General features: G+C 37.4%; 8 protein-coding genes and 2 long non-coding RNA genes across 12 annotated transcripts in view; 3 read left to right on the plus strand and 7 right to left on the minus strand.

Annotated features, from left to right (window-relative positions):
• The window catches only part of lrp1ba (low density lipoprotein receptor-related protein 1Ba), a 260,042-nt gene extending 257,548 nt beyond the window's left edge, over nt 1–2,494 (minus strand). For both annotated transcript variants that reach the window (XM_039682989.2, XM_039682988.2), the window contains exon 1: nt 2,234–2,494. In XM_039682989.2, the coding sequence (XP_039538923.2) occupies nt 2,234–2,318 (85 nt within the window). In that variant the 5' untranslated portion in view covers nt 2,319–2,494. The remainder of the gene's footprint in view (nt 1–2,233) is intronic.
• A 1,765-nt stretch (nt 2,495–4,259) lies between these two features.
• LOC120486831 (uncharacterized) lies at nt 4,260–7,817 on the minus strand. The gene is made up of 3 exons (XR_005624293.2): nt 7,684–7,817; nt 6,278–6,420; nt 4,260–5,161 (listed from the first exon to the last, which is right to left on the minus strand). It is a non-coding gene; the product is annotated as an uncharacterized LOC120486831 (long non-coding RNA).
• Nucleotides 7,593–18,316, plus strand: gtpbp1l (GTP binding protein 1, like). Its single transcript, XM_039682991.2, has 11 exons — nt 7,593–7,925; nt 8,938–9,049; nt 9,366–9,546; nt 9,630–9,978; nt 10,062–10,185; nt 10,843–10,957; nt 11,726–11,870; nt 11,949–12,267; nt 13,164–13,342; nt 14,047–14,172; nt 16,625–18,316. The coding sequence occupies exons 1-11, from the start codon at nt 7,758–7,760 to the stop codon at nt 16,730–16,732; spliced, it is 1,926 nt and encodes a 641-aa protein (XP_039538925.1). The 5' UTR covers nt 7,593–7,757; the 3' UTR covers nt 16,733–18,316.
• Nucleotides 18,317–33,501: 15,185 nt separating this feature from the next.
• On the minus strand, nt 33,502–56,605 carry LOC148995796 (uncharacterized). Its single transcript, XR_016169614.1, has 3 exons — nt 56,551–56,605; nt 54,171–54,277; nt 33,502–34,463 (listed from the first exon to the last, which is right to left on the minus strand). It is a non-coding gene; the product is annotated as an uncharacterized LOC148995796 (long non-coding RNA).
• A 37,688-nt stretch (nt 56,606–94,293) lies between these two features.
• On the minus strand, nt 94,294–226,964 carry elfn2a (extracellular leucine rich repeat and fibronectin type III domain containing 2a). Of its 2 annotated transcripts, none has more exons than XM_089134635.1 (3): nt 226,833–226,964; nt 158,288–158,511; nt 94,294–101,969 (listed from the first exon to the last, which is right to left on the minus strand). In XM_089134635.1, exon 3 carries the CDS (start codon nt 101,647–101,649, stop codon nt 98,857–98,859), a length of 2,793 nt encoding a protein of 930 aa, XP_088990761.1. In that variant the 5' UTR covers nt 101,650–101,969; nt 158,288–158,511; nt 226,833–226,964; the 3' UTR covers nt 94,294–98,856. The 2 variants fall into 2 exon arrangements, with proteins under 2 accessions (XP_088990761.1, XP_039538927.2); XM_039682993.2 differs by lacking the exon at nt 226,833–226,964 and adding an exon at nt 210,698–210,799.
• Nucleotides 226,965–227,329: 365 nt separating this feature from the next.
• Nucleotides 227,330–243,237, minus strand: mfng (MFNG O-fucosylpeptide 3-beta-N-acetylglucosaminyltransferase). The gene is made up of 8 exons (XM_039682287.2): nt 242,539–243,237; nt 234,889–234,934; nt 234,705–234,807; nt 233,590–233,743; nt 229,820–229,905; nt 229,489–229,654; nt 228,278–228,363; nt 227,330–227,641 (listed from the first exon to the last, which is right to left on the minus strand). The coding sequence occupies exons 1-8, from the start codon at nt 242,878–242,880 to the stop codon at nt 227,545–227,547; spliced, it is 1,080 nt and encodes a 359-aa protein (XP_039538221.2). The 5' UTR covers nt 242,881–243,237; the 3' UTR covers nt 227,330–227,544.
• Nucleotides 243,238–246,995: 3,758 nt separating this feature from the next.
• sult3st3 (sulfotransferase family 3, cytosolic sulfotransferase 3) lies at nt 246,996–251,948 on the plus strand. The gene is made up of 6 exons (XM_039682289.2): nt 246,996–247,280; nt 247,401–247,603; nt 247,682–247,808; nt 248,220–248,314; nt 248,442–248,622; nt 248,978–251,948. The coding sequence occupies exons 1-6, from the start codon at nt 247,115–247,117 to the stop codon at nt 249,103–249,105; spliced, it is 900 nt and encodes a 299-aa protein (XP_039538223.2). The 5' UTR covers nt 246,996–247,114; the 3' UTR covers nt 249,106–251,948.
• Nucleotides 251,949–252,126: 178 nt separating this feature from the next.
• Nucleotides 252,127–254,817, plus strand: rrp36 (ribosomal RNA processing 36). Its single transcript, XM_039682288.2, has 8 exons — nt 252,127–252,328; nt 252,588–252,980; nt 253,081–253,216; nt 253,629–253,695; nt 253,777–253,881; nt 253,967–254,041; nt 254,153–254,270; nt 254,474–254,817. Exons 2-8 carry the CDS (start codon nt 252,641–252,643, stop codon nt 254,605–254,607), a joined length of 975 nt encoding a protein of 324 aa, XP_039538222.2. The 5' UTR covers nt 252,127–252,328; nt 252,588–252,640; the 3' UTR covers nt 254,608–254,817.
• A 13,857-nt stretch (nt 254,818–268,674) lies between these two features.
• Nucleotides 268,675–273,839, minus strand: tmem264 (transmembrane protein 264). The gene has a single exon (XM_039682239.2). The coding sequence runs from the start codon at nt 271,846–271,848 to the stop codon at nt 270,862–270,864; it is 987 nt and encodes a 328-aa protein (XP_039538173.2). The 5' UTR covers nt 271,849–273,839; the 3' UTR covers nt 268,675–270,861.
• An 8,262-nt stretch (nt 273,840–282,101) lies between these two features.
• Nucleotides 282,102–283,470, minus strand: part of rpp21 (ribonuclease P subunit p21) — a 13,846-nt gene continuing 12,477 nt past the window's right edge. The window contains exon 5 of the mRNA XM_089134636.1: nt 282,102–283,206. Coding sequence (XP_088990762.1) covers nt 283,160–283,206 — 47 coding nt within the window. The 3' untranslated portion in view covers nt 282,102–283,159. The remainder of the gene's footprint in view (nt 283,207–283,470) is intronic.

Raw genomic sequence — 283,470 nt, forward strand, 5'->3', positions numbered from 1 at the left:
TTCAAAAATCAATGAAAAAGTTTAAGTTTTATAAGCACAAATGCTCGCCTTGCTTTGTTCTGTGATAAGCGTTCGTGACTCTCCTGTTCAAACTCGTTCATCAAAATGAACAAATCTTTTTTCGAGTCATGACTCGAAGGGTCCTAGATAAGACCCTTATTCATCGTCTGGTGTCGCTTAAACCCTTTGAAGCTGCACTGAAACTGAACCGTTTGGTTCCCAATGACATCCATTATATGGAAAAAAATCCTGGAATGTTTTCATCAAAAACCTTAATTTCTTTTCGACCGAAGAAAGAAAGACGTGGACATCTTGGATGACATGGGGGTGAGTAAATTATCAGCAAAAGTTTTTGTTTTTTAAAGTGAACGACTTCTCTAACTCAATTTTTCCAATTCAATGAACTTATTTTTTTTAGGCAAGCAAGTTACTTGAATTTTTTAAGTTAAACCAACAATATTTTTTTTTACAGTGTAGATTTAGTTAAAAATGCAGCCATTTGTCAATTACAGAAACTTCAGAAGGAAAACGTATTATTTTTCATGGAGGACGTTTGAAGGATATCATCAATACAGTATAAATCAGATTTTAAAAAGTGAGATCTGTGTATACAAATGCAGTCCAAAAATCAATATTCGGATATTATTGAAGCATTAACCCTTTATTGGATCACAAATTAGGTAAAATTGTGACTTAGAAACTTAGCAGAATGAAATCAGGGGACGTTTAAAGGATCTGACCAAAAATACATATGAATCTGATATTTAATGTTACAAAGTGAGATCTGTGTAACCCAGTCACCCGGCCAAGTCGTACGAATTCGACGAATGATTAAAAAGTGGCTAATTCGTAACAATTCATACGACCTCACTCGTACGAATTAATACGATTTTGCTAAATCGTACATATTTTACGAATTGACCAATTCGTATGAATTCGTACGAATGACCTACCCTTTACCCCGCCCCTAAACCTAACCATCACGTGGGTTTAGACAAATCGTACGAATTAGTATGAGTGAGGTCGTACGAATTAGTCCGAATTAGACGCTTTTTAATCATGCGTCGAATTCGTACGAATTGGTCATGAGATAGTGTTGAATATTCAGATATTATTGAAGCATTAACCCTTTTGGATCACAGATTTAGCAGATCATGTTTTTCATGGAGGACATTTGAAGTATAAATCTGATATTAAATGTTAAAGCATTTTAAAATCTATTGGAACAGCCATGAATATCTTCAAACTGAGAATGATGATTGATCAGATATCTAGTCGAGGTAATTGTGGGTTTGGTTGCCAGTTTTTGGTGGTGATGCCTTTTAATGATGAATCATTCGGTTACATGTGCTATTAACCTAATAAACTGTTGTGCTGTAAATGCAACCCTGACATTTATACTGAGTTCTGTGTGCTCATCAGATGGATCATAACACACTGCATTATTATTCCCACTAAAACACAAAGATGCCACTACATTTAAAAGCCATCAGGGAGTCAAAGTTTAGCAGACAATTTCAGTCACAATTTGATGCTTTATTAAAAAAATATGACACTCATACCAGAGTTAAACCATAATCTATTGCAAGTAAACAACTTTATATCCTCCATAAACTACTTTATATCCAGCTCATTCAAATGATGCAGTCTGATCCATGTTCCCTTTATCTGACACACCCAGAAACTTCTACTAAGGATCTGCTTTAATAAAATCAGGTATTTTAAGTAAGGTAGACATCCAAAAGGTGCATTTTGGGGGGTTCTCCAGAAACCTGAACTGCATGAAATTGTATATTCTCCAAAGAAACAAAGACCTCAAGAGCCTGGAAAGATGGTTCTTGTTAAAAGAGGGTGTAAAGACCATCAGTGGACCTTTTTTTAAAGAGTCTAAGTTCAAAAGAGCTCAAAACAGATGTGCTACAACTTCAGCAATTAGTTAAAATTTTCTTCTACTGCAACTTCTACAAATAAGAAATGATACTTAACTGACTGTTTATGGATTTAGCCGGTCAGCAAAGAGCTCTTGTCAAGTGATGTAATAGGTGAAATAAATATAGAGCTTGATAGATAGATAGATAGATAGATAGATAGATAGATAGATAGATAGATAGATAGATAGATAGATAGATAGATAGATAGATAGATAGATAGATAGATACTAACATAAAAAAGTAGATAATACATATTTCTGCAATAGCATAGATGCGTTAAAGTAGAGTTTGAAATGCCTTACCATGCTCAGCTCCAGCCACTGTCAGCGTTTTAACCAGCAGAATTAATCCCGACATGCTCAGAAATGCCAAAATAAAGTCGGACATCGTGGCTGGATTTAGTCCCGAGCAGGTCCGTTCTCCGCCAGCGCCGATGATGATGATGATGATGATGATGATGCCAAGTTGAGTGTGAGAGAGAAGCCGGTCTGAAGCCCCGCAGCGCAGCTTCTCCCGCAGGTGTGTGTGTGTGCTGCGTGTGTGTGTGACTGTACGGACAACACGGACTGCGTGCGCCTCCGTTTGAGGATAACGAGGTAGGATGGGAGAGAGAGAGAGAGAGAGAGAGAGAGAGAGAGAGAGAGAGAGAGAGAGAGAGAGAGAGAGAGAGAGAGTCCTATCACAAGAATAATGAGAAATGAGATTATGTGTGGAGATTCGATAGATAGATAGATAGATAGATAGATAGATAGATAGATAGATAGATAGATAGATAGATAGATAGATAGATAGATAGATAGATAGATAGATAGATAGATAGATAGATAGATAGATAGATAGATAGATAGATAGAGGGGTGATAACGGTTCAATGTCTACAAGAAACTTCCAACACTATTCCATGAGCACTTCAGCTCTGTCGTTCTCTATGGGTGTTCTTGTCTCTGGTCCACAGGTTAAGGTATCGATTTCAACTCCAGGCAATTAAAACAAATACAAAATAGGATAAAACACCACACCATAGTCTCGCGCCAAGAAAAAAAACAATGAACATCAGCGCGAGAGCCTGTTGCTTTATATAATCCACGCGAGGATCAGCAGGGACCAGAGAAACCAAAGCTAATCTAATTCGATCAAATCTAATTCTATCAATCTGGTTCAGGAACATGTTTCTGGTATAGCTAGTTGATGGCTTATTTATCTGGGGTTTCATAGTACGGAACAAAAAGTACAGGTACTTAAGCCCTGCGATTACTGGTTTCTCTCAACATTATGGTTACAAAACAAACTGAGGCCAAGTCCTCTGTCTTTTCACGTGGATGAATTCATTCCCTACACTCAAACGGGACACACACACACACACACACAGTGATTCAATAAATTGGCGTTTTAATGCAGTTTGTCCATGTTTGTCCTCAGATCTAAGCAGGTGTCCTTGGCGCCATAACGTGTAAAACATCCAGAGCTCTCACACGTCAGGGCGACGCGAACATCTGCAATTCATGAGCTTTCAGATGTGTTAACAGCGAACTTTGGTTTTCTGTTACAAAAATATTTGGCATGAGGTATTCAAAATGATATTTTTTTTTAGGAAGTGAGCGGTCATGTCTGCGCAAAACTCTTTGCTGTGATTTTTTGGGACTCGGTAGGTTTCCAGGAATTTCCCATGATGCTCTGAGGCGATTTTGTTCAACGGTTTTCCTAGATTTAACAAGTCTGGGAATCTTTCAACGACATTTTAGGTTTGAGACAACGCGTGAAGCTGCCATGTAAACAACAAGAACGAATTTTTTTTATTTATTTTTTTTTTAACAAAAATGCATATCATCTACAGTAGATGTGAGCGGAGCTACCAATGGACATGCAGGCCTAAATATTGACGGAAAATATCAGTGTTTGTATATGTATTTTGTTTAACAATAAAACTAAATAATATTAATAATAAAAAATAGAGAAAATAGTTAAATTAATGATAAGTATAAATAGTAGTAAAAACAGATAAAAGTAAACATTAAACTATTATTGTTAATATGAAGTAGTTAATAATCATTTTTAATACTATTATTATTAATGAAAACATAAGGAATTACAGTTAAATTAAAATAATGATAATAATATAATTATTTTTTTATTTTTAATATTAATGACCATATCAAACAACAGCTTTAATAATAATAAAATTTAGAAAATTATTGTGATTGAACGTGTATATTATTTAACTTTTATTATTAATGGCTAATAATTATTATTAATAGCTATCAACACAAATTGTTATTATTATCATGGAAAATATTATGGAAAATAAATAATAATAATAACAACCATCATAATAACAAACAAATATTTGAATCATTATTATTATTTAAAGGAAAAATAAGGTAAAACTTTGTACTGCAATGCTACAAACAAGTTTCTCTGCAAACATGTCCTTATGTCAAAGCCATATTTCCTGTACAAAGTCATTTCCAGACACATTTATTGGTTGACAATAATAATGCTCTCAATTTCAAAGCATAGATCACTGCATATACGGATACGCGTACAGTATAAGCAATCACATCCTTCACAATCTGTGCTTTTCAATATAAGAGAGAAGAACAGAGTGTCTTTATTACCCTGGTTAATCATAAATAAGCCATACACAAGCCTGGGAGAGAGTGATAGACAGTGTGAGAGGACACACACATCCATGGTGTGAGAGTGTTTTACTGCCACCTACAGAAGGTCCACACAAACACAGGTTAGCTCAATGGAAACAACTTTTTCTCCTGCACATTTTTTTTTTTTTTCCAGGGTTTTCATTTTTGAAGCTGGCGGTTGGTGGAAATATTTTATTCTGAGTGGCGCTGACCCATTAAAAACCCGAGGGGACTTTACTTTAGGATGTCACAGCTGTGTTCGAGTGCTCTCTCGTGGCATTCTCTCCCCGTTGAGCCGTACAAGAAACCCCACCGCACTTCTTCCTTAGCTCAACCAGACACAGACCCCCGGTTTCCCAACTTCCTAATTGGCCACAGCTCTAGAATGGCCTGTGACTCCAAAAGCCCCAGAATTTCAATCAAGCTGCACAAAAGAGGCCTGTGTTTCTCCGAATCCTCCATCTATCCATTCAGCCCATGTTTGTCTGTCTCTCTCTCGTTCTTCTACACTCTTCCTCATATTGATGGACAGGTACTAAGGTCATGAAGTCATCTTCTACCTCTCGCATGGGGCTAAAATCTGGCTGTCACGCTGTAAATAATTAAAACAGGACGAAGGTTTGTTATTGAATGCTGAAAAGATCTGGAGCCACTTATATCTCTGCTGAATTACCGTTACTTATGGCATTAACTGACTTATTATAACGTATTAATATTTTTTTTCTTCATGAATTGTATTAATAATTCATATAAATGTATAAAATATAAATAAATAAATAAAACATATATAGCCTAGACTGTAAAAATATGTTTAACTTAAACTTCATTGAAATGGAAAAATTGAGTTAATACAATGAAGGAGATTGATTTAATCATCAGAAACTTACAATATTATGTTATCTGAAATACATAAATGATTTAAGTTGATTTGACAAAAGAAATAATGTTGTGATTACTCATGTTCTCATGCATAGTTTGTTTCATGCTCGATGGCTCATTTATCGGTAAAAATGATTATTAAATGTACAATTTAATATATATTAGTACAGTCAAATTGAATAATCCCAGCTAACATAAAATTTTTGTTTACATCGTATATATGTTCGTGTATACATATGTTTGTGTATGTATAAATACAACACATACAGAGACTATATATATACATGTACTTTTACGTTAAATGTGATTAATATAGCAATAATAAAACACTAATATATGTAGGCTATATATATATATATATATATATATATACAGTATATATATATATATATATATATAGAGTAGTAATGATGTTATTTACACACCCACATAGCCTACATTTACATAAGTGTATACAGAGAGACAGATTTGCAAACATCATTCTGTCCATTATTGGATGACATGGTGCTAAAAGTTCATACTTAGCATACTTATTTTAATTTTTTACATGAATTTGATCATTTTCGTTTGCTGTGAAATACTGCCATCTACAGGAATCCACAAGCACACTCACCCTCTATTACTGTAGTATGTATGTGCTGGACATGATAATAATATAATAATAATAATAATAATTAAATAAAAAAATAAAATCATCTGATTCATTGTTGGATAAGGTTGTCAAAAGGTTTTTTTTTGTTTGTTTTTTTGTTTTTTTTACACCAATTTGAATTAGCCTATGTTTGGAAAAATAATTGTTTTACTGTTTCTGTGTTTAAACATGACTTACATATTTATAATCATATCTGTTTTAAAATGCAGTCGGAAGATAGAATTATTTTGGGGTTGTATTTCTGCTCTGTTTATTTGGGCTGCTGTTCAGGTTTCTCTTTCTTCCACTTGATTGTTGCCTGCAGAAACAAACAACCAATCCTGTACAGAACACAGAGAAAGAAAAAAAAAAGAAGCTGACTGACTGAAAGTTTGCCAGGAGGGGGTTACAGACACTTCCAGGCATCTCTAACGCCACAAAAAAGGCAACAGTTGTGTGGTTTGCATTACAAATGAACACAGTGAACATCAGTTGCCAAGGAATCCATATGCACAGTAATTACTAATATTCACCTTGATACAGTAAACAGAGATTCACAGATTCATTCTTTTTATCATTTGAAGTTATTTTAATGAGTTTGGCATCTTACCATTTGTGATGAGTGCAATAAAAGTCTACTGTTAAATGTGTAATAAGTCAGTTTTATTCTTTTATAGCCTCCATCACGATTAATTATAATATAATATAATATAATATAATATAATATAATATAATATAATATAATATAATATAATATAATATAATATAATATAATATAATAAAAATAACCGGGATATGCACGAAACAACACTGCCACCCTGTGTTCACACCTCTTTCACACACTCCAGAACACGCTTAAAGGGATAGTACACCCAAAAATAAATTCGCTGGGCTTTGTCTTCCATAGTATTTTTTTTTCCTACTATGGAAGTCAATGGTTACCGTCTGGTTACCAACACCCTTTAAAATATATATTTTTTTGTGTTCAACAGAAGAATGAAACTCATACCAGGTTTGGAACAATTTGAGGGTGAGAAAGTAATAAAAGAATATTAATTTATTGGGTGAGCTATCATAAATTTGGTATAATATATAGGATATGCTACCTTTTTTTCAAACTCTGGTTTTGATTCATTATATATCAACCAAAACAAATCCCAATGTATTAGATTTACATTTAAAAAACGTTAATTTATTGTTACTACAATAGCCTACAGAGACTAGTTTAGATTTTTCCTGCTGGCACTTTATGTTGTAGGGGTGTCTAAACGAACGTCCCATTATACTATAAGTCTACACGAGTATGTTCATTAAAGTCGACTTTTTAAAAGAACAGCGCATTAAATACAACTTTATTTTCATTAAAAGTCTCCTTTAAAAAAAAAAAAAGAAAGAAAGAAAAAAGTTTTTTTAGTATGCCACGTGAAAATGTATATTAAAAAATTAAGTTAATAAATGAAACTTTAAGTTTAGAAAGGCTTTCTTAAGACTGTCAATAATTAAATATTCACGAGTAGGCGTGTCTCCCCAGAGGCCCTATGTTCCTCATACAAAAAGTACATGTAGACTAGTGTGTCCAAGTTGTACGATTAAACAAAACTTACCTTAGATTCGGAATTAACGAAGAGCAAAACTTGACTGGATCAATCTCTTTTCCAGGCCCAGGTTGGAGGAGCATATGGCGGCGACGGAGTCCAGTTTAAGCCCCGCGGTGGAGTCGGTGGTGCCGGCATGTATGTTCGCACCTGACCCGGGTTGCGCGGAGGATTCGCCCGGCGCTGAGCTCAGCGACGCCGGGGACAACCAGAACGGGGACGCCGAGGATCATTTAGACCTCACCAGCAAGGTGGCTTTCAGGCCTGGCAGCTGATATAAACGCTCCTCTGTGTGCATGAATCAATACAAGAGTTTATTAGACCAATGCGTTGTTTTGAACACACAATTACCAAGTTTGAATTCAGTGCAAACGTTGCATGAGTGACACGTCGGCTGTGCGTGTGAACGCCAGCTGGCATTACATCAACAGTCCTGAGACCCCAAACTTATGTGCTAACCTAAACTTGATTCATTTTGTGATAGGGTGGATTTTAGGGTTGGCTGTTGCATTTTAATTGACGTAAAATTGCAGTATGTAAAAGTTTATCTACAAATAAGGGTTTATATGGCCCCAGAAAATGTATTTGGACACTCAACTCAAGCTTAAAAATGTACAAATATAATTAAATTAAATTATCAAACAAAGTTTATTTTAAATATACACATTTATTTATATTTTTTAATTTATTTTAAAAATTAAGTTATACATAAATGTTTCTTAGATTTATAATAATAAAAAATAAAAAAATATATATTAGATTTAATTATAACTATAAATAAAAAATTAAAGCAGTGAAATTCATTTTATTGAATTGAATTTTGTTTTAATAATTTAAATAAAAAATATTTTGTGAAAGGTTTTGTTTGAAAGTATGCTTAAGTATGCAAATTAATGAAATTCATAAACTTCTTCATGGAAGCCAGGGAATAAAAAAATTATAATAATTGTGAGTTATAAACTCAGCATTGTAGGGATACTGTGTAAACTTAATTTTTTTCTGAAATTTTTTATATCTCACAATTCTAAAGAAATAAAGTCTGAATTGTGTGAGATAAAAAGCAATTACCTTTTTTAATGTTTTATCGCATGGCTGAAACAATCTTCCATAGTTCTTTGTTTTACATAAGTCTCCAAATTCCTTTTGGGGTCACTTTATCTAGATATTAAATATTTTGGTATTTTTAAAAAAAGTTATGTAGTTAAATGCATTCTCTTTTTCTAAAAGTTCATTTAATAATGCAATGATGTTATTTGTTGCCAGTTTGCACTGGTCAGCCCTACAGGAGAGCAGTATGACTGTTTACAAAAGCAGCTGCGAGAACGAATGGAGGAAGGATGTGGAGAAACCATCTATGTGGTTGGCATGGGGACAGGTAAGGTTGTTTTTTCCCAAATGTAAATGAGTTCAGATGCAAAAGCCTCTAAATGCCATTTGAATTTTTTTTCTTTAATGATGATTTTTTTCAAACTTGCATATTTAAGTTCAGTAATTTCACTTAAATAACAATTAATAGGTAATCTTCATTGCCATTTAAATGAAATTACTGAACTTAAATATACAAGCTTGATAAAAATCATCATTAAAGAAGAAAATTTCAAATGGCATTTAGAGGCTTTTGCATCTGAACTCTTCAAATGTAAATGGCCTATTTCGAATGCTGATAGATTCTTGGTGTCTCTATCTCTCAGACGGTGGTGATTATGGTTTGGATGAGCGGGATATGGAAGCATCTGTCGCTACGGTGCAGTCTCTTTGCGAACAGGTTGACGGTGACCTGATTCTGCTGAGAGAGAGGACGGAGACGGCGGGACGTGTCCATGATTATCTTATCAGGCGCCGTGTGGGAGAGGCAGACTTTATGGAAGTCAGGTTAGAAGAAGTTTGCAAAGAACTTGTATAAAAAAAGTTGTTGTTTTTTTTCTTAAAGAAACTTTGTACACATTCTTCCTCAGAGTGGCGGTCGTAGGTAATGTAGACGCTGGAAAAAGCACACTACTGGGCGTCCTAACCCATGGCGAGCTCGACAACGGTCGCGGATTCGCCCGTCAGAAGCTCTTCCGCCACAAACACGAGATGGAAAGCGGCCGGACCAGCAGCGTCGGTAATGACATCCTGGGTTTTGACCAGGAAGGCCAGGTGGTCAACAAACCGGACAATCACGGGGGGAGCCTTGACTGGACAAAGATCTGCGAGAGGTCGTCAAAGGTCATCACGTTCATCGACCTGGCGGGGCATGAGAAGTATCTGAAGACCACCGTATTCGGAATGACTGGTCACCTGCCAGACTTCTGCATGCTAATGGTGAGAGGCTGTAGGTGTGCCTCAAGGGTACGTACTGGGCAGGTTCAAGTTTAATGAACTTTGTCTTTTTGTTTGTCATGAAGGTGGGAAGTAATGCTGGAATCGTTGGCATGACTAAAGAGCACCTCGGGCTCGCTCTGGCCCTCAACGTTCCTGTTTTTGTAGTCGTAACTAAGATAGACATGTGTCCCGCTAACATCTTACAAGGTAACACAAATCTTTTTATCACTAAGCATTTGTGGCATAATGTTGATTAGGCCGTGTGTCCACCAAAGCGTTTTTAGCCAGCTGAAAACGCTAGACGCTCTGCTGAAGACGCCGTGCTTTCGCCGTTTAGACGTTTCGTTGCTATGATACAGAATATACCGCAGCAGTTTGAATGTTGTGACAGTTGGTCGGTGCGGTATTAGTCCCGCCCCTCCTCCACTGTGATTGGACGGCTGGGTAAAAAGTGACAGTGATGAGCGCTGCGTTTTATCCAAAGTTGAAAATTTTTCAACTCCCAGCGACCAGTAAAAACGCTGGGCGCTCCAGCGTGAAAAAAAACGCTCAGCGCCTCGGTACGCTCATGGCGTTTAAAAAACGCGGCGCTCCCATTGAAAAAAAAACGGCAGGCGCGTGGAAAAACGCTTTGGTGGACACACGGCCTTAGTGTAGACTTTCATTTAATTTATTACTGCACCAACCAATGACAATATCACCAAGAAATGGGTGTGTAGAATATAGATTTAATCATGTTTACGAAGTTGTAAGAATACAGTATAACGAAGTATATACTTGTTCTTAATCAAAACTTCTTAATCAAAGTTAGCCTTTCAACCCTGACAAATCTGACTGTCGTATTTGTGTTTGTTTGCGCTGTAGAGACACTAAAGTTATTACAGAGGTTACTCAAATCTCCAGGATGCAGAAAAATTCCAGTTTTGGTGCAAAACAAGGATGATGTCATCGTAACAGCCTCGAACTTCAGCTCAGAGAGGTAATTTGACAAAATTTTCGCCTGTCGGCCAATAAAATGGGAGGATCTTGTGGGGTTTTTTTTTTGACGTTGCGCCACTAATTAACCACCAAGAACGAAATGAATAAAAAATTAGATTTTATTGATTGCAACTCCTGTGACTATATTTAAATTGATTACGTGAAAAAAAAAAAAGTTTTGGAAAGCAATATTTTGGAAAAGTTTTTAAAATTTTTACACCTCAAAGAATCTTCGTAAGCATCAGTTTGAGAGTTATTAAAGAGTAACTAAACCCTAAAAAAAACTTATTTTTTAGTTAATGATCTGTAAGAATGGATCTTTATTAATACCAGTCATAGTTTCGAGTAACTTTTTTGACATTTGTGTATAAAGTGTTTTATTTCTAAAATAAATGGTGTAAAAACGTCTTAGTGCTGCCCTCTTCAGGTTGAACGGTGGCTACTGCAGTTGAATTTTTCTATTGGATGTCCCGCACTTCGCGACGTACGCAGGTCTTGGTACGAGCTACGCCCTTTGGCAGTATAAAAACCAGCTTGTTTCGTCAAAACCATTTAGGAGTTGGAATGGCGAGTATTGAAAACGATCAGGATAGAGTGTTTTAGCATCTATTTTGCCCCCTCTATCTCCGCTGGGGTCAGCCCCCTTTTTCAGCATTTTTCAAATATTGCCAGTGGGTGGAGTCAGGCTCTGACCAGGGGTTTAGTTACCCTTTAATGTCATCTGAAATAATAAATGCACACTAAATCAAAGCATTGTTTTTGTGGCTAGGATGTGTCCGATATTCCAGATCTCGAATGTGACGGGTGAAAACATGGACTTGTTGAAAATGTTCCTGAACCTGCTGTCCCCCAGAACCTCATTTAAAGATGACGAGCCCCCGGAGTTTCAGATTGATGACACGTATTCAGTTCCGGTATGCCATTTACTGTCCTTTTCTTTCTCTCTACCTCTTTCCCAGTCGTTTTAACCACTTTTACTGTATGTTCCTCAGGGTGTAGGCACTGTAGTATCAGGGACTACTTTACGTGGATTAATACGGCTGAACGACACGTTGCTCCTCGGTCCAGATCCTCTGGGCGTCTTCATCCCCATCGTCGTCAAATCGATCCACCGGAAACGCATGCCTGTTAAAGAAGTGCGCGGTGGGCAGACGGCCTCGTTCGCCCTGAAGAAAATCAAGCGCTCGTCTATCAGGAAGGGAATGGTAATGGTGTCGCCCCGCCTCAACCCACAGGCATGCTGGGAGTTTGAGGCTGAGATTCTCGTACTCCACCATCCGACGACGATAGCGCCGAGATACCAAGCTATGGGTGAGTAGAAGAGACAAATATTAAATTTCGACTCAATTTTTGATAACGAATAGTAAACTTTTATTATCTTGTTTTATTTATTTGTCTTAAACATTTAATAAAAAGATTGTTAAATTGTTAAAAAAATGTTGTTAAAAAAGTTTATTTTTGATATTATAAACTGAATTAACATCATTTTTATATAATCTATATTAAATGTATATATACTTTTTTAAAAATATTTTTGTTTCTTGTTTTTAATAAAATATAAAATAAAAATATAAATAAAACAGATTTTAAATAAGATACTTGGATTTTTAAAGTAGTAAATATTTATTTAAAATTGTATGTATTTAAAAATCCAACAATCTCAATATTTATACTTTAGACACCAGAAAAAGGTAACAAATTATTCAATATTGATTTTCTAAAAAATAATTTTACTCTTAAAAACTGAAAAAGAAATTTGATCCACCTTTTGCATATTTTTATAAATATATATTTAGTATTATTTATATATAAATCATTAATATATAAATATTTTGTAAGATACCGAGGATACTCGTCTTTTATTTTATTTTAATTTCATATTTTCATGTTTAATTTTGACCAATATTATAAGTATAAATCTACTCTATTTTACCTTTATGAAATTGGGTATAAAAATTATAATTGTTTAATAGTTTTGAAATAATTGTTAATTTAATTTGAATTCCTGTAAAACTGTATAAATGTATATAGTTTTACGTTATGAACTATATATTTTTTTTTTTCTCTTCATAAATCTACTGAAATATATGAATATTTATATGAAAATTTTAATTTGAAAATTCGACTTTGAAATTATCTCAATCACAGCTTCACCCTCATATTTGCAACTGTTTATCACTTTTTTCATGACTTTCTCTGTGTCATAGTTCACTGTGGCAGTATCAGACAGACCGCCACCATAATCGGCATGAACAAAAACTGTTTACGAACGGGGGACAAAGCCACAGTGCATTTCCGTTTCATCAAAACCCCTGAGTACCTTCACACGGACCAGAGACTCGTCTTCAGGGAGGGCAGGACCAAGGCCGTGGGCACTATCACTAAGGTCAGAGGTCATACGCTCACAAAAAAAAATTACATTTAAAAAAAAAAAAAGTCAAGGTCACATTTTATAATGGAAGACTTTTTTGGAATTTATATCTCACAATTCTGACTTTTCTTCTCAATGTTTTTTGCAGGATGTAAACGTGCAATTCTGAGAAATTATGAAAAGTCTAAATTGTGAGATAAAAAGTCTCAATTACTTTATTTTTTTATGCGGCAGCATTATTCCACACCAGCAGGTGGCAATATAACCCTAACCGCAAAGACACGTTGGCTAATTAGAAGCCTAACTTTCTTTTTACTAATTTTCTGACATTTTGAATTTGGGTTTTTCATAAGCTCTAAGCCATAATCATCAAAATTAAATAAAGACTTGAAATTTCTCACTTCAACTTTTGCACGATATTCAAATTTTTCGAGTTTCACTTCACTTTTGATGAAAATGACTGTAGCAATACTATCTTAGTGGTCCAAAAAATAGGTGTCATATTCTTTGTGAAAATTATAATTCGTCCTATTCTATTCTGTAAAATATGACGTTCTTGGCAGGTTCTGAATCGGTTTTACTGTATTGGCTGACGGTATATATGCATGATTGACGTCTCTACAGTAAATAAGGATTCGTTACCTTCCAGCATGAGTCATAAAAACTGGCGATGCATTTCCTAATGAAACTCCCGTCTGTTGTCTGTGCGTGTACGACAGCTGCTTCAAACCAAGCCTCTGGCCAAGATGCAGTCTACCAAGAAAACATTTTCACAGGTGGAAGGGTCTTCATCAACCAGCGAGGAAGCTACACAGATGGAAGGAAGCCCTCAAACGGGACAACTGGTGAGAGAAACTTTATTGCATATACTGACTTCACATCAAGTTCCCTTCGGGCTGTATGTAACATTCATCTCCAAACGTTAACGGATACTTACGGTCCCTTGAAATTTCTCGACCCTTTTCATCCCCAATACACCAAAACCTCCCTTTTCTCTTTTGCTCTTCCCCTCCTCTGCCTTTGTGTCCAGCAGGGGATGAGGAGACACTTTATAAAGGTGAAAACAAAGAGAATGAGTAAAGTGAAGGTAAAAGGGTTTTTAAGCCCTTTAAAGGTCGAACTCTTAAGCTTCTTAAAATGTAAATTTTCAGTAGTGTAAATCACAGAAGTATTAAAAGCAAAACGTTCATGACTATAAAGGACATTAGAGTCTTAATGTAATGCGTTTATAACAAATCACCTAACTCTTTCATTAGACTTAAAGGTTAATTGAATTTTTTTTCCATTAATGGCCGCGCTGCAGACCAAATTCTGAATTTGTTTCTGTTTAAATGGTGCTCAAATAAAAAAAAAATCTTTTTTCACCATTATTGAGACCTTAAATTAAAGGTTTATGAACATAATTGATTTCAATTTCCCACTTGTCTTTAATTTCCATTAATTAAAAAAATTCATAGAAACTATAAGCTTTAGCTGATAAACTGTTAAATTCAGGAAATGAATGAGTTAAAAATAACAAGGTCTGAGATTCATTGAATGTCAAAAAAATGAAAGAGAATTGAGTCAAAATAACTAAAATTTAAGTTTAATTTGTTTTGCTAAGGAGAAAATTACCTAAACCAAACATTTAATATGTATTGGTTCATTTTATTTGATGACACGACTAACTTTAAAGCTCCAGTCTATAACTTTTTTGGGTTAAAAATGATCCAAAATAAATTTAGTACATAACCAGCCAGTGTTCAAAACTATCTGCTTGCCTTAGCTCGATTCAAAGTGGTAAGCTTGTAATACTGTTTTTAATGTTAGAAGAGCAAAATTTTATGTTTCTTACTAGTTCAGATGACATTTTAGGGTGAAAATTCTTATATTGGTCATATATACTTCCAAACATAATAAACTGTAATTCTGAATGCCAATATTGACACCGGTGCGGTGACTGACAGCTGCACATTCTGCAACTGTGCCGTGCCGAGGCACAACCTACGTAAAGTTGATAATTTCGCGAATGACTGCAATTGCAGATTTCGAACAGAGATGGCGACAAAGAGGCAAAACTGCAGGCTGCATTTTTAATGTGCTTTTAAAACACAATTGAATGTAAAAAAAAAAGGAAATTTGTGCAATTAAATAAAATGTATTTATTGTCTGTTTTTCTAAGGAGAAAAGTACTAAAAAAAGTCGATATTTATTGATTTATTACTTTTTTTTTATTTGACGATACATGACAAACTGGTCAGAGAAACTCCCCTTATCTCTAGTAACCACCCATAAAAGAAGTAAATATTTTGGTTTTGTGGTTTTTATAATCTTGTTCAGTTGAAATTTGGTCAAATACAATCCAAACTTTAATTGCATTAACTTAAATGGAAAACAAAAAAATTGTTACATTTTAAAATTACTTGATTGACAAACTGAAAAAAGCCAAACATTGTTATGGGGAACAAAATGTGTTTTTCAAATATGGTATTTTTAAGTGAGAATGTGCTTTAAAAAATGTTTTCCATGTTTTAATTTGTTTTGCTAATATGAAAATGACAAACCAATCAGTATTTATTTTTTGGTTATTTAACTATTATTCAATGATTTTTTTTATATTGAAATGACATGATTTAAACTGATAAAAACAGCAAAACTTTACAATAAGGTTTTATTAGTTATCATTAGCTAACTACTTTAGGCCGTTTACACGAGAATGCTCGCGGGTGAAAACTATTTTATCGGATGTGCCTTTCGTTTACACGGCGACAGCGTTTTTTTGGGGCTTAAAAACGCAAAAAAGTGAAACCACCCTCCAGAGTGGATATCCTAAAAACGCTCCACCGTCGCGTTCCCGTGTAAACGGTAAAAACGCAAAAGTCTGCGAGACAGTGAAGGTTGTACGCAGGCGCGCGGACTTGGTGTCGTTTTGTGGCAGTGCTCCACATCGCCACCTAGCCGCCTGGAGTGCATTCTACATTGAATTTCACACACTTTTGCGTTATCTCCACGCGGATTTCCCATCCAAAACGCTCGTCAAAACGCAAAATAAAAAGTGACTTTTGCGTTTTCTCTTCAGAATCGTTTCCGTGTTAAACATAGCCTTTGTTAACATGAACTAACAATGAACAATTAGCATTTATTAATCTTTGCAAGTTGTTTTTGTTAACAATAGTTAATGCACTGTGAACTAACACGAACAGCTGCATTTTTATGAACATTAACAAAAGATTAGTAAATACTGTAACAAATGTCTTCTCAGAAAAACTAATATTGAACTACTCTAGAAGGCACCCTAAACAATGAGTTTTTCCTCAGTCTGGGGGAAGCGGTCGACGGCGTGGCGGACATCGGCACAAAGGCAAATCATCACAGATCAGCGGCACTGGACCGACAACTACAGCTACTGGAGTGAGCGGCAACTGAGATCCTCCATCTCTCCCACCATGACTAGTGGTCATCTGACTTCAATATATTAAGTGAACACCAGAGGGCAGTAAAGCCTTTATTTTCCTCTCACTAAACCTCCTTAATTAGAACCGTTAATCTCCACTGACACAATCGTGCCAAAACCCTGACTGACAAGCAGCTGTTGTGTTCCTCGTCCACACGCTCTTTTTTTTTTCTTTCTCACCCTTATCAAACCCTTTTACTTAATATTCTGTCAGCCATTGGAGTCTTAACACCATGTAATAAACACCCCGAAATCCCGGATTTTGTAGCCGGAATGTTTCCCCGAGGACCCAATTAAGGAGCCTACGACTGAATCCCTGTTTGTGTTCAGCGATTTTGCAGCAACGTCATTTTCCTCCTTCAATTGAATTTGGCAAATGCTAACGGAGATGAAAGGGAGAAATCTGTTCTGCTTGTCAATCTCTCATGCCCCCTCATCCTCTGATTTTAATGAGCGTTGTAGCTGCCGAGACGCGCGCATTCACGACAGATACATAAAACCGGTCCCTCTCGGAGCACCACAAATTAGGTGGCTTTCTGCTCTCCCGTGTTGCTTTTTCATTTCGTGACCCAGCATTACTTTCAAAAGGTCTCACCTTTTCAACGAAGAACGTTTTTTTCAGCAAAGAACAGGGAGCTAACCGAGACGACGTGTGGCATTTCATTTGGATTTCTGTTTTCACTTTCTTGAACCATGTCTTATTTATTCTAGACTCCTTTTCCAATTAATTTACCACTTTTGAGTAGCGAGACTAAATCTTTAGCGTTGACTAAACAAACAAAAGACTAATTCACCCACAAACGACAATTTGGTCATGTAGTTACCGCCATGTCATTCCGAATCAGCATGTTTCCCACGCGATTACAGTTAATGTTTTTATTTTACCAGTCACTTTTTCTGTAATTTGACGGATCAAATGCAAAGAAAGTGTGGGGAAAAAAAACTAAATTTAAGTTTTGTATTCATATTCTTCCTTTACTGTTAATCATTGTAAGCACATCGAGTCAGGAAGTCAATGAGGTTTCTTTTGCATCAAAAAAAGTACCATAATATTTGTGGCCTATATTCAAGTCTTCGCAATTCGGATGATAGCTTTGTGCGGCTATTATTGATCTACTTCCCCTACTTTTTAATCTTCATAAGCAACTCGAATGAATCATTCAGATGGTTTTGTGACTCAAAAGAATGATTTGTATACAAATTACTGGACGATACATATATCATGAACTTTACTTAGAGATGAAGGGTGGACGTCAATATTTTTTTACTACAATTTCTTGCACAAAGCTACAAAAGACTAACCACTAAAGTCATATGGACCACATTTATTGGGATTTTGAAGCTTAAAAACTGTTTCCCAGTTTGATTGTGCAGTCATACAGGTTTGGAAAGACTTTAGGGTGAGTAAATGACCAATTTTTTTCACTTCTGGGTGAACTATACCTTTTAAATACGAACCTTAAAAAGTTGTGCGTGATAAGATACCAGACCAACTGAGTTCAACACCGAAAACTTGAAACTAAAAAAAAAAGAAAATGGACAAAAGAAAAACACATTGCCCACACAACTGAACATAAATAGCTTTCATTTACATAGTTTTCATGAAGAAGGCATCGTTCAAGGCAGTTCCTGTTCTTGGGTTCTATCTGCTGTTCTTATGTTTTGAATCAATAAAGGTGAATCACAAGGTCTGTACTATCAGGAAGATCTTTAGACATTGATTTTAGTTTTATCCGAGGCAGGCAAGGAGATTTGAACCTTTCAAGCCCAGTAGATTTTTTTGTTGCACATGATCTCTACAAGTTCAAGTAAGAGAATGGCTCATGAAGACCACATGCAAGCCTTCAAGTTATGCAAAATAGATTTTCTTCAGAAATCTGATGGATATTATTATTATTTATTTTATTTCTTATTTTGTGGTTCTTTTTTCTCCCCTCAAGGCTGGTACAAGTTTTAAAACATTCAATTGCATTGGTTATGGTATTTTCTCCTGAATAGTGCATGATTTTGGGTTTTTTTTGCATAAAAATATGCATGTGCACTATGTACAAATAAAGAAAAAAAAACGTCATTTGTGTTGTAAATCCTTTTAAATAAAATACGAAGTTATACAGAAACTTTTAAATGCAGTATCAAATTTTGACAAATCAAATGTAAAGATTTTACATATCTTTCTTCTGTACTGTTTAGTCTTTGGTTTGTCTAATTTGAAACAACTCCTCCTCTGAGAAACTATTGAACAAACATTTCGTTTATTTTCCCTCAGACACTCATTTCTAATTTGTCATTCGCTCTTCTCTCCAACACACCAAACAAACACGCCATAAAATAATCAAATTACTTACCGGCCCCAGCTCCACTGCTCCGTAAAAAGATATGAAATGCTCTTTGCCAACAAAACTGAGGCATTTAGGTAATTTTGTCAAAACTCATTGCAGTGGCGGCATTATAAAGCCAGCCGAACATCGAGCCACATGGTCAAACCGAGTCCTTTGGCGCCATTCGAACCAATTATAGCCCTTTGTCCACCAGAGGGGTCGGATGCCAGTTGTGTCGCTGAGATTCCAATAAACATGTTATTCAAAAAGCCAATTCCAGTCTGCACCATGTGTCACCTTGGTGAGTTCAATTGTATTGAGGTTTTTGAAACTCTTCAAATATCTTTTTTTTTTTATTATTATTATTCAATTTTAGGTTTCCCCTCTAGCTTTTACATTTTTAGGTGTCTGTAAGGTGTCCATTTACCATTTTTGGACTTGTTAAGATCACTATAGAGTGCTACAGTGCCCAAAGTCACCGAAGAGTAATTCATATAGGAACAAAAGAGCTGAAGGCATCCATTAACATTTCTAACACTCTAACTTAATATTAGACTTAGCTTAAAGGGATAGTTCACTTTGAAATTAATTTTTGATATGTTTTAGCTTACCTCAATGTAGGTGTCTTTGTTTCCGCAGTATTTTCAATTTTTCGGTCAAACCGATCTTGTCTGTCAGTCATATAATAGAGGTATATGGGGTCCACCTCAAAGAGCATGAACAGAGAAGTCCAAATTAAACATGATTTAATGACTCGTAAAAGTAAGTACACATTGATGGCCTAAGACACGAAACGAGCGGTTTCTATTTATATCGTTTTTTTACCTCTTGTAACCACAGCCAACGTCCAAGTGATCTGAGGCCGCAGGCGCTTCGGTCTGGAAGTGATCTCAAGTCACATTTTACATTTGAACACAGTAGAAATGTATTGTTCAAAAGCAAGCATACATTTCCTTAAAATCACTTTAGGTGCATTTAAGCCACATCAGAAAGATCATAATTTTGATTTAAATATGAACACCAACACATTGCCGAAAGTACGAGATGGGGCGGATTACTGAGAAAACATGGTAGATTCTATGTATAAAACTATTATTACTTTTTATTTTACAATAAAACTAGTTAAGTTGCATGTACAAAAAACAAATAGTATTGTGCCAAAACTTCATAAACTGGAAAAAAAAAAAAAAAAAAAACACCTCATGCACATTCTTTATTCATCACTCTAAACAAGTAGAGTAAGGCCGGATTCACATTTAGCGCCTAAAAACGCGTAGAAAAAGCTGGGCGCGCCGCATTCTCCTTTTTCCAAAACTCTCGGATGGTTGCGCTCCGGTTGGTTCTTGTCACGTGACCTAGTGTGCGCTTATGGTGCGCTTGCGGCATTCTGAAAAGTTGAGATGTTTTTATCTCGATACGGTGCAAACACGCTCTGAAAAACCGAGCGTGTCGCACCGCGACCGCGTCGCTTCCATTATGAGCGCGCATATCGCGCGCCTACATTTGAAATAACGAACTTGAGCGTGCAAAAGACATGATATGTTAGAAACGTTCTGTATTTTTTTGTACAGAAGGTACAACACCATCTTTCTACAAACAAAGTCACTTGAATGCTCCTGATGTCAGAATAACCACTTCGCAACTTGTAAATTCGCAACTTACAAACTTCTCAGGAGGACAAGAACGCACCAATATTCTTTGTCTTATTTTCTCATGCCTTGTGTAGTTTCGTTCATGGCTTATGAAGATGAGAGCGAGCTACGCAGCCTGACCATGTTAGCATCTGGTTAACTCAATGAATTTAAATTGCGACAATGGTGTCGAAAGTAGTTGTTTCAGCCTTTGTTTTCAAGGTCATATGCAGAAGCTGTAAAGTTTGCCAAATTTGCTGTCCTCAGAAGTATTGATTATATTTCAGAATCTAAGGCCACTTAGTTTTTATTAATTAGAGTTCTGCCCCTCATTTAAAGCATGACTGGTTAATCCTCTGTGCATTATTTTACGTATTGGCAGTGTATAAACACAGGCTGATTAACAGAAACCATGTTTGGACAAAGCAAAGAAGATTGAAGCTTCCTCTTTCAAAACAATGTCATTCTTTGACGTTGTTTAGTCTGCCTTTCCAAGATGAAAGACTTTATTTTTTTTGTACTTTCTTAGTTCAATCAAGTCTAGTATGTTACCATTTTTCAAACATATTTTGATAGCCGTCTCGCTGTGAGGCTTGCCAACGTCGAATAGAATACTCTTTATTTATCTGGTTATAAATCCTTACATGGGTACAACTTCTAAAAATCCATTGAAATCAGTAATTTTGTTTTAAAAAAACACTTACAATCTGTCAGCTCATATATATAATATTATATTCAATTCATTAAATACATTTTCATTGAACCCAAAGATATCTAACATATTTGATGTTTTTTTTGCCACCAAAATTTATAGTACTGTTTACATATATCACATATTCCCAAATGATTCAAGGTACCCCTTGACATGACAATTGCATTCCCCCCCCCCCACTTGAGTCCATTTCCTCTCTTTCAGTTCATAACACATATCCTAAAATATAATTAGAGGCATATTAGTCTTACTTTTATTGCAGTAATCCATACATAGAGGGCAATTTAAAGGAGTAGGTGACTTTAAAAAAAAAAACTTTTGCTGATAATTTACTCACCCCCATGTCATCCAAGATGTCCACGTCTTTCTTTCTTCAGTTGAAAAGAAATGAAGGTTTTTGATGAAAATATTTCAGGATTTTCTCCATATAATGGACTTCATTGGGAACCAAACGGTTCAAGGTCCAAATGAGAGTTTCAGTGCAGCTTCAAAGGGCGTTAAACGACGCCAGACGATGAATAAGGGTCTTATCTAGCGAAACGATCGGTCATTTCAAAAATAAATAAAAAAGTTGTGATGAGCGTTCGTGACTCCTGTTCAAACTCAATCAAAATGAACAAATCTTTGTTTTGAGTCATGACTCGAAGGGTCCTACTCATCGTCTGGTGTCGTTTAAAACCCTCTGAAGCTGCACTGAAGCTTATTTGGACCTTGAACCGTTTGGTTCCCAATGAAGTCCATTATATGGAGAAAATCCTGGAATGTTTTCATCAAAAACCTTAATTTCTTTTCAACTGAAGAAAGAAAGACGTGGACATCTTGGATGACATGGGGGTGAGTAAATTATCAGCAAAAGTTTTTTTTTTTTTTTTTAAAGTGAACTACTCCTTAAAAGAAAGAATTGCACAGCTTACCCCACTCTCCCTGGTGTGCCACACATGCAAGTCTCTTACGTACGTCCACAAGGCCTTTTATTATACCAGCAATCCACTGCCGTCACATTTTAAGCCATTTATAAATAAATGATCAGCTCTCTGGTGCTCATTGAGTCATTATCTGTATCTCTGACTCACTCGCTGTCTATCTGTCTCGGTCTATCTTTCCATCTCGTCACAGTTTTCTGCAAGCGGGTTGTCAGGGAGAGTACAATTTGCTGTTGTTCAGATTGAGAAGCATGCAAAACTAAAACGTAATCCCAACGACAGAAGATGCCTTGATAAACTGCAGTTCTCGGATGAATGTGAATGATTTGAAAGGGCGACATTTTAAAATACATCAGCGAGGAATTGGTGCTTCATCCATTGAGACGTTAATCTCGGAGTAAATAGTGACACTTACATTCCCGGAGGGCGAAGTAGTTTGATTTTACTTTTTACATTCAATTTCCGTGTAGTTATTTTAGCTCGTCATAAATCAGTTTTCTCAGCATTAGTCGGTCAGTGGCAGATGTTTGGAAATGACGCAGCTCAAGACTCTGTGGCGAGAGATAAGCATTTTGCCTTTGATGAAAAGCTAAGCCCTTAGCTCTCAGTTCTCGGCTTTGGTTGCTGATTTGGCTTGGCAAACTCGGGATTGCCATCGTCTGGAGGGTGACATGGCCCTTTGTTGATTGCCACTGTTTCAGTGGGCCCAGAGCTGGTGTACATTGATGGGCGCTCACCCTGTGGTCTGTGTGGGTCCTAACGCCCCAGTAAAGTGATGGGGACACTATATTGTCAAAGAGCACCATCCTTCAGATGAGACATTAAACCAAGGTCCTGACTCTCGGTGGTCATTAAAAATCTCAGGATGTACTTTGAAAAAATAGTAGGGGTTTAACCCTGGCATCCAGGCCAAATTTGACCATTGGCCTCTATACTTCAAAATGGCCTCCTAATCATCCCCATATACTGATTGGCTTCATCACTCTCGGTCTACTCTCCACCAATAAGCTGTTGTGTGATGAGAGTTCTGGCGCACTATGGCGGCCGTCGCATCATCCAGGCGGTTGGTTGAGGAGATTCCCCATTAAAAAGTGCCAAAAAAAGAGCTATAGAAATGTAACGAATTAATTACGCAGTCAACCAACTCGTTCAACAATGCTGATTCGTTTTCGAATGCAACAATTGACTGCCTTTATTAATCATTTAGGCAACTGTTTCGTTCAACAGTGTTGTAGTTAACTAAATCAAACTATTAAAACTAGTTTTCGTAAATTGAAATGAAGTTGAAATAAAATAAGTTCTATATATATATAACTTATATTTAGTGCTGTTAAATTCATTAATCACATCTAACGTAATAGTTTGTAAATATATAATGTGTGTGTGTGTATGTATAAATACACACCTATTATATTATATTAATATTGCCTTGGCAACTGAATTATATAAGTTTAAGTTAAAGTAGTAAAATGACTAAAACTAATGTAAATGAATAAATTCAATTTATATAGAAATATTTATGAAACATAAAAAAAATTACAAAAGCACTTATGCTGTTGGACTTCAGTCATATATTTATTTTTCATGACCGTCGACAGAAAACATTTTGCGCTTTTGTGTTTCTATCACGTTGCTTAATGGGGACGTGATGTTTCTATAAATTACAGATTACTGTAAACGGTCCAAGAAGAGCAGTAATTTATGAACAAAGTTGACTCAAAAACCAGACAGTCAGGAACCAGACAAGGAAAAATGCGTAAAGCTAATTCTGTATTAAATTTAATTGAAGTGATATACTGTATGAAAACTGTATGAAATTCAATACATGAAACATAAAAATACCACAAGATTGCACTGAGAAATTGTATGCTGCTATTACAATACAATTGAATTAAACTTAAAATAAAATAGAAATAAAAACTAAATTAAAAAGTCAAAACTATAATAACCTAATCCACCCTACGCCGCAAGTACTCACAGTTGATGACAAGTACCACAAACCCAAAATAGAGACCTGCGAAGTCAAGAAATCAAAACAAGAATGGACGGACAGCAGTGAACTCTGGATGAACTTGCTTTGGTGGCTTTGATAAAAGTAAAAATAAAGAAAGAAACTTTGGCAGCAACAAACTTGAGAGAACCCAATCAAGCTTATCAAATATTTACTTTGTTATGTCTAAGTTCCATTATTTACATTAGTGGGCTTAACTTGTTATGGTGGCATGTTGAAATGCTTTCAAAACTCTTTTAGTGTCGCTTTGATGCAAAAAGAAATCTTTGATCTCATTCATTCAATTTCTTTGGTGGGATCTTCTGCCTCTTTGCTAGGGAATATTCACCTCAAATCGCCTCACTTCAGTGGCAAATTACATTCCTGAGGTGACCGGCCAAAAGAGAAAACAGGTTTATGGTGAAAATTGAGGAGGTTGATGAAACCCCTTTTCAAACCCACCACAGGTTACTGATTTTAGCTGGGGTTTATAAATCAAATGGTGTAGCAATGGGGAGCCTATTGAATGCTAACACTGTCAGAGCCGTAGTTCCCGCTACAACGTCCCTGGAGACGTTCCCTTTGATGACGGAGAAAGTAGGCCTACTTGACGTGAACTTGATAAATTCTCTGCAATTGGGGATGTGTGGGGAAAAAGATGTTAAATATGGCCTCTCATTTACAGTGAGGCTCCCCGTGTGACTGTGGATTATTGCGTCTCAGTGAACGCCGTCTATTCAGTCTGCATAGCTGTGTCAAATACAACAGCAAAATCAGAGACTCCCAGATGTGCAAAGCAGTTCTGATTGGTTAATGCTACTTTTGACCCTGCACGCAACCCTTGTGGCACCAAAGCTCGATACAGTATATAGTGGAAAGTTGTTTAGTAGCAGACAACCTTATTAAAAATTCATGTTGCACAGTTGCAAAAACTTTTCAGATAGTCGGTAATGTTTCAGAAGACTTTAAAATGGTGGCATTTCTTGTCCAATCAATGTTTTTTTTTTCTTACAAATTTACAAACAAGTGCATTATCTAATTGTGAATGATTCGTCCATTGATTTTGGAGCTCATCGTTTTCATTTAAAATGTCACAACTTGACCTTTTTAGGGAAACAGCACTCTCTGGTGATGTATACTAGACTGGACACTAAGCATTCACTTTGGTCACTTAAACCCCGGCACTTTTTTATCGACTGCAAGCTCGCATTCAGGTCTGCCTTCATCCAATCAACAACCGTACCGCCCCATATTTTTTACTTTATGATAATCTGTTTTACTTGGATGTTTCACAATATAGGCAACATGACATCATGACTTTTTTGTAAACATACACGCCACTTTCGAGTCAAGTGGCGTGTTATCTCTACGCATTTTGAGCTATCCGCGTGTATCCACGGCATTAATGTCCGAGTGATTCCGCGTGTCTGTACACGCCGTCAAATTTCCTAGCGAAACGAAGCAAAATGTAGATCTACGTCTGGGGAGCGATCTTTTTTTTTCCTAGGATGGTAGGCGAACACTCATAAATGCCATTAACCCCAGTGACGGGACGGGCTTGAGGTAAGTCATATATTCATATATACAGTAATAACGTTAAGTCAACGACGTTCATAAACACGCTGAAAAGCGAGTATGCGTGTTGATAGCACGCCAAAAAATGGAAATACGAATTGCCGTGTCATACACACGCTACTTCATGAGATCAGTCTGATACAGAAGAAAAAGGTCTGTCATTACTTCCGGAAATATAATTCGAAATATACTGTACAAAATGTGGTGCTCGAAAAGTTGTAAGACACCCATGAAATTGCTCACTAAATATTTGCTTTTTACAGTTGCAAAAACCTGCATTTCAGCTTTTGGAGGGAAAAAACGGTTATTTCTTGGTTTTGTAGTATGTTTCGGAAGACTTAAGACAACCAAGAATGATTTACTAGGTGACAATTCCAGTGATTGAAAGCGATTATAATCAAATGTTGTCCTAAATATGCCATCCTCTTACATCTTTTTCCTCATCCAGACATTATATCTGTTCACGTTGTGTTTTTTATAAATCTAAGTCTGATTTATATGTGCAGATTTTATCTCTGAATTATGGGTGATCCATAAAAAAAAGCATTTAATTGAAGAGCATTAGCATTTGAACAGTATTAGATCTGAATCAATTGCTATGTATGCCGGCATCTATACATTTGCATATGATCTCTTGTTGCAATTTAAAAAAAAAACAACAAAAAAAAACGTATAAATGCCAGCAAGTTAAAGAATTTCTTCCCCATCGCAGGAGATACTAACATCACCAAGACATTTACCCAGCAGAAAAACCACAAGCAGCCATTTTGTGATTTTAATATGCGTCGAACACTGTACATGAGCCTATGTCTGCTAGTTATTATGTCTCACTTGCAGCCTGCAGATAACCAAAAAGATTCTCTATCACTTTCGGTGGCCATTACATTCTCTCGGAATCAAATATAAGTCTCATATCTGATCTGAGGCACAAGTCACTGGGGAACTAATCTGAGCAGTGTGATTACCAGACAGAGACAGCAAGAGGGGAAGCCATGTAGCCATACTGAGAACATGAAGAAAATTACCAAGAATACTCCAGCAGATTTAGAGAGACAAACATGGAGTGAGATCATCAGACAAAAACAAGGTTGGAAAACAGATGCTGGAAAGAAAAAAAAAAACAAGATAGTTGAGTTATAAGTGGTACCAGCAGTTCTTAAAGGGCCGGTTCACCTAAAAATGAAAACGCTGACATTGTTTAGTCACCCTCATGTAGTTACAAACCTGTATGACGTTCTAGCTGGTTTTGCTGGTTGGAAACTGGTTATGTTGAGACTTTTAACTTTGCTCTATGAAATGGAATGAAGGTTGCCGTCTAGTCAAGACCCATGTCCAAGCTGGTTTAGGTACACTGTAAAAAAAAAAAAACATTTTCAAGATTTGTTATCAAAACATTTTTTTTATTTCGTCAAATCAACTTAAATAATTCATTTAGTTCAGATAACTTATTATTTTGAGTTTCTGAAGATTAAATCAATAAACTTTGTATTAACTCACTTTTTCCAGTTCAGTCAACTTAAAATTTTAAGGCAACCAGGTTACTTACTTTAAGTTAAACCAACAATATTTTTTTTACAGTGTACCTCTGATTTCAGGCCCATCAAGAGTAGACTCTAAATCTGAATAATGCTTCAAAAACTCAAATTCCTGCTGATGCACACAAAAAGTTTAGCGTCTTTCCCACCAGCATATTAAGGCTCTGATAAGTGAAATGATAAAGCCAATGAAAAGAAACACCTCAGCAAAAGATGGCTAATACTAAAGCCCAAGGACAAGTAGAGAGATACAGAGAAAGGATAAAAACTTTTTCGAAACAGGTACAAGGGTATAGCATTGAGATTTGATGTTTTAATTATTCTATTTTGGGAAGTATTTTAAAGAATAGATAAAGGAATCATTCCGATTACATATATTTTTGACATCCTTTTGGGTCACACATTACCTCTTAACTATTACAGCAATGTGAATAAGACAGATTTTCTGAAATAGAGAACTCTTTCAGGAAAGCTGTGTTATTTACACATCAATAAAAGGATTTTAAATAAAAACGTAGTTAAAAGTGAAACAGTATTTTAGGATTCTCACCTGGGAGTTTATCTACTGTACTTGATTCCACAATTCCTTGCTTGTTGAAATCAAAACAGCATGGGTTCCTGGGATTTAATCAGTTTTTGCTACTATAATGTATGTTAAAATCCAATTAGAATCAAAATGTTGTGGCTTTTTGTCCATGAGCTTTGAGTCCATCTTCCCCTTAAATGGTTAAAAAACCCACTTGCCTCTGATTAGCAATAGCAAGTGCATTGCAGTTTGTTAGTGCGTCTTCGGTTTTACTTGTTTTCCCAATGAATTTTACACTTACACTGACTTTTTTGAGTCAGGTTTTGTAGTTACATTTCATGTCCTAACAAACATCCTGTTTTAATTGGAAATGAAATGTGAACTCGTACCACTTCATGGAGCCTTTATAGGGTGGTCTTGGCTCCTGTGGATTTTTATCCAACAGTGGAATAACACAAACATCAAATTCCCATGCCAGCTATTAAAGCAGAGCCAAGCACAAAGACCTCCGTCAATCCGCGAGTTTTCTCGCACATACCGAAAGCACCAAGCACTAAACCCTCGTACATTACTCCGTATCACTGTGACGAGATCTGTAACATGCAAAGAAATTGGGAAGATCACAGCCACACGAACCTTGTGAAATGGAGACATGGGGGAGTTGCGGAAGATGAAAACGAGTGGGTTCCTCAGTGTTATTCGCCTCGCACCCCTCAGGGAATGCTTTTGTCAAGAACGGAGGCTTGACAGAAGGAGAAACGGTAAACGATTTGACGCTTCTTGCCGGAGACCTTTGATCCACAATTTCTTTGTAACTAAAGAGGTATAAGCATGCGAAACAACTTGCGGAGGTCATTTTCTTGCAAAAGGGATTTTAAAAACAGAGTGGACAAGTCTTTGAATATTTGCACCATGCAGTTTGGAGAAGTATTGAGTTCATTTGTGGCCGAATAATACATCGATTATTGTTTTTTTAAAGATCTTTTGGATGACTCTCTAGTGCACTTTGTGGTTTTCTGCTCTCAAGTTGCTTCATTCTCATGTTCATCTCACTGTCTGCCTGCTTTCCTCTCTGTCTGAATAGCTATCTGTTTTATTTATTCATTATGGACCTGTAAACACTCTCAATAGCCAAAGGCATCTTTCTTCACTCTTCACTCGTCTTATCAGACCTAATCAATGGGTTTCGACCTATTCGGCAGACTATGACCCTGCTGTTGCAAATGCATTAAGGGAATGTTCCCTGTTGTGTCCTTCTTTGCTCAGACCGTACATGGTAAAGTATACTCCCTCCGTTTCTTTGTTCTTCAGCCAAGTTGTCTACTTTGGTATTTTTCTCTTTTCCTACTAAACAAGTCCATTGTCAGAGAATTGTTTATACAGGACGTAAAGGGGTCTATCTAGATCAGCAACGGGCAAAACCAGCCCGAAGATGGTCCTATTCAGAATTTGGAAATGAATATGGAATATGGCCAATACCTCTGTCTCAGTCTCTTTCTTATTTACTGTCTTTTTGCACTTGCAACGTGAGTCACATCCTCATTGCTCTACAAGAGACTCAGCCCTGTGTACATTACAGAAACGCAGCAGTGTTTTCCGATAAAGGATGACCCCTGCGGGTTGAGTGGGAGGGGAGTGTTTGGATGTGTGTGAGAGTTTTGGGGGTGGATTAAGAACTCGCTACTCGCAGGTCAATTACCCTATTAGCTCCCTGTCGGCATGCCCAGTTACCATAACAACACACCAGTACCTCGGATTCCAGGCAAGCCGTTTCTGAGAGTTTTAGTACACTTGTTGGATCTTGTATCGGGTTTTCTCATTGACGGAATTATTGACAAATTCTACTGGATCTGTTCATTTCCATCCTCTGAATGCTTACAACACTAAAACAGTTATGTCTGATGACTGCAAAATCCTTTGAAAGAGCACTTCTGGATGTAACACTAGCTAGGCAGTTGTCTAACAACCTACCTCAGAGAATCTTAGTCTTTACAAGAACCTGTAATCTACAGTTATTCCAACGTGATGTGACATTCCAAGGCATAAGCAAGAGGGCAAGTTTTGTGCAAACTCTTGGGGTGTTTAGACCCTGGTACTGGGGTACATTTTATTCGACCATAAGTGCCCTGGAAAGGGATTTTCACAGGGTAATCCGTCATCTTAAGTGAGATTCACATCTGGAGGCTGTACATGTTCAAAACATGTTCGACATCTTTGTACTTTATTGACCTCTAAAAGGTTCAAAATAGTACCAAAATTATGTCTTAAAACTTAGTACTAATATGTAACTTTTAGAGTTACATAAAAGTAACTCTACTTTTATGACGTTGCACGTTGCGGAAGCTCAAACGTGCTGAGTAACATGCGAGAATGAACATCATTGGTTCTTGCGGAAGCTCAAACCTGCTGCGTAACACGAGAATGAACCTCATTGGTTCTTGCGGAAGCTCAAACGTGCTGCGTAACACGAGAATGAACCTCATTGGTTCTTGCCGAAGCTCAAACGTGCCGCGTAACACGAGAATGAACTTCATTGGTTTCTGCGGAAGCTCAAACGTGCTGCGTAACACGAGAATGATCCTCATTGGTTCTTGCCGAAGCTCAAACGTGCCGCGTAACACGAGAATGAACCTCATTGGTTCTTGCGGAAGCTCAAACGTGCCGCGTTACACAAGAATGAACCTCATTGGTTCTTGCGGAAGCTCAAACGTGCCGCGTTACACAAGAATGAACCTCATTGGTTCTTGCGGAAGCTCAAACGTGCTGCGTAACACGAGAATGATCCTCATTGGTTCATGCGGAAGCTCAAACGTGCCGCGTTACACAAGAATGAACCTCATTGGTTCTTGCGGAAGCTCAAACGTGCTGCGTAACACGAGAATGATCCTCATTGGTTCTTGCCGAAGCTCAAACGTGCCGCGTAACACGAGAATGAACCTCATTGGTTCTTGCGGAAGCTCAAACGTGCCGCGTTACACAAGAATGAACCTCATTGGTTCTTGCGGAAGCTCAAACGTGCCGCGTTACACAAGAATGAACCTCATTGGTTCTTGCGGAAGCTCAAACGTGCTGCGTAACACGAGAATGATCCTCATTGGTTCATGCGGAAGCTCAAACGTGCCGCGTTACACAAGAATGAACCTCATTGGTTCTTGCGGAAGCTCAAACGTGCTGCGTAACACGAGAATGATCCTCATTGGTTCTTGCCGAAGCTCAAACGTGCCGCGTAACACGAGAATGAACCTCATTGGTTCTTGCGGAAGCTCAAACGTGCCGCGTTACACAAGAATGAACCTCATTGGTTCTTGCGGAAGCTCAAACGTGCCGCGTTACACAAGAATGAACCTCATTGGTTCTTGCGGAAGCTCAAACGTGCTGCGTAACACGAGAATGATCCTCATTGGTTCATGCGGAAGCTCAAACGTGCCGCGTTACACAAGAATGAACCTCATTGGTTCTTGCGGAAGCTCAAACGTGCTGCGTAACACGAGAATGATCCTCATTGGTTCTTGCCGAAGCTCAAACGTGCTGCGTAACACGAGAATGATCCTCATTGGTTCTTGCCGAAGCTCAAACGTGCTGCGTAACATGAGAATGATCCTCATTGGTTCTTGATGAAGCTCAAATGTGCTGCGTAACACGAGAATGAACCTCATTGGTTCTTGCAGAAGCTCAAACGTGCCGCGTAACACGAGAATGAACCTCATTGGTTCTTGCTGAAGCTCAAACGTGCCGCGTTACACGAGAATGAACCTCATTGGTTCTTGCTGAAGCTCAAACGTGCCGCGTTACACGAGAATGAACCTCATTGGTTCTTGCTGAAGCTCAAACGTGCCGCGTTACACGAGAATGAACCTCATTGGTTCTTGCGGAAGCTCAAACGTGCTGAGTAACATGCGAGAATGAACATCATTGGTTCTTGCGGAAGCTCAAACCTGCTGCGTAACACGAGAATGAACCTCATTGGTTCTTGCTGAAGCTCAAACGTGCCGCGTTACACGAGAATGAACCTCAGTGGTTCTTGCCGAAGCTCAAACGTGCTGCGTAACACGAGAATGAACCTCATTGGTTCTTGCGGAAGCTCAAACGTGCCGCGTTACACGAGAATGAACCTCAGTGGTTCTTGCCGAAGCTCAAACGTGCTGCGTAACACGAGAATGATCCTCATTGGTTCTTGATGAAGCTCAAATGTGCTGCGTAACACGAGAATGAACCTCATTGGCTCTTGCAGAAGCTCAAACTTGCTGCGTAACGAGAATGAGTTTTGGATTAAATCACTCAATTACTATGGATTAGATTTATGATCTCTTTATGAACTTTCTGAAGCATCAAATTGTCAGTTGTGTAGCTGTCAATGGAGGGATAGAAATTTCTCAGCTTTCATCAAAAAGATGAACGAAGGTCTTACAGGTTTGGAACGACAGAAATTCATTTCGGGTGAACTAACCCTTTTAAGGGTACTTAGAAAAGCTCAACTGTAGCACATTTTGTGCAAGCACAAAGGGTTTTGCAAGTTTATTACTCTCCAGCAGGAGATGGTATAAGAAAAAAAAACCCAGTTGACTGACTGTAACACGCGTCACAATACCGGCTCAACCCCTACTGACCTCACCTGACGCAGGTCTGATGTCATCATGCCTTCAACCAGAGAAAGGCCCACAGGATCTTGTTTATTGCACTTATATTCAGAGTTCTGCAGCTCCCTCATGGCTTTCTCTCGTTACTGAAAGTCAACATGTGAGAGCTGAAATATTCATCAGTTGTATCACTGAGGAAAATGTAAAGTGAGCTGAAACATTATTTGGATTTATTTCCTACAAAGCTCAGAGCTGGAGCTATTATTTATGAAAAATACAGCCTAATATTTAAAAATCAAATACAGGGAGTCTATCCTTTTTGCCCCTCTCATTTTTCTTTTCTTTCTTTCCATCCATCCATCCATCCCCCCATTTTTAGTCTTTCATTTTTTTCCCTTTCCTTTCTGCCACCCTCTCATTCGTTTTTTATGTCCTCCCTTTTCTTTCCTTACGTTCATTCTTCATCCATCCTCTATTTTTCTTGTTCTAGATCATCACTCTTCCATTTTTTTCTCTCCTTTTTTTTTCTGCCTACCCACCCTGTGACCAGTGCTTCCTTTTCTCTCTCTTCTCCAATTCTACATTTTCCTTTCTGTCAGCCTCTTGTTTTGTCCTTCCTTCGTCATTTTTCTTTCCTTCCATCCATTTTCTAGGTTTCCATCCTTCATCCACCCTCAACTTTTTCTTTACTTCCTACCGGCCCAACTCTTTTTCGTTCCTTTTCGTTTTTGTTCATTCCTTTAATTTATTATTGAAATTTATCCCTTATTTTTTTTCAATCCCATTTGCGTTTTTCTTTTCACGAATCCTTCCATTTTTGTAACTCTTTTCATCCTTCCTTTCATTTTTTTCGTTACTTACTTACATAATTCCTTTCATTTCTCTTTCATCCACCATTCAATTAATCCATGCTTCCTTTCTTTCTTTCATAATCTCATCAATCCTTCTTTCATTTCGCCCTCTTTTCTCCTTTCCTTCCCATCTCTTTCTTTCCCTACGGGATTCCCTTTCCCTCCCTCTCTTAATGCTCTTGCTCTTCTCGCTCTCTCTACTGAGTAATGGAAGATGTTCACTCATCAGCACTGACGGATCACAAAGGTGGGCGGGGCTTAGTGAGAACACGAGCCAATGAAATGGGAGCACAGCAATTTTCATTAGTATTGCAGCCACACCAAACATGATAGTCATGATCTGTTTCTTTTTAAGTGCATCTCTGAGTAACATTTCTCTTCCTCTCGGTCTTATTTACTCATGTACGCATAATCTCACTCTTTCGAAAAGCAGTGATCACTCAGGCCTCTAGGACAGTCTGTGACGTAGTGTGTGTCATATTCACATTAATACTATTTAAAAAGCTTTTAGAGAAGAGAGGTGAATCAAGCCTGACACTTTATTCTCCATATACTACTCTCGTTCCTCTGTCCTTCACCCTTTAGTTCATTTTTAATCTTCTTTACCACATGACTATCTTTCTCCCTCATTATTTCCACCATTTCTTTCTTTTACCTTATTTTCTTTTAGCATTTTGACATTTTATTTATAGTGAAAATGGAAAGATGTTCGTCCTCTGGTGTCACTATTACTCTTTTTCATGACTGAACTCCCTTGTGACGGTTTCACCTCTATTAAGTCTCTATTTTATTCCTGTGCATTTCTCTCACTCCTTGTATCACTCTTTCATTTCGTCTTCCCCTAAACCACCTCAATTCCCATCATGCCTCTGTCCTCTCAGCCTTGATTTCAGGGCCTTTCCATTTTGAATCTGTCCATTTCTTTCTTACCTTTACCGCAATCTGCTTCTTTTCCCATTATCTCCGCCTGGTCCTTTCACTCTTTTAGTCCCTCTCTTTCTCTCACTCCATCGTTCTTCTTTAGTTCATGCCTCTGTGTTTAATCAGTCCGTCAGTCGGCCGGCTCTGCAGGGGGAAGCTGAATTATTGATTGAAAAGTCAAGATGAAAAGGAGGTGAAGTAACAGAAGGGGGAGAAACAGAGGCAGCTGCAAACATCGGGACTGAGCGTGTGTGTGTGTGTGTTAAGATTTGTATCTGTAAATAATATGAGAGTTCAGATAAATGCATGCAGTGTACATATGTGGTGGTCTTGTCAACAACAAGCTGACTAAAAGACTTATTTTACAAATATATATAAATATGTTGTTGTAATACAAAAAATACATGAGTTTGCACATGCAAATTTGTTTGAATATTCGAAAATTTAAATATACATTAATTGCTTAAAATTGGGGCTGTCAAACGATTAATCGAGATTAATCGCATCCAAAATAAAAGTTTGTGTTTACATAATATATGTGGGTGCACTGTGTATAATTATATATATATATATATATATATATATATATATATATATATATATATATATATATATAAATACACACACATGCTTGTATATAAATAAGAAATATTTTTATGTATATACTGTATATAGATTTATATATAATTTATAATATATAAATAATATTTGTATTAAATATACATGCATGTGTGTGTATTTATATATATATATACAAAATAATTACACACAGTGCACCCATATATATTATGTAAACACAGACTTTTATTTTGGATGTGATTAATCACGATTAATCGTTTGACAGCCCTACTTAAAATATATTTTCAATTTCAAGTTAAGTGTGAACATCATTTGAATGATCCAATATCTTTTAAAGTATAAAATGTTTAATATTATATGATTTTGAGCAATATTTATGTTTATTTTGAAATATAAAAATGTTAAATAAACAGTAAAATGTTACTATATATATACAAAATAATTATATACACACATATATTACATAAACACAAACTTTAATTTTGGATGCGATTAATCGTTGCCCAGCCCTAATATATATATATATATATATATATATATATATATATATATATATATATATATATATTTGTCACATTTATTTATATAGCGCTTTTCACAATACAGATTGTATCAAAGCAGCTTCACACTGATAACATGAAAGTAGCACAACACAGGATCAACAACATTGCTGAACACTAAATAATCCCAACTGAGCAAGCCCAAAGCAAGCCAAAAGCAAGGCGACAGTGGCAAGGAACCAAACTCCATCAGATTGGATGGAGAAAAAACCTTGGGAGAACCCAGGCTCAGTCGGGGGCCAGTTCTCCTCTGGCTTACATTCATATTGTTTAAATATAAATATTAAATATAAATATTGTTTATGAATAAAACGGCGCCATAACATATCGCAGGCGTTGAGTCGTCTCTTCACAGGCGTTGAGTCATCTCATCACAGGCGTTGGGGCATCCGAAATCCCCGTGAGGGGCTGGACACAAAACTGGACCTGACGAACGCCATTTTTTGTGGGACAAGCGTCCCGAGATAACAGCAGAAAGGCAGATGGGAAATCCGTTATATGGGAGTCGGTGTTAGAAAACCACTATCTCACATATATATTGATGATATATTTAGAATCTTGTGTTTTGTATTTAGAACAAACAATACAGTTTGGTATTCTAGCATAAGATATGGATAAGATAATGTACATGAACATCAAGAGGACTGACTTTCTCAGATCCCTGACACAACATGTTTCGCCTTGTGCATCTGCCAGTCTTTTTTTTTTTTTTTTTTTTTGTAATTAAATGATACGCCTAATGGAGGAAAGGCAAGAGAGAACCAAAATAGAAACGATCGGCACTGCTTTGCATAAATATGCACAACGTCCTATAAAAGCAGCCTGGAAGAAGCCCTAATTTGCATGTAATCCATAACCAGATTTTGAATTCGGGAAAGGGATTCGGTTGTCGTTGACACAACAGAAAACCAGCGGATTAGGTAATTAGGAAAGCTCACACGGCTTTCCGCAGAGAGGAGGTGAGGCATTTAGAGGCTGTCCATCAGGCTCATGTGATTCCCACCATTGACCTCAGGATAATCGCACTAAGAGCTTCTGTTCCAAAACTCTGAGAATGGCTTAATGTCTTTCCCTTGATTCCCATGGTGAGGCTCAGGTATGGGATGAAAGCTCCTTGAGGAAAACCTAATGAACAAAGACGTATTCATTTCTTTACATCGCCATGAGCATTTTAACATGAATGCCAAACTCACGGCATTGCTAGAGCCAGATGTTGACATGTCTAGGCTGTAAAGGCAAACAAAGTTATTTTAAAACAACTTCGGAGAATTTTAATTATTTGTGGGAGAACTATGCCTGCCACTGGGCTAACAACTTCGATATAAAATTCAAAAGCCCAGAGCGGGTCTCAGCCAAGTTATTTTCCAACATCCATACTTGGACTCCAGATCTGAGCTGACCCGTTTAAACTGTGACCCATTTCAATCCATGGGAGAGTTCCTGTCATGCAAAAACTGTTTCAAAGCTGAGAGTCAAAACTTAAACCCTTTGATTCAGCAACTCTGTCATATCATCAAATAACCCTTTTAATGTTTTATGTACCGTGATTTCAAAACCAATGCCGTTTGGCATCCCATGTGTCATCTAAAATATGAAAATGCACTCATTAAAAGAGTCTCACCAAATCCAACCAGATACAACCAGAGATGCTTGTCGATGAGGTTTTGCACGAGTGTCTCGTAAATCATAAACTAATACCGCATAATTGCAACATTTATTATACTCATAGGTCTTTAGTTGCTCTTAAAGTCTCCATTTGGTTTCAAAAGTGCAGTGGGATCCCTTCCGTGATTAAATTAGACAGCAGTGGATGGTTGGTCCATGTTTTAGCAGTGGTATAATGCCGCCGCAGCAGTCAGTCGGTAGGCACAGACCATTAAAGGCTGTTTACGAGACCCGGTGAACACACTAAATTAGCGAAGTGTTTGAAAGGCAATAAAGTGGCGCTTTCAAATGGATCCCAATTCCTAAGGAGCTTTCACAATGGTGAAGAAATGACGATGGAAAGCTCCAATGAATGCTTAATTTGAAGTTTTGAGAAGTAATTATGTTTCTCCGCTATCAGTTTGAAATGTGCAAAAAGCTTGAATACAACTTTTAAAAGTGGACTACAACAGAGACAAAAATTGAGGGGAAGAACAAAGACTACGAATCCGAAATTCATTGCAACAAGTTCAGTGAAAATATATGGCTAAGTCAGTGGACAGTAGGATATATATGGAATATATATAGGTTTGGAATTAAATAACTACTTAGCCTGATGTTCAGTATCAACATGTTGAAAAATAAGCCTGACCCGGACGTCTTCATTAATGTCAGTTTCTGCTTCACAATGTACGTATATACACTAATCTATACATTTTTGTATATAAAAATGTTCAATTCAAATCAATATTCTTTTAATGAGTATATGCCTTTGTCTTGAGACCGTACTATGCAACCATTTCATAAACATATACATCTTAAAACTGATGCAACACACGTGCAATGCTTTGAGCTCACTCTCATAGCAACCAATTAAAATACCCTTGAAGCTGCATAGCAACTCACTAAATCCACTCTGAACACCTTAGAGGCCACCAGAAGAAACTTCCAACAACATCCTAGCATGCTTTTGCACAGACAGCTTACCCATGACGGCATTCTCTAACAACCACACAACACACCCCTGAAACTGCTTATTAAGATCCACTTTGAACCCTATAGAAATGCTTTAGAAGCTACATACTACAAAAAACAGCAAGGCTAGTTTATAGCTTACCCATAATATTAGCATGCTTTAGCAACCAAACAAAACGCCCTTTGCTAAAACCACCTAACACTTAATTGGATATAGCAAGTACTCAGGAAACGACCCACAACATGCTACATTTGTGGCTAGCTACAGATAGCATTAGCATTCATTTTTACTATAATATTATCTTCTTTTTTTTACTTCATTCATTACTTAATGTTTACGGATTAACTTAAATCCTCTGAACTTAAAAAAAAAAAAATCCACACAACCAGTGTGATATTTTCGATTATATTTTACAGTATAGCGTATTTATTAGGGCTGTCAAACGATTAATCGCGATTAATCGCATCCAAAATAAAAGTTTGTTTTTACATAATATATGTGGGTGCACTGTGTATAATTATTTTGTATATATATATAAATATATATATAAATACACACAAATGCATGTATATTTAAGAAAAAAATATTATTTATATATAAAATATTTGTATTTACATATCATATAAATTATATGTAAATCTATATAGAGTATATACATGAAAATATTTCTTAAATATATACAAGCATGTGTGTGTATTTATATTTATAATATTAATATACACAGTGCACCCACATATATTATGTAAACACAAACTTTTATTTTGGATGCGATTAATCGCGGTTAATCGTTTGACAGCCCTAGTATTTATATATTTTTTTCACTTAATATTGCCTACTTTTAAGCTCGTACTTTAAGCTACTTTTTATTAGAACTAAAAATTAAACGTCGCCCTGCGTTTCACTCGTAGCCGAAATATGTGGTGACTGGCTCCATAACCTATCCATAAAAAAAACTGTGAGCAGCTCCGAGGACATATTTTAACATCCTAAGTATTTATATTCAGTATTTTTTATACTATAAAATTGTATGCAAGCATCAGGCGTTTCCATCAAGCGAAAAGTCCGACATGACACGATAAAATGAAACGATATTCAGCACAATAACTAATTCATGAAAAAAAAAAATGTACAAATACCTGTATTTTACCGAAGACACAAAACACTAGACAAAAACTGAAAAAATAAATAAATAAACCACAAAAAAATTACCCAAACGGCTCAAACCAGGACTTAACCTTTCTTAAGCCTTCAAAAAAAGTGCAAACTGGAAACTACCACAACATACTAGCTTGGTCATTTACATGTTTAATGTTAACAACACTGTTAACAAAACTGTTTAGCAATTTGCTAAATACACTCTGAACACTTAAACTGCAAAGCAAACAACCTAAAAACTACCCACAACATGTTAGAACTGAGGCTAGCTAGCTAGTTTAGCCACTAGCATTTATAAATTTAGCATACAAACCAATTGCTACAAAACAATTTGCTACAAACCACAAAATGGAAGCTTTAGCGTTAAGTTCTGCCAGGAAGACTTAATTGTCGCGTCACTAATTACCTTCTCATCTATCCAATCGCGTCTAATTCTTACGGTATAAAAGACCGATACTTACACGTGTTTGAGTTTGCAGATGCTGACGCTTCCATTGACCTCCGTCCTCCCCACCACCTCCAAGATGGTTCCTTCCCTTCCAACCTCCCGACCACCACCAGGATGGTCCCTTCCTATAGCTCCCAGGGGGTCGGCTGCGCCCCTGCCTTCGTCTTCAGGCAGGAAATGCAGAGTCCGGGCCCTCGGATTGCGAGCTATGGACGGGGCCTATGCCAAAGAACTTTATTGCTTGCTGGGCTATCAATAAATGTATTTATTGTCACAGTATTTACTCTCCCGAGTCTTTAGCATTGTGGATAGTGCAGATAGCCATACCCATTAACATGTCTGATGTTAGCATGCTACCTTGCCATTTATTTAAATAATGTTACAGCTAACTTTAGGATTCATTTAACTTGACGCAAACTATATGTGTTTCTGGAAAACATTCACTAAAATCATCATCAGAAGGTTTCTCCAAAAAGTCTGGGCAGTGACTCTGAGTCTAATCGAATTTAATGCTACGTACCTGCCTGCTGTTCAAACGGATGGCATGAAAGGAACATTTCATGCGCACTCAAATCTGCCCTGTGGGTACAGCGTAAAAGAATCAAAATACCAACTGATATAAGATTTCATGTTTTGGTTGTCATGACAAATATCTTGTGACGTTTGAACCAGTCACATTCTAAGGTTAATCTGTTCCGAGGGGCCCCATATGCATTTTCGAGTGAAAGACAGAATTATTCATGAAATGATAATACATTTCATTGTTATCATTCAGAGTTAATGGTTTGTGTCAGGCTCAAGATCTGTCAGAAAAACAAAGCAATGTATTTACACATAGAGGAACTGTCAGCCCACATTATCATAGGACGAATTGGAATTGGTCCAGTTTTGTTATCAGGTAGGTTTTCTGCTGTTCCTTACTCATCCGTAATGAGGAATCCAATCAATAGCAATTTTTACTGTAAGACTGGAGTTTGGCTTAAAGGAGAACTCTGGCGCAAAATCAATCTTTGGTCTAATAAAACATTGGTACCAAGTCAACCGTTCTCTGTGATTTGTTTTCATGATAATCGAATGTAAAGAGTTTTATCTCTAAAAACTGTTTAGCGCATAATGCTAGTAATGGGGGCATATAATAAGTAAAAAGAAATCGCTAGTTAATACCACTAACAAGGCTCAAAATAGCCCCACACTAACACAGTAATATAATGAGGGTCCTTACATGCAAAACGAAGCATTGAGAACTTTGTAAGTGTACAGACCGTTTAATAAGAAGATACTTTATAAAGACAGTTCACTTCGTGTATACAGGAGGCTTCATCTTTGGAAAACAGTCACGACAAGTCGAACCATGAACGACATGCCAAGCAAGCTGAACTGTATGAAGTTCGTTCGTGGTTCGACTTGTCGAGACCGTTTTCCAACGATGGCGCCGCCTGTATACACGAAGTGAACTGTCTTTTAGTGGAATTAACTATCGATTTCTTTTTACTTATTAAATGCCAGTGTTGTAGAACTCGAGACTCGGACTCGTCTCGGTCTCGAGACCATATTTTAATGGTCTTGGTCTTGTCATGGACTCGTGTGCATTTGGACTCGGAATTGACTCGTACTCGAACATTTTTTTTTAGGACTCGGACTTATTCCCGAGCCCACTCGAGTTCAATTAAAAATATGTTTCATGATTATTAAAGTATGTTAATAAAATATTTCTTTAAATTGATTGACACGCCCAGTGATTGGTGATTTTCTAGTGCGTAACTGCGCATGACAAATTTTAACACCACCTACTATGTGGCCTTTTTACCCTAAACTGATCATATTTTTTAAACTCTAAATAGTAAATTCAGTAAAAAAAAAAAAGGATTTCTCTAAGTAAATAAAAGTAAATTAGGTAATCAACCCTCACTGGTCTCGACTCGGACTCGACTCTCTATGGACTCGGTCTTGACTCGGACTCGACTCTCTCTGGTCTCGGTCTCGACTCGGACTCGAGTGAGGTGGTCTCGACTACAACACTGTTAAATGCCCCCATATACTAGTGTCATACACTAAACAGTTTTTGAAATAAAACTCTTTACACAGAGAACGGTCGACTAGTTCTATTAGAACAAAGGTTCCTTTTGCGCTGGAGTTCTTCTTTAAGAATAGAAGAGAAATCAGAGATGTTTAGGCATGTACACATGGTCAAGACAATCAGCTGAAGTTCAAACTGAGCTTCAAAATGGGGAAGAAAGGTGATTTAAGTGACTTTGAACATGGCATTGTTGTTGTTGCCGGACAGGCTGGTCTGAGTGTATCATCTACTGGGATTTTCACACACAACCATCTCAAGGGTTTACAAAGAAATTGCTTGGAATAGAGAAAATATCCAGTGAGTGGCAGTTCTGTGGGCTAAGATGCCCTGTTGATGCCAGACTGGTTGAGCTGAAACCGTAAGTCAAATAACCACTCTTTACAACCGAGGTCTGCAGAAGATCACACCGGGTGCCACTCCTGTCAGCTAAAAGCAGGACACTGAGACTACAATTTGCAAGGGCACACCAAAATTGGACAATAGAAGATTGGGGGGAAAAAAAGTTGCCTGGTCTGATGAGTCTATTTCTGCTATAACATTCAGATGGTAAGATGAAAGCATGGATCCATCCTGTCTTGAAAGGTTCAAGCTGCTGGTGGTGTAATGGTGTGGGTCATTTTACTCATATGTGTGGACGAGTGTTTTTGTTCCTCTCGTTCTTCACACTCATCAGAGTGTTACCATGGCTGATTATGCAGGCGGGTTGGAGTGGCTTGACGCCTGCACTACAGCGGATGTAAGCACTGACGATGTCCTCTCCTGCTTTAGAGACTTGCAATACTCAAGACTTGTTTAGCAACACTTCTTGTGGGAAGCTGAATTTGTTAAAAGGTGTAAACTCATCTGTATTGCATTAAGTTACTGCTTTTAAATGGACTAACTTTGTAGGTAGTCGGGCACCAATTTATTTTACTATACGATTGTGGCAAAGCAGTGCGGGGCCGAGAGTTTTCTTACGAACAAAACTTTTCTCCAGTTCCAATGAGCTATATGCACGCATAAGTTCCGCATTTGACGCAAGGATGCTCGTCCATTTCCGGTTGTGGAGATTTAAGCGGAGGAAAACGGGATGCAGAGTCTTCAAAATTTACTGTCCTCCTGTCTTTGAAACGAAACGTAAATACGTTTAGATGTAATTTTATAAATAGTTATGTTTATTTAATATAATTTTAAAAAGAAGCATAAACACAACGAGGGGTGTCTGTTTTATCTGTTTTTGTGACTAACGTTTCTTTAGTATAACCATGGATTCAATATAAATTCTCGGTATTGCATTGGACTCTACGATCGGCGGAAGTTATCGAGCATCCTTACACCTTCACCGGAAATACCGCCGTGCATAGAGCCCATTCAGCCAGTAGTGGGCACTCGTGCAACGTAAGCAATGACGTACATCCGAGTGAACGAGACAGAGGGAAGTTAGCGAGTGAAGGGCGTGACAATTTTGGACTGGAAGGCAGCCCTTGAACATGACATCATACTCAAATGGCCTCCACGGTCATCAGATGTCAATCAAAGCACCTTTGGGAAGTGCTGGAACCGGAGATTCATCATGGATGTGCAGCCGACAAATCTGCAGCAACGGCGTAATGCTTTCATGTCAATATGGACCAAAATATCTGAGGAATGTTTCCAGCACCTTGTTGAATCAATGCCACGAAGAATTAAGGCAGCAACCTGGTACTAGCAAGGCGTAAATAATAAAATGGCCGGTGAGTTTGTAAATATATATAATTAACTAGAACTGAAAGTCCAAATCTGCCATCTACCAAAGGAAAATGGGCTCGGATACACTAAATAACCCATAAAGATCAAAGACACGTGTCTTTCTTATAAGCTGGGTTTTTAAGGGGGGGGGGGGGGGTGGGACACTGGTTAGGTTCGGAAGCATTTAGCCCATCTTAACCCTTCAAGCAACTATTGAGGATACAATCGATACTATTACAGAGTCTGTTTGTGTGCTTTTCCCCAGGGCTGCAATTTGAAGGATATCGTCCATTCTCCACACTCCCACGTCCAGCCATATCGCAATCAATGCAAGCAAGCTGATGTTCTCGCAACAACCACGCTCTTAATGTTCCAACTTGCTGGCCATCCAGCTGATGAAAGCAAATCCTGGTGGATGCGAGTAGAAGGTTGCACAGTTCAACAATCAATTAACTGATTCTATTTGAACACTCACACGCTAATGTTTGAAACAAATTGGCTGCAAACCTCCGAGTGCTCTGAAGATAGCATGAGACTCCGTTGATTACTTGCAGTCTGACTTCCATACAATTTATTCTTCATCTGCTAAGTAGAAGACACATCTTCTCTTCCCTGTTTTTTAAAAAGGGAAACGTTCAAAGCCTGTGACTCCTTTAGATTCTACCATCGCGAAGAAGGCCGCTCTCTCTCTCTCTACTCTTGCTCTCTGAAGGGAATGTGATTTTTTTTTCCCCTAGTCCTAATTGGTGCACAAAAAATCCACCCACCAGCTGTCAGGGGTCCTTAAGGAGAGCCGAGGCACGAGCCAATTACTGTTGGATCTGGAGTGTTCTGGACGGGGCCAGTCTGTCACCACCGGCTCCTTCCAGCCGAACTAGGAGCCGAGCACCACGCGGCTTCCGCTGACGGGAGGTCAGATGCAGTCAAACGGCCACGCACTCTACTATAACAGTGCTGATAAATGTGGACAGCCCCATGATAAAGGCTTCAAGGAGTAAAAAAGGAGGGAGCGAAAAGGCGGTACTTCTATTGAAGACGGGAGATAACCATATTTAAAGAACCTTCACCGAAAGACGTTCATTAATAAGCAGTGAGCATATTGGGAAAAACAAAGCAATGGCTCTGTTCCAAAATTTAGTGAGCTCCCCATGTAGGCGGCACTTCAAGACATCATAGGCACACAAGATAAGGTGCCTCATTATGTGGATTCTACAGTTATATTTTAAAAAGAATATATAATAATAATGTGGCATATATTCACAAGCACACACATTCCACAAAAGCACACTCGACAAATAAATAAGGAAATGCATCACTGAAAATATTTTTATAATAATTGTAGATACAAATATATTTGCATTATACAACCAAAACATAAAAACATTAATTCATGGTATGGTTATACTAAAAATAATAATAATAATAAATAAATAAATAAAAAATGGAAAAACAGAGAAAAAAAACAGAACTGGGCTTTGCATGTGAAATTTGGTTTATTTTTTTTTTAATAAAAAACGATCTATAATGTAATTTACACCTCTTAATTATTTAGATTTATAATATTTTTCCCCATTATTTGTGTGTACTGCTTAATAGTAATGGTTCGCAACCAGGAGGCCAAGACCCACTAAATGTGGGGTTATGACTTAGAATAAAACAAAACAAGCTAAAACAGCAAAAAATCAAGACATATATATTTTTTAATTAATATATACGTCAATCGCATGTGAGTGACAGGTTGCCCTGCCCTCACGCCAGTAAACGATTACATGAATAATAATTAAAAAAAAAAAAAAACTGCAATATTCCATTAAAAAAAAAAATTATTTCAGGGTGATTTTAATATATAGTTTGAAAACAAGCACATTTTTCATTACAGTAGAAGTATCTTAACCTTATTGTCGATATTTGTCTTGTACAAATATTACAATGTTTGAGAATCACTGCAGGGGAGTATAACACCATTAAAAGTCTAATGCATAAATTTGAACGCTGAGATGGGATTACAAATGCTAAAACAGGTCTAGTGCTCTGGAGCCTGTGAGTGATGAATGCAAGACAAGAAAAAGATAGCAAAAATGTATGACAGACATTTCAGAGAAGGATAGGAAGTGGATATCCAAATGGAGAGCACAAAAATCATGTTCATCTCTCAGCGCTGACAGCATTAGATTAACCCCAAACACAGAGACCAATGGCCAATGCATGTCAGCGAGAGAGAGTAGTCGAGGAAATGAGACAAATGACAAGGAAGACATTGTGAAAAGAGCGAGTCAGAATTAGCAACACGGCTAGAGAAGAGAAGCAGCCATTTTGGTAGCAGTAAAAACATTTTAAAAACCACACCAAATGTGATTTTTAATGGGAAATGGCTCAATGTACCGCAGAAAAAAATCAATTCCGTAACAGCTGATGGTAGATTAAAGAGGTGAACGTACTGCAGGTGTGTTCACTTTCTACCCTAAACTCCTAAATGGGCCCATCTGTTGAGAAACTGTGCTGTTATGCAGGGCTAAAAATAGCCGGCTGTCTCCATGGCAAGCTAAAGGTTGAGCGGATGCCGGACAGACAGGTAAGGACGCACGACTCGAGGTGATATACACATCACAGGGAATGTGTGAATGCAGATTTCCATTTGTAGTCATTGCTCAGCATATTATATATATATATGCAAAGTAACAACCATTTTTGCTGCTTCTAGCACATGTAGGAGACAATGGAAGCCAATGTTGAATTTAAGATAACCACGGGTGTTTTAATTTCAGCAAACGTCTCTACGAAAACATCCGCATTAGCATTTTCCCAGCTAACACAACCACATGTGCTGCTGGTGTTTTCACAAGTCTTGCAAAATTCACTATGAACATAGGCAGGTATGGTATGCTATTTTAAGGCAGTTAGTGAATGGGGTTTTCTTTTCCTTTTCATTTTACAGATTGAAATAGTTAGTATGATGAGTGGTTTAAGATACTACGCTAACAGATAATAGCTGTAACAACCCATTTTTAATGATCTTCGTGTGCCAAGTAAACAATCTTCTCTCTTCGCCACCAAACAACTGTCACTGTTTCCCTGAAAAAAGGCGGTTGCACCTTTCGGAATTACTTATCCCATTTGTCTTCATTATGTATTTTATTAGAAATTGTTTTGCCAAAGTAGTTTGGTCTGGACAGCTGCCCACCATCTTGAAATTGGACTCGTTTTGGCTCTGAAAACAACAGAAATTTAATTAATTTGTGAAGCTACACATGTGTCCTCAGACATTAAAGCAACGGTTCTTTGACTAGATGAACTACACTCTGACACTGACAAAATTATCAATTATGGATCAAATTTGGATCAAACCTTCAAGTTAAAAGGTAAACATCAAGTTATGAACTAGCAATTAGCACATGGGATGCAAGTTAGTTCAAGTCTAGTTTGTTCAATTTAAATCCTTTTTTTCTCCATTAATTGGAGAAAATTCCAGATGTTAACCTAAAGAATGACTCAGCATAAACTAAGGAATCAAAAAAAGACTAGAATTACGTTTCTGCTAGTCCTGCAAAAAATAGGACTCTATGTGGCACTAGAGTGTTAGCGATACTGACCCCTAAATTGGCACTAAAAATATTGAGACCCAAATCAATTACTGTGCCCAATTTTGGACTTGCTTCGGCTCTGAAAATAGCAGAAATTGATTTAATTTGTGAAGCTACAAATCAGTGAGCCTCAGACATCAGAGCAATTGTCCATTAAAAAGATATCCTACTTACCAAAACTGACAAAATCATAATTTTTTAGATGTCTAATCTAAAACGTACTTACGATGCAGTAAAAGAATTGTGGATCAAACTTCTTTAATGCCTATTGACAAAAGGTAAACATAAGTCAAAGCTTGAACTAGCGGTTGGAAGTCTAAATCAATGGGCGCTCCAATCCAAAGGTGCTTCAAAACAGTGTCCTGACTCCTGAGTATATGTATTTTACAATCTAAACCTAATTCCCAACACCTAAAACTAACATTGTAATAAAAAAACAAAAAAACAAACAAAAAAAAACCTATATGTTTCTAAGTTATTTACACATTACACATTATTATGAGTGAATTAGACGGCCTGGACTCGTACGGTAGTCCATAGTATGGTCCATTGAAAAGATGAACTACACATGCAACTGACAAAATCTATTCTTTAGTTTATGGCGGTCTAATCTAATCTAAATTCATTTACAAGACAACACAGCATTTTGGGGGCCTAAAGACGCAAACTTTTGAGAATTAGTTTTTAGAAACTGATACTGTTATTGTCTCGGTAAACTGCAAAAACTTAAATTTTTCTAAAAAAAAAAAAAACGGTGAAGTCATATGCGTGCATATTACGTGAAAGAAAAAAACATTGCAAAATATTCTTGAAAAACAGAACTAGGCTTCGCATGTGAATTATTTATTTGCTTAAATATGTTATTAATTAAATATGTAATTGTGGATTAATTCCATAACATTTTTTTAAAACTAATAGTGTTAATTAATATGTTAATTACCAGAATGAGCCAAAGTCTTATATTTCAACTTCCAGATAATATGACAGGTACACTAATATGCATTAATAGATGATTAATTACTTCATTGTTAGTGTAAATGCATGTGCAAATTACAACAATTACTAAATGGCTAGTTAATAATGATGTGCCCCAGCAAGTAAAGTCATAACATAATGATACCTGTGCAAATCATTAGCTAATGATTAATTGAAGCAGACAACTGGAAGTTGAAATGCATAGCTTTGACTAATTGTGGTAATTAACACATTAATTAGTCAACACATTAGTTTAGTCTATAGGCGCATAGTTACAATGTGACATCGCCAACTACTGGCCTGGCATGAATAATACAGTGTTTTTTAGTTGTTTTGTGTATCGTTTTGATAACTTCGTCTTCTATATGGGGAAAACGCAAAGGAAATCATTTCCATTTTTACTGCTTCATTGTCATGTAAACGTACCCCTAAACTTATTGACGACGTATCGCGTCAAGTCTAGCTTGTGCCAGTTTTCAGTCCTATTCCTATTCTTTTCTTCATTACTTCTTGAGGTCAAAAACATTCACTAGTATTGTTAACCTAAAATGACCATGAAAAGGCATTAGGAACCTATTTTACTTTAGGCCTTATTTCTTATTCAGAAAAACAGTCAAGTTACTAACATTTTCAGGCTGCACACATTGTCACAGTGGTTGAATTTAACATGGGTAGCTGGCTGCCGGGCACTGTTAGTGCAACAGGAGAATGAAGGAGGTGTAAACATCTGTGTGCGTCTGAAGAAGTGCGAAGTCTGCATCTCTCGACGACACTCATGAATGCTTTATTTACCGCAATATGATTTCACTTTGAGTTTAATGACCACCGATGCAGCATGGTCTCTCTTTCCATCCCCCTATAAAGCCATTTAATGGCAGAGAGGGGAGAGAGATTCCAATGTGACGGGTTTTCTCATCTCATCATTAAATCTAACAGCACTCGCCGCACTTGCTAGCTTTCAAAAGGCACTCTGTAAAAGTCCATCACTTCTAAATCAGTTAGCCGAGTGTGTTTTGTTTACAAAGACCACGTGTTATTCGCAATAGCTATTCATTTTGATTCTCTTTGGATTCGGTACATTAACAATTTCCCACAGTCAGCACTTGGCTTTGGGGAAATTATATAGTCGTGCCAGAAAATACCTTGAAATAAGCTCAACCAAACCGATGAGCAGTGCGGCAATGATGTGCTTTAAAAGAGAATGAACAATGATAGATCAGAAAATGACAGTGCACGAGGAGAGACTAGGAGAGAGAGAAAATATAATTGTAGCTCCAAGACATTTTACAGGACAAGCACATCAATGGAATATTACTTAATGCCTTTTTTAAGCATAAAGGCTAGAATTAGACACATTATTGCTTATCATTTTTGACCAGTAGGTGGTTTTGGCTTTAATTTTGCATAATTCAAATTTGATACTATCAAACAGCTCTACAAACCTAGGCTATTGAAAAAAAAGTGTAAACATTTCAAACAAAAACGTTTTAACGACAACTTTTGAAAAAAAATTCCAGCAAATTTGCGAAGCTGCTCCTATGGATATTATACTGTAGTTTCATATCAATATGTTGAATCATTGTGAAGATACAGCCTCACTTCCTGAATAGCAATGTCGCTATCAAATGTGTTCACACATTACATGTGAATGGTTTGATTCTAGCTTATTATACTTAAATTTGATTGTAGTTATCTAACTTAAATTTTGTGAAGATCTGATAAAATGTTTGAAAAAGCATATTTTCTGGGAAATTCAAAATTCTAATATGTACAATACAAACCTGAACCTAATCCTAAATCTAAATGCCTTGCCCAATACTAACCATGTATGTAACAGGAAAAAAACAATAAAAACTTTTTATATAATTCAAGTCGTACAGCGTTCTGTATTTGGTGCTCTAGACTCACACTGTAAAAATGCATATGCTTTATCTAATCAATAGAATTGTGTCAACAGATTACAAGCAATATTATTGAATTGAGTAGTAATTAATCAAATTATTCTTTAAAAGTCAACCATTTAAAATTAGTAGTTTACAGCAAAAAAATTAACAAAAATATCTCACTAACAGACAAACGTCAAAGATGAATTAAGAACTCTTTATTTTATATTGCCAACATTGAAGACGCCTGACGTTAACAAACAGAATCACTGAAGGGAAAAAAAACATCATTTTAAAACAAATCTAAAACAAACACTGATCACCATAATGGTGACTTCAATGTATGTTTTTTTGGTTGTTGTTGTAAGTTTTACTCATTTTAACTGGTTAACTTTTAAGGAATTAATTTGATTAATTATTACTCAATTCTAATTTGATAAATTTAATGAATAATAATGCTTGTAATCTTTTGCCACAATTTTTTTTTGATTAGATAAAGCATATTCGTTTTTACAGTGCAGCATGACCTAAAAAATAAAAAAAAGACAAGAATTATATTTCCACACCATATGGGTTGATAAGTTACAAGCTTAAACATGAAACATGGAAATTTGCACACTAGATGATGCTAAAGAGTTAGAACTGTAGGTCACCAAGTTGGTACTACCGTACTAGCAATATTGAGACCCAAATGAACCAGTGTGCCAAATTTCTAAATTCTTTAGCAGGAGACTTCTACAGACTCCCAGCCAGAAGTTGAAGAATGTTAAGAAAACCAAACGAAACAATAGATGGCTACACACCTCGCTGCTTGGTCCCTAATTAAACAGCACTTACTGGAGAGAAAAGCAAAGGGAGGTAGAAGGGTAATATATGAATGTGGAAGTCATGTGACAGCCATGGTGAGGACGGATACGCAGCACAAACCCTGAGAGAATGAAATAAGCAAGTGTTTTCCCTCTGGAGGGTAATTAAGGTTTGCACAGTGTTGACTCTTAACAGCCTGTGGCAAAGGGAAAAAAAGAAAACTGTTCCATAAGCAACACAAAATCTTTCTGCATCTGTACTTCAGTGAAGCTAATGCTAATATTTACATATTTAATGCTATAAGTACAAGTACTTTAAAATGAATTATTAAATATTTAGTTTTCGAAGAAGATATGGTATATATATATATATATATATATATATATATATATATAAAGGCTATTAAATCCCAATAAAAAGTTTAAAAGAAGTAACTGTTTGTCAGATGTGCAGATGTGTGAATCTCCACAGAGAGTTTTAAAATCCTGGTGGAACACTAAAATGAATTCAGGTAGCCAGCACAGCTGCAGTCTGCTTGACAATGGCGGGTCTTTTATTACTTTTAGTTTAGTTTTTACCCAGCAGGCTAGTCTGAACAAAGCATAATTCTTTTCTGAAAAATCATTTTGATTTTGAAAAGCTCCAAAAGCTTGAAAGTCAGCAAATAAGTAACAGATGGTTCTAGGAGAGACGTTGTTGAGTGGATTTTAAATAGGCTATACTGATAAACAAGATTTGTGATTAATCAGTGACCATAACTCCAATTCAGTTGTATTTTTCACTTATAGTCCATATATATTTTATAATGATAAAAGCAATTTATAAAAAAATTTAAATATTTATAGCAAAAATATTATTGAACATATTTATAGAAAAAATATTTAAAATTTGATTTGGTCTTATATTTATGTTTGCTTGACAAACAAAACGTATAATGTATTAAAACATGCTAAAAACATGCTAGCAATGTGGTAAAACAAATTAGCAACATGCTAGAAATTTGCATGTTGCAGTCTTATATTAATGTTTGCTTGACAAATAAAACTTAGAATGTATTAAAACATGCTAAAAACATGCTAGCAATGTGGTAAAACAAGTTAGCAACATTGCATGTTTCAGTCTTATATTAATGTTTGCTTGACAAATAAAACTTAGAATGTATTAAAACATGCTAAAAACATGCTAGCAATGTGGTAAAACAAGTTAGCAACATTGCATGTTTCAGTCTTAATGTTTGCTTGACAAATAAAACTTAGATTGTACTAAAACATGCTAAAAACACGCTAGCAATGTGGTAAAACAAGTTAGCAACATGCTAAAAATGTGTTACATCATGCTAGTAACATGTTAAAACAAGATTCATGTTAGCAAAATCAGGCTATAAACATGCTAGCATGTGCAAATACATGCTAACAATGTGTTAAAACAAGTTAGAAACAAATTAGCAGTGTGCAACATCATGCTAGTAACATGCTAAAATAGTTTCTAGAAGAAAATGATGCTATAAACATGCTAGCAATATGCTAAGACATGCTAACAATTGCTGCATCCGAATACATACAGTCGGCAACGCGTCATAGTTGGGGGGCGTGGTCGGCGTGGGGGAAAGCAGCGCGACCATCCTATGTATTTGAATGACAAAAATGTCATATTGCGAGTCATTTATGCCTGCCGACCGGCAACGGTACATTGCAAAATTAACTGTAATAGGTTATGATTGCCCTTATTTAATTAAAAACTGGGTCAATGACCCAACCAAATGGCCGGAGGTGTCGTTTCCAGACTATTATATCTGGTTGAATCTTCAGGTAAGACATCGCGGAAGCTACCGGCAACACAAGCCTGTAACTCAATCAACTTGCGTATAAGTTACTATAAGTCCATAAAACCATGTCACTTACCAATTGTACGTATGCTTCATTTCAAACTATTAATCCTTTTGTAAAACGGTGATCATTAGTAGTCGCTACGAAGTTGCAGAGGGACTTTGCTGACAGTTATCCGAATTGTCACAGACTGCAGTCTGATAACCTTCAGCTGATAACGCTAATAACATCCCTTATGATGTTATAAGCTGATAACGCTAATAACATCCCTTACTACAAGATCCCTAAAGGAATCTTGTAGTATTTTAGGACAAAATATTATAGTAACGTTAATCCTATAGGAATACTATAGTATTTTGGGACATAGCCTAGAAGTATAGGTATTAATGAACATCACAGAAGTATTAAACACTACTATAGAATACTAATATCCATAGGATTACTATAGTTCTTTTTCGTAAGGGATGTAACGTCAGACAAATCTGGCCCACTGCCTAATACGAGTTAAACATCTACTACTATATCACACAGGGACCTCTACTCACACAGTAATCTAATAAGATATTATTAATTTTGCCATTTTGTCCTCCTATCCGGTTCTGTATGTATGTAAGAAAGGCTGTAGAACTTAAATTTATAATTTGTTAGTTTATTGGTGGTACAGAAAACGACACCGCAACTCTTCGGCATGATTGTCCCATGTATTTCAATGAGCGTCAAGGCAATGTTTTCCCCCACGGGCTAAATTCACACCACGTGACGGGGCGTTCCCGGGGGCGTTCCCAGACTAACCGACTGTATCTATTTAAATACTTCCCTACTATATTGTATGATAAAACAAGTACACCAACAGAGTTGTAGGGGTGAATTAAGTTTAACTGGGACACTTTTTTCCCAGTAATCTCAGTGGTGACAACCTAAGAACATGCTAGCAACTCCCAGCAACGTCATCAATACCTAGCAGAAACTAACAGGGTTTTTGTGTGGTTTCTTAACAGTTTGATGAAGTCTAATGGTCAGTAGTTCCCTTTCAGTAAAAAACGTCAGACATAGTCGAGGGTGACTGAATGGGGATCTGACTTCTCCGAGTAAAACATTTCAACTTCAAGCTTTTAAGTTATTTGAAACTTTTAGACTTTGTCAAGCCACCATCAAAGTTTATCATCAAACTTTACTCATCTAGGTATTTTCCACAGTTATGTCATTGCAGTTTGATATTTTAGGCTAAGTTAAGTCAAGACAGACAACATCCCTTCATCATTTAAAATTCTACAAACACCTCATTTTTACAGTGCATGGGCAACATTACTAATTCATTCTCCTCAGTGTGCGACAGAAATAGATATAGAGATAAAATGAATGAGGGAACGAGAGTAAGACAGTGTGGATAGAGCGAGGGCACCGCGATACTGAAGAAAACGGTTGAAAAAATGTCACGTACAGTTCTGGCCGTTTAGGTGACTAATGTTAGCGATTACAGCACAAGTGATAAATGACTCTGATTAACCTGCAGTCAACGTGAACCCACAGCTGTGTCTCTCTCTCTCTCTCTCTCTCTCTCAGATTGCTGTGGTTGTTGCAGAGACCTGGTTATATGGGGCTTCTCAAGGGACTGCAGTAATTAAATTCTTACCTGTGGAGCCATTGCACCGAGAGCCACTGAGGAGCTTAAATGTTGGTGATCATGACATCGTAATCCAATGAGTCTATTAAAGTCCTTCCTGTGCAATTGGATGCTTCCTATAAAGAAACAACAAAATATCTTGCGTGAGTAAGTCGGATACTCTTTTTATTTAGTTTCTTTTGAATATTTAAAAGTCTGTACAGTTTTCACCAAAATTTCAGTCATTTTTAGGCTTACAAGATTTAACCAGGCAAAGTTTGAAAAATTGAGTAGACGTGACTTGATTACGCTATGAAATTTAAGGCAGCGACTGAACTTGAGTTTTTAAGCTGAATTAGGGGGAATTTTGTTCGTCAATTTATCTTAAATGACTTTTGCTACATTGTTATTTTTTATTTTATTGTAAATAAATAATTAAAATTAAATCAAAGGCTATGCTCATGATAAAATCCATAATTAAACTTCTTACAACATTGCAATAACTACAATACACGTTCAGAGACATTTCGAATTCGTACGCGTGATTAAAAAGTGGCTAATTCGTATACTAATTCATACGACCTCACTCGTCCGAGTTCGTAAACTCACGTGATAGGTAGGTTTAGGGGCGGGGTCAGGGGTAGTCATTCGTACGAATTCATTCGAATTGGCCAACTCGTAAAACATGTACGATTTAGCAAAAATCGTACTAATTCGTATGAGTGAGGTCGTACGAATTGTTACGAATTAGCCACCTCGTAAAATTCATACAAATTGGCGTGAGATCGGGTTGGACATTTCGATAGAAATTATGAACTAAAGCTTTGGTATGGGGAATTGAGACAGCAAATATCCAGCCCGTTCTCATCCTTTAGCGTCACATAGAACTCTATATGACAAAACGGCGCTATACTACGCACATGACACCCTTTATCGTTAATATAACACGCAAACCCAAGGCGTCATAATTCCTTTAGTGTAATATGAGACTACCCTACCCTACCCCACACCTAAACCTATCCATCACAGCACGTGTTATATTAACGATAACGGGTGCCGTGTGCGTAGTATAGCACCGTTTTGTCATATAGCATCACCTATATGACGCTAAAGGATGAGAATGCGTTGAAATATCTGTTTTCCTCTTGATTTATTTTTATGTAAGTTTGAGTTTGCAATAACTAGATGTTTCTTTTACGTTTCCATCACAAATCCCTCAGGGTCTTACTAAAAAAATACCTATACAAGTATCAAACACTGTCCATCGACACTTTTGTAAGACTGTAGCCTTAAGAAGATTTAATTTTAGTCGTGGCACCAAACTGCCATTGGATTTTGTGATTCGACTGAAATAATAAGAGGCTTCGGTGTTATCTTTCTCTCTGCTCCTTTATCTCTGGATCCGTCCATTTGTGATGGGCAGCCAAGCAGCAAATTGTCTGTCAACCAACAAGTTACTTTAAGAGGGTGATGAGCAACTTCAAAAGATGCAGCAAAAAAAAAAAAAAAGACAGACGGTAGAGAGGGAAACAGACACAAAGATGTATAATTAAAGTCTGTTCACAGACCGCTTTGATTGGATAAAGGCACTATAAAGGACACACACTAGACATGTGTGGAGGGATGACACTTCACACACACACACTAAGTTTAGTGATTTTCCACCATGCAATAAAAATGGCAATTGCAACTTTTTATCTCACAATTCTGAGTGTGAGGTATGCTTAAAAAAGTTTTTTCCACCATATGTCGAGTCATACGATATTTGTGACGAATAGACTTTTTAAAAGTAGTTATTTACTCAAAATCTTAAATTCCAGTGAACTTTTAACTCACAAACCACTGTGCATGGATGACTTAAACCTGAGAACCTGATCAGTGAACAAAATTAAGTATTTGAGCTGGTTCTTTTCAATGAACTGGTTAATTCGGTTCATAAATCCCATTGAATGATTCGTTTGCTATTCGCTTATTGTATTTGATGACTGTGATCAGTCACAGTCACATTTTATGGATGTGGCTCATTCAATCATCTTTTAGAGCTCAAACTGTATTATGTTTGATCTTCCAGGTGCCCTGGTTTGATCCCATCAAATAAAATCTATTTTTAAACAATTTGATATGAGTTTGTTTTGCTATAAACAATACAAACAACATTCCAGAGTTTGTAAATGACAGATTGATTTTAAATTACAGAACAGTGTGTGTTAAAACACAAGCTCACAGTAGTGTGTCAAACAATCTTTATAGGCAATTGTGTTTTTCCATGCAACAGCCTTGAGGAAATTATGGTGTGATTGTGTTCATGTTTTGCATCAGTGTGAATGTCAGTGCTTTCATCAGGAATGAGGAAAAATCAATGGAGATTTCATTTCAAATGAAACACAGCATCATGGGAACATTGTCTCACCTCTGTACCTGATGATCTGGGAAACAAGCCGAATTCACGGTTCAGTACATTCAGCTTCTGTATACAAACACACATGTTAATCAAAAATATGGATGACACGCATACACACACGCACATACGCACACACGCGCATACATACACACATGGGCAAATAAATATAAATTAGGGCTGTCAAACGATTAATCGCGATTAATCGCGATTAATCGCATCCAAAATAAAAGTTTGTGCTTACTTAATATATGTGGGTGCACTGTGTATAATTATTTTATATATTTATATATAAATACAAATACATGCTTCTATATATTTAAGAAAAAAATATTATTTACATATAAAATATATATATATATATATATATATATATATATATATATATATTATAAATTATATATAAATTTATATACATGAAAATATTTATTAAATATATACAAGCATGTGTGTATGTATATATATATATATATATATATATACATACACACATACAATAGTTATGCACAGTGCACCCACATATATTACTTTAATTTGGATGCGACTAATCGCGATTAATCATTTGACAGCCCTAATATATATATATATATATATATATATATATTAGGTTTGACAGCCCTAATATATATATATATATATATAATATATATATATATATATTAGGGCTGTCAAACGATTAATCGCGATTAATCGCATCCAAATTAATTTATCAATTTACATGAAACGATTACAATATTTTAATAAATATGATTGAATTGTTATTATAATATAATTTAATATAATACATTTCATATGACATTTTTAACATTACAATAAATAATTCTTACAATATAATAATACATTTGACAATTTACAAGGTAATACTATAATGTGTTTTAATGAGCAAAGTTTACATAATTTTATTGTAAAGATAGACTTATCATCCAGTCGAATGCTATTTTTCATTGTGTATGGTGAAATAACCAAAATAAACAACCAGTTTAAGAATTTTCCCTTTAAAATGATCCATTTTTTTCATTTTACAATGTGGCTGGAGAGAGTCAATCTGCAAACTCAAGAAAACAAGATTCACCATCAATGTTTCTTTAAGCACCTGTTAAATAATTCAAATTCACGTCATCCATATCAACCTATTATACTCAGCAACATTAGCCGCGCATCATGCACAGATGTCAAAGTGTAAACACAATTAATCCAGCATAACACACATACACACACAAAATGCCATTTGAACATTTGTAACCTCTTCACCTGAATCATGTCAGCCTTTCTTCTGCCCCTCTATCAATCATTTCTTTATCATTCCCTCCCCCCTCCTGCATTTCTTCCCCCTGGTAAGGAATTATAATTATATAAACAGCCTGCTTGACTGTGGAAAGTCTTTGCTGGTGGCAATAACTCACCATCACTGCCGGAGGATCAGCAAACACTTCTTATCAAGTGGCTAAATTTGCAAACAGGGAACACATCACCCCCTCACACAAGATACATCCTGAAAAAAACATCCACAATATTCAATTCAATTCAAATTTATTTGTATAGCACTTACATAAATACATATTGTTTCAGATGAGTTAGTGTTTTCATCTGGTCGTGAAAAAATATATAATTGAGTGTCGTCAGCGTAACAGTGTAAATTAATTCTATGTTTTCTTATAATATTACCAAGTGGCAGCATATATATTGAGAATAGCAGAGGGCCTAACACCGATCCTTGCGGCACTCCATAGTCTACTGACGTTATCTTTGATTTTTGCCAATTTAAATACGATATAGACCAGCTTAATGCCTGTCCCTGAACACCAGTGTAGTTTTGTAGTCAATCCAATATCAAGGATATATGAATCAATTCGACAGAACACCGAAAACACAAACAGCACGCGCATGCGCCTGTATACAATCATTGCACAATGTTATATATAATATAATAAAAATTAAACTTGAATATTGTAATATTAAAATAAGAGGTAGTTCTCAAAAAGGGTGTCGCAACATATTTTGACCTGTTTCAACTTAAAGGGTTAGTTCACCCAAAAATGAAAATTCTGTCAGTATTTACTCACCCTCATGTTGTTCCAAACCTCTATGTGTTTATTTGTTCTGCTGAACACAAAGGAAGATATTTGGAAGAATGTTTTAATCAAACAGATCTCATTCCCCATTGACTAAATACATACTATGGTAGTAAATGGGGAATGAGATCTGTTTGATTAAAACATACTCCCAAATATCTTCCTTTGTGTTCAGCAGAACAAATAAACACATAGAGGTTTGGAACAACATGAGGGTGAGTAAATACTGACAGAATTTTCATTTTTGGGTGAACTAACCCTATAACACAGTGCTTGGACCACTTCTGTTCTCCATCTACATCTACTTGACATCACTATAGGATCTGTCAATCAGAAACATGTTTTTTCCCATCATTGCTTTGCTGATGGTACACAACTCTACCTCTCATTCCAGCCGTATAATTCGATGGTTGCTCGCATCTCACCTTGGCTGACATAAATTTCTTGCAGGATGAAGGATCATCACCATCAACTCAGCCTTGCCAAGACAGAACTGATTGTGGTTTCACTGATGTTTGCCTGCTCCGCACCCCAAATCACGACTTCAGAGTGACTTATGTGCCCTCCAGAAGCTTTCGTTTCGTAAGTGAGGCACAAAAGCAGGTAACAGGTAACTTTAGACATTATACAAACTATAAGTAACTTTTCAACTACATGTCAATTACATAACTATATACTATATATATATATATATATATATATATATATATACACACACACAGTATATATATTTATTTATTTTTTAAACTGTGTGAACTGTGCTAGACTTACATAGTGTTGCCCTTCTGTTGGTTTAAGTCAGTCAGTCACCTTTATTTATAGCACTTTTTACAATATTGTATCAAAGCAGCTTCACAGTGATAACATGAAAATAATACAAGAAGTTTGTTTCTAGAACAAAATTGTGTCAATGTCAACCTTAAGTAAGGCAGATGAATAATATTGTTGAATATTAAATGTCCCCAACTAAGCAAGCCAAAAGCCAGTGGCAAGGAACCAAAACTCCATCAGGTGACAGAATGGAGAAAAACCATTTAAGACATTTAAGTTAAATGAAAATCAACATACAGTATAATAATGAATTAAATAACACAGCAGGAAATAGTTTGCGTTATATGTATATGGATGATCACAATGTGGGTTGTGAGTTGTTTTTCAGTCCCAGTTCATCTGCCAGTTGCTTTAGGGGGCCAATTAGTGTACTGTACATTTGCAGGAAAGCACCTGATGAATGGCGGCTAAATAACAATAGGCCTGTGTAAAATCACAACGGCAACAAATGAGATCATTTAGCTGAACGCGAGCGAACAGGCGCACAGTCTGTCGAGGATTCATCTATCAAAACCATCCTTCAGATGGTCTCCCTCTTGGAGATACAACACTATTTAAACATCCAATTAATTCTGAAACAATAATTACGAAACATTTCTCTTTCAGAATAAATGCCGTGTGTTTAGATGGATACTGGAATATTGAAACGGAATATTGGAATAAAGATAGAATTAGTCATTAATTCACTATATCATTGAGATCATTATGCTTTTGATTTATAAAATAATTTCATTCTAGTTAGTTTTAAGGTTGTACACATAATTTTATTTATTTAGGTGTAATATTTTATGTTTTCATCACTTATATTATAGCTCAACAATATTATACAATATATACGGTAGGCTAATTCATATCGTTACATCCGTTGCACTTATGGCTGTAAATAGTGTGACGGGGTGGAAATATCACGCAACAAGGAGAGCTCAAATTAATTACCCCGTAGGGTGTATTAGCAAGTGGTAGGTGAAGGGTGAAGAGGGCTTGATGAGGTAGAGAGATTTATTTGGTGCGGTGAGTCGGTTCTTTGCTCGTATCAGTTCTAGCTCGGTCACACACTGGTTTCTGGAAAGAACAAGAGACGACACGTTAGTTCCCAGCATTCAAGACGCCGGTAAATTGGAAACGCATGGGAAATTGGTCACGTGTTTCGCGTCTTTCTCCATGGCAACGCTGATGAACGCTCGTCACAATAGTTATAATATAATAATATTTTGATATTAAAATAATAATGTTCACTGTCAATTGATTAACTATCATTAAATTAACAGGTTTATGACTCATTCAAATGAACTGCCTAAATGATTTACTAAAATGAAATGTCCAAACTAATTAACTGAAACAAATGATTCAAACTGATTCACTAAAACTGACTGGCCAAACTAATTCACTAAAACAAATCAAACCAATCCACTAAAATTAACTGTCCAACTCCAAACAGATTAATTAAAGGGTTCATGAACTGTCTTTTTAAATTTTATTATATTGTGTTCTGAGGTCAATATGACGTTCTCTTGGTTTTTACACTCAAAAACATCAAAATGAATAGGTAATAGGTTATTTTGTACCCTAGTTTTGAGCCTAGCTCAAAAACATTCGGTTTTTATGGGCGTCACACACTGAAGACTTGGAAGTAAATGCCTACTTCTGTGACTGGATAACAGTTTTGCATAGCTGGAACGTCATTAAAAATAAAGTTATATCCATGCAGTCCTATTGGAATCCAAGGACTGTCTTCTTCCACAACCAGGCACTGCACAATATTTTATATTGTTCGGTAGTTCGATCCTGTTTGTCATCACGAGGTAGGCCTATGTTATTTAGCTATAAGTGTAATGCGCGAATCGGTGGGCGGGGCTAAACCGGCCGTGTTGAAGTAGGCGTTGATCTTCTGCGGGGGTGGTGTTTTATCCTCTAGTTCCCCACTTTGAAAAACGAGTCGTTTGCTGAGCCTGGTGTCAATAAAAGCTTTTATTGGACTAACAAGGACGTTTTCAGTTCTGAAACTTACAGGATATTCTTATAATATGATGACCTCTTAGATGTCAAAAGCTCAAGGGAAATTTGATCACCCCTTTAAAAATAACCACCTGAATCGACTCACTATAAAAAAATCAACCAAACCAATTCATTAAAACTAACTGTCCAAACCCATTTCCTAAATCTGACTGTTCAAACTAATTGAACCGATTCACTAAAATGAATTGCTTAAACAATCCGATAAAAAAACTGTTTAAACTGATACACTAAAATGAATTATCCAATCCATTTTCCAAAATGATCTGGCCAAACAGATTCAATTAAATGAACCGAAATGATTCATCCGAACTAGCTCACCAAATGAACCATCCAACTGATTTACTACAACGAATCACCCAAATCTATTTACTTATATTAACTTTTCAAAAGCTACCCGTGACACATATTTAATTTGGATCAGGTTGTGTTCGCAATAAAACCAGACATAAAAACAACTCTTCTTTCAACAGTGTTACATGAAATCACCCTGAAGGGGGCAAAGTAGAAAAAGTACTGGATCATTTAATCTAAATTTCTGTCCATCGAAAAGTAATAAGTACTGATTATTTCCCAGCAATTTTCAAAGAGTTTTTGCCTCCAACCTCACAAAATCCAGAGACTAATTTTTCCTCAGACGCAATCACAACTTTGCACTGGTGCACCATAGACTTCCTGAAGTTGGACTTGCAAATTAAACCAATATATTCCACGCAAGTGGCCCGAATTATCACACACTCCTGGGAACAAGAAGATAACAGCTACAACTCAAGTAAAGACAGACAAACAACAGTAATGAACCCATTGAATCTGTGCTTCCAAAAAGAACGAGCCAGTAAACATGGCCTGGTTTCCCGACCACCCAGTGAGAGAATAACAAATAAAACAATCATATTTGTCCCATTTTCCTGACAGATCAAAGATAGTACACAAGCTATTCAGGTATTAGCAAAGTTTCTGCCAACTGAACTTACCATCATACAGGTCAGTTTAAATAAAGCCCAATTAATTCTCTCCTATGCTGTTCTACTTTGGCTGTCAAGCCTGAGTAAGATGTAAGCTGAGAGATGCAAGGTAATTAAGTCCGGAAATAAATTAGATATTGACATTCTCCCTACATTTGTGCGGTAATGTTTCTGTAAGCAGCTTAGCAAATGGCAAATGTTCTGTGCTAATAGGCTAATCCTCCAGCTGTCTACTCAGAAACCCTCTCTCTTCCGTTTTTTTTTTCTCTCTGTTTCTCCCCCAAGCTCATGATTTGGTGGGTGGCGTGTTTGAATGGTAAGAAAAGGTTGAGCCAAAACCCGTAGTCTTAAGGTGTGGTCACATTAGCAAGATTTTCCATCATCAATACTCTAGCGATGCTTGAAGCAAAGCTCACAGAGCAGCTTTCTGTTGGCAGACACAATTTGTGAGAAATCTGTGTGGGGAAATCTTTTGCTAAAATCTTTTTACACAAAACATGGACTCTGCCTGTGAATTTCACAGAGAAACGGTAAATGTAATCGCACATTTAGCATTGGTTGACAAAAAAGAAATGAAGGTTGAAAAACAACCAAAGATTCACTAGGTATTAATAGTTTACCATCAATTACAGCTCATTTTCAAAGGCGAATTTGTGTCATTAAAGGAGAACTCCGGCGCAAAATGAACCTTTGGTCTAATAAAACATCGGTACCTTGTCAATCGTTCTCTGAGATTTGTTTTCATGGTAATCGAATGTAAAGAGTTTTATCTCTAAAAATTGTTTAGCGTATAACGCAAGTAATGGGGGCATATAATAAGTTAAAAGAAATCGCTAGTTTATACCACTAACAAGGCTCAAAATAGCCCCACAGTAACATAATGAGGATCCATACATGCAAAACGAAGCATTGAGAACTTTGTAAGTGTACAGACCGTTTAATAAGAAGATACTTTATAAAAACAGTTCACTTCGTGTATACAGACAGGAGCCATCTTGGAAAACAGTCCCGACAAGTCAAACCATGAACGTCGTGCTGAGTGAGCTGAACTGTATGAACAGCGTTTCGGAGATCGACTTATTGAGACTATTTTCTAAGATGGCTCCTGTCTGTATACACGAAGTGGACTGTCTTTATAAAGTATCTTCTTATTAAACGGTCTGTACACTTACAAAGTTCTCAATGCTTCGTTTTGCATGTAGGGACCCTCATTACGTTACTGTGTTAGTGTGGGGCTATTTTGAGCCTTGTTAGTGGTAGAAACTAGCGATTTCTTTTTACTTATTATATGCCCCCATTACTAGTGTTATACGCCAAATAGTTTTTAGAGATAAAACTCTTTACATTCGATTCTCATAAAAACAAATCTCAGAGAACGGTTGACTAGGTACTGATGGGGTTTTTTTTACACCCAAAGGTTCATTTTGCGCCGTGTTTCTCCTTTAATAGCTGTTTTAATTGTGAAATTAGGTTTGCTTTTGAGCTCGAGAAAAGGTTCAATTAGCACCCAAAACATCCACTTTTACTTTTTTCTCAAAGCTAGATTCCAAAAGCATCAATAATTAAGTCATATATCATAGTACAGTACGCCTGAGTTGAATAGACATGTTTTTTTCTGAATTTTAAAACTGACATGGTAAGCATGGAGAGGTTACATATCCGTCCCTCATGACCTGCGGATGGAAACCCTGAGCTCTGTGAAGTTCATCCGAAGTGCTGCCGGAACCGTGTCGAGACGTGAGTGAGAGTTTAATTGGTCTGAGAGAGACTTGAAAGCTCTGAATAATAGATATCAAACCTGTGGAGACACTCAAAGAAAAACACAGATGCTCCTGAGCTACACGGTGGATGTTTCGAGATATTATAAATGCAAACAGGTCATTAAAAGAGTCTCTTTTTCTCTTCAATTATGGTGCACACTTGGAGGCTGTCACGAAATGGTTTGTGGTTTTGTTGTATGTGTTATAATGAGCTTCATAAAGCCAGTACTATTCCCGGGCATTAGCCAGCATGCGTTTGGGTTTCAGGGATTTAGAGAAGTGTGAAACGAAGCTTCGCAAGGCTCTCCCAGTTATCCAGAGCTCAAGCCGCTAGCTGTCGGCACATATGTTTTAAGATCAGACCTTGATCTTAGATTAAAAACAAAAGCTGAGTAAAATATAGTTTCAAACGTTTCAGTTGATTGAAGCCTTAACATTCGCATAGACAGCCTAATGTTCATTATCAATATATGTATGTACAGCTTTTTTACAAATGACTACATATACATTATATATATATATATATATATATATATATATATAGGATATGTAGTCATTTGTACACAGTATATATATATACAGTATATATATATATATAAAACATTCAACTAACATTTAGGTTTTAGCATGTAAATCAATATATTCTTATACACTTTTAAATGTAATAATAATGATAAAAATAGCTGTTTAACAAATTGAATGTAAAATATGTTAAAATGTATACTGTATAACAACAACCAATAATGATACTAAGAGGAAGAATTGTTGATTTTTTTTTAAATTAATATAGAATATAGTTATCTGTTAAACAGCAACAACAATAATACTTATTATTATAATTAAACTTTTTTTTTTTTTTTAAGTTTTGTGTATGAATACTAATGGGATCGCTTATGTTTGGGTTATGACGGATGAAATATAAACTTATATCTATCACAAGTGGTCTCAGGTGAAAGGTTGCGCCATTAAACTAAAATTTCCTCTCAGTTTCTTTCTCGAGTCGTTAATTTATTTTAACAAAACATCCGTGCGTCTGAAATCTCTGCATCGGCCAGCGTGAAAGTGGGCTAATTGGAATAAACAAAGAAAGACAAAACTCATATTTCATAATATTAGCAGCCAGCAGGAAGAGAAAAAAAAATATACTGATGAACCTGATTTGACAATGATATGACAAAAAAAAATGTAATTATTGATCTCCAAATGTCTGTTATACAATATTAAAATGTGTGCCTTCACATTTATTTTTGAAGGTAGTTTGCATCTGTACATCTGTTTGCAGTCAAAAATTGTTGGTATCTCTTGAGGCAGATCCTATATTTATTTTTAAATGAATTTGTTGGACATCTTCGAAGATTTTACTGTTGGTTGTTTCACCCTGAGGGGGTTCCACATTGAAAATAAAACACACTGATATGTTAGTCTTGTGAAAGTACGTTTAGCTGCTAAGATAGTCAGCACCAGCAGAGATGTTAGTATTCCTCAGACATATTTCCTTACATATTTAATACAGAACCTCTTTTCACCCCTGCAGCTTCACAGAACATCTTACCTCACTGTTGAATGCCGTCAGTCACGTCTTGTCGCCTGTACTGCTGAAAGCTTTAACGCAACAGTGCTGACCCCTCTGAATATTCAATATTAAAGGGATGCTCCAGTCGTCCTCCAAGTTTTCTTTTTCTGAGAAACACAAGAAAAGTTGTTTAGAGTGAGCATTTAGTTAATACAGTCGTTGTTACAACCATTTTATATTGGTAGAATTAAAAATGTTATTAGTCAATTATACTGTATTTAAGACTTGCATTGCTTCAAATATGCTTGATTTATTGTAGATCGACACCATAGGTGGAGGATTTCATTGCTGTTGTGTCAGATTTAGTGTTGATGTAGATAATATTGAGTATAGGTGACGACAGAATTTACATATTTTGAGAACCATCTTTTATAATAGCATACATTTAATACATTAGATTTAGATAAAATACATTTAAGATTTCAAGAATAAAGTCGCAATGTTCTGGAAATCATCTCATAGGCCTTGTACAAGAAAAAATGGATTACATAAAGCATTACTAGAAAAAATAAAACAAACTAAACAACAAAACAGCACAGGTAGCGCTATATCACGACCAATTTGTACGAATTCGTATACGAGTTGGCTAATTCATACGACTTCATACGATTTGTCTAAACCCCAGTGATGGTTTAGGGGAGGGGTCAGGGGTAGGTCATTCATTCGTTAGAATTTCGTACGAAACTCGTAAAATATTAACAATTTAACAAAAAAAATCTTTCGAGTGAGGTCGTATGAATTCGTACGAATTGCCGTGAGATCGTACCCTGACTGCGTCAGACGTCCTACTTCTGCTAATTTCATTTCGCTCCTGTAGTCAGTCACTTTTCACTTTTCCACCGGCCTTCGGATGACCGGCCAATCAGCTGCAGACAAGAATCGTCACACCATTTTCCAAAGTCGTCAACAACTGGACATGAAAATTTCATTATTTTCCAAGCAAAATGAAATCATGACTTTTGCGTAAACATACACGCCACTTTCAAGTCAAGTGGCGTGTTATCTATACGCATTTTGAGCTGTCCCTGTGTATCCGCGTGTATGTCTACGCCGTTAAATGTCCTAGCGAAATGAAGCAAAATGTAGATCTACATCTGGGGAGCGATTTTTTTTTTTTCCTAGGATGGTAGGGGAAGACTCATAAATGGTATTAACCCCAGTGACGGGTAGATCTTATATTTTTATATACGATAATGTACTGTATACATTAATCATCTGCAATACGTCTATAGGACGTTTCCTGTCAGATGTCAAATAGACGTTTAGAAGATGTCAGTTTAACATGCATTCTAAATCATTACATCTTAAAGACATCTTCTAAACGTCTATTTGAAATCTGACAGGAAACGTCCAATAGACGTATTGCAGATGAGCAAACACTTAAAAATACGTCTTCCAGATGTAAACAACGCATCAATATCTGGGTAACGTTAAGTCAACGGCGTTCATATACACGCTGAAAAGCGATTATGCGTGTTGATAGGACGCCAAAAATTTAACTACAAATTGGGATGTCATACATAGCCTACGCCATTTCATGAGATCAGTCTGTTCCAAGAGACTCACAATGACTGTCATTTGCAATCTTTTAAAAAATGCCTATTGTTGTACTTATACACACAGACAAGAAGTTCAATCATCAGCAGAAAAAGATAATATTTTGGTTTCTGAAGATTTACCATATAGACCACAATGTAAAATGAATGTCAACACGATGGAGCGAAAGGGACTCTGCCTTTGGTGAGCACTGCTGAGGTGCAAGTGAGAAATGGAAACCCCGGAGTGGATCTGAAGCAGCAGCGAGATTTAGCGCGGATTGAAACTATCCACTCCATTCATAAACAGTACTCTGTCTGTTAGAGGAGCACCTCAGCATATGAGAGCAAAGGGGCAGGGGTTCTGTTCGGACCCTGTAGCCACCCCCCGTGCACATCCTGATGAGTGCGTGGACTTGACATTCAACCTCCATGTCCAGGTCAAAAAGCCTGCTCAAAAGTGGCCAGTGGCATGTTTCAGACAAGTAAGGTTGTGAATGCAGTCAGATGTCGACTGGAAATACATCCACCTCTAACTTCTACAAGTATTTGTTTTTTCATTCTTTTTTTATTGTCCCCACTCTCTGCCCTCCCTTTCTCATTTTCTGTATAGTAAGCATTTGAGAGATACGAATTTGGTGGGGAATTGTAGCTGAACAAGACCACCATAAATCACACTTTGTCTAAGTCAGGCATATATGTATGCTCGGAAACCTTTATGGTTCCTCTGTAAAACAGTTGTTTGCCCCTTGTGCAACGGTTGCAATAACTCCTCACCTGTGTGACCATACATCTTCATGGGCTCTCATTAAAGTCCTTGCTCATCTCTATAGCACCTCTCTCACAAATTTAATTGCCAAAGCCTATACGTTCTCCTCTTCTGGGTGCTGGCCCATATTTTTTTTTCTCGCCCCCTTATAATTTGTCATGCATAACTGTACTTCTGATAATGACTGCGCTGACCCGTGTTGGAAATGAGGTGTTTGTTGAATGGACACTGAACAGTTTGCATGGCTTTTTAAAAATCACATTCATCTACTTTATTATTTGAAATACAGTAAATATCATGACTGAACTTAAAATGTAAAGTCGTCATGACTTAAAATATTTTTAATAATTACCTATTTAGATGAAGCAATAGTTGTACGAACTTTTAGCAAATTGTTGCGTTATTTAAATTGCTTGAAATAAAAAACAAAATTAAGAAATGTAAATGTTATGAGCACAAAATGTACAATGATTTTAAACAAAAAACAAACAGGACAACAACATAACATAACGTAATGATATTAAAGGGTTAGTTCACCCAAAAATGAAAATTAAGTCATTAATTACTCACCCCCATGCTGTACCAACCCCGTAAGACCTTCGTTCGTCTTCGGAACACAAATGAAGATATTTTTGATTAAATTTGAGAGCTGTATAACTACCACATTGGCTCCTAAAGGACTGCCTCTTGACGGCCCAGAAAGTCAATGAAGAAAATGTTTAAATATCCCAAGTGACTACAGTGGCTCAACTATATGTTTATCAAGCGACGCGAATACTTTTTGTGCGAAAAAAAAAAAAAATAACGAGTTTATTCGACTATTTCTTTTCTTCCTTGTAGGCCAGAAACGAGACTAACTTAGATTTCCACGACGCATGCGCGAGATTTGCGATCTGCTTACACTACTTCAGAGCCGCTCTGCACTACTTCAGATCGCAATTCTCGCGCATGCATCGTGGAAATCTAAGGAAGTCTCGTTTCTGGCCTACAAGGAAGAAAAGAAATAGTTATTTTTGTTTGTTTTTTCGCACAAAAAGTATTCGCGTCGCTTGATAAACATATAGTTGAGCCACGGTAGTCACTTGGGATATTTAAACATTTTCTTCATTGACTTTCTGGGCCGTCAAGAGGCAGTCCCTTAGGAGCCAATGTGGTAGTTATACAGCTCTCAAATTTAATCAAAAATATCTTCATTTGTGTTCCGAAGACGAACGAAGGTCTTACGGGGTTGGTACAGCATGGGGGTGAGTAATTAATGACTTAATTTCATTTTTGGGTGAACTAACCCTTTAAACAAAAACAAACCAAACAGGACTACTTAACACAAAATACAAAGATATTAAAGCAGTCTGTAGTTTTTTGAGTTAAAAATTATTCAAAATACACATTTATTATATATGTATGTATATGTATATATATGTATATGTATATATATATATATATATATATATATATATATATATATATATTAGATAAAATATGAGATAAATTATAAATTACTATTCCTATAAAACTGCACAATCCTGAGAAGCTGTGTGTGTAAGGAAATAACCAGCAGGTAAGGCTATCCTCTTTGACAAATGAAAATACGAGTGGGAACTTATCAAAGTCTCTGACTCTATCAGCACCAAATTACGTTTTCAGCCAGTCGAAATGACCAGCTTATTAAAACCCGTCCGAAGTAATGGCATTTAAATAAATAAACGAAGAGAAAAGAGAGCCGCTGTTACCGTGTAATTGGAGACATCCCCTCTGGCCACCAGTGCAGTGAAACTCTGGCTCCGTGAAAGTGGAAAAAGTCAGGAATGAAATGGAGAGTTTGCGATTAGAGGCTTCTGACAAATTGCAGACATCAATTGATTGCACTCCTAAATGGTGCTCTTGTAGATCTGGCAACAATGAAAGTGCTCTGAGTTTGCAATTATAGCTACCTGTGGCAAGTGTTGGTTCATCTAAGACAAAACATAATATGGTCTGTTGTAAAATTCAGTTCAATATTGAGCACATTTCCTTTTGTTATATTGTAATCCATGCAGTATTGAGCTTTTCCAAGCACAGACACTTCAGTTTTCAATATAGCTTAGCTTTCCAGTCACAAGCTAATTTTTACAACACTTACTGTAACACAGTAGCAATCAAATGCTAATCACTATTTAATTTCACATTGTATTGCGCGCACAGATACTGCCCATGAGCTCTTCTAAACGGTCTTTTTTTTCTTACACATACTTCTTGATTGTAGCTTGTAGGTTTGTTAACTTCTTTTTCAAAACTGTAGCTTGACTTTAGATGAACTACTTGAGCATGAGTAGCTTAGCATGCTAAAGTGTTCAAAGTAGGTTCTCTGGTTAGCATGCTATAAACAGAGTCTAGATGATTTTTCACTTGCTCCTTTCTCTTTATTATTCTTGTTAATTCCTCATTTGTATTCAAATTAGACCAAATAGGTATAGAGGCGAAAAGTTCATGGCCTTGTTAACGGCACCTTCGACTCTCTGTGAGGGCATGATGAAAAATAAGAAAACTAAATGATGAAGCAGCTTCTGTGCTTTTTTTTCCCTGGGTGTTTAATATTCCTCTTACATAACATGGAAAGGCCTGAGGGGGAATTCTTGATGTCCACTGTAGAGATCCGCATTACAAAACTCATCATCCGTCCGCCATTCATCCGCACCAACGTTTTTGAACAATTTTCAAAACCGCACCCGCCCGCCATCCGCTGATTGGGCGATACAAGGCGCTGCCATCACTAGAAAGCTATCAGCAGTGAACTCAGTCTCCGATCGGTGTGCAGGGACAAAAAAAAGCCTAAATTAACGTACGACGTAGAAGCATTGCCTCTCTTACCTTTCGTAAGAGAACCATTTCTTCCAACACGTTTAAAATAATATATGAAGTCACATTGTGAGATATAAAGTAACAAATACAAGAAAAAAATTACAACCATCAAAAATAAAGTTACAATAATGAGAAAATTGAGAGAGGGTTGGAACTGCAAGGAAAAAAACATTACAAATCTGAGATTGGATTCCCAATCATGAACACAAACCTACCAATTACGAGAATAGCTATCACAATCACGGTGCTAGGTGTTTCAGCCTGACGCAATTATCATTTTCACGCCCTGTGCCACATTGTTTTTGTTGGTCAATGGCGCAATATTTGTTTTGTTAGTTAAAGAGCATGTTAGTAATATGTGCCAAATAGGCGGGTCCACAACACGCACGACACGATTATCCGTTTCCTCGCTAGAGAAGCGTTAAAATTACAGCATGTAAATAGCAAATCCGCCATGACGTGAGCGCAACTGACTTTTAAAGGGAATGGGAGATGAGACTCTGATTGGTTTACTGCATGTTAAGTCCAAAACACACCCATTACTCATTAAGAGAATAGGGACAACCCTTTTAGACCATGCGCCGGACGCGCCAACCATTTTTCCCGTCGTTAAATTGGTGGATTCGGACACACCCCTTAGTGCACTTGCGCCGTGAGCTTTAGACCATTTGCTTATATTATTATAATAGGGCTCATAGTGTCTTATAAATTCGCAATTATAAGGAAAAAGTCACAATTGTGTAATAAAAAGTTGCAATTGTGAGAAAGTCAATTTTGACATGTGTCATTGCGCAAACTATAAAGTCTCAATTATGAGAAAAAAGTCACACTTGTGTAATAAAAAGTCACAATTGAAAGAAATAGTCACTTTAGCTTTAACTGAGTTATAGTGTCAAATTGCATAATATAAATTTGCAATTGTAAGAAAATGTCACATTTGTGAGATCATTTGGCAAGCTATCCACAAGTTTCCGAGGGGCTCTCCTGTAAAAAATAAAGTGGGTGAAACTTCCGGTGAGGCGGCGGAAGTAGCATTCCAATGGTATTTTGTGTGTTAGTTAGCGAAGAGGCTAGCTGTTTTTCTGAGAATTATTGTACTATTTAAAGACGCAAATCTTTATGAGAGATGTCGTTACGGAGCTCAGGGACAACATGTGCTGTTCGCGGTTGTATGTATAACCGGACTAAACTAATTCAGTGGCTTAAACGTGATTGTTTTGAACATAAGTTGAAAACGAAATCAGAGTGATCCTGCTAACGACTGTAACGTTAGTTTCCATCACCTCCCAAAAGACGACAAATCTTCCTGTGTACATTTGTTTAAATTCTTAATATTCTATAAACTCTATCAGCATGTGTTTGGCTGTTCGCTACTGATGTTACACCTAAACTCAGGATCAAAGCCTGAGTTCACAGAATACCAAATGTGCCAGTTAATGTATTCAAGTTGCACATTCATTCATAATTTTGAATAAACTCCAAAGCACAATGACTAAGTGTGTATTTTTTATTTTAATTGTTTGTCAGCTCACACAACTGTCTGTCACCATGCCTTGATGAGTATTGATTTTTAATAATGTTATTATAATACTCCCAATCAACTACTGCGGAGGGTAAAGGTACTGTTATTTCACCCTTTTTAATTTCGTTGAGGTTGAGTTCCCACATCGTTAGCTAGTTTGGATCGCTATAACTTGAATGACTGTCAACTGTTGAATGAACGAGTGTGAAGCGCTTTGTTTACTTCGAACCGGAAGACACGCCCACTTTTGACGCAAGGCCTCATGGGGCGTAGGAAACTTGTGGATAAAGTCACAATTATGAAAAAAAAATGAGAAAAAAGGCACAATTACAAGGAAAATTGTATGGTACTGTAGTTTGATTCTTTTCTCTGTGCTTGGGACACATCAAAATATAAATAATACAGCAGAATCTCTGCCTTTTAACATGTCATTCCGTCCAGTTATAGTCTGCAGAATTCATCTTGCAGCTTTGCCAAGTCTGAACGTGTGTGTATGTGTATGCAACTTCATCAGATACAAGAATACACAACACAACACATCACATCACCCATCACAGCTGTAATATTGACAGTTCCCAAACACTCTTAATAGTCCTATACCATACAACTGTCTTTAACGGAAATCAATACACAAGCTGGCCGCTCGGTTTACAGCGTATGCCCCAGTCGAAATCGTTACAGCGCCGGATAGTGAATGAGAAGAAATGGGCACGGTAGTGAATGATTCTTCCACGTGAACGCAGCCGAAGCCCTTCATCTTGCCGCTCGGTTTATTCCAGCTCAACAGCATGAGCACCTGCAGTGACAGAAGCGTATCTACAGCTGAATGAACTTTGCCTATTAAACATAATGAGTATAAGTGCACACTGTTAATGACTCACCCGCTTTGCTCAAATGAATGCTTATGCACACTGATATCAGCTTGTTTTTACTGCTTAATATGTTTCATTGCTTATTGGGGCTCAGTTTATAAAAGTAGTCTACTCTCAAAAGTGCTTGCAAGAATTGTAGCATACTCTTGTAAACTGATGTCTGACTAATGTACAAAAAAAAGGTTAAATGTTTAAAGGGATACTTCAGGATTTAGTATACAGGCTTGTTCACACCGGGACGAATTTCTATCTCGTTATTCACTGACGTTTTAACGCCTCATGACTAAACAAAGGGCGCCAATGTGAGTGTTAAAACGTCATTAAAAAAAAACGCCTCAGGTTCGGTTTTTTTAGTTTGACGTGCTGAGTCAAAAACTATCCAACCAATGAGATTGGTGCTTTTGCTCACATGTTTGGAGCTTCTGAAGTTACAGTAAAACACAACTTGGGGGCGCTCAAACACAAAACGGTCTTGCCGAGCACACAAATGCAACGGCGAAGAAGATATACGCCAAGTAGCGTCACTGTCTACACAGCCAGGAATAAATAAGACAAGGAAGATGCAAGGCAAGAGGAATGTAGAGCTGCTGTTCTCGTTGTTGCTAGAACATAAAGAACTACATGACAAACGCGACAGGGACTACAAACATCTTGATAAAAGAAAACTGATATGGAGTGGTATTGCAGAGCAAATGGGCTTTATGCCCAGCTGCACTACTTCCTGAACTTCAGCCAGCTCCTTGTTTCCTGTCTGCAGTTATTGGCCAAATTGATTAATCCAGGTGTGCCTGACCTCAGTTGTCATGGCAACAATAATCAGACACACCTGAATTAATCAATTTGGCCAATAATGGCAGACAGGAAACAAGAAGCTGGCTGAAGTTCAGGAAGTAGTGCAGCTGGGCATAAAGCCCATTGGCACCATCTAATGTGGGAATGAATTTGCATGTGTAAACAAGTGATCGGTTGATTTGCATTTTAACATTGCTAAGAAAATTCCCGCTCTTCCGTGAGAGATACGAGACCGGTGCGTCTCACAGGTGTCGCTCATCGGTAATCACGCCACCAGCCTCGCGTCGCCACAGTAAAAATAGTGAATGGGGACTGTAGAACGCAAAAGCCGAATCCCGAACATTTCGGGTGATCTCGAAACACATTTTCGGCAGTCTCATCACGTAGTCGGAGACTCACTAGTAGCCTAGACTTGTTGTTTAACTACTGCGCTCTGTTACCGAAGGTGTGGCACTGAAGCAAGTGCATTCTGGGAGTTGTTGTCTTTCATCCACATAAGCCAAAAATACATTTTATGGCTTTTCTCAGCAGCTCCAAATTTTAAAATAATGTATTGTATGTAATGTAACTGATGTAATTATGAAAAATTGGAAGTGTTTGTGTAATCAGATCACAATTTCGGGAAGTCGGTAGAGCACGAAAACAGAATTCTATAAGACTCAACGCAAGCCATCATAAACAACCGAAGTCAAGTGAAGTTTCTCAAAAGGAGAAAAATGGCAAGGGTAATCATTTACGATTTGTCTGCCTTTTTCAAGTGCGCCATTTGTAAGACGTTGTCATCTGCTCTTGTTTGAATTGAGCATCTGGGCTGGGAGGACATTTGATTTATATCTCAGCTGTTCAAACGAGTGTGTCTCTCGATACTTATGTGCGAGCGAACAAAGCGAGCAATCACTGCCATCCACAAGCGGCAAGAGATGGAGGCTTAGAAAAAGTGCGAAATTATTGTCACTTCATCACAAGTATGAGTCTGCCATACACATGAAAAACACACATAAACTCCCTTCCTTTCTCTCGCGCTAATTCTCCTAGCAGTGTTTACAAAATGTGCAGCCATTAGCAGCCCGCCAGGACCGCATGCAGTTAGCAGAGCAGTATATAGTGCCCTCAGACCTCGCACAGCAAGCTATAATGTTTGCTGAAGGCAGTGGCCTTTGTTATTATGTGTTTTAGAGAGTAAACACAAAGTAAATGAAAACTACATCTCAAAGAAACCTCCCACTTGGGTACTATGGCCATTAAACTGCTCTGTCCCTTCCTTTTCTTATAGAACAGTTAGCAAGGCGCTAACAACAAAAAAGTATCCTAGCAAATCTTAGTAATCTGTGGTAAATTTTTGATAAAATGTATAAATGAATGCAAAATATATGCTGGAAAACATCAAATGTATTTAAAATTGCCATGTTAAGATTCATGTGTGACTGTTGTTTGGATTCTTGACCTGACAGCTAGCCGTACAACAGAGATCCTTTTTCCACGGCTGTCAGTTGTCTTGTTGCATCGCTTCCCTCCCGGTCTGTCAAAGACTTCACAAACGCTTTTTTTTTTCTTGCTTGACTCATGCAGACATGCCTCCAAAGCAATAAAAATGTCATGTCTGATGATCTAGAACATATTTAAGTGAGCTGTAGAGATAACCAAGCAAATATTTAATGATTACAGTGCTTATTTCTTCTCAGAAATGAAATTATACATCGGATCGAAATTAATAATGGATGTTTATAAATAAATGTACCCCTTCAACCGCTTCATCGTATTCCAACCAGTCAGCAAAGAGCAAGAACAGGATTGTAGGAATGTGAAGTTTATATATATATATATATATATATATATATATATATATATATAAAGTCTCATTGTGAGATATGAAGTTACAATTTCAAGAAATAAAATAGCAATTATCAAAAATAAAGTCGCAATTGTGAGAAATAGTCACAACTACATGAATATTCACAGTTGCAGGAAAGATAATGGTAACAATAGTAGAAAATTAAGTTATAAAAACCGCAAATAAAGTTCGAATAATGAGATAAAAATGGAATTATGTGGAAAAGTCCAATTTCCAATTGTGAGATTATTTATGTAAGACATAAAGCCGCAATTACAAGAAAAAAAAATCTTCCAAATTTCAATTATGAGGGGAAAAGTCACAAATGTGTATTAAGATGCTAAAGTTTGATATTTCATGCTAGTCCCAATTAAAGGTCAAAATTATGAGGATATATTCATGATGGTTTGCAATTAAGAAATAATATCATAAATGTAAAATAAAAAGTTACACAATCAAATACAGTATCTAATGACCACAGTGCTTATTTCTCGATATAAATGGAATTACACATAGAAAAAAAAATGGATATTTATAAAAACAAATGACCTCCTTCATCCAGTCCATCGAACTAAATAATTGCATACTAAAATATTCATAATTCCTCTATTTAAAATATAATTCTGTCATCATTCACTCTTGTTTTGGTGTTTTGTGACACTTATGCGTAAAAGTGCAGCATGAACATTTAGTCAAAATCTCTCCTTTTGCGTTCTACGGGAGAACCTTAGTAATAAGACTCACTTAGTAACTCTATGAGACTTATATCACTTATCACTTATAACACTCCTCCCTTAGAAAAACACATCTGAACATTGTTGCACTCACAATATTCTCCTTACACTTTCTCTCTTTCTCATTTCCCAGAGGGGGTCTGAATTGTTGAGTTTCCCCATAGCAGGTTCATTATTCATGAATAAGAGACCGCCCCCGTGAAAAAAAAATCCCACACGGCCTTGCCTGATTTATTGGCACCAAGACGTCTGTAATTAATGCAATATTTTATCCAAATCTCAACAGCAACAACTCAGCGCCTTCCCACAAACCCTTCCAATCCCCACTGAGAACCCCCCACTGCCCATCTCCCACCTACGTCAACACCTTCCTCACTTGGAGACTCTGTAGAGACCTCTGGCAACACCAAGAGAGAGAGAGAGAGAGAGAGAGAGAGAGAGAGAGAGAGAGAGAGAGAGAGAGAGAGAGAGAGAGAGAAGCCTTAAACTCTCTAATAAGGTTATTTCAGGCATCTACATTCATAAAGAGTTATATTACCGAAGCAGCAATCGTCGCATTGACAAATCCATAGCAAAAAAGTAGAAGTAGTCTCTTTATTTCAAAACCTAGAGAGCTGCCTTTGTAGGGAGTATCTGGCCATCATAAAACCTCACATTAGACTGTTTTGGAATGCTCTATGTAGGCAGCAACTCACATCTTGCTGAAAATAAACTGTTTAAACCAGCCTAAGATGGTTTGCTGGTCTGAAAAGTGGCCAAATCCCATTTAAGACCAGTCTGGGACACCAACTAAGACCAGCGCTGCATTTCCCAAAAGCATTGTAAGTGTGACGACTACAAAAGTGTCATATTTTTGTTAAGAATATTCAGAATTATTGTCTTTTATTTGAACATAAGTTATTGTATTGTATTTGGGGGGGTGAAGTCGGACACTTTCTGGTTCCCGTAGTGACCGCTCACGTGGTGCATACTTTACCACAGAAGTGAAATAAATGCAATTTTTGCTAAATACACAGATATTTCAGACACATTTTCATTCAATGCTTCATACAGCATCTGTTTGAACTGGAATAAAGTTCAAAATAAGCCCATCAACGAAGTGGAGTCAACGTTTTTTAAACAGTTTATTTTTTAGCAGGTCAGACTGCACGACTTCGTGACTCAACTCTAGTAATTTGATATTAGCATGTTGCTAAGCTAACTGTTAGAACTATACGAATAAACACAATATATAAGGTAAAACAGTCAATGTTCAGTTGTTTACCGTATTGAATAAAGTAAATTAATCCTCAACATTCACCTCACTTTTTCCACCGTCATCATTTTGTTCACCAAGGTTTTTACAAAGCATTCTGGGATTGCCATTATTAGTAAAATGCAGTAATTGGGCAAAAACGAGGAAGGAAAAGACATAATTGTATACCTTAAAAGCCAAGTTTTGAAACATACAACTCTACTCGGAATAAGAATAGCCTAGTATGTATGCGACTGCAGAGGCATGTTTTGAATATGCAAATCTAGCATGTAATTATCTTAACTGTGTGACGTTCCAGTACTTCAATATTTTAGTATTTCATCAGTGTAGTAAAGAGGAAACCAATCTAAAGTCTATAATTAAAGCTAATGGATGGTGCGGAAACAGCAGCCTTATCAAGAGCACTCATTTACATATATCACTTAAATATATTTATATATATATATATATATATATATATATATAAGCCTATTTATCAGCTTTTTACACGTACACGTCATACACTTAACTGTCACCGTCCCACAGGTGGGACAGTTGCCACTATATTTTTAAAACAATAATATCTTAGTAAATACCTTAAATAATATTGACAAACTATATATCATTTGAAAGCTTACAATCTCTAGTTTCCATATTTGGTGACTGATTTTCAAAATATATTACAGAGGAGCCATAATTTATCAATATAAAACAAGAATATTTTCATACTCATAAGGCGTGTTCAGACCTTTATTTTAAAATAGCAGTAAACATGAAAAATCATGAAAAAATGGTAGATACCTCAGTTTGTTTTCATGCCAAAAGTTCAAAAGATAGAATCCATTCAATTATTTTGGAAAAAAAAGGTCTGAAAAGTTTGAAATATCAAGAAAAAAATAATAAATTCACCATTTGTGACGTGTCAGCTAGCTATGACTCACATGCGTGTTCTTTGTATGTGTTTCTTAGAGGTTCAATTCATATCAAAATCTGCCAAACTTCCCATGCTACTTCTGAATAGGATCTCTACTTCAGAAATTGTATGAAAATTGTGAAAATAATGGTTCATATCACTCAAAACACAAATGGAAATGCAGGCGCCCTTATATGGGCAGTAATGGAGTCTGATTGTGCCCTAGTGAAAAAGTTTGGTACTGCGCTCAAACAAAATCTTACTGAAAGCTCATTTTTTGAGATATCAACCTAAAATTTGAAACACAACTTGTTCAGATTTTTGGCTTTGATCTTTCTGACATTTTAGAGTAGCCCAGGTTTTGAAAATATATATTTTATGTAAAATATGAATAATTAATATTTTTACATTGTACATTTCCATAAACTCAAACTTCTATAACTTTTTTTCTGTTTCACTTTCTTAATTTATTTATTCAAAAATCTGCCAAATGTCTTCTTTAAAACAAGACCAATCATATGTCTATATTCCAAAGCATTCTTGAATTACAACCATTTAAGTTCGAAATGTGCATTTTCATGTCTATTCAAAAAAGGGGGGGTGACAGTTAACAGGTTAAAATGGGCTCCACCGTTGTGTATACATACGTCTCTTGTTTATCAATGGCATTACATGACATGCATATTAAAAAATATATGTATATTTTTTTATTTAATATATTATACAATTTCATAAAATAAAATAATTTAATAAATTAACATATTATGTTATTTTTATGTTCAAACAAAAGCCAATACACATTTAAAAAAAAAAAAAATTAAATTAAATTAAACCAAACTGCTTTACAATATGATAATATGTATAACACGCTCTGGTCTCCAGTACATAAACGTCTCTCAGGGATATGGTAAAGATTAATTGCCTTCACGTCTTTATTTCGAGGACAGAGAAACTGGAAGCTTTATCCACAGTGGTAACCTTTGACATGGTTTGAGAATTTCTGAACAACTTCATTTGTGGATTATGGAGTTTGAGGATTATTCCCAAGAAAGCGTGAACCCATTAAAGAGGGTCGAAAGGTGAAAGCCTGTAGCTCTCATTAAAAATAGAGCAAGTTCAGTAATGCGGATCAGCCAAATAATATTCAAACCATTCCACAGGGTTACCAAGTCCACAGTTTTTTCTGTGGTAACTGCTGGAGGGTTTGACATATTGGAATGTATTTCCTGAATGTATTGTAATGATAAAATCTCATATTCAGATTTTATGTCATAACATGTAAGTGAAATGGTTTGCAAATGCAAGAATGTTTTTACCTCTTGTAACCAAAAGGTAAAAACAATATAAATACGGTTTGTTTTCTCACACAAACCACTCGTTTCATGTCTTAGGCCATCAATGTGTACTTACATTTACAAGGACATTAAATCATGTTTAATTTGGACTTCTCTGTTCATGCTCTTTGTGGTGGACCCCATATAACAGCATTATATGACTGACAGACAAAAACGGTTTGACCTAAAAATATCAAAATTGAAAACTGTGGAAACAAAGACACCTACATCTTGGATGCCCTTAAGCTAAAACATATGAAAAATTAATTTCAAATTATAGGCTCTACCGTGGAATTCCAGATAAAGTATAAGATGGACAGCCATACTTTCTCCAAGAGCAGTTTGGTTAATTTAATAATAATAATAATAATAATAATTTAGTTACACTTGAGACTTACATTTAAACAGCTTCTATTATAAGATGGCTTGTCTTTGGAGTCCATCGCCCTGTTTGAAATCTATAAAGACTAATTAAACATAGTGTCGGAGGATAACGTGACGTACGCTGATGCCAATCCCTCCTGCAGCGCTCCCTGTTGTGTTTCTCCTCTCCTGTGTTTCTCATGGACTTAATTTGATTCTCTTCTGAAATGAAAATGACTGCCGGGTATTTTTGTGTTGTAATTAGTACTCCTGCTAACTGAGCCGGGACAGTTTTGGACTTAATTATGCATCACTATAATTGATTTGATAAAGGTGCATATGCTTCGGGTCCTTTTTTACTCATTACGAAACTGTGCTCGGGGTTGTTGTCAAGTATAAAACACACTTTTATTAAAGCATCTGTAACTATTTATATGGATACTTTTGGAAACCTAAAAACTCAGAGACCCAAGCATTGATGTTTTATTTTTTCATCCTAAAACATGTCTTTATGTAGAAAGTCACTAGTTATAAAATGTAGTCATGAAATTTGCATTTGGGGTGTAACAACTTTTTTCGAGTAATTTGATTAATTCAACAAACGAAATGAACGAATAGACTCAGAAAAAGATTTGTTCATTTTTAAGAACGAGTTCGAACAGGAGAGTCACGAACGTGCATCACAGAACAGAGCCAGACGAGCATTTGCGATAATAAAACTTAGAATTAGTTATTTATTTTTTAAATGAGCGATCGTTTCGCTTGATAAGACCCTTATTCATGGCCTGGAATCATTTAAAGCCCTTTGAACAGTTTGCACTGAAACGGTCTTTTGGACCTTGAACCGTTTGGTTCCCAATGAAGTCCATTATATGGAGAAAATCCTGAAATGTTTTCATCAAAAACCTTAATTTCTTTTCGACTGAAGAAAGAAAGACATGGACATCTTGGATGACATGGGGGTGAGTAAATTATCAGCAAAAGTTTTTTTTTTTTTTTTTAAAGTGAACTACTCCTTTAAATTTAGTACCACTTAATAAAAAATAAAAAAACAGATTTTTTTTTTTTTTTTACTAAAGTGAAAATGACAAAACCAACTAAAACTGTTGTAGCAATACATTTCAGAGTGTCAAGTAGCATTATGCAAAGTTTTACCCATATTTAGTGAAAATTAAGAATTATTTAATTGCTTTACAGTTTACACAAATGTTTTAATTCTATTCTGGGTGTTCAAGGGTTAAATAAATTTACTCTTTTATTTACTCACCCTTGGACACCTAACACAAAGAAAATTATTTTGAAGTATATTTCTGGTTTTCTCCATACAATGAATGTCAGTGTGGTCCAAAACAAACATTTGGTCCCCATTGACTTTCATTGTTTGGACAAAAAAAAGGGCCAAAAATGCCAATAGTCGAAGACACAACCCCTTGAAAAACACAACAAACACCCATATCCTGCATTCTAATTTAGCTTCTTGTTTATTACTTGGCCCTGGAGTACATTCATACTACCGGTAGACAGACATCGGAAAACACTGGTAGAAATGTAATCACGAGTTGGACCCTTCAGGGTTTTTTTGTCACTGAAGATGAACCGCAAGGATGACAATGAACCACATTCATGATGCGGCTAATTCTCGAACTCTCCAGGAGAAGATAAACAGAGCTAATGAAACATAAATGAATCATTGACTCGCTTGAAGATTTTGTTTTGTTCTCTAATAAACAAATTGAGGCTGCTAGATGTTTGGATGTTTCATAAAAATGCATTTTTGTGAGGAACAGAACACCCATTATATGACTTGAAACCACCTCAGTTAATGGATTTAATTGCGCTGTGATGTAGGACCAAAGTGCTTTAAGTGCTAAAACTGCCTATCGAAATTGAAATGATTAAAGGCTTTGATTTTTCCTCTTATTTACTAACTGTGGCTAATTTCATTGCATATCTGTTTCATTGCATGGAGAAATGTAGATTCGTGATAACAAATATGCAAAATAGCATCAAAGCTCGCACAAAGGACAAATGCATCCAACTCACGTACATGATAGTGTTGCCAAAATATGGAAAGGAAGAGCAGTTCCCACCTCCAGGGAGCCATAGCAGGGGATGCTGGTAAGTGTTTGTTTTTGTGCAGGAAAAAGAATACCATCTCAATAGCAAGTTTTCAGCAATTTTCAGCTCTGCTAGACCATGTTTGCAGTGGTATTCCCCTCTTGGTAATACAGTAGCTTGAAAGGAAAATAGCCTTTGCCTTCACGAAGTCTACAGGACTACATTTATAGAGTAGAGTGAGGTTGTGCACCTCATGAGACTAAAAAGAGCTTAGAACGTCAATAGACGAATCCGACGAGCGTTCTGTGTAGGCTGCCATCTTGTGGCGACGCCATTACTGAGCTGTTACACCGGCATATACATATGCACCGGTATGTAAACAAACCTCGGTGATAACGCACCCTCGATGACAGCAAGGAAGAATGACTTGTTGGGTTGATGATGTTAGACAGTGGCCTCAAGTCACAGATGAAGGTACAAACGATCTTATAGATTATTTATGAAAATAGCTTGGCAAGCTAGCTAGGCTAACGTTTGTTAACGAGGAAACTATAAAAAAGATCTGTCCATTTGGCAACAATAAATAAATAAATGAAATTATTAATTAAATCAAATAAATAAATTAATGTTTTTCATTTGTGTCCATTATTTATCTCATTTTCACATTGCACCGGGCAAGGGTAAGGTAGCGTTACAGCTAGAAAGTATACATAATATCGACCTGAATATAATTAGTGTTTTTAAACCATGGAAAGAAGTCAATATAACAGCAGGAGAATAATTGTCACATAACGTTACATTTAGCTCAGGAAAGCCATTTAATGACCATAATTGAATAAAAAAAAATAGCAAGAGAGGAGATTTTGCTGATCACATATCACATTTATTATATTTTTTTTTTTTACTTATGTCATTAAATAATTGTTATACGGGAATGTCCGCGTCTTGTACTCGCCCAGGAAATCTGTGTCCGTACGGCACCAGACAGGGGCAGTCGACCCGGGGTATTCACAATGTTTTCTCTTAAAAAATTGAAATTTTACTGCCACCATTGAAACAATTTATAACGGAAACAGTTTACCCACTCGACATTATACAAGAGGTAACGTTGTAACGTTAGTGACAGTCGTAAATCACGGGCTGTTTATTCCAGTGGACGCAAGTTGCAACTAAAACAAGGAGGCAATGGCACAACGCTACCCAGCAACAGCTCAGTAATGGCGCCCGCTTACTTCCGGTAGCTTCGCCGTATTCGTCTATAGACCATTTCACAAGATGTAAACAACACTGGTCCAGAAGCACTTCCTGTTTCAGTTTGTAACTGTTTTATTTATTTCACATGTAAAGATTCAGTTTTTGATTCAGTTTTAAATGTTCTGTTGGTTGTATTTCATCCCAGCTTTTATGTAGTGTTAAAAAAATTAAACAGGAAGTGCTTCTGGGCCAGTGTTGTTTACATCTTGTGAAATGGGAAGACGGGCAATGACACAATGGGGGAAATATATTGGTTAACCTATGTGTTAATCCATTACTGGTAAAAATGTTTGGTAACATTTGCTTGTTTCGTGTCTTAGGCCATCAATGTGAACTTACATTTACGAGTCATTAAATCATGTTTAATTTGGACTTCTCTGTGCATGCTCTTTGAGGTGGACCCCATATACCTCCATTATATGACTGACAAGAACATTTTGACCTAAAAATATCAAAATTGAAAACACCGTGGAAACAAAGACACCTACATCTTGGATGCCCTTGAGGTAAGCTAAAACATATCAAACATATCCCTTTAAAAGATTATTTCTTTAGTAAATAAACCCATTTTACAGCATCGGTTCCTTCACAACTACAATGGATTGCGTTTATGTTAGCATTTAAAATAAATTTTCAACTACAACCTGCATGTTTAAATGCATGGAATTAAACTCCGTCCGAGAATTAGAATTCCGCCCAGTGCTTCTGATTAAACCAGATCAGTGAGTTTTATTGATTGGAGGAATCCATCAATGACCATTCAAATGAGTAATAGGACAGGACCTGGGAATAGCCCATTAAGGTCTGCAGGGCAAGGGGGAATACAGTTGTACCCTTCATTGCAATTCTTGACATGCCGTAAGCGGGAAATGAATTGGAAATGGGGACAAGACGCGCAACGAGTCCATTATGCTAGGGGTGGACATAAGCACCCTGCTTGACCCTTAAATCAGAAAGCGAGGTGCTCGATGAGAACACCATCCCTCCCTGCCCCGCTATTGATCTGGCCCTCTCATTACAGCTTCGACACACACCATAACGGCTCACATGGCTCCATACATCAGCAGCTGAAGCACGATATAATGGTCTCAGTATTCAATGTGGAGAAGAGGAAAGAGAAAAGGAAGTGCTAGGCCTAAACAAAAGCAAGCAGCTATAAGGAACTTCAGCATTTTCTAACTTTCTGACGCTCGTAACACTTCCACCTTCCATTTCCTCTGTCAATCCCACAATCCTTTGTGCAAGGCTAACGCTCCCAGAAAGAATGAATTGAAAACGCCCACTTATCTCCGTCCCAGTGGACCTGTACAGTCAGGTTTGGGGTTGCTGCGGCACTTCAAATAAACACAGCTAGTGAATCTAACCAACCCTCTGGTCCTGGTGTAAGAATATGATGCAAATGTGCAGATAGGCTGTTTATGATAGAAATTATGAAGCCGAATTAATCAATGGGCCAACATACACTAACAAGATAAACACTAGCAACGCCTGCAACACAGTCATCAAGGCTGCAAACGACGCTAAACTGTGTTTTTTTTTTTTATGCGTGCATGCTGGTGTGCTCAGTGTTTCCGTTAAGGTTCCCGCTCTTGTCTATTCACTTGGTTTCGGTGAGAGGTATAAAATTGTAAGTTGTTTCGCAGTCAACTAGTTTTGATCATCACAAACACTATGGGCCTTATCTTGCACCCGGCGCAAATGACTTTGTGCGCTGACGCATCCCTCATTCGTATTTTGCGTATTTTGCGTAAGTCGCAGTTTCATGTAAAACCGTTGAGGTATAAGAGTGTGAAAATACGTAATTACAAACCTACAAAGACTACAAACCCCAAAGGCGCATATTTTCTCCCAATGAATGAAGCTAACTTTACTGAGGCTAATGTCTGTCGTTGTTTCAATAGTCTTACGTTATAATCGTAACGTTACGCCGTCATACCTGAGTGTTTTGTACCAGACTGCACACACACGAGCAGTGGATCTCGCTCGTTGTTTCGCTTCCCAGGAGATGTAGTTCATTGAGTGATTTTCACATAAAACTAAATGTTACTCTTCTGTTTTATGACAAACTGCGACGTTTTTGACTTTCAGAATTACCTTTTAAATTGACAAACATCTTATGTGTAATTTAGGGCACAGTTCAGACGGAATAAAAAGATAAGTTGTCTCTCGTCATTGACTACCATTCATATTTTTTTCCGAAATAAGGTCCCATGAGCCGGAAGCAGAGGGGCGGGACTTAGGCTCTCTATTATTATATGCACGTTTAACCGAAGCTAATTTGGGGTGTGTTTGTCCCATCCCCAGTGTCCCTTCTCGTTATTGAACCGAGGAAGCGCGCCTGGTAAATGCGTCATAAAACAAGCACACCTCGTTCATCGTGCTCTTAAAGGGAATGTGAGATGATGCTCTGATTGGTTTATTTCACGTTACGCCCAAACCACACCTATGAATAATGAGGCTACTTCAGACCAACCCCTTTTGAACTTGCGCACGGCGCAAGAGTTTTTTATCCCGCCGGTAAAATAGTAACAGCGCCAAAGACCCGCCCACAAAGTTACTTGTGCTTTGCGCTTGAAATCGTTAAAATAGGGCCCTTAGTCTTTCTTTCTTTCTCATCAGGGCATTCACTCACTCATGATGGGAGAAAATGGTGCTTTCTCATTAGAATTATTGCTTGCAAACAATAGGGTCGATGGATGGATGGATGGATGGATGGTAAAGATAACTTTCATCATTAAAGCATCTATCAAAACGATACTTGCAGGGGAATAGAAGCACACAGAGTTGTTCTTTTTTATACAAATTTATTGCAAATATAGAAATAGATCTTTTGTACAGAAATTGAGAGACAAAGAATGAGAGTCGCCACCAACAAAAAACGAGAATGAACAGAGAAATCCCTTTCATTTTAAACAATGGAAAGAAATAAACCAACTGAATCAACTCTATTTATGGGTCCATGGCATGCAGAGGGATGAATATTTCATACACGGTTCCCAAATCAATGAAATCCCTTCATTGTACTGAAGTGCGAAACAACTTCTAGGTCTGGTGATCGAAAGCAAACATGACCAATGACCTCTTGCCAACATCGTGTCCTCCTGGAGACCGGGATTAATTAAGTAGAGGAGAACCAAAGTCAGAACCAAGCATTCAAAATCAGTACCGTGGCTGATTTTAGATTTTGAACAGATCGAGTATATTGATGTGATACAAAAACACCATTCCATTAGACACTCAAAGACTGTCAAAGGTCTAACTGACTTTTGCAACCACAAGATATGTTGTGTTCGCTGTCCCACAAGCAAGAACGTGTCCAATCGATTATGGCAGGATACGTTTATTTGTCAGATGGATTGAATTTTGGTTATCAAAGTCTCAGAGCAACCCCAAGTTTATGCGGTCAATTATAAAATTAAGTCATCGGGGGATTTTTGGGAAGGTTTCCGAAGAAGTTCAGTTGCCAGTTTTTCTTGACAAGGAATCAATTGACATGACAAATGATCCTTTCTGTGTTTGTTTTGACAGTCCAAAGATGCTTTTTATACACCTCCCTTAAGAAAGCAGTTGAAGACGAGCCTTCTGGGACGTCTGCAGATCAATAACTAGAAGAAGTGATTGATCAGAGCTATTAGAACAATGAAGATTTCAGCCCAAGAGGAACCTAGAGAAACTCTACTCCAAGGTGCAAGGTAAACTTTACCGTATTCATCTAAAGATCTTGAATGGACACCCAACCAACATCTCTACATTGTACTCATGCTAATTGGGGTTAATGTAGTAGACAAACATCAGGTGAAAATTCAAACCAACACTGGACTATATCGTTGAAATGGGTTGGAAATGCCATAGAAGACAACTAACAACAAAGGTGATTGAAACCAATTTGCCTTGGGACCCTGGTCTAGTTTGACACTTCATTTGGATTAAATTAAATACGTATAATTAAATAAACTATCAAATGAAAGGCTAAAGCAATTTCTACTTTTCTGGGTCAAACTCTGTTGGGGTGAGTAGTAATTAATTACTTATGGAATTATTTTGCAAACTCTAATGGTTCAACAGTTGACCTCCCAGACCAATGATGGCTTCTCATTTTAAACAGGTATGCAATTACTGAATGAAATGTCACTGTAAAAATGAATACTTTATCTAATCAAAAAAAAATTGTGGCAACAGATTACAAGCAATGTTATTAATTACATTTAACAAATTAGAATTGAGTTCCTTAAAAGTTAACTATTTAAAGTAAAACTTACAACAATAACCAAAAAAAAAAAAACATAAATTGAAGTCACCATTATGGTGATCAGTGTTTGTTTTAGGTTTGTTTTAACAAACTTTACTTTTTAACAAATTACGGTTTTCTCCTTCAGTGATTCTGCTTGTTAACATCAAGTGTCTTCAATCTTGGCAATTTAAAATAAAGAGTTCTTAATTAATCGTCTGTCTGAGATATTTTTGTTAAATTTTTTGGTGTAAACTTTACTCATTTTAAATGGTTAACTTAAGGAATAATTTGATTAATTATTACTAAATTTTAATTTGTTAAATTTAATTAATAATATTGCTTGTAATCTGTTGCCACAATTTTATTGATTAGATAAAAAGCATAATAATTTTTTCAGTGTACGCGTACAGTCATATGATGAAGGCTAAAAAAAACAAAAAACTAATTGATTCAGAGAGATGCTATGAAAACAGTAAGTCAACAAAGCCCCGGGGGGCAATAAAAAGACAAAACAACACAGAAAGAAAATAGTGTAGTTTCATAGTGTTTTGACGTACATCCACTCAATATACAATATACAATAAATTTTAGGCTCATTGAAAATACAGGAAATCATGCAAATATAACACTTTATTTCAATTTCATGTCTTTTTTTCAGTCTATAGTTTCAGTCATCTTAATTACAGATCATTGCACAACCCCGACCATTAAAAAAAAAAAAAAAAAAACCCTCCCCAAAATACACTCTGGTCCCACCCAAAAGAATGATATACAGAACAAGCTTGGTAGAAAAACAATCAGACTCTTTACAAAATTCACAGATGTTTCGCATTTCCTTCATTTCAATAAGCGACTCCGTTCCTGTGACCTAAACATTGCAAACTTGATCATTTAACGTTAACGCAAAATAAAAACAATACACATAAATCAATTCTAGTGTGATTCACAGCAAGATGATTCTTGTAAAATGCCAATTTCCCACAATGCACTCCTGATCAGCTCTAGGCAACAACTGCAAGAAACCATTGGCCTTTATGCAATGATAAATACATGACTGATTTTTCATTAACTTTCAGTATTTAAATAATATCAAACGAGAGAAGGAATTTGCAATACCACATAAATCAAATCAAAAAAGCCAATCAAAAAAGTGTAAATGGGAAAATACATCATACGGTATCTGTTAAAATGAGGCAATCCGGTGCTTTTCAGGCTGGCGCCAACAGATTTCTATGTTGAGCTAATTCCAAGATCATTATCTTCACCATATTATGCACGCAGAGAGCACAAGATCCCACATGCTGGCCGTAGACTCATTTAGAGACCACTGGAATTAGACACGTCCCGAATATCACACCCGGAAAGAGGCTGAAAACACTCTGCTATGTAAAATTACCCTCTTCGGATGACCGTCGGATGGCCTGATGTGTTGTGTGATTGCTAGTCACTCACTTATATGCGAATCCATGCCACACACAAAACAAACAAACGTGTACATTCATATAAGCTAGCATGCTAATCCTTATACTATGAGGTAACAAACATCTACACAAAGCATTAGCATTATGCTAAGTGCCTTGCTGGCAGCTTTTTGTATTCTGTTGGCTGTTTCAAACGTCATTAAATGATAAAACTGGGAACTGATAGCACCAATGTGGCTATAGGCTAGCTAATATAACGCTAAAATCGTCTGTGCCTGATTCCTCAACCATTTAAGCCTTTGAAATGGGGTAGGAACGATAAAACGGTCACATTATGAAAGTGCCAACTAGGCCAACTAGACTCTTTTATTTAAGAGCTGGATTATCCTCTTCATTTGGGAACGCCACCAAACGCTGAGAGAAAAAGACACAAAGCTAGCGAGGAATAGCCGATATGGTTGGAATGTAATCAAAAGCGGTATTCTTAGCGGTTAATCGGATTCCTGTATTTTTAGAAAGGTTTTTTTTTTTAACGTGGCTATTATCAGCTAAAAGGCTTTGAATTGACAAAACGGACAGGCATCTATCTCCATTACAGTAACATTGAGATTATTCCAGTAATTTGGCTGTTTGACATAAGTGTGCTAATGACTGTGATAGTGATCCTTAAGAGGGTTCATGGTGCTTCAATGGAAAATTTGAGCATGGCCACTTAAAAAAAAAGGAAAGTACAGTACTTACGTGTACTTACCTAGAAAGTACTGGCTAATATAAGGTAAGTACATGGGTTAGGGGTAGGTTCAGGGTTAGTACCTTTATGTACATAGTATGTACTTGGGTAACAGGACTGTAAAAGGAAGCGTCACCAATGTAAATATAGTCCATTTTGAGTCCATTACTTACAATATGGGTTTTAGAAACACTGGACATAAAAGGCCTCATTTAGAGATCTTATCTTCCATGTACTGACAACAGCAGTTTCGTCCTTGAGTCTGCATTAGCGCATACTCTTATAGCCCTGTCTGAATGCATCAACTTATCTAAAAATAAAATAAGTTAATAAACAGAACTACTGTAGAGCCAACACAGCAAGTAATTGAAGCACAAGGGCACATTTAGAATGAAAACTCACCATTTACATAAAATATAATTAGCATACACTACCGATCAAAAGTTTGGGCTTGCTAAGTCTCTTATGCTCAGCAAGTCTGCATTAACTTGATCAAAACTACAGTAAAAAATACATTATTACAATCTGCAAAAAAAAAGCTGATTTCAAAGCTGAAATTTTCAGCATTACTCCAGTTTTCACACAATACCTGCTCAAGAAACATTTCATATTATTATCAACGTTGAAAACAATTCATATTTTTGTAAGGACTCTTTGATGCTGAAGTTCAAAATAACTTTTTTTAGCATTATAAATTGTCTTTGCTGCCAATTTGCCAATTATATGTTGTCATAACTTACTGATCATCTAATTTTTACAGTGTTGAATGGTAGTGTATAAATAAAATATTGTTGAAAATACATTGTAAAATAATATTGTTGGTTGTAACTTAAAAAAAAAAAAGTAACCTGGTTGCCTTAAAATTTTAAGTTGATTGAACTGGAAAAAGTGAGTTAAAGGAGATTGATTTAATCATCAGAAAGTCAAAATAATAAGTTATCTGAACTAAATAAATTAAATCAGTTGATTTGACAAAAGAAAAAATGTTGTGATAACAAATCTTGAAACTGTAAAAAAAAATGTGTTTACTCAACTTACATTTTTTAGCTATCTTTTTGCTTTGACTCAGTTAAGTTTTATTTTCTCAATCTTATACGTATTTTCAACTTAAAAAGTTAAGTTGACAGTTAAAATGGTTGACCCAACAACTTATTTCAAGTAACATAGACTTGAAAAGCTTAGTTGAAAGACGATAACCAAAAGGTATGTTCATTAAACTTAATTTGGCATTTTTTCTCACGCGATATGATCTCTCGATAAATAATGAGACTAACGTTACTGGCTTAACATACGTTTTTAAGTTGAGGCAACACACTCCAGTTAAGTCAACTTATATACTAATTGGGATAGTGAAAACTTAACATAGTAAGTTGAATTAACAAATTTAGAAACCACAAGTTGTATCAACTCACAAAATTACATTAAAATATCTAAAATGCAGAATCATTTTTTACAGATTTAACTGAAATGTGAGGAAGTGTAAGACCCATTTTTTTGTTATTGATTTTTTTGTATAGATTTCTAATATATTTCTGGATATAGCGGACATGACAAAAAAATGGGTCTTGCACTTCCTCACATACCCATAATGCAATTGGACACTTTGCTTTGAAATCTTTGAATCATGAATGTGTGGCTTTGAAAATATGTTAGCAAAAAGTAAACATAAAATCATAACTGACTTACTTTAACACATGCCTGGTCTTATGAATGTCTCATCAATTTATGTTAATCAAAACGAATAGAAAATCAAACTATAGTTTATTGACAGTGACTTTCCTCTTTATCTGACATCAAGTCCTGCTATTTTAACCACTCGAACCACCTTTAAAATGCAGACAGTTTCCACTGTCCAAACAAACCCCAATGTATTTGGATCTCAATGAATATACCATTTCACTTAAAAAAAAACAGTAGTAAAACGGGTTGCAAACTCAAGCTGACATTTTAAAGCGAGAGGAAAAGAGCAAAACCATGTCCATCATTTTAAGAGGACTTGTATTTTCCTCCTCTTCTTTTTCGAGCGAATCTCTCATTGTGTTTTCTCCCCCCACTTTACATGTTTCTAAATGAAATATCACGCCAGGAGGTTGAAACAAACTGCTTTTTGATCTTGTTTTCACATTTATCTTTCTTTCTTAAACTCATGCCGCACTGTACATGCATAAACGTAGTTCTCATTGTGATAACCCAAGGCTCTCAATTTAGTGATCGTGGAACGCAGTATTGTGAGCATACAGCAGGATATGAGCAAAAAAACATTATCGTTTCCCTTGTATACGCCGCGTCTCCGGGGTTCTTTGCGTCAATCGAAGCGTTTCACTCAACTCTGAATAAAATATCCTCTTCGTCTGTAGAGCTCAAAGGGGACAAAAAATGCTGTGAGATGTTCTAGAATTGAAAACATTAGATGGCCCGAAGGTCATCAAAAAAGATTGAATGCCTGGTTAAATAAAAAATTACGTATCTAACTCATGAGAGAGGTCGTAAACAAACCTTTGGCCAGTATCGCTCCCTATCTAACTGATCAATGCCACCTTCAAAATAAACCGTATTTATTATTACTCAAAGGGTCTGCAAATAAGAAACTGAACAGCATTTTTTTTTCTTTTCAGCAAAGCCGACATGATACTGTAGACTAATGTATTTGTCTAACAGTCTAACAGTCTTGACAGCTAATAACAAAACAGGCCGGGGAGAAAACCTATTGAGGGACATTTTAATCTTTTCAGGCCGTGATAAAAAGCAGCAATCCTTCGGCCTTGGCATATATGGGTAATTAAATCCTTGCTCAGGGTGAAAAGCATTACAAACGCCATTTCCAAAAGACCCCCTTGTAGAGCCTTTCCTCAAAAATGGCACACAAAAGCACATATAAAGTGCAGGCGTAAAGAAAAATATTTTCGAGATTTGTTATCACAACATTTTTTATTTTGTCAAATCAACTTAAATAATTTATTTAGTTCAGATAACTTATTATTTTGAGTTTCTGATGATTAAATCAATCTCCTTCGTTGTATTAACTCACTTTTTCCAGTTTAATCAACTTCAAATTTGAAGGCAACCCAGGTTACTTCATTTTTTAAGTTAAACCAACAATATTTTTTTTTACAGTGTAACAGAACTTTTCTTAAAAGGCCATGGGAAGTTTGATGTTTGAGGCACATTAAAAATGAATCAGGTTGGGCTGTGCCTCAAGTCACATTTTTTTCCTTTCAAAAATAAGTGTGATGCTTCATGTTGTGCCTAAACCTTATCTCGACTCTCACAGTATGAAGTCGTACCTTTAGACGTGTCCTGCCCTACAGGGAGTGTTGGGATTTGATGTTTGGGGAATTTGACTTGCAGAATTTGAATAGATAGAGTAATGTTTGCTGTTGACACTTAAAGGAGTCGTTCACTTAATTTTTAAAAAACTTTTGCTGATGATTTACTCACCCCCATGTCATCCAAGATGTCCATGTCTTTCTTTCTTCAGTCGAAAAGAAATGAAGGTTTTTGATGAAAACATTCCAGGATTTACTCCATATAATGGACTTCACTGGGAACCAAAAGACAGTTTCAGTGCAAACTGTTCAAAGGGCTTTAAACGATTCCAGACGACGAATAAGGGTCTTATCAAGCGAAACGATCACTCATTTAAAAAAATAACAAAGTTTAAGATTTATAAGCTCAAATGGTATGATCAAAATGATCATACCATTATATGGCTCAAAAATGATATGGCTCAAATGATAAGCTTCGTGACTCTCCTGTTCGAACTCGTACATCAAAATGAACGAATCTTTTTCGTGTCATTTGGTTCATTCAACAAATGAACGAGAGCAAGGTGACCATTTGAGCTTATAAAACTTCAACTTTGTTATTATTATTTTTTTTAAATGAGCCATCGTTTCGCTTGATAAGACCCTTATTCATCGTCTGGAATCGTTTAAAGCCCTTTGAACAGTTTGCTGTTTGCACTGAAACTGTCTTTTGGACCTTGAACCGTTTGGTTCCCATTGAAGTCCATTATATGGAGTAAATCCTGGAATGTTTTCATCAAAAACCTTAATTTTTTTCAACTGAGGAAAGAATGTCATGGACATCTTGGATGACATGGGGGTGAGTAAATTATCAGCAAAAGTTTTTTTTTTTTTAAAGTGAACCACTCTTTGTCTTTGAAGACTGTGGGAACTCAATTTCAATGATTACATGAAACTGTATTTCCAACCCATTTTACTTCAATGTGGCATATTCGATGAGAAAATATAATTCAGGAATTGATTGGATGGGAAAAAGTGGGCAACACACCAGAACATGGAGCCTGACCTCTTGAAACACTGCTGACAGACACTTTTGAGGAGATATTTGGACTTGGACGTAGACATTTAAGGTTGAGTTCACCCTTTCAACTCATCCCAATGGTAAGGCTTCTTCAAATTAAACTTTATCTGACATTGCTGTAAATCTCTCTTACATTAACTTTAGCCAGATTAAATTAGGAAATTAAAACGTTTCTGAAATCTGCCGAAAAGTCTCGTCAGGTGAACAAGTTAGGTAACACTTTACTTGAAGGGGTTTGCATAAGACTGACATGACGCCTTCATAACCATAACATGACATGTTTATGACAACGGTCATTAAGTGTCTTTCGCTCAATAATGACATTTTGAATGCAAATTTGACATTGTTTAAGATGTCTTTGTTATGACATCTTGACATAAACCAATACATCATAACCTGTCAGTGTCTTTAACATAAACATGCATAAAACTTTCATGTCATGATTATGAAGGTGTCATGTTAGTCTTCAAGTAAAGTGTTACCACATTTTTCTTCACATTTCACAAAATAGATGGTTTACTAACCAGAAAACAATTCCCTATATGAAGTAAAACTGCGAATCAACTGAATTAATACTCTACATCAAACCTACTGATCTCATTACTGAAGCTACGTGTATTTAAAAACTTGTGCAGATCCATAACTTAAATATATTTGTTCTCTTCCCTGGGCTCAGTTCGCTTATTACTCGCAAATGACTGACTGAAAGGCACGTAAAACTCTAGCATTGATCACAGTGTGTTCTTCTCTGAGGTCGGTTGACCTGCTGAGCTAATACACATGTCGAGATAAAGGAGGTTGGGATTTGAGTCACGGAAATGGTGCATGGAGGGTATGAATAACATTTTAGTCCTTGTTCAGGTGCCTAATCCGGGGTCTTGAGGGGGCCTGGTCTAATTAAAACAGCCAAAAGTCTCTGAATAGTTTATTAAAACAAGAAAAGCTTTCTGTGTTTTCGAACCACACACTAAATTCACTTTATCAAGGCTTCCGGAGCATAAGCACGAACTCTCAGCTGGGGCATGAGGAATAGAGATATGAAAGAGAAATCGCTGGCACAATGCATTAGTAGGAAAAAGGAAGGGGGAAAAAAAAAACGAGCAAAAAGGCTTCATCACAACCTAAACATGCAACTAAATTTGACATGTGCATCACAGCACAATAGTAGGTTTTGAAAGGCTTATTATCTCCATGGACAAGATGGTAGGAGGCCAGAGAATTGTGGGCCGTAAGTCTTTCACTGTATAAAACTTTATTAGTGGGAGGACGGAAATTGTCGAAGTAAAACCGTACAGAGAGGGGAACTTTGCTCACTCATGTTGTGGGAGTTTCCAGTAGAAACGTATGTGTGCAAAACTTTGAGGTATTCTCAGTGAGATTCGGATTTTAGAAATCCTGCAGATTGTATCAAGCTCTGACATAATATTAATTTGGATACCATTATGATGTATTATATAGCTGAGATTCAATCAAAACACAATTCAACCCGAAAGCACCTGGGTTTTGGCCTTGAGTTCACTTGATCAGGAGGGCATTCTGGGGGAAATAATAATAATAATAATAATAATAAAAAACATTCATTTTGTTAATATACTGTATAGTGCTTATCTGAAATTTAAAACACATGAAATAAACACCAACTTACAACAATAAAAGAAATAAATAACATATAAACAACAAACAGTTTCAACCTTACAAATGTTTGTCACCTTCCTTTAAAATAAATCACTTTTTTAGCGCCAAGAGGGCACTTTTAAGACTATGTGTCTGTAAACTTATACAGTATGTGTAGATTGTACACTCTGCATATGTGTTTGTGTATATGTGCGCGCGTGTTTGTATGTATGTGTACACATACAGCGATTTTGTTTTCACTGGACATACCCATTGGAAATCTAATACTACTTGTACATATACTGTATGTAACCATTGTTAGTATAGATTGTTCTCTTGGTTGTGTGTTTGTCACAGTTTTCACAGTCAGCCATCAGTTACGTATCTCATCGACATTGTAAATCTTAAAGACCATACACACAAACATACGTTATCAAAAACCAACTTATCAGCAGGAAATCAAACCACAAATAACTGTCATTCCCATATGCCAACGATATACTTAAACAAAACATTCCAAGAGCATAATAATTTCTCTCCAATTGTCTTAGCTAGGTATCTCCCAACCACAGTGCAATAACGCAACCCTTGAGGCTGTTTAGCAAAGTCATCTCCGTCCTAACTGAGTTTAGGGGGAGGGGTGCTTGTGGAGTCTTAAATAAGAATAAATGAAATTTCACAAGGTGGAATATATGCATGTGTGGGTTTATCGTAAATCTGTCTGGGTTCAATATCTCTTTTCTCACTCTAATCTAAACATAAAACATTAGCATGAGCATTAACATAAGGGTAACCGATTTCTAAATGCTCATCTTGTTTATAGCTCTCAGGTAGATCGGAGGTAAAATAGCAAAATGGCTCACAAGGGAAACCTCTTTATTTTGGCTTGAGAGTGTCAATTACTGAGCATTGATTTTGATCCTTGAAGTATGGTGTTACATGCTATTGATGCGTTCCCAGAGTTCATAATTTTTTTTTTTTTAAGCTAGCCAAATGCAACTGTAAAAAGATCAATTTCTATATACTGACTGAATTCTAATGAGACTTGCACTCTGAGAGAACCCAGTGCATGTCAACTATAAGGTCTTGAAATCTACAGTACGACAAACGCAAATATTTGTCTTAAAAAAAAAAGTCCTTGACTCAATTTTCAAAGCCCAGAAGCCTATTTTGAAGATCTTGAGGTGTTTATAAGTCAGCAAATTGATCTAAAGCTTGCCTTTCATTGCCATGGGTGAACCAGCAAAACTCCCGGGATGCATTCTGGGTGATGACCTGACCGGAAAGGGTGAGATTAATTTCAATCACTTTTCCAATCTGGCAGTGTTAATAATATTAGCACCTCTGTGACCCATTGACTCCTCTGCTGCAAATTACTAATTAATTTTCCCCATTAAGCCATGCAAGGACAATAACAAGGTCTTAAAAAAATGAGATGTGAGAAATAATTGAATTTGTTTCATACCTTCCCTAGTTTGACCACAACCCAGATCAGGTCAACAGAAGTGGGCTATAACAAGAAACAAAAGGTCATACTGTATCAATGGGGAAAGACAAAGGAAGAGCTACTCCAGTATTCAATTAATGTACTGTAAGTAGAACGAACCCGAGTCATTATTGAAATGCAATGGAGAACAAATAAAAGCATTCTACACTTAGCCGCTGAAGCTGGTTCAATGTGTTCTGTGATAAACTTAGGCCACTGTAAAGTATATAAAAAAAAAAATTGGCTGTTTAAAATTTGAGGAAATAATAGCTTCCAGATTAGATTTAATATTTTATGAAAGTGTAGCATTCAGTTTAGCTTTGGAATTTTGCCTTCCAACAGGCTAAACAATGCAAACTATCACACCTGGGTGTGGAAATGTGTAACAGACCTAAAACGCAACTATCAACCTCATCTATTTCAACCTATTACTATCACTTACCACTTGTAAATTCATAATTTCTTTTTCAGATCTAGTCTTAAAATCTAGATACTTAAAATCTGAAACGTAAGATATTACTATATTAGTATTTCCCCTCTTTGAACAAGAAAGAAAAAAACAGACCAAAGACTACAAATGAAGAGGGAGATGCATCTAAGGCTGCCACAAATTAATGCCAAAAATAAATGAACATTGTGCGTTTTATCGAATTGACTGCTTTAATATAAACCATATCCAGATGGCTGCCTCTGGTTTGATAACTGTGCCCCACACATGCTGCGTAACGTGTCTCGAATCTATGAAAATGTTTAGTTTAAGCAGAGATTAGGGAATGGGAGGGAATATATTTTGACCTGTGGCTTCCGCCAAGCTAAATTCATTCAAACTTTTTTCCTTCTTACTAATTAACATTGTAAACAATGATCTCGACAAGCATCAGCTCTCACCCTCTCTCAGGAGTACGTTCGGGTATTTTTAAAATAAAAACCACTAATCCCTCATTTAAGACTATTATCTTGTCAAACTACAGTGCAAAGAGCACAGGTGCAGCACAAGGTAAAATGGAGGGATTCTAAATTGAATCTGGTTGCCTTTTTAAGTGCCACATTTCCTGTGCATTTCTGGTTGGTTGCTTATCTATGCCTTAATGAGTTTGGAACACCTGCTTAATTCTGTCTCTTTCAGAACACTTGTCTCTGTGGTGGTCTGCAGGGACCAAAGCACCTGCTGATGGAGTCTGCTGAGCTGTCTCAAGAGCCACTGGTTCTTTTCTCCACAACCTTTCTTCCTGCTGACATGATGTCTCTCACAGTTTCTGCTGTGCTGACACTCCCTTCCAGTAGTCCAGAATGTCATGGAGATCCTCATCCTTCGCAAACTGCACTTTCTTTCGGAGAGCGTGGCCAGCGGCTATGTAGGCCTCCTCACGGGGGCTTTTCTTGTAGGGCCGGAAGCGCTCCCAGATTTTAAGAGTGCTCTCGGAGGAGTACTCAGGGCTGGAGGAATACCCTGAGTAATTGTGGTGGCGGGGGGAAAGCTGGGAGTAGGCAGTGTCCTTCTTGGTGCGAGTGAGAGGCTTTAGAAAGGAGGCTTTCTGGGCAGGGGAGTCAGTGGCACCCTCATAGTAGAGGGCGGGGAAGGAGTGTCGGTGCTCTGAGCAGTGGTAGTCTGGGTGCACCTCCAAGTGGTGCTGCTGAGTTGTGCTGCCCCCACCTCCGACCACAACACCACACCCACCCGAACCACCACTGCCACCACCGGCTCCCCCTCCACCCCCGCTGCCACCATCTCCTCTGCCATTACTGACTCCCTGAACACCTATTAAGGGCAACCTCTCTACTGGCTCCCCGCACCGAATAGGGCTGCCTTTCCCAGGGTACTTGCATGACTCTGGGCTTCGAGGGTCAGGGACGTCCAGACTGAAGACCCGAGCACTTTTGACAGAGCCACCGGAAGAAACGCTGCAGCGGTTTTTAACAGAGTTGATGGGAACAACTGCAGCATCCGCACTGAGTTGCCTCTGCAAGGGCCGTGATGCCGTAGCTGGGGGTGGGTCCCTGTAGGGAGGGGAGAGAAAGCCCCCTCCGCTGATGCCGGGCCGCTCAGAAAGGGGCAAAACAAGAGGAACAGGAGGAGGGGGGCGGATTTTAGGGGACGACATGATCTGGCATGCCTCTGTGATGGTAGGGGAAAGTGGAATTAGCCCCCTGGCTAAGGAAGAGACACTAGGAGGTGGTGGAGAGGCAGTGTTATCTGCTGTAGTCGCAGTGGCCGCAGCTGCCGCCACAACAGCTACAGAGTCTAGTTTGAGTGCATCGATGCAGTTATTGATAATCTGGTTTACCTTGTCCACCTCCTTGGCAATGGTGGAGATCTCGGATGTTGAATCTTGGCCGTCATCAGAGTCATCTCCTCCGTTAATCCCATTTTCATTCCTTGTGATTTCTTCCCTTGACCCTGTTACTACTCCATCTCTCATTCGATCCTCTCCTCCTGCTGGCGTTCGTACATCCATGTAGTTGCCCTTATTGGCGGCCATGGCTTCTGAGAAAGCTGTAGCCATCTTCTCCACTTGAGGCAGGGAAGAAAGTCGAGAAGAGGTGGTGTTGGCTGAGCCGTGAAGGATGCCCAAGCTGGAGGATGCTGACTGGGTCAGCTTGCTGTGGTGGTGTTGATGATGGGACTGGTCATGGAGTTTCTGCAAGGCTGAAGGATCCTTAGCTGCTGCAGCAGCTACTTCTGGCCCATAGCGCATCTCTAAAATTGTTTTCTTAACACTAATTGCCTTTTCTTTCTCCTCCTGCATTCGACGCCTGCGTAAGCAGTAATACACCAAGCCCAACACAATGACCATCCCAAACAGGCAGCCTAGAATGGTCATAATGTAATGGGTGGTGGTAGAAGGGCTTGCTTTCAAGTCATCAGGCCCTGGAGCCCGAGTTGCAAAATACAGGCAAGTGTGATTGTATCGCTGTGAATTGCGAATAGAGGCAACACAAAATGTGTAATTTGTGTGGGGCTTTAGGTTGTTTAGTGTGACAATCTCTTTCTTGTTCTTTAAATTTGTGACATCTGACACATAGGTGTGGTTGTACTGCACTAAGATGTACATCTTACTGTAGGGCTTGGGTATTTGAACCAAGAGGGATGCGGTGGAGAGGGAGACCGTTTGCAACTTAATGGTGGGACTATACGTGGGGTCTGTTGTTGAAGAAGCTGTGGGCTGGTGATCAGGTCCCATCTGATCATAAATATCCCCCCCCATCCCAGAAGAGTCCAAGTCAGGAGGCAGGGCGGTTATGCCAGTAACAATCACTCCATCTTTACACATGGATGCCAGGATGGAACGAGCATTTCTTCCGTGATTACCTCTAGGACTCAGGAGAGGGTAGCCAAAAAGTTCCTTTGGCGTCTCACACAGGAGCCTGTCGTAGGTGTGAGTGACATTGTCAAATGCCTCCAACCAAATAAGGAAGCTGTACAAGTCACAGCCACAATGAAAAGGATTTCCAGCCAGTTCGCACACTATCAGCCACCCACCCAAAACGGTAAAGGTGGATGAATCCAGCTTTGCTAATTTGTTAGAGGAAAGATCGAGACTGCTAAGGCTTGGGCACTCCCAGAAGGCATTGATTGCAATTACCTCTATAAGGTTATGCTGCAGATATAGGCACTGCATTCGACCCAACCCTCGCAACATGCCCTCTGTGAGATTGGTTAACTTGTTATATCCCAACTGCAAGACCTGGAGATTGGCTTGTCCTGCGAAGGCACCGTCCTCAATGTAGGAGATTTCGTTCTTCGTGAGGTTGAGGTCGGTAAGGTTGGTAAATCGGCTGAGGGAGCTGAAGAAAATTGCCTTGAGCTTGTTTTCATTCAGCCGTAAGTCATGGACGGTGTTGTTAATGTGCTGTGGGATTGTCTCATATGGAGGCTGGTTCTGACTGCATATTGCCAGCCACACGTAGCCTTTATCCCCCTCAATTAGCCAGCAGTCACCCCTCACGAATGAAGGCGCATGGAGGAAGAGAAAAATAGGGAGGGAGAGGATGAGAAAGGAGGGTGGAAATGCACAAGTTAAGCTGAACCTGCAGGCCATTTTTGGACCAAAAACTGGATTTATTTATTTTTTTTATCAAGGAGGGAAACGAATGAGGTTAGGGCTCAAAATAAGAAAAAATGATCACGGGAGATGGGCGGCCAATAGGATTACAAAGACACAGGTTCTGGGAAAAACGTGTCTTGAGGGCAGTCACAGCTGTTCAGGAACCATAATGCCAAACATAGTCTCCATTTTACGTGGTCCGTGTTATAGGGTTATAGTGTCGCTTGCCACAGCTGTAACTCATGGTCTTTGACTTCTTGCCTGCTCTCCTTTTGAACTGTCGAACAATGCTTTCAATCCGTCAGTCTTTGGATCTGTATAAGAGACAAAAGGTGGGGAGAGAAAATTGAGAAATTATTGTATTATTTCATGTTTTAATTATAAACAAAAGAGATTTAGAAAACCATTCATGCATTAAAATGCCTAAAGCCATGCAACTTTTTCATACTGTTCTAGTGTTAACAATGTTTGGTTATGTAAAACCACATTGGTGCAACTAAACAATAAAGGCTCGAAATTGTTATGAAAGAAAAGCATGAATGACAGCATAATTAGGTACCAGCATGTAGAACAGCCATTAGTCTTTGTAAGTCACTGAGGTTTTACTGTGCCTCTAAGGATTCATTTAGGATTACCGTTATCCAAGCAACACCATTCCATGTCACTCTTCAGCAGAATTATTATTTTTTTTTAGTTTACTTGTTTATAAAAATGCATAAAAACATCTCAGCAGCAGCTACAGTGCTTTGTGTGTGTACGTGTTTGTATTTATGTCCATGTCAGTAACTTGGTCAGTGAAATGATACAGTTCAAAGTTTGGATATATTATTTAATTATTAATATTAATATGTCACGGTTCCTGCTGACCAATAACAACCAAAAATCTAGGTTAACTTTGTAATAATCACTGAACGCTCACCAGACCTCCTGCTAATACTTCATCCATTTTTCAGAATGTCTTTGTACCGGGACACCATTTGCAAAATGTTTAATTCATGCTTCGAATTAAATCACACAGAACAAAATTGTAATATTCCTTTACATTATCCTACAAATATTGCCATGATACCTTACATAATAAAACTTCAGCTAGACTGCACAGCCGCCCATTCTAGAATTCAAGCATCCAATTTTATAATAGTCACTTCTCATTCCTAAAACCCTCAAAGAAACAGAGAACCTGTTCCCCCAGTGCTGAGCTCAAGATTGAAATTGACAATTCAATTCCTAAACTGACGTCAGCTCATTTACCACTGACCCTCAGAGTGTGTCATAACCAAGCGATCCTCTCGAAAGTGTCAATCCTTCAGTCCCCCAAGGCTACAATGTGTGTGGGTCTTTTCATCTCTGTAGGAACAACATCAGCTGCAGTGTTACAGCAAAATCATTTAATACTCACAAATGTCAATTACAGCCAAGAAAACACTATAGGAATGTTTGTGTGCATACGCCTATGAATGTATGCATGTAAACATGTTTGCTACCTCAAAGGAAACGAACATTGTATGCAAATAACGCAGAAGACTTTTATGCAAATTGAATGTGAATAGAAGTAATTCTGAAGGGAGTATTAATTACCCGCTGATGAGAAAAAAGGTTTACATAGCAGCACTTGAACAGCCGTAATTGTAAAAGTTATCCAGCAACGTATGCATAATGTAACTTCAATTTGCCGGATGATTGTTGCACATTAAACTAACAAAAGATATTGTACCCAGTGGAATACCTCAACAACTTAATATCCCACCATGTACTGGATAAACATAGACTGATGAATTGGTGATGCTTTCTAAGCGATTTAAAAAAACAATAATGTGCAACTAAAGCAATTTCATAAACTAATAGTGGGGCATATCATCTCAGTGGAATTTTGCGAGAAAAACAGGATTTTCAGTAAAACCGTTTCATAAAAGAATTAGGGCTGGGCAACGATTAGTCGCGATTAATCGCATCCAAAATCTTAAATTTATAAATGCATATGTGTGTATTTATACATACAAAATAATTATACACACTACACACACGTATATTACGTAAACACAAACTTTTATTTTGGATCCGATTAATCGCGATTAATCGTTGCCCAGCCCTAAAAATAATGATACTTTTTGTAATATAATTAGATCAGGTAAATTTGTACTTGCTACTAATTAGTACTACTAAAGAAAATATTATAATTATTGAGATACAGACCTAGTGACAACTTCTAATTTTTTCAATAGTCCCTGATCAACCCCATATATTTAATCCTTCTCTTTATAGCAATCAATGCAAGCAATTTATCCTCTTTCTCATCCCCAGTCACACAGTCTCATTTCCATCCTTCTGTTAACTGAGCTCTGACCTCTTCAGATAAAGATCTAATTAGTTAGTCTACTCACTAGTGCCTAGAGAAAACACTCCATCGGTTCTGCTCCGAACTGAGAAGGTCTGACCGGATACAAGGTCATCGCCATATTACAGCAGGGGCCCTCAAAGCAGCATTTTAACATCAGTAACTATCAGTCCCTGCTGATTTCATTAAAAACAAACAGAATACTGACTGATGGGCCATTTGGCTTTTAGTGATTTAAATAAAGTAATAATAAAACAGATCTCCCAAATGTGCTATCACAGCAGGTTTGTAATGCAAAAATGGAAAATAAACACAAGCTTTTTCAAGCGATGGGGCACTGGTGACGATACAAGCATACTTTGTGGACTAGACTAGATAAAATGTGACCAAAAGGGGGGCAAAAAGGTCAGACGAAAATGTAGTCCCGCCCCCAATCACACGCTATTTGTTTGAGACAGTGTTTGCATTGAAAATCCACTAAGCTCAACAATTCAAACTGACATGTTCCCTCAGTTTGAATGGGAATGACGCATATGCACTTCTGCAAAGTTGTATTCGCAATGTGCCTGCATTTTTGTCTCCGTCCTCGTTCTTTCTTCAAGCCACGTCTTTTAGTGGCGGCATTGTGCGCTGGGAGTTTATCGCTATTGTCCTTTCAAAAGACAAAAATAGCATGTGCCAGCAACAGCAAGGAAACAATTAAGACCTTCTCTTTCTTCCTTTATTCCACCAAGCTTCAGGCTTTTGTGGAGACCTGAAACCCTTTCCGTTTTCTCACGTCGAGTTATCACACAGCGTATCTGCGATTTAATTAGGACCAGAGGCTAATGCTAATTACAGCTTGCGAAAGCAGGTGGACAAAACTACTGTAGCACTTACTTTAGAGAGTCTTCATCGTCTAATGATAAACCTCTCGGGGGATGAGGGGAAGACAAAGAGAAAGCGAATGAGATCAGATATACTCAGACCATTACGAGAACATTTTATGCACCGAGAGACAAAAAAAGAAAAAGAAAGAACCATTTCAGCCAAATGCTTTGTAACCGAAGGTCAAACTTGTTGACTAATGTGGATTTTTCCTCAAAATGGCACTTTTGTTGATGCGAGACAGCTGGAGCAAAAAATGTCCACCTCACCTGGTGCTTCTTTTGGAGAGAAAAAGAACCAACGCATGTGGTTGTCGCATCATATGCAACTATTGACCTTTTACGCTGTAGCCTGGAGGAGCTGTTGTTAACTCGCCAAAGAAAGAGCAATGAAATGTGCAGGTTTTGATAGTTAAACCTGAAGAAAATGTTCTTTTTAAATTAAATTTTAATTTGAAAACTGCTGTCTCAAGTATAAGTGAGAAATATCAATGGCAGTACCGTACTTTTTGTCCTATAATTGATCATTATATCCAGCCCGTTCTCATCTCCAAGGCGTCATATAGGTGACGCTTTTGACATTGCTTCTACATCCAACCAACGCACATGGCACCCTTTAGCGTCAATATGAGACGCAGGTGGGCCAGAAGGCGCCTCCTAGTGGTCTAACCCTAACACTACCCCAGACCTAAACCTACCCGTAACCGAAGAGTGTTATATTGACGCTAAAGGGTGCCATGTGCGTCGGATTTAGACGCAATGTCAAAAGCGTAAATATATGACGCCCTAGGATGAGAATGCGTTGTTATATCGTATAACACACACATAGGGCTTTAATGTATAAAGATAAAACATTGCTCTACTGGACTAGTCTGCTTGAACAAACAGTGACTTGATCAAAGGGTGTGAGTTTGGGGCAGTTGATCAATGGCAGACGCTTTTGGAAAACCTGTTTAAAAACATAGTTTTGGTCATTTCATTTGGCGACACTAGCCAAATTTCAACGCATTCTCATCCCAAGCCGTCATCTAATTGACAATTTTGACCATGCTTCAATATCCGACGCATTGAAAAACCTGTTTAAAAACATAGTTTTGGTCATTTCATTTGGCGACACTAGCCAAATTTCAACGCATTCTCATCCCAAGCCGTCATCTAACTGACAATTTTGACCATGCTTCAATATCCGACGCATTAGGCACCCTTTAGCGTCAGTTAGAGGTCACTATCCTAGGACGCTTTACCAGTTAGATGACGCGGGTAGGTTTAGGTCTGGGGTAGGGTTAGGGTTAGACCACTAGGAAAGCGTCATCTAACTGACGCTAAAGGCGTTGGATATTGAAGCATCTAATAGTTTGGTAACATTTTTCTTTACCAAAGTCAAACACTTCTCAACTTTATTGCCTCAGATTGCCTTTGTCTTAAATTGCTGCAACTTTAAGTAAGAGCGAAATAATATCAATATCTTTTTGTTCAATAATTGATCACTTTAATGTGCAACACTCACAGTGGGCAGTGGATTTGGATGGTTGATATCCAGCAGTGTTATTATTCTGAGAATCTCCACAATTTGCCATTTGAAGCTCTTTCAAACAAGCGCTTGATTTTTCTTTCCCTCGTCCTAAGCCACCGCAGTGTGCACTTGTTGGAATAACAATTTTATCTCCAAACAGCAGCAACATAGACTGCCTGGAGTGGGAAAACTTTTCAGAGGAAGGGGAAGAACATGAAAACAATCTTAGAGTAAGTGTTGATTTCCCTTTCACATACAAAGACAACCCCACTGTTTTCCCGCCAACTCGCTAGATACACAGCACGCATTCAGAGAAAGCAAATTCAGTTATTTTGTCTTAGGCAGTCGTCTGAGGCATCAAATACCCCTCAGGGGTTGTGGGATCACGAAATTGCCAGAGCTACGTTCACCCTGAGAGCAAAACTGACACGGACAGCCACAGGGGCATTCAAACAGCTAAGAAACAAATTTGTCTGTGTCAAAATGCCCAGACGTTGCCCTGTCGCTCTGACATCCAATGACCTACACAGGACCAAAGCCCCAGAGGGGGCGGCAGCTTTAACTTCCTGAATTCTAATTAGTGGCTTCTCGGCCTCTGGGTCTTGACTGAGAGGATTGGGTTTTTCAAAGTGCCCTTAAATTCTGCCTCCTATTATAACTGAATGCGTCTTGCCCCCAACTCTATTTCTTGTACAGTATGTCAGCAATATTTCAGTGCAGGGAGAGGATATGAAATTATTGCTAAAATTCACTCTGGGGTTAGGAGGCATTTTAGTCAGAAGCCATGACTTACACTAACACACAGCGGTGTTGCTCTTTCACCACAGCCTCTTTTATCAAAAACTTGGTACAAAAGGAAAAGTAAGTTTTTAGACAAATGGTCTGTGAAATAAAGTGATTAACCTTCCTTAAAGGGTACATAGCATGCTTTGTAAATCGTTCCTTTTTACATATAAATCATGCATTTGTGGTCTATATATAGGGAAACTGCAATGCTTGGGTCTGAATTCCTCATTATTATAGCTCCAGGCCCCTATTCTACCCCTTTTTTGATGTGCATCTGTGAGCAACTCATTTTGGAGCGCCCTCTCCAGGTCGCTAAGTTGACACTCGCTTCAACTCCACCCCGTTCGGCCATTTTTGTAGTTTTATTAGAGATGTACGAATATATAGGGTCACGGAACATTTTTAATCACATGTTAACAAAATATCAACAACGGAATACTTGTCCATCAAGCCTTACATGTTCGAGCCAGAGCGAGCGAGTTGAAAAAGACAACGACGAACCTGCAGAACAACGTCTTCATATGGATGTATTGCAATGGTGTGTAACTGTATAGTGTTATAAGTGAAAGCCGATGTTTCTCTTGTTAAAACAAGCACACTAACAAGATAAATGAATACGGTCTAATCTTACCCACAAAAAATCTGTATTGATAACATGATACATTTAGAAAAGCATCAGAAAACAATGCAGTTAAATGACCATTGATGAAACTCAACGATAATACTGCAGATGTGTAACGTTACTTCAAAACAAAAACAAAGAAAGACAAAGGTACTGCTAAACCATGACCACCATGTGTTTTAAGAAAGTAAAGTACTTTCAGACTCCAAAGATAGAAGGTATTTACCCCTCATTCAGACGAAGTTGATCGGCAAACCCTTCTTTTTACTGGCGGAGGTTGTTGAAGTTGTTGAAGTAAACTACATCCAACAACCAAACATTTTGACTTGCCCTCTCGTAACTTCTGCATCCTTGAGCTCGGACTACAAAATCGGAGCGAAAAATAAAAATGGCGGATTGCTCGAAGTGTTGGGCCGGTAGTCAATGTCCTTATTTGGCAGTTCCTGCCAATACTGTGACGTAATTGTTCAAAATACGTAAGAACAGAAAAATCGGAACAGGTTGCAAAATATGACCAAAAGAGGATATAAACGAAGCACCTGAAGAGAATAATTTAAACTTTTCTGTACTTATAAACACTCCAAATATACAACAAAATGCATTTAAGGGCTAAAAAAGTGGATTTATGATATGTCCCCTTTAATAATGTTCATATTGACAATATCATTCTATTACCAAACTCACACCTGTATATTTTCAGGACTCACAACCGTATTCTCGAAAATCCCTTGCTGTGTGAACCTAAAACTCTCCTGATAGTAGAGTAACAATTAGGCTACACAAGAATAAAATAAAGCATATTTTGTTACCTTTTAAAGCTTGGAAGGCTTCAGTTTGTTCATCTAATATGTTTTATAATGTCATTATCAAAACTCATTTCCCAAACTATAATTCCCAATGTCTTCAAAATCAATATTTTGATCTCGGTCATCATGACAATGACACTAATATTTGGCAGTACTTACTCTGCAGGAAATCACTGACCCAGTTCATGTTTTGCTGATGATACTTTCTATTCTTTTGTTTTCTGCCTGCGGTAACTATGAGTGAAACGTCGAATAAAGATCGTCGAATAAAGGTGAATCGCACTTATTCAGTCAACAAAGATAAAATTATTAAAAACAGGCATTTTGTTCTCGTTATTGTTTAATACGAATTGAGTAAGGAATACTAAAAAGGTTGATGTCCAACTGTAAGAGATGAATGAGGAGGAGGCTAGTAAATGATGATGTGCTGGATCACTAAAGACCCGAGGTATGCATTCAATGTTATATAAAATATATATAAATGTTAAAAAGGGGAAACATGAATGAAAATTTTGCCTAAAATAAGCACATTTTGACAAAATGTTGGTCAAACACATTTCTCCAAAAAATGTAAAAACTACTTCTAACCACGACCGTATGGACTAACTTTGTTCTTCTTGGTTGACTACCCTCTCAGATACCCTGAGGCAGACATTTTAAAGCAACAGAGGTAATAATACAGCATCTCTACTCACTTTCTGTCCAATCTCATTCTGTCCTGAGGGAATTGTCTAGCATTAAAAGCCACTGATGCTGCATATATTAGAAACGGAGAGGGGAACAAGCCTGATATTTAAACATATGCTATAAATTATAGTGACACATTATGCTTTAAGGTATCTGGAGATCATTCCGCCAAGAGCCATCCACTTAGATAGGAAGATGTAATTTTACACGTAAAGTGACGAGGCCAATTCTTTCTGGTTTCTGATTGGTCCAGAACGTCTCGCTTATATAAAGTCAGCACACATTCGAGCACTGTTCATCTGTCTATATACTCTCTCCCGAGTGTCGGGCCATAATCCATCCTTGACATCTTGAAAACTGTTTACCATGCCATTTTTACTGTATATAGCTACTCTGAACCTCATGCCCTGCAGCAAGGAATCTGACATAATTTAGCGACAGGTAAAGCGGTGAGGTCTCATGAATAGTAATAAGTACGTACTTCTGCCCTGGCCTGCAAAAACCTCTTCAACAATTTCTCTCCTACCCAAGAACGAGCGATACTGCACAAGCACCTGCTGGTGATGATAAAACAGCTCATCACCAGCCTCTTGTCTGGCTTGAGTGAGTGTGAGTCACCAATTTACGACAAAGCACGTTGAAAGAAGCTTCATCCGCAGTGCCTCCGGTGAAATCCTCAATCACACCTAATTTTACAAAAGCGGTAATACCACAAGCACTCCTGCTAATTGACCGTTTTGTCGTACATGATTTGGAACATTGTCGGGGTGCTAAAAGCATCTTGTGCATGTGTTTGGGGTTTCCATGTACCAATTAAGGTTTTTGATGAAAACATTCCAGGATTTTCTCCATAAAATGGACTTCAATGGGAACCAAATGGTTCAAGGTCCATTTGAGTCTCATTTGGACCTTGAACCATTTGGTTCCCAATGAAGACCATTAATATCTTAATATCTTTTCTACTGATGAAAGAAAGACGACATGGATGACATGGGAGTGAGTAAATTATCAGCAAAAGTTTTTTTTAAAGGTGAACTACTCCTTTAAGGTAAGCGCCAGTGGTTAAAAACATTGTATTAGTGTTTCAAGGACAATGAAGACGCGCATTGTTATGATAATTAAATGGGTTTTAACTGAGAAACAGCCTAAAAAATGACAAGGAAAAAATCAACAACGCACTAAAAGTATTTTCTGATGAAAAAAGAATATGACTGTTTCAAAAAAATCCAATTAAAATCGCCAGGACTGTCCCTTTTGAGCTGTGTGAGAAACTGACAGAAAATGACAAAACACTGACTTCATTTAAATGATACTTAAAAATTAAGATTGTAAATCATTTTTAATAAGTCTCTTAAGGCCCTTTCACACAGGACGTGGAATGCACTGCGCTATGAAACGTATTCATTTCAATGGTTTGCGCCGCGCGGAGACGTTTTGTTGTTGCGTCGACCAAAGCGCAAAGCGGTGTACACGATTGACGTCCTCGCGCACACGCCGCGGTCAAAGTTCAAAATAGTTCAACTTTTGCTGTGACGATTACCAGCGCGGCCAATAGAAACGGGGCACGGAAATCAAAATGGATGAACAGCAAGTAGTGTGTCGGAATTCTCTGAGCTGTACGATACAAGTTTGAGGTCGTATAGGGACAAATAACTAACGTTATAATACTGTATAGATCTCCCGCTAAAATTTTTTGAAAACTCCGCCTACTTTGCTCTGGCATAGTCCGCAAATCACGTTGTATCTGAAGTGCAACGCTGACCCCAGTGGCCAGCGCCGCGCATTGCGCGTCCTGTGTGGAAGGCCCTTTATGCTCGCCAAGCGGCATTTATTTGATCAAAAATACAGTACAAACAGTAAAATTGTGAAACATTTTCACAATTTTGTGTTTCTACAGTACTTTTAATATTTTTTATTCCTGTGATCAAAGCTGCATCATTACTCCAGTCTTCAGTGTCACATGATTAGGGTTGGGTATCGAGAATCGAGTATCGATTGGAATCGGGACTAACTTTTCGTTTTTCCCAGAATCGTTCAAAAGTTAAAATTTCGATTCCTAGTTTCGATATTCACAGTCCGCCGAGCGGAAGAAGAAACCGCTGAACAACACCAACGAAGAAGCGTCTACCGGAAGTGTTGGCATAACCGCGCGAGTCGAACAAGAGTAGCTTACGTCGGCGGTCCAAAGTGTGGCTTCACTTTTCTAAAAATAACGAAATCTCGGCAAAATGCACAATTTGTGACAAAAGGAGTATTTGTGACAGAAGGAGTATTTCCTTTAGAAAGGATTATTTCCTTCAGAAAGACCGTTGGTTAGCAAGGTTAGCTAAACTTTTTTGACCCTGCCTCTTAAAAGAATCAGAATCGAGAATCGTTAGGAACTGGAATCGAAACAAGGAATCGGAATCGTTCAAATTCAAATGATACCCAACCCTACACATGATCCTTCAGAAATCCTTCCAATAGGCTGATTTGCTGCTCAAAGAACATTTTTTATTATCATTATTATTATTAGTGGAAGGACTTTTTGATTGATTGAAAGTTTTTGTAACATTATAAATGTCTTTAATGTCCATTTTGATTCATTTAATGTGTACTTGCTTTAGTGTATTTTTGGCCAAACATCCACAACTCTAAGAGTGCTGACAACCAGTAGATCTCAACAAAACCACAAGGTGTTCACAACTGAGGAACAAAGCAAACACTAAAAACGTGAGAATTCAGAGAACACTAGCTACACACACACACATAAACACAGAGTTTCTGTACAACAGACAGGATGTAGGTCATGTTTGGCCAAAGGCTGCGTTGGAAGGGTTGATGTGCTCATTTGTGCTGGGCGCAGATAGTCTTGTCATGTTTCATCCACCCTTCCCATGAGACAGGCTAACAAAACATTGGGACTCGGAGAGGCAGGACCGGCAAAAAGGAAGCGTTCCGTGAAGGTTATCAACCGCCCCGCAAGATTCCAGATCCACTTTGAGCTCTATATCCTTGCCGGGCTTGCATTTCTGTCCATACTAGTGGAGACACTATAAATTTGGCTGAAGCTACTTGGCAGTGATTATACACTATGACGATACAGCCAATACACCTGACAACTGCAAATTGTGGTAGTTCTATACTAATTTGTGTGGTTGTGGGCTGGTGGTTGAAAGGTTGTTGGTTTGAATGCCTGAACAGGTGATTCAAATGCAGTGTGACTGTGGTCAAGGTGCACTTAAGACTTTAATAACACACTGTAGTTTTTTTTTTACACATTTCACAATTCATTTAATGTGTTACTTGACTTTCACTGGAAAAAATACTTTAAAATGAGCTAAAGCAATACAATTCTAACTTAATTTGATTGGGTTCAATCCACTTATATGTAAAATTGAAGTTTACTTAATCCATTTGTGTTGGGATTACATGAATGATTTGAGTTGCATTAACTGAAACTGGGCAGTGCTTGTTGTTTATTGTTTATAAAATGATTCATTGCCTACACAAAACTTTTTTTTTTTTTTTTTTTTTTTTAGTCCATCATGGTTATGCAATGAGAATTCCTAATAAACTGCTGATTTGATCTGGGGTAGCAAATATGATGCAGAATTGCAATTCGATTTGGAATTTAAAGAAGTAAAATTAACATATAAATTGAAATCAAGACATGCTTTGAATGTTGAAAATCTTTGTTGAAAAAAAGAAAGATGAAATGCAAATCCCAACATCAGAATTCAGTCGAATTCCATGTGGTCCAAACTGAATTTCTGTGTAGAAATAAATCAATACAATTTATCAGAATGATTTCTGAAGGAGATGGCATCTAATTACTCCAGTCCTTAGGTGTTACATCACAGGAATAAATTACATTTTAAAAGTTTAAACTGTAATAATATTTCACATTATTACCATTTTTACTGTAATTTCGTCCTTGGTACGCATATAAGACTTGTTTCAGAACATTTTAAAAAAATGATTCCAAACTTTTAACTGGTAGTGTAAATATATTTTAAGCAAAATACAATTTTCTTCATAATTTTCTTCTTTAAAATTGAAAAACCTTTGCAGAATGTCCATGCTGCCAATTTCCCATCTAATAAACATTAAAAGTGGCTTCTTTAAAATACTTTTTTTTTTTTTTGTGATGTCAAGAATCAAATATTCACTGTGTTGGAAAAGCTAGTTAAAAGCTTTAAACTATACCTATTCAGTAAGGTTTCCCTTCCCAAGTACCTCATGATGAATATATCTGCGCATCCCATGATCCTTTGTGACACATCACCTTGTCAGTGGATAAAGCAATCAACTGTTTATAAAATTACCCCTTTCCGAAATCCATCATTCATCATTTTCCGCCTTCAGTCACAAAGATGAAATCATCGCGCGACAGATGTTTACTTTAGATAGCAAATCTATTGAAACTCAAACAGTGCAATGAAGTCTCATGAATAAAAGAAAGCGCAATAACACACACACACAAAAAATGTAACAGGTAAAGAATAGGTGAGTGAATGATCACAGAGTGTTGAAATGGGTACCATCAGTCAGAGCAAATCTCAATATTTACATGGTTGTCATCTTCTCCTCTGTATGACTTACAATGCCAGTAAATCTTACACTGTTGCCTTCATCGAAAAAAAATGTGTGTTTAAAGTTGCATTTGTTCTTGTCACTGATTTATTTCTAAAACTCTATTTTATAAGGCTTGAAAGCTTCGGTTTCATATTCTTTTTACTTGTATGGAAAAACGTGAATGGCACATTTGTCAAAACATCTCATTCTGTGTTCCACAAATAAATAAATAAATAAATAAATAAATCATAGGCTACAAGTTTTAAATAAAACAAGAACAAATAAAATATGCCAGGTCTTTTCTTTTTGGATATAATATTCCTTTAAAAAAAGGTTTCAGAACAAAAGCATTCACATGCAGTTCTCTATTCTAATTTAGCTTGGCAAAATAATATTTTAGCTTAGCAAACTGTAGCTGACTAAACGTATGTGTTTTTGCCGTTCATGCCTGAAAACGCAAATTTTTGGAAAAAAAAATGCCGTTATTTTCAGCGTAAACTACAAAAACATAAATTTGTAAACGGTGGCGTTATGCACATTACGTGTTCAGTTTTCTTTACTAAGTAATATCGCCAACTACTGGCCTGGCATGAATAATACAGCGTTTTTTAAATGTTTTGCGCACATCCGTGTAAACAGAGATCATTTTGTAATTTTGTGTCTGTATGCGAAAACCACAAAGGAAAAAAAAATTAGTACATCTTTGTTGTGTAAACGTACCCTAAAATTACAAACAATAAAAATAATCTGTAATTAAAATAAACCTGAGATATATATATACACACAAGTTGATAGTTGAAATAACTGAAATAAGTTTAAATAAAACATTGCTAAAACTGAAATAAAAAAATCAATTAAAGCTAAATAGAAATAACAATAAGCAAAAACAACACACATAACAAAATGACTAAAACTTAATTAACAAATAAAAATCGTCAGAATCAGTTTTTTAACCTGCACTCTAAATAATGCTGGGTTGTTTGAACCCAAATTTGGGTAAAATATTGACAAACCCAAATGTTGGGTTAAAAATGTAATTTCAAATTAACCCAACTTCAATTTTTACTTTCAACTATAATTTTTTTTTAATTGCGTTTTTAACCCAACTTTTGGGTTTGTCCATATTTGACCCACATTTGGGTTGAAACATCCCAGCATATTTTTAGAGTGTGTTCACTGGACTTGTAAAATCAAACATCTCAGAGAGTTAGCTTGATTATTTGTAAAAAGCAATACAAAAACTTACACCGTTTATAGAAAACAAACTGAGCTATTGTCGAGCTACTGAGAAATGTAGTAAATCTAGTACAGTCACTTCTGACAAGGACTCTTCTAACCTGTGATGTTTTAAAAAAAATGAATAAAGGCAAGCTTTTTCCTGAGCTTTAAACTCAGAAACTCATTTCATATTCCAAAAAACACCACAACCAAAAAAAAAAAAGAATAATAATAAAATGACATTTCTCTGCTCTACTGAGGCATCCTGTCAGAATTAAACTCCCATGATTCCAAGCTCACTGAACTAAAAAGGAAATGTTTATGACCTTCAAATAAGATCAGTTAGACAGTTTGGGTAAGAATAATAACATCACAAATATATACACTGTAATACATTTCTTTAATAAAAAAGCCATGAACAAAAGTTCGCAAATACTAAAGTATTTTTTGTCAGTAATGCAGCATTATGGCTAATGAAAGCATACCTAAAATATAATAATAATAATAATAATAGAAATAATAATAATAATAATGTATTGTTATTTCAACAGGGTAATTTTCCAAATATATTGAATACAAGGAATTCATTTATCATTTTCATCATCAGGTGACTGAAAAACACCAGGAGATTTTATTTGGTGACTGAGAGAGTGTCGTCCACAGTCTCATTAACGAAGATGAATGAGTGATTGCCGACATGGTGCAGCGTTGAACAGTGGGGGGATCTTTAACGTGGACACACTTGTTTTCATGTGTTTGTGTGTGCTATGATTTCCCTCAACATCTGTCAGACCCGAATCCAGGACAGTCTTTTTCGCTGCGTACTCCCTCAAGGCAAAAACGACATTCGCAGCACGCCAGGTGGACTAATCATGAAGAAAACCATCTCTTTTCCACACACTTCCTTTTTGCTTAACTGAGACTCTCACATTGGCAAAGTCACACTAGTCCTCAGCAGAGTCTCTCCAAAAAGTGAGAGTGTGAAAATTCAAACACTCACTGACATAATGCGATGTGAAATATGTGTGACATTTACAGTGTTATGAATAAGTGTTCCAGATTTGAGTTTCCTGTGACGAAATAACAACTGAAAGAAGATTGTAACATTTGCTAAAGCAAGTTTGAGTGGTGCTTGACTGTGCAAAATGCACCGCCACGATGTGACAGCCCTTTCACCAAACAATTCATGTCTGAAACTCAGCCTGCAAAATATATGCCAAAGATTGCTCCTTTTCAAGTTTTAAAGAAGTTTGAAAGTAAAGAAAATACTCATAAGCGGTATAAACAGTGATTTCCACCACAAATGTTAAAGGAATACTCCACTTTTTTTGGAAATAGGCTCATTTTACAACTCCCCCAGAGTTAAACAGTTGAGTTTTACCGTTTTCGAATCCATTCAGCCGATTTTCTGATATTTAGAAGAATATCAGTTAACAGACAGTTTCTGGTCTCATTGACTTCCATAGTATATTTTTTTTCCTACTATAGAAGTCAATGAGACCAGAAACTGTCTGGTTACTGATATTCATCTAAATATCAGAAAATCGGCTGAATGGATTCGGAAACGGTAAAACTCTGGGGGAGTTGTAAAATGAGCCTATTTCAAAAAAAAAAAAAGTGGAGTATCCCTTTAAGGATTTCACTATTTTACTGCCTAACTTAAAAGTATTTTGTGCGCCACAAAGCATCATCAAACAGAATTTCAAAAACAATAACAAACACACTGCCATTGGTCAGACAAACAAATAGCCCCACCTCCAAACTCACACTATTGGCTGACTGAGCCACTGTTGCTATGTCAGGCAGGGCAAGATAAAACAATTGGCAGAGTGCCAGTGTTAAACCGACAAATAAGAAAAAGGCAACCATTTTATCTTTAAATTGGTAGAGCCATCCATAAAATAGCGTTATTTAAAAAATAATAGGTAAGGAGTATTGGTCATAAAGCAGGACCATGAGAATGTTAAGCTTTATTCCGTTCTAAAACGTGTGTAAAACGTGCTTTCAGTGAAGAAATCCTTGCAGCCACATTAGCTTCTTATTATATTAAGCTGTAAAATATTTATCAGATTTTTCTTTAACAAATCCCCAATGTGTTTCAAATTGATACCAGGGGATATCTTGAGTTGTATCTAAAGCTGCGCAAACTGAAAAAAAAAAAAAAAAAACTTAAAAAACAGGATCTTATGACTCATGCGAAAAGCATACATTATAGATCTGTGGGGGATTAAAGCTAATATCTTTAATGCGCTTATTTACTTATTGGCGTATCAGGATAACATACAGAAGTCTTCCATGATTCATCTTTTGCTGTTCAACTGAACATTTTCAAAGACGTCACCTTTAGATTTTTACAGAGATAACCTTGAGCTTTATATGCTAATTAATGAGCTAGTTAGAGGAGACGAGCATACAATTAACATAAGCAAAAAAATAAATAAATAATTGTGTTTGTTTCCATGTTAATATCAGTGTATAAGGGTGTTTCTTCAACGATGGGCACTTTTGGTAGCCTGGTCCCACCAGACTCTCGTACATTTCATTTGTACAGAGAGTCTGGCCTCGCTCTATTGATAAGCGTTTACTTCCTTGTAGACGGTACTCTGTTGAAGTATAAAGGGGTCATGAAGTGGCTTTTTAAATTTTGTTTTATTGTTGTCTGAGGTCAATGTATGACGTTTGCTTGGTTTTTTACATTAAAAAACATCAAAATTAATAAGTAACAGGCTATTTTCTACCCTAGTTTTGAGCCTAGCTCAAAAACACTCAGTTTTTATGGGCGTCTCGCACTGAAGACTTGGAAGTCAACGCCCACTGCTGTGAGTGGTTAACAGTTTTGCATATTATAATGAGTTTCACGCTCGACCCGGTTTGCCATCATGAGGTCGGCCTATGTTATTTATCTATGTGTGTAATGCACGAATTGGTGGGCGGGGCTAAACCGGCCATGTTGAAGTAGGCGTTGATCTTCTGCGGGGGTGGTGTTTTATCCTCTTTGTCGTCATAGTTCCCCATTTTGAAAAACGAGTCGTTTGCTGAGCATGTTGACTAACAAGGACGTTTTCAGTTCTGAAACTTATAGGATATTCTTAAAATACGATGACCTCTTAGATGCCAAAAGCTCCCCTTTAAAACTATTGTATCTACCCAGAGACACTCTGGATCTGCCTAAACGAATCGCTAACATTCGGTTGTGACGTGTGGCGACTCAAACTAGCGCTCGACATGAACGTCGTCATTCTCAGCCACTCCCTCTTTTCGCTGATTGGATCGGTAAAAAAATTGGCCGGATAAAACCAAAGAATAAACCACAAACCCAGACGAAGTACTGAAGGAAAATGAAAATTGAGCAGAAGTACGTCGATAAAACGGTTAGTTCCAATCCTTGATTCTGATTGGTCAATAGCTGTGCTTTATTCATGACAGAACCGCTTTATCACTGTGCAACACAGCAGTTTCTATGCTGTTTTTATTTGAGCTTTCATGCATTTTTCATTGCTGTTCACGGTCAGGGACTATTTTTTCTAGTGGAAGGAAGGCTTTTAGTGATTTTACTTCATGAAAGTTTTTATTGTGTGGCAACCGTTTTATAAAAGCAATAAGGTACTTGAGGCAAGTGCTGTATCGTGAATAAATAAAGGCTGAAGGGGTTACTCTGCTTTGAGTCTTGCCTAACAACGCCCTTCAGCTCTTACTTATTCACGATACAGCACAGCATCTCGTACCTTATTGCTTAATTCTTACAAAAAGAACAACTAACACAACCACTAGTTTATCTCTCTTACACTCTCTTTCCTTTTACCTTGAACTTATGTCATGCTAATCTTAATTCACCCACTTTCTCACTCCCTGCTCTCATTTTTCCACACTCAATCACTAGCATAGGGAGGAGAGGTATTTTTGTTGACACTTCGAGGTAAAAGCGCCCGTTGTGGCATCTGCTCTTTTTGTACCATCTCTGAGGAGAACGCAACAAGTGCGACAGGAAACTCGAGGAGATGCTTCAAGGCTTCTTAGTGTCAATCTCTTCAAGAGAGATTTGTATCTACCCACACTGAGCTTTATCTTGCAAAGGTATTCACATAAAACATGGGTGAACTTTATCTCCCCCTTTAAACTAGATTGCTCTTTCATGGACGGTAGAGCGTGAAGGTGAAATCGGAGGCAGGGAGACTTATCGTGGATGGACTAAGAGGAAATTCAGAGAGGAAAGATCCACTTGACTATGATGAACTCATAGAGAAGTCAAATATCTATATGGAATCACTGATTTTGAGGATTTTGGATCTTGAGTATGTCAAGACAATCTTAGGAGGCTGTCAAAACCCAAGGTATATAGGGTCTATTAAAACAACATGATTAGCATTTTGCATATATTTCACTTTTTATGTTAGTTGACATGCTTAGCAAGGCGCAAAGCAAAACCACTTATGTAAAACAGAAGCTGGAAAGCAAGTTAAAGAGAAATAGTTCTTGGAAAAAGTAGTAAAACAAGTAATTGAACCAGAAAAAAATATGGAAGTATATATAGTACCGCTTGGATTGTAAAATGTGGCTTTAGCTTTTATGACTGAGATGATTAGCCCCCCCAAAATTTAAGCAAATTTGCTAGCCTTCAGATTGTGTTCCTGCAAACTATTCTCTTCGAACTAACGTGAACCAATGAATCGTTTACATGACTAGGATTGTACTAAGAACGTAAACTGGAAAAGCACTTTGATTTCATGTTGACAACTGGATTAGACTAACATTCCAGTTAGCGTTAGCATGTGAAACCAAAAAAAGCAGTGAACCATTAAAAAGAAAACAGGCCAAATTTCTTGCTAAGTTCTAGAGCAGTGCTGAGTCCTGCTTTCATTGTGCCAGTATGATTTATACATTGCTCAAAGCATTCGTGCCCAAGAAGGGCAGCCATTTTCCTTCAGCATCCCGGAAAAGTGGCAGTGCAACACCCTAGGTGAAGGAGCAATGGGCCTTCTTGCTCACATTTTGGCACTTGACATTTCAAACCGAGTTTGTTTTTTTCCACCCAGAATGCATTATTCAAAATCTGTCTTTTTCCATACCTTCAACATACTTGTTCTTGCTTTCTGTTCCCCTCCTGTAGTTTTAATCGGCAGGTGTTGACATTTCAAAGTGCCACTCCAGGGTGTACCGTCGCACGTCATGTGACAGTCGAGTCGGGCATCCACTTTTTTTGTTTTCTATAAGTTATTTTTATACCCTGCTTTCTTTTAGCCTTGTATTCACTTTTTTGGTTAGCTATGTTTTTTTTGCCACTTCTTGTCTACTCTGCTAGGGTTACCTGGAGATTCAGCTTGCAGTATCAGATGTCTGGAACGAGATAAACTTTAAAAAAAACGTGTTTAATGGTAGCTTGGGCCTCCATTTCATCTATTGTGCTCGGATGGTGTAGGAAACAGATCAAGAGTTACCCTGCTGCTCTCAAACCAGAACACGGGCAGACTAAAGGCACAGACGAAATCAAGAGGAAAGGGAAAGATTGCTAAACACTCGTGACATGAGGTAGGCTAAGTGTCCTTAAAATTTTTTTTTGTTGCCCTTTGATCCTTGACTCTACTTCCCTTGACCTTCTGTTCTGTCCCTCAGCTTCTCCATCGCAGCTGCTTAAACACTATCTTGGTCAGCCATCTTAATGCAATCTTTAAAGCATCCTGCTTGCGTCATGCAGCTAAACACAATAATGTAATCTAATCCTTAGAAATCCGTGGATTTTAGTTCATCAAGAATGAAAATGACTGATGATATTTCACGCATATTATTTCTCTATTATATCCAAGTCTTAGATTTTATAGAGCCATGGTATTATCTGCTTAAAAGAGCTGGATCATCTTATTGGGCCCCTGGTAGATCGTTTTTTTCATTGAAGACCACATAATGGACCTTAATACTCAAATCAATAACCATGCAAAAGTCATTTACATAATTTTAGCAATATACCATAGCCAAAGGGACATCAGCAAGCACAAACAGTACATGTGGGAAACTGTATTTCACTTGGCATATACATGGTTTTCATCAGGGCCTTTCTATGTTTAGCGTAACTTCTCCTACACTGTAAAAAAATGTTGGTTTAACTTAAAAAATGAAGTAACCTGGTTGCCTTAAAATTTTAAGTTGTTTGAAATGGAAAAATTGAGTTAAGACAATGAAAGAGATCGATTTAATCACCAGAAACTCAAAATATTATGTTATCTGAACCACATAAATAATTTAAGTTGATTTGACAAAAGAAAATATGTTGTGATTACAAATCATGAAAATATATATTTTTTTTTACAGCACTGTAAAAAATATTGTTGGTTTAACTTAAAAAAAATAAAGTAACCTGGTTGCCTTAAAATTTTAAGTTCTTTGAAATGGAAAAATTGAGTTAATACAATGGAGACCAGAAACTCAAAATATTATGTTATCTGAACCACATAAATAATTTAAGTTGATTTGACAAAAGAAAAAAATGTTGTGATTACAAATCATGAAAATATTTTTTTTAAGTGTATGTTTTTACTTTATTGTCCTACATTCTCATCTTGATGTAATGCACATGGCTCCTGTTGAGCTTTTCTTGGCTCCTTAAAACATGTTGGCATTTGAGAATCTATTTTAATTAAAACTGCCGTCATCAAATGACAAATCAATAAAAATGAATGCTGAGATGTGGAGGTGTTCTTAATAAAAGTGAATTAATAAAATTAATTAACAATATGCTCCTCGTAGTTTCCCAATTACCCAAAGCTTTTCATTCTCTTGTAGCATCCAGAATGTGTCATGTATGGCAAGTAATAGAGAGGAGAAAGAAAAGGAGGGAGTAAAGAAAAGAAAACCACAAGTCAGCAAAAACCACCTCATAGCCGAAAAAATAATTATTTGTAATCTTTCTTTCTTATAGGATCTCTTGATGGCCCTATAAATAACAAAAAAGGCTGGTGACTGGGAGTTGGATGAGAGTAATAAAAAAGATTGGCAACCTCAGGGAAATTTAGAGACGATGCCAAAAAACGTGAAGTGCCCTACCATCACAAGTATTTTGTCGAAAAAGTTTCTGGGAACCTGCCATCCTAGCTCTCACTAAGGCTAAATTTACCTCAAATAGGACGTATCACTGTTTAATGTCTAAAGCAGTTTCCAAGAAAGCAAGAAGAAGAAGCCCTTGATGTAGGACACTGTAATGACAGACTAATGTGATATGCATGCCTCTATATGCCGTCAACGTTAGAGTGTATAAAGCAGCAGCTGCCAGGCCTTTCATAGTTGAACAAAACGGTGAATTAAAAAAAACAAACAAGTAATCATGCACAGAAACCTGTGTACCTAAGTAGGAAAGTAATTCACAATGCTTCAATCAGTCTTGAGTTTGGTTAAATCCACAAATGTTGGTGTAATACATGTATAAAACCTGCAGATGAAGGCAATAAGTTATTGGGAGGTTAAATTTTTGGTTTTACACTAAGAAAATTCAGCCACAGAGATTTAGCAAAGTTAGTAGACTAATGGACAACCTTGTAAATGGCTAACAAGACTGTTGATCGATATCATTGATGAGAGTTACCAATTTCTAGTACCTTAAGCAACTGTTAGCGAGGCAAAAAAATAGAGCAGGGTTCGCCTTGAGCAACAACCACCAACGGAAACAGTTGGATAAAACAGACAAGTAGGAAACCCTACAAGTGCAGACACTCGACAAGCTTCAGCGGTGTAATTGCTGTCAGTGTGAACGCGGCTTCACCCCTACACTTTTCTCCAATGCTTCAGTTGTGACGTCTACTGCTTGAGCTACTTTCACTATTCATGTTTACTGTAGGGCCCAACGGGACTCCACTGACCTAAGTGGTTTCAGTCTGCTAGTCTAAAGAACACGTGTATGGTCTACTGTACTGGAAAATGAAAGGCTTGAAAAAGAGTTGTGTTTTTCATTTACAGGCAATCCGACAATAATGGAAGCACGCTGGGCTGACGACATCTTGAGTCCTTGTTCATGTCTCCTTTTTATTCCAAGTCATTATGCTGCAGTCTTGTCCTCAACCTGTGAGTCATCAAAAGCTTTATTTCTCTTTTTCACAGCAGGTTGTAGTCTATTTTTTTCTCTCTTTCGGTCTCATTTTATGTCTCACCTTTGAATCATGACCTCCAAATCCTGGTGAGTGACTCAGGTTTAACACGAGCTCTGGGCCATGTCGGCATGGCTCAATCACTCTGTGTCATTGGAGAGGACGGATGAGAGTGGGGCTGTGAGTCAGACCCCGTTGAGCACCACTCACCTCTGCCTGACGTACCTTTTTCAAGCATCCTACCACGGTACCAGTCACTTGCCTATCCTAGGGTCCTCTCTCTAAATCACTCACTGTGCCGTCTATAAAACGAAGCACACAGCATGAGGTTTTCATGAACTGGGGGGATAACATCCTTCAGACTTAATCACCGCTCTTGGGGAACCCCGGAGTGATACTCGCATCAGGGAGGCAGCAGAGGCAAGTGAAATAAAGAGAGAGAAAGTTACATGAAGGATGTCATTGATGTCAAGGAAATGGGGGATACCTGAGTTTGTTAAGGGAATAGGTTATCATCCCAAAAGGGAACACAAATCATCCCTTGCAATCAGCAGATGACCGAAAGTTAGAAGTTGAACCTTAGCATGCTGGGAAACGGAGTATTGTCTAACAGTCCCTAACAGCAATTGCAATACACATGCCTTAGTGCTGTGATGAAGCAACCCACCTTTGCTTGTGTCAGTGCTATCCCTGTGCCTTCAATACAACTGCGCCCTAGATTTGGGAAAACGTGCCAAGATGTTGGGCTGATGTGCCCCTTACCGGCCCGTAACCTGGGGCGACTGGGAGACACCCTAACTGGACCAAACCCTTTTGCACTTCTTCTACCCTTACAATGCCGAAGCACATTACGCACACATGCCAACCCTCCCGATTTTTCCGGGAGACCCGAAAATCTCCCAGGCCAACCTTTCTCCTGAATTTCTCCTGATTTCCACCCAGACAACAACCATCCGTCACTGGGCACGGTTTCAGACCGAACAATAATAGGGGAAAAGGAAGAAAGAAGAGACCATGGCGAATAAAAAGAGAAAATATGCCTGCAAATTCCTAACTGAACAGGACAGCTCGAAGGGGAAGGGATATCCCGGCCGGACCTCTGCCGGTTTGTTATTTTTCCCGGGAAACTCCCGTAATTTAGTGTTACAACAACTTGTCACTTGGGCAGTGCCCTTAAAGGGTTAGTTCACCCGAAAATGAAAATTCTGTCGGTATTTACTCACCCTCATGTTGTTCCAAACCTCTATGTGTTTATTTGTTCCTCTGAACACAAAGGAAGATATTTGGAAGAATGTTTTAATCAAACAGATCTCATTCCCCATTGACTACCATAGTAGGAAAAAATACATATGGTAGTCAATGGGGAATGAGATCTGTTTGATTAAAACATTCTTCCAAATATCTTCCTTTGAGTTCAGAGGAACAAATAAACACATAGAGGTTTGGAACAACATGAGGGTGAGTAAATACTGACAGAATTTTCATTTTTGGGTGAACTAGCCCTTTAAAGAGACAACTTTGTGACTTATTTACCTCTAAACAGCTCATAGATATTACAGAATATAATAAGGGGTGCCCAATCATGTTGTCGCGCCTTCCTGCAAAGCTAAGCTCCAACCCTAATCAAAAACTCCTTAACCTGATAACTTAAGCTCCTCAGTAACTCTTGATAATTACAGGCAGGTTTGTTGAAGCAGGGTTTGAACTGAACTCTGCAGGAGAGTAGATCTCAAATAACAGGATCGGGCACCCCGGTGTACTTTTACCAGTTCACAAGAGCTCATAAAAGAGTGAAATAGACTTCTATTCACGCAACAGCTCAGGAGAGTCAATAGCAAAGAGACTTGGCTTGAGACTGCGCGTGTGAAAATAAGTGCCATAAAGATAAATGGGAATGCAAACATATTTCTCTAGTTATTATAGACCTTCTTGCTTTGTACCTTACCACTCAACAAATTGCAAATTAAGCTGGAGATTGATGGCCTGAGGTCTCATTTACATGCATTTGGCTCAAGGGCGACACGTCACCTGCGGAGTCGGCTCCTAACGGATTCAGTCACAAACCTTCCCGCTGTACTACAGGATCCCACAACGCCGTATTATAATACATATCTTGCTCTCGGCTGCCTTCAATTTTCCAGTAAGTAACACTCTTCTACAAAACAGATGAGACCAAAGAATTGCCTATTTCTAATAATATGTGGAAATGCCTGTAGTCCAGATGGTAAATGTTTTTGTCTGGCAATGATTTCAAGCCTGGCAATGATCTCCAGCCTATGTTGGGATACATTTCATAAATGGACTTATCATGGCTTTTCTTACCAGCTTTACTTGTGTTCGTTTTATAGTTTGAGTAAATCTTGTAAAACCATGGCAGATTTAATTCAAATCCCTATTTCTTCAAATTTCGTGGAATCTTACCAATTTAGTAAGTGCATTCAATTTCACTCAGTGGGATAAGGGCACACATTTTTCTACTGGGTATTTCTTATGTGGCATGTAAACTTGCATCACCCTTATGATAATGATTGTTATTTGACTTGAGAATTGGTGATGCCCTTTACAGCTATTTTGAAAACCTCTGGCCATTGCTTTCCTGTGTTAAATTGCGAAATTTAGGCTGGAAGGCAACAATAGGCTAATCAAAGCAACTTCTCTTGCAAGTTTACTTGAACCTGTAAGGCACCTTTTAAGCCTTGATGTCCCATTTGAAGTTCAAAAATGGTCATCACTGGGAGCTTCAAGCATATCATGCTCTAAAAAAAACTTTCCTGCCAATGGTGAGTAAGCTTATGCTAGTCTTGAACCTCACCAAAGTAGGTCACTGTTTCGAACAAATTATTTTTGAGTGCTGATTGATTGTCCATGGTGCATCATCTGTCAGAACCCATGCCAGATGCCTTAGTCCCCCTTTGAGTCGCAGTGCCACTTCAGAAACAGCAGGGTGTTTTGCTCTGGTTTAGAGTACGCTCGAATCTGTTGGGTTTGTCAAATAAGTCTCAGCATGGGGTGCAACAGTGGTCAAAACCCTCGCAAACGAAACTTTTCGACATTGTAGTCAGCCATTATAAAACTTTCTGCACGACTTTCATCTTTCAAAGTTTTCCTTTGTTTCAGAACTTCTGATTTGACCTTCATCTCTGCGTCACGGTTTTCCGCACCCTTCGTAAACAACCCCCGCTAAAATGACTGACACACAATTTTTTTATCTCAGAGCAAAAAACACACAACAAAAACTTCCATAATGTGCATATTTACGATACTCAAAGGATGCAGTGGCACAGATTAGAAAGATTTATAGTTTCTATGTATTCTAATGTGATTCACCATTGAATTGCTCTGATGCACAACACACTCCTAGTGTGAGATCTTAAAAACTGCCAGCAGCACATATCATCAATCCTAAGATGGATCCTTACAGTGCCCTTAATGTTTATAAATGGAATAAACAGCAGGCTACGGGCAGGGGCAAAAGGGATTTGTTGCAATATCGCAAGGCATAAAACAACTTGCAATGATGCTGAATCTCAAGTTTCCTTTTAAATTGTCTCAAGGTGACAAAACCTCATATTCATCTCCATACACTGACAATATTCATTCGTAACACACTCAATGGCTGCCAGGCTCGTATCTGAAAGAGGAATCAATGGGATTTCCTTGCTGCTGCTGTTGTTGTTGTTGCTGATGTCAGCAGGAACCGGATGAGAATAGCTGAGTGATTCACATATCTCCTGACAAACTCAGAGGGGGACTATCAGCACCCGAATTAACAACATTAGGTCATCGCTAGTACTGTGATGCAGATATGGCTGCAGACAGAGCCTGACAGATGGAAAGGAGGGTATGTAGTGATAAACGCCACTAGGTGCTAGAAGCTAGATGCTAAAATTGTCATTAGAGGAAATGAGATTGCAAGAAGCAAGAGTGCAAAAAAAGGTGGCAATTAGTGTTGTTGGAACATATTGATGATGATTTTAATCATTTTAATTTTCATTGGTTCTGGTTAAACTTCAGTAGCAAAAATGTCTGTTTTTTGAAACATTTGATTAATTTCTGTGAATCATTTCAAACTCATTCAATGGCATCATCACTCAAAAAATGTCACCTGTCTCTGAATTGAATTATCAATATATTAAGATTTTTAATTAACATATCTGTGCATGTGAATGAAAAAAAGTTAATTTAGGGAGGGGGGGGGATTAAATAAAAAATAAAATAATATAAAAATTGGAAAAAATTATATTGATATTTACCAAATGATAAACGGTATAGGCCTTTTATTATCGCTATATCACCCAGTTCTGACAATTGACTATTAATTTACATAAATTTGGTGATTTAAGTATTATTTAAGAGTGCATTCATTAAAAAGTCAATAAAGTCATCACAATGAAAAAAAAAATTTAAACACTTACGCTAACAACCCACAAAAGTAAATTGCGCAAAAATTCATTTTGAAATCAATATATAGCAAAAATTAAGTTGTGAGTAAAATGTGATTACCTTGAACTCACTATGATTGGCTGGTACCCTTCTCTCATTTGCATAATGCTCAGCATTTCCTAACATCTTGATGTAGCTTGGCTCCCATAGAAAATGAACTGGAAAGCTTTGCTCATGGTCCGCTCACTCTGCATGAATGGACAAGTTCCAGAATGTTGGAAATATAGATTGCAAGATTGGCTTCTTGAATGCTTGAGCAAATGCTCCTACTGTTCCTACAGCTCATACAAATCCTATTAGTCACGACTGTCATCTGTTGGTTTGCCGAGGTGAAGCAGATGAGGTATAGGGTGGGTTTGCTGTTCGTGACATTTCTAGCCAGTTAAACAGTATTACAGCATCCAATTTGTTCATGACAGCGATCAAAGCAACTCGCCCTCAATGGGAACTCGAGAAGATAACAAAATTGGGGCAGAGATGCTCCAAGCAAACAGCTAACAGTGAACCGAGTGGTACAAAAGCCTTTGAAATGCACACTAATAGATACACGCTCTGCTGTTTGGATACAAAACAGACAGCTTAATACAAATTATACAGTGTCCAAACCAAGCCATTTCGCCAACAAAGCATTTTACCGACGTCTGATTAGTCATAGGAAAATGTTTGACAGAGAGCAGTGCTCATTTGTTAGCATTTAAGAAATACATTACAAGCTACTGTAATTCATCAAAGATACAGTACATACTGTTCAAAGAACATCCCTTCGTTAGTCTTTGGTCGTTTACCAACCTTGTTTTAATTATCAGAATAACATTTGTTAAATTATCTGAAAGATTTCAGACTGTTGACATTGCTGATGCATAAGCCTAATCCCCAAGTTAACAAATTTAGCATATCAGTCAAATGGGGCATTTCTCTTTGGATCAACCGTGTAATATCTTCAGATAAAGAGATGCTAATTATCTTCGTAAGTACTTCAACAAGAACACTTTTGGTAAAGACTGTACAGTATGCACCAGCAAATTAAATCCTTACTTGGCAAAGGGCAAGTTTAGCTACTGCAAACTGAATATAATCAGACTCCCTTTTAAGATCTTAGAAGAAACGGTTCTATATAGAACCTTAAAAGGTTCTATTAGCGCTACATATGTGGTTCTATACACTCTTAAAAAAGGGTTCCTCTAGGTTCTATATAGAACCCTGGGGTTCCATACTTGGCCAATAGAACCTTTTATCAAAAAAAAAATGGTTCTATATAGAACCATTTTGGAGTTCCATATATGAAGCGGGGGATGGAACCATTTCTGGTTCTAAATAGAACCATTTCTCCAAAGAGTGTAGTCATTCTAAGACTTCAACAGAACCCTGTACTGAAATCAGAGATTAGCGTACATCTAGCTAGCAAACTTGGGTGCGAATGAAGACATTTGGATTTCACAAAAGAAAGTTAGCAGGATATGGTATGAAACAGACCACAAAAAAGGAGAAAAATGTAGCTTGAAAATGTTTTTGCCACATATTATCTTGAAATTGCTATATCTTTGAAATCCACAGCACAACACTGTACATCACTACCCATTTCCCTCTATAACATCACATTTCCACCATCTGAAATGACTATAGGGTACTGATGATAATCCTGATTATACCTATGTTTGAGCTATTACCGAAGCGCCTACCCGCCAAAACTCATTTCTCCCATCTCTCCCAGAGAGGAAAAATGTTTGGAGGCCTTCAGGCAAGGATTCTGAAGAACGGTTTACATGAAAGCCGAGCCTGGGCCCATTTAGGTGCAAGATGCCGAAGCCTTCCACAGCTTAATGAACTAGCTAAGCACCCTAACCCTCTGGCAAGTTTAGTGTTTGGTGTTACATACAAAGTATGCTTCATATCCTTCAGAAAAAAACAATAACAATTCTCTCACCTCAAGTTTAAAATTACCACTAAACTTATTTTGCAACCCATTTTACTTCAAAATACAATTTCTAAGTAAAACAGCATCAAACACGGCTAACTAGTTGAAGCTAAGCTAGCTAGTTCGTTAGGAATCAGTTCTCAGCTGGAAAATCAGACTTTTGAGCCAGATTTTTCTATTTTCTGAGGTAAATTTTAGTAAATTAAATCTCAGAATCCTCTCAGTGTAAATCCTCTTAGTATCTCCTCACAGACTTGTATCCACATACTGTCCACAGTTGAGTTAGCATTGTGGCTAAAGAAATCCTGATAGTAGAAATGTACTTCACATTTCCTTTAACACATTTCACGGCGCATTTGTTTCGCAACACAGATGGGGGAAGACAGCAAATTTTGAATAGTGAGTTTTGGCACTATCACTAAGACCAACACATTAACAAACAGACGACACCAACGGAGCATTTCACAGCCTCCTGCTCTTTCTAAAATGACACTGAATTGATGTGTTTACCCACAAACACTCAATGACTCCAGACAGCGAATGTGTTCAATTAAAGAAACAATTCATCCAAATAATAAAAAATGATGTCACTATTTACTCACCTAGAAGTCCAAACTCTTTTTTTTCTTTTCCAATTACAATGAATGGGGACTGGGACCTTAAAACCATCATAAAAGTTTCATAAAATATGACTTGAGCACTATATTTTAAATATTCTGTAAGTCCTATATGATGGTTATTTGAGCAGAACGGACTAAAAAAGACACTAATATTTGTTGTATATCGTAACGTCCACCCCACACAATGCTGAAATAGCAATTTATAAATGAATCATTCTTTTGAATCCAAACTTTTCAATAATAATTATTAATTCAAATTAGACTGATTCAGTTCTTCTGATTTTGTACACTGTAAATGATTTCTGTTGTTTTCACAGGATTATACTGTTTTTCTCAACAGTTTCTTACTGTATAATCTATGTACAGTAAGTTACAGTAGATTTAGTTGTTTTCACAGTATTAAATTGTTTTTTCAACAGTTATGTACTGTGCACACAGTTGACAGTATGTTACTGTAGAATTGCAATGCATTCTGGGAAATTATCAGTTACTGTTAATCTAAATACAGCAGTGCAATTGACCGCGAAAAACACCACACACAGTTCCACGGGTAAAATTGCTAGCCTACTAATGTTATTCTTACATTTAAAATAAAAATGTAGCACTGGTTGACCATTAACAGTCATAATTTATGACATAATTTATGTCAGTGGGGTGTGCATGAGAGCATATTTGACTTTGGAAGAGTCTCTGTCGTGTCAGTGGTGCTGCTGTCTTTTCTGCCGACCTGCAACTTCTTCATCTGGTAAGTAATAATTCTTATAATGTGTATGCAAACGGATTCTAGCTAATAATAACTTTAAAGTTATTTAGAATAGCTGACCACGATTTCTATATTCAATTTAATATATTCTAGACATTTGAATATAATATGTATATGATAGGCTACTCTTCAATGTAGCCATTTGGGATGTTACTGTAAATTCAAATACATTAGTACGAAATGACCGCGAAAAATAACCACAACAAGCTGCCATTTTATGAAGAACTCTTCAGTTCCCTTCCCTCTGTAAGAACACGCAGGCCGTGCATCGCGTCGCTGTCGGTCGGCAACGTTTTCGCCATACATCTGGTTAGTAATTCATATTTTTATGCAAACCGGCATATGAGTTAACAGATTACCGTTAGAAAGAAGTGGCAGCTGAATGTTCGATAACGTCTGTATAAGTCAGACGCGGATTTCTTTTATGTTGATAGCCTTACTTGATTAAATGTGATTTTATTAACATATATTTCATATGTAACCTCTTATACGGTCAAAATGGTCTAATCATTTTGTTATTTACCACGTTAAGTCGGTGGAAGCGCCTGCACGTTCATTATTTTATGACTTACAGGGGTTAGGAATTGATAATCGATAAATGTATCCTGAAATCGGACATCCAAGGTTAGGATTCGGATTTATTGTTATAAAATTAAAGTGCCGATTCCTCTTATTGATTTTTTCACGCTTATTTTCGTGTAAATCCTGACCTGGCGTTCTGCCATTATAACGTTAAGTTACCTCAGTGATAAAGTTGGACCGCGGAAAGCGCCCAAGGTGTATTTTTGTCCAAAATACAAAGCTATGTGTGACAATTTACAGTATTTGTTGTGGTCTTTGTTAATCTTTGGTTATCATTAACGACACATACACGAGGGAGTTAGCCTGGTGTTGAACACTTTACTAGCGAACTTAGAATCAACAACAACAACAAAACCCCGGGTCATACCAACTACACAAACTGCCTGGGGGTGTTCCGGTAGGAACCATTCACTGCATATACTACAGTATTGTCGGCTATAATATCATTTTTTTTTTTTTTTTTTTTTTTTTTTTTTTACTGTGTAAACTGACATGTACTCATTTGAAGGGAACGATGCCTTGTCAATCTTTTTTTAAGTCATGTAACTTAGTATCACACAAGCAAGATTTAGCCTACGTTTTCACGTGATCGTAAATGAATTGATTTTAAACAACAGTCCAACAAACAAGATTTTAGTATTAAGTGAATTACACTTTAGACATCATTTTGTCTGTTTTTGCTGTTTAGCCAAAACAACAACAAAAACGTACTATATTTTAACTGTCTTGTCTGTTCTCCTTTTCCACAGGTGTGAGCTGTGCATGTTAAGAAGACCCCTATCCATCTTGACGACCGATGAATTGTAACTCTAATCTAATTTAATTATTCTATTTATCTAACTACTACTACTATACCTTGGTCCAGTACTGACCCACTGAGAACATTTTAAACTGATTTATATCCATCTGTGAATTTTGTCTATCTGCAAGTTGTTTAGAATTGTTGTGTGAAAATAAACGTTACAGTAGAGTTTAAGGTTTAATTGCATAAAAGCTTGGATAGAAAACTTCCTATTGCAAAAGTTAGAACATAAGTCTGCATATAAATAATTATTGATACCGTAATGCAAGTTTTTCATGGCACATGTGCATGATGAGGTTGTTTTGTGTTTATTTTATTTTTTTTAAAGGACACTGGATAACTTGTCATTTTGTTATACTCATCTGGATTGGTGGTTTACTCGTCAAAGCTTTTATAGTTTATAAGTTTATATGTGTCTCCCAGCCCTGCAAATCTGGTCCCTTAGATAGAAAGCAGCCAAAACCCCTTTAAAATCAGCAACTGACCAGTTATACAGTCTATCTCAAACCAATAGACAATCTTAGACTAGTTTAAGCTGTTTTACCCCAGCAGGGAGTGGGTGGATGAGTTGTTATGAACTATCTTTCTAATAGATTGATCAGATAGCACCCCTTTAATCTTTTCTATTTTACCTGTTCATGATAATTTTTGCATGTATTTATGCATAATTGTTCATGATTGTCATGCATGATTTTTATTGTATTATATTACATTTTTATTATTAATGTATTTAATTGTATTAATGTATTTAAATGTATATTATGTAAATGTACTAATGTGTTTGAAAATACACAATAAACCTTGTGCAGTTAAAGCTTCAATTGTTCTTTTTTCTATTTCCCATTAACAGTTAAAATAATATTTCTACAGATTTTCTACAGGTTACACAGTAGCACTATAAAATAAATACAATAACATTTCATACTATACAGTATTATTAAAAATTAACAGTGTAATTCTGTACTTTAATATGGTAAGAAATTACAGTAAAATAATGTTATTTAATTTGCAGTATGCTTAACAGTACTGTAGTTAGTGTTACGGTAATTTTACTGTTAAATGAAATACAGCAAGTACTGGATAATTGTTGCCAGTAAGTTACTGTTAATTTGACAAGAAATTTTTTACAGTGTATCTAAATATTTTTATTAGAAATGTCATCAAATACAATAATTTGCAATTACACTTTTTTAAAAGTATGTAAGCAAAATCAATCAACTTTACAATTACACAAAATATCAAATTCATTCCTCTGACTCAATTATTCATTTGCAGCGATTAACAGACTATTGGAGGGAATAGTGAGTATTTTTTTATTTTTGGGTGATCTGTTCCTGTAACACATTTATCAACAAACGTACCACGAGTCTAAACAGTCAATCTGTTCATTAACATTAAAAATGAAACATTAACACAGGGAACGTATGCCGGAGTATGCCGAAATACATTCCTTTACTCAAATCACAATTTTTTTCCCCTTTTTTTCCCCCATCACCTTAAAATGAAAGTGAAAATGTAATTTGTCAGCACGCATGTTGATCATGAAAGAAAAAACGTTATGACTCCCCTGTCATCTGTGGGCCACCTGTAGGCTTGTGCCTTATTCATAAGACATTAAGACATCAGTCATATGCCATAACAGAGGAACCCACAGCCAACAGTTTTATTATCATTCAATGATGACAGAGTATGTTTGCATTACTTGTGCTTATCAAATACAATTTAAAAGTCATGTTTGATTTGCTTGAAGTCAATTTGCTGCTATGCATACATTTTATTTGATCTATTTCGTTCTTTAAAGCTGACGTGTGTCATTTTTTCAATGTAAAAAGAGTTTTTTTGACTGACCCCAGTAACATTATTTTGGGTTTGTGTTCCTTCACAAGGACAAGCTTTGGGAACGTCTCTCCTTGAATTCGTGTGATCTCTATTCAAGCATTCGACTGCAAAGACAACACCCGATCTGGGATCGACATCAGTGGGATTATGTCTTAATGGGAAACAACATTCTGAATTCTAACTACATTGATTCATTTTCACTGTCTGCCCTTTACTCTGTGGGACAAGAAGCTTTTCTCACACTAATATTTTTTTTCACAAAGTTTCTTCTCCTTGGAGAGAACCTTTGGAAAGCTTCACATTTATTACAAACACATACAATTTAGTGTGTGCATGTGTCTAGATAAACAGCATTTTCCGTATAATTACTGCGATACATACTGTGTGTGAAACAAAAGGCAGTACAATTAGTGATGCCTTTTAAAGGGAGTTCAAATATAAGGGAGTTCAAAAATAAAATTGCAAAAAATAAAATTGCAAAGGAGATTCAGAGATAACTGTGAATATTTTACACTTTTTTTGGTAGAAATGCAATAAATAAAAATTATTTGCTCCATCAGACATTTTATTCCTGCAACCAAAATACGAAAGTGCTATCATTAATTAAAACTAAAGCTATTAAAGAAAAGTAAAAAAAAGCTTTTGATAATTGAAATAATGCTAAAATATAATAAATGGAAAAATTAAAGTTAAAGTGAAAATAAGAAATGTTGCGTTAATTGGCAACTAACTAAAAAACAATAATAATTTAAAAAATACCAAAACAAAAATGGATGGATGGATGGACGGATGGATGGATGGATGGACAGATGGATGGATATATAGATGGACAGATAGATGGATGGATGGATGGATGGATGGATGGATGGACGGACAGATGGATGGATGGACGTGTGGATTGATGGACGGATGGACAGATGGATGGATGGATGGACAGACAGATGGATGGACGGACAGACAGATGGATGGACAAATGGATGGATATATAGATGGACAGATAGATGGATGGATGGATGGATGGATGGATGGATGGATGGACGGACAGATGGATGGATGGACGTGTGGATTGATGGACGGATGGACAGATGGATGGATGGATGGACAGACAGATGGATGGACGACAGACAGATGGATGGACAGATGGATGGATATATAGATGGACAGATAGATGGATGGATGGATGGACGGACAGATGGATGGATGGACGTGTGGATTGATGGACGGATGGACAGATGGATGGATGGATGGACAGACAGATGGATGGACGGACAGACAGATGGATGGACAGATGGATGGATGGATTGATGGACGGATGGACAGATGGATGGATGGATGGATGGACAGACAGATGGATGGACGGACAGACAGATGGATGGACAGATGGATGGATGGATGGATTGATGGACGGATGGATGGATGGATGGACAGACAGATGGATGGACGGACAGACAGATGGATGGACAGATGGATGGATGGATGGATTGATGGACGGATGGATGGATGGATGGATGGACAAATTTTAAGTTGAACCATAAAATGAATACTTAAAGTGTATTCTGACTAAACTGGTACATTTTTACAGTTCTGAAATCCCACATTATTGCACTAAACTAAGACAACTCTAATAAGTTAGGAGAATTCAATTTATTATTAACAGAAAATGGACCAGGTTATACAACATCAAAGCACAGTATATCAATGTTATTCATTCCCTCACTTGCTACGTCCGTAGGTGTGATTTTAACCATTATAGAAGCAAAGGCGTTCATGCATTTCAACGCTTCTGATGAAAGTCTCACTTAAGATAATAGCCACCTTCCATCCATCTCCATATTGAGTATTCAGCCCACCTTTTCTAGTGAAAAATGGCAATTATTGACTATTGGCGGTTTCGTTTGTCACTCATTAGTATTCCCAGACCATATTTCAAACTGTAGCTGATTTTGACTATCAGTGTATCTGTCTTTTTGTTTCTGTGATGTATTCTCTTCTCTCTCCACACAACAGTCGCATCAAGGGAGCACAAGATGCTTCTAATTACAGCAAGACAGCAGCTTCATTAGCCAGGAGTCCTGCTGAAGAGATTTACACTTCAAAGGGCAGCGAGCGAGAGCGAGGGACAGAGAGAGAAAGAGGATGACGGAAGCCAAGTGAACAAGGGCTGGAAGACGCCAAGCGCACACGGGATACTAGGGATTGGAATGACGAACATAAGGTGTGAACGTAGAGTATGAGGGGGAAAAGGAGGATGAAAAGAGGTAAGCAAAAAGAATTGCAAATGTTTTAATGGGCTCAACGCCCTACCTATGACATACTACAGTAAGCAACCAATTAAAGTGAATGGATTGAAGAGGGGATGGGCTTGCAACTGACCAGTTAAATCTTTTAGCAATACACTTTGATGGCAAGCAATCAAAAATATATTAGCTAGATGGTGTATATAGCAAACTGTCAAACTATCGGATAGATGGACAGACGGATGGACTGATGGATGGATGGATGGATGGATGGACAGACAGATGGACGGTTGGATTGGACGGATGGATGGATGCACGGATGGATGGATGGATGGACAGATGGACGGATGGATTGGACGGACGGACTGGACGGATGGACTGGACGGATGGATGGATGCACGGATGGACGGATGGATGGATGGATGGATGGGACGAATGGACTGGACGGATGGATGGATGGTGCACAGATGGACGGATGGATGGATGGGACGGATGGACTGGACGGATGGATGGACAGATAGACGGATGGATGGACGGACGGATGGATGGATGGTTGGATGGATGGATGGATTGGACGGATGGACTGGACGGATGGATGGATGGACAGATGAACCGATGGATGGACGGATGGATGGATGGATGGATGGATGGATGGATGGATGGATGGATGGATGGATGGATGGATGGATGGATGGATGGACGGATGGATGGATTGGACGGATGGATGGATTGGACGGATGGACTGGACGGATGGACGGATGGATGGACGGATGGATGGATGGATGGATTGGACGGATGGACTGATGGACAGATGAACAGATGGATGGACGGATGGATGGATGGATGGACGGACAGATGGATGGATGGACAGATGAACAGATGGATGGACGGATGGATGGATGGACAGATGAACAGATGTACGGACGGATGGATGGACGGATGGATGGACGGATGGGGTGAGTAAATGATGACAATAAACTCAATGCTTTAGCTATACAATTTGATGACAAGCAATCAAAAATATATTAGCTATATATATATGGTGTATATAGCAAACTGTCGGATGGATGGACAGACGGCTGGATGGCCGGACGGATGGATGGAAGGATGCATAATCTCAAAAAAATAAATATGTTTTTATTGAAAATTAATAATTATACAGTTTCATGGCTGATAAACAATATGTATGAGTAGTAAATTCACTCACTGTTGGCAGGACTTTATTCTTTCTGATAATTTCTAGAAGTAAATTGGATTCATCACGATGAGATTCCAATTGGTTAGTGATTGCAATCTTAATTATCTGTAGTTACTGACTGGCCATTATAAAAGATCATTTTAAAAATGAAAAATCGTCTGTCATAAAAAAAAAAGCACAAAGCAAATTCATTCTCTTGTGGTTCATCCACTCCTCTGGGAAAAAAAAAGAGAGACATACTTGAAACAATGCGTGTAATAATTTCATCAGTGTATATGGGGAAATGGGTTGCAGGAAATAAAATTAAGAAAGCAAGACCAGAAGGGGGCATGGCCAAATGGAAAAGAAAGAGAGATGAGAACGAAGAAATAATGTGAGGAGCAAGAAGTGTATGTGGTATCAGAGGGAAAGAGAGAGCAGGAAAAGTGAGAGAACGACAGGAAAGGCCTCTAACAAATCTGATCAAAAGCTCCCAAATCTCTTGGGTCTCAGAGAGAAGGCAAGAGAGGGAGAAGTACACTGCCGACTCCGAGAAGCTGCAGACTGAAAAAGGGGAAGGTTGAAAAAAATAAAAGTGAGGTAGGAACAAAGGAAGACACAGCAATGGATCGTTAGCACACGGACTTTCATCGACTTTCAGGCTTCGACAAGAGAACATTTTCTCTGCTAATGCAGGAATGCTCCCTCAACAGGAATTTTGGAAGATTTTGGGTGTTTTCTAGGAGAAAACATTCAGTAAACACATCATTTTAAGCCTCGTCTTATACTTATTAGAATTCCAGGGCCAGCGGAAAACAACATTACAACACTATTGTATTTGACTGAAATCCTTTTAACACACATGGAAGTCCACAGATTCTGTCAATAAAACTGAAATAGTTGGTCGCTGAACACAACACAATGGTGTGTGGTCTTGTTGCTTTATAATGAATCCACGCATGCTTATCTCACATTGTGTGAGGCGGTGTGTACGTCAACCCACCATTTTCTATGCATCAGCAAGAGGGAGTGCAATGTAAGGTGCCTTGCTCTTTCCTTCCTCCTCTTATCTATCGGTCCCTCTCTCCTCCTTCCAGTCGTGACTGGCACAGCTCCAGCAACCTACCCTCCCGAGAGCCGCTCTTTAACCGAAAGGCAGGAACAGAGAACGAGGCGCATAAAGGTCTAAACAAGCACAGGGCCACATATTCAACAGATGTAAAACATGATTGCTGAGGAGTTATTCTTCCTTAGCTAAGGGCAGTTATGACTGATATAAAGAGGTCATATCATGACCAAAACAAAATCTCCTTGGTTTTCTGTGACAAACAGAACTTCAGGTGCTATGAACATACTGTAACTTTTAGTCCAAAAAGAGCATTTCTTGACTTAAAGGGTTAGTTCACCCAAAAATGAAAATTAAGTCATTAATTACTCACCCCCATGCTGTACCAACCCCGTAAGACCTTCGTTCGTCTTCGGAACACAAATGAAGATATTTTTGATTAAATTTGAGAGCTGTATAACTACCACATTGGCTCCTAAGGGACTGCCTCTTGACGGCCCAGAAAGTCAATGAAGAAAATGTTTAAATATCCCAAGTGACTACCGTGGCTCAACTTTATGTTTATCAAGCGACGAGAATACTTTTTGTGCGAAAAAACAAACAAAAATAACGAGTTTATTTGACTATTTCTTTTCTTCCTTGTAGGCCAGAACGAGAATTCCTTAGATTTCCACGACGCATGCGCGAGAACTGCTATCTGCTTACACTACTTCAGATCGCAATTCTCGCGCATGCGTCGTGGAAATCTAAGGAATTCTCGTTCTGGCCTACAAGGAAGAAAAGAAATAGTCGAATAAACTCGTTATTTTTGTTTGTTTTTTCGCACAAAAAGTATTTGCGTCTCTTGATAAACATATAGTTGAGCCACGGTAGTCACTTGGGATATTTAAACATTTTCTTCATTGACTTTCTGGGCCGTCAAGAGGCAGTCCCTTAGGAGCCAATGTGGTAGTTATACAGCTCTCAAATTTAATCAAAAATATCTTCATTTGTGTTCCGAAGACGAACGAAGGTCTTACGGGGTTGGTACAGCATGGGGGTGAGTAATTAATGACCTTATTTTCATTTTTGGGTGAACTAACCCTTTAAAGGGTTAGTTCGCCCAAAAATTCTCACACTCTCATGCCGTTCCACCTGCCAAAATAAGAGTGAAATATGGCTTTGAAAACTAAAATAGGAATGTGCTTGGCCAAAGTCAATTAATAATAAAATAATGAAAGTATTTGACCCCGTTGAGCATCAGCATTGCTTCAGATGTCTCGTTCACACAACATAACAAGCTGCAGTTAATGAATGCAACAATGCAGGTTTATGATGTGTCGAGCAGGGCTTGTCAGCCAGAAAGCGAAATTTGTTTCATTTTATGCAGCGCTTAATCATTTTAAACCAGAGGCCGTGAAAATGCTTGACTGGATGCGGAACAACGGCTGTACGGCAGTTCGGATTCGGTTCATGACGCTGTTTTTATGAGCACTCAGATTCAATTTTCACCACCTAAATATATGCAGAATTTTGTAGGTGGACTTATTAGTTTGAAATCTGAAGGATCGTTTCACACTGGCAGCCATTTTCAGTGACAAAGCAACTGGAAGTCCATCATTCTCAGGGAGAATTGGCAAGTTGCAGTGACAGTTGGCAATGCAACAAAGTTGAGTTCAGCTTAATGCAAACGTGCATCATAAACATATATTTAAAGGTACTGTAATCGTTCTCAATCCGTCTAAGCCAATAAATTAGACCTTGTTTTGTCCAGTCCATGTCGGGTATATAAGCGCATTCTCCCTCAAGAAGTTATAAACCCCTTATATTTGGTTAAATAATAAACAAATATTTAGTTTATTGATATTATATATACTATACTAGACCTAACAGTCTAGTAAGGTAGTCAACATGTATTTGCACAGTTTACTTTGTCTAAAGAAGAATATCGAAAATAAAGTGTACAAACATGCGTCCAGTACATCAAAACTGTCACTCTAATTTACGATTATTAGTGTCCGTCCAGTATTAGTGTCTCTTTTGAATTCCTTCTATCCATATCTCTTTATCGCAGGTCAAAGCAAATGATTATTTTTATAGAGGCAATCTGTCTCCATGACTGTTTTAGTTACCAAGCAACATGGCGATCCGAGTTCGTGTATTTCACTTTTAAATTAGACTCCGCTGATGAGACTTAATGAGATGAATGGCTGTTATGGAAAGCTTGAGCCTTACATTCTTGTTTCATTCTACAAAGCAGTCATTACAACAGTGACCCATGGCGGAGTCTATTAAAACCAAGCAGTCAAGTTCAGGCGCAGTGTGTGTGTTTGCAAACCGCATAATCCTTGTTTTTTGGTCTCCCTGGTCTTTTCGTTTATAGTGGGGTTTGGTCAGAATGCTTTTATATCTGATTCATGATCGCTTCAGGATCGGGCCTTGTTAGGGTGTAATTGGGAATCCCTTGCAAAGTACAGAGTGAAAGGAGAAAGGAAAACAGAATAAATTGCAGCTCCCAAAAGGCACAAATGAAGTGGCGATATTTTAGAGATGGCGAGAGGTGGGTTAATCATGAGGTCTCCATAGGAACTCGCACCAGTAAAGTTTTCTAAGGCACATTTAGAAAAGCTACTTACATGTCTTAAATGTTAAATATATGAGCTCTGTTGCACCAAGTTGGCACAACATAGTCTTTATTTTTTGAGCTATGTTATCCACTTGGATTTTTAAAGCTCTATACTTTTCCTGAATGTAAAAATAACCATCTCACTACTTTCTAATCTTATTTCTCTTCTTGTGTTTATTAAGCAGTGGTTGGATATGCGTACTTTTAAGACCACTACAATGGATGGTAATTGTATGGAGGCCTGACAGTGGAGAACTGCTGACGACTGCAGAACGAACCTGCCGTGAGCTTGGTGCAACCTCACCCACTGGACTGCTATTAAACTCCATTGGAAGCTGGGAAAGTTTTTGTTGCTCAGATTTTATGGATATCTTTTTTTATGGCCTCTGATTATCACAAACTGGCAAGTCCCCGGTCCTCCAATGAGGAGGAAGAAAGAGTGTGACCCATCAGCCTCCAATCCAGTGGAGGCTGAAGGAGTTGCAGCACCCTCAGAGGCAGTTACTCTCACAGAAGGAGGGGGGCTTCTGTAGCTTCCCTTCGGCTCGGGATCCAGTAGGATCCAACTTCGACGGTCTCAAAGCCAGTCGTCCAGGAGGACCTGACTTGGGTTGTCCTAAGCACGGTGGCCCAGAAGAATCTGACTTCGGTGGTCCCAGGCCCGGTGGTCCCAGAGCTGTATTCTCTCCCTGCAGCGCTCTGAGAGGTGGCCGAGGAGCTTGTTGCACCAATGAGCTCACGTAGACGGAGGAGAGTTTCCAACCAACCACAGGTTCCAGAGATGGTTCCGTAGCCTCCAGCCGAATCCCCGAAGCCCTCAGTAAAGCCTGCAGCCAAACCACTGATGCTTCCAGTGAAACCTGCAGCCGAACCTCCAAAGCCTCCAAGGATGCCTGCAGCAGCGCCCAAGCATCCACCCTGGTCCTCAGCCAGGAATCTAGACCCGCCCGTCCTTCCCTGGCTCTCCTCCCTCCCTGGCTCACATCCCTCCCTACCTACCTCCCTCCCTCACACCTTAATCCACCCATTCCGTAACAATAATATGATTGACATGATTTATTGTTTAGAATTTGGAAAAAGGTGGCTTGCCCACTTCAGGTTGGTGGAGAGATCCTTCCTCAAGTGGAGGAGTTTAAGTATCTTGGGTTTTTGGTCACGAGTGAGGGAAGGATGGAACGGGAGATTGACAGACGGATCGATGCAGCTTCTGCAGTAATGCGGTCGATGTACCGGTCTGTGGTTGCGGCGAAGCTCTCGATTTACCGGTCAATCTACGTTCCTACTCACACCTATGGTCATGAGCTTTGGTTCATGACCGAAAGGACAAGATCCCAGATACAGGCGGCTGAAATGAGCTTTCTCTGCAGGGTGGCTGGGCGATCCCTTAGACATAAGGTGAGAAGCTTGGTCACTCAGGAGGAGCTCTATCCAGTGTAGAGCCGCTGCTCCTCCACATCGAGAGGGGTCAGCTGAGGTGGCTAGGGAATCTGTTCTGGATGCCTCCCGGACGCCTTCCCGGGAGGACCTAGGACAAGCTGGAGAGACTATGTCTCCCGGCGGGCCTGGGAACGCCTCGGTGTCCCCCTGGAAGAGCTGGAGGAAGCGTCTAGGGAGAGGGAAGTCTGGGCATCTCTGCTTAGACTGCTGCCCCCAAGACCCGGCCTCGGATAAGCAGATGAAGATGGATGGATGGAGGGAGGGATGTTTAGAATTAGTTCTTCCAATTAAGAACATAATAGTTTGTCCCCAAATTATATCTAATTAAACCCTACATAACAAAGATTTTTTTTTCTCAATCTGCTTAAAAAAGAAAAATACCTAAAGCTCCTCATTTCATTCCACAGGATTTAGAACAGTGTTAGAAAGATAAAATGACCACAGAGAGAAGGAGAAGGTGTGGGTGTGTGCTTAGGTGTCTCACTTCTGCAGATGTGTGTGTGTGTGTGTGTGTGTGTGTGTGTGTGTATGAGATAGGAGGTAATCAGACATGGTCCAGGTTTAGCCACAAAACAAGTAATTGGCCCCAGCCAGATGTCACACATACACACGACACCGCCACACACATACTATGTTCAATAGAGATGAAGGAGGTGTTTCAGAACATCACCTTATCCTACCGTCCCACTTCCTGTGAAATTCCTTTAACCCAAGATACTAACCTGCATTTAAAACAACCTAAAGCATGACTGAGGAGATACCATGACATATATATTTATAAGCCCTACCTGATATCTAACATTAAGACAACTAGCTCAAACATATGTGACCCTGGATCACAAAACCAGTCACCAGTCGCACATATTTGTGGCAATAGACAATAATACACTGTATGGGTCAAAATGATAGACTTTTTTTTATGCCAAAAATCAATAGGATGTTTAGTAAAGATCATGTTCGATGAAGATATTTTGTAAATTTCGTACAGTAAATATATAAACTATTTATTTATGTGAGAAAATGCAGCACAATCACAAACATAAATGGACACCTTTAAAGGCGATTTTCTCAATTGTTTCTCTTTTTTTTTTTTTCAAATAGTTGTATCTCTGCCAAATATTGTCCTATCATAACAAACCATACATCAATGGAAAGCTTATTTATTCAGATTTCAGATAGTTTATACATCTCAATTTCAAATTGGTCCAGGGTCACACATTAGCAAGTGTCATTAAACTTGCTATGAGAGTATGGTTGTGGCCACAAACTGAATTGTTTTTCCTACTAATAGATTGAAACATGATTAGCTGCAGCATCATTAAAAAGAAATGAAAGGCAAAGTAAAACATAAGCTGCCTCCTAATACCAAGTATACACACTCATTTTCTTGTATTATGTCAATACGCTTAATTACATGAATAAATATTCTTCAAAAGAGCTAGAGGCAAGTTTTTAAAACAGCAATACCAGCAACTAGCAGTTACCTCGCCGGGTTAAATGCACTTCACCCATGAGAGAGCCACCCTGAGCTAATCGTTCGATTCAATGCTCGAAAAGAACATGAACAAAGAACGAATTAGGCCACAAATTGTGAACCACAGTCCTGAAATACATTCGTTATTACTCAGTGGTCCTTAATGAAAAATAAAAACATTTTTCTTATTTATGTCTATACTGAATCAATTATCCTACTCAGACTGGAGGTTATTCTCTCAAGCTGATTTTCAACATAGCCAAATAACACATCTGAGGCCATAAAATTGCAGAAAGGCTAGAGTGTTTGGATTTGGTCCTATCCCGTATTTGACATCTATGCGAACACAGCAAAATAGGTATTTGGAAACAATCCCAATGAAGCTTCATGAAAAGCGTAGCTTACAGGATCAGTGTTGATATAGAAAAGAAGCTATAAACCCACAGTAACTACAGTTTTCAGTAACATTACAGTAAGTTTTTCAAAGCAAAGGTTTAGCGCTAACAAGCTTCTTTTTTCCAACAACTAACAGTTTAGCATGACAAAGTGCAATTGCAGTTTTCTGTATCAGCATTAGCCAAACAGCAGAGGCAATAAAGTACACCACTAAAATACTTACAAAATAAGAAATAAATGGCTATAGCCATGGTTTCATTTTAGCTGAAAGGGAAGATACATATAAATGCCAAAGGTTTATACAGTTTGTTGTTGGTTATTGAGAAAAAAAAGACAAAATGATGCATCACAGCTGTCACAATTGCATTGCAATTGGCGCTAACAGCATTAGCCAAACATTTGAGGTAATAATCAAACACAATCTTCTAAAATTGCAAATGCCTATAGCAACCATTAGTTTTAGCAGAAACAGACAAGAAACAAACTGTTGCCATTGATACTGTTTGGTGAAGCAACTACTGAGCAAAGTTTGACAAAATGCTATATCACTTTTTTTCTGTCACAAAGTATTGTGCTAGCCGCATTAGCCAAACAACCTGAGGTAATAATCAAACACTCTCTCTTTTCATGTCTTCTAAAAATACAATAAATGATTATAGGGTATGTTTTAGCAGAAACAGACAAGAAACATCAATGCCAAATAAGTTTGCTGTTGTGTGTTACTACTACTATTGAGCAAAGCAGATTTCTATTTCAGAATGTATTGTGCTAACAGCATTAGCCCAACAACCTGAGGTAATAATCAAACGCACTCTCTCTTTAAGAGAGTATCTTCTAAAAATGCAATCAATGGCTAGAGACAGACAAGAAGCATGTTGGCATTGATGCTGTGGTGTTCTAGCAACTATTGACCAAATCGAGAAAAAATGCTATAGCCCATGACAGTTTTCGATACAACATATAGCCCATTGCGCTAACAGCATTAGCCAACAACCTGAGGTAATAATCAAACACACACTATGTCTTCTAAAATGCAATAAATGGTTAGACACAGACAAGAAGCATAAACTTAACATTGATGTTGGTTGGTGTTGGCAACTATTGACCAAAGCATGACAAAATGCTATAGAGTTTTCGATCACAACAAAGCGCTAACAGCCAAACAACCTGAGGTACTAATCAAGCAAACTCTCCTAAAATGTCACCTAAAACTGCAATAAATGGCTATAGCAAAGGTTTGTTTTAGCAGTATAACACCAATGCTCTACAGTTTGCTGTTTGGTATAGTTTTTAGCAAGCTACCATAAATGAGGTGCAGTATAGCATAGCGTAGTGTAGCTAATGTAGCTTAAAGGCCAATTTGACTGGGGCTTAATGAGTAACACATAGCTCTAAAAGCTAGCTCAAAGTAGTTCAATCAGCACTGGACACGTCAAAACGTTTAAGTCTGGTTCCCAAAAGAGAAATCAAAGCATTTAGAACCTCATTGACGAAACACCCTATTCCTCTGGCTCCTAGCCCATCCATCCACATTAATCAAGAAGTGTGTGCAGAAAAACACACTGGGATAGCTTTTAAAGGAGCGGGCCCAGGATATTTAGTCAAACTATTTTTTTATCTCCATCTCCCCTGTTCTTTCTCTTTTCCAGCTGAACATCGCTTCATCTTAGACATTTCCAGCATCAATGGAGTGACCAAAATATCCTTTATGTAGTCTCATATCTTTCTTTTTTGCCAGTTTGTTCATGTCTGCCGATCCCACTGGTGCCCATTACTGAGTGAGGGTGACAACACGAGATTTTTCCTTCTGGGAGCAAAAGATCATCTACCATCACACTTTACAACAGAAGTACTCTCACACACACACTTAAATGGTAAGATACACACACAGCCTATTACATGTGACCTTTTTCATAAAATGCCTCCTCGGGGGAGCTTTTCACTCAAGACAAGATGCTTCAAGACCGGGTCCATATGCCATATCCTCCTATTCGAGGTCTCTATTCATTCGGAAAAGCTTTTAATTGGTTGCTCGGGTCACTCCTCCCTTGTTGTGAATGTTAAATTAGACGCTTGTTCGGTGATAACCTATAAAAGTAAGTCGTAAGAGAGTGGAATGTATATCAATTAATGCCTCTCTCCCTACCTTTCACCTTTCCCTGTGGAGTGAGAAGCGGGTGGATACGCATGCTAATTATTCAGCGTAACGATCGCTCCCTCTGGTTAAGAAGCAAACATGCTCAGCATTATTGACGGCTTGGCCAGAGAGGTGATGGGTGTATTTCACCATGCACAACACAAATTAAAAAAAAAAAAAAAAAAAAAAAAAATGCAGTGCCATATCATAGTGCCGTATTATTTTGCTTTATTCATTTTCATAATAATTTCATAATGTATTTTATGAGTCAGAGTATGTTGTATATGCGTGCTGGGCAGAGATGTGGGATTTTGCTTAGAGGTATGATTGCAATAACGTTCACTGAGCAGAGATGTCCCACTAATGATGATACTTCAGTTGGCATGTTCTTTACAAGGAAAGCAATGTTGGAATGTTCCAACTGATGCAAATGTACCACTAATAGAAAGTGGATTGTACCATGTGTAAGCATGAGGTTGTCATTCCATTTTTTAAACATAAGCATGTTTCGGTAACACTTTACTTGAAGGGGAGTGCATAAGACTGGCATGACACTTTCATAACCATGACATGACATATAATGGACTTCAATGGGAACCAAACGGTTCAAGGTCCAAAAGACAGTTTCAGTGCAAACTGCAAACTGTTCAAATGGCTTTAAACGATTCCAGACGATGAATAAGGGTCTTATCAAGCGAAACGATTGCTCATTTAAAAAAAAAAAAACAAAGTTTAAGTTTTATAAGCGCTAATGGTCGGCTTGCTCTGTTCTGTGATGCACGTTCGAACACTTTCCTGTTCGAACTCGTTTGTCAAAATGAACGAATCCTTTTTTGAGTCATTTGGTTCATTCAACGAATGAAATGAACGAGTTGACTCGGGAAAAGATTCGTTCATTTTGATAAATGTTCGAATACGAGAGTCACAAACGTGCATCACAGAGCAAGGCGATCATTAGAGCTTATAAAACGTAAACTTTTTTTTTTTGAGCAATAAGACCCTTATTCATTGTCTGGAATCGTTTAAAGCCCTTTGAACAGTTTGCAGTTTCCACTGAAACTGTCTTTTGGACCTTGAACCGTTTGGTTCCCATTGAAGTCCATTATAGAAGTGGGGAACAGAGAAATCTGGAATGAAGACCTCCTGTGGCTTTTTTTTCCCTCTATGCAGGTCTGATACATGTATAAAATAATAAATAGAGATAAATAGGCAAAATATCTGGTGTAGAATACGTGATGGGGGAAAGCATGATTTTCAAGTCTTATATTATGTACACATGACATCATGGAAAGAATACAGAGAAACATGAACACTGCTTTTTTTAAGCATCTCGACAAATCAAAACATTGTATAAGACCTGGCTTTTGCTCCTAATCCTCTGTACTTTATTATTATTACTTTAAAAGTCAAAATTCTCATGAATATAACATAAAGAGCTATTGAACTTGTGATGCAGGGGGGGGGGGGGGGGGACAACCTTGCACAAAAATCATTTATTTGGAATAACTGCATAAATCAAATAAACTTTTTTTTTCGATTCTGGAAACACTTTTAAAATTCAGTTATGTAGATACTCAGGATTTGATGTCACATCTTCACCCCAGGCTTGAGGAGGAGAATTTATTTATTTTTTCTCACAGTAGATGAGAAGTTAGGGGGAGAGAGGGGGTTACGGCCGTGGGGAACTAATGATGAGAAGTCAGTGTGCAATCTCAGCGCCCTGAAATGACCAACTGATGAAAGACGGAAGAAACATACTGTACATATAATCCAGAGTGGGCAGCCACCAAACACCAACTGTTAGTTATCAAACGCATGCAATATCTGTTCCGTCACATGCTCGCTCGCTCTTGTACACTCTCTCTGATCTTGTAGAAGAAGTCATAATAATTATATTCTAAATATAATCATTATGTGAGAATATTCACACATTTCAGACAAAATCTTTTGATCATTGGATTTTGTAAGATCTAGCTTCTAACAAACTTTCAAAGCGTAAGTGAGAGAAAAAACATTTATTTTACTAGCCAAGGGCCTTAGGCGTTATGCTAACAATATAGACTGAATGAAAGCTACAATCTGGTTGCTAAAGTTATCATGTTTGTTTGGTGAACATACAGTATAATGACTGTCATTGTTAAATTAAACATTGTGATCGGCAGAAGATCTGTGAATATCTTTCTCTCAGATCCAGCTCACATTTGTACACAATTCTCTCCTCAAAATTAAGAACCATGTTTGGTTCCCCAAAGAAACTTTTCTGTGAACAGAACCAAACATTTTTGTGTGTGTGTGTGTGTGTGTGTGTGTGTGTGTGTGTGTGTGTGTGTGTGTGTGTGTGTGTGTGAATTTTATTTTGAATAATCTGAAGAAACTTTTTTGCAGGTTTCTATGGATATTAAAGATTCTTCATGGACCCATCAATGCCAATAAAGAACGTTTTTTATGCATATATTGTATAACAGACAGGTAGAAATTATAAACACACCCCCACATATAAATAAATATATAAATTATATATATATATATATATATATATATATATATATATATATATATACAGTGTTGGGTCGGTGTAACTAATTATATATGTATACAGTGTATACAGTGTATATATATATATATATATATATATATATATATATATATATTATATACAGTATATATATATATATATATATATATATATATAATAAATTTAAATATATTACATAATTAAATACAATTAATTAAATATAAATTAAATATTATAATGGCATTGTATATTAATTACATATTTAAATTCATGAAGAATCTAATCTTTTTATTGTACTTGTATTTTTATAACCTACAATTGTATGTAACTGGTCAATAATAATAATAATAATAATAGTTGTAAATAGTAATTGTTTTTAAGAACAATTACTATTATCATCATCATTATTGTCATTTGTTTATTATTGATGATTTAATCACAAAAAACCTTTGAAAAATAATCAATCATTCTAATTGTTAATAGTAATTGTTCAAGAAAAATAATAACATTTAGTTGTTTTAAAACAAAGAATATATTTTGTTGTTGTTGTTATTGACTAGATTGCATAATAATATTAGAATTACTATAGCAAACAACAACATTTATGCAAAGTTGTTTTGCGATTTAAATATTATGGTTTTAAACTATAACGAATGCAATTTATTGTAATTGATTCACATTATTACAACGATATTTGCAAATAAATAAATAAAGCACAACAAATAAGGAACTGGTGTCCCATAAAGTTTGCAAAAAAACCCACACGCACCTCTCTATTTGCTCTCTCACTCTCTCTCTCTCTGGCTATTTCCTTCAAACTCACCTGCTTTTATGGCCCCAGTCCATGTTCCTTTCTCCTCACCTCCATCCTTTCATTTTAATCATCTGCCCTCTCGCTCTTTATCATTCATTTCCTCCTCTCATTTCCTCTTCCATTCAACCTTTCATCCCCCTGACTCATTCCTTTACTCCCCTATCAGTTCGCTCCCATTCACTCCTGTAATATTTCTTTCACGTGCCTTTTCTCTTTTTGTTCCGTTTTTGTAATTCTAGCAGTCAGACCAGACAGCCGATGAAAACCAGTCCCACCCACTGACAGAGCAAACCGGCCTGAAAATATAGCCCCCATTACCCCCCGCAGCAGAAAAAAAAGGGGGGGAAAAGTGCCTGCTCCACAGCTGCATGCAGCCAGTCTGTCTCATTACGGTTTTGATGTGGCACCATTGTGATCATTATCTCCTCCTGTTCTGTCCTCTTTATTGCGTCTGTTTTTGTGAGTATCGCCACTTTTCGGTTTATTTTCACTGGCTTTCTTAGTCACAGACAAAAACAGAAACAAACACATACTGAGAAAAATATGACCAGGACTTTGTGGGGGGTGCCAGGCACTCTTGTGAGTGCGCCAGTCGTGACTATCAGAAGCGAGAGAAAGCCAATTATAGAGTGATACTAATACAGAGTCATGCAGAGTCCACGATGACGCAAATCCCCATCACAACGTGATTTACGTGTTCCGAGAACAATTTGCGTTAGTATTCACAGAACAACATTTAAACTCCAAAATCCAATGATCGGCGTGTTATTGTGGAGAATGTCAAGTGTAAATGAGGGTAAAGGGTTATGTTACCACAACAAATTCTCATCCCAAGACGTCATCTAGCTGACGCTTTTGACCATACGTCAACATCCGACGTTTTAGGGCACCCTTTAACGTCAGTTAGATGACGCTATCCTAGGGCGTCATCTAACTGACGCTTTACCTTTAGCGTCAGTTCAACCCGATCTCACGGGAATTCGTACGAATTAGTAGGATTTCTGCTAAATCGTACATATTTTACGAATTGGCCAATTCGTATGATTGAATTGACCCGCCCCTAAACCTAACCATCACGTGGGTTTAGACAAATCGTACAAATTCGTACGAGTGAGGTCGTATGAATTAGTACGAATTAGCCACTTTTTAATCACTCGTACGAATTTGTACGAATTGGTCGTGAGATAGTGTTGGTCAGTTAGATGATGCGGGTAGGTTTAGGTCTGGGATAGGGTTAGGGTTAGATAGCATCATCTAACTGACGTTAAAGGGTGCCCTAAAACGTCGGATGTTGACGTATGGTCAAAAGCGTCAGTTAGAAGACGTCTTGGGATAAGAACGGGCTGTTTACCAATATCGAATCACTATGTCATTACAAACTTGCACATTTATTCTTAAAGGGGCACTTGGCAACTATATTTCAACTTAATAAAGCTGTTTAGAAATCATTTGGATGGTTTAATAACCTGTTCTGGTGAGAATGGTGGCTTTCCTCGCTACCCCCAGCGTCCCCAGGTGGAAAACCAACCTTGCAGCATGAGGACTAACGTCCCGGCAAGTTGGAAATAGAAGTCTCGCGAGAAGCGAGATTGAGCGAGAACGAGCCAGAAACACGAACTGCTTTATGGCAATTCGACATAATTCTATGATACTGTGTATGACGTATAGCTCCACACGATAAAGTTGGCCAGCTCTGATAATAACACACGCACATGAGCAGCGGTGGAAAGCGGGAGGAAGGTGCCGTAAGTGAGTTTCTTTATGACAGTGTTGTGAAATATACACCGCACAGCTGTAGGGGGCGCTGATGAGAAAATGCACCAACAAAAGTGAAAATCAGCGAAGAAATGACTAGAGTTGCCAAGTCCCCCTTTAACAAAATATACATTTTTCGATTTGGAAATAAAACAGAAATTCGAAGTATTAAAATTCATTAAAATTCTATTTCAACTAAAAACAGAAATCTTTTTATGTATTTTGGCCGTTCATTTACAGACAACAGGGTTTGGGGGGTTTGAAAATGCAAACTTTAAAAAATTAGATTCAAAGTGCAAGTTTTTGAAAATGATACCATTATCATCTCCATGTTAACTAGAAAACGCAAATTTGTGAAAACGGTGACGTCATGCGCATGCATATTACGTTTTCAGTCTATAGGCGCATCACGTTTCTATACAAATTGACATTGCCAACTACTGGCCTGGCTTAAATAATAAAGTGTTTGTCATTTTCGCAGATCCGCAGATCATTTCGACAATGCCGTCATCCGTTTTTAGTACATCGTTGACGTGTAAACGTACTCTAAAACTACTGTACTAGTTACTGAAACTAAAGTACTAATAGATAAATTAAATCTGAATAAACTGAAAACAAATAATTCAAAAATTATCTTTATAATACAATTTTTAACTAGTGGAACATGAAAGGATATGTTTTGTAGAATGTCCTAGCTGTTTGTTTCCAACCAATGAAAGTCAGTGGTGATGTGCTACCAAGCTAATATATATACATACACATACATATGACAGCATACATAGGCCAAAATGAAATTAGTTGAAAATCTTTCCCTTTGGTCTACTCAGTGTTTTGTGTAAAACTAAATTTGCTAAAAAAAAAACTGACAAAACTGTTCTGGGACCAGTTTATGCAATTATTAACAATCTCACAATATAATAGAGGAACAACTGACCCCACATCCCTCTTCAATTCTGCAATTCCCCTTGGATAAAAGTGACACTGCAGCGATCAGAGTAATGGGTAATTTGGTCTCTGCTTGTGGACATCAAAAGAACAGCTGTAATTTACAGCGACTGTTTACAAAGTCAAGCCGAATACAAGAGGTCGAGTGGCATCTTCAGCTCAGACTCATCTGGTCATTAATCACTTTGAGTTGATTCCCTCCAACCAAGAAGAATTACTGAGAACAGCAGGACAAGAGTCACGTGTAAGCCACAGATGCCTGATGTATTCTACAGCTGCCACGAAGGAACTGGTTTGATTTTTACACATCGTCTATTTCTCGTTTACAAGATCATGCTATTTTGGTAGCCTTGCTAGTATCCGACGGTTTACTTTGGCAAATCAGTATTACAAATCATAAACCAGCCTGGAAATTCAGTTTGTCTTTGTCTGCAACAGGATTTAAAAAAAAAAAAGCCCTCTCCTGAAATTTTCAAAATTCCCCCTGTAGTCAATCATTTTATCATTAAAACTCATCTTTGATAACCAAAATAACATATTTAAGCATTGAAAAAAATATTCATGCCTTAAAATAGCTTGAATGTAACTATACAGTACACCCTTGCCTCATTTAGTACAGCGGTTCTGTGAATATGCAAATTAGCCCCGCCTCCCAATTAGCCTACTCCCTCGATGATGTGATTGGTGAGGTAGTTTGTGACGTCAGAAACAAACCGCGTTTTTGAGACTGTCTTTGGTTCTCTGCAGTTATAAATTTGCACATGGTTTGGCTTAAAGTATATAAAAAAAGCACCACATAGACATATAAACAACATTAAAAGCTTAATTTTCACCACAGGGGGAATTTAAGTTAGACTACCTTAATTTTCAGCAATTAGCAGAGGCACAGAAAGAGACAAAAGCAAAGAAAAGAAAGTCTCCAGTTTTGAGACCATTTAAAGCAACAGTCTAGCCCACGGTTTCTCAACCTGGAGGTTTCCCTTTCTCATAGCAGTAATTAAATTTTTCAAGCTAAAAACACAGTGATGTCTTTCCTGTCTGTGAAAGTTAAAAAAAGGCTCCCAGTAAATATGAAATCACAGGTAATTTGATGTTTAACAAACAATGTTAAAACGCAAGGTAATTGTGTAATTCAAATATATTTACTGCGGTTTCAAAAGCACGTCTTACTCATATCTACGCCATTGTGCTTCTATAAAAAAAAAAAAAAAAATTGAAAAAAAGTGCAGTTTTTAATGTTGAGGCTGTTTATGAGGAAAAAGGTTAGGAGTGGCCTTCTCAGTCAGACGAGAGTGAAAGAGAGGCCGAAAGAGAGTGATGGGTTTCCCCCGAGAAAGCAATGATTTAGCAAATGCCTTCAATTGAAGCGAGGATTGAGCCAGGAAACACACAGAAACGTTCACACATTGAGCGGGTTGCTCAAGCACATGACAGGTAAGGATACATCACATTGAATGTGAACTTATGTGGAGTCAAAATTTCTATCATTTCTGCTTCCCATCTCATTCCCTGTTTCCTCATCTCTTCTCTATCCTGCGGCTCAGTGGAGGGGGGACTGTGTAATATGCAGCATCACGTAGCAGCAGGCAAAAATCCTGCAGGATTCAATAACAAGAAGCTAATAAGATTAGCATGACGCTAATGCAGATGAGCCACTGGGGTGGAGAAGCCAGAGAAGATTTCCCCATCCCTGGAAGCCAATAGAGGATGCCAATTTACACAGATCTGGCACCAACCCTTTCCCTCACACACCAACAATGGGCCGCAATAGCAATGGTGTAGTACAACAAGGTGAAGACCCCACTACAGTAACACACTATGGGGAAGTGTGGGCATTTGGCTGGAGAGGCAAGGTTGAGGGGGGGCAATGTAAAATGGACGTTCATTTAAGAGAGAGATTGGCGCACAATGTGGTTGCCTACAAGCCTGACTGAGCTGCTCCTGAATTTGGAGGGGAAAATACCTGGCAACTAGTTCTGGCTAACCATCGACTATGGAGAGAAAGATGGAAGAGCTTAGCGTGGAATCCTGAGGGAACTGGGTGGAGCTCTGCCCGGTAACTCCCTCTCATTGGTCCCCAGACAGGTGTCTTAGCCAATGATTGAGCAGTCAATGGAAACCTTCCACCGGGACTGGCAGGGTTTCCAGTCTATCAGGCTTGGCTCTTTTTCTTGCATAACAAACAAATGAACAAACAGCTAAACAAGCACAGTGACCCACTGCTCTCATTAACAAGGAATCTCAAAAGAGTTTTGCTTCGAAGAACTGGGCAATTCTTCAAAGACTCAGTAAGAAGTCCAGGTAACAAATGTCCCGTCGAGCCTTAGAAGTCAGGGCCGAAGTAGAGAAAGGAGGACGGAATTGGCTGTTAACACAATACCATGCAATCCCAAATTTATCTTGGATAACCCAGGACACACACAAAGTCCCAAACAGTTTGTCTGAAAGCCCCTTATCTAGCTTAGCTGGCGAAAATTGAAAGTAGCATGTATCGGTTGTTCCCATCAGAGCCACACACAAATGCTCGAGTTTCCAAGCAGCCTCTTACGTAGCAACACACATTCAATAGCACCTCATTTCACAAGTGGGAACATGTTGCCAAGGCAATCTAGGGTGCTGACAAGTAGATTTGACAGGAGCACTGGTGTATGATAAGAGATGGAAATGATACACAGCGATGAGAAGACCTTCCAAAAGAGCTAATGGATAAAATCTCTAAGAGCCTCTGTCAGCAGGTCATCACAGTTGAGTGTACAACCCCAAATCTTTACCCAGCCGCTAACCTTTCTCGGTCCTATAAGATGCTCCCCTAGAGATAGTGGTTGCTGAAGCATGGGATAGCCATTACCAGTACCAGCTCGACTCGGCTCACTTTTCGCTCTGTTTTCCATTACAGTACTGCTACAAATAGTACCCGGTCTTCATAGCGATGCCTTTCGTTCTTAGTTGCCCTATCAAGCTCTCACTGGATCCTCTCTTCGGCAACCAAACAAAGGAAAGTCTGCACCCCCTTGCCATAAAAATAATAGCCAAACTATTTTAAAATGGCAGGGTTATTCTGGATACTCCATCTGACGAGTGCAATGATGACGCAGTGATGCCCAGCAAACAAATTTAGGTTCTGGGAACGTTGGTTTTTGGTTCCCAGAACGTTCCTAGAACTTTCCCTTGAGGTTAGGGGAACGTTCCCGGAACGTTCTCCTTATGTTATAAACATGGAAATTTAAAAATAACCTACATGGAACATTCCTATAACGTTCTTGTTTGGTTCCCCAAAAAATAACCTCATGGGACCATTCGGGAACGTTAGGGGAATGTTCTGTGTTCGCTGGGTGGTTACGATTCTCTTTGACCAATCAGCAGTCGGCATTGTTTTCACGTCACATTTTAGTACCGGCTCAGCTCGGCTCAGAACCTCGCCGGAGGTGATACTAAAAAAAGTACCCGAAAGCAGGTACGGGTACAACTTTTACACAGTGGAAAACCAAACAAAGGCGAGCCGAGTCGAGCGCCATTAGTCTCAGCTGTAAGTGGGACACATACAGACTGCATACTACAGACAAAACTGGAATGAATTTCGCTCAATATGTCAAGATCTAATTTGATTCAATTTCTGCGACTTTATTGATTCAGTCCGGCTAACAAAGTCATGTTCACAAGGTACCGGGTTGATACAATTAGTCCTTCTCTGGAATAACTAATCATAGGATTTTGCCAAAGTTTACTGGCAAAAAAATCAAATTGAGGATGGCCTCTTGCTGAGTTTCTTGGATAGAATACCCTGCAATGTGAACCGACAGGTAAAGACAATTCAGGCTGCGTGGAAGGGTATATCAACGATCTATCACCATTGTGTCTTCGGCACAATTTGGAGCAAGAAACAATGGCGATGAAAAGCGAAATGACCCTTGCAAAGACACAAACAACGAACAACCTTTCCGTTTTCTGCCCATTTGTTATTCTACTGTCCCAGTAGTAAGCGTGCCATAAGTCACTTTGAATCATAATAGTCTATAAATAGGATAAAAATCTGATCAGCATGCTTTTCTTTTCAGCAATTCTATCTTGGCCTTGGGGACTGAGTGAATGTATTTTCTGCATGTGCAAATGAAGTTATTGAATTTTGGACTGACTGATGGCTACCCTACAATGACTAGCCCTATGGTCCTAAACCCTCAGGATTAGCTACAAACAAAAGAAAACGCCTCGAAACAACTGGAGTAAAAGACAAGCAAATAAATCCTGCCTTCTGGAACCACTGTGAATCAAGAAAAATGTGGAAAAGCACTATAACACACAGCAGAAAATGAACTAATTTAGGGTTCTCACTCATGTGAAATGTTTACCTCCGCCTTACAAGCCATTACTGCCATCATGAGAGCATAAGTTAATCCTAGCATTACATACAATGCGGATATATGAGGTATATTAGGTTTTTTGCTCTTGGTTTAACTGAATTTTTTATTGCCATTCTGCAGGCTGTCATTGGAACAAGAAGCAGAACGGTTTTTATTGGACGTTATATTGCTGAAAAAATTGAACACATTTTTCTTTATTAAAGAAGAATGGGTTTATTGTAACACTACACGCCAAATTGTCCCAAACACACTCAACACCAACACGCATACACACTCTCAAGTTTAGAAACAGCCCCCCCATTGGCTGGCAGACTTTTTCGGTTTGGACCTCAGAGTCAGAATAGAAATCACGGTAGGAGAACAGCAGGGACTGTCTGGCGATTTCCGAGTAAGAGCGTCTGTTTGTTTTGAGCATCAGAGAAAATGCTATCACCTGACTGTCTGACAAATAGAAAGATAATGACAAAGAGAGAGAGATGAGGCAATACAACATACCCATAGCCAAGCAAATTGCACCTTTGGCAGGGACGATTACATCCTGGCTAAAAATATTTTATGCTGGCACAGCTGTGTGCATTCATCAGTAGGGCTTGGAATCAAGAACCAGTTGGGACTTCTGTAAAATTCTTTACTATATCAATTCCTACACTGTAAAAACAAATGTTTTTTTTTTCTTTTGTCAAATCAACTTAAATAATGTATGTGTTTTTTGAGTTTCTGTTGAGTAAACCAATCTCCTTCATTGTTTGAACTCAAATGTTTTGAGTTCAATGAACTCAAAATTGTGCAGTCAGAGCTAGCACATATTATTTACCAAAATTCTACGTGAAGACATAAAAAGAAGATGGAAAACTAGAATTAATCTGCTAAACTCCTTTTTTTTTTTCAAAGTAACACTGTTGCAAAAAGAAATGCTGGGTTGTTTTAACCCAATTTTGGGTCAAATATGGACAAACTCAAACATTGGGATTAAAATGTAATTTAAAAAAAAAAATGTAACCCATTGGCTAGGTTTGTCTATATTTGACTCAAAATTGTGTTAAAACAACCCAGTATTTTTTTAGAGTGTATACACAAACTGTTTATAATAGTTTCCAATAATTGCCACATCATTCAGATCCAACCCTCTTTGCAAAAGCTGATTAATAATCAGGGAATTTCTGTAACGGGTGCTACACACAGAAAAATGAAAAGCACAAGATCTAACACACGTTTGCACATATCATTAGTTCTGGTGTTTAGGCGCAATTCCATCTATTCACTTTAAAGTTTTAGTATTTAAAAAGTTCTTACCTTTTCACTCTTGTAAATCAGACTTCAAGGTGAAATTTGACCTCCCCTCTGTGTTTAGGATATGTTGGATGGATCCAAAAGCTTCTTTCTTCAGTGCGACCCTGCTGCCTCTTTCACATCCAAAGGTGAGTAATGCCACAGTAGCAGCTTTACCCACTTAGAACCTCACGACCAATCAGGGAAGACCCTGCGTTCAAAACACCCAAATCTTCTGTGAAAGTCCACTGGGGAAAAAAATGGAGGGAAAACACATCAAAAGAAAAATTTGATGACATTCAACAAACAAATTGCATGCAACATTCCAAGTGATCCCATTTTGTTATCGTGCACACACAGACACGCTTCATTCAATGGCCTAAAGATTTGTCATTCTGCAGAATGCCGTCAAAACTGTTTCTTCGACATATAAGCCGTGATTTTTTCCAGAGAACAAAAGCATATACAATCAATTCTGGCAGCAAACATGAAAAGATTTGAAATTTAGATGGCAGATGAGAATGAGAGATGCTTTGATCTAAATGAATACTTGATCAGTAGAAGTAAGATATACAGATGAAAAAAAAGGAAAGAGCCTGATTTAATTCTCAGTGGTGAAACCAGACTATTCATACCAACAAATTGAAGTGCATTTACACGATGTACTATACTAGCAGAACATTCCCACTGAAAAAAATAGACTGGACCATTTTATTTTACATCTTTAATACCAACACACGCCAATACCAATAAACATGTCATTGAGGTGAGAGAATTTAAGCTAACAAAGTTTTCTAACTGGGTGTTTCTGCAACTACAGGAAATTTTATATATATGAATATATATGTGTTTATTTAAAAAACAGTCAAATAAACATTGCGAAAACATACATATACATTTTTTTGAATATATATATATATATATATATATATATGAAGACTTCAGATGCAAAAGCCTCTAAATGCCAATTGAAATGTTCTTCTTTAATGATGATTTTTATCAAACTTGTATATTTAAGTTCAGTAATTTCACTTAAATAACAATTAATAGGTAATTATCATTGCCATTTAAGTGAAATTACTGTACTTAAATATACAAGTTTGATAAAAATCATCATTAAAGAAGAAAATTTCAAATGGCATTTAGAGGCTTTTGCATCTGAACTCTTCATATATATATATATAAAATTTAGGATATATACTTTTTTATAATTTACGATATAGACTTAGGTTTACCATTTTATTCCAAAAAATAAATAAATAAAATGAAATGCTATTTCCAGAGAACATTGGCAGGCAAAATTTGAGGTGTGCTAGAAACATACACTGTTAGATATGAACATGTTAGAATTCAAAAAACAAAATAGAGAGTGTAAATTGCTTTAATGATAATTAGTAATCAGTGCTAAAAGTGATCATACAGTAGTTAAAAAACCACTGAACCACATAAAAAACGACTTTACACACATGCGCTTCACAACACATCCTCTTTCATCGACCCATCCAGACTCTTTCTAAAGACAGAGAGAGAGAAAGAGATGAAGAGGAAACTATTATTAGATGAAAAGTGAGATAAAGACAGGAAACAGAAATTGGATATGACGTATGATGTCATTTGAATAAGGCAGACAGATATGAAAGGAATTCAGAAAGTCAGATAAGAGAGATCGAAAGATGTGAAATAAGAAGTACTGTATAAGTATCAAGGCGTGGACAAGCTGTGTCTGTTTTACTCTGCAAAAAAAAAAGTGTTATTTCGAATTGCCCACAAGTAATTTCCTCTTTGATATCTCAAATGGATTTATCAGATATTGATCTACATTTATTTCCATGATGGATAGACAGACAGACAGACAGAGAGGGTGTGTATGTTTGAGAACAGTGATATATGTCAGGGGTCAGTTGTGATTATTCAAAAGCAGATGAAAACAAGCAAGGCAGGACGGAAGTGGATGTGAGAGAGCTAGAGCAAAGATGAAAATGATGTTTCGATCCAGCATGGCTGGCAATCAATGCGAAGCAGAAAGCCGTGACCACATGGAGAGGGAGCGATGGATGGGATTTAGGAGGAAACATAAGTCTACGACAGACAGGAAGTGATTATCTGAAAAAAAAAGAAAGCACCGACAGTCGGAATGCATGAAACGATAACGTGTCGAAAAGAAGACCTAAGCAAGACTTACTACATGGATAAACATATCTAACTCAACACTATATACATAGATAGCAAGCAAAAAATAGATCTCTTTGTAATATCTCAAGTCTCAACTGTTTCTCCAAGGCAGCAATGAGATTGAGTCTAAGTGTTTCGCCTGAAAATAAGAACTCTGCAATCTCAAATATGTCTTCTGTACAGCTTCAGATGAGATCTCAAACTGTGCTCAGATTTGTGAGTGTGTTGACTAGCACACGGCTTCATATTTACCTCTCCGGTGCTGTCAGTGGCAATCAACCATACTTGTTATTTACCTTCTGCTATTTTGTCGACCTCTCTCACTCTCTTTCTGCACCCCCGCTTGTCGCACTTGGCGTCTCTTTATTCTTAATTTCCCAGTCCAGTTCCTCTGTCTATCTCAGAAACCCTCGAGAAAAGGGCCAAACGTCAAGTTAAAATCTCACAGGACTAGCTCTTTCCTTTCGCTATGACTGTTTATGTCACAACAACCTCTCCATCTTTCTCTTTTCGCCTATGCAGTATCAGTCGTTTCCAGACAAACTGCTGTGCAGTTAAATACCTGTTTCAACAAGTCCAATTATTGTGCAAATACCTCGCAGCAATGTGATAAATTTCAATATTTCTATCTCACGAGGACAATTATCCCACTTAGTTTGATGAAAGGAAGATTATTAAGGTTTCAACAAGATAATTAGATGTATTTTTTCTCTCTCTCATGCGGACGCTATGAGCATCCAAGGCCACAGAGATCTTACGTAACTAATATTCATCATAAAAGCAGTGTGTTTGTATTATGTTTGTACTAGCATAACTTGTGGAATTTACATTTGATTAAACTATCCCTTTAAAGCTTTAATCCCCAATAAGAAGTCCAAGTAAGATCAGATGATATTTTCGTTAACTACAAAGTTTGACCATGTCAGAAATCACTAATAGATGGTCGCTAACAAAACTCACATTCACCTAATGAGTTGTTACCATAGACTGTATAAAACGATGGACGTTGAGTGCGTGATGTCACAGTTGTCATGACGGGCGAAGTTATCTATATAGACCAAAACCACTTTTTGTACCTGGCTGTAAACATGGGCATTTTGACATGGGATTATTGGGATTGACTCTCTTTTGGAGCCTGTTTTTAGCGTCAAGTCGATGAATTGCAGTTTTTTTGGAAATAGGCTCATTTTACCACTCCCCCAGAGTTAAACAGGTCGGTTTTACCGTTTTCAAATGCATTCAGTCGATTTTCTGATATTTAGAAGAATATCAGTAAGCAAACAGTTTCTGGTCTCATTGACTTCCATAGTAGGAAAAAAATATATATGGAAGTCAATGAGACCAGATACTGTCTGGTTACCGATATTCTTCTAAATATCAAGAAATCGGCTGAATACATTCGAAAACGGTAAAACCCATCTGTTTAACTTTGGGGGAGTGGTAAAATGAGCCTATTTCCAAAAAAAGAACTATCCCTTTAAGGCCATGTGTCCACCAAAGCGTTTTTAGCCAGCTGAAAACACTAGGCGCTCTGCTAAAGAGCGTTTTTGGAAGCACAGCGTTTTTACGTTTCTATGATACAGAATATCCGTAACACAGTTTACTTGAAACTGATTTTGCAGATAATTTGTTTCATAATAAAAATTTCTTTTTTTATCCATTTTGGTTGGTTAGCTTTGCTGGTTAATGTTGTTGTACAGAGAGAATGTTGTGAAAGTTGGTCAGTGTTGTTTAGTCCCACCCCTCCTCCACTGTGATTGGACGGCTGGGTAAAAAGTGACAGTGATGAGTGTTTTATACAAAGTTTAACATTTTTCAACTCCCGGAAACCAGTAAAAAATGCTGGGTGCTCAAAAAAAAAAAAACGCTCAGCGCCTCGTTACGCTTATGGCGTTTAAAAAACGTGGCGCTCCCTTTAAAAACAATTGAAAACATACACCAGGCGCGTGGAAAAATGCTTTGGTGGACACACGGCCTAAGTCTTGGAATTGCCACTTGGTTGTTACTCAAGTAACGTCGGTGCAGCAAAGTATTGTCATTATTTATTACTTTCTAATAGATTTAAACATCCCAACCATCTTGAGCTGGTTAGCTAAAAACAAGAAAATACAAACTAGTTTGCGCAAGATTGCACCTCAAAAATTATTGACCGAAATTTCTTTAAAAGGTCAACAATACTGTAAGTCAAGATATTGCACACTTAGCCTGGTTAAAACCAGACCATTCTCAGTTGTAACTGAGTTATGGTCTGGCAAAGCGTCATAGACAAATCATTTCCAGAGGGGCGTCACCAACGGACGTCGCGGGTAGACAGCCGTATGCAGAGCGGCGGCCGGCGGAGAAACATCACAGAGTGTTGTTCTTGCTCGTTTTTTAACAGAAAGGAAACGTTCAAATCGCTTAAAACAGACGCGATGGCTGATTCGAACTAGTGATGTCCACTGGTGGCGTCCATCTTTGTAATGTAGGCTACAAAATCTGCTTTAAAATCCCAGCGCTGTCGTCATCGTGTAAAGCCCGCCCAAACGTGTTTTTGACGGATTGGAAAGGGGCTTGAATGAGCTCGTCGCCAGAATAACTTTCAGAGCAAATCTAAATTTGCCGGAAGTTGTCTGGGTTTTCCCAGTCTATTGCACACTGCTTTAAAATCACGCAAAAAGTAATCGAAAGATGATTTGAACGAATGCGGTAATCCTAGCTTCTACTTAGAATATACTTGTTCATAAAAGTTCATAACTGTTATATTTTCAGATTGTGTCTGCATTCATACTTTTCCACTTCTTTTATGTCTCCTACTCACCTGCCTCCACGTCTGACCCCTTTGCGCAAACTTTCAGAAGACCAAGCATTACTTTACCGACGGCTAGTGCATCAAAAACGCCCACTACCCATCAAATCTTGACATTAGCAAAGTAAGTGCATTTTCTCAATGCCAATGAGATTGTATATGTGCCTAATTACAGTATCGCAGTGATAAGAGCAGGCGGTGTAGCCGGTGATGACTCACAATGAGTTGTTCCCAACCGCCTGTAGCCACAGGAAAGTAGACAGCATCACTCTAAACAAACACGCTGTGATTGAACATCAATCTTTAGAAAATAAATCACCCCCCATTGATGTTCCATCAAAGGACTTGAGTGCTATACCGTCACTTCAGTGGCAAAAAAAAAAAAAATACACATTGTGTCTTTGAGGCAGGTCATGTCCTGCTGTGTTTCACCTTGCAGATGGATTACAAGAAGATAGGTGTGATTTAAAGGTTTGTTTATTCAAAAATGATTTGTGTATCCCGATTTAAAGCTCTAATTTTTGACTTTTCACTTCTTTTGATGGAGATTTGATTGAAGAGATGCGTAAAGTTGACGTGAAAGGTCTTTGCAGATGCTTTCGAGTTACATTCACCATAATGACCTTCATTGCGATGACTTTGAGATGTTTACATGGCGGATATCATGTAGCCTTCAGCATCTACGTACTAGTGTCAAGGTGTCTATCTATTATTTTTCTCACTCTGTTCCACTAGACTTACGCCGCCTTCACACTGGCAGTTGAAATCAGCTCCGATGCGGCTGCGAAACTACCGGAAGTCATTCATTTCCTATGGAGATTCGCAGACCGCATGCGAATGGGTCCGAAACGGGTCCGACCGAGTGTGGTGCGAAGAAAATCGTGTCCGTTGGTCATCCGGATGAGTTCAAAAATTTGAACTCGTGCGAAAAGCTACGGACGGTTCCTATCCGACAATTCCAGCGGAAGTGAGCGTTGCTATGGTACTGATAAACAAACCTGAATAATTAACTTTTAATAAAATAAATAATGATTTTATAACGATAAATTGTCATGTCATTTTTTATTTTGATGACTTTCTAACGTTTATAAGGGCAGTTAATACAATTAAATTGAAGGTAGACATTGAACTATTGACCACTATATCACATTTTTTAGCCGACCTGACATGTCAACGTCCTGAGCAACTTTCCTCACGCAGCATAACCCTCATCAGAGAGATCATACAGAACTGACAGAATCAAACTTTAATCTCTCCGCCATTTTTGTTCTACCCGCGTCCGACGCTTTTCACTGTGTAGTACGACGTCCGTTGGGAACGTATAACGTAAAAACACGTATTTCCACTGCCAGTGTGAAGGCGGCGTTACTTGATTATCTATTTTTCACTCAAGAGACATGCATTGTCAAATGCATCATGCGTGCCCCCTCAGACGTGGGTTTCATATGGGCTAGCATGTGTAAGAGCGGGTCATATCACTTCCTGGCCTGCTGGGATATCTAGATGGACAATAACATGGTATTTGCCTTAGGTGTTTTATTGACAAGTACACCTTGTCAAACATTTTTAGCATACAGTACTTACGATCGCATATTAGTCTGTTAAAAAAAAAAATCAATAAAAGGTCGACATGCTGACCATGCTCAACTGAAAAAAAAAACACCTAGCAACAAAATCTCCATAAAACGATTAATTCAACATTGAAAGAGCAAGAAATTGTTATGTTTGGGAAACGAGAGAAACAACATCAATTATCATAGCAATGCTAATATACGTTATATTTCTGTAGAATTTTTAGGTAATGAACCTCTACGGTATCTGGAATCAGACAGTTTACGCTTTGACAGGATTTCCACTCCCACAACCTGTTACAGTGTCTTATGCCTCCCACATTTGGCAAAAGCAAAAATCGTTCTCACTTTTGTGGTGCCATATGTCAGTCACAATATGAAATCGAGAGTAAGTGTCTGGTTCGCTCCCAAACCGTGAACGTGGAAGTGTGAAGGAGTGTTTACTGAGCCCAGGAAAAAAAGGACAAGCATATAGTCATTCAGGTAAAACAGACTGGTGCTTCGAACCTGCATAGAACGGATAAAGATTGGTCTTTTGAAAGTTTCTTTAGGAAAAAAAGCAAACAGGCATATTCCACAAACAGCTTCTCAGCCGCTGGCGATGCATTAAGGTGGAACATACATCGAGCTACTTGAGAGGAAATGAGGATTGGTAATTTGGTGGCGCTTGCAGACATCTGCTCAGTGAAGTACCTTGACATGCAGTGATTCTATCTAAACTCTTGAGAAAATAAAGGAAAAATTAGTCCAAGTTGACAAACTGACAGCAAACTGCTTACTTTCTTTGTGTAGTTCCGACTTAGGAGCTACATGTTGAAAAGGAGTAGAAAATGGGTTGGTTCTACCTACATGTAACAAGTACAAGTTCTACCTACATGTCAGAGGAAGACAGACTGATGATGATAACCCTATGACACAGGGGCAGAGTGGGGAATATAAGAGCTTTGTAGGACCTGATGATGTTGCGGTTTTCTGGCGTCTGGAAAGGCATGGACAGAGAATCAGTACAAACTCAAAGAGAGCGGCGAGTTGCTACTCTGCTATGATTGCATGCCAAGACTTTGTCAATTAACAGCTGACAAAGTGCTGAGACAGCTGCTTTGGACATTTATGTTAAGGGTCCACACATGGACAAAGAAAAATACATCCACACTGTAAAGAAAGACACACAAGACCACAAAATTGTACTCTATATCCTTAAATGAGTTGTTTACTCACCCCCATGTCATCCAATATGTCCACATCTTTCTTTCTTCAGCTGAAAAGAAATTAAGGATTTTCTCCATATAATGGACTTAATTGGGAACCAAACGGTTCAGTTTCAGTGCAGCTTCAAAGGGTTTTAAACGACACCAGACGATGAATAAGGGTCTTATCTTTGACCCTTCAAGTCATGACTCGAAAAAAGATTTGTTCATTTTGATGAACAGGAGAGTCACATGTACGTTCATCACAGAACAGAGCAAGGCGAGCATTTGTGCTTATTTGTCCTTTTTTTTTTAAGTGACCGATCGTTTCGCTAGATAAGACCCATATTCATCGTCTGGTGTCGTTTAAAGCCCTTGGAAGCTGCACTCAAACTGAACCGTTTGGTTCCCAATGAAGTCCATTATATGGAGAAAATCCTGGAATGTTTTCATCAAAAACCTTAATTTCTTTTCGACTGAAGAAAGAAAGACATGGACATCTTGGATGACAGGGGGGTGAGTTAAATTATCAGCAAAAGTTTTTTTTGTTTTTTTTTTTAAAGTGAACGACTCCTTTAAGGGGACTCCCATATGTTCTCAATATGAACTAATTTAAATTACTAAATACTAACTTTTATATATTATTGAAAGATTAAGATATGTGTCTTATTCCAAAACCTAGTGAGATTCTTTAAAATGCAGTATACTATAAACATGGAACCTCATACTCATACATGAACAACATAACAAACACAGAGGTCTACTACACTAGCTAATATACTGTATAGCTCATTATGACATTTTATTGACGTTTACAGTTTATATCGACACTTTTCTACCATCTTGTCTAAATGCATTATGGGGTTCTGTAAAGGACCAATTTTGCTTTAGGCCATGTGTCCACCAAAGCGATTTTCCACGTGCCTGGTGTATGTTTTCAATTGCTTTCAATAGGAGCGCCGCGTATTTTAAACGGCATGAGCGTAACAACGTGCTAAGCGGGGGTTTTTTTCATCACTGTCACTTTTTACCCAGCCGTCCAATCACAGTGGAGGAGGGGCGGGACTAGTACCACACCGACCAACTGTCACAACATTCTTTCTGTACAATGACATCAACCAGCAGAGCTAACCAAACAACGTGGATGAAAACTACATTTTTAGTATGAAACAAATTATCTGCGAAATCAAAGTAAACTGTGCTGCGGATATTCTGTATCATAGCAACAAAACGTCTCAACGAAAAGAAAAAAAAACGCTCTCACAGCTAGGTGCTTTCAGCAGGCTAAAAACACTTTGGTGGACACACGGCCTTAGAGCAAAAGGTAGCATACTGCCTAGCTTTTAGAACAGCCTTCTTTTCTGGTGCTTTCTAGATATGCATTGCACTAGGTTTTGGAAAACAACTATTATTTAATGTGTTCATTAATCTTTTATGGAGAAATCCCACTAGGAGGTTTTGCTATATCTTGAATTTCAATCTAAACTGGATGGCAAAAGCTGCATTCAGACACTCACATTTCCTCTCTTTACTTTCATCTACATGACCTCTTTCTTTCCTTCCACTAGTGCTTTGCTTCTCAAATGATTTCCCATAACGGGTTTTATCACAAGTTTGAAAAACTCCAAGTTCATTTGCACTTCCGCAGCCTGAGAAATCACCCTATTCAGATCATTATCTATATAACTCATCACCCACAATGCAGTGCGGATTGCTTATTTGCATAAAGCAAAGTGCACTCCATTGTTTTCTATTTTGTCACATTATGCATTTGGAGACTGATTTGCATGGCTGTTTGTTTGAGGTGATGTTGCTCTCATTTCTGATAACCTTGATTTAATAGGGTTCCTCCACCACAGGATCGGTCACACATCAATGAATTTAAGATCTTAGTCTGGTTATTTACTAGAATTAGCTATCTTATGAAAACAAATCGTGAGGGGTAATTCCGGCATCTGCGAAACCCTCCCAAACACAATGATCGCTAAGAATGTAATCAATCATTATCTAAATAGAAGGACGCTCGCTGATCTGTAATCTGACTTTCATTAAATGGAAAAGCCCAATAAAGAATATTCAAACACTCTGTCGCCTTATGTTAGCATTTTGCATGCTAATACTGATCTTACATTTAAATGTGACAACAACTTATTCTGACAACACAATCTTTCTAGTGGTTCAGGTTTAATTCGCCAGAATCAGAATATGTCAGAGACAAGATTACTCTATTATCTTACAGGTATAGTTAACCCTTGTGCTGCATTAGATTTTTAACACCGTTGAGTGCATTAAGGACCAAAAATGGCCACATATTAAACATTGCCTAAAATATTATATATTATTATTATTTTCCACTTTTACCAAGTTAAATCTTTTAACCAGCATCAGTCCTCATCATAACTACCAAAAATGTATTCAATTTCAGGATTTTAACCCTTTAATTACCAGTTTTGTTTGCGAAACCATCGATTTGTATAAGAGGAAAAAACACAAAAATTCAATTATTTTCAATAAACTAAATGCAAAGAGAAAACTTTAGATTTGGATTATCACAGTCCCACTTTGCAAAAAATCCCACTTAGCGCGTTAGAGACCAAAAATGGCCACCTATTAAACATTGCCTATTGCCTAAAATAAGGTGCATTTCCACCCATAGGGAATAAATATGTAGTGACGTCATCTGGTGGAATACACTATATAATGCAAATATAATGCTTTTGCTTCAAAATGAAAGGATGTTTGTGCAAAAATCATGTTTCATGTATTACTGACAGCCTCAGATTTAAACAACGTTTTAATGGGTTTCAATGGGCCATTTTTGGTCTTTATGGTGCTGAGTGTTACTATTTGATGTACACAGTGTGTGTTATAGATATTTTGCAAAATGGGATCACATTTTTTACATGTATCCAAAAAGTCACAATTTTGCCAAATTTCATACCATTTGCATTAAAACAGCCAAAATGGTCAAAGAAATTAAACTGCAAAAGACCAAAAATGTCCCTAATGCAGCATAAGGGTTAACCCAAAAACGATAATCCTTATGTCATTCCAAACCTGAATGACTCTTACTGTTACTGACTCTTACCTGAATGACTTCTCATCCCAAGGCGTCATATACAACGTTTTTGCCAAAGCGTAGACCTCCAACTCACATGGCACCCTTTAGCGTCAATATAACACGCACAGAGTATGGTAGGTTTAGGTCTGGGGTAGGGTTAGGGTTAGACCACTAGGAGGCGCCTTCTTGGTAACCCCTCAACGGGCTGGTTTACCCTAAAGGGTGTTATTGCTGCATGGATGCAATGGCTGCATGGGAGTTCTTGCCTAGAATAGAACCATACCGCCAATCCAAACTGTATGCTAATTGTCAATCGTATTTTACGATAGTGATCCTGACAGAAATGCCATTGGTTGAACCAATGTTGGTAAGTCTGGCTGTTTGTAGGGCTGGGTATTGTTAGGTATTTCACAATTCGATTCGATTTCAATTCTTGAGGCTTCGATTCGATTCGATTTCGGTTCGATTCAATATTGACTTATTAGCTTCGATATCGATTCAATAATAAGTAAATACACAAGTAATTAAGTGCCTGAGTATATTTTTAAGTAATGTGCGCAGTTTTACCAATGTTAAAGAACAAATTGACCCCAGCATGTTTGTTTCCAGTCATGGTTTATTCAGCAGAATACAAATGTACAATATTGTATGTGTTGAATTCAAACAGAACTGTGACGAGCACTGTACAGTGCTTTAACAACACCTCTAAAGTGCAAGTAACTAAGTAGTAGAAAGTATATTTCTTTCTTCCTATACATTCAAGTTAAAAAAGAAATGTAAACAGAAGCACAATATGTGCATACTCAAAAAAGTGCAATATTATATTCTAATTATAATTTTGTAAACAATAACACTTAATAGCTGATCACACAGGCCAATTCTAAGGGGGAAAAAATACTAACCTTTTTCCCTCTCAGAAGTTTATATCTCATAGACTTTATATCATGCATTTCTGACTTTATATCACGCAATTCTGACTTTATATCATGCATTTCTGACTTTATATCATGCATTTCTGACTTTATAACACCCAATTGCGACTTTATCACGCAATTGTGACTTTATATCTCGCAATTATGACTTTATATCTTGCAATTCTGAGAAATAGTCAGAATTGCGAGAGGTAAACTCCCAATTGTGAGAAAAAAAAAGTCAGAATTGTGAGATAAAAAGTCGCAATTACCTTTTTTATTTTCCATTCTGTGGCGGAAACAAGCTTCCATAGTTCCCGGCTTACAGTGGAATCCAAAATGAGCCCAAACGTCGGCTTTTAATGTTGGCGGTGCAGTCTTGAATCATGCTTGAACGGAGTGAAGCTGCTGTCCGTCATCGCGCTGTTTTGCTAAGGGCTAAAGCGCGACTTGTACAACGCTGAACGCTCTCACTAGAGTGTAGCCCACAGCGCCGCCACTGGCCTGGATGGCTGAATCGATTCATAGGATTTGATGAATCGATATTGAATTGAGAAGCAAAAAATTGCAATGCATTGATGAATCGATATTTTTACCCAGCCCTAGCTGTTTGGGATGCTTTATTTGAGAGAATAAACCTTTACAGTTATCGTTTCATATTAACCTGATATGAAAAAAGTATTTTAACATTAAAACTTTACATTTTAAAGATTATGGGTTACAACCAATGAAACCTGCTTTCTTCCATTCCATGTCCCTCATTGCCAGCATTTGAAAAACCACATCCTATAAGTGAGGATTATGAATTCATTCTCTATCTGTTTATTAACAGATCCCACAGAATGTCATTTCCCTGTATTTGGCTCAGGTTTATTAGCATCAGCCACAAGCACTACAAAAGCAATATGCCTCCCAACTAAAGATCTGCAACTAATAAAAGAGTAAGAGGAAATAATACAGATAGAGAAAGAGGGAAAAAGAAAGAGTAGCCTATTTAATAAAGGGATACTTCACCTCTGGAAAGATGAATGTGTATTTAAAATGGGTTATTTATGTAGAAGGAATGTGAAATTAATTTTAAATTTGGAGCTTTCTAGACTGAGAAAAGCCAGAAAATGTATTTTTGGCTTATGTGGATGAAAGACAACAACTCCCAGAATGCACTTGCTACACTGCCCTAGGAGGCCACACCTACCGGTAACAGAGCGCAGTAGTTAAACAACAAGTCTAGTGATGAGTCTGCCCGGGATTTCGAGATCACCCAAAATGTCCGGGATTCGCCTTTTGCGTTCTATAGTCGCCATTCATTATGTTTACTTTGACGAGGCTGAGGGCCGCGGAAGAACGGCTCGAGGCTGGTGGCGTGATTACCGATGAGCGTCACCTGTGAGACGCACCGGTCTCGTATCTCTCAGAGCAGCGGAAATTTTCTTAGCAATGTTAAAACGCACCTGAACCGATCACTTGTTTAGCGTTCATGTAAACACGACATTCATATTCACCAATCGGAATTAATTCAGTTAGATTGAAATAAAAGGTGTATGCAGACAGCGATCTCGACGGCCGGACATGTCCTGGAAAAAAAGGATGGTAACCCCTCAGCTTTCTCCACAGAACAAGAGCCTGCTAGCTTAGCTTCCAAAAAAGATGGCTGACACTATGGGCCCTATTTTAACGATCTGAAACGCAAGCATCAAGCACAAAGAGCAAGTAACTTTGTGGGCGGGTCTTGGACGCTTGTTGCTATTTTACCGACGGGATAAAAGACGATTTTTGCGTCATCGGAGGATTTTTTACAGACAAAAAAATCCATAAATCTCTCACCTCAGGGGGATATGAGGGTGGAAAGCATGGAAATTGAAAATACTACAAGTTGTCTACTAATACAAAGATTAATTCTAAATCCTGAAGTATCCCTTTAAATTATGACATTTATGAACAACAAAAGGGTGGGGTACTTAGTCCCATAATGCATTTCTACTACCGTCCTGCACTCTGCCCATATGTAAAGAATATTTTACCTTGGCCTTTTCGTCCCTCATGAAACACACCTATACATTTGCCTCAATTTCAGGCAAATGAGGAACTGGGTCAAGCATTTGGATTAAATTCAAAACAGCAAATTACTCTTACATGAAGCCCGAAAAATCAGCTTTGAATGTTTGAGATAAAATCCAATGCAAATTGCATGCACATTAACATGGCCACAGGATTTCTTGCATATCATTCATGTTTTTCAAGAGGAACTTAAGAAAGAAAGAGTTTGGGTGTGCTCAAAGGGTTCTGGTGATTAAAGATTTTGGGTAAAAGCAAAAATGGTAAAAAAAAAAAGTATAGGATCTGGGTTGGCAAATGAAATGTCAGATTCAGACCTTTTTCAGGAAACGAAATATAGTCATCCTTGAGTTTCCACAAACCCCAGGTTTTTTCAAAAGCACCGTCCCTGCTACACTGTGGCATTTAATGGCAAAATCACATACTGCAAGTTTCTGAAAGAAATTCTTCTGGCCTTGCTTGTGTGGTGATGAATAAAGTTTATATTCCATTAAACAGAAATGTCACTCTACATGTGGCCTTTCGTCACTTGCAACTACTTAAAAACGTAAGGCCGGATACAATCTGGATATCTGAAGAATGGTACATGAAATTCTAAAGGTTTAAAAATGACTTACGCCAAAACCTATAAATACTCCAGAAAAAAGAAGACTTGAGTATTTCCAGTGCAGTTACAATATGATTCACAATTGTGAATGCCTGATGTTGGGAGGGGGAATAAGGAATCTCTTCTTCAATTGTACTAAGTGTATATGTTCAACTCTGCTAGGGGCCAGATAGTGGACATGGATCCACTAATCTGTAGGAATGTGGGATTTAAGGCTTCCAGTTAAAGTAAGTTCCAACTAAAAACACCCTCAAGCCTCGATGATATTCTAGTCCCTAAATATGGCTCGGGTCCCATCATCAGTGTTAGTCTAAAGGTAGGGACACACCAAACCTTATTCTTGTGCACAGACTCGTACGCTAAACTGAACAGCCAATCACAGTTCTCTCTCACACCGATGGCCCGACGCCAATTCTACATTACATGTTGGCATCCAACTAGAGCGAACATGGTGTCAGACTAGAGCGAACTGTGTGGAACACACCAAAAAAACTAAGTCAGCCGACGCTCAAAAATGGCCCAATGTTGGTATGTCCCTTGCTTAAGGCTAGGGGTATCCATTCCTGCTCTTGGATGGCTACTGTCCTTCAGAGTTCAGTTTCTAGACAGCTCTGTTGAAGCTAAACCATGCATGATGTTGACCCCTGATCCAAGGGAATACATTTTCACCAGTGGCGGCTGCTGGTCTTTCAAAGAGGGGAAGCTCTTTTTTCTTCTTCTTTTTTTTTTAAACTCGACTGTCAGGTGTGGGGATGGTGAAAAGAGCGAGGACTCGATGCAGAGTTGATGGGCTTTATTTTATTGATAAAAACAAACAAAAAACAAACAAGGGGAATAAATTGGGAGTAAAAAAGGCAGGTAACGAGGGAGGACAGGTGGGGCAAAATAACTAATAATCAGGAAACAAAATGGGAGTCACAATGACAGGAAAGCACATATGGCACAACAAACACATGACAAGCACAAGCCATGTGCTCATACCAAACATGACAAAAACACATGACCAATAAAACAAATTAAAAAGCAATTGTGCTCACACAAAATGAGACCTGAAGAACGATGAGAACACTCATAAGACATGTGTTCACACAGAACATGACAACATGAAAGCACACAGCTAGTTTAAAACACAAGCTGTGTACTACACAGCACAAGACAAAACATGACATGAAAGCACGCGGCCGATGTAAACACAAACCATGTGCCACACAATACACAACACACTGAACAGAGCTAACACGACAAGACAGAACGCTAACGTTACGCATGAGTACGACCATAAGGTCATCCTGTGCACTCACAACCGAAAACAAACACGCGGAGAATGCATGTCCGAATCCCAACACAAAACTGAAACCAAACTAGACAGATGTGCCGTGATTCAAACACCACGCCCGCACATGTAACAAGACACCTGACATCGACGGAAGAAATGTGGGAATTAGGTTGAACTGTGAAATATCTGATGAAAATTGCAAATACTAAGAAATATGTTACAGTAGTTCGTCTTTCGAGTAAAATACACACAAAATTCGCGACGAGACTGAGCACGAAGTCTTTAAACTAGCTTCCGCGTCAGCGATTTTTTTATTGGGTGAAATCACTGTCAATCAAAAGGAGATGCAATCCTCCAATCATCACGCGGACGCCCGGACGCCAGGCCAGCCCACTTCCCTATTAACCCCAGAGACGCCGGCGTCCGTGGGCGGGACATAATCGCAGCATTTATCCAATGACCGTCTAGTTTAACAGCACTGAAAAAAACTGTTCAAAGCAGCCCCATTGAAGTCAATGGACGCCGAGCTTCAACGGGGAAATGCCGTAGGAAAATGCATGCACTGTGACGCGCTACAGGAGGCGCTGCATGAGAAGGAGATCAAGTCAGCCGACCTGCTATTTGTTGCTTATTCTGAACGAACTCGTCTTCGAGATTACCGTGTTCTAACGCATTTTTACTAATTCAAATGTTAACACAATAGTACACATTTGATCATTATTTGTTTGACATTATAGGGGAAGCTGAGCTTCCCTTGCAGTCTTAAAGAAATCTCCACTGATTTTCACATTTTCACCTATTCATCATCAACCAGTACACCTCTCCTCAAACAGAGGCAAATTTGAGGTATTATTCAAGCCCATATTCTTAGGGTTAGAGATATAACAAACACCAACCCTGCATGATCAATGGTAAGCATGATCCTTGCCTTGGTTGGCGTTCTCTTTAGTGGTTCTCCCAGTCCCTGTAGTTCGGCTTCCTGTCAGTGGACAGCTATCTATGTGAAATGCAAAGCAAAGGAGACTAAGAGAGTTGTCTTTGTGTCTATCTGAGCCCAACCAACAGATGGATGACTGCATGTTTCCTACTACATTAGAACAACACCCACTAGTAGATCTGCTGTGAGACTCTTCATGTGCGTTTACGAATAAGGAGACAGACAGCAGAAAGGAGTCTGAAACAATCCTCTGTATCCTGTCAAAAATCCTCAAGCCTTTCGATTATGCACTCAACACGAAAGATTTCCTGGCACAAGTCACTTCTTGAGGAACTGAGGCTGTCTCTGGCAGTCTGCAAACATAGAATCACCCTCAGGTACAACGCACAGAAAAGAAAGTCCCTCTGATTATTTTGGTGTGAAAAGATTGGTGTAGACTGACATGACTTTCCATTGAGGGTTAGTGCTGGTCTACTGTAGCTAATGCTGTCAAAGGTCGAACAATCCTGGAAAAATCCTGGAATTCTTTTCGACTGAAGAAAGAATGACATGGACATCTTGGATGACATGGGGGTGAGTAAATTATCAGCAAACGTTTTTTTTTTTTTTTTTAAGTGAACTACTCTTTTAAAGGCCCAACAGATAGGCTGTAGTTGTTTAAAAAAGTTCTTTGTGCTGTTGAACTTCTGACCACCATCAGCATACCTCAGTTCTGATTCATACCTTCAGGTTGATTACGGCAGAGTTCGGAGGCTTTGCGGAATGAATAGAAAAATGCCCAGTTCTATAAACACAGTCATCAGTTATAATAATTTAGCTTGCATGGAGTGTGTCTGTTTGCTACTGTAAGACAACTCTCTGGGACAACATTTTCTACACTATTTCAGCAGATGTAACTTAGTGTTGGGAAACAGAATAACAAAATCCCATTTGTTAGCAACCAGTGTTGTGCAAGTTACTTCCAAACTTTAATACATTAGGTATTACTTGTTACTGTTATTTAAAAGTAATTCATTACCTTACAAAATTACTGTCTCAGAATTGTAATGCGTTACATTACTCATCTATTACTTTTGAGTTACTTTCACCAAAATAACCAAGTAGAACTTAACTTTTGGGCTGTAACGATATGCAATATGAAACCGAAATCGCGATTCGCCACACAAGTCAGATCCACGAACCTACAGAATCGCGACACACCTCTTCCAACTCCCAGCGTTATTCTCCTTACCGTCCATATCCAATGCTGCCTTATCCTTAAATTAGGCTATTAGTATTATTTGAAGTTAACATTATAAAATACGTAGACCTACACCACAAAACTAGTTGAGGATAAATTATTTAAAATTGGGGAAGTCCAGCATTATGGACATGACATTTGCAGTCAAAACTTGAAATAAAAATTCTCAAAAAAAAATACATGTATTGAAACGTATATAGGCTACTTCCTTAAAGGACTCCAGACATTAGACAAATATCAGTCTATGTTTTATTTTTAATATTAGGGAAAAGACACACATTCATGCGTGACAAAAAAATAGGAAGCAAAATCGATTTTTTGTAATTCTGTTAATTACACTGCGCAAATCGGATGAGGAAGGGTTGGCTCTCCAGTCTCCATATTACTTAAAATATTCATTTCATTTTAGTTTTCGTGTTCGCATTTATGAGGAAAAAACAATGTTACAGACGCGACTGCTCTGAACTGGCACTAAAAGACTGCTTTAAACCTTTCACATAGTCTGTTGCCTTTAAGAAGTAAAAGCAGACAACACACTGTAATACAACTGTAATACAAGCCTCACTGAACATGTAACGAGTAAAATATTACTGAAAATTGATTAGTAATGCCTTACACTACTGCGTTACAGCAAAAAGTAATATGTTACTGTAATGTATTACTTTTGTAATGCGTTACTCCCAACACTGTTAGCAACATACAACACACAAATAACAAGGGAAGCTTCTTTTCAATTGAGTACCCTCAAGAAAAAAATTAAAACCTTAGGGCTAAAACTTTCCAAAAACAAAAATGTGAAAGCATTAAATGATGTCAACTGTCAAGCCCAAAAGGTTATAAGTCGACAATTAACAAACTCATAGGATCGATAACTCCTAGTCCAATGGAGAACATTTACATGAGGGAAGGCCTATCGCTGACAGGCTAATCTCTCTGTTGACGTGCTCTGCCAGTCAGCAGGGTTATATTCATAAACAATATTATATATTCCCAACACGCTAATTGCTAGGCTTATTACAGTTATCTTCATGAAGATGACGGGAGGGGGAAAGAAAAATGGCAGAATCGGAGCAAAGAGAGATAATTGGCGTTTTCAAAATGTAGAGAGGTCTTGACCCTCCAGTCCCTCAGGAAAAGATCATTTTGGCTATGTTCAAAATAGCATGCTAATATTACTATTTCTGCAGTATACTGTGAACATTATGCAAATATTATGCAGTATACTCTCCAGTAAGTAGTAAACTAGTATTCGATTCTGAGCGTAGCCATTGTTCTGGTTCATTTGTTAAACAATAAGGCTAAATTTGAAGGCTGACAATGAGGTTTGCCATTGATGTTAAACAGTGTGCTACTCCATTACATATGAATATATTAGTACTCCTTGGAAAAGTTCATAGTTTATGACAACTTTCCATTCAGGCCTTATGTGACCAGTTAATCAAATTCCACGAGTCCCAACACAGAGGACTCTCATTATTTGGGGTCAAATGTATCTTGGCAAGTTAGCCTCTCGGGTTGCCCAAGCCTCAGGAATATGGTTTAAACCTAATATGAGTGGATAATCACCCGAAAGTTGATTCAAATGAAAACTAAACATCGTATTAGAGATGTTTTTGTTCTACATGCAATTTTTTAAGAGATATAATTGGTAAGTGGACTTCAAATGCTTTAGCTAATCGTGCCCTGCGAATCTTGCACAAGCAAAAGCAGCTAAGAACAAAATGCAAAGATTCACTCTGGATTACAACATGTCACCATGGAGACTAAATAGAAAAAGCAAGCACCAAATAGTCACACACACACACACACGTTTCACACAAGTATCTTCTCAGCACTCTCTCTGCTAGAGGTCGATTCTCTGACCGTTTATCTCTGTGATAGGCCTTATTAATCTTTCAGGAATTTATCTGGCGCGCACTTATAGAAGTTCACACACACACACCCAAACCCAAACTCCGCTAGGCATGCCAACATGGACAAGATTTAGAGCAACAAAGACGCTTTCTATATGGTGTGGGTGTGCTGTGTACATCGTGTGTCAATCCATCGAATGCCAGAGTTACTGGAGGAATTAAACAGTCTTGTAGGAAAGACCCCAACAGGAAATGGATCTGAACTGTTCATGCCATCAGCTCCTAAAAGTACCTTATCTGATATAGGGTTAAAAAGGTCTTATATAAAGATAAATTGCTTTTGTGTGTACGTCAGTGTGCTCATGTTGGCTCGCGCAGCTATGCATATCTGACTCATTTGGTCGGACTGCCAGCTAATCTGTTTAAGCATTTGAGCTCATCTGTTTTGACCACGGTAAACAGATAAATATTTAATTGGCTTGTTCACTAACAGGGGCCAGACTTGATGGGAAGCCATATGAATATATATCTAGTTCTGGCTCTCATTAAAGTCTGACTCTTGACTTCTTTGTCATTCCTTCCTTTGCTTTTGTTTTTTTTCCTTCCTTCCTTAAGCTTTCCTGCATTTTTCCTTTCTGCTTCCTTCCTTCCTTCCTTCCTTCCTTCCTTGTTGCCAATTTATTATTCAATTCCTGCCATTCTGGCTTTCTTCTTTTTCCCATTCCTTTCCTGTCCTGCTTCTTTCCTTAATAATTCTTCCCTTTCCCCCCTTCCTTGGTCTTTCATTTCCTCTCTACCTTAACTGTATTTCCTTCCTGTGTTTTTATGCCTTTCCTTTCACATTTCCTTTTTTCCCTGACATCTATGGTTTCCTTTCTCCCTTTGTCCTTTTGTTTTTCTTGTTTTCCAGTCCATAATTTTTGTCTTTCCTTTTTTTTCCATCCCAGTTTTCCTCAAAAACTAAATAAATTATAGTTTTAGATTAGATTTACCATTTCTTCCTTGCCATACAGACTATGTACCTTGTTCCTTCCCTTCCCCTTCCCCTTATCTCCCCCTTCCCTTCCTTTTCCCTTCCCCTTCTCATTCCCTTCCATTCCCTTCCCATATTAATTCTTCCTTCTCACCCTTCCTTCCTTCCTTGGCTTCCCCTTCCCTTTCCCTTTCCCTTTCCCTTCCCCATCTCATTCCCTTCCATTCCCTTCCCTTTCCCATATTAATTCTTCCTTCTCACCCTTCCTTCCTTCCTTGGCTTCCCCTACCCTTCCCTTCCCTTCCCCTTCCCCTTATCTCCCCCTTCCATTCCTCTTCCATTCCTCTTCCCTTCCCCTTCTCATTCCCTTCCCTTCCCCTTCCCATCCCTTCCCTTCCTCTTCCCATCCCTTCCCCTTCCCATATTAATTCTTCCTTCTCACCCTTCCTTCCTTGGTTTCTCCTTCCCTTCCTCTTCCCCTTCCCCTTCCCTTCCCTTCCCTTTCCCCTCCCCTAATCTTCCCCTTCCCATATTCATGTTCATTCTTCCTTCTCACCCTTCCTTCCTTGGCTTCTCCTTCCCCCTCTTCCTTCTTTAATTTTGCTTCATCCAAGTTTTCCCTGCATTTCTCTTTTCTTTTCCCCTTTCCATTTCCTTTCTTCTTCTAACACAGTCTCATCCCAAAAAGTCATATAACTGACGTCTTGGGGCGTATTTTGACCATACGTCAATATCCGCCTTTTTAGGGCCCCCTTAAACGTCGGTAGATGGCGATCCCGGGCCGTCATACAACTGACAATTTTACCTTTAACGTCAGTTAGGTGATGGGTTAGGTTTAGGGTTAGGTTTAGGTATGGGGTAGAGTTAGGATCCCATAACCTCATCTACCGACGTTTAAGGGGGCCCTAAAAAGGCGAATATTGACGTATGGTCAAAAGACGTCCCAAAACGTCAGTTATATGACGTCTTGGGATGAGACCGGGTTGCTTCTTCTCTAACACTTTCTTCAACAACTAGGTCTATAAAGTCTCCTTGTTGTTCTCTGTAATAACTGCATATTTAATGAGCAATTTTGCAAATGTAAGAGACCCAAATAATTATGTCATGCATATTACATGAGTATCCTTCTCATAATGTGATAAGATCAAGAAGAGATAATATTACAAAAACAACACAATTAATAAACAGTCATGAAAAGGAAGTGTTGCATTCATTTCTACATTTACCAATAGCAAAAAGTATGATGATAAAATGGTTGTCAGATTTTTAATGCAGCACTCAATAGACTTCAGAAATTGATTTTAGCATTTTCAGCTTCTTCAACCTAAATCTACAAGTATAAAAAAGGAATTGCAATGACAAAAGCTGACTCATTACTCAATGCTCTCATCGCATTATCTCTCTCAAGTTGACCCAGCAAGATACACCTGGCTTTGATGTTAACAGTCCACTGAGTACCATCTGGACTGGGGAAAAAAAACTCCCAGATTTGCCAATAATTCCATTGCAACTTAATCTTCAAACCATTTGGCCTGAAGCCACTGTCATATTCTCAATTCCCATCACATTATTCAATTTATTTCACAGTTATCAACAATTATCACTTGGACAACTTTTATAAGTCGCTAATTAGCACACCTAAAATATGTGACGGATGCCCACATTTACATCAAAACCTCATTTTTAATATCATCAATAATGCAGAATTCAGCATTTTATAGATGAATTTACTTCACAAACACTCAGGAGCAACATCAATAAGATCAAATCTTCAATAAAATTTCACTGAAATGACAAAAATGTGATCTAAAGAGACTAAAGGTGAAACTAAGGGATCACAGGAGGCTTAAACTCACAAACATCAGTAACTGTATTTCTTTTGACAGTCAAACAACAACCTATGTATCACTCTATAATAACATTTAGGAACATTTTATATAATGCAGACCATTACTTCTGTAGACATAGAACAATATGCTAACCATAGTCTCCTGCTTTGTGACATCATGCTCATTTTATCTACTGTATTGCAGCTGAAATACTTGATTACTTCAGCGAATAGAACGACACGCCAGCAATTCAGGCAATGATTCGTTTTAAATTATATTTGAAAATCTATTTATCAATAGCATTTGGTTTAATTCTGACAGGTGCACATTCATAGATATTTATTAGAGGAAAACTCTTGGGGGAACCATGTGCTGCGCAAATGGGCTCTTAGAGATAATTGGAGCATTATGAGCTGAAAATTGAGATAGAGAAGAGACAGGTTTTTTTTTATTTTTTTTGTTTAGTAAGGATGGTTGGGTTTTAAAATGGAACAAAAATAATTAAAGAAGAAGAATTCAGATCGATCATGCCCATTAGAAGTTCTCACAAAGAAGAGTTTGAAAGTATTGCATACTTTCGTTTATCACAAATAGTTCAAAGTAAAGTTACTGGAAGCCTTTGCTCTGGGATAAACTGTGAAAGTAAAAAAGTTGTAATGCTTTATTATAAATAAATATGTCAATAAATAATGCTACAGTAATGTGAAAACCTCAAACAGAAGGTTGGTCATAACATAACCTCAACTCAAAGAGAACTAACTTATGAAAGCTACCATATAGTGTGAAAGTTCATGTACTTCCTTCAGTAGTAAGATGAAAATAATCATTTTAAACCTATATATAAATGTATACCTGAACATGTACACCTGTATTACACTGTAGCCACATTGGACCAGCGAATTCATGCGAGATGTGAGAATTAATTTGGGACGTGACTCTCACAGTATAGGGGGTATATTATAAGGTATAGGGGGCGATTTCAGACACAGCCTTTGATTGGTTGGAACTAAAGTCTGCAGGGCAGTGGCCCTCCAGGAACTGAGTTTGAGACCCTTGCCTTATGGAAGAAGGGCCAGTATCTTGAAAAGTTTAGCTCCAAACCCAATCAAACACACCTGAACAATCTAATCAATGTCTTCAGGATTACTAAGGCTAGAGTCAGGTGAGTTTTTGGTTAGGATTAGAGCTAAACTCAGTTGCCCTCCAGGACAAAAGTTGCCCATCCCTGCCCTAGGCCATGCGTCCCCCCATGGTAATCACTGACCTAGGGTGTTCAAAAAGCCAACCCCAAGTCTACATGCAATTCTAGAGTATAAATTCAATTTTTAATCACTATAAAAAGTTACAAAACACCTGCCCATCAAGCCACACGATTCGAGGTATCATTCATATTTGAAGTACAAATGGTGTGGGATGAGTTACATGTCAAAGTTTAATACGCTATGAGCAATAGTTATAGTGATACTTGCCTTAGCAAGCACCGCTTATGACTCATTTCCCTAAAATAAATCACATACATAATACAAGTTTGAGGCTTCAGTATGCATGTGTGTGTGTGCATTTATGCCGTAGTCTCTGTGCTGTCCTGTCCCAACAGGGACTTGAGAAAAAGCAGTATTCTTTGTTTTCTACTTGGCAGTCATACAAGAATATGAAATCAATTCCTCCATGAGCAATGCTTTTGTACAGCTTTTTTTTCCCCCAGACATGACCTCTGCTGCCCTCCCTCTCGCTCTCTCGTGGCTTGTGTTGTGGCCTTCCCCTACTCGCTTTATTGTGTTGTGACAGCCAGTGTCTTACTCTGTAAGGCAGAACTGCTGCATGAATATTTGTGTGTTGGCTGATATCTCTGCACCCACTATTTAGCTTTTTTACAGCCCATCTTATACCATCATATATTAAGAAGTATTTTAATGTATAATTCATTAGAAATATAACATCCAAAGTTCCTTTAATGCAAGTCCGAGACTCAGTAGCCATCTTGGAAACACCTCCAGGAAGCTATTTTCTGTGTCGCAATAGACATTAGGCAACTTGAACGACTAAAAACAAAATCCCCTTATTTTAAGGAAAAGTTTGAGCCCGGTCTCATCCAAGGCGTCATATACTGACGCTTTTGATGCTTTTCGTCTACATCCAACGCACACGGCACCCTTTGGCGTCAATATGAGACGCAGATATGGGCCAGAAGGCGCCTCCTAGTGGTCTAACCCAAACCCTACCCCAGAACTAAACCTACCCATTACCGAAGCGTGTTATATCAACGCTATCTCACGACCAATTCGTACGAATTCGTACGAGTGTTTAAAAAGTGTCTAATTCATACTAATTTATACAACCTCACTCATATGAATTTGTTCGATTTGTCTAAACCCACAGACTGATGTCATGAAGTAGTGTATGTATGACACGCCAATTCGTATTTCCATTTTTGGCGTGCTATCAACACGCATAATCGCTTTTCGGCGTGTTTATGACTTACCTCAACCTCCCTAAACCTACCCGTCACTGGGGTATGAGTCTTCCCCTACCATCCTAGGAAAAAAAAAAGATCGATCCCCAGATGTAGATCTATATTTTGCTTCGTTTCGCTCGGACATTTGACGATGTGTACTGACACGAGGAATCACTTGGACATTAATGGCGTAGACATACGTGTACGCGGATACAAAATGCGTAGAGATAACACGCCACTTGACTCGAAAGTGGCGTGTATGTTTACGCAAAAGTCATGATGTCATGTTGAAACCCACGTGATGGGTAGGTTTAGGGGCGGGGTCTAATTCATACTAATTCTTACGAGTGAGGTCGTACAAATTGTTACGAATTAGCCACCTCGTAAAGTTCGTACGAATTCCCGTGAGATCGGGTTGGTTATATTGACGCTAAAGGGTGCCATGTACGCTGGATGTATACGCATTGTCAAAAGCGTCACTATATGATGCCCTAGGATGAGAATGGGTTGAAAGTTGATAACATATTTTAAAACAGCAATGAAATGTGACAGAAATTATGTCATTTTAGCTCAAATAACAATAAAAAAACACTATTGGGCTGTCAGCTCCCCTATTTACTGTTTCTGTTTGATATTAAGGGATTTACAGTACACATCCTATAGAGACAGTCACCCTGGAATAATACAGGGTTACGTGTGTGTTCCCAACGAGCGCGTCAAGTTAATAGTTTGGATTCCCAGGGAACACACAAACTGATAAAAAAAAAATGCATTATAAAGTTACTATGGATAAACACTTCTGTGAAATGCACAAATCCAAGTGTGGTCCTCAAGGCAAGTCTGTGTCCAAGAGCTGAAACACTTCTAAATTCCTCAGTCTCTTCACATAGTGCTTGTAGGCGTATCATATTTAACAGGTATCTTCTTGGGTCTTGTTCTCCCTCCCAAGCAACTTCTTGCATTGGAGATGTATAGCTTAATCCCAGTTTAATCCCTTTATACATAATCGAGTCCTAAACTGATACGCCCAGCAGGGTCCCCTCTGTGTGCGGTCTAAGTGGACAGAAGTTAGATGCCACTATCTCTGCACTTAAGAGCATTGCCACTGCTTTCATTTAATTTATCCCTCCCCTTTTCCACCCCACAATCTCCCCCCGGCTCTTACAATCTCTACTCGGTCCCACTGGTCTTTATTTTATTTATATGCACAGCATTACAATAACAGAAACGGTAGGCTGGAAAACCATGTAGGTGGACTCACAAAACATCTAGAAGCCACAAAACCATTATCACTGTAAAAAATAATCGTGATTTTAACGGTAAAAGACATTTAACGGTAAAATGCTACAGTGCAAAACTGTTAATTGGTTAACATAACGTTTCCGCACGTATTTTACTGTAAAATACCATTAAATTTACAATTTTCTGTGGCCCTGAAACTACAAGACCATCAGAATCACAAGACTGACCACCATAACGCATCATTTTCAGACCACAGAACCAACTATTGGGCATTTAACTGATATGGGTTTTAGTAATTACTTTAATTATACTGTCACTGTAAAAAATAAGTGATTTTAACGGTAAAATACTGTAAAAATGCTACAGTGCAAAAAAACTGTAAATTGGTAAACATAAAGTTTCCGTACTATACACGGTAAATAACTGTAATATAATTTTACAGTAAAATACTGTTAAATTTAGTTTTTGAAAGTGAAAAAGAACAAATCATTGTATAATTTACAGTGAAAAACCGTAAATTGACATTCCCACAATTCCCTGTGTGACACTTCACATTTTATGTATTTTTGTTGAAATAACTATGGTTCCTCATAGTTTTATTGTTTTTTTTTTCTAATCAGTTATGTACATTAACGTTATATGTTACATTTACTGTTGTTAAATTAATGTTTATTGCATTTTTTTAAATTTCATGTGTGTTACCATGATGGTGCTTAATGTTTGTGTGAATCACATTGTGCAGCTTCTTTAATTAAGTGTTGCTTTATACAAGTATTCACTTGTGATGAGCTGTGATTGCTCATGTAACTCTCATCACTGCTGTGATGATTGTTGGTTGTCAGTGTATTACAATGGTCTAAAACAGATATCAATACATCAATAAGTTGGTAAATCCACATTTTTATCAGAAAATAAATTAGGGTGTATTACTGTAAATTTTAAGTTAAGTCTGTAAAACCATTAATGTTCCTAAAGTTCTGGCAACTACAGCTGCCGTTTTTTTACCGTAAAATTTACGGTTTATTTTTTACAGTGCAGTTGATGGCTTTATCTGTCTGCAGCATGTTACTCAACTAGTATATGGGAACGTTCTTGTAATTTGGAAACTTTGTGCACACTTGTCTCTCCTATCAGCTGAGAAGCGTTGTTTTATCAGTGCTTTAAATTTAAAACATGCACACGGATCTGCACCTTCCTTCGCCTCCACTTCAATAATTATTAGCACTGGATTACCTCACGTCAGGTTTCACTTCAATTTTTATCTCTTGTTTTTGCACCTTTTCTCACACTTCTTCTCAAACTTAGGCATTCAGTTAAAAATATTTAAGTCCAATTATCCTGATACAAAACATTGTATGTTAAAGATCAATACAAAACACTCTAAATCCACTAGATATTAGCAATTGAAGCAATTACAGACCAAGCAAGAAGAGAGTTACTTTCCCGCATATTTTTGAACCACTGATTTTGAGTGCATCTGTTATTAGGGGCACTTTTCCTTTCTTTTCTATTTCTACTCTTCATCACATGACTGTTTTGCTCTCTTTTAGCTACTTCTCTTGGGGAAGAGGAAAATTATTAGAGTAGCTATTTTCACGTTTTTTTTTTAATTTTTTTTTTTTTACAGCAATAGTTAACCAAAATATTAACGTGTTTTTATTAGCGCTGTCAAACGATTAATCACGACTAATCACATTCAAAATAAAAGTTTGTGTTTACATAATATATGTGGGTGCACTGTGTATAATTATTTTATATATTTAAATACACACACATGCTTGTATAAGAAATATTTTCATGTATATACTGTACATAGATTTATATATAATTTATTATATATAAATATAAATATTTTATATATAAATAATATTTTTTCTTAAATATACATGTGTGTGTATTTATATATATATATATATATATATATATACACACACACACAAAATAATTATACACAGTGCACCCACATATATTATGTAAACACAAACTTTTATTTTGGATGCGATTAATCGCGATTACTCGTTTGACGGACAGTTTTTACATTTTTTCTCACCCTCACCACACTCTTTGGTCCCACAGCTATTTTTTTTTTTTTTTTTTTTTTTTTTTTACAATAGCCCAGCAGGGATTATCAAGCAAAATAATAAAATACTAAATTAAAATAAATTATTAAATTAAATTAAAATTGTATTTGTGTATGCATTAAGAAGTGATAACTTGGTATGTTACTGGCCTTTTTGTTCCATGGAATAAAGAAAGTCAGATCTTTTGGGTAACACTTCAAGAGGTGTGCATAAGACTAACATGACACCTTCATAATGATGACATGACATATGTTATGAATATGAAGAAAGTTTTCTGCATGTTTGTGACAACTGTCATTAAGTGTCTTTCGCTCCGGTATAACATTTTTAATGTAAATATGACATTGTTTGAGATGTCTTTGTTATGACACCTTGACACAAACCAATACATCACAACCTGTCAGTGTCTTTGTCATGACAACATGACATTACTAAGACAACACAACCTGTCATAAACATGCATTAATAAGCCCCTAAGGCTTAACTTGATCAACATTTTCGAGTTTGACAAAAATAAACCACAAAAACGTCCATGTTTTCCGAACCAACTGGCTGATGCAACAGCCGGCCTTCCTGCGTGGCCATTTGGAAAATCACAATTGCATATTCCATTGATTTCTGCAAATGATCTCATCCATGCTAAAACACCCTCCCGGGTGAGTTATCTAGCTGGATGTCACGTTATTGAACTAGCATATGAACCGCATCAACAACAAACCCGTGGAATATGACCAAACACTGTCAACAGGGACGATGTGAGTCTGTAACCCCCCACTGCTCAAACAGGAAAACACACAGGGGAGCAATTTGTTCTGGAGCTGATGTAGATGCACAACGGGAACCACTGTAAATAACCAGGGATCGACGCACGTCCAAACACAGACAAAACATGTATTTAGAGACTCTTTTATTTAACCAGCTTGTACGAGATTGCATATTCAATAATTTTACATGGCGAACGGAAAATAGAATGGGATGAGGGTGCCAGACTCTCTCTGTAGCAGCAGAGAGACTAAGGGGCCGCAGTCACCCGCCATTTTGGCTACGGTCCCGAACAAGTGCTAGGTAGTCAAAGCTATTTGTCGACCTGCTGTTTTGAATGGATGAAGTAAACAAAATAATCTTGTGTACATCTGATGCCCATCAGTTTATAATCAGCAGGGGAACATGCAAATAAAGCACAAGCCTATTAAACAGGTTGTTGACTGTGGAAAGGCACCCGGCGAGATCATCTCTAAACACGCAGCAGGACCACAACATGGAGAACGACTCAATTACGTTTTTTAACTAATGATTTTCTCGTTTTTTAACTAATGATTTTCTTTGGATAGATAGATAGATAGATAGATAGATAGATAGATAGATAGATAGATAGATAGATAGATAGATAGATAGATAGATAGATAGATAGATAGATAGATAGATAGATAGATAGATAGATAGATAGATAGATAGATAGATAGATAGAATCTAAAGTGAACCGTTTCAATTGCTAGCAACTCCTAAACTGTCAGCGTCAGCGAGGACTGAGGTAAAAGTGACGGTAAAAGCGCTCATTTCCATTTCGTGGGATTAAAATAAACCTCTCCGTCTCCTCCTGCACTTCCTGCTGAGAAGTCCGCAAATCACCTCCCTAACACCTTCGCTTCTTCTTAATGGAGCGTAAAATTAAATTAAAGGAGAAGTCTGTGAGGAAATCCTCACAGAAAACCATGAAGGGTGAAGGAGTTCGTGGAAAAAAAAATCCGAGAAATCCGAGCACGTGAGATAAATGTTTTCTCTGTGAGCGTCGAGCGATATGAGTATTGGCGCAGAAAAATATTCAGCAACGATTTGTTATTGTCCTTTCAGAATATCTTCAAATCACCATAACGAGAAGAGGAGCCCAAAAAAAATATTATTTCGCTGCATTACTGCAGTCTTAATTACAAAATAAAAGGACAGTCTCTCATAATTAAACCAGTGCTGGGTCCAAAATCACACATTGAGTGCTCTACTACTAGTAGGAAGAAATCGAAGCAGTCTTAAGGGATAGTTCACCTCAAAAAAATTTTACTCACCCTCAAGTTGTTCCAAAGTAAACCTAAGTTTCTTTCTTCTGTTGAACACAAAATAATATATTTTGAAAAGTATGGATATCCAAACAATTGATGGTCCCCATTGACTTCCATAGATTAGAGAAGCCAATGGGGTCCATCAACTGTTACCAAAATTCTTTATAATATCTTTTTCTGTGTTCAGCAGAAGAAAGAAACTCATTCAGGTTTGGAATAACATTAAGATGAGTAAATGATGACATAATTTTCAGTTTTAGTCCTTAACTTTCCTTCGAATTCAGTCACATTTGCAAAACACTAGCCTAACAAAGTCCATATATGACATATTTATCATTATGGTTCTTATAATGGCCATGAAAAGCAGACAAAGATTTATCTGTGCAGAATAAACCGACCGTTTCATTCCATACAGTATGCTGCTAAAGATTCTCATTTTTTCTGCGCAGAGAACAAAATGCTGTTTATGGTCATTTCATTTTGATTAATGATTCTCTGACTGAAAAAGAAAGAAATAGGTCCAGATTTGGACGGTGGTTTGCTAACCTCGGCTCTATACTCAAAGCGCAAGCCTTCCAAAGTCCACAAACTCTGGGGCATTTGGTGAGTTTTTTATAACAAACTGCCAAAACCTGATGGCGGTTTTCCAATAACAATAAATCTGACAGCCCATAATGTAATGTGTAATGGGCTCTAAAAATGACTCTGCAAAATAAAATGAAATATAACATTAAATAAAAAAAATAAAAGTAAATAAGTAACCATTATTTAGATTTTCTTACAAATGATTATTCAAAATCTAAAGTGACAAGATCCGGTATAAGGATTCACTGAGCACAAATCCCACTCACACTTTTAGTTATGCTAATTGCCTTTTGTTTCAAGCTGTGCAGCATAATTACCGTTCATGATAATTGCATAACTTTTTGAAATTAGAAAGGCAATGCAATTAGCTGCAGATACATGTAGGCTATAACATGCATAGTATTGGTTTGCAAATCAATTGTCACTGCAACACACTTCTCCAATTTATTAGAACATTATCTTTTCATGTATATAAGGCTGTGTCTTTAACTTCGGGGGACTTTTATGTACACTGTAAAGAAATATTGATGGTTTAACTTAAAATTTTAAGGCAACCAATAAGTTACTTACCTTTTTAAGTTCATTGAACTGGAAAAAGTGAGTTAATACAATGAAGGAGAATGATTTAATCATCAGAAACTCAAAATGATATGTTATCTGAACTAAATAAATTATTTAAGTTGATTTGACAAAAGAAAAAAAAGTTGTGATTACTACACTGTAAAAAATATTGTTGGTTTAACTTAAAAAAGTAAGTAACCTGGGTTGCCTTCAAATTTTACGTTGATTGAACTGGAAAAAGTGAGTTAATACAATGAAGGAGATTAATTTAATCATCAGAAACTAAATAAATTATTATAAAGTTGATTTGACAAAAGAAAATATGTTGTGATAACAAATCTTGAAAAAAAATTACAGTGGGGGTTCAATTTTATTACATGGGGAAAGATTTCAACATTTTTTTATTTTGGTATGTGAAGGCTCAATTGATTTGAGTGATTGATTGATTCATTTATTTATTCATTCAATCATAAATAAATACGATTCATAATCAGGTTCTGATTGAGGGCCTGGAGGTGGACCCCATAAACCTCCATTATATGACGGACAGACAAGAACGGTTTGACCTAAAAATATCAAAATTGAAAATACTGTGGAAACAAAGACACCAACATCTTTGATGCACTTGAGGTAAGTTAAAACACATCAAAAATTATTTTCAAGTGAAATAATAAATAGGCTATGAAAATTCATACATAACTTCTTGAAAAATCACAGTTAGCATCCTGATTCACACGAAATCATCGGTCCTCTCAGTTCACATCACTGTTTCGGAATAAAACATGAAAACCGAACCCAATTTTCATCTCAAGGTTTAGTTAGTGCTTTCTATTTTTAATAATTACTTTGAGAATAGGGTTTTGTTATGCCTTTTGCCATGGACAAGCAAGAATCCAACTGTTATTAAATGGATATTACACTATATGTCACATCTGAAAGAGCAGCCCAATTTAATTCCAAGACAACTGTCAAACAGTCATGAATTGCAAATTTAGATTCAAAGGCTAACCTTGTGCTTCTCTTTATATGGTAAAACAAAGAACCTACTGTTGTGCTTTTTTAAAAAAAAAAAAAAAAAAAGACATCAGTTGATTATAAAGCTGGCCCACCTAATCTATTCTTAGAGACAAAACCCATTTCTCCAGCAACACAATAATAATCCATAGAATAACTCCAACTAAAATCTCATCATGTCTTGAAACGTGGATGAATGAAGCAAATGTTTCCCAACGGCTGATATTAATGGGGTGTTCGGCATCCTCTCGAACGTTTACTCTTTTAAATGTCAGAGTCGGTGCCTGAACCGGCAGCGATGCAGTCCAGCCCCGTTGACACGGATCAAAAGGTGGGGAAAGGGCAGTGCAGTCATTATCACCATGGTGAGGAACTTTCAGTTGGGTTAGAGGCTTCAGACTTGGTTACAGTGAGAATGAAGAGCCACTGAGGACCAGTGACCTGTGAGGGCAGTCTGGCCCGGTAGACGATCACTGGACGCCTCAGACAAATACAACGACATCCAGAATTCTAAATAATAGAAAAGCCACTGTAGCAAGATGTATTGTATGGTTTCATACATTGGAAAACATTGATATTGTAACATTTGGTTTTTCTGCGATATATTGTGATATGAAAAGACAATTTTTTTTAGCAGGCTGGTTTTAAAGGTGTGTTGACCACTTCTTTAAATGGTTAGGCTGGTCTTAGCTGGTCAGGCTGGGAAACCAGTTAACAACCAGCTTGGCCAGGCTAAGAGAGCAGCAGCTAAAAGGAGTAGTTCACTAACCCATGTCATCCAAGATGTCCATGTCATTCTTTCTTCAGTCAAAAAGAAATTAAGATTTTTGATGAAAACATTCCAGCATTTTTCTCCATATAATGCACTTTACAGGTCCAAAAGACAGTTTCAGTGCAAATTGCAAACTGTTCAAAGGGCTTTAAACGATTCCAGACGATGAATAAGGGTCTTGTCAAGCGAAACGATCACTTATTTAAAAAAAAAAAATAACGAAGTTTAAGTTTTATAAGCTCAAATGGTCGCCTTGCTCTCGTGATTCTTCTGTTCGAACTCGTTCATCAAAATGAACGAATCTTTTCCGGAGTCAATTCGTTTATTTATTTTTTTAAATGAGCGATCGTTTCGCTTGATAAGACCCTTATTCATCGTCTGGAATCGTTTAAAGCCCTTTGAACAGTTTGCAGTTTGCACTGAAACTATCTTTTGGACCTTGAACCTTTTGGTTCCCATTGAAGTCCATTATATGGAGAAAAATCCTGGAATGTTTTCATCAAAAACCTCAATTTCTTTTCGACTGAAGAAAGAAAGACGTGGACATCTTGGATGACATGGGGGGAGGAAATTATCAGCAAAAGTTTTTAAACCAGATACATCCAGTTTAAACCAGCTAAGCCATATCACGATATCGATTTAATTTCTAAATATCTTGCAGACCTAATGTGTTTCAGTGCACCCATAAGCCGTCTTATGAAGGCATCCTAAAGAACATTATCTCAAACCAATAACGCCTTTGATTCAGTAACCTTGGAACGCCGAAAAATAATGTTGGCATTTTGCGCAGGGGGCCCTCTGGCCGATTTCCGTGCCCACACTATGATGGAAATCACAGCTTCTAATTGGACCAGATGGTGAGGAGAATGTAGCCAATTATGGTTGATTGCCTTCCCACACACGCAGAGAAAGCCACGTCTACATCCGTTCACGGGTGTCCACCTACACGAACATACGTAGGAACAACAACACAGCGGTAAAGGCACGCATGCCAACAACGCAACCACTGAAAAACACGCATATTCTGGGGAATGTCTTGGTCTAACACACAAACATGATTTGGTCTGGGCCACTGAGTGCTTTCAGGACCTCGGAGAGCACCAGCGGTGGTTTCAGCACCATGGACAGCTGTCCATGTTTTCATGGTTATTAGCATTATGGTTCAACATTAGTTTTCAATGATAAAACATTTAAGGATAAAATTAATTTGAATGGGCTTTACAATCTAGAAAGTTTACCTTAAGAGTCTGTATTCATATAAATGAAAAGTTGTACTGTTTGTGTGTGTGTGATATATATATATATATATATATATATATACTTTGTATATATATACACTTTTTAAAGTAATATAATGAAAATATTAATTATAAATGTAGAATTATTCATTCATGTTATATGTTATCTATAATTTAATTAATTTATTTTCAAATTTAATAAGAATTATATATACAGTATATATATATATATATATATATAATTTCTATTTAATTTTATAATGAAATTATATATATGAATGTTATCTATAATTTAAATGAATCAATTTCTTTATAACATTAGATAAGAATAATTTTATATATATATATATATATATATATATATTATAGTTTTTAATTACTATAAATTTATAAAAAAATTAATCTAAATTAAATCACACTAAATGAAGGTACACACTATAATTAAAGACATAAAATTATTCATCAGAAGTTTATTATTTAATTATGTAAAATAAAAATTGTGTGATTGTGTTTAAAAAAGAAAATCCATTAAATGAACCACAAGGAAACCAGACCGACAGGTTGAAGATCACCAAAATCATAATCAATGTAAGATTATCCCTATAGATTCTAAAACATAGGGAAATGGAAATGGGCGGGAGATCGAGACCACGCATCATAGACCATAGGACATAGACCATAGGACATAGGACATAGACAATAGGACATGGGACATAGGACATAGACCATAGGACATAGACCATAGAACATGGGACATAGACCATGGGACATAGACCATAGGACATAGACCATAGGACATAGGACATGGGGCATAGACCATAGACCATAGACCATAGACCATAGACCATAGACCATAGGACATAGACCATAGGCCATAGGCCATAGGCCATAGGCCATAGGCCATAGGACATAGGACATAGGACATAGGACATAGACCATAGACCATAGACCATAGACCATAGGACATAGACCATAGGCCATAGGCCATAGGCCATAGGACATGGACCATAGGACATAGACCATGGACCATAGACCATAGGCCATAGGCCATAGGACATAAACCATAGACCATAGGACAAAGATAGCGCACTTAAGACTTTGCAAAGAGTGAGAGAAAACACAAGGCTTAAATACACAGACATGAACAAGCTAATGACACACAGGTGGATGTAATCAAACAATAATGAGTCCAGGCAAAGGTTTATGGGAAATGTAATTCATAATGGAATAACAAAGGACTAGGAAGGAATGACAATCCAAATTCTGACCAGAAAACAATGTTGAAACTACAAAGAGCAGTTGTTTGAAAGCGCAAGACTGCGGGGCTTTTAAAAGATTTGTCTGTTTGACACAAAAACCTAGAAAATCCTCCGACGACTCTACGAACACGCGCACCATGAATAAACCATGAAAATGCAGACACGCTTTTGCTTTTTGCCGGTACAACTGCGATAAGGCTAGGTAACAATGGAGCATATGCACATAAAAGGTGAAATTATGACTGTCTGAAAAAAAAATGTATTGTGTTTTTTTCCCCCGCTACTAGACATTAGCACAGTTTTAATTAATGGCACATGCTATGCCTGGAGGCTGAGAGGAGATTGCAGTGCACCGTCATGAAATTACCTCTCCTCATGTGTGCTTTGAAAGTTAATGAGAGAGACTCAGAAGCTCGGAGGAACAACAGAGCTTGAGGAATGATGGATCTGCTAACTGTGGCGTCCACAGGAAGTGACGACAGGAAACGGTGTTGCTGATGCAAATCGTTTAGGTTTTAAACACAGTTTGGCTCTAAAGCTTTCAAAAATGCTCTTTCTTGTTTGGAAAGACTTAAGGGTGAGTAAAGGATGGCAGAATATTCAATGTTGAGTGAACTATGACTTTAAGGTAACAAAACGCGTGATATACATGAATATTGCTGCATTGCCAACCATTGCCAATCTGTCAAACGTCAATCTATAAACATGCAATTCAATTGTAAATTATTATACCTAAAAACATTATAGTGGGGGGGGGGGGGGTTACAAAACAGAAAGCCAATCAGAGTTAGAGGACACGTGTGAAGCCACACACATATATACACACACACACAACACACAGGCAGATGTCTAGAGTCTCTGGCTGGTCTTAGACTTCTCTCTAATTGCCATGAGTCAGCCTGCACCGGGGCTGGACCTTACACCCACACACTCACACTGAACGAGAAAAACACACACACAAGCTTCACAGTTTTTTCAGCCACTGCGTGCCCGCCATTCCGAACAGACTGGATCTGTGTGTAAGCCTCTTAGTATGCAGAGCGAGATGGAGTGAATGTGTGTGGTCAAAGCTGGCCAAGGAGTTTGCATTCGTTAATGAAATTTCAGGGGTGATGTTGACAGCTTACCAGTACATGGATGTGTTTGTGTGATTATGACACCAGGGTCTTGCGTCTAGAGCTCACTACGCTCGAAACTAAAACTGAAATAAAAATAAGAACTATATTGCCATATTTAGAGCAACAAAAACTACAAAATTACTAAAATTTGACATTTAAAATGGAAAATCTAAACAAATTCTTATTCAAAAATACAGTATTTGATGGGTGGATGCATGTAAAAAATAAAATGTAATTAAAATAACAAATAATATATAAATTATAATATAATAAATAAATATAAAAAAATAATCAGAAAATGTACTTTTACATTTCATTTCAATAAAAAAATATTATTTTACTACAATACAATTTCTGCTTTCTTCCTACTCTATTGAAATCAATTGTGAATAGAGTCTCTCATGCAAAGCACTATGAAGTTGCTGCAGATTGAAGAATGTTTCAATTCACAGGTTTCTTCACGTTTAGGACTCTGAAAAGTCAGTTCCAGGTTTTGGAGCAAATCTAAACCCATTCTCCTTCACTTCTTCTGTCATGCTTGTTCTTTAACAGCCGTGAGATGTAAACCACAGAACTTTTGCACTTTAGACATTTAACCGTTCAGCTACGACCTTAATTAGTCACACCTTCACTTGCAAATGAGTCAGATTTTTACACTTCTTGGAGTCAAATTCACCAAATATTAAGTGGTGTGCAAATATTTAAAATGTATGATGTGTGTCTGTGTGAGATGGAGGGCACCGCATTGTCCATAAGAACTCAAAGGTTTGGCGAAAGAACGCAAAGGTTTAGCGAGAGAACACAAAAGTTTAGCGAGAGAACACAAAAGTTTAGCGAGAGAACACAAAAGTTTAGTGAGAGAACACAAAGATTTAGCAAGAGAACTCAAAGGTTTAGCGAGAGACGCAAAGGCTTAGCGAGAGAACACAAAGGTTTGGCGAAAAAACGCAAAGGTTTAGCGAGAGAACGCAAAGGTTTAGTGAGAGAAAGCAAAGGTTTAACAAGAAATGCAAAGATTAAGCAAAAGAACTAAAAACTTAAGCGAGAGACGCAAAGGCTTAACGAGAGAACGCAAAGGTTTAACGAAAGAACGAAAAGGTTTAGCGAGAGAACACAAAAGTTTAGCGAGAGAACGCAAAGATATAGCAAGAGAACTTAAAAGTTTTGCGAGAGACTCAAAGGCTTAGCGAGAGAACTCAAAGGTTTAACGAAAGAACGCAAAGATTTAGCGTGATAACTCAAAGGTTTAGCTTGTACGCAAAGGTTTAGTGAGAGACCGTAAAGGTTTAACAAGAGAACACAAAAGTTTTGCGAGAGATGCAAAGATTTAGTGAGAGAACACAAAGGTTTGGCGAGAGAACCCAAAGTTTTAGCGAGATAACTCAAAAGTTTAGCGAGAGAACGCAAAGGTTTAACAAGAGAACGCAAAGATTTAACAAGAGAACGCAAATATTTAACAAGAGAACGCAAATATTTAACAAGAGAACGCAAACATTTAGCGAAAGAACTAAAAACTTTAGCGAGAGAATGCAAAGGTTTAACGAGTGAAATTCAAAGGTTTAACGAGAGAACGCAAACATTTAGCGAAAGAACTAAAAATTTAGCGAGGGAATGCAAAGGTTTAACGAGTGAAATTCAAAGGTTTAGCGAGAGAACGCAAAGGTTTAGCGAGAAAATGCAAAGGTTTAACGAGACAACGCAAAGATTTAGCGAGAGAACTCAAAAGTTTTGCGAAAGATGCAAAGATTTAGCGAGACAACTCAAAGACTTAGTGAGAGAACACAAAGGTTCAGCAAGAGAACGCAAAGGTTTACCGGGAGAAGACATTTTCTCAAGGGAACGCAATAATTTTCCAAGACAATGCAACGGTTTGGTCAGAGAGCACAAAGATTTAGCGAGAGAACGCAAAGGTTTAGCGAGAGAACACAAAGGTTTAACGAAAGAACGCAAAGATTTAGGGAGAGAACACAAAAGTTTAGTGAGAGAACGCAAAGGTTTAACAAGAGAAAACAAAGATTTAACAAGAGAATGCAAACATTTAGCGAAAGAACTAAAAACTTTAGTGAGAGAATGCAAAGGTTTACCGAGTGAAATTCAAAGGTTTAGCGAGAGAACGCAAAGGTTTAGCAAGAGAACTCAAAAGTTTTGCGAGAGATGCAAAGGTTTAGCAAGAGAAGACAAAGGTTTAGTGAGAGAACATAAAGCTTTGGTGAAAGAACTAAAAACTTTAGCGAGAGGATGCAAAGATTTAGCGAGAGAACTGAAAGAATTAGCGAGAGAACACAGGTTCAGCAAGAGAACGCAAAGGTTTAGAGAGAGAAAGCAAAGGTTTAGCAAGAGAACGCAAAGGTTTACCGGGAGAAGACATTTTCTCAGGGGAACGCAATAATTTTTCAAGACAACGCAACGGTTTGGTCAGAGAGCGCAAAGGTTTAGCAAGAGAATGCGAAGGTTTAGTGAGAGAAAGCAAAGGTTTAACGAAAGAACGCAAAGATTTAGCGAGATAACTCAAAGGTTTAGAGAGAGAACGCAAAGGTTTAGCCAGAGAACCCAAAGATTTAACGAGAGAATGCAAAGGAGAATCAAACATTTTGCGAGAGAATGCAAAAGTACCTCTCTCTCTCTCTTTCTCTCTCTCTGTGAGATAATCCACACCTCATTCTCCCCTGCCGCCCACTCTCATTCCTGCGCTGGGGGACCATCTGCTGTTCCCCCAACCTCTAGACACGCCGTCAGTAAAAGAGTCTAAGAGACAGCAGACAGAAAGACATGATGATTCAACTCCCCTGAGCTTTCAGCAAACATCAGCCTGCGCCACCTCTCGCATCTCTGCAAATCCATAAACGAGTCTTTTGAAAGAAAAATGAGGACTGTAAATGTAGGAAAGACATGGAGGATCACGCGTTTGAACCTCCAGATCAGAAATCAGGTGCAAGTCTACAACCTGCACAATAAGACTGACGAATAACTAACTAGAAATCCCAACACTATCAACTCAAAAGCTTGAGCGTTTCAAAAATAATATGGATTTTCCAGGACCAACTAGTTATCACAGTCACAGGCATAGTATGTTGAATACATAGCAAAAGTATTGCCTGCAATTGGTCTACAAACAATATCAGGCTGTGAAGTATGGGTCATGTGGCAAACGCTCTTGAAATAATGATTGTAGCACACATCTCTTGCAACTTACTGATTTGTTTCTCTTTTAAGCACGTGGAATCACATTTCCTCATCATTTACAACACCCATAACTGATTGACAGCTGCCAAGCCTGCCATGGTGGTTCAACAATATGGTCATCCACGGGTGTCTCCATGGCAACACCTCCGGACAGACAGATTCTCCAATTGGCCTCGGCAAGACCGCTCATCCCCTGTAGACACGTGTGACTGACAGGTGAGAGGGTGAAGAAGAGGAGACTCCTGGCTGAGGAAGCAGGCATAAGTGACCAGTGACAGGTTTAAAGGAGAAGAGGCAAGCGTTAGCTATAGCTAGGAATTTTCTGGGTACAGTTATGCTCAACCAACAGCATTTGTTAATGTCAAGTAATTGATGAGGCATCATTTTGTTCGACTCTTTTTCTTTTACGGTAGTTTACGAGACAAATGATGAGCACAGACAACAGAAAGAGAATTAACGTACATTCAGCGGTTTTATTTCATTTGTGTAAAATGAAGTGTTTATAGCGATATGACTTGACGGATTACGTGACTTCGTCTATTAGCGCCAAGGTTAAACCAGGAATAGGCTATATAGCATGTAGCCTAAAATTATCTAATCTGTGCATTAGCATTCTGTACAAATTTGGCTAATTTAACTAAATAAAATTTAGTAATAAGGAAGGTTAGTTATTTTACCTTTGAACACCGTTGTTGACTTATCGCCACTTTTCGCCACTATGCGCCACTTTTCGGTGAATCCGATATAACAAAGCCGATACCAGAATATGAAATATAGGGAAAACCGATTACCGGTCATTCACTGACTACGTTTACATGCAGCCAATAATCTTCAAAACCGGGATATTAGCAATAACTTGGTCGCGAACGACCATGTAAACACAGAGAAAAACCTGAATATGCTCATATTCCGGATTTTAAAAACCGGGATATTATAAACCCCTTTTTAGTTGGTAAACATGGTGACGTTTTTATGTGGGCGGAGCTTAGGTGGAGGCAGAGCGATCCCTCTGGCCGCTTCACTAATGCTAGTTAGCAAGTTTTAGTAGCTTGTTTTTTTAACAATGACTGAAGAAAATCAGATTTTATCTTAATGTGTAAGGTCACTCACTGTCCAGGTCCGCGATTGTTATTTCCAAAAGTTATTTTAACGGGCAAAACCAGATTGGCCGACCCGTAGCCGCCTACACGCTCACTTAATGCATGAACGATCTGACAGGATTAACGTTACGTTACCTCGGTTGAGTGACGCCTACCTTATAGAGAAACCGATCATAAAGAGAAACTGATGGCATATAAGTCTTTTTATGCCTATATGGTCCTGTACAAGACTTGTGTGTATGATCCGCAGTTCTGCCGAGCCAAGGCAGAGAAGACGACAATGTAAAGAGTGTCATGACGGTGCGATTTTAATCATGTGAATATTTTCTAGAAATAAAAAATCCAGATACAGCATATTCATTTTTCATTCATACTTGCACCAAACAACACAATAAGATGCCATTTAAAAACAATAAAAGTAATTTAAGCTTATTATGTAGCCGAATCTGTGCTGGTTTGCATTGGCCGCCTCCAGTTTTCACTTTGTTTTTCCTCCAGCTAGCGCTGTGACGTAGGTGCAAAAGGGGTCTATACCTGGGGTACCCCTTTTCTAACGCGCATCGGCATATCCCCAAAGTGATTTGTGTTCTGCGCATGTTCTATTCGCAAGGAATCTTGGTCTTTTGAGTAGAGAAACTTCTCAGCGCATACAAAAATCCGTGTGCAGTATACCGGAAGTAAAAATGGCGAGACGCACCACAGCATACTTTTTTTTTTTTTTAGCACCGAATACTTTGAGCGAGGTGAGTAACGTTACCAGCATCAAAGCGCAAACAAAGGCGATCACTATCTGCCCCGAACTATTCATTATCCGCGTGCTGCTGTTGTTGTTGTCTTTGGATACAGGAAGAAGAATCGGAAATGACGCATATTGCGTCTTAAAGGGGTAGTTCACCCAAAAATGAAAATTCGGTCAGTATTTACTCACCCTCATGTTGTTCCAACCCCGTAAGACCTTCGTTCATCTTCGGAACACAAATTAAGATATTTAATGCATTAAGATCGCTCCTGCATACAGTCCATAGGCTTCTTGAGGGACTGGCTCTTGCTGTCCCCGAAAAGTCATTAAAGCCATCGTTAAAATAGTCCAAGTGACTACAGGGGCTCAATCTTAAGTTTATCAAACGACGAGAACACTTTTGTGCGCAAAAAAACAACAAAAATAACGACTTTATTTCAACTATTCACTTCCTTCTCCATGAGCCTGTAAGTCAGTTAACGTAGTGTCATTGCGTAGAGCTACGTCACACGTAGGCTCACTATTGGCCGACGCTGGTCATGTGTGTGTGATGCGTGTGACGTACAATAACAGAAGCTTACGCTATTAAACTAGTAACCTGACTCACGCAGAAACGAATAGTTGAAATAAAGTCGTTATTTTTGTTGTTTTTTTGCGCACAAAAGTGTTCTCGTCGTTTGATAAACTTAAGATTAAGCCCCTGTAGTCACTTGGACTATTTTAACGATGTCTTTAATGACTTTTCGAGGACAGCAAGAGCCAGTCCCTCAAGAAGCCTATGGACTGTATGCAGGAGCGATCTTAATATCTTAAATATCTTAATTTGTGTTCCGAAGATGAACGAAGGTCTTACGGGGTTGGAACAACATGAGGGTGAGTAAATACTGACAGAATTTTCATTTTTGGGTGAACTAACCCTTTAAGGTTGTCCGTACGTCAAGACTGCGTCGCCTTTTACATCGGGATTTTGAAATTCAATATATACAGGAGAAACTCTCTCTGCTCACGCATAAACGGGTTATTCCTAATGTTTCAGAAACCCGAATAGTGACCTTAACCCAACCATAACCCTGAAAATTGGCTGCATGTAAACGTAGTCATTTTTGTTCACTCTTAAAGGGATACTCCACCGTTTTTTTCATATTAAACTATGTTATTCCCTTAACTAAGACAAGTTGATACATACCTCTCTCTGGTGCGCAAGACACTTTGATAGCACTTAACTAGCCCAGTTCATTCAATATGGCCCAAGCAGAGAAGCGACCAAACACCTCCACGTTTTCCCTATTTAAATACAGTTAAGTGATGTAACTCGGCCTAGGACGGTGACACAAAATAAAACGTTGCGCTTTTCTAAGCGTGTAAAGTGGATAACTATATTGTATAGCGGAATACCACAGCAAGTGCTTGGGACAGATATCCGCTTGGGCTCTTTTAATTTCGGCCAATAAACAGCCACCTAGCAACCACATAGCAACATGCTAAAAAGCACAATATTGCAACTTCAAGCGCACTTTAAAAAAAGGGGGTACACAATTATCTCTTTTTCTTGTTCCCACCAATTACGACCCATGATGAAAGCACATCCACCTGCCCATTAATTAACCTCAAGAGCTAATTAGTGAGCTCTCAAACGCAGGCAGGATGACGGGAAGAGACTTTAAATGGCTTAAATAAATAAATCAGTCACGCGTGGGTCACATCCTGACTCGTTAAGATGTGATTTAATGAGGGTGGGGCAGGCCTAACGAAGGGAGGGGGGGGGGGGTGGGAGGGCGTTCCTGGCCCTCTGATGACTAATTATGAAGATGACGATAATTAAACACCCCCACTCAGGGATGTGTGTATTATCCAATCATGCATCTCGTCTGGAGGGTGGACATGAATGCACGCAGTTATTACATGCCCTCGGAGGAACGGAGGGAGGAACTGTTTACACACTCTTGAGACTCGCGGTAGCATGTGGACACTCTCATGTCGTTCCTAACCAAGTATTTACACACACGGTATTAATTGAAATTTAAGACGTAATTTCCTGAACACCTGCCCTTTGGTTAGCCGATATTGGGGGAAGCAGGAAAAATGGAGGCCAAGACATAATACAATTCAGTGACTGCAAATGAGATGTACATGGACCATCATTCAGCAGTTCTCTAGAGTTGAATCTATTTATCATAAAGTCACTTCAGAACATATGCTTAGTAGGCTATACAAGCTATCAGGTATGAAATTAAAAAGGGCTTCTCCAGTGCGTCCATTACACATAATTATCATTATAGCACATTTAAAGCCACAGATGTGATCAGCTATGAAATGGAAACAAATGCTGCCTCGGATTCAATTAAAAAAAAATGATTTAACAAAAATTAATTGATGCAGAGAATAAAAACATCAAAATGACTCTAATTTGAGGTGGTTGGCACAATCTCCCACCTCAGGGAAGGGGACAAAACAAATGCATTGATTGGACTGGGTCCCTTCCTCCCAAACCTACATATTTAAAATCATATTAGTAGCCTTGTTTAAACTGTTTAGAAGATAATTAAATTGGGGTAAACTGAAACAGAGGAAAGTGAGCATAAGGAAAGAGTTTAGTTAGGCGTTTTTCTACTCTTTCAAAAGCAAGTTGAACGTTCACTAGGGAATCAGGGTTGAGAAACTTTTTAACTTTTCACAGAAGCAAACGTTATGGGATGCTTAGAGGGATCTGTGAGCTTGTACATGTGTGAGTGAGAAACCTCCTTGCCCCAAGTGGTCTATATAAGATTGTTAAAACATCTCTGAGGTGTTAAAAGTTTCACTCTGAGTGTTTTCATCAAACACAACATGCTGTTACAGTGCAGTTTAGAAGTGCCATGATGTATTTCAACGCATCCTCATCCCAAGGCAATACTGACGCTTTTGCCAATGCGTGTACATCCAATAAATAGTCATAAATAAATGTAATGTTAATTATAAAAAAAAAAGAGTTAAAGGGTTAGTTCACCCAAAAATGAAAATTAAGTCATTGATTACTCACCCCCATGCTGTACCAACCCCGTAAGACCTTCGTTCGTCTTCGGAACACAAATGAAGATATTTTTGATTAAATTTGAGAGCTGTATAACTACCACATTGGCTGCCTAAGGGACTGCCTCTTGACGGCCCAGAAAGTCAATGAAGAAAATGTTTAAATATCGCAAGTGACTACCGTGGTTCAACTATATGTTTATCAAGCGACGCGAATACTTTTTGTGCGAAAAAACAAACAAAAATAACGAGTTTATTCGACTATTTCTTTTCTTCCTTGTAGGCCAGAAACGAGACTTCCTTAGATTTCCACGACGCATGCGCGAGAATTGCGATCTGAAGTAGTGCAGAGCGGCTCTGAAGTAGTGTAAGCAGATCGCAATTCTCGCGCATGCGTCGTGGAAATCTAAGGAAATCTCGTTTCTGGCCTACAAGGAAGAAAAGAAATAGTCGAATAAACTCGTTATTTTTGTTTGTTTTTTCGCACAAAAAGTATTCGCGTCGCTTGATAAACATATAGTTGAGCCACGGTAGTCACTTGGGATATTTAAACATTTTCTTCATTGACTTTCTGGGCCGTCAAGAGGCAGTCCCTTAGGAGCCAATGTGGTAGTTATACAGCTCTCAAATTTAATCAACAATATCTTCATTTGTGTTCCGAAGACTAACGAAGGTCTTACGGGGTTGGTACAGCATGGGGGTGAGTAATTAATGACTTAATTTTCATTTTTGGGTGAACTAACCCTTTAAGCAAACATTTGTATGTATATATAAATGCATTCAATATATATATATAATGCTTAGCACATTCAGACACTTTTAAGTCAGAACCTTTCAGACTTACAAAGGTAGCCACAAGATTTCCATAAATTAAAGGGAACAAAATCTCCCATCTTTCACTGGCAGTTGTCTAACTGGCTAAAATAATGTCGTAAACAAAGCCCTTGTTATACAAGAGAGTGAATGAGGCTTTTAACGGCTTTCTTAGTTACCATCTCTCCGTGTGGGAGAAGGAATAATGGACAGCCTGGAAATGCACTGGGACAGAGTCTAAGATAAACTGATGTGCGAGTGTGGATCTACACAGCTGTGTGTGAATGTCTCACGGTAGGCTCAGCCCAAATTGGCGCTCAGTCACACCTGATTTCTTCAATATCAACCAAGCATATGCGCAGAAACCAGACCACACTTGGCTACAGCATATTGAGCTGGATGGCTACACTCCGAAGTCCAAAATCCCCAGTGGCCCTGAACACCTTATTGATTATTTTTCACTTTAGATTAAAAGCCATTAATTGCCTTCTCTCACCTGCTCTCCCTTCCCTCAGTCTATCACTGTTATTAAAGATGCCAGCTGCCTTTAACTGCTCAGACTAAAGTGTTTTTTTTAAATTAAAGGTTCTAATTAGAAGCAAGAGGGTTTTACGGCTTGATTGACATTTTACATTTAAATTTATGATGCAATAGGAGAACATGGTCACATGGTTCTTCAGAAAACCCATCTACAGTATGTACACTCTAAACAAAAATGGTGCTATATAGCACTAAAAGTGGTTCATTGGCTTGTAATCATAGGGGAACCATCTTTATCAAATGGTGCTATGTAGAACCATAAGAGGTGCAATAGAGCACCTTAACCACCCCAGAGAACCACTGAAGAACCGCTGAAGAACCAAACAGGGCTTAACAGGTTCTTTAAATGGTAGTGGTGCTATATAGCACCATGACCACTGCAAAGAACCCCTGAAGAACCGCTGAAGAACCTTTTTTTTAGAGTGTACTGTTGCAGCAAACAAGGTGCTTCTCTGTTAGTAGAACAAACCAGAAGAACATCAAGAACTTTTTAAACAAACATAGCGATTTTAAGATCTCCAATTTAGTAAGTATTTGTAAAAGAACAATGGAAATTCTAAAAAAGAAATTAACACATATATGCCAAATACTGTAACTAGAGAACTTAGAACCTACAAGTTTAGAATCTTAGAGTTCCAATATGAAATGTATCAGTCTTGTCTTCAAAAAACCATATAAAATCCAAAAATGCTCTTAAGGTTCTATACAAAAACATTCTACAATTTAAATTCACAATTACAATGTCAAAAGTAAGAGGGATCTTGAGAAAACCTACAATCTAGAACTTTAAGAGATCAAATATGAATTTATTTAAATGCATTAAATATTAAAAAAAGGTTCAGACGCCAATTTATAAAATGTAACAGAAGAACTAGTCAACTCAAGAACTGTTGGTTTAACTTAAAAAAATTAAGTAACCTGGTTGCCTTAAAATTTAAGTTGATTGAACTGGAAAAAGTGAGTTAATACAATGAAGGAGATTGATTTAATCATCAGAAACTCAAAATAAGTTATCTGAACTAAATAAATTATGTTGATTTGACAAAAGAAAAAAATGTTGTGGTAACAAATCTTAAAAATATTTTTTTTTACAATGCAGAGACACGGTTCTAAATATTTCTTGTCAGAAACCGAGGAGCATAGAAAATTTTTGATTTTTGGATCTTTTCTAAAAAATAAATAAATAAAAGAAGAACAACAAAGAACCATAGTTTTTTAGAAACTTCAACCAGGCCAAGTTTTAATATGTTTTGTGTTTGTTTTGTTTTCCCAAAACCTGCGGTTGAGATTCATCTGTGGTAGGTATAGATCCGAATATGTAATAATGATTGGCGAAACATTCGTGCATTCAAGGGTTAATAAAACTAAATATAGTCATTCATTAATATTCAGGATGTTCATTCAGATGTCTTATTTAAGAGCGCTAGTAATTGTATTAAAAATGAGAGAGGGTCAGTTTGTCTTTATTGGCAGGCACGTTTAGGTCACAGACTCATGAACATCAAAGTACGGATTGTGTGCGCGCTCTTTCAGCATCTCGAATCCCTTCGTCTCGCTTGCTCTTTCATGCTTTGTATCTGGCCCTCTCTATGTGATCTCGATATGAAATAGATCTACCATTGACCAGCCAAACATAGCCTATAGCATGTCATTAGACGCCTGCTGGCAATATCGGATCGTGTGCATTCATTAAAACAGCACAGAAAGAGTCCCGCAGGCAAACATGCTGGGGTGGACGCGTGGGCATAAGTTCACGATTAATTTAAACACACGACTTTCGTGAATGTGCACCTTTAAACAAGCAGCTGCGTGACTCACTTCTGGCACCTGTGGATGTGTGTCTAAAAAAGGGCGCAGATAAATCAAAAGCCTGCAAACCAGCCTGCAAATAATGAAGTCACACACTCAGCATTGCCATATGGGGCAAATAGGCTTTGGCAGTGAAGGGTCAATTCATCATCTTAAGAATTCAGCCGTTGTGGTTTAACCCAAGACTCAGCTTCTCGTCCAAGCCGCAAGTAAATCTGCTGCAAGCGTAGTTCAAAAAGCCAATCAAAATCTTAATGAACCTGATTTACTTTCTTACAATACTTTTTTTGCACTGTAAAAACTAAAATATTTTCGTGATTTTGTCTTTTCGCAACTTTTTTTCTTTTGTCAAATCAACTTATGTTGTTCAGATAACACAATCTTTTAAAAGTTCTGTTTATTAAACCAATCTCTTTCATTAAATCAAGTAAAATATCGGCAACTTTTTCAAGTTAAACCAACAGGGTTTTTTTTGTTTTGTTTTACAGTGTGGAATAACCTGCATTACATCTTTACAATAAGGCCATGGTCAAAAATAATTTTCCTTTTCAAGTGACACCACTAAGTCGTAGTAATTTTCAACTCCGCCCCTTTTTACAATTTAATCAGTTTCCGATAATAAAATGAAGCCCATGCATTTTTGATTAAAAAAAAGGATAGCTTATTTTTTTCGTCAAATATCCTGTTTGTAGTGTCTCTACTTGTACTTTACAGAACTAAATGCCATATTGTGTTCACTTAAAGGACAAGTTCGGTATTTTACAATTAAAGCCCTGTTTTAAGATCGTTTCTGATGAAATAGAATGGTTAAGAATGTTTTTTAGACAGATGCTGCTGTCTCGAGAATTTTCGGATTACATGGTAGCAACCACACCTCTACAATGGCAGCATAGGTGCACAGGAACAATCCTTCATTAAAAACGCATAAAACTTTGGTTTACAAAGACATGAAACTCACCGAGTGGTCTGGGGTGTTCACTGATTTGCTCACACAAAACTCGCTGCAAAAGATGCTTCCCAACAGGTGTTTTACCATTCGTTGTAAAACCATAGACCTATTTTTCCGAACGCCTCACAACCGTACGTTCTTCCATTGAGAGATTGAATAATAGACACTCCAGCCCAGTTGGTGGCGATAATGCACCTTTGCCAATTGCAAGCAAACCACTTGTATAGTGTAGCCTAAGATACCGCGACTGCATAAGACTACAGAAAGAGTACAAACAACCCCATTTCCGTTTCCGGCGGCGGAGCAATACCGTACATCACAGAACATACAATACAACTAGTCAATGGAGTTGGTAAAAAAAAATACAATAAAACCTGTTGGAAAGCATCTTTTGCAGCGATTTTTGTGTGAGCATATCAGTGAACACCCCAGACCACTCTGTGAGTTTCACGTCTTTGTAAACTAAAGTTTTATGCGTTTTATGCGTTTTATGTTCCTGTGCACATATGCTACCATTGTAGAGGTGTGGGGGTGCTACCACAGAAACCGAAAATTCTCGGAAAAGCAGCATCTGTCTAAAAAAAAACAATCCTAACCATTCTATTTCATCAGAAACGATCTTAAAACAGGGATGTAATTGTAAAATGCCGAACTTGTCCTTTAATAGCAGTCCTTGATTTCATGCTAACGTCCACTGAAGAAAATTTGGTGTAGGATTTACTATTCACTTTTATTTTACAATTTCTGATTCTGAGGGGAAGTTCTGAGTGTAAAAAGTTTCAAAGAAACGGCAACGTACACCAATAATCTTCGAAAAATATTTTCTTTACAAAACAAGTCGTGGGCAGTTTGTCAGCAAAATGAATCAGTTGATAACATTTCTTAAAGACAACATGAAATCAAATTTGACAAATCTTTTAATTTTTTATGGAATATTAAATGATTTATTCGTGCACATCATTATTTTTAATTTTTAATTCAAGTGCACTCCTAATATTTAATCAAAACAACTTCCCCTTCCTCTAACTGCGACCTCTCGAGGCAACCTGTCACTTACATGAGATTGAACAATGGCAAACCATGACCATACCACTATCCAATCAACTCCCAATGGACAAAAACAAGAAAGCAGTTTTACTGTTGGACAATGAAACTGAATCGCTGGCTAATGTTGAGGTTTCACCTACAAATTCATGGCTTGGTGGCCAATCTTCACTGATATAATATATATAATATATAATATCAGTGAACGTTGAAATAGCAGAGCAATAGCAGCGCTGCATATGAGTTATTGCAATCCACACAGCATAATGGGAGACATGTCAGCCAACAAAAGAACAAATTGTTGGTGTGCGTCTCTCTGGCTCATCCGTGACCATGATAGCATGTCTTTATGGTGTATTGAGAGCTATGGAATCCAGGGTAATGTCGGCATACCACCGCATAGGACGACTTGCATCCAACAGGTGTAACTGTCGACAGAAGAGGAAGCGCTCACAAAGGGATGTCCAGGTACTAACCCGGATTGTATCCACACACACACACACAAAAAAAACCCCATAAAATCACTGCCTAACTCACTCCAGAATTAAATGAGCTCATCGACTCTCCTATTTCCACCAAAACTTTTCGTCTGGAGCACTGGAGTCAATATTTATGTTCAAACTGCCACTAGGCAAACATTTGGTCACTCCTAAACCTACTATCACGTGGGTTTAGACAAATGTACGAATTCATATGAGTGAGGTCGATAGCCACTTTTTAATCACTCGTACGAATTGGTCGTGAGACAGCGTTGGCTGTTCCGTCCACAAAGCAGGCCATACAATAGGGGATTATCATGGGCGGGATTTGTCAACTTTGTGCATGTCCACTTCCTACGCAGTTCAACAATGGCTGAGACGAAGGTTAGATATGTCACTGCTCTGTTCCACTTTGTAAATCTAACCAACAACGCCGTCGCCAATCCTACGTAAGTTTTCATGGATTCCCGACTGAATTGAGTATAAGGAAGAACTGGATTAAAACTCTAAAATAAAACAAGGTAGCACGTTTTTTTGGGGTTTGTTTTTTGTAGCCGGCACTTTAGTGAATCAGACTGATTTACCAGGGATGCCTTATAATTAAACTTAGTCCGTCATCAGTTCGCCAGCGAGATCGTTGATTCAACGGAAGTGGCAGTGCACAAAGATCACTGAATCCGGAAGTCCTACGTATCAGCGTGATAATCCCCTATACTAATAAATTAGTGGTCTAAAACAGGTGTTTTAGTTTCAAAATGTTGAAATGTGGAAGAAAATATATGCATCTTCTGTCTCATGCCGACGTTATTATTATAATTTGTTTTAACTGTGAGAGAAAAAGGTTAGGCTATCTTATTCCAATTCTAATGATGTTTTCATTAACATAATGATTACAAATATTTTAATAAAGAAAAAATAGCACAAATTGTCACATTTTTGTATCATATAAATCGCCTCGAAGTAAAACAATAAATAAGTAAATAAATAATTTGCGCGTTATTCAGGCTATTCCCGCTGCCGCTGTGCTGTAATGAAACAGGTGTGGTTGCATTGAAGCTCCCTAATCACATTGATTTCTCTCCATGCTGTGGTAAAGAGCTTTCTGGAGCCCTTGCAGAGGGAGCTCTTCTGTTTTATCAGTATTCTGGTGTAATCGGCGGCTGCTGTTAAAATGACAGCGAGTCAAAGCGGAGACCCCAGGCTTCGCCAGTCGCTGCGTATTTGTGAGGTTATAAATCAAACGATGGCGCTCTCCCCCGTCCCGTATCTCTCCCAGCACCCCCTCTCCATCGCTCATACCCATCAGTACGTTTCATTTCCAAAGACAAATAGATAGGGCTACGATGAAAGCATGCCAAGAAGAGACTAGCCTATTCCCCTAAATGATTCGCTCTTTTATTATTGAAAGACTAGAAATACAAAAAAAAGTAGACAGGCATTTCCTTTAGAACACTAAAGCAGTTCTTCAAGCATGCTAGAGCCAAGAAAGCGAAACACACATGCGTGAGTTATTAAATGTATAGAAATGACATAGCCAACATCACCTTCACTTGAAACTGCTGTAAAAGAACATCTAAAGTCTATGCAAATTGTCAGACTCAGTATGTCACGGCGTGGGATTTTATAAATGCCCTGAATCCGCTGATTCTGGTTTGGGATGCATTTTAAAACCCAAGCATCTTTTAAAACTCTGATAGTGTCAGAAAAGATCTGATAAACCCCGTGTTATCTTCAGCGGAGGGATGCAACACACAGCTGTGCACAAACCCCCTGCGCACACCGATCAGCATGCAGGTGGCTTTCCAAATGACTCACTTCTCATCAATGGTGAAGATATTGATTTTACTAAAAAAAAAAAAATAGTAATAATAAAAATCGCACGAGCTTGGTTTTACACAGAAATGAATGAATTCAGAGACTGCATTCCTACCTCTGTTGCGGGCTCTTCCTTTCACCACGTATTGCTGCGGAAAGGCAGTTTATTATCCCTTGCCAGCGCTGAAGACTCAGACCGACGGAGATACGGACTGAGCTGGCGAGAGAGAGAGATGGGGAGGGAGGGGGGTTACAACTGGATCCTGGATCAGTTGTACTCCGATTCCTGAACGAATGACTCAGTGACTCTAAATGATTCTTTTCATCATACAACGAAAAAGTAATCAAAATGTTCGTGCGCGCGCGCGTGTGTGTGTGTGACAAAAATATAGGTCTACAACACAACCATAGCCTATTTTGTTTCCATTTGGAGCTTGGAAGGGTTCAGTTTAAGCAGATGTTTTATAGCGTCATCAAGGTCCTCATCAAAGCTCATTACAGTACATTCAGCATCTGGCTCATATTCTCAAAACCATCATTTTCAACACCTTCAAAATCAATATTTTGATCGCTGACAGCTTCTTCAGCAGATCCACCATCATGACAGTGACACTAATATTTGGCATTATTTACTCTGCAGGGAATCACTGACTCAGTTCAAGTTTTGCTGATGATACTTCCTATTCTTTTGTTTTCTGACTGCGGTAATAATGGAGAACTATTGTTTTAAGGAATACAAAGAGGGTTGATGTCTAAAAATGAATGAGGTGGGGGTAGTGAATGACTTCACAGGTCACTAAAGACAGGATATGGGTTAAAACGGAGGTTTGGTTCGTGAATTAAAGAGTGAATCTTCTGAGGCTGTAAGTAAACTACTCCTTTAACCGCAATACCTTGGCCATGAAACTGCGACATGGCTACTGTTATGTTGCAAGGCTCGTGAGAGTAACTATAGTTACAGAATGATTGTTCACATGACAACATGTAAGTCTAGCTAAATACACCCATGCGTTCTGTTACAATCAGTAGTTTTTATTTATATAAAAAGAAAAAAAAATTGGCTACATGAATAAAATGTTAATGTTTGCAATCGCATAAAGTATTTCTATTTAGGTCGAATAATTGGAATGCATGCATTCTACCTGCCACAAATGTCTATTTAAACCTTTTCCAGAAATTGTAATTTATTTGAAATATAATACAAAAATCTAATGATGCTACGTTTAAGAGAGAATAACGCAATGAATAGTGCACAATATCATAAGAACTCAGATAATGATGAAAATACTTAATGCAATACGTTATTTCATTTTTTTGCAATGGCTTTTCTTTACCGCAGAGGGGAGATACATTTCCATATCGTCTCCAAAGTACGCTCGTAATGCACATAAATGCATTTTTCATATGGCTTCAGTTTCTTGCTCGTTGTCTTTTCGATCGGCCACCAAGCGCATCTGTTTCCCACTCTGAGCACGTAGCGCGCTTCTGTCAGCGCGTGTCTCTCCCCGCGCGAGCGAGCGCGCGCCCACACGAGCAGGCAGGAGCATTTGACGTCATAGAGAGGCACTCCGCCAGAGCGCGAGCCAGCCACAGCTGCCCGCGTGTGTTAAATCAATCTTTCACGTGAATGACTGTGCAGCTCCCCCTCAAGCGTCATGAGATTTCAGAGCTGAATTTGGGTGAATGGAGGGTACGAGAGGCTCATTGACATGAACTTTCCAAGTGTTTTTCTTCAAGGGATCTGTGTGAGCTTTTGACCTGCCATGACCAGTATGTGAAATCACCCATTGCTACATTGATATAGAAAATATCTACATTGCTTCCCGTCCATGCTTGTCCTCATACTCTGGAAATGAATGTATAAAAATAGTATAGAGTGATTCAAACACAAGCGCTCTTCAGATAGCAAGCAGAGAAGCTTTGGCGTATCTGGTTTGATGGATTTACACACTTTCTGCAGGATCAATGCTACTGATGCAGAGACTCACAGGATAGCTTCTATAAAGATAGCCCCCTCACGATCTGGAGCATAAGCTTTCAGGAGAATGATGTGCAGCTGTAGGAACCAGAAATGAGCTTTCTTTTGGGTCACTGCAGCTATTTGAGATTCAATTGGAGCAAGGAGGTTAAAGGGATATAGTTCCCCACCCCCCCCCCCCCCCCCATCCAAATCCAGCACTAATATATATATTATATATTTTTTGTGTACAGAAGAAAGTCATACTTGTTTGGAAAAGAAATGTGTGTAAGTAAATAATGCCAGAATTTTTTTTAATTATTTTTTTTGGGTGAACTATCATTATAGAGTTCAAAGGTTGTGCTTAAAGGATCAGGAAAGAAACATTCTAGACATTAGGATTGAAGATAATTCTCTTTTCATTCAAAATGTCTTCCATTCCAACTCTTTATGTTTCAGCACCACGGACAGCTCCACAACAGTAACGTTTCAGGACATATATTGGCCAAAAATAGTATCAAAAACACAAGAGCCACAACAGCTCTAAGTATAATGAGAAAAACGTCAATACCATTCTGAAATCATATTGGTTTTATTGGCTTTAGGTCTGACCATCCCACCCAACCCAACTGGAAATCAATCCTCCAAGACCTACACCACCAATCACAGAAATTACTTCAATTATTGCCAGTTCCATTCCAGCTTGCCTCATGTACAAAATATACTCCTAATACTCAACCGGGTGGTCTGGAAGTTTTAACTTGCCTGCAGCCATCTTAACCAGCCTGACAGACTCTACTCATGCAAAGCAGCGTACATTTTAAAGCTGCAACGTCTGACTGCATGTCTTTTTTTTGCTATTGAGATCTTAAAGAGCCCCGTCAGCATTGGTATTGGTTTTTAGCTTAACCATGTTAATCCCAGAGACGATCTCCTCAATTGTTGCCTCACTACCCTGCTCCACACAATAGGGCCAAGCACAGATAAATGATCCCCGCTTTAAGACAAATAGCCCTTCTTTCAAGACCGATAGTGTGGAGGAAGGAAAGTCCCATCCATATACTTCATAGCATGGACCCCGGTCGATTGGGGTCGATGCGGGTTGGGCGAGCCGCACCTTCCTCTTGGCTCGACAGTCATTTGTCCAAATGGCACCATAAGCATGCAGCAAGGCATTCGTTGCCATTGAAATGTGCAAAATGTAACCTTTAGGGGTACAACATCTTGTCGCTGGGGATGTACCCTAAGTTATCTACCCTAAAAAGAGCATATTAGTACCTTAGAGTTTGCAATAAGAACCCTTTGGGGGTAAATAAGGTACAAAGATTTCCCTTTGAGGATCTCCTGGCAAGCTGTTGTACACAAAGGTACAATTTTGGCTATTTTATTCAGAGAGTGGAATGCTGACAGACTTTAAAAAAAATGGATCAGTTGACTTAACTTAAAGGAGTAGTAAAGGAGTAAAAAAAAAACTTTTGCTGATAATTTGCTCACCCCCACGTCATCCAAGATGTCCACGTCTTTCTTTCTTGAGTCGAAAAGAAATTAAGGTTTTTGATGAAAACATTCCAGGATTTTTCTCCATATAATGGACTTCATTAGGAACCAAACGGTTCAAGGTCCAAATGAGAGTTTCAGTGCAGCTTCAAAGGGCTTTAAACGATTCCAAACGATTAATAAGGGTCTTATCTAGCGAAACGATCTGCCATTTCAAAAATAAATAAAAAAGTTTAAGTTTTATAAGCACAAATGCTCGCCTTGCTCTGTTCTGTGATGCGCGTTCGTGACTCTCCTGTTTGAACTCGTTCATCAAAATGAACAAATCTTTTTGAGAGTCATTTCATTAATTTCGTTCGTTGAATGAACCAAATCACAGAACAGAGCAAGGCGAGCATCTCTACTGAAAATGTTTGGCTTACAAAATCTCCATCTAAACCACCTCCCTCCCTTTCTTGTCTTGGAACTATTTCTTCTTTCCTTTTAAATGTAATTAAGGAGTTTGGGAATTTTGTAAGATACATAATGCTATTTAACAAATAATGACAACACGTCTAGTTTATCACCACAAAAACCAGAACACTGTAAGATCCTCAGGTTTGATTAGAACTGGCAAGAGAGATCTCTATTTTACCATTGTGTTGAATTCTCAGTAATAAACCACTTAGTACACACTGAATCATCAAACTCATGCGTTATGTCTTCTACCTTTGTCTTACGTGAATCATACACCATGGCAACAAGAGTCTAAATTTAGAAAATTGGACGTTTCTGTTTCCTTGTAATTGTTTCTCATTAATAAACCCCTGGCCTCCGTTTTGAATCCTCCAAGGGCTTGGTGTATTGGCTGCAATTGGTCTATTACTGCACTAGGAAATGGTTCTATTCTTATCCCTCCGTCATGGGATCCATTCGAACTTGATTATCTAAAGACGCATGATCAGTCATTGATACAATTTACCTACCACCTAAAACTGAGCCTCACCCTTTTGCTCTTTCACATAGGGCAACGAGCTCTCTCATGGGGCGACGAGAATGTTTGAAGCCTTTAGTGACCTTTACAGACATGGCCATGTTGCCCAGCATTAGTGATGAATGAAGTGTCAGCATGAAGGGAAAGATAGAGTCATTTCGGGGAATGGATGTTCTTCTTGTCAAGAGAAGAATGGTGGCTGGGGTAGGACAGGTTGGATGTAGAAACTCTTTCAGACTGGTTTTAGGGAAAAGTCAACATAATGAGATGCAAAAAATATACTGTATATAACTCTTCAATTTTCTTTTAATATGTTAATCTGACCTAATCGACGCCAATAGCAAATATATTTTCAGATTTAGATTCTATCTAAAATCTATGAACAGATTTTATTATATACATATATTTAATATAAACTTTGGTACAGTTTAAATACAGTTTACAGAATTCATACTATTCAAACTATTTATAACACCTACAGTACATAAACCCAGAAACTTACACTAGAGAAAAAAAAAACTAATAACCAAAGCAGTACAACACTTGCAGAAATATTTTTCCATTTTAAAATTTCTAATTTACATAAAGAGCGAGAGAGAGAGAGGGGCCGTGTGCATTGCACCCTTTGCTTTGTTTCTCCCTCCGGTTTTCTGTAACACACACCCTCTCGTTCAAGCGGAAATGCTTACAGCCACACAAACACACACAAAAAGAAAACATACAATAGAGGTCTGAAGTCAGGCTCTGTTCTGAGCCTGGGCCGTGTTTCTCAAAAGCATCGTAAGCCTAAGTTGATAGTATAAACGCCCATTTTGGGAAACGCAGTCCTGGTCTGTTTTCTTAAAAAAAAATGGCACAAAGACTGTTTATAAAGTGCCGAGGATTGGGGCAGGCGGAGATGAGACAGGTCTAATATTATTTCATCTTTGTCTAAAAGACTGACATGACTTAAGAGAAAATAACAGCCTTGGCCAATTCTGCATGATATGTTAGGCACTGGATAAAGCTCAGTGGATTAAGGAGGACATCCACTTATGGATGCCGTTTAGATATTGACAGCAAGAAAACAGATGCACAAACATGGACATGTGTGTTTGTGAAGACATTTATGCTGCATAAATTTGCATATCTGCAGAAAACAGCTTCCACTGAGATGCATGTACCCCGTCAGATAACTGAATCTTATCTTTTGGATACATCAAGTGACGATTTCATCATGGTAAATGAATACAATATTGCTTCACAAACAGGTCTTCACTTATATATTAAAGATTTACTAAAGGGATTTTTGTTTTGGTCATATTATGTCTAGGGCTATGTTTACACGGAAACGATCCTGAAGAGAAAACGCAAAAGTGGCGTTGCATTATCACTTTTTATTCTGCGTTTAGACGAGTGGCAATTCCGCGTGCATATGGTGACGCAAAAGTGTGTGAAATTCAATGTAGTATGCACTCCAGGCGGCTAGGTGGCAATGTGAAGCACTGCCACAAAACACCAAGTCCGCGCGCCTGCAAACAACCTTCACTGTCAAGCAGACTTTTGCGTTTTACCCTATACACGGGAACGCGGCGGTGGAGCATTTTTAAGATTTCCACTCTGGAGGGTGGACTTTTTTGCATTTGTAAGTCCAAAAAACACTATCGCAGTGTAAACGAAAGGCACATCCGATAAAATATTTTTATGCTCACCCACGAGCGTTCTTGTGTAAACAGGACCTAAGTTACCAAGTAAGTCAGGTTGGGCCCTTGCAGAGATGAGCAAATCCAGCAACTAGTAATTCTTCTTCAGAAGTGCACATTGAGCGTCTTGGGAACTTATAAAAATAACTTAATGATTTTCAGGTGAACTGAACAAAACCTGTGCATCTTAATTCCTGGAAGTAGTGTGGAGTCTGAAGTTGAGACTAGTGAGAAAGTTGATAGATTCATAATGCAAAACCACGCAAGCAATATTTATCACCATCAGGGGATTAGTATATACCTGAAAAACAACCATCATTGTTTGTGTGTGCTAGTGTTACAGCATGTGTCTCTCCTTAACGTGAGATTGCAGAGAACCATTGTCCTTAAGGGAAAAAGTTTTACCTCCAAAATACACTGTCAAAGACTGTGGACTCACAGTTCTTATTAAAGTTACAGTCCCTCCAGTCTTGTAAGTCTCACACACAGAGACAATGACAAGTAATCAAAGACTCAGAGTGCTCCGTTCAGAGGATTATGGCCTTGTAATTTTCCCATTCGCTCAGTGCCACAGGACAAGCCACTAAACAGGGTCTATCATCCACTGAGCCATGAGCAGGTAAAGGTCCTTGTGCTCTAAAAATTGCTATTTGCCTCCGTCCTCCCAGACCAAATGGGGATTAATTGAGTCTAATTAAAGCTCATCTCCACTGCAAGCACTAATGTGGTCAATATCTATCCAGTGGGAGACTGTCCTCAATTATCCCGGCCTCACAATTATCATCATCATTACAGCGGTGTCATTTGTGCACCAGTATTTGAGTTATCTTTTAAAGACCCGTTTCCTGAGAGAAAGCAAGAAAAAGAATTTTATTCCACCATTGGAATGTCCCTCAATGCCATTTCCCTTTTCTCATTTGTCATGTTTTCCCCTCTTCTTCGTTCTCTCCAACTTTCAGACAAGGCCTTGTCGCCAGGTGATGGATTGCAATAGTCTCTCGGTTATCTCAGGAGTCACAGGTAATCTGGAATATGCCAGATGAGACCCAGGTTTGCCAAATGAGCCATTGCAAACATACATATGAGTGCAGACACAAATACATTTACTATTGATTTAACTAACCAAATGCCCCATCACTCAACTGCTTAAATAAGGCCCAACGCTCCACACCGATCCACCGCTGAATCCAAACTTAGGTGATGTAATACTGCACGGATTAATGGGAAATAACCCACCGAGAGTTCAGCACTAATTGTGCATAGCATTAGCAATGAAATGACAAATGGGACACCCTACAAACTTGAGGACTTACATAAAGAACTCAGCATTGGATCAAGCGTGCCATTTGGGAAAACTTAATAGCCTCTAGTCAAAGAACCAATGGAATGGCACTTCGATTTGTAGCAAGCAGTAATGAATCTATACACCCAGACAAAGATATCATGGAAATTGAATCCATGCTTTTTCTAAAAGGGCGTATGCCTGATGGGAATTGGCTTGAAGGACAATAAGTGGTATAAATGACAACTACAAATTCATTTTGGACCTGGATCTGAATCTAGTGTAGGGTGACTTTACAAATGTACATTCTTCTTTGTTAAACAGATCTGAATCAACTTGCAATACAGTTCTACTACAGTTCTCCCCACTTTTGGGGTTTAAACACAAGTTTACTCGACCCGTTCCAAGTGGGATTCGAACCAGAGTCGGACACTAAAGGCCGCAGCAACTAGCATCAGTCGCTGGTGCTCCTCTTGAGACCAGGAGAGTGAGGTTTACACGCACTGCTCGTACTGGCCTTTGTCTGTTACACTCACCCCCCTAAACCTCACTCCCAACCCGGGTTTTGGCACCAAAAGTAACTGGTCCCACTTGACCCATTCCGAGTGAGAAGAGTAAAGTTATCAAGCTCAGGGCTTACTGGCCTACGTCCTTTACAACAGCATAGCAATCTCTCTTCTCGACACCCCTCGGAAATAATTAAAAAGAAATGAGAATCTTACCATTACCACACCTCAAGTGCTCACACCCTACTGCTAATTCTCCAGATTTGTGCCAGACACGGACCCGCTGAGGACAAATTGCCACAGGTTCAGTTAGCTCAACAAATAGAAGAGGTCCAGATCAGCACGTACACCGACTCCTGTCGACTGGACCATGACATTAGCTAAAGAAAATGGCCAGATTGAAACCAGTGGGCGAGAAACCCCCTATAGCTTAAAGTGACACTAACTTGGTCTCCACCACACACCTTGGAAAAAGCTTGTGGAGTCAGTTGCAGAAGTTCCCAGCAAAAAAAAAACTGAGTGGGAGGTTCTGAAAGCCAAAGCGAATAATTCTTTAATGTCAATTGTATTTTTCACCCTCCAAAACTGGCCAAGGTGGTAGGGTTCAGTGATTTGAAGTGGGGCGAGAGAGAGAGAGGGAAGGAGTCCTGAGTTTTAATGGCTCATTGTAGATTTTTTTTTGTGGCAGATGAAATATGTTTTAATTTGCCAAGCGCTAGAGGGGCTGTCGATAACTCACATGCGAGAGAAAGCACCAAAAGGCGGGAATGCTTTTTCTCTCTCTCTCTCTCGCTCTTTCGTTCTTAACTCACATTGGCGCTCCTGCATGTTCCCATGGTAACGGAGCACAGCAGCAAAGCAAGGCAAGCCAAAGCTGAATGAGATAGACACCAAATACAAATTTTCTCACTGTCTCTATCTGTCTATCTATCCAACATGTCCTATCCTATTTATATCTCACCCAAACACCTTGGTCAAAAATTGAGTGTGACAGATAAACAGTTCAAATCACTGAAATTATGCATGCAAAAACTCGAAAGGTAAATGTGTTCAGGATTTTGCATTTGCATCCTATCATTCAAATTCATATCATACCAAGTCATATCAGGTATTGGCGTGATTTAAATGAGATCATCCACTTTAACTAGCAAAGGTGAAGGCTTGGATCGGTGATAGATGATGCCGAGTATTTCGAAGTTCTAAAGCATGTTGGGACATTCATGATCTCTCCAGCTGACCGAAGAGATTCTGCGAAAGCCACAGTCAGAAAATGAGATGTCGAGTGTGATTAATCTTCACACCATGAGAGGAAAAGAAATGAGGTGATTCTGGGGTGAAGAACAAGAAAGATCTGGAATAGCAATGAACAAGCTTGACATTCATCCATATTCTGTGCGGTTAGGTTCCGAGACCTAAAGGATGTGTATGGGATTCAGGTTAATGTGCGCATTTCATCTTTTACAGTTGTGCATTGCTTCTGTTCTAGACAATTTAGAGTTTGCTGCTAGTGAAACAGTTATACACATACATTTGTTCTTGTTTATTTTAACCAGTTTGCACATCTCTGCTTGTGAATCGAATCTGGGTTGGAAATGAGACCTCAAATCAGCATTAAAGAAAGTTAAAACTAAAAAAAATTACCTCATGCTGGTTTTTGTGCAATTACAGTTAACGCCAACGGCGACCATTTTGTATTGCAAGTTATATTCCAGCTCTATGATTGGGTGTTATCAGTCATGACGTGTCCTTCCCTGATTCGTCAGCCACCCATCAAATGACCCGTCCACCTTTTTTCTTCATCAAATCTGAGGAATAGTCACTCCGTTTCCTGTTTACACCGGCACGCGCGTGCCAAGTGTTGGTGAATGGTCACGTGATCCGCATTTTAGTCGTTTTAATGTGGGCGGAGATCAATTCTAATACGCAGATAAAACGCTGGTGTGGACGGAGATCGTATTCGTTTTAATTCTCCGTTTTTAAACGAAAACGCGGTAGTGTGGACGGGGCCTATTTGAATGTTGAGCAGCAAGCTCATTGGCTACTGATAGCTGTGCCCTATGTGAATGTAGCAGATTGGGTCAAGAACCTGTCAGCCTGTGCCATCTAAAGTTTCATGACAGAACTTTGGATTTATTTGCCATGTGGATCTATGTTTGGAGGACAAGAACAAAATGTTCCCAATGTTTTTTTCCAAGATAAGTGTAAATACTCCAATATTAAGAGCAAGCGTTTTAAGCATTTGTTAGCTTATCCAGTTGGTCCCCCCTCACAGGTTTACAACAATATTAAAAAAATGTAACAAAGGCCAATTTATCATTTACTCGCACAAAGCTGTATGAAAACAAGTGAGGAGTTCAGTAATTATATTTAAGTTCAGTAATTTCACTTAAATGGCAATGAAGATTACCTATTAATTGTCATTGAAATTACTGAACTTAAACACACAAGCTTGATAAAAATGGTCATTCTAGAACAAAATTTCAAATGGCACTTAGAGGCTTTTGCATCTGAACTCTTCAAGTGCACAAAGAGCTTACACTTGTGGTGCTTTTATGTTGCTTTTTCACCCCTTTGAAACTTGCTAGCCACGGTTGGTAACCCATTGTCATGGGTTGGAAAATATATCATACATCACAGCATAACAGGTTTACAACAACATAAGGGTGAGTACATGACAGAATTTCCAATTTCGTTAACTATTTCATTCTACTATTCTGTAACACCAATGCTATCCTGTACTACAATTGACACATTGCAAAGTTAAACACTGTATTGTGTGAACACAAAGTGTCAAGTGTTCATAATGCGAATATAAACATGCCACAAGCAGAGCCTGGAAATGTCCCCGAGCAGATCCCCGCTTAGTCACTGGCTTGAGAGCAGTGTGTAATCATCATTCACACTTAAATGATCTGTTAATTGAGACGGACTCGAGCTGCGACAGGGAGGACCAACAGGGAACTAGTGCTAAGCTAACAAACGGTTGCGCCATTTGCAAAACTAACACAAACCGCTAATCTGAGAGAAAAACATTGCAACAGTTCTGCTAAGCCCCTGAAGACTGAACCACATGCTAATGCAAATAAATAATTTAGCACATTTTGAACAATCTGCTTCACAATCTTTGCAATTTTACTGTTAGCTTTATATTAGCCTAGGATACAAAGCGATTTCTTCTTCACAAGTCAAAATGTATTTTAAATGTACCCTATTTGTTTTTGAAAGGCATGTTCCTGGTCTTACTGTACACAATTCATCGGCACACATAATTACAGCAAGTCCTTATAATCTGTTAAGTATGAAATCATTCAAATATGTATAATAACAACAGGAAAACAGGCTGTTTCATGTCACTTTAAGTGTCTTTCATCTAAGCAAGGCCATCCATCTCAAGCCAGCAGCATGTGTTTTGACAGATATGGTGATGTCACACCTGGGGGATGAGGTACTGATGGTGACAATGTGTTTGGGGTCAGATTACTGATGTTTTATGTCAGCCGGTCAGCGAGGTTAAAAGCTTTGTCAACTAGGAATGACGGCGTGCTAACTGGCCAGCCCAAATGTACCTTTGAATCAAGCCATTACCTTTCCCAGAAAAAGGCTGAAAGCAAAGAGCAGATTCCTGACACTTAAGCAAAATGAGACTGACAGGTCTGTAAACACATTACTTTCAGTGTCATAGCCCATTAGCAAGAAAGGACGTCAGATCCTCTTCGGATTGTACATCCCAAGTGGTTCTCCTGCAACTGAAATCCATCAATATATTGTTCCATTTTAACAAATACATGGATTTTATTGTAATCATTACACTTTCACTGATAATGTGCTGCACCCTGGTGGAGAGGAGAGGTACCGCAGGCTTCGTACTGTGACGGTGACTCACACAGTTTTGTTTTATAATGATGGGATCTCCATGAGATCTCCTTTTCCTCCCCTCTCACCATCTGTCTGGGAATTCTCCTGTCCTGAAACTCACCTAAACTGTTTCCCTCCCTCCTTTCCCCCTCAGCCTTTTTTCCTCAATTATCTGCATTTCTTGCTAGTTTTTAGTTTTCACTAAACATCTAAACTGAAATATTGATGCTACCAAACAGATAAAAATCATGTATCAGTATTATGTTTTCAATGAAACATAAACAGCCAGAGTCATTGTGAAGAGACAAAAGAAGACACTGGAAGAGATGTGTTTGTGTGACGTGCATGAAAGATATATTTTGTTGTTTCCAAGGCAAGGAATTGTCTAAGATTTCCTGTTCGGAGGACTACATCACGGTTGGTCCAGAATTAATTGAACAAGGGTTAAAGGGGTCAGTGCTGAAGAAATCACCTCTGCTCCTACTGTTTGGCTTGGGAAACAACTGAAAGAGTTTCAAAGTGAAGGTGATTGGCAGTCCTACACTTCCCCTCTCTGTGGAGGGCTATCAGATGGAACAGGAGCTATTCTGTTCTCTATAAGAGCACATAAAGCCGTCGGATGGGTTCAAAGAGGCAACACGGTCAGGTTTTTTTTTTGTTGTTGTTGTTGAATATAGGTCCCACTGAGCTTTTCTTTGAAAAACACACTTTAAAGTCTCAAAGGAATGTTATATGCACAGCTACTCTTTTACACAGACCAGGTTTTTGGGTCATGCTACTTTTGATTGAATTGACAATCATTATTAAGTCATTATTGTAAACACCATAATCTTGTTTAATCAGGACAAAGTCATAAATGGGTTTAAGAAAAACCTTGGCTTGGGCCTGTCCATTTATTTATTGAGCCTCATTTATGAAACATAAGTAGAACGGATTTGTGAAAATTGTAAATAGACGTAATTAGAATTAATGACAATTTAATTGTCTACATAGAAATTTGTTCAGCATGTTTTATGAATGAGGCTCAATGTGTGCATATCTAATGACTTTGGCATCAAGGCATCTTACCGTTAACAATTTTCTTGCGTTGTTGCTTCACGGATTTGGATGTAAACTGTTAAAATGCATTTAAATATAAATTATAAATTATTATTCTTTCTTTTTACTCTCTTTTTTTATTCTATTTAAATCTTTTTATTTCAAATTTAATTTATAAATATTACCTAAAATTAAATGTATTTTTTATTAAAAAACTAAATCTAAAAAGTAAAAAAAAAAAAAATTTTGTAAAAAAAATAAAAATACATGCAAAATTATATTTTATAAATATGAAATAAGTACATTTTTCATATTTGATTTAAATAATATTCATAGTAAAAACGTATTTTATATTAATTAAAAAAGCTGAACGCGAAAAAAATATTTTATAAATCATTTGTGAATTAATTTGTTTGAAAGTTTTATACATTTTATCAAATATAACATTTAATTTCATATTTAATTTATAATATTTATAATACTTATGCATTAAAAACCTATTAACAAACTAAATACAAATTGAAACAATATTTATAAATAAAAAAAAATGCAATTACATTTATTTTGAATTAAAAAAACTAAATCTAAAAAGTAAAATAAATAAAAATACATGCAAAATAATATTTTATAAATATGAAATAAGTACATTTTTCATATTTATAAATAATATTCATAATACAATTTTGTAATATTTAAATTCATAATTGGTTTGAAAGTTTTATACATTATCAAATATAACATTTAATTTCATATTTAATTTATAATATTTATAATACTTATGCATTAAAAACCTATTAACAAACTAAATAGAAATTGAAACAATATTTACAAATAAATAAAAATGAAATTAAATTTAATTTTATTTAAAAAAATAAATCTAAAAAGTAAAAGAAAATAATAATTTGTAGAATAAATAAAAATACATGCAAATATGAAATATGATAAGCCCATTTTTCATATTTTATTTATAAATAACATTCATAATAAAAGCCCATTTTGTATTAATTAAAAAAGCTAACCCCCAAAAATATTTTATAAATTACTTGTGAATTAATTTGTTTGAAAGTTTTATACATTTTATCAAATATAACATTTGATTTGACATTACACATTATAATACTTATATATGTATTAAAAACATATTAAAATTTTCATTTTTAGGTGAACTATCCATTTAAATGTCTTTAGAGGTTGGACATTTGCTAGTTGTAAACACATATACAATGAGTTGAAGGTTATCTGGCACTCTCATTGAAACGTCTTGTTAGAAGTCAGCACCTGTCTCTCGGTTTCTGAGTGGCGTTGAGAGGAGGGCGGTTCCATGGCTATGAAGAGTAAGGGCCACTCAACCGCTCTGCTCCCCCTCCATTATCAACATCGAATGATGGCCACACTACATCACAAACGGCCTCAGAAAAAGGAGAAAATACCTTCAGCGAGACACCTGCTGTGGCAGCTTGTGTCTTCATTGAGATCCTATTGATTTACCTATTGATTGTCTTGTAGGGGGAGATGTTGGGGGTTCAAGGCACAATATTGATTCCCAAGAGTTGCAGTACCACACAGTATGTCCATGTAAACCATGCCATTGCTAAGGTGTTTTTAATGCACCTAACCTCAGAAAGAGATACTGGGCTTTTTAAAGCAAACACACCAATAGACATTATGTAGCACTCATTGTTTGTATTTCCACAGCATGAAGGTAAGATCTTACAGATTTATGAATGAACCGCTCGTTTTTAAATATTCTAGTTATAGTGACATTTGTTATGATCCAATTCAAACAGTACACTGCCCATGATAACTGTACAATAAGTAAATCCAATTCACTAATTCTTCGACAGAGATGGGATGGCATAGAAATATACAGAGCTACCGCAAAACAAAATGTTTATTAATTTGCACATATTCTGGCGCAAAAGGTCTATAAGAACAAAAAGAAAGTCCAATAAATAGTGAATTATTTCCTACAGCTGAGATGCCTCAAATGCGCACTGTTCCCCTTGATGGTTTTGAATAGCTTAAAAACACTTCTCTAAAGAAATATACAGTTAAGAGCAACGCAAGTCTGTCAGATTACATAATTCATAATGAGAACATTATGTGCTTGGGACCTGGATTTTAATGGTGAGACTTTTGTTTTTGTAATCAGGCACTTAAAACCTATATAAAAATTTGGATTCAGACTTATCGGCAAATATATCGGTTATCGGCTTTCAAATATAAGGAATTATCGGTTATCGATATCGGCGCATTCCTAATTTCAACAATGTCTCAAACTGTGCTCAGGTTTGCCATAACAAGTAATACTAATACTAATATATATATATATATATATATATATATATATATATATATAAATATATAGAGCTGTTAAAGGGATAGGTCACCCAAAAAATGTAAATTGTCTAAACTACTCACCATCGAATTGTTCCAAACTTGTGAGTTTTTCTTCTGTTGGACACAAAAGATGATATTTCGAAGAATGTTGGTAACCAGTTGATAGACCCCATTGACACCCCATTGTACGTTTTTTTCCTACTACGGACGTCAATGGCTATCGTCAACTGTCTGGTTATCAACATTCTTCAAAATATCTTCTTTTGTGCTCAACAGAAGAAAGAAACTCTTACTAGTACTTCCATTATAGACCTCCCTGTGTCCGACCACAGGACAAATAGAAGTGTGTGAGAGCTTTTATTATCTTCAGCTGCTTTTATGGCCACAGATCAGGCAGTGAGCAGATGGCAGAAAATGAGATTGCAGATCTCTCTCTGGCTGGTTTGATTTGGTCTACTGAATGTCCACAGGTAGACATTAAGACTTATGGGGCAAAAAGAAAACTTTCCAAATTTACATACTGTAGTAAAACAAGTAGGCCATTATACCGTACTATACAGGTATACTTAGTATGAGGGAGAACTTTCATTCAAAGATAAAAGCATGTAGATTATCCCCAGAATGGTGTAGTTATGGCAATATAACAGAACAAATGGATGTTACTTGTTCAGATTACATGTTATGGTGAAAAATCGTGTTGGTCATATTTCCAAAAACAATAATCTGTGATTCTGAATGACAGTATCCACACACCTACGTGGCAACATTCTCGTGGGTTGTGTCTTCAACCCACAACCCATAACTGCAATTGCAGATTTTGAACAGAGATGGTGACAAAGAGTAAAAACAGCAGACTGCAGCTTTAAATAAACAATACTAAATTCATCTGTAGCATTAAATCAATTGCAAACGGTTCTTCTTAATATGTTTGTGATCAAAAGTGCACTCAAAAGTTCATCAAAGGCCTTTCAAAAACTCAACAAGTCAATAAATAATCAACTAATTCAACATATATGCAAGTACTAGACAATATTTTAAAACAGTTGGCTTCTCAGCTCAAAGCACTTCACAGGGGAATCGGCCACCAGCAGACATAACAAAAAGAATCAAACATACTCACGGGAGATGCTATTGTGGGTTAGTATTTGTATTGTATAATCCACACTGGAATTAATTGTGCTAGTTTGTTTGTTTGGTGTACCAAACTCTCGGTTTGTTCTCACAGACTGCCGCTTGATTGCTTGGTTCATTTGATTGGTCGGCTGTCTTAAAGGGCAAATACCCTCTATCTCTCAAAGCCCTGTCTTAAAGGGGCGGTGCATGATTATGCCAACCTGTTTCATGTAGAGCACTTTCTCCAAACACACCAGCACACACACACAGACGCACACATTCGTGTTATAAAATAAATAATTCATAGTCTTTATACAGTAACAAATTGTATTTAACAATCATTGTAAAATGTATTGCAAAACATTTTTAGTGGATATCCACTTATCTTAAGTGCTTCATGTCATACAGTATAAATATATATTACAGTAATCAAAATGTGTACAGTGCAAATATATGAATACAACTGATCATAGAATAAAAATATGATTACCCTGTTTTGAAATATTTTGATTATATATAGTAAATGGTTTAAAAAAAACATATTCATAACCAAAATGTGCAGCAAGTAGACAGAAGTTACACTTAACAATAATGGCTCAGTTAAACATTGAGGTTTTCCGTTTCCTCATTTGAACACCGTGCTTTTTTGGCTTTTGTTGGCTTCTCGGCCCTTATGAAGTTCATGCATTAAAATTCTCACTTTATACATGATTATTGTATCATTGGAAGCCATGTTGATTCCATGACAAGACGTTTTTGAGAGCTACATGACACCAACTTGTTGAAGGGTACAGAAGACAGTGGACTGTCCTGAACCTGAAAAACAGATTACAACAGAACAACATTAGCTAAAAACATCTTAAATGCATCATTAACAATGTCTCTGGCACATTTTTAAATGTCATCATAGAATAATAACTTATAAAAGCAAATGATTAGTTGAAGTTTGCGAAATCTTTGCAGGAATCAAACTTTTAAAACAAGTATCCGTTATCTCTTGAGGAAAACATAAAACCTTTTAGCTTGTGAAGAGTTTGGTGATTCATACAGACAAATATATTCAGATTAAGCTGATTAATATGTACAATGAAGTGCTTTTAAACTGCCTGTAAGATATGTCTGCTCACAAAGTGTGTAAGAATGGATTTTTAGCGATAACAGAAAATGCCTGGATGTTTAATGAAGAAAAAAAAAAGATTTGTGGAAAGATACTAAACTCACTCTATATTTTACAGATAAACATACAAATATTAGCATGAAATTAGATTTCAGGAATAAATTAGTAGAAAATGCTTTTACATCTGTTAAAGTGGCTATATATAATTTTAACATTACTTTGTCTGGTAATTTCGAATTAACAAAGGAAAAAAGTTATCCTTTAGTCATAAATAACAAATCAATATCCCCAGGGTCTGCATGTAGTTGTATGTGTGAGGTGTGTACATGACTAACCTGGACGGATCTTCATCTTTGGTAAAAACTCCTTTTAGTTCAACACTATTCATTTTATTCTCAAACCATCCATAGCTTAGAGTCACCTTCAGTGTTAGAAGAAGAGAAACAAACAAGAAGAACAGAACATTTGTTGTTAGAATTGCATATAGAATTTTTTTTTTTTTTTTTTTTTTTGGCAGATAAAATAACATTAGCATCCAGTTCACTGAGATAAATATCAGCATTCAGTTGAGGTAAAATATCAGAGCATTCAGTTCTTGGTAAAATATGAGCATTCCGTTCTTTAATATAAAATTAGCATCCAGAGGTGAAATATTAGCATTCAGTTGAAAAATTAGCATTCAGATCTTTGAGATGAAATATTAGCATTTGTTTCTATGATATAGGCCCACAATTAGTATTTGAGCTAAAATATTAGCATTTGTTTCTTTGATATAAAATTAGCATCCAGATCTTTGAGGTGAAATATTAGCACCCAGTTGTAAAATTAGCATTCAGATCTTTGAGATGAAATATTAGCATTTGTTTCTATGATATAGGCCCAAAATTAGTATCCAGATCTTTGAGCTAAAATATTAGCATTTGTTTCTTTGATATAAAATCAGCATCCAGATCGCTATATTAGAATCCAGTTCTTTGAAGTAAAATAGTAGCGTTATTTTCTTTGAGGTAAAATATTAGCATTTAGTTCTTTGATAGAAAATTAGCATCCAGATCTTTGAGGTACAATATTAGCATCCAGTTGTAAAATTAGCATCCAGTTCTTTGAACTAAAATATTAGCATTCAGTTCTTTGAACTAAAATATTAGCATCCAGTTCTTTGAACTCAAATATTAGCATTCAGTTCTTTGAGGTAAAATATATATTCTGTTTTTGTTTTGTTTTGTTTTTTTACTAAAATATTAGAATCCAGTTATTTGAAAACCAAAATATTAATTCAGTTCATTTAGTATTTTGAATCAAACTATAATAAACTAAATTTTGGCATTTTAATTTTTTAAAGAAAATATGTCCTACTTTTTGCCTTTGCTAAAGTTGTTATATTCTATTTTGTTATGAATGCTTGTGTGATTGTTAGTTATTTGCTAGATGGTAGATGTTTACATGGATAGGTGGTTGCTAGGGCATTATTATAAGTGGTTGCTAGGGTAAGCAGTAATGTAAGCAATACTAATAAAACATCAGGTGAAAATTATAGTCATCTCACTTGTTTGGGGATATCACTGGGGGAAATTTGAAGTAGGTTTTCTAGATGAGAGTGAAACATGTTGCTATGGACCATTGAGAAGCCCAGTCGCCTCTCAACTATGAATCCCACCGTACAGTCATCAGGTAACATGATTGCTGCAGAGGTCTGCTCGAACCTGGGACCACTGCAAATAAAGACAAACATTCTATATGCATAATATACTGTATATACTATACAGTTCACAAGTGTAGGGTAGGTAAGATCTTTCAAATTATTTCTCATTCAGGCACTAAAATGTGCATGAAATGGATTCATAATCAAACACACACATGCTGAATCAGGGCCTCACCTTGCCCAGGGTGCCATCTTCTCTGCCAGCTTCCTGCTCAGACAGAAACCAGCCCCTCCTGTGGCAAACCAGAAACGCACGTCCCTCTGAAACCGAACAGAGGAAAAAGTCAACCAGTCAGTTTCAACATGCTGCAGTTGGTTAAAAATGAAGAATTAATGCTACAGTTCATTACAATTTAAGAATCAAGCCCTAAAACATTGATGTGCAGGGTGATTTGTGGTCGTTCTGAAGCTCTAGTGATGCAAACGGTCAGTGTGTGATAGTTTACAGCAGTACATGTGGAGACTCGTGAGTAAAAGCCTCACCTAAAGCAGGCATTTAAGCAACAAGAGATGAAAGAGATGAACAAGAGTAGTTATTAAAGCAACTTGCAAACCTCTTCCTTAAAAAATCTTGTGCAAGTGTACAGAAATGTTCATCACTTGTACATATGTGTGTATATATATGAAGAGTTCAGATGCAAAAGCCTCTAAATGCCATTTGAAATTTTCTTCTTTAATGATGATTTTTATCAAACTTGTATATTTAAGTTCAGTAATTTCACTTAAATAACAATTAATAGGTAATTATCATTGCCATTAAAGTGAAATCACTGAACTTAAATATACAAGTTTGATAAAAATCATAATTAAAGAAGAAAATTTCAAATGGCATTTAGAGGCTTTTGCATATGAACTCTTCATATATATTAAAACCTATATTGAGTGAAATATTCATTGATTTGTTCATAAAGATGGTCACTTGTTTAGATTCTGAATGAATCTGTTTAATGAACGATTCATTGAGTAAATAAAAAGAATTACACAATGGCTTCATCCAAAATTGCGTTCTTCCCTACTATATAGTAGGCGAAAAACAGTATGTGAGGAACGTCTGATTTCACAAGATTAGGCAAAAAGTACCCGGGTGACATACCACTTCTGGTGAGAAGTGTGCACACGATGGACACTTTACTTTCTACATTCATACTACAATTTTTTTGCGGTCGTGAAGTAATTACTTAGGCTATTCAAAATAAGTACCTACTCAAGAGAGAATGCCATTTTGGAGCCAATTCCTCATTTTGTTCCTGGAAGAATTACTGATTTTTAATGAATTGCTTGAGTTAATGATTCAATAACTCATTAAGCCAACTGTTTAAATAATACCTGAATGAGTCTGTGCTTTGAAATGAATCGCTTGAATAAATGATGCCTTGACTCACTCATAAAGACAGTTATTTGCCGCCACCTAACTGGTGTAAATAAAATACCAAAAGAGTCAAAATCCCACCACTAATAGGCAGTGTTGTGTACTCAAGACTCGGACTCGGACAAATATACATGATTTCATGGTATGGTGCCAATTTTATTGTTACCACCAAATATTTTACCCGACCCAACCTTAGGTTATCCTCTCTGGTCTCGACTCGGACTCGACTCTCTTTGGTCTCGGTCTCGACTCGGACTCGAATGTCTTTGGTCTCGGTCTCGACTCTCTTTGGTTTCGACTCGGACTTGACCCTGTCTGGTCTCGGTCTCGACTCGGACTCAACTCTCTTTGGTCTCGACTCGGACTCGACCCTGTCTGGTCTCGGTCTCGACTCGGATTAGACTCTCTTTGGTCTCGGTCTTGACTCGGACTCGACTCGGACTCGACTCTCTTTGGTCTCGGTCTCGACTCGGACTTGACTGTCTTTGGTCTCTGCCTTGACTCGGACTCGACCCTGTCTGGTCTCGGTCTCGACTCGGACTCGACTCTCTTTGGTCTCGGTCTCGACTCGGACTCGACTGTCTTTGGTCTCGGTCTCGACTCGAACTCGACTGTCTTTGGTCTTGGTCTCGACTCGGACTTGACTGTCTTTGGTCTCAGTCTCGACTCGGACTCGACTCTCTTTGGTCTCGACTCGGACTCGACCCTGTCTGGTCTCGACTCCGACTCGACTCTCTTTGGTCTCGGACTCGACTCTCTTTGGTCTCGGTCTTGACTCGGACTCGACTTGGACTCGACTCTCTTTGGTCTCAGTCTCGACTCGGACTCGACTCTCTTTGGTCTCGGTCTCAACTCGGACTCGACTCTCTTTGGTCTCGGTCTCGACTCGGACTCGGACTCGACTCTCTTTGGTCTCTGGTCTCGACTCGGACTCGACCCTCTATGGACTCAGTTTCGACTCAGACTCGACCCTCTATGGTCTCGGTCTCGACTCTGTTTGGTCTCGACTCGGACTGGACCCTCTATGGTCTCGGTTTCGACTCGGACTCGACTGAGCTGGTCTCGACTACAACACTGCTAATAGGCCAACACATAAACTGAGCACAAACACAGACATGTGGATTGATACGAACATCAGAAATTGCCACTCATCCAATATGAAAACAAATGTTGAATAAAACGTATTTATTTGAATTTCCATTTAAATTCTCCCCTTCTCTTCATTCAAGTTTCTTATTACCTTTTCTTATTACCTGTACCGCCAAGAAGCAATCTAAAATCTTTACATTCATTCAGATGGTTCACCAATTATGTGACCAAATCCCTTATCAAAGCAACAAAATTGCAATGTATTTCTCTTTCTCTGTAAGCTCTCAATGCAATCTGCTCTTCATTTCTAGGCTTTCCAGATAATCTTAGCGTTTTCACATGGGGTTCTGTGGAGCATCACAAGCGACAGGGGCATACATCTGCCTGTATCCATCTACTTATCCCACATCCATTTATCTATCCATTCAATCCTCCATGTGGCCATTACCATTCAGGTTCTTTACAGTCCTTTTCTGTCTCATTCTTTCAACCGTATTCCTCCTCTGTAGGAGCCTGACGTATAAATGTGGACATAAACAACACAGGGGACACACAGAGATAAGGGCATATGGGACGGCGAAGGTTTTTGACCAGAACGAAAGAGAAGTTTAGATTCAATGGAGCTTTGACTGTCCAACTGGGTGTTATATTGAGAAAGAAGTTGAGGAACAAAGCAATGTAAGCAGGCAAAATGGATTTTTAGACAGTAACCCCACAATTAAAAAGAATACATTTGTTGTTATGGTGGGTATAAACTAATAGTTATGGTGGGTATAATTATTTGTTTTCTTTTTGTCTTTCATCCCATTGAGCGGAGGTAGAGTCCGGCTGGGGTGGCAGAAATGAAAAATCAGGTCTCATTTTTATTACCCAGGTGCCTATGTGGCCCAAGAAGAGATCAGTAGAGCAGAGAGAGAGACCTAAATGGCTTGTCTGTTCCTGTAGACCTCACACACACAATGGGTTTTCATGATTTATGAGGACATTCCATACTAGACATAATATTCTATCCTCCAACCATTCTGCATTTTTACATTTTCATAAAACATAATTTAATATGATTAATTAGCTATTTTTCTCATGGGGATTAAAATAGGTCCCTACGAGGAAAAGTTCGGATATTGTCATTTTTTTGGGGACATTTTGGGTTTTCCAGGATTTACACATTCACACACACACACACAAACATACAGAGAGAGAGAAGAAGCAGGTCCAAAGGCAGCATGACTACAAACACACACTCAAAATTATTGGCGTTACACATTGTACATGATTGAATCAACTCCTCTGACAGCATTTTTTTCCAACAATACAGTAAAAAAGCCAACAGAATTGTCCAGATAAATAAGCAATGAAGCTCTACTCACTGATTGATCCCTGAAGGGGAAAACAAATACATTTTGGTAAAGGCTAATAAATAAAAAATAAAAATTATTGTTATTGATAATTGTTCAGAAGAGTGAATTCAGATAAAAAAAAATACTGACCGTCTTATTCCCTTCCAGCAGTTCTTGTGCTCTCATTGGTCGATCCAGGCTTGGTTTCCCCACATAGATGTCGCCATCTCTAGGGAAGGCAGTCAGGAGAGAAAGAAGGGCTCCAGGATTCAGGTAATTATCATCATCAACATGACAAAACCACCTATGGAAAAATCACAAGTGCTTTATAAGTTGTATCAAAACAAAACTTGTACTGTTCACGTTGTCTTAGCACGTTGTTTGACTCGGTAGGTCGGTTTAAATAAAGTTCCGGATAAAAATGTTCCCCTCAGAAGGTCAAAAGTATTTTTTCAAAGTTCAAGAAGTTCCGGGAATGGGACTTGGGTGCTGAACACAAGGGGGTAATCCATCAGCCGGAAACTGAACGCCATTGTAGCAGAACTTCACCTGCTGTTAGCATCCCATTGACTCCCATTCATTTTGCCGTCACTTTGACAGCGAATAACTTTACATCTGAGGCGTCCAAATACTTCATTTGTCCATTTTTTATTTCTAAAGAAACATGACGAGGTTAAAAACAAGGTTCTTTATTAAGCTTATATTTGGAGGAGGAAATCCAGCGGCAACTGGAAAGTCGAGCGCAGTCCTAACCCAGATAGCAAACTGACATTGAATCAACGTGGAAATATGACATCGAAACAACGTTGATCTGACATTGTTTTGCTCATCGAATTAACGTTGAACCAACGTCAGACGCGTCATTCTTTCAAAACTAACGGAAAATCAACTTGAAATCAACGATGTTTCAGCGTTATGAAAGCAAACCAATTTTCGATTTTCATTTGGCTTTGAAGAATGCCGCGTCTGACATTGGTTCAACGTTAATTCGATGAGCAAAATCAACGTTGTTTCAATGTCATGAGAGACGTCGTTTCCACGTTGATTCAATGTCAGTTTGCTGTCTGGGAAGTCAACGGACTAATTTGCCTAATCTTCTCGGTACTTTAGACAGCAATGGAAACGCAAAAAGCAACAGGTCTGGGGGAGAAAAGTTCCTGGGACAAATTGTTCCGGGTAATTTTGGTGGAAACGTGGCTATATATACATAGATACAATGATATGAATCGTAACATAAGGTCATATTCCGTTATCGTCCAACTCACTTTTTGTCAGAGGCCATGAAGTGGTGATACTCGGCAGCCATCTTGCAGGATAAAGCTTGATGACTGTGCTCCGGCGAGCAGTCAGTGACGACAACATTGAAGCCTGTGAGCACAGAAACACACAACGAGTGAAGAGGAAAGATTCAGAAGCTCACACCAATCCTGCAGAAGAAAGATGATCTACCTTCAGAGGAGATGTCTTCATCTGGACTGTCTGTGAAGATGTAGGTCTGTAAAAGAAGAAGAAACACAAATTCATGAGGCAGACCATATTAATTATTCTGGTGCAGTGAGAGTCTAGTGGTCTTTTGAGGACAAGTAACATCCAAACTCCCATCATGCACCACTGGGAGATAACAGCTGGTGCACCAGGAAACCTCAGAGCATCTGCGTTCAAGGTTTGTTATTACCAATGTTTTCTCAAGGTGAGATGACAATGTTGCGAAGAGTTTGTGTTTTTGTGTGAGTGTCTAAAAACTACAGCTGAGATTTGGACTGGCACAAAAACTATTGAGAAACATTATCAACAACAACGACAAAACTCGCAGTAAATAATTCAGAAATATGAGGTACGTTTGATCTGTTGTAATATATTTTGATGAACATTAAATAAACAGTAACAATAATCTTTTTTTCCAAAGAAAAATTGTAATGAATGTTACAAAATATATCACTAAATAAATTAAATATTTTGTATATTATACATTTCATATTGCAGTTTTTTCTTTTCACTACAATAGCTTTTAAATTAGATTTTTGGGTTGATTTTTATTTATTTTTTGGACATAATCTTCACTTACACAACAACAAATAATTCCAGTTATGAATAATGTTTAAATAATGCTGTTTAGTGTTTTTGTGGAAACTGTAATACATTTTTTCAGGATTCTTTTGTGACAGATATATATATATATATATATATATATATATATATATATATATACACTGTAACTGTTGCTAAATTTAAATTTCATCCATCCTTCCTGAATAAAATTATAAATTTCTTTCACGCACAACAAATTTTACTGATGTGGAACATTTTGTGTGCAAGAGGGGTGGAAAACAACAAAATGTTACATTCTTAAACATTTATTATTCTTAATTCTTAAATTATATATTTTATTGAATATATTATTATTTTATGAGTGTCAGTTGTTCACTAAATGTTACACAACAATGAATAAACTATTTTTACAAAATGGTTTATAATGGTTTATATTTTTACAAATAAAAACTATAATTACAAAAATGTATTATTGTATTATTCAAAACCTAATAATACAAGTATTATTAAAATAAGTATTATTAAACATATTGAAAATATGACTTTTATTACATAGACATTTACATCTATGCATCCAAAGCAACTTACAAAAGCAAAAGAATGTTGTATAAAATAATTCTAAAATTTGATTATATGAGGCTACTGTGATAGTCTTTAATATAGTTTGATGAAAATTAATAAACAATGACAAATGCAGCCAACATTTAAAAAAATCTTACAAAATGTAGAACTAATTAATTTAACTTTTTAATTATTCAATTATTAATGTATATATATATATATATATATATATATTACTATATTATTAGAAATCTAATAATATAATAATAATTATTATTATTATTAATATATTATTATTATTATTATTATACATATTCAAATCATGACTTTTAATATGTGGATATTTACATTTATGCATTTAGCAGACGTTTTATCCATTACAGAAAAGGAACAAAAGCAATCTGTCAAAGAGTCGTCATATAGTAAATATATTTGACAAACTTTTGTTACATGCAATTAATCGATTTGACAGAACTAATATATAATACGTATTAGCATTGAAACTTTCCAGTGTCATTTGTAACCACAAAGCCGAAATGATGAAAAAAAAGCCTCTCAACCAAGTGAGAAGAGCAGATTTGGGAGCCATTTCCTGTTAGACCAAGGCACATCCTATCTATGGCCATATTTACCTCTACACTTCCGTTTTGACTCTCTCACACACGCACACACACACACACAATATTTATCATATCCCATGATGATGCAGTGCAGATGTCACTAGAAGTTTAGCTTCATTACGACGTCTAGGCGTTCCAGACGGCTCAGATCGTAAGTCTACACGCCTCTCCCTCCGTGGTCCTTGAGTACAGGCAGAATAATCGAACGCGCAGATCAATGCCACAGCCATCAAAGCCAATGGGCCAGAGCGAGTGGAAACGGCCCACTCACACCCCGAGCTCCTTCATAAATCATAAGGGTGGATCTTTAACTCTCATTTCTGCTAAAGTGAGACGGCTGATGACAGCGGCTCATAAAGCACCGTCTGGAGATGCACAAAGAGTGAAACGGCAGTACAACTGCCCATTAGTGGCATAATGAAGTGAAACCAGTGGAGGAAGCGCGTACATTTTGTCGTCCCAACTTGAGAGGGAAAAGAAGGCACATGATGGAGCCCAGCTCCCCCTCTTTGGATGTAATGGGTGGAGCTAGAAGGTCCAAGCACACCATAACTCGATCCCTCCACCCATTACATCCACAGAGGTGAAGCAGGACTAGATCAAGCTCAACCCATGACGTCCTGGATGTCATTTGGCTCTTTAGTGAGCTCCACATGCAAATTTAGGAAAAAAGGCCCCATAATGTGATGAACAATAAAAACGAATGCACTTATAGGAAGCCAGGTTGCATACAAAACGCTTTTGCTTGTAATATCAAAACCTCATACACATTATGTCGCTGAAATGAACAGAAAAATACCCATATTAGTCTGTAAAAGTGCTCAATAACAAAATCTAACAATGTGTTCGGGGGAGGGGTTTAATTTCCTGGCATTTGTTAAAAGTGCCAGAGTTGTTGTTTCACATTTCGTTCCCGTTTCCTCAGCTTAAGACTTCCTCTGTCAGATAGACTTCCGTTTAGTCATTGTTTCAAAATGCAGTCTGCGGCTGTCGCTTCCTCTTATTGGCACGGAGGCAAAGGGCACACAAACAAACGCACACACTCTTGTGAAAACTGAAACGCACAAACAACATCCTGTGTTTAAAAAGCCGCTGTTGGAACCCAAAAACTAAATCGAACAAAGCCCAAATCGTAAGCATCAAACATGGGAATGTTCCTACCCTATCTCACGACCAATTCGTGCGAATTCGTACGAGTGATTAAAAAGTGACTAATTCGTAATAATTCATACGACCTCACTCATACGAATTTGTACGATTTGTCCAAACCCACGTGATGGTTGGGTTTAGGGGCGGGGTCTGGGGTAGATCATTCGTTCAAATTCATACGAATTGGCCAATTCGTAAAATATGTACGATTTAGTAAAAATCGTACTAATTCGTACGAGTGAGGTCGTATGAATTGTTACGAAGTAGCCACCTCCTAAAATTCGTACAAATTCCTGTGAGATCGGGTTGAATGTTCTCAGAACTTTAGCTGATGCTGTGACAAGGTTCTCTCAAAGTTGTGAACAAACGTTCCTCTAGGAACATTAGTAAGACATTCATTCTGGTCTTTAAAATAATGTTCTCAAAAATATTATTTATACATCGTTCATGGAACTTTTTTTTACCTGAAACATTTGGTTGGATGTTTGCGGAACATTTTTTAAATGTTTCTACTTATTTCAGAGAACATTCGAAAGTAACGTTTCCATTAAGCTATGTTTGCAAAATGGTCAAATGGAATGTTCCCTTAACCATTTAAAAGAATGTTCAGAAAACATTCAGAAATAACGTTTTTAACTTAATATTAACATTGTTACATTCAAATGTTAAGATTTTATGCACTAAATGCACTGAATACGGAAACGTTTTTCCTTTCCTTTTCTATTTTCACATACAGACGTCAATGTTGTCAAGGCGATCCCGTTCACAAAACAACTAAAAACGTTGTAAAATTCATGCCAGGCCAGAAGTTGGCGGTGTCACTTTGTAAATAAACATTACACACCTATATGCTGATTTCACACAGCCACCATTTTGAAATCGAAAGCGAGGCTCCGGTGGGAAGAACCCCGGAAGTACAGATAGACAACAATGTCTTGAGTACCAACCAACCCGATCTCACAAGAATTTGTGCGATTTTTATGAGGTGGCTAATTAGTACGACCTCACTCGTACGAATTAGTACGTTTTTGCTAAATCATACATATTTTACGACTTGGCCAATTCGTATGAATTCGTATGAATGACCTACCCCTGACCCCGCCCCTAAACCTACCCATCACGTGGGTTTGGACAAATCGTACGAATTGTGAGTGAGGTCGTATGAATTTGTAGGAATTAGCTACTTTTTAATCACTCGTACGAATTCGTACGAATTTGTCGTGGGATAGCGTAGGTACCAACCTGAAGCTGCAGCCGCGATTTACACTATTGGATGTTAATATTCAATATAGGATATTTATATAGTTCGTTCCTGCTTCTTTTTTTACGTTCTGAATTATATATATAAACAAATATTTAATTTATAAATTAATTTCACTGTATATAGTCTAAAGTATGAAATGTGTGTACATTTTGAGAATAACTAATTTCTATATTAATCACAACAATATGCCATCGCATTCGCGACTCTCCTATGATTAAAGGCGACACTTCCGGTTTTCAAAATGAAAACTTACCGGAGCGATTTCAAAATGGCGACAGCGTCACGTGACATTACTGTTCGCAACGTTTTCAATAACTTTCGCTTTAAATCCTGTTTTCAAAAGTTTGCATTTTCAGGCCCCCAAAACACAGTTGTCGTGTTAATGAACGGCTAAAACTTAGCCTATAAAAAGTATTCATTTTCATCCATTTCCTCATATTCAAAACAGGACCAATTAAGCAGAAGCAGGGGATTTTTTTTTTAAAGTGTTGCATTTGAGGGCGAAAAACCTCAACCTCAAACCCCCTCCAGTTTCAAACTTAATCTGTCAAACTATTGAACGTTTGAGAGTCATTTCTCCCACACAAACACAAACGAATTAGTATGCCTTAAGAGGAATTTCAGCCTAGCCTAATTTCGCTCACTTTCTCTGTGATGTTCAAGTATTTAGATCAGCAGCGCCGCTATTTCGCACGTGTCATCTTATATTTAGAGTGACGGCTGCTCCTTTGAAAGTGTTACATCCTGAGTTGCATGTTGGGAATTCGTTTTGACAAGCCGATCAGAGATAATGCTCGGCAAGTCCAATCACTAACATCTTCCCAAAGTACAGCTCGTGTTGTTAGCGCCTGCCAAACCACGGGTTTGAACGTGTGAATGCAAGTGTTAGTACATCAGTCCGACTTTGTTCTGCTTGTATGTCACAGCAGGCCACAGTCAAATGATCTAATCATTTACGGTTTAAACGGATGTCCATTAAAGTGGACGTATAAAACCTTTTCGATGTCAGTTTAAAATAAATCTGTGTCAAACTTTTCTTTTTGCCAAGTACCAATAATGACCATTAATTATGACTTTCACAGAAATAATATAAGGAACCAGGGCTTCACTCAGGAACATTTTGTCTCATGCAACATGCATTTAAGTGTCAAGCAAGTCCAAGGAACCGCAAAAAAAAGAAACAAGAAAGGTGACTTGACTTGATCAAAGCAGCATGAATTTAAATTATATATATATATATATATATATATAGACCATTTCACAAGATGTAAACAACACTGGTCCAGAAGCACTTCCTGTTTCAGTTTGTAACTGTTTTCTTTATTTCACATGTAAAAAAAACATCTTAAAGATGTTTGTTTAACTTTTTGATTCAGTTTTAAATGTTCTGTTGGTTGTATTTTATCCCAGCTTTTATGTAGTGATAAAAAACTGAAACAGGAAGTGCTTCTGGACTGACCAGTGTTGTTTACATCTTGTGAAATGGTCTATATATATATATAATTTAAATTCATATATATTTATATATGTATGAGGCTGTTGACAAATAGTGGGAACATCTCACAAAACTGGTCATATTTGAAAACATAATTGAGTAATATTTCAATAAGTAATATATTTATTTTATACATATATATATACTGTATTTTTTTTAATCTTTTTTACTGTTACATTATTTTTGTTGTGACATTATTAATCACATATTAATAATATTAATAATCATTTGTATTGTATTATAATAAAATAATTGTATTATTATTGAAAATTAAGTAAATCATATTTATTTGAATATAAAATTTGTACACTGTAAAAAATATTGTTGGTTTAACTTAAAAAAGTAAGTAACCTGGTTGCCTTAAAATTTTAAGTTCATTGAAATGGAAAAAGTGAGTTAATACAATGAAGGAGATTGATTTAATCATCAGAAACTCAAAATTATGTTATCTGAACTAAATAAATAATTTAAGTTGATTTGACAAAAGAAAAAAAATGTTGTGATTACTAATAAGGAAAAGATTTTTTTACAGTGTATTATTAATAATCAAATAATATTTGCAATATTATTGTTGTTGTTATTATTATGTGATCAATAATAAAATAATAATAATTATTATTATTATAAAAATAGGTTACTATACTATTCAATAGAATATAAAAGTTGTGCTATTACTTTAAAGTACTAATAATAAGTAAATATTTAATTATAAAAGTTGTATTATTAGTCACATCATTAAAATCATTAATTTTATTATTATTGTTGCTGCTGATTTTATGCTTGTGTGATTAATACAACAACACAATTCTTAATGTCATTATTAGTAGTAGTATTATTAAAAAAATAGGTTAATATTTGTAATAGAATATAAAAGTTGTATTATTATTAAATATTAGCATTCTGATTTTAGTATTGATATTTTAAAATATTACTGACATACACAATTTATTTATTTTTTTCAAATGGTCACTGTGCAAAACATTTTAACATTTCAATTGAACATTTTATTTCCTTTATGCCTCACGTAATTTTGTACTTTTTTCTTTCGAAATTGTGGTGAAATGCCACGGTGACGTCACAGGCCGTTTGGATGCTATTCACAGAGCCGCTGTGCTGTGACCGCAGACTTGGTCTGGTCGTTTAGATCTGTCAAATCTGAGATGGTTTCAGTATCTACAAGCCTTAACCCAGAATCCATCAGTCAACCTCTATAAAAATAGACCTATCTAAAACAGTTTTATTCACTGCCACACCAAATGCTTTGTATTATAAAACTATCAGTGGAAGGCACTGAGCGACTGAACTTGGCTTAATTCAAATGGACTTTCAGTAAGTGGTCTTCATTACTTTCTCTTTCAAAGGTCACCGCTGTGAGGTCTGCTTCTTGTGACAAAAAAAAAAGAGGACCTAAAAGTCTATCGCTACCCTTGGTGACAAGCTACTGCTGAATTAGAGAACACAGAGAGGAAGTGTTCAGTCTATAAACGAGCACAGGGCGGACGAAACAGGAAATGGTTCATCTCACTCTGTTTTAATATAGATGATGCACCAATGTGTGGGCCAATCTTTGCGGCGTGGTGCCAACGTTAATAAATTCGTGCTTGTGAAAAATAACCTCAATCAAATTAGCAATCAAATAGAAAAAAAAATATGGGTTGGAAACATGGTGCCACTTGTGAGACACCACTCAAGTGAGGTTTTGCACCTGTGCTTTCACCGGGACGTTTGCACACAACCTCTATCTGATGCCACAGGATGTGCACATGTCTGCCAGACGTCCTGTGACATCAACATCAGCAGTTTTTGTATAAGTTTGCATCATAAATCGTGATTTAGACTAATAAAATGATCAATAAATATCATAAACATTGACTGTTGATCAGTATGGAGTTTCTTATATTAGATCCCCTTTATTTTTGATGAGTAGGCTATATAACAGAACCTAGTCAAGGAGCACTCACGTGGTCTTTAGTCCTAGAGATCCAGGTCTCCAGAAGAAGAGCAAGGCGGGTCTTGTGGAACCGGCCGGTGGTTTTCACTGCAATGAAGATGTCAGTGAGTTTTAAAGATTGTTGTGGCTTCAACCCCCTCCATTTCTGACGTTTCTGTTTCTGATTTTCAAGAACAACGTCTCTGTGTTGGTTTACAGCCAAGGTCCTTGATAGAGATGCAGTTCGTTCGCGTGCGAAGGGCGCAAAGGGGTTTTGGTCACTCCGGGTGCGCAGCTGCAAATCCAGCAAAACCAAGATGAACAAAGTCAGAGCGAAGACAGGCAGTGGATGTAACAGCCTCCTCAAGATCATCTTCTAAATCCTTAATCCACTTTTGGTCACATGTTAAAGTAGTTCAAGTATAACCTGCGTCATTTGCCCGCATTCACAGTGCATGGCGCACAAAAAAAGGTCTGATTTTTAAAAATAGTAATGAAATGAAACAAACAGAGAGTCCATGTGTGGGTTGGAATATGTATTTTAAATTCATTGTTAGTCTGTGAAAGTTTGCATCTGGTAATTCCGCGCGGTTCCTAGCGGATGCCCCATGCGCTCTGGTAAAGCGGAGGATGGATGAACTGTCACTCATTCACTTTCGGGCTTCGCAAACTTTTTACGCCACGCCCACTTTCCGTATGACGCTCCGATGGTGAGTGATAAGATAAAGTGTATGGCTGCAAGTGTGCAAATAAAGCGAATTTCCTGTTGAAAACTTCTTTTTGAAGACCAACTTATTCTTTCCTGTGCGGAAGGAGATTTTAAAAATATATAATGTTTCTAGTTGGTGCATTTTGTTTTAAAATAAATAACTTTACATCTATTCAATGGCAAAAAGAGGAAAAAGTACCAAGAACCGATTTGGAAACAACAAATCAATTTATTTGAAAATGCCTTTTATGTCTTTATTACTGTTTTTAACCCTTAAGAGCAAATTCTTATTTTCAGCCTGTTTTATTAAGTAAATATATTTAGACAGGCTAATTAAAGTTTAAACTCTGATAACTCTCTTTCGATATTTATTGTGGAAAAAAAATGTATATTGATTTTAAACGTATTAAAACTGTTTCCTCCTAAAATATAAATTATATATAATATTTTATATATATAAATACACACACATGCTTGTTTATATTTAAGAAATATCTTCATGTATATAATGTATATATATTTATATATAATTTATATTATATATAAATATAAATATTTTATATATAAGTCATATTTTTTTCTTAAATATACATGCATGTGTGTGTATTTATATATTAATATATATACAAAATAATTATACACAGTGCACCCATATTATGTAAACACAAACTTTTATTTTGGATGTGATTAATCGTTTGACAGCCCTAATATATATTAGGGTGGCATGATAAATAATTTTAGGCATTGGCAAATCTAGGATTCTTTCTAATGTTATCATTATCGGCCCGATAAGAAAATTTTGATATGTCCAAAAATTTTAAATTTCCCAATAAGAAATTTTCAACCTTCTGCTGAGACATTTCAGATGCACACTGTTTGCCATGATGGTTTTGAACTGCTTGAAATAAGATCGTAATTTCTTCAAAAATTAAAATACAGTTCAGTCCAACATGTGCAGTGCAAGTCGTTCATATAGGCTACATAAAATTATAATGAGAACATTAAAAGTATTAGATAAAGAATAAAGTAAAGAATAAAGAATCATCGGTATCGGGCAAAATTGTCATATCGGTGCATCCCTACTATAGACAATACACTTCAATGTTTGTAATTCATAGCCAAAATTATGTTGACACATGAGGATGTATATTCCTCAAGGCAATATTTTCAGAGAACTCCCTCTGAGGGAGATTGCCAGCTGTTTATATTTCTGACGGTTCACTGTATGACACTGTAGGCGTTCTGGCTTCTGTCCTGAACTACTTTATCGTTTTACTTTCAACTTATGCCAGAGAACTGCATTATCCTAACTGTTATCCTAAGCACCACTTGTCAAGTAGTCAAGTGTATGCAGTTGGAACGTTTATTGTGTTTAAACACTTTTTTTCTAATGTTCTGGCTTATACTTTTCCTCAGGACAAGGGAGATTGAGGATGACATGATCAAAAACCTCTGCAGTGACCTTCATCAGCACCTTTGTTTGTAATTTCTCAGCCTTCTCCTCTTTCATCCATTCATCCTTTGCAACCAGTAACCAGCTGCCTCCTTTTCTCCGTCCCCCCCCCCTCCCTCGGAGGCCCCATGCACGGTCGTCTGGTCCCTCAGGTAAATCAGAGATGCCCAGGCACACCCTGGCCAGGAAAGGCCCAGGATCGGTTTACGGCCTACCTGAAAAGATCCTTTTAAAACAGAAAGTACATTGCTCCCTACTTTGAACAATGGCAGACCTCTTCAGACTCTTTATGCTTTGAAAAGCCCTTTACGTGCCCCTTGACTTGCTGTTCTGAACATTGTAGATACTGTGTTTTGTGCAGACAACAGAGCAGACAAAACAGGCAGCATAAACGCCTCAGAACCTTTAAAAAAGCACAAAAGCCTCAAATCCTGAAGTTTACAAACAAACACCAGTGTCTGCAACCAGCAGGTGTGGGTTACCATCAACAATCTGAAGAAAAAAAGTGTTAAGGAGGCTTAACTACGCTGTTTATGTTGTTTATGAGACAGATCATCAGTCAAAAGTGAAACACACGCTAGACCTGAAAATAGATAAAACCTTTCAAGTTCCTTAGTTTTATATAAAAGAGCAGTTTCGCTTTTAAAAAACACTTTTGCTGATAATTTGCTCACCCCCATGTCATCCAAGATGTCCATGTCTTTCTTTCTTCAGACGAAAAGAAATTAAGGTTTTTCATGAAAACATTCCAGGATTTTCTCCATTTAATGGACTTCATTGGGAACCAAACGGTTCAAGGTCCAAATGAGAGTTTATTTCAGAAAATCGGCTGAATGGATTAGAAAACGGTAAAACACAACTGTTTAAGAGTATCCCTTTAAGGTTGTGTAGTTTGTGCATCAATCTCCAGCCTAGCCTATATTATGATTGCTTCATCTTTTCTACGTTCCATACTGCAAACTAGAGTTTTTATGATGAGGTTAACCTGGGACATAGTCCTAGTTAGAGCGAAACTCTCTGAACTGCCCTCCTATCAACTATTCTTTGACTTTTAATTGCTTTCAGTGGTTTAATTTATGCTGAAATTATAGAGATTATAAATCCCATGCAACATGTCCTTCTGAGACTGTTTATTCTGTATTATTATAAGATTATTATATTAAAAATGTATAAGTAATCTAAATTAAAATCTAAAAACAAAAATATAAAATATAAAACTAAGACGTAAACTTGGAGGATATGTAGGCCTACAAAGTTTTGTAGTAAATATAGGCCTACAACGACTGATCATTAAGTTGTAGTTTAAAGCACCGTGTCCAAAGGTTGGTCATGAACTCAAAAATTAATAAACCTTTGACTATTGTTTAACAGCAAAGATGACCTTTTGTCTCAAAGAAATCTGGCCCTGCACGGACATAACAGTTTTCGTCATTTACGGTCTTTTGGCAACACACACGCCAATGTTGATTTGGCACAGCAAGAACATTTTGTGTTATGTTTAGTTTTGTTTGTAATAAACTGCACTTGGGTTCTGTCACAATAAAAGGAAGACATAATGTGACTAGATGTCACCATATCAAAACAGATAACTAATGGAGGTTGAAAAGTACACTATTATTATTATGTAAAATATTGAAATATTGAATTTGCAGTAATTTTCAGCCAATTTGATATTTAATAAATATGATCATATTTACGTTTTTTTCCACGCTTTTATGTTGTAAATGTAAACATAATACTGGCAGTAATAGCCTATTAAAGGTTGGTTGAATGCAAATGCTGAACTAAATTTACCAAAACATAAAACCTTGAAAGTTGTTATTTTCATGTGTTTGTTTAATCAGTTTCCAAAATGTATTCAATGAATTTACAAAGCTATCGTATTTAATGTATTAAAAAAAACATGTCTCCGAATACAATTATTTTGGCAGAAATATAATTAGCCCGAGGAAAGATCGCTGCGCAGTTACACTACGCGAACTCACTCGAGACCCACAGAGAAGGAAATGAAAAGTTGAATAAAGTCGTTACTATTGTTTGTTTTTTGCGCAAACAAAATTTTCTCATCGCTTAAAAAAAAACTTGTAGTCACCCGGACTATTTTAACGATGTCTTTAATAACTTTTCTGGGCCGGCAAGTTTCAATTCCTTAGAAGCCTATGGAGGAGTGAGCTCTCAGATTTAATGAAAAATATCTTCATTTGGGTTCCGAAAATGAACAAAAGTCTGAAAGTGTTGGAACAACATGAAGGTGAGTAATGGTTTTGGGTGAACTATCCCTTTAAAGCACAGTGTCCAAAGGTTGGCCATGAACTCCATAAATAATCCTTTGACCATCGTGTAACAGCAAAGATAACCTTTTTTGTCAATGAAGTCTGGGCCTGCACGGATATATTTGAACAATTTTCCTTCGTCATTTACAATCTATTTGGCTCAGCAAAAACTATGGCTCAGCAGGATTACAAAGAGATTAGTGACAAACTGATTACGTACAAAAACACTGTCTTGTCTTTGGAAAAAGAACACGATGTTACTCCAGAGTACATTGACAGTTTAGAGCATTTCGAAACCAAGCATGATGATCTCTTTCTTGTTACCTTCCCGAAATCAGGTAAGTGTAGACAAAATAATAATAATAAAAAGCCAAAGAGTAGACTACTTTTTTTAGCACGTACATTTCTAAATATGACAGAAAAGTTTCATGTTGGCCTATTAAATGCTTGATTCTCAGGTACGGTGTGGACCCAACGGATCATTACTTTAATATACGAGGAAGATTTCCCGGACAAAGCCAAACAAAGCACTTACGAGCAGATGCCCTGGATAGAGTATCGTTTGAAGGGGGAAAATTACAGCATTCGTCCATCTCCGAGACTCTTCTGTTCCCATTTACTCCAGCCTCTGATGCCCAAAGCGCTGCAAACAAAAGGAAAGGTATGTATGCGTTCATCAATCGATTAATAAACAGCATTGACGTCATGCACAGTTTTAAATATAACTCTTTGATGTCAGATCATCTACGTCATGAGAAACCCTAAAGACGTCATGGTGTCATATTTCCATTTTTCCAACAACATGACAAACTTGGATTCTACCGAGAGCATGGGCGAAATGCTGGAAAAATTCTTCACAGGATGCAGTAAGAGCCACAACTATCATGACAAATACATAATTTACACAACAGATACTTGCTACTATATATTTATAAAAAAAATATAATGTGTTTATGTATTTATTTTATGTGTGTGTGTAGTAGGATAAATGTATGTATGTTTATATATCCCGTTCTCATCCCAAGGCGTCATTTACTGACGCATTTGACAATATGTCTACATCCAACGCACATGGCACCCTTTAGCGTTAATGTGAGACGCAGATATATATGGGCCATAAGGCGCCTCCTAGTGGTCTAACCCTTATGCTACCCCAGACCTACCCATAACCGAAGCGTGTTATATTGACGGTAAAGGGTGCCATGTGCGTTGGATGTATATAACCAGATCTTGAACATTCTACAAAGTTTGACACTAATGTTGTGCCTGGTTTGTAGTGATTGGTGGCTGCTGGTTTGACCATGTTAAAGGATGGATTACAAATAAAGACAAATACAACATCCTGATCCTTACTTATGAAGAAATGATCAAGGTGAGACTGGTTCAGTTTATGATCTTATCATCTTTCCATCAAGTGTTATTATTTCTTTTCTAATGTTGTGGTCGATGGCTACTGGTATCTGTAGACTGACCAATGACATGAACCAACCTTTTAACAGAACCTCAGGTCTGTCGTTGTGAAAATCTGTGAGTTTGTGGGGAAGAATCTGTCTGACGCAGCGATTAATAAAGTGGTGGAGACTGCCACGTTCAAACACATGAAGCAAGACCCCTTGGCCAACTATGAATCCGTTGCTCAGGAAGTCATGAAAGAAAGCAAAGGAGTTTTTTTGCGCAAAGGTCAGAAAAAACTGAAAAAAATCAAGAGTTGGTAATTGAAGCACTGTAAAATTATTCTTCAAGATAAGATGTGAACAGAGACTTTGTCACTTTCATGATCCCAGCTAACAGGGAACGTTTTCAGAACTTGGGCTAACTTTATGACAAGTTTCTCAGAAAGTTATGAACAAACTTTCTTTCTTTCTTTGATGATAGAATGTTCCATCAAAATGTTCTCAAAACATTATGTTCAAGGGGTCACAGTAGACTTTTGAGATTATTCATTATTTAAAAGTTAATTATTAAATGTGATAAGTGACACATCAGCGGTGGTGGAAAAGGCATGTATTAATGTTTTGGACCTGCCGTGTTACAGGAACAGTTGGGGACTGGAGGAACTCTCTAACAGTGGCTCAGAATGAATGTTTCGACCGCGTCTACCAAGAAAGAATGAAGGACTTACCTCTGAACATGGTCTGGGACATGTCAGAATTACATGGCTGAAAACTCAAGACATCCATTTTGAAAACTAATACAGATATAATGCTATCACAATAACAAAAGGGAAGGCATAATATATATATATATATATATATACATATATATATATATATATATATATATATATCACTGATTCTTGAAACTTTGGCAAAAACATGTCCCACTAAAAAAAGTGCTAATTTTGTTGGAAATTAATAACATTTTCATGAATGAAAAGAATCAAGTTTATAATCAGGGGGTCCTTTGCACATATGTAAGGTTTTTTTGTAGGTTTATTTTTCATTTTGATTATTTTAATGATTATATGCTGGCCCATTGCCTACAAAATCAGCTGTCCTCGGATAGGAGATAATCATTTCAACTTGATTAAAAAAACAAAAAGGAATAATTGAATTGAATAATATATTTACCACACAAAAGAGTACATTGTAATATGTATTAAAAACTACAAACAGTGAGTTTTGAACAATATTTACTATTATTTTGTGGTTGTTCAAAATGTGTCCCACATATTCGTCACCACCGTCAGATATTTATAAAAAGCAATAAAATCAGGCAACTACAAGGTCAACTACATTCCTCCATAGCCCTTTTTCAAACCTTCAGCTTTACAGCATGCTTCAAGATCACTCAAGCTCCCGTAATTTTGCTATTTTCTGACGGTGGTGACAAAACCCCCCAAATGGTCTATAACAGAGGCTAGAATATAATTGTTGATCACAATAAATACCAATATATTATCTGTAATGTTCCAGTCACCTCTTTAATATTTTTATTTATTTAATTCCCCCTATATTTCTTCCATACAGGCTTACACTGCATGCTACTATTAGCGCGAGTGAGAGTGAGGATGTTTCCTGATATCCTCACGGCTGTGGTTCAGCTGCAGGAATACAGCAGTTCTAATCTGAACACGTTTGATGCGATTAAATTGTGTTTCATGACGTTCATTTAGATTTTTGCCCACACTAAAAATTTGTTAAAGCCTAGCATGGATAGGAGCAGCAATAACCCCCTTGGGGTAAACAGAACAGAACCAACATGAATGTTTTGCAGATTATTTCAAAATTTAAAGTACAATATAATTCGAGAATTTATTCAGATTCTTGGGGAATCAGAATGTGAAGTCCTGACTGACGAGTGGAGCTGGGGAGGGAGGAGGGTAATGAGCTCCTGAGAAACGTGATAGCTGCTGATAATACTGAAGGAGCTTATATATGTGTACAGTGATAGGCGTCATATTCCTATAGGGGGAGGTTGATCAGCTAATAGTCGGCTGATGCGAGCTTGACTAACGTGACCTGCCAGAACTAACGCTACGCTTGATATTTAGACAGATTTTTTGAACAATTTTTGAGAGAAATAGGCTTTTTGTGTACATGGAAAAAGTCCTAGATCTTTGAGTTCAACTCATGAAAAATGGGGGCAAAAACAAGTGTTGCATTTATAATTTTACTCAGTGTACATATTTATGAATTATACCATCAGCCTATCGTCCAATAGGGGATAAGGTGTGCCTTCCCTCTCTCTCTCAATTCACTATTATGCCATGTTCATTTGGCTTATGTCATTTGGGATGCACATAGTGCAGCTACTGCCTACCTACACAGCACATAGTATGCACTATCCATTCCAGGCTATGCATCTCCAATGACTAAAGCCAAATGAAAATGGCATGACATCATTTAAACAAATCTAACATTCGCTGTAATTACCCCCAATTTCATAGTCATTACACTCAACTTTGACTTTATGTATTTTAGAAAGTTATGGCTAGGCAGCAGCTATCTGTAGAGGAGAGAAGGAGAAGAAACAGGGAATACCAAAAAAAGCTGAGAGAGAAAATACACAGTGAGGCAGAGTTAAATAAAAGGAAAAAAAATGTTTATCACAGTGCTCAGGATTGTTATTTTTTGGACCAAAGAGTTAAATGAAGTTGTTAAGCAAGAATTGATTGACTTGAGTGGTATACATTGTGGAATTGTATGTTGTAAAGAGGCCACAGTCACCGCCGTCAGATTAATGTCACCACCGTCAGTTCTAAAGTCACCACCGTCAGAGGGAGTTTTATTTGTTTTAAATGAATATACTTGAAATATGATTCTTCAGTGCTGTTGAGTTATTAAAGTAATAGTCTCTTTTAATACAAAAATATGTTTGTTAAATAAAACAACATTAATTTTTCTATTTAGGCTTAAAGTAAATGTTGTATGATGTTATATCTTTTAAAGGAGCACACGCAAAACAGTATAAAAAATGAACAAAAGTGAATATTCAACATTTAACAGCATATATGTGTACCAAGAATGCCAGATAATGATTTAAAAACTCTAAATACATATTAGACCAAACAAATAAAAAATAATTTGCTATTTATTTTGTCTGACGGTGTTGACAAAAACAAAGTGATAACTGGAGAAAAGCCTATTTTATGAAAAAAATACAAAATGAGGAGGTTGCACCGGTGCATTGCTGAACAGCCAAGTAAAGACCTTGCTTTATAATGATATACCTTCAGATTTTGTAATTTAACTAACTTTTTATTTTCAAAATTAAAACCTGTTTTATCCAAATTCCCAAGAATCACTGATATATATATATATGTATGTCACTATATCAAAACAAATAACTGATGGAGGTTGGAGAGTGTGAACATTATTATTAACATTATGTAAAATATGGAAACAATTTAAATTCATATTCGCCCAGTTTGATATTTAGCCTAATAAATATGATCATATTTAGGCTTTTATGTTGTAAACATAAACATAATCCTGGCAGTTGTATCCTATTAAATATTGGTGAATGTAAATGTCAAAATAAAGGGCTATTACCGAAACATAAAACCTTGAAGTCATTATTTTATGTTTGTGTCATCCTTTTCCAGAATAGTGTGATTGAATTTACAAAGCTATTGTATTAAATCTTCAAGATACATAATATTAATGTTTACATGTCTCCAAGTACATTTATTTTAACCGAATTATAATTAGCCTAAGGACTTTTATTTTGATAGACGTTTTGTGACGCGCATGCTCAGTTCTCAAACTTCCACGTGCGTGTGGAACTAGCTTTTTCCGCAAATATTAGTCTTCACTTGGTGTTATTATATACGTTTTTACATATTATGCCAGTTATCTGGCAACACTGCATTTGTAATGAACCTGTCATGTTAATATTTTCCTCCTTTTATCGGCATATTTGACTGCTGTACACCGAGGCACAAGTAAGTGGATGAAAAACAACACAGTAAGCAAAAGTATTTCGGAGAGAAAAGTAATAAACGAATCTAAGTTTTCATATATCTCTAATTATTTGTGAACGACGATATGACATATTCATATTGTCATGTACAAGACATGTACACTGTCTTTTAATAAGGTTAATGGCTTTGTGCATGGTTAGCATTCATTATACAGTATTTAACATAATAAATTGTAAAGTTTTGCATTGACATCTTTTTGTTCAATGCATCATTTCCACAGCTTATAAACAAGCGAAGTAAAATCAGGTTAAAAAGGACAAGAACCTAAGTAAAATGCCTAAATCAGTAAAGAAACTTACCAAAATGGAAAATCACAGTTCTGATGATGAAGAGGACGCTTTAGAGATGGAGAGAAACTTTGCTTTACTCAGTAAAAGGAGCACGATGCAAGCTTCAGCTGAGAATGAAGAGAAAATTAGAGATGAAGAGGATGATGAAGCACCTGAAGAGGATGAAGATGGATCTGCAGAGGTTGGAGACAATGGCATTGATGATGAAGGTGACTCAGGGAGTGATGAAGGTGACACAGAGAGTGAAGATGATGAGTCCGTTAGTGACCATGAAGATGGAGGCAGCAAGGCACAAACACAGAGGAAGGGCAGCTTTAAAAGTGGTAGGAAGAAGCAACAATTTTGTCATTTAAATGATTATATGCTGACCCTGGTTAAAAGAGCCATATTTACATTTACACTCATATCTTTTTGTTTGTACAGAATTATCAACCATGTCATTTGAGGAAATCTTAAAGCTACAGAATAAAGTCGGAACAAAAGTGTACAATAAAATCGCTTATGGTGACACAAAGCAGCAGCAAAAAAACGAGCCCATGAAACGGCTAAATAAACACAGGTACCCGCAGTAGTATTTATTCATATTTTGAATTATCTTTTATTTGTATATTGTTAAAAAAAAAATTATATATATATATATATTCAAATGTTATTTTTTGTAGTTTTACTACTTCAACTTATAGTAGCCAAGGGAGCATTTCTAATTTCCATTTGTTTTTTTTAAGTTTAATTTTTAATGTTATTTCGGCTTTATTTTAATTAACGAAAATCATATATAGTTAACAATAACAACAGTGACCTGTTAAACAAGGCCTTTTCTTTTTTTAAATCAAAGTTTAACCACATTTGATCATTGTTTATATTGATGCATCTCACTAAAAATAATCAAAGAATTGTTTATGTGAGGTAAAGTTATTTTGTCTGTCAGTTTGTGTATGTTTTGTCTAATCACTGTGTGTTTTCGTCTTCAGACCTCAAGAGATTTCTGCAAAGAAACATGTGCCTTTCCTCAGAAAAGTGGTTCCTGTCAAGAAAAGGGTACATTTTTTACGAGTTTATTAAATGAATGGTTGCTCATACATATTAAATCATAGATTCAATTTTTCGCTTTGTAAACAGATTTCAAGAGACCCTCGTTTTGATGACCTCTCAGGGGAATTCAAGCCTGAAATTTTTAATCAGACGCACAAATTCATTAATGATCTTCGAGAAAAGGAAGCACAGGTTTGTGAAAATGTAAAATGCCTTATTGATTCCTGTTTGTTTTCATTACGTGCATCACATTTATGTCCACTGCTATTTGTTTCAGTTAGTGAAGATGAATCTCAAAAAAGCCAAATCAAAAACTAAAAAGGGAGAGCTGAAAGCCTTGCTTAAGAGAATGGTACGTTTGAAATATATTTAAATGCATTTAAGAACAGCTACATACAGCTGTGTTAAGCTTAATATTGCTGCTTATTTTGTGCTTTATATCTAATCTGTGTGTTTACAACAGGAAAACCAACAGAGGGAACGTCAAAGGCAAGAGCAGGATAGACAAAAGGAACTTGAGTTCAAGCGGAAACAGAGAGAGTTGGTTGGCCAAGGACACAAACCCTTCTACCTGAAGAAATGTGAGTCTTTTCATCATGTTCCTTGATTGTTTATTATAGTACTGATTATTTTGGAGAAGATTTGATAGTGGAATGCCACACTATTCCTACTCCGGTTTCGCCAGTGTTCGCAATTGTGCGTCATTTAACAAAGAACCATCAAATAACCTATATAATGTGCTATTTTTTATTTTATTTAAAACTTCTTTAAAACCTCTCTACAGCTGACATGAAGAAGCTGGAATTGGCAGAGAAATACAGCGAGCTGAAAAGGAGTGGAAAATTGGAGAACTTCTTGAGCAAGAAGAGGAAGCGCAATGCCACCAAGGATCGCAAAAAATTACCCAATATGCGCTAAATATTACTCATCTGTTGATTATTTGTCTTGGTGCGAGATGATGCAGGAGGACATCAGCTGAGGAGTTATTTTTGCTGGACTGTGATGTTTAAATTTGATTAAAATGCATATTGTTAATAGGTGTGACAGAGATGGTTTTCCTAAATATCCATTGTCATCTGTTCTTTAATTTAATGTAATGTTTTCTTAAAATAAAATCCATGTATTGTCGGACAGCTCTTCTAATTCACCACTAGATGGAGCTACTGATTCTTAAATGATCTCTGCATAATCCTTTTTTTTTTGTCTCAGAAATGCTCAGAAGTGAATATGCTGTCACTGTAACTGTCACTGAATGATGTTAATCCAATTTTGTGACCTTAAGGGCATTAGACATAAACCTGTTTCATACAGACATACGTCAAAAGGATGAGTCAGCTCGCATTCGCATCTGCCTTCTCAAAATCCAGAAATATTTTTCTTTCGTCTAGATCATGACCCATTTAAGCACGGTCTGTCTTGGGCAAGGTTGTTTGTAGCAAATCCACAGGGGCGTATCTTGAAATTGCTGTTTTAAGACGGAAGGAGCAAGGAGTACCTTGCTTGAGAGATCCCAATTTTCAACAGCGTCAGTTTAAACCCTTAGTTTCCAGTTTCTCCACTTTATTCGTCGTTGCAAGGGTTTCCTAAACCTTGCAATCCTGGCACAAACACCCCTTGGTAATTAAAGCCTCGCAAGGGTAAAGGCCTCAATTTATCATTTCATTACATTCTTGTGTTAAGGATGGGACTACTGTGGCTATACATCTTCTTAACCTGCTGGGCCATGCGCTAGAATCCATTGCATCCCTTAAGGGGGTGGAATTAATGCTGCCTGCAAATTTAAAGAGGGGCTTGATTTTAAAGCAGGACACTCCAGCTAAGAACTTTGTGTTTGAAACCATCCTTGCTTGAATACCGAACGGAGGATTAGCGGACTTCTTTAACCTTGAGTTTTATGTCAGACTCATTCCCTTGCAGTTAATTCCTTTCTTTGGGTCACCCGAGGCTTTTAGAAATGTTGTTTCCAGAATCTAAAGCACACAAACCCTTCCCTTTCATCCTAAATCTGTCTCGTGAATGATGCAGTTGAATTTTCTGGTATTGATGAGAAAATCCGGGGCATTCACCAAGCAGAACATTTGACAGCATTTGTCAAACGCTCTTTGGCCATTGGGCCACCCAAAGGAGTGATTGCTGAAATGCAAGCAGAGATCGTGGAATGCTAAACTGCGAACCATCACTCTTAATCTGCGAGTTAGGATATTGGTACGCCTTCATATGCAGGAAAGTAACCCAAGGCAACCCGAGACTCCTTTTTGAAATTCGCAATAGGCACAGAGGACAGATTTGCATTTTATTACCAACTTGTCATCTCGTTGGTTGATGTCTTCATATTTATGGATATAACAGTGGAATGCGGGAGGAAAGGGATTGGAAAATGAAACGGGCCAGCCACACAGCAGCAAAAGAAAAGGACATTGACATGTACTATGCTCACCATGATTTTTCCAAGACGTGCTCCCAGATCAACTCTAGTTGGTCCTACAATATCATTCATATAAAAAAAATAGTCATAAACCTATCCTAATCCACAACCAAGATTGGTGTCCTGAAACCCTGATCTTATTACTTTACCCTAAATTCTAATTGGTTGATGGAACAACAAGGATCCTTACTTTCGAGCGATTTTTCACAAGCGATTATTATCTAAATAAAATGGGCTCGCTGGACAATTTCTCTTCCTGATAAAGTCAGGAAGCCTTTTAAATAGTACAACATAATGTGTGACATAAGTGTAAATGATGCATGAATGGTGTATAAATTATACTTTATCTGTGTATTTATGGTGCGTTTCAGTCACGTCGGAATAGTTGATCGCACATGAACTCCACCACAAATGAAAAACTCCTTTAAGAGTTGTTGAGGACATGGGCTTTTTATTTTCATTTAGATTAAAACTAGCTAAATTGTAGGCCTATGTTCAATTGTGAATTCATAAACTGAATAAAAATACATCCAATGTGCATTCTTTATTCATCATTTCAAGAAGAGTCTTGCTGTTTTTTTTTGTTTGTTTTTTTTGAAAAGGTTGTGCTCCAACCAGAATATGATCGTACGTTGTAATTATAGGTATGTTTAACAATCCCCTGTCACACAGATCCACAAAAATGATTGTTACCTGGCCAGTAGTTGGTAATGTCACTTTGTAAAAAGTAAAGTCTCCAATAGACTCAATACGCATCATTCTTTTCTCAAATTTGTGTTTTTGAAATTTACACCGAGGCAATAATGGTATTGTTTTCAAAAAACAGTTTTCAGGCCCCTTAAAAGGTTTTCCGTTTTTCGTTGAAAATAGTGTTGTGTAACGGACCCCTTTGGCTTCCCAACTCGTAGAATGTGAACTTTCCAGAAAGACTTGAATTAACCATAATTTTTTCTAGGAGAAGGAGATGATGGGAAATGTAATTTAGTCATTGTCGCGTTTTCAGACAAGCCAACGCTATCTCACGACAATTCGAACGATGATTAAAAAATGGCTAATTTATACGACCTCACTCATACTAATTCGTACGATTTGTCTAAACCCACGTGATGGGTAGGTTTAGGGGCGGGGTCAGGGGTAGATAATTCGTGCCAATTTGTAAAATATGTACGATTTAGCAAAAATCATACTAATTCGTACGAGTGAGGTCGTACGAATTGTTACGAATTAGCCACCTCATAAAATTTGTCCGAATTGCCGTGAGATCGGGTTGGACAAGCCACTTTTTTTTTCACCAACGTTACATAAAACAAGTAAACCAAATTTGTACAGTCAACATTTGCATTAGCCTACTATATCTTATCCAATTCGTTTCAGCCACAAACTGTTAAAGTCCCCGTGAAATCAAAATTGAACCTATTTACTTTGTTAGCGCATATTACTAGTCTTGTGGTGAACAATTAATCCGTGCAAGTGAATATATACTAAAAAAATGTTTTACCTTAGTAATCTTTAATCAAAATCTGAAAAGTTACTTCCGGTCTGGAACGGTTTCTTTTTCTGATGACGTAGGTTTCACAGTTTGGGTGGGGAAACGCTTAACCACTCCCCTCAAACCGTTAGTTTGCTATGAGCGAGAGATGGAGAGGAGGAGCGCTAAAACCCTGCCCTCTGTTCAATATTCCGTTTCACTTGGAAATACGTCACAGCACTGGAGAAAAATCGTTTGCAACTTCCGGTTCACAGGGACTTCAATGCTATGATAAAGGCCACTGGTAAAAATGCTCAAATTGAATATTGAGGATGATTCCAATGTGACTTCAAACTTCATCAAGTAGACGATCTTTTTAACAACCTTACAATAAAAAGAGCGTATTCTTTTTTTTTAAGCTCTCCCCATAAAGATTTTTTAAGATAGAGTGGTTTGGCTTGCCAAGAACCAACAATCCATTTCGAGGGTGGCCTGCTGGGAAATCTAGCGCTAAATGAGGAGGGGGCTGTGTGCCTTTACAGACGCCGAATCCGCGACACCTTCGCCTCGTCCCCTGACACATTACGACGGTCCTGTCCGTAATGTCATTACCCGGTTGAGTGTTGAGAAGCAAACTGCCGTCTGGATTGAATTACCGCGCCCCGCCGTTTCTCTCGCCCGTCAGATTATCCGTTTGATGACCGTCGGCAGGAAAGTGGATTTTCAAGATGCTGCCCTGAGTCTCGTCTGCTTTCCAAGGCTAAAGATATGTTTATGACCATGGGTGTTCGGATTTTACAAATGAGGTGGTGAAAGGGAATACAAGGATACGTTTAGGGATGCAACTTGGTGCAAAAATGAGATTAACATTGTGTTAGGTTAGCTTTAATTGCATAGGTAATCTGGCATTTGAGTTAGGATTCCTTGAATATAAAAAGGTTATTTCAAGCTCAAACACTTGAAGGTTAAATCGCATTTGGTTTAATCAACCCAATGCCATTTGCAGTGGACTCACAAAGGTCTGAATTTGCATTGCTCCTTAGACAAGAGTGTGAAACACAAGACAAAAGAAATGAAATATTTAAGCTTTGCAACACAAAAAGCACATACATATAAATACATTAGATGCAATCTGAAATCTTTCCTTATAAAGTCCTATAAATTCATGGTACAGACTTTCCTGATATTTCTTGTGTTTAGATATCCAAAAGAGGCAGAGAACAAGTAGCCTAAACAACTCATTTATTAAACCCTTAAATGCACGAATGTTTCCCCAATCTCATTATTACATATTCAGGTCTTTAGCAACCCAGGTTTATATCTAACACGGATGGATCTCAACCTGTTGCGATGCTATAAAACTGTCCTGATATTAGAGTAACTATAACAGACTAAAATAAAGCATATTTTGTTACCTTTTGAAGCTTGGAAGGGTTCAGTTTGAGCAGTTTTATACTGTCATCACAGTCCTCATCAGAGCTCATTCCAGTACATTCAGGATCTGGCTCATATTCCAACGCATTCTCATCCTTTAGCGTCATAGGTGACGCTAAATGACAAAATGGCGAAATACGCACATGGCACCCGTTATCGTTAATATAACATGCACTGTAATGGGTAGGTTTAGGTGTGGGGTAGGGTAGTCTCATATTAACGCTAAAGGATTTATGACGCCTTGGGTTCGCGTGTTATATTAACGATAAATTACACGTTATATTAACGATATATTAACGTTATCGTTAATATAACATGCGCTGTGATGGGTAGGTGTAGGTGTGGGGTAGGGTAGTCTCATATTAACGCTAAAGGATTTATGGCGCCTTGGGTTCCCAGATAGCAAACTGACATTGAATCAACGTAGAAACATGACATCGAAACAACGTTGATCTGACATTGTTTTGCTCATCGAATTAACGTTGAACCAACGTCAGACGCGTCATTCTTTCAAAACTAACGGAAAATCAACTTGAAATCAACGCGTTGTTTCAACGTTATGAAAGCAAACCAATTTTCGATTTTCATTTAGCTTTGAAGAATGCCGCGTCTGACGTTGGTTCAACGTTAATTCGATGAGCAAAATCAACGTTGTTTCAATGTCATGAGAGACGTCGTTTCCACGTTGATTCAATGTCAGTTTGCTATCTGGGTTCGCGTGTTATATTAACAATAAAGGGTGCCATGTGCATAGTATTTCGCCGTTTTTGTCATATAGCGTCACCTATATGACGCTAAAGGATTTTAAACGCCTTCAAAAATCAATATTTTGATCTTTGACCGCTTCTTCAGCAGATCCACCATCATGACAGTGACACTAATATCTGATTGCATTCAATATACACATTATATGCCAAAGTCGCATAAATAAAACAGCAGTGTCCAGCCACTGTTTTTTTTATTTATTATTATTTAGTCAACCTACAAATGTATACTTTCACTACGTTAAACTTGGAGAGAATTAAATATTGCAAGAAACCTGTTTGATCAACACAAAGTTGTGAAATTGAATTTTATAATTTAAAAAAAACACACGTAGATGAATTTCCAGCATCATTCAAACCACAGGGAAAGTATTAGCAATGTCAGCATATTGAGATACGTAATTACATTTGACATAGATCCATGATTTCTTTTCTGTCTTACTGCAGTCTTTCCCTTCAGAGTGTCTGAATTGATTCTGCTTTTATTTAGAATAAAAGACCGCTCATCATCTACTTCAAACAAACATATTCACCGGAGAGCAGAATCAGTCATTTCACCTGTCCTTGGCCATTTGGAAAAAATACATAAAAACAACTTTCTTTAAAACTATACTGGTGCGCATGCAGTTTTGCTTCACTGCTCCTTGGGTTTGGTTCCAAACATCTTTGTCTCACTATCTTTGACCCTCTGCTGTTCGGTCATTTTTGATTGAAAAATTGTATGTCTTGTTTTTTTTAGAATTATTTACTTCTCATAATGTTATGAAACTGGGTAAAGTTTTTGGCACTTGAAACACACAAAAATAAAGGGTCCTGAAAAAAAAATAGTCACACTTAAAAGAGTAGTTCACTTTAAAAAAAAAAATTGCTGATAATTTACTCAAACTCGTTTATCAAAATGAACAAATATTTTTTCGTGCCATTTGGTTCACGGAATGTAATGAACGGATTGACTCAGGAAAAGATTCGTTCATTTTGATAAACGAGTCCGAACAGGAGAGTCACGAACGCGTATCACATAACAGAGCAAGGCGACCTGAGCTTATAAAACTTAAACTTTTTTTTTTTTTTAATCAGCGATCGTTTCGCTTGATAAGACCCGTATTCATCGTCTGGAATCGTTTAAAGCCCTTTGATCACTTTGCAGTTTGCACTGAAACTGTCTTTTGGACCTTGAGCCATTTGGTTCCTATTAAAGTGCATTATATGGGGAAAAATCCTTACTTACTAAAATACTTATTTCACTTCAACAATAATCTGTCAAGTGACATCTTTAAAAAGAGACCAAACTTCAGTCTGTGCTCTAAAGCATTAAAGATTTATAAATTTAATTTTCAAGTCTATGCTTAAAAAGTGGTTAACAGTCAATAAATGGATCATAACTATTCCATAAGTATAATTTAGCACCATAAAATCCCCTAAAAATGCAAAATATTAAATAAAAAACATTATTGAACTAGTACATTTATTTAATTAAAAAAAAAATTTTTGTTTGCCTCCAGAGGGTTAAGAATGTAATCAGTCACTTGTCAGGGTTTCATTTGCGCATAAATACTGATTCATCTTTCACTGTCGAGTCGCTGAACAAATCAGTTCAGACTATGGTTGTTATTGAATTTCTTTAGCCTTTTCTTCCTAGTGAAAAATAATTATTTCTTTGGCTTTTAAATAAAAGCACTAAAAAAGTGTGAAATTAATTTTTTAGTGTTTAACATTCAAAGGCAGACTTCTCTGTGTCTTGACACTGATCTATTCATTTCATACCCGGCATAAAACATGCCCCATATGGAGTTGTTAACAATAGGATGAATGTGTGGTGAATATTAAAATCCCTAATTATATTCAAAATGAATTTTAAAAGTGAATGAACAAAGACCAAAGACAGATTAACTAAACATATGTCTTCAAGTGTCCTCATTACAGTTTAATCAAATTATAACAGATAATGGTGCTATAAATTGCCTTTCTACTCAGTAACAATGCCATCACTGACAAATGGTAATCAAAAACGTATGGGAAAACAATGGCAAATGGTATTATGACACCCTTGAATTAATCTGAACTTCATCTTAATTGAAGTCACCCATATGTACCAGTCAGAAATACAAAGTAAAATGGGTTGCAAATGCTGCTTAATGTTGATTTTAAGGCGACATTGCCTTCATAACCCGCATATCATTCAAAAACTGGTATTACATTAGATGTACTACAGCAGCTTTGAATGACACTCCCCTCATAAAGTGATTCATTGTTGACTCTCCTTAAAGTCTTTGAGTTTCTGTTTTAAGCATCAACGATGTCACCTGAGGCCCATGTTGCCATAGGAACCCTATCAGGTGTGAGACACCAATGACAACTTCATCACAGTGTTGCGATGGTAATTCTCTTAGATTAAACTTCTACGAGAGAAAAAAAAAATCATTGGGTATATTCAACTCACAGTTTTACATACCAACCATTCTATAACTAGATTATGGTTTCTGGTTTCTCTTTCGAATATAATTTGATATATTTTTCTCTTTTTTTACCAGGCTATATGTTATTTCAGAGATAGACTTGCAAATGTAAATTTATATATAATTTATTCCTGGATCAAAAACGAAAAACGAATGATGCATATTCTTAATAAACTACATTTTTATCTTTTTTTCTAGGCGCTTAAAAGGATCTTCATAAATATTTAGGCTGCCTTCACATGCTACGAGTTTCAGAGTTAAAAAGTGGACATCGTATTTACCACTGGGAAGTTCGACTGTCATTGTGATAAGCAGGTTAAGTTGGGTGTGCCATAAACAGTGGAGAACGATTGCTGCTGTGAATGGTTCTGGTTTACAAAACATCAAAGTGAATCGTTTCGAGAAGTTCCCGAGCCAACAAACCACACACTCATTAAACCATAATGAGGTAAATGTATTGAAGCTTCAAAGTGTTTAATATGACATGTGGTAAAGGTTTATACACTCACCTAAAGAATTATTAGGAACACCATACTAATAGTTTGACCCCGTTTTACCTTCAAAACTGCCTTAATTCTACGTGGCATTAATTAAACAAAGCATTCTTTAGAAATGTTGGCCCATATTGATAGGATAGCATCTTGCAGTTAATGGAGATTTGTGAGATGCACATCCAGGGTACGACGCTCCTGTTCCACCACATCCCAAAGATGCTCTATTGGGTTGAGATCTGGTGTCTGCGGGGGCCATTTTAGTACAGTGAACTCATTGTAATGTTCAAGAAACCAATTTGAAATGATTCGAGCTTTGTGACATGGTGTATTATCCTGCTGGAAGTAGCCATCAGAGGATGTGTACATGGTGGCCATAAAGGGATGGACATGATCAAAAACAATGCTCAGGTAAGCCGTGGCATTTAAACAATACCCAATTGGCACTAAGTGTGCCAAGAAAACATCCCCCACACCATTACACCACCACCACCAGCCTGCACAGTGGTAACAAGGCATGATGGATCCATGTTCTCATTCTGTTTACGCCAAATTCTGACTCTACCATCTGAATGTCTCAACAGAAATCGGGACTCATCAGACTAGGCAACTTTTTTCCAGTCTTCAACTGCCCAATTTTGGTGAGCTCTTACAAATTGTAGCCTCTATTCCCTATTCATAGTGGAGTCGTGGGATGAGGTCTTCTGCTGTTGTAGCCCATCCGCCTCAAGGTTGTGCGTGTTGTGGCTTCACAAATGCTTTGCTGCATACCTCGGTTGTAACGAGTGGTTATTTCAGTCAAAGTTGCTCTTCTATCAGATTGAATCAGTCGGCCAATTCTTCTCTGACCTCTAGCATCAACAAGGCATTTTCGCCCACAGGACTGCCACATACTGGATGTTTTTCCCTTTTCACAGCATTCTTTGTAAACCCTAGAAATGGTTGTGCGTGAAAATCCCAGTAACTGAGCAGATTGTGAAATACTCAGACTGGCAAATTGCTTAAATCACCTTTCTTTCCCATTCTGACATTCAGTTTGAGTTCAGGAGATTGTCTTGACCAGGACCACACCCCTAAATGCATTGAAGCAACTGCCATGTGAGTCACCGCAAGTCAACAATGACAGCCGAAAGCCAATAAAAAAAAAACTATAAACGAGAAAAGTGTTACTCATTTAATTACCAAGATTGTCATGGTAAATTAAGCAGAGCAACAGATTGACGGCATCCTTGAGTAAACAAGTAAAGTGTCTGGATGACACATTGTGTTTTGGTCTTGTGTGGCGGTCCGGGCTCTGGGTGGCACAGCAGCTATGCAACTGAATGCATTGTTAGGGCTAATTGAAGTGGAAACAAGAGGACCGAGACCCCCCGTAGGCTCTTGGCAGGAACAAAAAAACACAATCATATAATTCAAGAATCCGAATGCAGTGGCGACAGATAATGATGTGTCCAATTAAATGATGCTGAAGCTGTTCCAGTAAGACTGCAGCCGCAATGTGTTGAAATGCCATGTTCTTCCAAATGCAGCTTAATTGCCACCCACTGGTTCTGTCAACAGGTGCCAGCGGCTCTGAATCATAGTGGGGGAAGTGTGTTAAAGCTTTTTTATATTTCCATCTCTGATTATGAGGGAATATGAATTAGCCACCTATGCAGACAATTTTTAATTAATATATAAATACATCACTCCATCCATCTATCTATCTTCATTTCACGAACATTTGTACCCTCATCAACTTTGCAACCTCATCAACACACTATCTCACTAAAATTGTTTCCGCTGTTAAAATGAGACAATTTGTGCCAATTTGTGTCATGGAAGTCTCATTACTACAGTCCAGTGATGAAATATGCCTGGAAATGGGAAGCTTCACTCGCCGTCTCCTCGTGGAAAGGTGAGGTAGGCAGATGTAGATGTCACTTTTTCTTCTACTCGATCATCTTTCAGTCATTTCTTGAAAAAGCGTGACTTGTGCATTCGCCATGGTCACCGCATGTTAATGTACTCTCACGTGCAAAGAAAAGGACATGTATACCAAACTTGTATCAAACTGTGACCCCGAGCCATGACTTCTGTGTACCGTTACACCCCTACTATCTATCTATCACTGTAAAACCTAACAGTAATATGTCCTAAATAAAATTGAGTTCACTGAACTCAAATATTACTGAAACGTGAATGACTGAAACAGAACTCAAACTGAATGAGTTAAAGAACATTTCTAGATGCCAGAATGATAATTGTATAATAATTGTACAATTAAGTTATGATTGAGCATTAGTGATGGACACCTGCTGTTAACAAGCAGAATCACTGAAGAATAGAAAAACAACAACTACAACTGACTTTCAGCCACAGCCTTAGATGAAATTAGCTGAAGATAAAGGAGGACGTTAAATCTCAGCAGAGGAGGTGTAAACAACTCCACAAATAGCATTACCAGCTTCACTTATTACTGACCAGTTTGACTTTATTACTGCCATTCATCTACAGAAGTTCTAGAATTAACCTAGAATAGGTTTAGAAGTTGATGATTTGAGTTTCATTTAACGTCACCATGATGAAGATCAGCGTTTGCTTTAGTTGTGTCCTTGTCCCTTGACTTTTGCAAGTTTTTCTTTGGTTGATGTAACAGTGTTTATAAAACAGTCAAGTCAAGGAAAAGTATGAATGGGTGTTCATGATGATTCATGATGACAATCATCATTTAGTGACTTGAATCTCAGATTAAAAGGGGAACATTATATTTGTTTTATTCAAAACTGTGATTATACAGATCTATCAAAGACTTTACAAACAGTTTGTGCAGAAAAAGTTTCACAAAAAAATGTATTGAATTACCAAGACTCACACAAACATTGAGAATCTGTATGAATCTCAACCATGGTGACCATTAAAAACAACTCATGCTGCAATGCGTGCATTATACAATCCGTATCCATTGTTTTTCCACCAGAATCCACCAATTTTTCAATGGTCACCATTAATGAGATTCATATGATGATTCTTGATGTCTGTTTAAGTCAGCATGATACCATAGAGGTTTTTAAAATCTGATTGTCACAGCAATGGACCTTACAGTCGAATCACGGTTCTATTATAATGTATTATACAAATAATACATCACCTGTTTATTTAGAGATTATAGCTCTGAAAAGATCAGGGAATCAAGTCACTAATTGATGATTTTCATCATCAAAACACAACCAGACACACTCATATTTCCTTTTGGCTTTTGCGCTATAACAAATGTGTTTTATAAACACACATTTCAGCAACCAGAGAAAATAATCAATTAATCACGTAATTCTTGACTGCAATGCATATCAACTTTTAGTGAACTCAACTGAAATCATTTCAGAGTACTCATAACTATTGGTTTCTAAAATTTCAATAATTTAGGCGTCCATCAGTGTCCTCAAATGTAATGAGTTATCTTAACTTATTGTATTTGACTTCATGTCTGATAGCAGTAACTGCAAGTTCTCTGAGTTCATTTAAAGTTTGTCATTTCACTGTTTTTACTCAATATAGTGAAGTTTCAGTGTAATGTAAATGCAGTGTAAAGTTTAATTGTGTATTAAGAAATATCATTGTTTTAGTGGACTCGATTAAAAAATGATGAAATTAATTAAATTGAATCAATTGGTTTCCTCAAATGAAATGAGTTAGCTTAACTTGTTGGGTTTTACAGTGAATCTATCTATCCATACATACTAACTAATATCTTTCCTCAAATCCTGAACTCCACCGCCTAGAGACTTCCCATATCCACACAGAATCACACTAATATGTGCATATTCAGAGTGCCTGAAGAGAATATGTTTTATGCTGTCCTCTATTTCAGATTTGACTTTCATGACTCCCTATGGATGCATTTATCAGCCGAGGGTTAGTAGTTAGCCGTGTTGAGCGCTGCCTGCAGCTGCCCCATGTCTTTACAGTACATTTTTTCATTTTTACCCACATTAGGACTGACTGACAGATAATCTCTTGGCGCAGCAGTGGCCTCCATTTTGTTGGCAAATAGCAGCGAGTTTAATTCCACCCTCTGTCCAAAATAACAACTCATACGATTTTGTTTCTGTAATTGGGTTATTATCATCACGGCATGGAGGCTGAATTCTCAAGCTTGATTATTAAATGGTCCCAACAGTCATTGTTAAGAGGTTTTTCAATGGTCAGCTAATAGTTGAGGAACAATTTGGCAAGGGCTAGTCTGGTATTCTCATATGCAATGCTAACATAACCGCTGTGTTTGTTGTAAGTGCTTAAAAAAATTATTAGATTTAACTATGCTTAAACTTTAGTGTAGTTAAATATTGACCTTATTTGAACAACATTTATCAAACCGACTTGCACATTGCTTTAAAAGTAACTTTCAATATTACGTTTTTCGGTTTATGCATTGTCTTTTAATAAAAATGTGCTATGAAGTTCAAATTCTACAAAAAAAAGATTTCCTCACAGAAAGCTATATGGCTTCAGAAGGCATGAAAAATACCGCACAAGTCATCTGACCTACTTTTATGGTGTTTTTGTGTGTGTGTGTGTGTGTGTGTGTGTGTGTGTGTGTGTGTGTGTGTGTGTGTGTGTGTGTGTGTGTGCGTTTGATTTTACTGCTTGAAAGATTTAGTCCCATTCACTCCCTTGAATAAGGGTTAGTAAAATATGTTTTTTTTTGTGAATTATGCCTTTTAGCAGCTACATCAAATGTAAATATTCATCAAGTGTGATGAATTTCTGTATTCAGATTCAGAGCACCTTACAGATTAACTTGCAAGAACAAACACCCATAAATTACTGACTGAAAGGGACTGCTTTGACAAACTACTATTTACTTTGCTGTTGACATGTAAAAAAATATGCGTTTATATTTTGTGTTTCAATCTGGCACAGAAGCATCTACGGTGTCAGTGAAGCAATGAGAAGCTGTCAGGTGTATTTACTGAGATCTTGTTTTTTTTGTTTTTTCAGACATGCCTTTGTGCTATATTTGTCGACTGTGCTAATCTAACAGTAGCTATAGCAACATGCTAAAATTATAGCTCTGGGTAAAACAATTCTTTTAATTCACCCAAGGCACACAATGTTTTACTTATTATTGAAATACTCAGGCTTGATTTTTGGATTTAATTTGAAAGCCCTCAGAGATTTGGAGTGAGTTAACAGTACACACTAAAAAATGCTGGGTTGTTTTAACCCAATTTTGGGTCAAATATGGACAAACCCGAAATGTTGGGTTAAAAATGTAATGTAAAAATTTAACCCAACGTCTGGGTTAGTCCATATTTGACCCAAAGTTGGGTTAAAACAACCCAGCATTTTTTAGAGTGTAAGCTAATCATTTAGGAACGGGAGACAATACTTTGCTAAATTTGCATTTGATTATGACAACTTTATTTAAACGAGTTGCCTCAAATTCTAGATTTGTAGAAGAAAAGAACAAGCTGCCTTTTATCATCATGTTGAGCTGACAAGATAAGACTAATCACACTGAATATCATAATTGTGATTTGGTCTCAGTTTGGGGAAGTCTTTGCTTTTAGCAGACTTGTAATTTTACTCAAAAAAACAAAAAAAAAACAAAGGATGACGATTAAGAGAAGATTTTCTTAAGAAAATGTTTTTGGCACTGAGATAGGTTGACAGGGTGTTGCTACATGTGCACACACACTGTAAAAAAATATATTGTTGGTTTAACTTAAAAAAGTAAGTTACCTGGTTGTCAAGTTAATACAACGAAGGAGAAATTTTTTAGTTGATTTAACAAAATAAAAAACATATTGTGATGAGAAAGTATTTTTTTCTTCTAAGTTCTAAGTTTCTAAACAGTTTCTAGGGTTGCTATGTTGTTGTTCTACGGTTGCTAAGGTGTTCTTAGTTTCGAAACCATTGCCTTGGGTGGTCGTTAGGTGGTGGCTAAGCATCAGTAAGAAGGATATCAACAAAAACATTGTTTTAATAACAAAATATCGTTCATTTGATTCTCATAAAACATCGAAACAAAGAATATATGAATAATTCCATTAAATATAAAACATTCACTTTGTAATAGGTTTAAGTTAATTGTAGTATGAGTTGTTCCAAACACACAACTTTTCACCATAGTTATTAAAATACTGCAAAAATAAAATGAAATAAATACGGAACATGATGATTCAGCACAATTTATAACACTCACAACGCAAATAGGAGGAGTATTCGCAGCTGTCTGTAATTGTACAATCATAGGGTCACTGAGAGTTCCTTCAAGTGTGATTTGCTTGCCACTTAAATAAATAATAAATAATGACTTTCAGATTTTCAAGAAATGAATGGACCCCAGATCCACCACAGCTGCTTTGTATCTTCATTTCACGAACATTTGTCACTTCATCAACAACTTTAAATCACATGATTTCACTAAAATTGGGTGCACACTATGTGATATTTGCCACTTTTTTGTTGTCAGAGACTCATTCAGTTTTTTTTTGTTTTTTCAAGGCGAAATTTGGATTTTGGTTTGAATGTGAGAATGTTATGCGCACTTTTTTCTTAATCACTATTTTTTTCTTATCTTTCAGTAAAACAACACATAAATCAAATTATGTTTATAACAAGAAAAAGTTATTTACCAATGTGGTAACTAAGATAAATGTTCTTATTAGCCTACACAATTTAGTTTAAAGCCTGGGACACGCCAAGCCGATGTCAAAAAACTAGCGGCAACAAAAGCTGACTGTGTTGTTGCCTCTCATTGGCTGCATCTCGGTCAAAAACTGCGCTTGAACACACCAAAGGGACTTAAGGTGATTATCAACTCGCATGCATGTTCTGCCTCTGCGTGTAAGTGTAAGTAAATATCTTCTGATACTGCCGAACAATAGGTGCAGAACAATTTTCCGCGAGGATAAATAAACTTAATCTAATATCTGTCTATGTCAGCAGGTATCAATAGTCTGTTTTCTTCATTCAAAAGGGGAAACGGAAACTATGAGTTTAGACTTACAAACCGTAAACAATGCAGTGTTTGTTTAGCATTTTGAATATCAATCACACTGATCAGTTTTTCGTTCCAGTCGACTCATGTTATTAGGAAAATATGCGTGCATTCGAATGTAGGTAATGACGTAAAATTCTGTCTGTCTGTCTGTACCATCTTAACTTTCACCATTTTTACTTTCAGTCTCGTTCACAGACTCGTTCGCTAAGCTGAACATCCAATCAGAGTTCTCTCTCACCGGCGGTGCCCGACTAGAGCTAACACCGAAAAAAACTAAGCTCAAAAACAGCCGAAGGTGTGTCCTGGCGAAGTGGCAACATTCTAATCTGAAAAATGAAGCCTACCCGGGAGTGTGAAAAACTGCAATGCATCTAAAATCCACTAGGGGCAGGTCCCAAAAGGGAGCAAATGTCCATAGACCCCATGTCAAAATGTCAGTTTTCACAGCATAAATTCATGCTTTTACAGGTTGGTCCCATGGACTTTTATTGTATTTTTCGATAGGTTCCGAGTGCCTGACAACTGTGAGGGGGGTGATTTTTTTTGTAAGTCATTAGTTTAGATCATATTTAGATATAAAATGTATGACAAATAAGAGCGGTTAGCTTTGATTGACAGCTGATGTGGAATTTGACGTCTCGGCCATGATCTGACAACACATCATACCACCTCTGTATTCTTTCTGAACATCTGTATTTTGTATTTCCCAAGATTTTCCAATATGGCAACACCCATACCCCTCCCATAAACAGCCTCAAAACTGTTCTTCAGAAAGTCTATGGGTGACGTCACAGACGCTTTGTCCATATTTTTTAAAGTCTATGGCCCTGGCCTTAAGTGTAAATGTATCTTGTTTGAAAGAAAATTTGCCATTTCTACTGGAAAACAAGATGAAAATCATTATTACGATTTCTTTTTACACTGTGGTGCTGTCAATTTCGATCAAAGTCTAGCTAAACGTCTGTGGTATGGGCTGCACAGTCTTAGTAATACCATGTCGTACAATCTGATAAGAAACCATGGTAAAGTACAGTAAAAATCAGACAGTGTACACCCGGATTAACTTAATTAAAAAAATCTCATAGCAGTTCATGTTGTGCGTTGTCCAAATATCCTCCGTGTAAACTCGTCTAATTCCACCTTTTGTCATGTTTCCTCAAGTTCGGGCTCTTCTGGAAGCGTGGTGAGATCTTGTATGACTACCTGCGGAGTTGGCATGGTGACGGACATTGGCATTGCGACTGGCACTGCCCTTCGAGAACTTTGTGGCACTGCATCCCTCTGTAGCTCCGGAGCGAGAGCGGGTGTCGGCGCCTCCTGCAGGTGTCTCCGGTACTGCACGAAGCTGCACGTCTTCAGGACAATGGCGAGGATGTTCTTGCCCATGAGTATTCCAGACACACGGACATCCCTATAAAGCACCATATTCCCTCCCCGTATAAAAATCGTAATAAAGTTGATGGCGACCAAACTGAGAATAGGATACAACAACATCTTGTGCGGGACAATATTCACACCTTGCATGCTTATTTCGCTTAGCGACACACACGGCAGTATCAGTAGTAGTATGTAGCAGTAGAAAAAAGTAAGGCCCTCCACCCATAGGGGGAGCCCTTTTCTCTGAGGCTCCCATAGACTGGCCTGAATGTCCAAGATGTCGAGAAGGTCCACCACAACCCAAAATAGTCGACTCCTCAGCTCCTCTCTCTTCTTGATAGGCCGAACGTATTCCATGTGGTCGATGGCTGCCAGCGTAACGTAAAGTCCCGGCACGAACACGGAAAGCAGCACCGTGAAAGCCTTGCATGTAAGAGCTTCCGCTCTCTCGCCTTCCGCTTTGTAGTTCTGATAGACAAAGTAGACCTTGATCTCGAGCACAAAGACGTAGAAGAACCAGAGGATCATGGCGTAGCCACGTTTAGCAGTTCGTACCTCGGCCCCAACCCATACGGCAATGTACCTCAGCACGATGAGGAAACACACGTCGCCTACCATCACCATGATGCAGACGCCCACCTTCCGAGGTCCTTGATTTTGCTCCACAAGGTAGGCGTCCAGCAGCGCCATGCTACTCATTATGAGAACACACGAAAGGCAAACGTGTGGCTTGTTGGAAGGGGGTGGAGGGACCATGTTGATTATGAGGAACAAGGTAATAATGATGGGTGGTTGAATGTTTAATCAAAGCAAATTTTGTAGACCCATATGCGTTGCTTAACTGTTCATCCCAAAGGAACCGCAGTCCTGGAAACAGTAGTTAATCTGCTTAATAGCACAGCAACCTGTTCCTCAATGAGGCGTGATGGGAGGAAAAAAAAGATCAAGATTGAGCAGTTTCTAAATTCAGCCCAAGGCTGAAGACAACCTAATGCACAGGTTGTACTCCGGGGTACCACTTAGCAAACCTGGTACCGCTGTCAGTCATTGGTCCTCTCGTCTTAACTCACTCCCACAGTTTTCAGAGTAAATGTAGGCAACATGTGCATACTGATCACATCCGTTTCGGTTTTCATTAACCGTTAATTGCATCTTTCACAGCCAGAGTCTTAAATATTTCAGATCTGTAAGCACAACCACCAGCTCGAATTTTCCAAAGAGGAGTCTCACAGCTTCTAAAGCGAGAGGGAACGGAGAAATAAGCCACACGCTCTCCGAAAGAGTGGGTCAGAAATGATCGGCTGTGATAAATTTCTCATTTTATGCCAGAAGTGAATTTCTTCCCATCATTATTCCTCAAAGCGCCGCATCTGAGGCTACAACTGACATGCTTCTCCTATGAGGTTCATCACTCCAGATTGCGTTGAACAGTAAGTGCGTGGGGTTCACGTATGCATGTGTTTCTCAGAAAAAATTGCAGTAGAAGAATTCTTTGAAGCCTCAAAATCTCAAATCCGATCCGGTCCTCAGATCTCTTCCTCCCACATAAATCGACGTGGGCTGTAAAATGTAAAGTGTTTGAAAGTAAGTTTACCTAGAAAAAAAATGACCTCTATCTGAAGGATTAGAAGCACGGCACTCAACCACAGTAGCAGTCTTGCGCCTCCTGTAGATTGAAATCACTCAATTCTCATCCCAGTATCGACGCCAAAGATGCCAATAAGTTTCCACTTGCCCTCACCTCTGAAATCTCTGCAGCAATAATCTCGATCTTCCTCCTCTCATCCTCTCTAACTCCAGAGCAATTTGCTGTGCGCAGCCTGTGGCTCTTCAACATAGTCTGGCTAGATCTCACCCTCCTCCTGCTGTTTTTCTCTTCTCTCCTCCCTCTCTCTGCTCCCCTCCACTTATGCGCAGTCAGGCATTGGGTGTCAAAGAGGGACGCTCTGCAACCGCTACAGATAAAGACCGAGTGAAGCTTTCATTTGATCAGAGCTGCGCTGTCACAACAAGACCAAGAGTCTGCATGCAGTACCAAGGGATTCCCTTTATGAGACCATCAGTTCCTCAGAAGTTAAACTGTGAGCTGTGCAGTGGTCCAGCGGTCTTTGATCTGACATAGCCAATCTCAGAGTAAGTGTGACTGAAACAATAAAGAGAGCGAGTAAAGGTTTCCACAATGCAGAGGCAACCACTGAGCGCATCAGGACAAAGATGCTTGATCTAGATTGTAACCCTCATTTCATGAAATAATTGTTTGGTGGCTTACTGTTCAAAGGCTTAGGGTTTGGAAATGTTTATTTTATTTTAAAGTAGCATTCATTGGATTACAAAAAAACAAACAACAACAAAAAAAATAGTAAAAACAAATTTGCTGATCAATTAACATTGCTTTTTGTTTTTTAATTGTTTTAATTCCATTTTTTTATTTCATTTTCACCAAAGTACCATTTATTGGATTACAAACCCAGTAAAAACAGAAATCCTTCTAATTTTCTGATTTGGTGCTAAAAAAAAGGTGTTATTATTATTATTATACCACTATTATTATTAATAATTTAATAATTTAATAATTTTTGTATAACTTGAATGTAACTTTTGATCAATTTAATAAGCTGCGAGGAGCATCAAATCAATCGGTGTCGCATTAGGCGTCGCATCAATCAGAAAGTCAAAAGAAGCTCAACTTGACTGTACGTTCACACCGCCGCCGACTTGAGCGTCAAAGAAGCTCTGGCCGACCTGTCAAGGACGCTTGTCAAAAAGTACGGGGAAGCTTGTTGACGCTTTGGACGCTTTGACGTTGTAGGGAGAATAGAAGTGTCACAACATGAAATGTAATAAACAGAAAAAAACAAGCAATACGTTGAAGAAACCTTTTATAATGACAGCATTTTTATAACCGTTTTGGTCGCATTTGGTCGGGGGAAAAAAATAGCTAGCTATTATCATTATTATTGCGGTCAAATCGGCATCACCGTGAGCAAATTAATTGCATTCCCGCTCTAAAACGAGCGTTGGTAAATATTTCAAATAAAAGTTGCGCTCATGCGGTCCCTAAGCAAACAACGTCATCATGTCGTAAATGATATGAAACCAGTTGGAAACACAGCAACGGCGATGATTAGCTTCTCTTCCATTTTCTCGGAACTAATATTTTGGTAGGAGCAAAAGTTTACATTGTATGTTTCTCGAAGGACGTCTATATTCCAATTGGTTGCTGGCGTTTTGCCGATGAACCGCGTCACAGCTCATTACCATAAAGTTGAGCTTCTTTCAACTATCTGATTGACGCTCAAAATGTACAAAACGCTACGCAGATGGATTTGACACTCGTTGCAGCTAAGAAAAGCCAGCTTCCATTGAAAATGAATGACTTCCGGCCGCATTGGAAGCTCAAGTCGGCAGCGGTGTGAACATACAGTTATGGTAATGAGCTATGACGCAGTTCAGTGACAAGCAGCGCCGAAACGCCAGCAACCAATCGGAATATAGATGTCCTTCATGCTGGCTGATTTCGGAGAAACATACAATGTAAACTTTCGTTCCTACCAAAACATTAGTCCCGAGAAAATGGAAGAGAAGCTAATTATCGCCGTTGCTGTGTTTCCTCCTGGTTTCGTATCATTTATGACTTGACGTTGTTTGCTTATAGCATGAGCGCAACTTTTATTTGAAATATTTACGAAAGCTCGTTTTAAAGCGGGAATGCAATTAATTTGCTCACGGTGACATCGATATCCGCAAATATTAACAATAGCTAACTATTTTTTTCCCGACCAAATGTGACCATAACGGTTGTAAAAATGCGGTCATTATAAAAGGTTTTTTCAATGTATTGCTTGTTTTTTTTTCCTTATTATTACATTTCACGTTGTGACACTTCTATTCTCCCTATAACGTCAGAGCGTCAACAAGCTTCCCCGTACTTTTTGGCAAACGTCCTTGACAGGGTGACCAGAGCTTCTTTGACGCTCAAGTCGGCGGCGGTGTGAACGTAACGCTACAGTAAATTTTTCATTGTCTGTCTCAAAGATGAATTATGTACAATAATTTGAATGGCTTTGCATTGTAAGCATTCTAACATCCTACATTCAAAAGATATTTAAGTCAGTGATTTAGAATATATGTAGTTTATGAATATAACATTATGCATATGCTCTTTTAAAGTCCACATGAAACTTACCGACGTGTATAATAGCAAAATGTAGCCAAAGTTGTGTTTTAACACAGAAATTATGCTTAAAATAGAACTTCACTCAGACTTCTTGCTATGTATGTAGAGTGAAGAGAAACCCAAAATGACAGAAATGGAAAAAAAGAGGAACAATTTTCGTTTGATTCAAGGGCTGGGGGCAAAGCTTTCATTTATGAACTAAAGAGGAGAGAACAAAGATTTCTGATAGCGACATGAGAATGCAATGAGGGAAACATCTACTTAGGCTATAACGTCAGCAAAGGATCTGCACCTGCACATTTAAACTCCACAGAAACAAAATTACAGGTGTTTTAGAGCAAAATGTATAAGCTTTTAGTCCATGTCTGTTAGCTTTGAGCTCATTTATATGTTAATGTACCCCTAAATCTTGACAAAATCAACTTGTTGGAAAGAAACGCATTCCAAATTGACATTCCTCCTCAAACCACATGCTGGGTTTGACCGAGATTCTGTCAACAGTTAGACATAAACCTTCAGATCAAATCTTTATGATGGTTGACAATAAATTAAAAATGCACAGAGCCTTTGTTGTTAATTATAAAGCATATTACTTATAAATCTCCTCCTTTCTCATTAGCTTTAGACAGTCATGAATGGTTGACAAGAATCCAGAACATTAGTTCCAACAACGAGAGGCTGATTTCTCGCCTTTGTTAATTGGATGTGTTTGATCACTTTCCCTTCCCCCTTCTGAAAATCACCATGCATCAATCTGAATGTGCCACTGAGAGCTGTTACAGTAGGACGAATAGTCTGATAGATGGTAGCTTGTTCCATCGATGTGTCAGAATGTGCACCCATCCACAAGCACCATTAGACAGTGACTCAAATGAGTACATGGCCATAAATGACCATTAATAAATGATTCAGCAGAGTGAGAAGAGCTAAGGAAGAATCTGGTCCAAATGGCATACTAATGTAGCTGCATTCACTGATAAGCATTTTAAACATTTGTGTGCAGCTTCGCCAACTTGATCTCATGGGAAAACTAAACTATGCTACAAGGTGGCGATTTTATATGAATTGGTACGATGTGAATCGTACATTAGAAAAGAAAAGTGCATGAAGGTCCACCCCTAATCACACCCATCACTGGGGGCGTAAGCATTGTACGAAGTTATACAAATTAGCCACCGATTACCCAAAGATGTAAATAGTTACACATTTTCATTATTTGTTTTGGCATTGCCAAGTTAGTACGTACTGAATGCTATCTCGAGCTTATTATTAAGTTATTTTTGATTTTAACCATTGATTTTTATATGATCAATAAATTAACAACAAGTGCTTTTACATTGCTTTAAAAGCGTCAAAATATATACATTTTTTATAAGTCATTTAATGCAATTTAAAGGGATACTTCACCTCTGGAAAGATGAATGTGTATTTAAAATGGCTAATTTATGTAGAAGAAAATTTTGAATTTGGAACTTTCTAGACTGAGAAAAGCCAGAAAATGTATTTTTGGCTTATGTGGATGAAAGACAACAACTCCCAGAATGCACTTGCTACACTGCCCTAGGAGGCCACGCCTACCGGTGACAGAGCGCAGTAGTTAAACAACAAGTCTAGGTTACTAGTGAGTCTCCGTGATGAGTCTGCCCGAAAATGTTTTTCGAGATCGTTAAAAACGTCCGGGATTCAGCTTTTGCGTTCTACAGTCGCCATTCATTACGTTTATTGTGGCGAGCAGGACAAGTGAGGGCCGCGGGAGAACGGCGCGAGGCTGGTGGCGTGATTACCGATGAGCGACATATGTGAGACTCACCGGTCTCGTATCTCTCACGGAGGAGCGGGAATTTTCTTAGCAATGTTAAAACGCACATCAATCGATCACTTGTTTAGCGTTCATGTAAACGACATTCAAATTCACCAATCGGAATGAATTCAGTTAGATTGAAACAAAAGCTGTGCATGGAAACAATGAATGACATCGACGGCCGGACATGTCCGTGAAAAAGAGGACGGTAACCCCTACTACTCAGCTTTCTCCACAGAACAAGAGCCTGCTAGCTTAGCTTCCAAAAAAAGATGGCTGACACCATGTGTTCATTCTGTGAGTGAGATCACACCCTCTATGGGCGGGTTGAAAACTTGCAAGACAGCCCCTATACTGACTGCATCTTTAGCCTCTGGACAAAAAATCCTCACACGACGCAAAATTACGATTTTTGCGTCATCGGAGGACTTTTTTTCCAGACAAAAAATACATAAATCTCTCGTCTCAGGGGGATATGAGGGTGGAAAGCATGGTAATCGAAAATACTACAGGTTATCTACTAATAGAAATGCTAAATCCTGAAGTATCCATTTAAGTTGACATGGCAAAAATCCAAGTTGATTGTACTTATGTAAAGCAGCACCTTTTTTTTACAGTGCGTGTATAAATGTTTTAATTATAACGAAATGTTAAAAATTGAGGCTGTTGCTATTTACAGTTGATTTGTATAACGTTTGGCTGTCTGAAAAAAAGATTTAAAAATTGCGATTGTTTCTTTCTGCTAATTTGTCAAATTGGAAATGGAAGTTCTTGTTGAGCATAATGCGCAAATGACAAAAATAAAGTATGAAAAGCAGTATACCGTTCCGAACATATCAAATGTATCAACTAGAGAATCAAATGGGCTGTGTCCAATTTTTTCATTCTGAAAGCTCATTTGTCTTGTTTAATGAGGCACTTAAACAAAACTTGGCAAGGATTGCAAAATTACCCTCTGCTTAACCTGCGCAATTACAAGTCTCAAACTTCCTGCAGAATATACTACACCCATATCCTCAGCGTAGCGAAACGAAACATATCCTTTATGACTTTTAATTAAATTTGCTAGCTGTAACCGTAAGCGACACTGAGCATATTCTATGTACTGGAGGCATAATCCAGTTACTGCTTCATTCTGGGAGATGTAGATGCAAACTCAGAGCATCTGTAAGCATATTCGATCCGAGAAGCAATAAACTTTGAAAGCAATAACAAGTCTTCTGACCTAAGCAACATGCATTATACATGGGATCAGATGCTGTAAGATGAAATACAGAAGTTTTTTTGCCTTCGGATGTGTTAATGTAACCGTGTAAATCTTTTAAGGAGTTTGCTTACGGCGGTTTGATATGAAATAAAACATGTACTTGAAGCCTTTAAACTCAGAATTAAAGGTGGTACCACAGTAATACACACATAGAATGGATAATTCCTGCTATATTTTACCTGATAAAAGATAGTTCCTTCAGGAAGTGACATACATTCAATGAATTCTGGTGACATTTGGTGGTAGTTGGTTTGCCATACATAAAACTTTCAATCATTTTTGACAAAATTACAGAGATGATCATTTGAATAAAAAGTCCCAAAAATTAATTTTTTCAAACAGTTGACACCCTTTACCTTTTGTCCATTTCATGAGCTAATAAGTACATTTTAGGTCCTAATATGTACATTTTAGTTAGTAATATGTACATTTTAAGTGTTAATGTGTACATTTTAGGAGCTAATATGTACATTTTAGGTTCTAATATGTACATTTTAGGTGCTAATATGTACATTTTAGTTAGTAATATGTACATTTGAAGTGTTAATATGTACATTTTAGGTGCTAATATGTACATTTTATTATCTGATTTTCAGAATTCCTTCAGTGAGCCGGCCACCATAACAAAGCACAAAGCATGTCGAAATAAACAACGCAACTAATTCTTGGTGAATTTTCCTCTAAAGAGTTCAAACAAGTACAGGAATGGCCCGTCTATCGCTGAAAGGAAGAACACTTTTAAAATGTTTGTGTCTGCTGAAAATGATTGTTGTTCCCCTTTGTGTGCACAGAGGAAGCACTTATTTCCTTGAATGTGTTTTCCTCAATCTGTGAGTAAGAGAGATCGTGCTCCAAGTGTTCATTTTTAGCAGTGGCCTACTTCTCTGTCACCATGAAGAATTGTCCCCGGGCATAAGACCTGTTCCCCATACCTCTCTCCTTCCGTCTTCCCCTCTCTCTCTCTCTCTCTCTCTCGTATTACCCTTTGTCTACTTCCATGTGCCTTAGTTTTCACCCAAATCCACCGGGCGATTCAGTAGAGGCTTGTTAAAGGAATAGCTCTTCAAAAAAATCAGAAGTCTGTCATTACTTATTTGTATGTTGATATTTTTACTGCAGAGCTTTATTTTTTTTTTAAGAATTGAAACAACTCTTGTTTCCATGACAGTTGTCCAAAAAAGTAAAAATAAAACAGTCTATAAAATATCATATTAGTCAGAATGAATGAGTTTTGAATGGTGGCACCCAAAATGCACTGCAACACAACACTTTATAATTGTCACCATTGTTGAGATTCTTGTCTGTATGTCTAACTGTATGTCTAATATATATAAGTTTTTGTATCAGAACCATTTTGAAGAAATCCTTTGGATTACATTTGGAAAAAAAATAGTATGCCGTTCAAGAACAGAATTGAAACAACTCTTGTCTCCATGACAGTTGTCCAAAAAAGTACAAATAAAACAGTCTATAAAATATCATATTAGTCAGAATGAATGAGTTTTGAATGGTGGCACCCAAAATGCACTGCAACACAACACTTTATAATTGTCACCATTGTTGAGATTCTTGTCTGTATGTCTAACTGTATGTCTAATATATATAAGTTTTTGTATCAGAACCATTTTGAAGAAATCCTTTGGATTACATTTGGAAAAAAAAAATAGTATGCCGTTCAAGAACAGAATTGAAACAACTCTTGTCTCCATGACAGTTGTCCAAAAAAGTAAAAATAAAACAGTCTATAAAATATCATATTAGTCAGACTTCTGCAATATTCAGAAGTTGTTGTGTGAGGAACCAATGAAAATGTAATTGTTCAGTTGTTTAACAAATTGAATGGAGCCTATACAGAAGGCCAACTGAAAACACAAACACGCTTTGGTTTTCTAATTCGAAGTGTATTTCGAGAAAATACATTTACAAATCCACAGATACTAAAGGGATTTTTTGTTATTCCTGATCAGGCACCGATTATTAACCATAAGAAAGTAAAAATACATCATGCCTACACATGTGATGGAAGATCAGAGGCCTCTTTGTATGTATTTTTGCATTATTTAACATAACTTGATTATGTGTGTGTGTGTGTGTTTGTGTGAGCTGTGTAGGTGTGTGAGGTCTCTGGTTTCTGGGTAACTGCAGATGGAGATTGCAGACTATGTCGCCCTCAAGCAAATCGACTTTTATTTCAAACGGTTCACCCACTGTGGCAGCTTACTGTACATAACCTCTCTCTCCAATAATAACTCAACACATTCTGTTGAATTTATAGCATGGTGACTGCAAGTTAACATATTGGTTCATCTCATAAATTTCCTGCATTTTTATGGAGACACTGTTGGTCCATTTGCTGATGAGAATCAAAAAGAATGGCTGAACATTAAACATCATATTAGATACATAGGGAGTATATTTTTTAATTGTTGGTATATGTACATGCAAAGTCATTTCTATCAAGTCTTGCAGTTTTTTCAGGGTCTACTCACGATTACTGCCTTTTAAAAACAGAAAAAAAACGCACTCTCTAGTTATTTCTCATTAAAAGATGTAACTAGAGAGTGTGGTTTTTCATCTTTATTTGATAACTTCTTTATAACTCAAACGGTTTGGGAGTTGAGCACGCCTGTCCTCAGCTCTCTTTTAAAAACACCATGTAAAGTTAGACCGTTTTTTCACCACATTTCTATCCTGTTTAATGTAAATCAAAACTAAACGCTCATCCTCATCCCAAGGTTAGTCCGCCGCCCAATGTGTATTACGCATAGTAAAATCCCAAGGGTTAAATTAACACTGCTCAGTGTTTATTTAAGTCCACACTCAGAGTGTTATAAGTAACACTGAAGCAGTGTTGAGATAATTAAGTGAATAATTGAGTGATGATTGAGCATTATTGAAGAGACCCGATGTTAACAAGCAGAATCACTGAAGGAGTCACCATTATGGTAAATTTGATCAAATTTGCAATTTGAGATTTTGTTTAGCTGCTGTAACTGAGTTATAACAGCCAGATTAACAAAGAGAAAAAAGAGAAAAGATGATCTGATGGTATTGGTTGTGTTTTAACATAATACTTTTTTACCTGGATCACTGATCTCATTTAGAGCCAAATATCGGAGTTAGGTTTACTTCATTGATTATAGCAACACTATCCTTTTACAGCATAATATTTTTAGCATTTTCAATGTAATCCAAAGGATTTCTTGAAAGTTGTTCATAAACAAACAAAAAAAAATCTTTCATATAGGCACACAGACATCAAGAAGACAATTAAGCGCATTATTTATTCATTCAGCAATGCATGATGGGAGCCATGAATGAGTTTTGATTGGCGGAAGCCAGAATGCACTGCAACACACTTTATAATTGTCACCATTGTTGAGATTCTCGTTGTCTGTATTATATATATATATATATATATATATATATATGAAGAGTTCAGATGCAAAAGCCTCTAAATGCCATTTGAAATTTTCTTCTTTAATGATGATTATCAAACTTGTATATGTAAGTTCAGTAATTTCACTTAAATAACAATTAATAGGTAATTATCATTGCAATTTAAGTGAAATTACTGAACTTACATATACAAGTTTGATAAAAATCATCATTAAAGAAGAAAATTTCAAATGGCATTTAGAGGCTTTTGCGTCTGAACTCTTCATACAGTATATATAAAGTTTTGTATCAGAACCATTTTGAAGAAATCCTTTGGATTACATTGAAAATGCTAAAAAAAAAATTGTATGCCGTTCAAGAACAGTGCTGCTATAATCAATAAAATAAACCTAAATATGAGATTAGGCTCCAAATGAGATCAGTGATTTAGGTCAATAAATGATTATCTTACTCAGTTATAACAGCCAAACAAAATCTAAAGTTAAAAATGTAAGGGTCAAGAGCCCAACTAATGCAAATACTGATCACCATAATGGTGACTTACAATTTGTGATTCTGCTTGTTACCTGGCAGTGTAGTGAACCAGTTATTATTAGTGAAACAAAACCATACAGCGCAACCACACAAATCGGATTTGGACTGACAGTGTCAACACAGCCATAGGTCATATTCTAATCGGATACACAAATAATCGGATTTGGACTAACAGTGTGAACGTATCCTAACAAGCCGGTTCTTTTTAGTGTTTCAAACACACGCAGTGCAAGCAGTAGACGATTCCTGAGCAAATAACTAGGCCTAACGTACAGTTAATGCAGATTGAATTGCTGACTTTTTTTCAATGAAGTGAGTAGTTTGTAGTTGAAGTAAGTCACCATTATGTGAGATAAGCATTCACATTTAATAAACCTTGTAAAACACACCTCAAGATTCCTGCAATTTGTTCCATCCCAATGCGTTCTGTTTAGTTGCTTTAAACACAAGTAATGCATCCAGTGTAAGATTTGCATCATAAGCATACACAACCACAGCACATTGTCAGCATAAATAGCATCCGAATCTATGACTATTGCTCTGCATTTAAATGTAAAGCAATCAGGTTGATGTTGAGATCACATCACAGGCGGTTTATTTTTAACGAGCCTTCTTGATTAATTACGGTAGATTCTAGAAGTCTCCAGGAAGGCTGCCTCTGACCCACAAAAATAATTCCAACCCCCATCTTTTCCCAAGTTTTATGGTGCTCATATTAAAAAGTCATGAGAAGAAGTGCTAAAAATGCATTTGGCCGCATCAAATTAGCCCAATTAATGCTGAAAGTTCAGGAGCATGCATGTGTCCCAGCATGCACCACTGCATTCTGTATTGCTTGTGTTCTCTATTCCTCTAGACTCTGATTTTAGTCCACCATTCACGCAAGGATTCAGGATGACTTCATCAGCCTTTCGTGGGAAAGACGTGCAGTGTCACCTGAAAGTTGCAATTACAAATTCATGAATGTCTTTGCATTACATAATTCAATATCAAAGCAAGTAGCACTTATTTTAAAACGCGCTACATTTTATCCAAAGTTGAAGATTTTTCAACTCTCGACGGCCAGTAAAGTACGCCGGGCGCTTCAGCGTGAAAAAAAACGTTCAGCGCCTCGTTACGCTCATGGCGTTTAAAAAACGCGGCGCTTGAAAACAATTGAAAAAATACGCCAGGCGTGTGGAAAAACGCTTTGGTGGACAC

Source organism: Pimephales promelas, chromosome 2 (assembly GCF_988280905.1).
Source record: "Pimephales promelas chromosome 2, fPimPro1.hap1.1, whole genome shotgun sequence".
Taxonomy (NCBI): domain Eukaryota; kingdom Metazoa; phylum Chordata; class Actinopteri; order Cypriniformes; family Leuciscidae; genus Pimephales; species Pimephales promelas.

What these genes read in the sequence shown, in the direction of transcription:
- elfn2a (XM_089134635.1), bottom strand. Translation starts at nt 101,649, where the DNA reads ATGGCCTGCAGGTTCAGCTTAACTTGTGCATTTCCACCCTCCTTTCTC.
- mfng (XM_039682287.2), bottom strand. Translation starts at nt 242,880, where the DNA reads ATGATCTTGAGGAGGCTGTTACATCCACTGCCTGTCTTCGCTCTGACT. An exon ending in TGAAGACATCTCCTCTGAAG is followed by an intron (nt 234,808 to 234,888) that starts GTAGATCATCTT and finishes CTGTGCTCACAG; the next exon opens with GCTTCAATGTTGTCGTCACT. An exon ending in AAAGATGAAGATCCGTCCAG is followed by an intron (nt 227,642 to 228,277) that starts GTTAGTCATGTA and finishes TCTGTTTTTCAG; the next exon opens with GTTCAGGACAGTCCACTGTC.
- gtpbp1l (XM_039682991.2), top strand. Translation starts at nt 7,758, where the DNA reads ATGGCGGCGACGGAGTCCAGTTTAAGCCCCGCGGTGGAGTCGGTGGTG. An exon ending in CAGACTTCTGCATGCTAATG is followed by an intron (nt 9,979 to 10,061) that starts GTGAGAGGCTGT and finishes TTTGTCATGAAG; the next exon opens with GTGGGAAGTAATGCTGGAAT. An exon ending in ATGACACGTATTCAGTTCCG is followed by an intron (nt 11,871 to 11,948) that starts GTATGCCATTTA and finishes TATGTTCCTCAG; the next exon opens with GGTGTAGGCACTGTAGTATC.
- sult3st3 (XM_039682289.2), top strand. Translation starts at nt 247,115, where the DNA reads ATGGCTCAGCAGGATTACAAAGAGATTAGTGACAAACTGATTACGTAC. An exon ending in CGCTGCAAACAAAAGGAAAG is followed by an intron (nt 247,604 to 247,681) that starts GTATGTATGCGT and finishes CTTTGATGTCAG; the next exon opens with ATCATCTACGTCATGAGAAA. An exon ending in AAAATTCTTCACAGGATGCA is followed by an intron (nt 247,809 to 248,219) that starts GTAAGAGCCACA and finishes CCTGGTTTGTAG; the next exon opens with TGATTGGTGGCTGCTGGTTT.
- tmem264 (XM_039682239.2), bottom strand. Translation starts at nt 271,848, where the DNA reads ATGGTCCCTCCACCCCCTTCCAACAAGCCACACGTTTGCCTTTCGTGT.
- rrp36 (XM_039682288.2), top strand. Translation starts at nt 252,641, where the DNA reads ATGCCTAAATCAGTAAAGAAACTTACCAAAATGGAAAATCACAGTTCT. An exon ending in AAACGGCTAAATAAACACAG is followed by an intron (nt 253,217 to 253,628) that starts GTACCCGCAGTA and finishes TTTCGTCTTCAG; the next exon opens with ACCTCAAGAGATTTCTGCAA. An exon ending in AAGCCTTGCTTAAGAGAATG is followed by an intron (nt 254,042 to 254,152) that starts GTACGTTTGAAA and finishes TGTTTACAACAG; the next exon opens with GAAAACCAACAGAGGGAACG.